General features: G+C 39.0%; 1 protein-coding gene across 6 annotated transcripts; it reads right to left on the minus strand.

Moving 5' to 3' along the window:
- Positions 1-16,335: 16,335 nt before the first annotated feature.
- Positions 16,336-228,912, minus strand: grik1 (glutamate ionotropic receptor kainate type subunit 1). 6 transcript variants are annotated; one of them, XM_003219044.3, is made up of 18 exons: positions 228,248-228,911; positions 127,478-127,645; positions 123,881-124,138; positions 117,094-117,275; positions 106,376-106,429; positions 100,277-100,450; positions 97,215-97,358; positions 72,459-72,566; positions 68,344-68,388; positions 60,055-60,168; positions 57,221-57,424; positions 55,925-56,148; positions 48,553-48,671; positions 42,291-42,508; positions 35,291-35,516; positions 29,269-29,519; positions 23,972-24,137; positions 16,686-16,823 (listed from the first exon to the last, which is right to left on the minus strand). In XM_003219044.3, the coding sequence occupies exons 1-17, from the start codon at positions 228,531-228,533 to the stop codon at positions 23,988-23,990; spliced, it is 2,925 nt and encodes a 974-aa protein (XP_003219092.3). In that variant the 5' UTR covers positions 228,534-228,911; the 3' UTR covers positions 16,686-16,823; positions 23,972-23,987. The 6 variants fall into 6 exon arrangements, with proteins under 6 accessions (XP_008105825.2, XP_008105826.2, XP_003219092.3 ...); XM_008107621.3 differs by lacking the exon at positions 23,972-24,137 and adding an exon at positions 22,354-22,510 and having other exon boundaries at positions 16,687-16,823; positions 228,248-228,912; XM_062975043.1 differs by lacking the exon at positions 16,686-16,823 and adding an exon at positions 22,418-22,510.
- Positions 228,913-243,793: the final 14,881 nt, after the last annotated feature.

The raw sequence follows: 243,793 nt of genomic DNA on the forward strand, positions 1-243,793 counted from the left end.
CTGTACAAGTCTTGCCTCTGAACAAATCTGGTCACGAAAACCATGTGGTAGATTTGCCTTAGGGATGTTGTAACTCACAAATGACTTGAGGACATGCAACAACAAGTGACATAATAGTATTTTTTGTGTACTCAAGTTGCTTATATGGGTCCCTGTCCACTATGCTATTCTCCGCCTTGTTCTACTGAAAGCCTTTACTAAATGATATGATTTCCCACTTTACTTCCAGAAGACCCCTATCTTCCATGATATTCTTGCAGCCCCATACCAAATGCTTTGAATTTGTTTTGAAGGTCTCCAGAGAGAAAGTAACATCAGTGGAAATTATACCCATTGACTGTTTCCTGAGGAGTGCTTGATGCAACAGACGTTTGTTAAATGAACCAAGCAACAAATCTCATTTCCCTCAGGCTTCTTTACAGAATGACCAGCATCAATAGTGTATGCATCTAAATGTAACTACAAACTGAAGTTTGGTGAGATACTGAAAATGGAAATCTCTAGTTCTCTCTTAGTCAAACAATTCCCTGAGTTCCTTCAGAGAACAAAAATAATACTACTAATTCTTGAGAAAACATATCTTTTGCCACTACTGTTTCTGGATCAGTAAGTTCCTTCTGTGAACAATGCAGACTTTTTAAAAAGTCTTTAAAATGTACTTATGCATAGCATAGTCCACTTCAATTTTAAATTATTCACTCTGGGGCTAAATCATTTATAAAGTTGCAGATAGATTTAATATAAGCAAAGGGGTATGAAGTAGAATCCCCTTGCTTTCCCCAATGTTTGCCAAGCTAAATTGAAAACTTCACTCTAGTCCATTGGTTCTCAACCTGTGGGTCCCCAGATGTTTTGGCCTTCAACTCCCAGAAATCCTAAAAGATGGTAAACTGGCTGGGATTTCTGGGAGTTGTAGGCCAAAATACAAGGGAACCCACAGGTTGAGAACCACTGCTCTAATGTCTTTGTCTTTGAAGGTACAAAGGAAGTTGAAATATGAAGTCATATTTCAAGGTATTGATGTACTTTTCCCTCAAGTGGGGTGGCTTTTCTTAATATAATAAAAATACACGTAAATTCTCATTCATGTAGATGGATTTAATTATTGGGCCAGGAAGGTAAAGGAAGGGATCTGATCACACATATTTGATGAAAGGGGATCTGACCATTTAACATGCACTGTCACTTTCCCATAATCCTTTCCTGCAGTTTATAAGCTTGCTCCCATTGAAAAAGAAGAAAGAAAGAGAAACCAAGCAGCTGTGTGTACAAGCGGCAGGTCAGAGGCCTCTAATCTTCTATTTTGTACATACAAGATTAAAGATCTGCTTTGAGTTTTGATTAAGAATTCAAAGTTAAGAGCTTAAATACCAGCAAGCCAAATTAAAGAGGTTAACCCCAATCTCGGAATTCATCAACATACCAAATTTTTAAGCTGTCATTACAACATAGGATTAGTGCAAAGCTTTTCTGAATCTTGATTTGATGTCCTTTAGTCCACAATGTTTCTGTCTGTTCATGTTGGGAGTGACTGCTCTGCATTAAAGTTCATCTCACCTAGAACCCAACATTGAATTATCTTGCATTTATTTTGCTGACCTGCCATCTAAACAACAGCAGTCTATCAGCATTATCATTCTGTCTCAGAAATATATTCAAAGCCGGGTGGGTTCTGTGGGGAGAGTTAGGAGAAAGTCTTCCCAATTGTTCACATTGTTACCCCTGTGGCATAAATTTTCTTGCCTAGATTATTCAAAATATCAATCAATAGGAATGTTACATTATATGAAAGGGTAAAATGTAATAAAAATTTATTTGGTGATTAAGGATTTTAACTGATATTAATACTATGCGACAACTTGGATATATGTCAGATAAACTTGTTAGAAATGGGTAAAACAACAACACTAAAAACACCTTAATATTAGATATTTGTTCTCCACATGCAGCTTTCCTCATCCAAGAATAAATTAGATCATAATATAAATCATATATTATTTTTGGGCAAATGCTATGGTATGCTACAAACATGTTGATCATCTGGCTGCTGCTATTCTCTTTTTTGTCATGTTCTTAATGTCTTCTGATATGGGTTTGCTCCATTTCTAGAATGCCTCATTAGTTTCAGCAATTAAAGTAGAAATGCTCTGCTGACCAGGACCATAACTGTATGTATGTATTACATTAGACAGCACCTCTGTTCAAAATGATTCCCTGAGTACTATTTTGTCCGTTAAATGACCCATAGTAAAACATTACATCTTTAGGTCTAGAATTGCAGGAAAATTATAATAACACTGATGTTGCTTGGCCACTGAGGCTCATTTTCATAACAACATATGTCTGCATACAATAAAATTCAAATTGTTTTCTTGTTTAATATGTCCATTTAATATTAAGGACATATCATGTGAAAACTCTACAATAGAACAAGTATGTTATTTGTCAGTGTTTCTTCCAGTTAATTTACACACTTTAAAGTAACAAGTCTTTAGTGGTATAATATTTATCTGTGCTTTGATAATCCTTGTTATCTTTTTATTTGTCTATAGTGGCTCTTGGTACCTTCTGGGGTTTCCTGGGTATACCAAAATCTATGGGTGCTTAATTCCATTCTTCCTTCCTATTATTGTTTTTCTATTCTCCCTTCTGGTCTGATAGTTATTATTTATAAATTCCCTACACAGATTCTAACAGATTAAATTAAGAAGCCTTTTATGAAAGCTTTTCCCTCTTTCTTTCTTTTTTTTTTAAATAAAGTTTAGAAAAGGCCCCCAGTCCTTCTTAAAGGTTTTTGTGTTTTTTCTTTGTTAATCATTGCTGATTTGTCCATAATGCAGTCTGTGCGCATTCAGAACAAGACCTACAATCCACTTTAAACACCTTTGCAGAAGCATACGAGAAGCTCAGCCTCTCATTGAATATCAAGAAAACCAAAGTGCTCTTCCAGCAGGCACCAGCCAATCTCTCTGCAATGCCAGAAATACAGCTTAATGGTGTAACATTAGAAAATGTTGACCACTTCCGCTACCTTGGCAGCCACCTCTCCACAAAAGTCAACATTGAAACTGAAATACAACAACACCTGAGCTCTGCGAGTGCAGCATTTTTCTGAAAGAAACAAAGAGTGTTTGAGGATCAGAACATCCATAGGGATACCAAGGTGCTTGTTTATAAAGCTTTTTTCCTCCCAATCCTGTTATATGCCTGCGAAACGTGGACTGTCTACAGACATCACTCTCAACTCCTGGAACGATGCCATCAGCGTTGCCTTGGAAAAATCCTGCAAATCTCTTGGGAAGACAGGTGGACAAATGTCAGTGTGCTGGAAGAAGCAAAGACCACTAGCATTGAAGCAATGCTCCTGCGCCATCAACTCCGCTGGACTGGCCACGTTGTCGGAATGCCTGATCACTGTCTCCCAAAGCAGTTGCTACACTCCCAACTCAAGAATGTAAAATGGAATGTTGGTGGACAGGAAAAGAGATTTAAAGATGAGCTTAAAGCTAACCTTCAAAACTCTGGCATAGACACCAAGAACTGGGAAGCCCTGGCCCTTGAGTGCTCTAGCTGGAGGTCAGTTGTGACCAGCAGTGCTGTGGAATTTGAAGAGACACGAATGGAGGGTGAAAGGGAGAAGTGTACCAAGAGGAAGGTGTGCCAAGCCAACCCTAACCGGGACCACCTTCCACCTGGAAACCAATGTCCTCTCTGTGGAAGAACATGCGGGTCAAGAACAGGGCTCTACAGTCACCTATGTATCTACCGCCAGGAAATGTTATTTGAATAGTACTTGGGGAAAGATACTTTAAGAAGAGTGCGCTTTTGAGAAAAAGATGTGAACAGTTCTATTATTTGAATTAGCTCAGAATAATCATCTTGCTACCACCACTTTTTACAATCAAATGTCTTCCTCTTTGTTCCCTCCAAGTTTTGTTAGTTGTGCCTTCATTTATTTGTGACGAATTTGCTCAAAGAAAAGAAATCAGCACAAGTACGCTGAGTCGCAGATGATATTTGATTCATCTGTTCATTGAATTGTTTTCTTTCTAAAATAATGAAAATTATATGCTGTAAAATTTACATTGACAATGAACAAGAGCGTAGCCAGCTACTTCTACTTATCTCAGTGAACAAATGTACAATGGCCAATTTCAGCTCAGGCAAGAAATTGGCTCAGTTGCCATGGTGTTCTGGCTCCTAACAATAAATGTGAATTTGGCCTGTTGGCATAGTTCTGCATAATTATATGTCCCAGATTCACATGTATATTTCAAGCATAGGCCAGGTCAACTATAATTCAAAAATTGTGATTATGAACGCTGTAGCTATTTCAATGGCAAGTCCAAAAAATGTCTTCTCCTTAAGCCTTTGCTTTTTGCTTTGAGCTAACTGAACAGCATCATGGGCTCTTTCTTTGTGAAGCCTCAGACACTTAAGTGGCTCTACAGAATATTTTTTAAAAATTATTTATGCAACTACTGCAAAATATTCAAATTAATTTCTGATGGATCCATTTTCATTCCAGTACCACCTAATTTCCTCTAATAGAAATCATGATCTTGCATTTAAAGCAGCAAGATATCTCAAACAATAACAGTACAACACCAGTACAACATCTGCATAGTTTATGTTATTTATTTTTGGTATGCTAACTTACTATTAGCCCGTTCTTATAAAAGTTGATTGGTATGACAGGTCCCTGTATCTTCCAGCCATAATGACCATACATTTGTCAGTAAACATAAGATGTATTTTCCTCCGCTCTTTCCCACAGACCAAACAGATCTCAGAATTTTAATAGCTTGTGGAAAACAAAATAATACCATATTCCACACCGTATTGACTGTCACTTTTCTGGCATTGATACTGAACAAGTAGAAATTTGGGGATGAATATATTTTTTCTGCAATGAAACACAGTATCAAATCAATATTCAACTAAAGCAAAAGGTGAGAATCATGTTGTTTTCCTCATCTCTCGGGATTCCTCATCATTGCCTGTCCTGTTGAGAGCTGCAGCTTGCCAAGAATGTGAGGACCCTGATCTAAGACAATGGAGATTGAACCCCTCCCCCCAGTCCATCATCTGACTTTCAATGATGTGTAGCATTCTGCAGATCTGCTGCTATACTGGCAGAGATGATTTCCAGCAGGAGTCGCTATAAAGTTATGCTAGAATAGAAGACACAAGGAGGTGTGTTGGGATTGTAGGCAGCCATAGATCATCCAGATCCAAAGCCTTCTCATTTCCTCTAAGGGTAAAAAAGAACACCAGTCCCTGATTTGGCATTTTTATTTTCTCTCCCATTGTTGTCATTTGGGGGGGGGGGGATCTTAAAGGTGAAATGCAAAGTGAAACATCTGCCACTCCAATGTTCTTGGGGGGGGGGGGATTTCAGAAACTGAAATTCCTCTATTTTGAACACTTCATAGACAACAGACATACTAGAAAGATCCTTTTAAGTTACTCTGTCCAAATCCTGTTTATGTAGCAATGCCCCTTTATCCTCAAGCCATTTTATTGGTGCTAATAACTTCTGATTTTATGGAGATTACATGTTGGGCTTCCAAGCATCATTCTAAAAATTTAAGAGTTACGCTTGGCATTGCCCAGATAGCAATGCTATTTTCAATTACAACTTGATCTGCTGGGTGATTTATTTTCTCCTAGTCTCAGCTGATGATCTGTGTTAAAAATTCAGCTGTGGGTTAAATTAGCAGACCAATGCACGAGGAACTAAACATATATGCCTGATTGCTAGGTGGGCATGTTTGAGCCAAAAATCACTGTCATGATGTTGAATTTAGGTTGCCCAGATGCTTTGTGGAATGTAATCATCACACATTAGTGTAGGATCTAGTCACAAAAAATAAAGATTAGAGGTAGATCTTTTCCCTGTTAAGACATAATGTCAATAAGCCGTTAGCTAACTTGGCAGGAGTTCATAAAAACAATTGAAAAAGTGGGAGTGGACTAAAAAATATATTGACTGAAAATCAAACTTGGATTTCATCTTTAAAGCATACACAAATCACTATTATAGAAATGTCAATGTTCTGCCCTTATATAAATGTTCCATTTCATTTTGTTTTCCAGAGGGTAACTGCAAGAGCAGAACAGGCAGGAGCAATGTGCTTATGAAGTCCTCAAAATTTCTTGAGAAAATATCTGCTTATTTTTAATATTACAATTTTTTAATTTATTTTTTTAATTAACATGAAAATAGGTCTGGGACTCCACTGGCTTGCTACCTTCCCATGGCAGCAGCAGTCAAACAACTTGGTGGGGTATTGTTTTGGATCAATAAAGGTAAATGTAAAGGTTTCTCCTGACGTTAAGTCCAATCATGTCTGACTCTGGGGGTTGGTGCTCATCTCCATTTCTAAGCCAAACTGCCGGCGTTGTCCATAGACACCTCCAAGGTCATGTGGCCGGCATGACTGCATAGAGCGCCGTTACCTTCCCGCTGGAGTGGTACCTATTGATCTACTCACATTGGCATGTTTTCGAACTGCTAGGTTGGCAGGAGCTGGAGCTCACAGCGGCCGCTCCTGCCGCTCCCGGGGATTGAACCTGGGACCTTTCGGTCTCCAGCTCAGTGCTTTAATGCATTTTGCCAACAGGGATCAATAGTGACTTCTAAATCTCTTGCACCTGATCTCATTGCAACCATCCCCTGAAACAGACTCTCCTGCAGAAACAATGTAAATGAGGAGAGAGGAGGTGATTCAAACCATGAAAATGCAATGTGTTGTTGAAGGCTTTCATGGCCGGGATCACAGGGTTGTTGTATGTTTTCCGGGCTGTATGGCCATGTTCTAGAAGTATTCTCTCCTGACGTTTCGCCCACATCTATGGCAGGCATCCTCAGTGGTTGTGAGGTATGGAGCAACTCAGCAAGGAAGGTTTATATATATATCTGTGGGAAGTCCAGGGTGAGGGAAGAACTCTTGTCAGTTGGAGGCCCGCGTGAATGTTGCAGTTAATCATCCTAATTTGCAATGAATGGCTTCATCTACTGGCTACTTTCTGCCTGGGGGCATCCTTTGTTAGCTGCCCCTAGTTCTCATGCCTCAGAGTGTTGCTTCTTAATTACTGTTCTGATTTTTGAGTTTTTTTTAAATACTGGTAGCCAGATTTTGTTCATTTTCATGGTTTCCTCCTTTCTGTTGAAGTTGTCCACATGCTTGTGAATTTCAATGGCTTCTCTGTGTAGTCTGACATGATAGTTGTTGGAGTGGTCAAGCATTTCTGTGTTCTCAAATAATATACTGTGTCCAGGTTGGTTCATCAGGTGCTCTGCTATGGCTGATTTCTCTGGTTGAGTTAGTCTGCAGTGCCTTTCATGTTCTTTGACTCATGTTTGGGCGCTGTGTTTGGTGGTCCCTATGTAGACTTGTCCACAGATGCATGGTATACGGTAGACTCCTGCAGAGGTGAGAGGCTCCCTCTTGTCCTTCACTGACCATAGCATTTGTTGGATTTTCTTTGTGGGTCTGTAGATAGTTTGTAGGTTGTGTTTCTTCATCAGTTTGCCTATGCAGTCAGTGGTTCCCTTGATGTATGGTAAGAACACCTTTCCTCTGGGTGGATCTTTGTCTGGACTCTCATGGCTTGTTCTTGGCCTTGCAGCTCTTCTGATGTCTGTGGTGGAGTATCCATTGGCCTGTAGAGCCCAGTTTAGGTGGTTTAGTTCACCTTGGAGGAGGTGAGGTGAGGTTCACAGATTCTTTGTGCACGGTCTGTCAGGGCTTTGATTGTGCTTCTTTTTTGACTTGGGTGATGGTTGGAGTTTTTATGAAGGTATCTATCTGTGTGTGTAGGTTTTGTGACAGACTGTGCACAAAGAATCTGCGAACCTCACCCCCTCCAAGGTGAACTAAACCACCAAACTGGGCTCTACAGGCCAATGGATATTCCACCATGGACATCAGAAAACATACAACAACCCCATGGAAATGCAGCTGGTCAAAACTTGATTGTAAGTACATACTCAAGATAACCAAGTTTGTGAATCATAATAAAAAAAACACACACAATTCAAAACAATTTTCAACTTGTAGTATTCATTTCCCTGCAACAAATTGTATGTAAGGACAACATTTAGTTATAACAATTTTTATTGGGGAACATCTTAGCAATATCAGAAACAGAAGAGCAGGTAAACCTTTGGTAGATTAAAAAAGGGAAAGAACAGGTGCCCCAGAAGTGCATATCCTTCAGGGATTGATCATGATCCAGAAAATGGATCATGATCAATCCTTGAAGGATATGCACTTTCAGATTTTGAACAGGAGGACCCTGCTTTTAAAAGTAATTTAAAATTGACTGGATATGGTACCTTGTCCCATTACATCCCTATTATATAAATGAGGATTTAAAATACACCCATCTCGGTTAAAAGTCTAATATTCACATATCACGTACCGTTCCAGTCTGCTACACAATCTTTACAATAAAGATGTTCTTGATGCCCATGGGGAGAAATGGAACAATAAAACACTCTGTCTCCTACTTCTACAGCTATCAGTTACTAAGCATAAGCTTTGGAAACTTTTTTTGTAATCCCTGCAGATGGTCTTAAAGTTACCTTGTAATCTTTTGTAATTGCATGAATTTATTTGTGTTGAAAGGCATTTTTAAATGGACACATTTTACATCCATCTTAATGCATGTTAAATGGACAGAAAATTGAAATTGCAACTTGCAGCTTGTATTCTGTTAGAATTTTTGTTGCTTATTTATTGATATTTTTCCTCTTTAAATCTTTTAACAACCCTTGAAGACAATTAAATATTGCTAAACAGAAATGTGTTGGGCTAATTGCAGGAATCAAATAATCTTTTTCAACCTCTTAAGACTTTGGTTTTTTCCCCTACATCCCTCTATTAGGTGTTTTCAGCCCTCTTTGCTTTTTAAAATTCATTATAAAGACCATATTAAAGTTTATTTCAACCAGCCTAAAATACTATTTATTGATTTAATGTATTCATCAGTAGATTTCCTGCCCAATAGGATCCCAAAAGTTCATGACAAGATATATACAATTGAAATTAAAAACCATTATGGGAACCCATGACTTGGCAAAACAATATCATATTAACTGCCTATGAGAAGCTCAGCTGAGATGGATCGAGCTTAATTTCCTTTGGGAGGAAGTTTCCCAGGTCAAGTGTTGCTACTTTGAAAGACCTGTCTAGTTTATTTATCAACTAGACAAGGGCAGGACACATAGCAGGGCCTCCACTGTGTAACAATATTATTTCATGACATTGCCTTCCAAATCCACCTTGAGGCTTCACAGGCAGTGGCAGCGGGTGGTTCTGATGTCAGTGGGTCAATAAATCTGCTTGAAATTTAAGTCTGAAGTGTAAAGTGCTAAACCAGGCAGGGGAAAACTTCAGTCATTCAGGTGTTTTGCCACCTGTTAGCAATTGTGGGTTGAAGTCCAAAACACCTGGAGTGATGACGTTTGCTCATGCCTATGCTAAACCATATCTCCTAAATTGGTTCAGTAACTTAGATAGCACCTTTAAAGTTCAGATAAAAGTCTTGAGAACAGATTCACAATTTGACTGACAGGGTGGTTCCACACAGCACTTTATGCCAGGAGCAATCGGGCTTGTTCAACACAATTGCGCCCAGTGTTAAAGTCAACACATGCCTCAGAACGTGCATGCTCCTCTGGGGTGGGGGCTGTCCACATGCCCTGTGGGATTTCCGGGGGGGGGAGTGATCCCCCCCCCTTTTCCTGGCATGTCATTTCTACATGCCAGGAGAGCTCCGGAGAAGGAATGGTGGCTGGGTAAGTTATTTTCTAAAAGGCTTTTCAAAGGGGTTTTGAGAGGGTGTGGGGGCTGTCTTGGGTTTCTATGGCTTCAGAAGCCCAACAAATCTGAGATAGCTGTGTAGATAGGCAAAAGAAGTTGCGCACCATGATCCCTGGTCCCCATCTACACAGCTCCCACACCTGGAAAGACACGGGTCTTCTGCTTTGTCCCAAATGAATTCATTTTTACATGGGGTGTCATTTGGATGCCCCACATAAAACCGCAGAAACTTGCACTTCTAAGGGGCTGTCTGGATGCGGCCAGAGAATCCACCATGTCACCACAGATCCCATGGTTACAGGGGTAAAGGGTAAGGTCATTCTCCTGGACCAGCACTTACTATCAGGAAGTTTTAACATTTACAATATAAAGGAGAGAGACAGTCTCTCAGAGTGTATAAAATAAGATTTTGTTTCTCATAAAACCAATGGCATCTGAGCCTGAAAATATGTGTGTATTGTATATTCTTCAGAGGAAACCATGTATGGGTTTGAAAAAAGTGCCTTCAAAGGAAGTACTTTTTTGACTCTTGGCATAGCAACCTTCTTTATACAACTTAAGATTCTATCTTTCTTTTGTACACTAGACATACGGACTGATTTTAGTTCCTTCTATTTTTGCTCTACTTTCTAATGTTTCATCAGAATCTTCTTTCTTACCATTTGAATCCCTTAGCTTGATCCAGGTAATAGATATCTTGGACAATTGGATTTGATGCAATGGATGTTGGTGGAACAGGCTTTATACAGCTAGCAAGGTTGTCTGTTTTTAATTCAACTGTGTGTTAAGGTGCATAATGCACTACTACAGAAGCACAGACAAATATTCAGCATTCTGTGAATAGGCTCAATCAGACCCATTTGCAATATTTAATTAATACTTGACAATCAGTTGCATTAAAGTCAGCAGCGTGGATGCATTTCTTTCTCCAAATGAAAGACCAATAAATGGAATGGTGCCATGAATTACATACAATACTCCTGTGCAATCACATTCAAGGAATGACAAAGTATCTGGTAATGCACAATTTTATATACTAGTTACTCTCTACTCACCATGCCTTTCCTAACATGTTCTTTCTTTCAAATTTTGAGATAGAGAGCTCTTGCTATAAGCAGCAGGAAACACAATTTTCTTGCTTTTATTTTATTGAATTGTCTGTAATAAGATTGCCCATAGGACTGAGTTTTCAAGAAATATGTATTATTTATTCCTTGATAGACATAATGTTCTATTCAGTAAACATGTAGGGGGTGGATGCTAAAAAATAAAATGCAAATCTTCTGTCCAGAATAATCACATTCTATAAATACAAATAATTCACATGCATTATTCCAAAGTGTATGATTTTACTTAAATTATCTTCTCAGGTTTCAAAAACCAATTTTCAGAAATGCATCAGTAGAAACCAAAACAACTGCCACTGCATGGATGCATATGAAGAATTATGGCTCCTCAAACATGATACGTTGACATTACAAAACTGTAGTAACTTTTGAACTATTCATTAGGCCAGTCCCCATACATACATCCTCCAAAGAGAGTTGAAAAATTCAGACAAATTAATACAGATGTTGAGATTTACCTAATAGTGTAGTTACTGTTTCACCTCCAGGCTCTTTTGATGGATTAATATCAAGAAACTGGTTCTAGCAGTTTTCATCCTCTGACAGAGAAGTAAGGCAGTGGGACTTAATATTATTGGATTATTTATTTATGTCCCATTTTTCTGTCAATATGAGAACCAAGTAGGCTCACAGTCCACTAAAAACCAAGTCACCCCGAAGTACTTTTCATCTCAACAGGGATAGCCTGTAATGATGCAATGCTCCCATCGAAAACCCATCTCTGCTGATGAACCCAGAGGAACTCACAGAAAAGCTTGAGGTAAGTGAAGAATGTTTTAATCGCCTGGTGATAAAAAAGAGCAGTGTATTCAATCCTGTAAACCATGGTTCCACTACAACGAGGTAAATGTCCTGTTTTGTCTTTCAAGAGCAGCCTTAAAACAATGTTGTAAGTAATTGAAAACTGCTTTACTTCAGCAAAACATAAAGAACAGCACACCCAGTGGTATAATGCAAAAGAAAGCAAAGAAGTCTTAGGGCAATCATTTCCCAAATCAAGTAGCAGTCTTACTTCACACAAAGAAACAGCAATAAATCCTTAGGAACAGTTTCCCACATGCAGACTTGAAGCAGGCACAAGGGGAGCGAAGGCTTAAGCTTTAGAGTCAGATTGTTACCAGCAAAAGCTGGCTACACCTGCTTCTGCTTTATAGCCCCGAGTTCCCTCACAGCTGCTAGGGTGATTCCCAATTATTCAGTTGCATTTCTGGCAGCTATTCTATCTGAATGCCATCTCTGCTCTGTTCCCTTTCACCTCTCCTGAAATGTGGGTACTTGCAAAATCTCCTCAGATTCTAACTCCCCCTCAGATTCATGAACACTTTCCTGCTCCCCTTCCTATTCTGTTAGGAATCCCTAACAGCAAGGCAGTATAGACAGTGGAGCTGGGAGACTGTAAAGCACAAATAAATGTATATTGAGTGAAAAATCCTAGTTCAGCTCATGCCTAGCTGGTGGTAATGATGGCAGTTGAACCACACCAAAAATGAAGAGTTTGAAACAGGTATGACCAAGAAATGTACACTTTCTTTCTTATTTATAGTCAGAACTATGAAGAAGAGAGGTCATATGTACATGTATGAGTGTATGTGTGTCTGTGCAAATACATATTGTATATTGCCTACGTCCAAAAGGGCATTAATCAAGTAAGTTCCTTGCAGTTATTGGAAGGACCTTCCTTGGTCAAGCCCCTTTTAAACCTAGGCAATGTGCATGCTTGCACAGATACACGTACACTTGTGCAACAACAACAAAAACTATCTTGGAGTATTGGTTTTTAGGCCTGTTCTTGGGGTTATTTGAAGCACTGATTCAGAAAATTGTATTAGACCATATCAGCTCTACTTTCTTAGATATTGTTATCATATTTTACATGAGTGAGCAGATAAAAACTGATATATGGCATATATTCTGTATCTCAAAACTAAAACAGATAGGGGAAAACTGGTACCAGTTTTAGATTCAGTAGATCAAATATACCAAGTAACATTTGAGGCACCAAAATGTGTGTTGGCCAGTGTAATAGCTATCACTCTCTATGGTGCTGTCTAAGAAACCTTTCCAAAGTTATTAGATAGCTAATGCTGATGGTTTGAAATGGATAAACCTCTCTGAGAAAGGTTGCCAGTCTCATTAAAACTTTTTGTTTCATTTAAAGATCTTGGATGGATGTTTTACTTGAACAGAAATATTTGCATTCGCTAAGCATATATGTGGATGTACAGAGTTCCTTGATACATATCACTATTTTTGAGGGGGGGATCAGATTTTGCTCCCCTATTGTGTATTGCCCCTGGCATTGTCAATGTTTGTTTTGGATCAAACACAGTGACAACTGCAGTGCATCAGTGTACATGAACGTTCCCCCTTGCTCGAGATAACTTTTCCTAAGATTTGTCAGGGGTGTTGCTAGGCTAAAACTCCCTGTCAGGATTTATAACTGTTGGCATCTGTTGACTGAAGCTTATCTGTCATAACAGAAACCTTGTGAGCTGTTTCACTAACCTTGTTTATGTTATCACCAGATTGCAGAGTGTCAGAAAAGTTTATTACTGTGGCAAGCATGTATATATAAAAGACCTATATGAGCAATATTCCACATTAGATTATCTCCAAATTTTGATTTTGCTGGCTGGCACCCCAAAGTACCTGCTCTTTCTTCCTGGCTATACAAAGACCTTCACATTTTGTAGCTAGCAAATTCATTTATGCTGATCATAGACTCTAAAGGGAGATATATCTGTTTATATTGATAAAAAAGAAGCAAGAGAGACTAAAAGTGTTTGGAAAAGTAACTTCAAGTCACTTTTTCAGTGAGGTATAAGCAAGAAAATGCAAATCAGACATAAGACTTTTTAGGACCTGAATCAAATAATAGGACACTCCAGTCTACTCTCAGCGACGTTGAAAGGAAAAAGTCCACTGGTTGGGTGGCATGGGGCAGAATACAAAGCCTTGTTTCCAATTTCTCAAGGCTCCAGACACTTTAATCATTAAACTTACATTTCCAAGATTCCCCAGGACTGGAACTACTTGTGCATTTCTTGTTAGAAATAAAAGCCAACCCTAGGCCTTTTAGAGAGACGATATAATGGAGTGGTTTGAATGATGCATGGGGGCTCTGAAAACCAGGGTTCGAATTCATGAATGTGTGTCAGTAGAGAGGGAGTTGAATGAATGTCTATATGTGTATGAGAGAGAGAGAGGGAGGGAGGGAAGGAGGGAGGGAGGGAGGGAGAGAGAGAGAGAGAGTCTGCATCACTCAATTATAGCAGTTTGATACAATTTTAACTGCTGTGTCTCCATCCTAGGGAATCTTGAAATTGATTATTTCATACTTAGAATGCTGTCCTAGAAGCTCTAATACTGTAGCTACGGAGAGGACAGTAGAACGCTCACCAAATTACAAATCCCAGCATTCCAAAAGATGTTATAAAACTCCTATAAGGAAGATACATCCAAAGTGTGGGCCAGTGATTCCCATGTCAGTGGGTTGCCGATTCTATTCTTGGTTTTGATACAAACTTCCAACTGGCTGTCCAGGGTGCTGAACTTGTTTTGGGAGTAGGGTTCAGCACATCAGAAAGGTACATTAAAGTCTGTAGCAAAATCCAAAGTGGATTCATGATCTACTAACACTGAAGCTACCAATTGCCTGTGGTCTGAGATGGCTCTAGCTCAACCCATGGCTTCCAAGGATCCTCTCACCACTGTCTTCTGAAGAGCAGAAACCTGTTGTAGCAGTTCTTTCCCAAGGGCTGCCATACTCTTACCTGAGAACAAGGCTTAACGAACTCAGTGGGGCTTATGTCTGGGTGACAGGTGTAAGAATGCTGTTAATGTGTTGTCGAAGGCTTTCATGGCCAGGATCACAGGGTTGTTGTATGTCTTCCGGGCTGTGTGGCCATGTTCCAGAAGTATTCTCTCCTGACGTTTCGCCCACATCTATGGCAGGCATCCTCAGAGGTTGTGAGGATGCCTGCCATAGATGTGGGCGAAACGTCAGGAGAGAATATTTCTGGAACATGGCCACACAGCCCGAAAGACATACAACAACCCAATGCTGTTAATGTTTGATATTTTTTTCAATGCATTTCATTTTTTTTCAGGGGCCCCTGGTGGTGGCGCAGTGTGTTAAAGTGCTGAACTGCTGAACTTGCAGACTGAAAGGTCCCAGGTTCAAATCCAGGGAGCGGAATGAGCGCCCGCTGTTAACCCCAGCTCCTGCCAACCTAGCAGTTCGAAAACATGCAAATGTGAGTAGATCAATAGGTACCGCTCCGGTGGGAAGGTAACAGCACTCCATGTAGTCATGCCAGCCACATGACCTTGGAGGTGTCTACGGACAACACAGGCTCTTCGGCTTAGAAATGGAGATAAGCCCCAACCCCCAGAGTCAGACATGACTGGACTTAACATCAGGGGAAAACCTTTACCTTTTACCTTTTTTGTTTTTAAAAAAAGTGATGAGAAAGGTCATTATTTGCGCAAAGGCAGAGGAAGGTATTAAAATTCAATGGACTCTTAAAAAGACTTTGACTGGAGGAGGTAGGTTGGAAAAGTAGGTCTGAATCCTGTTCTTAGCCCCAACTAGAGTAAAACCATTGAATTAGTAGAGGTCAATGAAATGGGCCTACTCTAGTTGAGACTAGCAAAAAGGATTCAGACCTCAGTGTTTAAGGTGCAGTGAATTAAGGATAGCCAGTGGCAACAAGACCTTTCATGTTAGGGGAGCTGTGAATCTAGTGTGCATTTTATTCTTACCTTCAAAGATGAGCATTCCATTTTGTTGTGCCTATTTTGAGTATCAGCTTAAGCACCTTGGATAGCTGAATTAAAGTCTAGAATAAACCCCAGAGTCGATTCATAGCAGCCCCCATCAAGGAAGCCACCAGCTGTCACTGAGAATGGCTACATTCAGAGCATAAGCAGGCTGTGAATTATTGAAATTGTGAAGGCTGACTTTGAGCAGTAATTTGTTTATTTTCATACTGCAGTGAAGTAACACACCATTAAAATGTGTCAATATCTCACTACACAATGCCTATATGTTTATTTTCCCTCTTTCTATGAAGTTGTAAAGCCTTTAAATTTGACCTGAAAAACCAAATGTTAGTCAGAGCAAACTGCACTGGGCTAGGTCAGGTGGGCCAACTGTATCCTTCAGATGATTTGTTATCCACCATTCCCATCAGTTTTTGTCAACATAGCAATGGAGGGGGCATCATCCAAAAACATTTCGATAGCCATGGTCATCCAACCAGAATTAGATATACTGCTTTCAGTATGAAGCACCTTTGTGGGTTCAATATTTTCATGGTGGAGAAGACAGAACCAGAAGATTTCTATTGAGGAAGTGAAATCATTACTCAGTATTGAAAAATCCCTGTTTTTATTCATTTAGAAAGCACATACAGCAATGAATGGGGAAGGATGAGAGAGATGTAAAACAGGTGACCAATCATTTCAAAAGTGAGAATGAGAAAGAGACTTCCCAAGTCATTAGTAGTCCATCAGTCTGACGTGAGTGCTGAATGTGTTGAACTTTCTCTAGATTAAAAAAGGGAAAGACATACTGTTCTGAGAAATAAAATAAATGTCTTTCTCCCCTCCAAGTCCTCCATTGACAGACATCAATTTTTTGAAAATCTGTTTTGCCTTTTGTCTTCTCCTCTTGGTTATCTCTCACGGAGAAAGCTGACCATCTTCAGGCCATAGTTTCTTTCCTTAGCGTCCTCCTCTGATGACAAGTAAGGATACTTGTGAATGACGACCTCCCTTTAGTTCTTGACCTTTTCTTTAATTTTTTCTGGTGTTTGAGTGAAATTCCAAGTTCCTCCATTATGGCATTGAAAGAAAGACACTGTTAAAAGACAGGAGTGGGGAAGGGTGGAATTTAAGGAACATTTAAAATCGTTGTTTTATGTAGTTTACATGCAGCTTCTAAATATTGGAAACATTAGCTGGTTACCATAATTGGGTTGGAATCTTCCCACTGTCTCTGTGATATTATACAGAACTGAATTAAGGATCTGACATAGTGGATTTTGATGGCACTATGATTTCTGATGAACAGGAATATTTTATTATTAGTGGGATTCTATCACTGAGCCACTGCTGTGAATTTGATGAAGGGCTGAGTTGGGCATTACACAGAAGTAATCTATACAAGAGTGTGAAATTCTGTTGGACAACAACAGCCAACCACCAATGACATCCTAGTGTCTTCAAGGAAAAGCATGAGAGATGGAAAACTACTATCAAAATATGATTCTCTTAAATTAGTAAGCAAACCATCAGGCTTTGTAGGTTCACAAGATTTTCAGGTAATAGGGTGCTTGTCCTTCTGCCTGTAGCTGGGACAGAAATAATATAGAATCACAGAGTTGGAAGAGACCTCAAGGGCCATTCGAATAATATAGGGACATGCTGTACAACCAACATAAAGTTGAACTTTTTTTTAGCTTCTCCACAAAAGGAGGGAAACGAAAGTACATTTTGAACTTCAGTTAAGAATTCGTTTTTAGAACAAGCTTATATCTCGATCCTAGATTGGGGCAAAGACTCATTTTTACTGAGCCTTCAATGTGAACAAATATAATTTGCACTTCACAAACCAATATGTAAAGTAAAATGGAGTTATCCATCACTGTTTGCACTTCTCTGAATTGCAACTCTCAGATTTTTCAAAAGAGATGTGAACATAAATTACTCAAAAGTGCAGCGCATGAAATGGTTTGTTTCTTAACACAAGAACTAAGAAATGATATGAGAAAAAGTTGTTCAGGTAAAACTGCATACATAATGCACATATCAGAACAAAGTATATCAGCTGAACTTTTACATAATTTTTTTAAAGCAATTGATTCAGACACAGATGAAGCAAAGAAAAAATCATAGAGACTAAAATTGACAAATCTGTCATTCCCTGCATCCAGATCTAAACCTCAGTGTTGGTTAGTTTATTTCTGTTGACATCAATAGAAAAAATACCTTGAATCTATGTACATACATGCTTGCTACTTGCTCACTGCTTGATTATCATCTTCCTTCTTCTTGCTCTTATATCAAGCAGTTCTTGGACCAGGGAATTCTGTCTTCAGCCTTAAACATCCCACATTAATACTACCCCTCCCTCCAGTATGACCAAAATAAAATGAAATAGGAAAAAGCTTTTACCAAGTAGTTTTTTCTCATTCAAGTCTGTGTCATGCAACTAGAGATTAGGAAGCAAGACAGATGTTCAACTGTGTTTTTAGAAAGACTGCAGAATTTGTCAGATCAGGAGATAACTTTTGAAGAAGATCATTTTAAAGAGCTACTTTAAAGTGATTTAGTGTCCAAGTTTCATAGTCCAACCTAACAATAATAAACTCCCATAGAAACCCAGACTATATAGTTAAGTGCCAATATACTCAAAACCATGTACACTTTCCCCACAAGTCAAAAATACTAATCTGTAATAATGAAGAGGGCATCTTGCAGAAAAGAACACAAATACACAATTTACTGAGACTAGTTTAAGTATGTGACAAGACTTGCACTCAGCAAACAAGAATTACATTCCCGCCCATTTCCATATGGTGCACTGCAAATGAATCTTGCAGTTCCCGTGTGTTTAAAAAAAACCTGAATTGCAATATGGTGTGTCTATGGAAATTGTTGAAGGAAGCTGCCCATTTCTTTGAATTACAGCCTATGACAGGCATTCAGTGGTACATCACACATTTTGCATGCAAACAGACTGAGGTTCAATTCCTGGCTTCTCCAGCTAGGCCTATCAAAGATTCTGTATGGAATGCTAGACTGGATTTCACTGAGTTCTAAACAGTCTGAAGGAAGGGGTGCCAAAAAGGGGGAGGGGTAAAATTGAACAAGTTCCTTATTGAGAATTACTGGTGGGAGGGGTCTGCTACTTGGGGAAAAACACTACAGGCAATCCCTGAGTTACAAACATCCAACTTACAAACAACTCATAGTTAAGAATTGGGGTGAGACAAGAAGTGAGAGAAATTTACTCCTAGGAAGGGAAATTCACACCTGAATGGGGAAAAGGAGTCTCCACTGAAGCTTTATCACTAATCCTTGTTCCTACTAGCCAATTTTTTCAAAATCAAATTATCACAGGAACAGATAGTGGAGTGAAATCTTGTGAACAGGGGCACAAACAGTAAAACACAGGGGTGTTAACCCTTCCCTAGGCTATTCAAAGCTCTCTCTCCCCCCTCCCTATATATGGCTGGAGTTGCATCTAAAAATATAACTATTCTAACTTACATACCAATTTTGCTCAAGATCAAATATACAGAACCTATCTTGTTTGTAACTTGGGGATTGCCTGTATTGTAAACTGCAATGGCTGTGCGAACATGGAGCAGTTCACAGCCATGTGGGCAATGTAGGAAGTAAAGCTGGATCAAATATCTGTGTTGCCGCAAGCAAAAACAGGGTGTTAAAAGTATAGCATACCACCCGGAACATCCCTAATCTCATCTGATTTCAGGAGCCAAGGTTTGGTTAGTAATTTACCACCGTAGGCCACATAATCCAACTCACACAACTCTGTTGAATTTCAGTTGGTTTTTTAAAATTACTGTGAATGTTTATTTAGATTTTATGTCACTATATAATTCTTGTCTCATTCTGTCTGACTATATTGGTTTAGGTTATTGATGTTATACTTAATTCACTGATATTAGTTTTAATTCAATGTTGGGTTTTTAATGCTGTATTCATATGTGGGATCTTGTTGGGATTTTATGCCAATATTTATCTGTTTTTTGAAGACATTGAATGTATGCCGTTGTTTGTTGGAATCCATCCTGAGTCCCTTCGGGGAGATAGGGCAGAATAGAAATAAAGTTTTATTATATTATTATTATAACACTAGGGCTACTCAAGTTAGAAGAAATTAAAAATATGGACAAACTTACATTCCTTTTGAAAGATACGAACGGGAAACCTACTAGAAGGACAAATTGGAGTAAACTGGAAGAATATATTTAGAAATCTGATTTGCAATAGTTTAAATAATGGTGTTAATTTGGAATAAGATAATCTGAATACAGTGTTATATATCAAGATAATTGAGGAATGGAAGTTTTACTTCCTTTCAGATTGTAGTTCCCTGTTATTATGTGTTTGTTATGTTTTTGTTCATGTAATGTGAGCCCCCTTCTCCCCAGTTCCCATCCTTCCACTTCCCGTGTTTTTTTTTGTTTTGTTTTTTTCTTCACTCTTCCCCTGTCCTTATGTTTCTTGCACTTATCCCCGTTTTTAATTGTGCACTGTATTTGAAAATCAAAATAAAAAGTAAAAAAAACAAATAAAAAAACAAAACAAAACACTAGGGCTCTCTGGGTAGGGCCAGAAAAGAAAGCTACCTGAATTCTTGTGGAGCTGCTACCAGTCAAAGTTGATAATACTGAGCTAGATCAGGGTTTTTAAAACCTGAGAAAGTTTTACATGACCCCATGTATATAGGCATATAAAATAGGTATAACAATCAAACATTTATTGAAAATAAACTAGCATTTGCAAGGCTTGTTAAACAGACTGATTTTCCTCTTTGTGTAGTACAGGTAAAGGAAGTTCTGCAGAGTCCACTGTAAAGCCTGCATGTTGTTGTCTACAGATTTGTGTAAATGGGTGGCGTTCAGAAAGCTTTTACTGTTGTCAAATTTGTCATGATGCCAACATTACAATAAGGGGACTCCATTTGAGGTTGGGATCTACAGTTTAAAAAGCGGTGATTGAGGTGGGCCCACAGTACAGTTTTCATTAGGTTTCTTCTTGAAGAAAGCAATGAACAATTTTAGCAATTTTCTTCTTGCTGTGAGACAGTCTTTGAAAACCACACAGTTTTTGAAGCCTATTCAGGATTAATTCTGCACAACATTCACAAAGGAAACAGAATTTTCTATTCAGGAGATGATATTTCAATGCAAAAAAGAGAGGTTTTTATGTGGAAAATATTGTTTACTTTGCAAACCACAGAAAAGCATTTTTTTTACAGAATAGCTCCCCAAGTATAATATTTTCAGTATTGAAACAAGTATTTTCTGTGAAGGAAATTATTTCCATATAAAAATATCATTTACTGATCAGAAAACCATACTTCTGTGTAAAAATATAATTTACTGCATGTGCAAATATTGGGCAGGATTAGATCTGAGCTGCAAAGATTCTCTCCAGTCCAGCATTCTTCTCATCAGGGTTTCTCAAACCTTGAAATAAAAGTGCTTCTGACAAATTTAAAAAAAAAATTGAATATCCATTACATCCATAAGCAATAGTGTGACTTCCTATGTACTCTGATCCTGTTAACATGGAGATCTTTCCATAAGCTTTCAGTGCAGCATTATTTCCTGCCTTATCTGCCCAATGTTCTCTGTAGTTCTCGCCTGAAGTAATGGATTGAAAACCTGTCTGTGAAAAGCCTCATGCTACTGACAGCACGAGATGGGCAACATTTGAATTTTAAAATTTTTTAAACCAAGGCTTAAGGCAAAAGAAATCTCTTTGCACCCACTTTGTACTCAGAAGTGTTGCTAAAAGTTGTTCCCCTCCTTGTCAAATGACTATATGTGCCAATGTTTAAGGTGACAAGAAAGTAGATGCCCTAAATTATTTTCTTGTTTTTGAGAAAACGTTGAATGACAGAATCTACTGTCTTGAAGAATAAAAATCAAAAAGGCTGTCCATTGCAGGAATTCTTGTTTTGTGAGAAATATGTGCAAATTGGGGTATACTTGAAATGCTTTGTGATCGAATTTTAAAGAAAATGGAGACGTCAAGATGACTAGAGATATTGAAAGGGAGGAAAATGAAAGAAACTATAGCCACCAAACAGTGTTAATGTTTATGTATAGAATAATATATTCTCAGCTGTGATCCAAAGTTCATGAGCTGCATATGGAAACAGACTACTGTGAATGTTTCAGTGTGTCAGATCTTGGGGAAAGTAGTATTTTTTTTGGTATTATCCCTTAAAAGAGTCCTGCTTGCGGGAATTTGGGGAGATACTCTCAGAAATGTAATCTTTCCAAGGTCTGGGTCTAGTACACAGGGAAAGAACAAATTGAGAAATGTACGTTAAATGTCCATGCAGAATATGTAAATATATAAAGAAGAGAAACTAATTGACTATCAGTTGGGGGAATGGGTGAACTTTGAAAGCTGGTGGGCTCAACTGGTCTCCCTAGGAAACATTAGAACATCTGCCACAGCCGCAATGTAAGAGGCCCTTTTAGAACAGGGTTTTTTTGTGCCCTGGGATGCATTTGACCTATTGGGCCACATCCCCCACTCCCACCCCACATGGTATGAATTATATCAATGACAAGGAAAGTAGACATATTGAAACTATAGGATTTACATATGTTTTGACTTACCATTCAGGCATTCATTGAATGAGTCTACTCTCATTGGAATTAACCAACTGGATCCATGCTATGAACTGTATGTAAAAGCTCATTTGGAAGTTGCACCCCATTAAAAAAAGGAGAACGTTTGCTACCATATTTGTCTTTTCTTTCCCATTAGTTCTGCCTGGATAGGGAATGGGAATGAAAGCAAATGGTTCTTACCTGAAAACACTGATTCATACAAAAACAATGGCAAATGTTAGTAACCTCATTCAAGTGAAGGCAGATACAGCGATGCATGTAACCTCTAGTGATCCAGATCTTGCCATGCAGATTAGAATAGGCATCCAGCCTCCAGAATTGTTTGCAGTGTGTTGCCATCCACATCATAAAACAATTTCACTGCTCCAGTATAGTGTATTCTCCTGTGCGAGGGGAGGGGGGTCCTATCCAGTCTCCATGAGGCATGCCAGTCTTGAAGTCTCTTTCACACGACGCAAATGAAGCTCTTCAATACCTCTGTAGCTGTCATGACTCCAATCGAAGACATTTGTAGTTTTGTCAAGCACTTTGAATTCTCCTCCAGAGAACTCTAGTGCTTTACTACATTATAAATCCCAAGATTAAGCAGGTTGCAGCCATGACAGATAAAGTGGTGTCAAAGTGGTCTAAAAGTGGTGGAAAGAGACATAGCAATGCTTCCAATATGCCTGTCTCCATTTGAATGACTCTGCCACTGTAAGAGAAACCCTAGTGTCTTGTATTCTAACTAGCCAACACATTGATTAAATTCAACATGTCATTATACTTTGTCTTGTCATTCATAAGGCACTGAATTGTATAAATTCTCAGGATAAACTGGGAGTATTATCCAGCTGCTTCAGTTTTTCCTGCCAATGTATTATATTTAAATAGCAACTGGGAGTGCTGATGGGCATGCCCACTGGGATTTTGGATCTTTCTCCCCTGGGTTGCTGTGAGTTTTCCAGGCTGTATGGCCATGTTCCATAAGCATTGTATCCTGACGTTTTGCCCACATCTATGGCAGGTATCCTCAGAGGTTGTGAGGCATATTGGAAACTAGGCAAAAGAGGTTTATATATCTGTGGGAGGTCCAGCGTGGGAGAAAGAACTCTTGTCTGTTGGAGGCAAGTGTGAATGCTGCAATTAATCACCTTGTTTAGCATTGATTAGCCTTTAAAGGTCTGGCTGTTTACTGCCTGGGGGAATCCTTTGTTGGGAGGTGTTAGCTGGCCCTGATGGATTCATGTCTGGAATATGAATCAATCTCTCACAACCTCTGAGGATGCCTGCCATAGATGTGGGAGAAATATCAGGAGAAAATGCTTATGGAACATGGCCATACAGCCTGGAAAACTTGCAGTAACCCAGTGATTCTGGCCATGAAAGCCTTTGACAATACATCTTTCTCCTGTTTTGCATTGGTTCTAATGCCATGCCCCAGACTGCTTTTCAAAGCCCTTTCAATTTCAAAAGTACATTGTCATTTGATGTATGGGACTCCAGCGGAATACACCAATCCAGATTTCACTTCGACACATGGAAGAAGCTAACTGGTTTGGGCTTCGGATCCTAATCAAAACTGTGTTGGAGTCAATGTATATGAGGTATTTACTGAACACACCTTTTCTCTACTGTAACTATACAGTATGAATTGAGGGTTGTGTTCGAATCCCTCGTTCTTCCCGAATTAATTTGCCACAGTCTAACTCCGTAGATAAGGTAGTTCCAGAAGTGGAGTTGGATGGATGAGTTTGCTTGCACTGCAGTCCATAAAAGAAACAAAAGGCCTTGTCGCATGCAAAAAAAGAAAAGATGGAAGAAGACAAAATAAAGATAAAAATGATTAACCAATGTAACCAAAAGGAAAGTTTAAGATGAAAATGATATTAAAACCATAGGACATATTCATGGAAAACATAAATGATCAAAAGTTATGCTATAATAAGAGGATGCATATTCATGCCTTATATTAGCATTAAAATTTTGATATTAAAAAACCTTTTAATTTATACAAAGATCCCAGCATTCATATTATCATAGTTCCTGTATTTAAATACTGATAGAAAATGAGAATTCATAAGAAAATAACAATATTTAGGCTTTCTGATAGTAACAGAAAGATTTTTTGAGGTTGCAGCATTTTGTCAATAAAGCTCAATTAAACAAGGTCCAATCCAATTACCGTGGATGTACACAACAGTCGTTTCAGTTGAATTGCTTCTGAACTTAGAGATTATGAATTAGTGATATTATTTTAAAGAGTAACCAGTCACATTTGATTGCTGATATGGCATTTTTGATTCTTGGATTTTGTTCAAACTGCTTTATTGAGTTTCTATGCCAAAATCTCCCCCTGGGCAACATTTCTGGTTATAACGTCATGGATTAAAGCATAACACAAAATGGACTCTTGAGAAGAAGCACCTGTGAACATTGATTCAATTAAGTTGCCTTGATTTAAAGTCTTTTAAAGGCATAGAAGATTCCTGATGCAATTGCTCTATTGCAAGAAAACTTCTCATTTTCACCCAGTGTTATCAGCAATGGGCATATAATGTTTTGTACATTGATAGCACAGTGTGGAATACAAAGAAGGAAGGGAATCTAAAATTTCTTATAGAAATGCTCCAAATTAAATAAGAAGGCAAACAAGATATCAGGCAAATACTACTAGCCCATATCATGATAATGGAGCAGAAAAGGATACACCTGCTTATCTTTACACTTCAGATTTTTCTCTCACAGAGGACTGGACATAAAATGAATCAATATCATATCAGATTTCTCCACTTTGATGCATAGGTGCAGACCTGTACATCTTTATCCCTTTGTCATTTCTCCTGAAATATATGTGCATAACTAGTAGCCACAGGACTGCAGCCAATGGGAATCAGTGAAGCTAGCTCCTCTGTAACCTCCATGCATTCCCATAGGCTTTATATAGAACTGAATTGAAACAAACAGGTTTTGCACAGAAAGACAATGACTTTGGGAGGCCAAGGTTCAAATCTGGGCTCCATTTATAGTATTCAATAGTTACTCAAATGATAGATAAATAGCAGTATCTTGCAATCTGTTGTTCGCTTGTTCTAAAATAAAGAGGCATGAAAGAAGGAGTGCACACTGAACAGCCAATTACTTTTATAACCATGACTCAGCAGGAGCACTATATATTTAGACAGGGTTATAAATGTGGAATTGAAGCCAGCAATTTGATCCTTTTCTCAGCTATAAGGCATGTGGGAATAGAGTGAGAATAGAGTGAGACCAAACTCCGAGGAGAACAAGCTTTTTACAATTGCAGGCAAGCCAGAGGTGCTGATGGAAGCTTCAGTTGGAAATCCATGCTCTCCTCATTTTAGAAAATGCATTGAGAACATTACTTTGCAGAAGTTCCAGTTTCCTCTGGGAAGTCAGCAGGACCAAGTACCAGAAAGGACTTCAAAATGGTAGTGGTTCCTTAGTTCCACATTTTCTACAGCATCTTTTCAGGAGTAAAATATTTGCTTTTGGAACTACAGCTTTCAGAATTTCTGAGCCAGCATGGTGAATAGAAGCGTTCTGGGAGATGCACTCCCAGAAGTAATTTGCTCAAGCCATGGCTTCAAAGTGGTGTTTGTTGTTGTTATGGATCCTTAAGTCAACCTTGACTTATTGCAGCCCTCTCCTATGGTCTTCTTGGCAAGAATAATTCAGAGAAGGTTCTCCATTGCATCTTCTAAAGCTGAGAGTAGGTGACCTACCCAAGGTCACCCAGTGGATTTCTGTCTTAACAGGTGTTTAACCCTGGTCTTCTGGAGTCCTAGCCCACTATTCAAATCATAACACCATTCTATTTCTCAATCCCAGGGCCACATTGTTGGGGACTTAAGGGCCGTGCCCATGCACACAAATTTCTAAAGATGCACATGTACATAAGCAAATACACACACCATATTACCCTGTGCTCATATACACATCTAAGTGCACATTTCACCATACAGGAATTAGAATGTTTAAACCTCATCTCCTGGCATGCTGAAATCCCTTTTTGTCTCCACTAGCAGCATCAGTCAGCTGGGTAGGAGGACGCATGTGATTTAAGTGGGGTAAATGCAAATATGGATGGTTCTTCCTGTCATCCTTCTCCCCTATTTAAATTTGATCCCAACAGATTTACAAACTATTTTTAGTAAGGTGTCAACATGAATGTGGTAAGGAAGATGGCATTAAGGGGTGTATTTACTACCAATTTGACCTTCTGTCAGTTTGCCAAATAGTTGTTTTGAGGATGCACCTGTATGGGAGGAGACAGCCAGGAAGGAGATTTATCCATATATGCCATGTTTTCCAGCAAAAACATTTGCTGAATGGTAAATTGAACAGAACCTTGTGTACTTCTCTCTCCTCATTAACAAGTGCACATAAGACAGTACTATAAAATATGGCAAAGCATATGTGCTTGCCATACCAACTGAAAAGAGAGGTTTGTCACAGCCATTTCTGAATCTGAAATTTCCATGCGAGTTTCACACTGATACTAGAATATCTTGTGGTTTCTTTATCAGCGAGTCTCTCAATCTGCTCTAGGCTATCAATTCAAGGTGATGAGCGCTTTAAGGGGAAATGGTTCAGTACCCTGGACAGCTTCTTTAAAACGTGAATTAAGATGTGTAGATGATTCACTGTACTCAGGGCCGGTTGAACGTAGAGGCCGCTGAAGCGGCCGCTTCGGGCGCACGCCGATAGGAGCGCTGTTGAGGCGTCGACAGCGCCCCCATAGCGTCGCCGATGCCATGCAGATCACCCATTTTGCCAGAGGCAGCTCAACGCATGAGCAGAAGGGTCCCATTGCCCAAAACGGCCAATGGGACCCTCCGCGCATGCACAGGGGGTTGCACGCTCGCACGATGACATAAGGCACGCAGCGTGCCTTACGTCACTGCGCGAGGGAGTGAGCGACCCCCCCTCTCGTGCTGAGCCCGACCTCCGGCCCGCGTTGGGCCCACCTTCCTGATGTTTCGCCCACATCTGTTGGAAAACTAGGGAAGTGTTTTTGTATATCTGTGGAATAAGGTCCAGGGTGGGAGGAAGTACTCTTGTGTGATGTCCCATGGCCCTCTGGGTCCTGACCCTGGCGCCATTATGGATCACAGCGATGAAGACATGGGATTTCTGCCGTTTCAGCAAGAGGCTGTTCCGTTCCAGATGCCTTTTGTTGACAATTTTAGGCCGGAGCTCATTAAAAAGGACCTTGAACAGGCGCCTATTCCCAGCACCTCTCCCCCTTCGCGAGAAGGGAGTTTTGGGAGGCTAGCTGCTCAGAAAAAGCGCAAACACGGAAAAGCGCCCGATTAGCAGCCAGACAGAGTGTTAATTAGCTCGTTTCCCCTGAGAATTTTCAGGGAGGATCGCATCTGGATGAAGATGTTGGTTCAGCTCTTTTCCCTTGGGAAAAGGAGCACTGGACACCTGCTTTGAAGGAAGATTTGAAGTTCTTTAAAAGTTCCCCGCACTGGCTTGTCCTCGCGGAGTCAACAAGTCAGTTGAAGGATTAACTTCGGTTCCAGCCAAGTGTGGACTGCGTTTTAAGTCTGCTAACTTCCAGTCTCATCGTGCCTTGCCTTGTCGTGATTCTTGTCCCGTCTTGCCGTGTTTCCAGCCTTGCATCTTTGTGTTAGGAATCCAGTCTTGTCTTCAATTCCTTGCCTTGGACTTACTTTGAACTCTAGAAAATCTTGGACGTTTTCCCCACTCAAACTGCTTGGAAGTTTGAGTGTGTTTCGGTTTGGATTATAACTTTGAACTCTAATATTATATACTGGACAATATTTTGCTGGACTATATTTGACCTTCCCTTAAAGGTCTAAAGCTGAACTATATAATCTGCTTATTTTTGTTCTAATTTATTAATTCCTTAATAAAGATATTAGACTGTTATTGGCCTCTGTGTATTGGTTTCCAGTGCTCCGCTGCCAGGGCGTGACATCTTGTCTGCTTGAGGCAAGTGTGGATTTTGCAATTGGCCACCTTGATTAGCTTTGAATGGCCTTGGATCTTCAAAGCCTGGTTGCTTCCTGCCTGGGGGATCCTTTGTTGGGAGGTGTTAGCTGGCCCTGACTGTTTCATGTCTGGAATTCCTCTGTTTTTGAGTGTTTTTTTTTACTGTCCTGATTTTATTTATTTATTTCCCATACTTGTGTCCCGCCCTTCTCACCCCGAAGGTTTGGGGGGGTGGGGAAAAGTTCTGTTTGCCTACACTTGAAAATTACATTGGGCCGGCTCTGACTGTACTACTAAAAAGGAAGCCCCATTTGGCCACTAACTTCACACCAGGTAATCTGGATTGTTGCCTGATATGCTCCCGAACAAGAGAAACGTTCTCCCATTGCTTTGCCCTAGCATTATGAAGAGCAAGAAAATCAAACAGTTGAATTTCATTGTCATGAAAGGAGAGCAAACTTAATTATGCGGTGTATTTCTGGATATTACTTCCCAGGAAAAAAATCTGCCTATAGCTTGATCCTCCTAAAGCACTGTTTGAGCCACTTCAACTCCCCCACCCAACTTGGGAATACTTTAGTTGTTGTCCAAGCTCTCCCAACAAAATATCTTGAGCTGCTTCCAGAACATGGCCATGTGACTTTCTGGAGGCCACACTCTCCCAATTGCTACATTTCCTCAAATACCAGAGTTTGGCAAACTTACTTTTGGTATTAAGCTTCCCAGAAACTCCCAGAAAGCATAGCCAGTGCCTGTGTTGTCTGAGCAATGCTGAGAACTGGAGTTTTAAACCTCCATATTCTGCTCTTCACAAGATTAATCTTCTAGCATCTTTCAAAATTTAATAAGTGACATAAGAAGTTTTTTGGATACATTTCCCAGACTCCATAACCTGTGCAAATTTGCCCCACATAGACCTATCCAAACTTGACTTACCTGTTCAATATCACTGTTTTTCCTTGATTTGTAAATAAATTCTCCGATTGCCACAAAGACAGAAAGAACAAGCCCTGCTGCAAGCACGATGAAGATGCCCCCAATGTTCTCCACGCCTAAGGCGCTGGCTTCTTTACTGTCCTCCTCAGGACACCCGTTGCCTCTCCACCACTTCTCCTTCATCATGTGCAGTTTGCCTTCCTCTTGTAACTGGAGGATGGCAATAGTAATTTTATCTCTGTAAGGAGAGCCTGAGAAATAAGAAAAAGAGTTGTTAGACCGGGATTGTTTTATAAAGACTGGAAATTTATTCTGACAGGCTTTGACAGGAATTGAATGAATTTTTAAGGAATATTTTTATCAGGTGTTGTAAGGATTCTAATTGTTTCATTCTTTAAATGCTTTAAAAGGTTTTAATGTTATTTAAATGTTATCCATAGTTTTATTACATTTTAACGTTGACTCTGTTGGCCAGAATTGGTCTGTAGATAGCATTAGCAGTGCATATACAGTGCAATGCAATGAATTCCGGTTTAACCTCCCTCAATCCACACTTACTGGAAAGCAGTCAGTGCATTCAATGGAAGTCTGTTCTCCCATCACTCTGAAAACAGCTGACTGCCATTTCCACCCCCTTGCATGAGTGTTCCCCATTGTAACTGGCAGAAATAATCACAATCCCTCCCTGTGACAGCTATTGCTTGAGTGAGGTAAGGTGGGAACAACAGCCGATTCTTTCTTGAACAATAGGGGAACCGAACCCTATTGCTTGCAGTGGCTGCTTCTTGATAGATGGACATCCAAGGACTTTCACATTCTCTATGCATTCACTCAGCTAAGAGCTTTGTTGGGACCATGAATAAACAGTCACAAATGTGTAACTCCAGGTTAAGCATTTGCAACTGTCATATAAGTTTCTGGCTACATGGCTATATTGTATTTGCTTCCAATACCTACCCCTTACATAACCAGGTGAAAATGTAAGATATAAACGATGATAATGTTGTTGTTTGATGATGATAATGCAGTTACAGTGCTATGGAGTGCTATATAGATAAGAGCCTGTCTCCCTTTCTTGACCTCATTGTACCTGATATTTGACTCTCTAATGCCAGAGTAAGCAATAGCTCATAAATGTGGATGGAATTCAGCTCTCAGCATTCCTCACCATTAGGTGTGTTGGCTAATGAGCTGCGGTTGAGCCAAAATCTTGAAGGCCTCAGGTTATGCATCTAGCACTTGCATACTTTGGGGCAGATACTCCCAGAAGAAATAGAGACTTCTCATTACAAATATATCCACAAACATTTTAACTCAATGAATATATCTTTACAATGTTCTTGTAATATTCTAGTCATGGAATCAGAATTTTTTAAAGTTTAAAGGAAAAAAGTCATAGTACGTGGTCCCACAGTTCATAGTTAGATAGATACAACATCTATGTTTTCAGATGTCACAGTTTCTAATAAATAAACAAACAAAGCCCAAGTACATTCTTGGTCTATAATAATATATTACTGTCATATCCTCTGAGACTGTCTTTCTGTGCCAAGACATAAAAAGATGAAATGTAATGTTCCATTCTTAGAAAGGTTTTTAGAAATGACAGTGACAGGTCTGCACAAAGGGAAAAATAAAGATTTTTATTATAAAGCATAATGGCATTACAAAATACCCCATTGAGCATCTGATTACTTCCCTGGATTTAGGCACTATACTTCTATTGAAATAGCCTGGAGTCATATTAGCTTTTTAAAGCTGTTAAATCATGTTCAATTAAGACTCCAAGATCCCTTTCACGTACACTGTTCTCAAATCATATGCATTTCATTTTTTCTGTCTTACATTTCTCCCTGTCAAACTCCATTTTCTAAGTTTTTGGCCTACTCTCCAATCTTTTCAAGTAATTTTAGATTCTAATCCTGTATTCTAGAATTTAGCTAACCCTCCTAATTTTGTATTATCCGCTATTTTTGTAAGTATATTCTCTATTCCATCATCCATGTCTCTGATAAAGACATTGAATCCTTGTCCCAGGACAAAACCTCTCTGCAGGTAGATGAGGAGTCATTAGTCAGCACTCTTTTGGTTTGGTTGGTTAACCAATTACAAACTGACCTAAAGTTAAAATTGTGTCTCTAGATGTTATTAGGTTGTTTGCAAAAATATCAAGATACCATATATACTCGAGTATAAGCTGACCTGAATGTAAGCTGAGACACCCAATTTTACCACAAAAAAACTGGGAAAACCTATTGACTTGAGTATAAGATGAGAGTGGGAAATGCAGCAGCTACTGGTAAATTTTAAAATACAGTAGAGTATCACTTATTCAACACTCGCTTATCCAACATTCTGGATTATCCAACACATTTTTGTAGTCAAGGTTTTCAATATATTGTGATATTTTGGTGCTAAATTCGTAAATACAGTAATTACGACATAACATTCCTGCATATTGAACTACTTTTTCTGTCAAATGTGTTGTATAACATGATGTTTTGGTGCTTAATTTGTAAAATCATAACCTAATTTGATGTTTAATAGGCTTTTCCGTAATCTCTCCTTATTATCCAACATATTCGCTTATCCAACGTTCTGCTGGCCCGTTTACGTTGGATAAGTGAGACTCTACTGTAACAATAAAAATAGATACCAATAAATTACATTAATTGAGGCATCAGTAGGTTAAATCAGTAGGTTTAACCTACTGATGCCTCAATTAATGTAATTTATTGAATTGAATATTTACATAAAATTGAATTGAATATTTACATAAAACTGTAATTTAAGATAATAATAAGACTTTAATAAGATAAGACTGTCTGATTGCCTATATACTTGAGTATAAGCCAACCCAAATAGAAGTCAGCCAAGACCCTCACTTGAATATAAGCCTAGGGGGCTTTTTCAGCCTTTAAAAGGGGGCTGAAAACTTGGCTTATACTCGAGTATATATGGTAAACCTTGTTGAAGGCCTACGGAAATGTAGATATGCTATATCTACAGCATTCCCTTCATCTATCAAGCCCTGTCAAAAATAGATAAATGATAGATAGATAGATAGATAGATAGATAGATAGATAGATAGATAGAAAGAAAGAATTAGTCTGGCATGGCTTGATTTTGAGAAACCCATGTTGACGTTTAATGATCAGTGCATTCATCTGGTTTAGAAACTTTCTTGGTACTGATGTCAGGCTGACGGGACAGTTGTTTGGGTCCTTGTTTTAGTTTTAAAAAATAGTTGCATTGGTGAGCATGGAATATTCTCTTTCAAACATTATTTTAAATTCCAGACTGGTAGTTCCCTTACAATAAATTTAAGAAATAAAGAGAGAAAATTATAGGACACCTTAAAGATTAAATATATGTGTTTATACATAATTATTCATGGGGTTTAAGAGGTACAAGGAATCTCTAACTCTGAAGATGTGGCAGAAGTTCTGTTTCTCTCAAGCCTGGCTAGCACAGTAGTCAGTGCTAATGGAAGGGCTACCATCTCCCCAAGACTGGACTATAGGCTACTTGATCATTAGATGCATAAATGTTGATGAAGTTAGCTCAAGTCCAAGAATATTTCTGCCAAATTAAAATATGCTAATATGCAAGATGCTGCAAACTCTTCTCTGTAAGTGCCAGGCAATGATGAAGAAAAGATTACAAGAGCAGCGTCTAAAATGGTAAACAAAAACATTCAACTTACTGTATGTATTCTAGCTTTTCTGTTTGCTTTAATTGTGACAGTGAGATTATTAATGTCATCATAAACACATATATTCTGTTCCAATTCTTTCCTTTAAAGTCTATTAATCATAAAAGAAACCTTGTACAACTTCACCCCCCAGCTGTATTTCTCATGCATACGTTCTCTCTCTCTCAAGGAACTACCATCTGTTATAGTTTATTCCTTCATTGTTTGAAGCATAGAATCTTTATCACTGTTGAAATCTTCAAAATGAAACACTCATTACTCCAAAACATTCTACATTTTAATATATTTTTCCTAAGGGGATGGAAGATGGTAAGGAATTCAATGCCCTAAAGAACACATTTGAGTTAGACAAAACTTTACACATGAAGAGTACACATGAGCTTTTGATACTAAAAATACTAATTTTAAAAGTATACAATATTCTTTCAGAACTTGGGAAAACAATCTGCTTAAACTCCAACTTCCAGAATTCACCAGATGTAGTCCCAACTTTTCCAAGCCTTGCCCTCTCTTTTTTCCTGACGGGTTGTATCTCTTAAGTATGTTAGGGCTAGAATCCAACAGTGCAACCTTTTTCAAACTGGGGGCCGCTTTGAATATTCTATAGAAACATGTAATCATCTCCCAGCCTCAGTGTATGATGGCGTATCTGCTTTTTCTAAGAATAATTTACATAAAAATCAATGCGGTGTAATTGTTAGATTGTGACTGGTATTGTGCTTCTTGAACCAGTGATTTCTCACTCCTTTAAAAATCCCTCTTTTTTTATGTGTAAACTGGAAAGAATGGTGATTGGTGGTGGCACTTTTTTGTATCATTGGCTGGTCAAAAAAGTAGGCTGTGCACAAAAAAGGTTCCAAGCAGAAGTCATTGGTGATCACCCAGAAACACAAGGCAACGAAGGATGCATTCTTAGGTCCCTTCCACACAGCCATATAATCCAGAATATCAAGGCAGATAATCCACAATATCTACTTTGAACTGGGTTATCTGAACTGGGTTTGAACCAGGCTGTGGCGCAGGCTGGTGAGCAGCCTGCTGCAATAAATCACTCTGACCATGAGGTCATGAGTTCGAGGCCAGCCCGTAGCGGGGTGAGCACCCGTCAATTAAAAAAATAAAAAATAGCCCCTGCTCGTTGCTGACCTAGCAACCCGAAAGATAGTTACATCTATCAAGTAGGAAATAAGGTACCACTTATAAAGTGGGGAGACAAATTTAACTAATTTACGACGTGGAATGAGGAAGTGCTGTCACAGTGGATGATGAAACAGCTGCTCCCCCCTGTGGCCAGAATCGAACATCCCCTCAGGAGAAGGTTAAATTGCCTTTGCATTTGTGTCTGTCTCGGTTCTATGTGTATATGGGCATTGAATGTTTGCCCTATATGTATATAATGTGATCCGTCCTGAGTCCTCTTCGAGGTGAGAAGGGTGGAATATAAATACTGTAATAATAATAATAATAATAATAATAATAATAATAATAATAATAATGTCATATAATCCAGTTCAATGTGGATTTTATACAATGTGGAAGGGATCAAAGACTTACTGTGATGCTTTAGGATAAACGGGAAGTGAAAGGATCCCATGTTGCATTTGGGATGTTGTGTTTGTTCTGGTTCACAACTCAGATGGGCAGTGACTCAGGAGAGCCTAGTACTGAAACTAGTGTCCATATGGGAGTGAAATAAGACAAATAGGACAAGACAGGCTTGCCCTTAATTAGCATGTGAAGAAAGAGTATGTAAGTGGTACTGTGTATTTTATATCCTTTCATTTTGATTCCATCCAGTGTTACTTGGTTCACGGTGTTGGTGGGGAACAAGTAACAATCTGGATATGTTTAGACACAGGCTGTTATTATGTTCTACAGTAAACTGTCCTTTTTACTGCAGCTTGAAAAACAACAATGCTGCAAGGATTGGAAAAGTGTGTTTTTAAAAAACCTAGCACATGAGAGTTAAAATGCACACAAGGGGGGGAGAGTATAGATATGACTAATTGGCCAATTTAATGCCTGACAATGTTCAAACTTAGATGTTACTGAACCAACAGAGAGAATTTTCAGCAAAAAGAAAAGACCCACTGTGCTCTCTAATTATTAAAATGGTTCATGAATGAAGAAGGGTAGCTAGTGACCCTTATTCAGATATATTTGTGTAGAGAGGAAGTCAAATTACCCCTCTTCAACAGGCAGGCTGTATTTAAACCTCTTCTCAAGAACTTAAAGCTTCAGATGAAAATGTTCTTTATGGAAGTCACTAAGATTACTGATCATAAAGTATGTGTATTCATTTCTTACCAATGGGAGTTCCTACACCATAACCTTTGGAATCAATGAGTCCTCCAATCTGAGTGAGATTGCAGTTTCTCTGAGTGACATATTCTATACTTGTGGACTCCATCAACAGAGCATAATCGGTGGTGAGCACTCGCTGGATGCCCTCATCATTGTTTTTCACCAGAGCTGTCTGTTGTCGGCTGCTCATAAATGCCCACATTTTCTCATATGTTGAGATTTTGGATTTCTACGAAAAGAAACCAGAGCCATTAGGAAGGAAGGATGTACATACACAACAAAAGCAAAACATTCCCAGAAAGCCTTAGCTTTTCTGCTATCTCCCACCTCCTTTTTGCTGCAAATCTTTATTAAAGATAATAACAATACAATATGATCCGTGCAACCAGTTTCAACAATGTCAACCTACCTATATCTGACAAATTTCCTCTAGGAATTCTGTGGGTCTTTCGATTTTATTGCATACTTTTGCCAGGAGTTACCACAGAATCACATCCGAAGACCTAGAAAATCCCTAGACTCTAGAAAATTTATAGGTTAGAATTTTCTCCTTGAGGACCAGTATGTAAAAGCTGGACAGTTCCTTGCAAATGCAATGAAGGGAGCAATAAACGATTTCTCTGCTGCCTCCATGTCTGCAGAGTAGGCTTTCAAATACACTCTAGCCCTTGCTCAGTCAGATTCACTTTGAGTTTTCCACCAAGGTCACTCTAGTCTCCATCTTGCTTGCTTCATCCCCCGCCAATTCCTTTGGAAACCAAGGGGCTAGTTAGGCTCTACTCCATGAGAGGGGATATTCAGGAGTGATTGTGTCCACCGTCCTGGTCATCTCCCTATTCCAGAGGTCTGCCAGAGTTTTGACAGAATCGCCTGCCAGGTGACAAGAAAATTCCCAAGAGTTGTCAGAAATCCATCTGGATTCATAAGCCTCCTGGGCCAGACCATCTTAATTGGTCCCCCACCTGTGGAGGTTTGAAGCCCCTATGAGTCTAAACCTGACCAGGTAGTGATCTGTCCATGACAATGGAACTGTAACAAGTTCCTCCACACCACAATCACCATCATCCCACCCTGCACAGAAAACAAGGTCCAAAATGTACCCAGCAGCGAGTAGGACCATAGAGGCCATGAAGTCCTGAGCCACTCCTGACAGGGCAGTTTCAGCATGGATGTTGAAGTCTCCCAACACTATTAGCCACTGAGACTCTAACTCCAGCCCCAAGACCACCCTGTCTAGCTCAGGAAGGGACACAGTTGAGCAGCAGATGGGCAATCTGGTCAGGGGAATGGAATCAGGATAGATCACTGCAATTCCACCTCCCTGCCCCCCAGGCCTCAACTGCTGCTGCACAAAGAATCCTGATGGGCTGATTTGAGAGAGATTAACCCCACCTCCCAGTCTCATCCAGCCAGGTCTCTGTTATACAAACCAGGTCAGCATGCTCATCCAGAATCAAGTCCTGGATGGCAGTTGTTTTTCCATTTACTGACCTGGCAATTTCAGGACTGTATCTACTGCAGATATGGAGGTTGAACTATGGGAGAAGTATACCAAGGACCTCATCACATGAAGGCCAAGAAGTCAGGGATAGTGGGAGAAACTGTGGGGCAGTCTACTGCTTTGTTCCCTTACTGTGGTTGGTTGTGAGATCCCTTCCCATGCTGTTTCCCTGCTATCCCTGACTACCTCTGCATCCTCCCCACTTCTTCTATGAAGAGTCGAGTGTACACCCAACTCCTCAGGGCTCAGTGTCTGCGCTGCCAGCACACTGCTGGCACGGAGCCCAATTGAGCCTCACCAGAAATAGCCCTCTGTCATCTGATGGGCTTTGGCGGACTAGGTGCCAGAAGAATGCCAGCAGCACCAAGAAGCAGGGAGAATACACTTCTCGGCATCCATGTGATGAGGTCGTAAGAATAATTTTTAAAAATAAAAGAAACATGAAGATACGGAAAAGGGCCAGCAATGGCCAAGCTTAAATCTTTTAATCTTTGTATGAATCTTTAAGATATTTAGAGAATTGATCATTCCAGAATCATCAACATGATAAATGAATTGTCTTCAGTCCTCCATGTCTGTTGAAAATCTATGAAACATGAGTAGCTCTTTTAATTCAGGAATGGGGAATCTGTGGCAATTCAGATCTTTATGAACCATTATTCCCACCATTCCTCATTAGTAATTAGGCTATATGGGAAATGATGAGAAATCAAGTTCAGTACCAACCAGAAAGCCACAGGGTTCTCTAATTCTCATTCAAGGATATTCATGGAGACTTATGGCATGTATACAATAGAAACGGATGCAAATATTCCTCTATAACCTTTGATGGGAAAAGATAACAGAGTGAGGGGGGAGTACATACTTCCCTGAGAAAACAAGAATTGGGTCCCATCACACTCTTACACTAACATATGGAGTGAAAGGATATCTCTATAAATAGATTCTCATGGAAGAATTCCAGAGCAGTGAGATGTTACCTTGACAGTTAACATATACATATATCTTTAAACTGACACTTAACCTTAAGCTTTCCACTGTATGAACTTTTATTATGTCACTTTCCTTATGCTCCCTTAAACAATACATTGTTTTTGACTGAAATGTCAGGGTAATTTTGTGCAGATAAAATACCATTAAAATACTTTCTTTTACTATGTAGCAGTTTAGATCTTTACAAGATTGTAATCAGAAAAACACACAAGCAAGAACATACAGAACTAACAAGTCTGGATTTAATCTGCTGAATCTCAATTCTTATTTTTGCACTAATCTAACTTTAGGACTAGGGCAGAAAGAGAATAATGTTACTATTGTCCAAATTGAAGAACAACTTCATATAGTGGTGCCTTTCAGGAGAAGAAATCAATTTGAAACCACTGCATGGAAAGGCATTCTTTTTTGGTGACCTAATTTTATGTCTGGCAAGCATATGATCAGACTGTTCCATGCATTATAAATTGGTGTAACTGCTACAATGTTCATTTCTATGTGGAATACATCTTGTGTGTGACTAACTCGGCCTATGTCAATGAATATCATTATATCATTATAGCTGGACCTATTATAATTGTGAGTCTCAGTCCTGAGCCTGAGTTGAACCTGAAGTGTCCAGAGATAACTCCAGCACAAGGCTAATCAATCACATTAATTCCATGTACAAAACATGAATGTATTAGGAAAAGCAGGATTCCACTGAAGAACTTTAGGGGAAAGATTGCAATAAGAACTTTAGGGGAAAGATTGATCAATAAGTGCACTATGGCCCTTGGCATCTGAGAGGATTAATGAATCCAGCACATACTTTCATTATTTTCAACCTGGTGATATCTATATGCAATTTGTATCTACAGCCTTCTAAAGAAAAAAAGAGTTAAATCATAAGAGCCAACATGAACTTGGAAAAGTTACTATAGCAGACTTTGGTTAAATCCAGTTACTGGTTCTCACCAGGGTTTATTCACTGAATCAACTAGATAAATCCCATTGATACCTTGAGTCTACTCATGGAAGGGACTATAATGACCAACTAGCCCAACACCCCACCACGAAGGACTACACAACTAAAAGACTATCTAGATGTTGTTCAAAGACCTCCCAGGGTGGGTCTGTCACTCCCCCCTTCAGGCAGTGTGTACCACTATTGAACTGCTGTTACCTCCAGGAAATTCTTCCTGATGTTAAGGAGCATTGGAAAATACTGAATAAAACATTCTGTCTTTTGCTATTAAACTAATGGAGTCATATAACTTCTCTGCATGTTTCTATCCTGTACATACCTTTTCCATTTGCTCAGTCACCAGTTGTAAAGAATAGTCATCATTGTGTCCATGTATCTAAGCAATCTCACCGTGTGTCAAGAGAAACTTCCAGGTGCCTCAGTAACCACATAAAGACCCCCCCCCCCCGCTCCCAATCTCTCCTCTCTCAAGATGCTGATTACCAGCTTTCCTGAACTGATCCTCTACTTGAAAATTTCCTTTAATTAGTCAGAGTTTAGGCAACCTATCTGTATGTTCTAAATGTGCATGACAATATAATTAGTAAAGGGTTTTTTGGTTAAATAGTCTATATACTATTTGCTCTATTTCACTAAAGTGAGTAATAGAACCTGGAATGTCAAGGCAGAAAATCCCACAATATCTGCTTTGAACTGAGTTATCTGAGTCCACACTGCTATATGTTCCAGTTCAAAGCAGATAATGTTCAGCTGTGTTGAAGGGACCTTAGAGTAGTGGTTCTCAACCTGGGGTCCCCAGATGTTTTTGCCTTCAACTCCCAGAAATCCTAAAAGCTGGTAAACTGGCTGGGATTTCTGGGAGTTGTAGGCCAAAAACATCTCGGGACCCCAGGTTGAGAACCACTGTCTTAAAGAAACATAAGCGGTTCAGGGTTTTGCCTTGAATCATCTGCTGAAGAAGTTTGGCAATTAATGGAAGCAGTCCACATCTTTCTCAAAAGGGGGCTGGTACCCTGAGAATCAACCTCCAATCCAATGAAGGGGATTTTTTTTCTCATATTGTGATTCCCCAAAGGCTTACAGAATCCACCTGTTAGCACTGCCAGGAGTCATGTTGTTGCAGATTCCAAGAGTTGTGAGATTTCCAAGCTCTTTCATGCAGCAGGTGGATTTTCACTCATAGAAGAGCTATTTAACTTTCCTTTTTCCAACCCCCTGCTCCACACATGCCTTGTAAACCCCCCTGGGATGGATTGCAGAAATGTGTGGAGACAGCTACAGTGGGAAGGGGAACTGGAGCCACAAATATCTTCTATTCTGCTCTATTCTGCTAAAGGACACAACTAGATATAACCTTTAATTATTTTGTGAGCAGACAATAAATATATTTCATGTGTTCACCACTTTCCAAATGAATAATATTCCGTCTAATATTTGTCTCATGTGGTGAAAATTTTGCTGCCATTATTTATTTCATTATATGGTGTGAGCATCTGAGGAATATTATTTTACAAGGGGCAATGCCTTTTCTTCTACAGAAAGGCATTTCAGCCCAGGTAGCGATGATGCTTGTTGCATTATTGATAAGTATGCCATTCAGTCAGCACAGCACTGCCTCTTGAACTGTAGCCTATCCAGCCATTTTAGCAAAAATGTATTATTTTATGACCTGTTTATATGAACAACAGCAGAAAATGATTTTATATTAAACAAGGAACTGGGGGCGGAGGAAGAAACAGTGCTTGTGCTAGAACTTCAGGTAGCTTTTGATTTGAAATTATTTCATTGTTCTTTTTGCTGAATTGAAGGAAGGAGGAAAGAAAGGAAAGGAAAGGCAGAAAGGACTAAAAATTCAAATTGCAAAATTCTGCAAAACTATCAAACATTTGACTAATGCATTTAATTTATTCATATAGCTTTCCAGAACCAAAGAAGGTGTTCTTAATAAACAGAGGCATCAAGGAGGCTTGTTATCACCGATACTCACACAGCAACAAGAAAACATAGACTTTTAGGTTTCAGAAAATTACTGGGAGGGGCAGGGAATAAAATGGAATGGCTAATTTTGCTAGAAACAAAACTCAGAAATATCAAAACTGCAGGGAATGTATTCCTTTTCTTTATCTGCAGCAGAAATTCAGCATGAACTTGCAAACATGTGGACACCACCTTGAAAGCAGCCCTCATGAAAGTCTAGCTGACAGACAAAATTAGTGATACTTGTTTTACATAAAACAATGGAGGTTAGGAGAAGCATATTTCTTTCTTAATCCCATAGCTTTCTCGATCTGTCACAGCTTCTTCTGGAGCGATAGTTTCCTAAAGGTTAACTTTGTTTCTGGGTATCCTGTGTAGAGACCACAGTAGGTCAGATGATAACTATAATGACCTGCATCTGTTCAGGCCTGCCCTCCCTGAGATTACCAACTGCAGTTTCCATATACCTGCCATATTCGCAGCCTCTTGGCAGATTAAACCTCAGAAGATCACACCAATAAACCAAGAACAGCTACTATGCATTAAATTAAGTTTAATGTGATTATTGCAGAGCAAGATGTGCTAGAACTGTAGGCACTTTATAGCTTATTTTGTGATTTAAATTGACCTTGTATGTAAAAGAGGCAAATACAGTACAATCCCTGTATACATGGGTGATACATCCTCAGACCTTGTATGGATATGTGAAACTGTGGATAAAAACAAATCATATTGGAATGAAGGACTTCTGGATCAAGAACACCATAGAGGACTTAGAAAAAACTTAGCAAGGACATATTTTGTCAAATGTGGATACATGTGTATGCCAGTTCCATCCATATGTAGGTTATACTATACATAAATGTTTGGTAAGATGGGCTGCACTTTGTTGCAGTGAAGTGAATCAGAAGGGAAGCAAAGGAAGAAGTTGAGGTTGGCAAGGCAAAGCAAAGCAAAGCAAAGCAAAATCTATAGTCAAGGGAACACTACAAGGTTGCTTAGACAAGCAAGTAATCTTGGCCCTGGAAAAGATCTTACTGTTTTTTGAAGTAAAACAATAATTGGCTTGCTTTGTTCTTTAATTGTACAGAGGCTTACCTACTGCTCAAAGTGGTCATCCTCCAGTTCAAACCTTTGCCCAAAGACACATGATGACATAAATGCACAATCACATATTATATTTTTGGCTTAGGACTCACTAAAGTAAAATAGCCATGTGAAAAAAGGGTAGGGATCATGTATTGCACAAAAGTGGGAATTTCAGTCTGCATGGACTAAGCATGTCTTTGGAATATTTCAGACTCATTAGCCAAATGTGTTTTTTGTTATGGTCGTCATCTTGACACATTTCCCACAAGTATCCTTTTCCTGATTTCTGGTTTCAGCTGTTTTCCAGTGCCTGACTTTTTTTAGTTCCTCTAGAACTTACGACAACAGCAAATATATCTCACAGTACTCGGACTCAATAGGGATAGTTTTGTTTTTGTTTTCATCCTGCTTTATTATTTAATGCAGTAAAATCCAAGTTTTACTAAACGGTGTGAAATATTTGAGTATGATCTTACCTTGAAGAAAGTCATTGTTGATCCATCTCTAACAGCCCCGTATTCTATTTTAGTTTGCTTTGCTAAATCATCAGCTGAATCAATTGGAGATTCCATTCTCTCAACAGTCAAAAAAGCAGCCAAATTCGCAGTGTAGGATGATATGATGATTAAGGTGAAAAACCACCATATGCCTCCAACTATTCTGGTAGAAAGAGCTTTGGGCATCAGCTCTGATCCTGTGTAATATCATCAAAACATTTATATTACAACCAGCTGAAAGAAATGTCAGGTCCTGCTATGGAATTTGATTTTTCACTTGTGTGAAGAACAGTGGAATATAAATGACTTGATGTAATAATCCCAAACATATAGAGCTAACTAAACACAGAGACATACTTTTAAAATGATGTATGCAGTGCTTGATGATAAACACATAGATGCCCTTGGGTCAGAACTCTAAAATGATTAATATATTTAATTGCTTTCCCCAGAAACATGAATGGGTTATATTTCATGTTGAAAGCAGAATTCATTGATTTTACTATAATACATGTTGCTAGTATCTGGGTTTCAGCATTTAAACCTTTAAACCTTATACCCCATAATATTTATGAGCATTACTTCCCCTCTGCTTCAGTCATTATATCTATGGGGGATAGGGAGAGAGATGGGAATTGTTCCTCAAATGAAAATTTGACTAGATGAAAAATTCCATCAGTCATCAAAATTCTAGCATTGCAGAGACTGGGGTAATGTCTATCTAAGTAAAAAAAAAACTCCACATGCTCACTCTGAAGCTGGCACAAACAGTCTTCACAGCACACAAAGACTTTCAGTAAGCAAATTTAAAGGATACTCCAGAGTGTGTCAGAAACTCTATAGTTGCCCTCAGGGTTTCTAGCCATGTGGACAGCTGGATCAAATTTCATTCAGCCTGATAAGTTTTCTACATCACCCTTCCATTGTGCTGATCAGAGCAGGGAAAGGGATGGGCCATTGTCATGTCACCACTGATGCTCCTTTTCAGCCACAGAGCTTTTGCCAGAGCCTAGCCATTAGTGTCATATCTGAGGCCAGGTGGTTGCTGTACCCCAACCTTGGTGATCACACGAGCACACCTTAATGTCTATAGCAGATGCAACTATGGTGTAAAGTTCTTTGTGGCTGGCAATGTCTGGTAGCAGTGACACAAAGTCAAGGGGGTGGGGCAGAGAGACTGATGTGGCCTTGGTCCCTCTAGACACCAACATTGTCACGGAGCATTTGGCCAAGTGTGTGTGGCTGCTATAATTGTTGCTCCAATGCCAGTCCAAAGCATAATGATCCAGATTGGCTTTAAATTAAGTGGCAAGTGTAGACATGGCCTGAGACATGGAAATTCACACACACCTATAACCCTTGTATTTATTCTGCTTGCATTCCCTTGCATGCACCTTTTCTTTGAGTGCCCTGAAATACATTCTCAAAGACTCAACAGACATTTTAAATTACTGCAATGCTAGAAATGTGGGGAGAAAAGGAAACTTTCATTAGTGTCCAGAATTTTTAATGGAGGGTAATGTCTTCATTTTGTTTGCTACCCCCAATAGCTACACCATGGGTGGGATTGCTGCCCAATTGCCCAAAATCCTATGGAGGGAGGACCTAAATGGGTAAGACAGGAGGGAAAGAGAAAACCTCAGTGTCTGTTAGGTATGTAATCGGGTTATCAGGACAGTTCAAGAAGGTATCCTTAGCCATAGTCTCCGTGTGATGATACAATACTAATGATTGTGTTGATGCCTGACGGTTGAGATGAATAGCCACAAAACATGTCAGCTAAACAGTGGTGCTCTGACATTTGAGACAACAGCAGAAGCAGCAGATAGTGAAGCAATGCAAGATGCAGTGAGCTTAGGATAACAAATTGATATTCCGCATGATATTTGTTAAAAGCAAAATTCTCCCACAATAAAGATTCAACATCACCTATATTTATTGCTGATAAATATATTCAACCATTTTTTCCAGTTGACATAGAACTGGTTTTAACCTAACATTAAAAGGTGACCCGAAGCACAATCTGCAGATTTACTGATAGGATGTATGTTCTTCATAAGTGAACGGATAGATAAATAAATCAGCAAATTGAATTTGGTTCAAGCTGTGTATGTTACTCTTCTAGGTTCATTCCTTCAATTTCTTTCTTCCTTGATGTATTCCACCTAAATTTTCTGCTCCATCTAGAGGAAATTAGTAAAATGCCATGCAACAAGTGGGCTTGAGAAATAAACTGGATATGAAGTTAATTCTCCCAGTAAAATTAACATCTGAACTCTTGCAAATAGCAGCTGTAAGGAAGTCTTTGTGGCCATGGGAAGTGGGAAAGAGTCCCTGACAAGTATTGCTTCTCCAATACTGCATTTCAAGGGAAGGTCCTTTTGGCACCAATGATTAAATTCTCTGCTCTTAGATCCAAAGTTGCATCTATAAAACAATTATTTTACTACTTTGATTTCTAGCTGTGAACACTAGCCTCTGTATATTCCAACTTAGTTTTTTTTCTGAGTTTGAAGAATCTGACTCAGTAATTAGTTCAATAGCAATAAAAGCTTCCTAAAGTGGATACTATATGCATACTGATCTTATTGATTCACTAAGCATCATTGGCATTGATGTGCTGTACTTTCTAAGCTAACTTTACGGTATGTATATGCATGTTTAATAAATGTATTTGTTAACTTTTATTTCAGCACATAATAGGTTGGAAAACATGCAGTAATGTTCCAAATGAGAGCTCACAGAGAAAACTTTATTCCAAATAAATAAGCATATCTCCAAAATGTATGTTGTGTCTGAATTAATACCCTAAGTATGTTGATGTATGCAGTGATCTGCAAGAATCAGTAGGGATTATCTCTGATGGCTTGGAGCTAAGTATATGTCTTATATATGGGATTAGGGTGTATGTTTTATGGGAAATGCTTGCCAATCATAAATTGCTTTTTGAAGCTGAAACCTATGACTTCCATCAAATGGCACAGAAATGAGCTCATCATCATTGCATACACATCCCAAATCTGCTCACTAGGCTTTTCACAATCTTCCACAGTAGGTGAGGGCTTTGGAAATGACTGAGGAAGAAAACCAATCATGACTCATCAGTGGAATGACCCTTTGTATCCTATTAGTTAGTTCTAGATTTAGTTGTGTAGCTGTTTCACTAAAATCCCATAGATTTCAATGGGTCTGCTCTAAGCATAGGTATGCATTAAATGTAATTCCTTATGTTTACTTGAGTTGCATAGCTATTTAAGTTAAGGTTTCCAGGTATGTGGTGTCGGTATAGTCAACCAGTCTTTCATATGCACAACTAGAGCTTATATGAAGCCAATGTGTGATTAAACATTAAACAGGCTGTATTCATCTTTTGAATTGAATGTGGGACATTAGCTATATGCAGCAAAAGCTGGATAGCAGAAGTACATAGCCACCTTAACCATATTTACTCAGAAGCACGCATCAATTGATTTCAGCAAGACTAAGTACCTAGTCGTGGATTCTGTTCATAGTCCTCTATTAATTTAAAAACTATTGTTTTGAAAACCTGTATATTTAAAACTCGTGTCTATCATTAAATATTTCTTAGAGGATCTTACTTAGCAATAAGTTTTATTTACAAGATGAATCATGCATTCTTTTCTTCCAAAGATGATACTTTTAGGTGTAACCTGCCAGCAAACTAGACAGTATCAGAGGCAAAGAATACTGATTCCCTTTTTCCTAAAAAAAGCTCAGGGATAGAATATAAATTAAGTTGACACTGATGCATAGCTTCATTTTACAGAATATGTATAGTAATAAGAATGGCATGCTAAAGTTCAGACTGCAATTGCCCCATAGCTGTGCCACAAAAAAAATTGATTGGTTGTGATAGTTTCCCATTCTTATCATTAACTCTCACTTTCCTTTCATTTTCTGTAACAAGTAAAATCAGTTGTTTGTATGAAATAGAAAGACTGTATTTTCCTCCAATTAGATTTGCTTGGAAAACTGTGTATTCTCTAAGGAGGTCAGCGGATGCACATCAACAACCATCTCATTCAAATAAAAAGGAGACTGTTGGCTCACAGGGTCATGTAGTTTCACAGGTTTTGATTGCCAACTCAGCAAAACTATTAAGTGTGTAACTGAATGAAATGCAGAGCTGGTTTTTTTTAATGGAATTTCAATGGAAACCTAGCCTACAGTTTGAATCAAAAGCCTTCTGCAGACCTACCTATGAAGGAGTGGAAAGTGCAGCTTTCCCCAATTACCTTACAGAGGGAGCTATAACCTCATCTGCACAGTTTTATTGTCACTTTATTCATTCCTGTGAAGTGTATGAATCAAGACCTACTGGTTGCTAAACTCTAGATATGCATTGCAGTGGTAGTATATGGGAAGAACTGAGAATGAAAATTCTCTCGAACCTAATATTAATAAAAATGAGATTACATGCATGTGTCTCTTTTCTTTGAATAAATTCCCTTGTGTTTAATGGAATGTATTGCCAAGAAATTCTGAATAAGTTAGCATCCCAATAGTTCAACATTAATTCACAGTAGCTTCCAGCTCACAGGTGATTTCATTGTCGATAAGGGCTTTTGAGTAGGGGAGCATGGCCTGTGTAGCTTTTTATGCATTTCCAGTTAATCTGCCTAGTATGTCGGGACCTTTTAAAGAAGAGATGCTATATCTGAGTTGATAACTTAGAGAAAAGGGATACAGAAATAATGCTATTATCAAGAACCAGAGTCAGAGACAATACTTGCTGAAGACTCTCTAGTGCCTTTTTATGGCAGACATGACAGCCAATCCTGATCCAGACTTTGCTCACGCTCTGTAGAAAAGAGAAAGTCTGATCATCACATTTTAAAATTTAATAAACCCATGACTTCCAATCAAGCACAACAAGCAGCTTCTGTTAACAAGAAAGAGCATAACAATAGATGCAGAGGTTAGCAACCATTCATCTCTTGTTCAAACTCTACATGTTAATGATGGTGCACTTACAGTCCACACGTACCACAAGTTTGTACATGGAAACATTCACTTCAGCTTACAAAACAAATTTTTGGTTTTGTTTTCATTTTAAAGCTTCTTCAAAGACAAGCAGAGTCTGGTTGGGGCTGACTGTCATGTACCCAAGGTAGTGGTAACAAGTAGGCACGGCATCCCACAGTTTGCTGTGGATGATGGTAAACTCCAAAAAAGGCAGGCCATTCAGAACACAAAGTATTTCGGTACTCACACACACAAAGCAGTCACAACTATAGACACACACCTGCCTGATACTGTAAAACCTTACTCTCTGCTTTACTGACAAACCAGGACAAAGGACTTACTCTGTCAGTTGATCTTGGATACAATCCATTCTATAGAAACGAATGCTGGGTGCATATAGCATACTGCTGTATGCCCAGCAAGAAATGCCTGATTTACCTCGGGGAACAGTCCAACCCCACTAAATCAATGGTCAAATTCCACTGTTGTTAGCAACATCAGGCATGTGAAGTTGTGTCGTTCAATTTTTACCAAATCAGCAAATTGTGAAAAAAATCAATAGTTCTGTGATGCAGAGATGTTTTCCACTCATATTTCTTTATTAAAATATTTTGCTATTCTTGAGACTTTCTCAGTGTATTGTCATTTTGAAGGGGTTCACAAGCATTAAACATATAATCTGAATGCGCACCTCATACAGAGGCAAAAGCTTAGTAACAGCAGCCTCGGATGAGTACACCATAATACACACATGCATGGCCAGTATATGTACTGGGCAGATTTTCCACATCAAGTGCATTTCTTTTTCTTTCACTGTCAAATGAGCATCTCTGTGTAGTTTCCAGAATCAACAGCAGTTAGGATGTTGTGGGTGTCAAAGGCTGGATGCATTGACAAGAGGCAAAAACTTTAAAGACCTGTGGAAAAGCCATTAATTAAGTTTGGGATTCTTTTTTTTTTTTAAAGAAAACAATATAAACTTGACAAATGTAAACTAAATAATGATTCTAACAAAATGATTTTGGGGTTTAAACCTTCTGTAGATTTATTTTGGATCACAAAATTTGCCAGTTTCATTTCTTGCCTAAAACCACTCTTTAATTGTCCCATTCATATATATGTATGCTGTTGCATGTCTCCTTTCTAGATCAGGTTTTACAGTATATGCTAGAACTACAAATGGTGGAGTTTACCAGCACGGAAGCCCTTGAGCAGACTGTGGGATGTGTGCGGAAATAAGGTGTAACCGGTGTACCTTGCTGCATGAGAGCTCCAACTCCAAACCAGAAACTATTAAGCAAAGTAAAATTGTTTTCCACCACATCTGAGTCTGGGTTGCACGGGTGGGGATTATACCACTCATAGGGTGTAAACCTGTGGTAGTTAACAGAAACAGTTTGTGAACATCAGATTAAAAAAAATACAGACGGCACCAGCAAACCTGCTGAACAATGCACAAAATGCAAAGATTAATGGGGAAAGTAAAAGAAAAACAAAATTAAGGCCATATTCATAAATGTACAGCCACAGCATGAAAGCTTCAAAGCAGCCTTGCAACACAGACAGAGCTCCATTTCCAGGCAGAGACCTCTTTTCATTCATTATCATTCTATTTTTATTATTAACCCAAATGCCTACTATGTTGTTCAAAAATAAGAACTGCTTTCACCCGATGCCATTTAACAGTCACATTATAATCTTTAAAGAAAGAAAGAAAGAAAGAAAGAAAGAAAAGAAAGAAATATTCTTGAATTATAATAATTCCAAAAGCTTATCAGTTCAATGCAGCCTGCCCCAATCCATTTGTAACTGCACAGTTCTCTGCATCAGTACTGTACTGGGATCAGCAACCCACCAGTTATTTACTGTTGATACATTGTGAAGGAGTGGTATCTATTTCCAAATGCGTAACGACATGGTGTTAGAAATGTGGAACATGACAACAAGTGAGAACAACCCATGATTTTCTGGTGAAGATCCTTTTCATGTTCAGAAGGTAGTTTTCCCTTTTCATATTGTATATACTGTATATACTCGAGTATAAGCTGAGGCCCCCTAATTTTACCACAAAAAGCTGGGAAAACTTATTGACACAAGTATAAGACGAGGGTAGGAAATGCAGCAGCTACTGGTAAATTTCAAAAATAAAAATAGATACCAATAAAATTGGGGCATCAGTGGGTTAAATGTTTTTGAATATTTACATAAAACTGTAATTTAGGATACTACTAAGACATTAATAAGATAACTCGAATAAGCCGACCCAAATATAAGCTGGCCAGGACCCTCACTCGAGTATAAGCCGAGGGGGGCTTTTTCAGCCCTAAAGAAGGGCTGAAAAACCTGGCTTATACTCGATTATATACGGTATGTATAATATATATATTGTATGAATGTATGAATTGTGTCTGTCTATCTATATTTTCTGTCTGCTTATCTGTCTGTCTATCCATTTACCTACCCACATAAACACAGAGCACAAAACCAGTATATGCTATGAATATATATATATTTCAGTGCATAGATTTAGTTAGAAGTTATAGAATGAGACCTGTTCTTCTAAACATTTGATTGTCCTATCTATCTGCTTATTCCAATGTAGAGTTGCCATGAATTTAAGGAAAATTTAAGAAAAATCTACATTATAAAGAACTTTATACCAGTATCTTGGAAGTATATGGTGGGTGGCAGAAGAGATGAAATGTGGTTTTCATCAACCACACTTTGGCACCTTATTTCTAGAGCTATGAAGATTTCATGATTGCTACAAATTTTAAGGACTAAGTAATATTTTTCAAGTGTGCTAATATGAGCTGTTTTGCAGCTAGATTTAGGTTCATTCTGCTAATCCTAGAGATCAAATCAGCATCACCAGTTCATATAAAAAAGCAATGTATTAGAAATGTCTCAATGTAGGAGGATTCCATCAAGCAATTCACTTGCTACCCACACCCCATTGCTTTTGGAATTTAGGTCTTTTCTTTGAAGGATGTAGTCTTCTTCCAGCTTCCCCACCTGATCTCCATTCCTGATCTGCTTTTGGAACTTAACCTGTCCATTCTTTAGATGCTACTATTTAACATGGAATGAGAACTAGCATCTCCATGTAGAAAGAAATCTGATTTCTTGGAACTCGAATGAACTCTGATAACACTGTTTGTGAAACAGTGTACATAGAGTGTACATATTTCATTCATTCATCCTAAAAACAATAGCTACAACCCCATCCTCCATTTCTGTTGTAGACATCTGTGAGAGCATGACCTTACACAGAAATGGATTGCTGCTTGTAGATCCCTTTTACTTTATTGGCAGATGAGCGTGGAAATAAGATTAATAACTATTTGCTGAGTTGATGAGAGCATACTGGGCTATCAATACTTTAAATGTTATAGACATCAAGGTAGGAATTAGAAATTGTCCTTGAGAAATTGAAAATGTGTGTTTGCAAAACCTCCACAAACATTATGTTATACTGTGTTCTATGAAATACTTTCCAAAATTACTTTAAGGCTCTTTTGTAGCTACGGAACCCTGCCTTCTGCTGATTCTCTCAACTGTAGGGCATACTTTTATTGTGATGTTTATGAATATGGCTTTAATTGACAACACCATGCCAGTACATTTTAATTGCCAGTTTAACAATATAATTAAGCTTTGAATTTATGCACTCTTGCAACTAGAGTGCTGTGCTAGGCTTGAAGCAACAAACACAGATAATAATGAAGGCACTAATTGAAACAGTTTGTCATTTAGGATGCTGTTAGTTAAGTAATATCATTTTTAGTACAGTAGGTAATTTTGAAAAAAATGACAAGATGCAGGATAAAGATTCAAGAAATAAAATAATGCTTGCATGGATTATAGAAAATACCATTTTAAAATATAAAGGTTTGAAGTGGAATGACAAGACTACATGATAGAATTAATGTAGTTTGATACCACTTTAACTGCCATGGCTCAATGTTGGGGGTTATAATTTGGTGAAGCACCAGAAGAGAAAGTTAAAGACCTTTTTAAATTTCAACGGTCATGATGCCATAGCATGACAGTTAAGGTGGTATCAAACTGCATTAATTCTACACTATACAGATGCACTCCTAGATGCAGCCACCCCACATCAACATATAGGTTGTTTGTTTGATTTTGTTAATGATTATAATGCATATATATTTACAAAATTGGGAAAACAAATCAAAATAAAATCCCTAGACAAAACAAAACAGTACTTGTGGTATGACTAGTACTCCTTGGTAACAACAATCCAAAGAAAAAAACACTTGTTCTCTTAGAACATGGATGGTGAACATGTGGCGCTCCAGATGTTATAGGACTGCAATTACTGTCACCACTTATCACTTTATCTAGGTTGGCTAGGACTGATGAGACTTGCATTCGTCATCCTTTATTTACACAACCATCAAAGGTACAGAAATTGTCTGCAGTTTGTAGTCTAGAAACCTTAGTGGAAAGGAGGAAGGGATGGGACAATTTGTTGCTCCATGGGGAAGGAATAAGTAGGTGTTACAACTGTAAGCAAGCCCCTGTTTCCTTCCTTCTCTAAGCATCCGTCTTGTCTCTCCTTATGGCTTGGCAGCTACAGGGGTGAAGCTTTGGATAGGGCCCTTGTGTCTCATCCAAAATAAGACATGTGTGGGTGAAATGTTACATGTCAATTGTTTGGGGCACAATTCAAAACTTTTGTATCTCCAACACAGCACAGAGAAAAGTACATATGCTCTCTCTTGTAGGAAAATTATTGTCAGACTCATTTTGGTTCAGAGGAACTCCAAAGTGAGGAAATAAAAAGGCATAGCAATCATTTCTGTGTTTGGATTGACACACAGTACTGATTTCTTTTCCTGGGTTGTGTTTTGTTTATTTTTAAAGAGAGGTTAGATAAGCAGGGCATATTGCTTGCTGAAGCAAGCAAAAAGAAACAAAGAAACTAATGGTAACTGCCAGGAAAATTGTTTCAGCTCAATAGATTTTTTTAGAAAATCAATATAGGCATTCAATTTTAAATTATATGTTCAAAGCATATAATTTTAACCTATGATGGCTTGACCTGGCCAATCTCAGACAGCACAGCTGTCCCTATAACTTTTGCCCATGGTGGTGTGTTAAATATAGCTATAATGCTGAGCTAGAAGAACTTATTCCAGCTATGTACAAGTGATTTCTACTTATATTAAATATGGCCTATCCTACTGCATTTCCTTTCTATCACAGAACTGATCTACAAGAAATAGAAAATTCACATTTGGTAAATCTCAATTGTTGGTCTTGGTTCCAGATCAAGCTCTATTGGATATTGAATCAAGTACATATACTGAATGCATCTGAATGCACAGTCCATGAAGAATTATACCACCGCAAACATGTAAGACTTTTAAGTTGCCATATCAATGTGTTCTTATATTAATATGAATGCATATTCCTGTTTAACTGAAGAGGAGTAAGTAAGGACTGAATAGTAACCATCTGATTATATTAGCCCACAGAAAACTATCTATCAGCCATAGAGATTTTGACCTCTACAATAAACATGGAACAAAATTGCTATGGACTAATGAATCTGGCAAAATAATTTATGTACTTTGTTTTGTTTCTCACTATCACAATGTTTAATTTTTCCTTTAAACTGACATCAGTTTCTGAGAGGACGTTTAACTGCACGAAATTCATTGTCTTGCGACAAACATAAAGAAATGCAAATATTAGTATGGAAATATCCTTTAAATATGGTACCTAATCCAATTCACCTTCCTCTGTTCACCTCAGTGTAAGCCTGAGGCTTTTTAACATACTGTGCTGCAGAAGAAATACATCAAACTGGATTAAATTCTAATTCTGCTGAGGTCTGGGGCTGCAGCCATGCACAGCACTGTGCATACATAATTTCCTTTGGAGAAAATGTCAACATGAACTGTGCACAGGCTGTAGACAATACAATGACACAATTGACATACCCTTTTGAGTTCCAACTACCATCACAAAAGATCTTGGAGAAGTTAGGTCTTGGACTACAACACCCACTATCTCCTAAGCAGTATGACCACCATATTGATTTATTTTGTATAGGCATCTAATTGTGCCAGTGTTGTAAGCCGCCCTGAGTCCCTTCAGGTGAGAAGGGTGGGATATAAATATTGGAAATAAATAAACAAACAAACAAATATTGATTTAGGGAGTTTTGGTCCAAAAATATCATTTCCAAACTCTGCTTAAAGTCCAATTCAGGTAACAGTCTGATGGTTAATATGTTCCAGCTTTTTCACATGTCTAAGAAGGCATTAATAAAGACCACTTAGAGTGCATCTACACTGTAGAATTAATGCAGTTTGACACTACTTTAAATGCCATGGTTCAATGCTATGGAACCATGGATTTTGTAATTTTGTGGGGCACAGACATTCTATGGCATTTAAGTCCTATTAATACTATATTTAATATTAAAACACAAAGCATTCACAATAGGGTTGCATTAGGGATAGAAACCAAATTTGAAAGTGAAAACAGGTTGTATTATTATGTATTATTTTATTAAAACCGACTAAAAATGGTTGGTATGACTAAGTGTATCAAAGTGTGCTTATTGTTTATTGGTATATGTGATTTTATTTGTTTATGATTTGCTTTTAATTGTTGAGTTTTATATTGCTTGTTGCCTGAGCTTGGCCCCATGTAAGCCGCCCTGAGTCCCCTCGGGGAGATGGGGCAGGGTATAAAAATAAAATAATTATTATTATTATTATTATTATTATTATTATTATTATTATTATTAACTAGCAACACCTGGAAACATTATATTTTTAAAAACACACAAAGATTCTAGAAATGCTACCACCCGAAGGTATACATTTGTTTGACTGTGAAAGCCCACACAAGTACCCCAAAATACTATACTTTAGGGACAACTGTAGAACCAAGGCATTCCTGGGAATTAGGAAATTTCTGATTACTGTTTTCCTTTCAAACAATTTTTCTCTTAGGGGCCTTCCACACATGACTAAATCCCTGGAGTTACTGTTATATTGTATCCCAGTTCCTCCCAGGGTTTAGTCCCAACCCTCAACCCAAACTCTGGGATTTCCCTGGAGGTGTGGCTACATGCCCTCCTGCAACCAGCCCCCTCAAGTATGTTTTGGGGAAAGTGGGGGGCTAGGAAAGAAGGGTGGGGTGCCATCACACTCCTTCAGGCTCCAGGAGCCCAAAGAGCTGGAATCACCGTGGGGATTAACCACCGGGATCATGAAAGTGGCCCTGTGAGTCAATTCCCACAGGGTCTACACTTGGAAAGATCCAAACCTTACATTAAGGCCCAGATCTTTCCAGGTATTTTAGTAATCCAGAGGAAACTGGGAAATCCCAGTTTTACTCTGGATTACTTCTGGTTTACCTGAGGCGTTTGGGAACTTCACGTAAGCCTGGGACAGGTCCTGTGTTTTGGTCCTGTCTGGATGGGCTTTTAGAGAGAAAAAATCTGCCTTGGTTTATTACATTAGGTATAAGGGAGGAATAATCTTATAATTATGGTCAAATTGTTAGTCATATATGCAAAATTAAAGCTATAATTCATGAAACACTGAACAGACTTTGTGGGAGTTTATGTCTAAAAATACTAATTCTGGCAGCCTTGTATGAGATTTGCATGGAAGTCAAGAGACATAATTTCACTGTCTACCTGTCTTTCACACAGACAATTAAGCAGAATAAGGTTTCAAATACATTGGCCAAAATTATCTAGAGTGTGTAGAACAATCATGTTAAGCATGCCGTAGCCTCACTAGGACTAAAGGTATTTTTAAAACAAATTGAGACTCATTTGCAGGCATGTACTGAAGAAAATGATGGTTAGTGATGAGAAAACTGTCTCTCAAGAATGCTTGCCCACCACAGAACTTGAGTTGTATCAGACGGCACATAACTGAGCATCTACTTATATATGAAAGTTTTCTCATCCTCATCTCCCTGCTAAGACTGGAAAAAATATTTGACAATATGTGGTCAAAATTATGTTTTTCAAATATTGATAAACCTGGATGAGAGGAATCCTGAATTGAGAAGAATCTTCACAATTTGGGAGTTACTCTACACAAAATTTTCAAATGGTTATTTTGCACAGAAAACAAATTTTCTGCACAAGAAATAATATTTCTATATAGCAACATGCTTTTCTGTATAAAAAATACTATTTTCTGTGAAATTTATCTATGTGTGGATATTGAATAAAATTAGCCCCCAATTATGAACAGCCTTCAAAAACAGCAAGGCTTTCAAACACTTTGTTACAGTAGGAAGAAAATTACTTTAATGCACCATTTCTTACTTCAAGGGAAAACTTGGTGAAGTAGGTTGGACTAGATAAATAAGCCTTTGACCCATTCCCATGAAGTACTGCTTAAATGTTGATTGTTGAAACCTCAATTATTTCACAAATCTTTTAAGACCAGCTTTTTACAGTAATAAAACTCTACAGACCACAATATTGCAGCATAGAACAGTCCACAGAACATGACTGAGTTATTATTTCTAAGATGAGAATCTCTTACAGGACCAGAAGACAGCATATAGCAAAGGTATTATTAACATGGTTTGATGTGAGTCTGAATCTTTGAACTTACCTTGCAATGACAAAAAGAACACAACTGACTCCAAGGCAGGCGAGGAGAACATACATCCAAATATCAGGAGAAAGAGGATTTAGAAAGGAGAATACACCTGGGTTTGTGCCATTGGGCTTTCGGTACAAAATACTGATCCCCAGTGTCATGAATGGCTTGGAAAAGTCAATAACTTTTTCTCTAACGTATGTAATAGTGAGAGGAGCAACTGCCAAGTCAGCTTTCTGCAACACAAAGTGGAAATAATTATTTTCATTAAAAACAAAAGAAACGAAAACACTCAAGCATATTTTTATTTCTTCACTGACCCTCAAGTATCTTCACAGAAATATGATCAAATTTTCTCACAGCTATAGTTATGGATAACATTTTAAAGGAAAAGGGCTTTTCTTATTCACCAGCATTAGCAAGGAAACCTAACTGTACACCAGTGATGCTAATTTCATTTTAATCACTCATATTGTGTGGTGTGTCATGCAGTGATGCCTTGAGGCAGTATTAAGTTGGAGTGGAGTAAGGGGCATTGCTATGCATGGTCTCCTACCAAGCATTGACATTTCTCTCCCAAAATCCTGTTTCATGAGCCTGGCATCACAATTTTTGAAATAAATTTAATTATTAAAATAATTGAAATTTCAAAATATCACCACCTTGTTTTTCCTGTAGTATCTGTTTCAGAGTAAATTTGGCTTTTGAAATTGCACTACAGCTAGCTTTTAAACTTTTGTTTCAGACTTCTATGATTGAAAGCAATGAAAGGAAAGGAGCCTATAAAAGTGTGTGTGTGTGTGTGTGTGGTGGTGGGGGGGGGTGTCCTGTCTCCTCAGAAGTAGCAGGATTGGAAGGGAAAATCTAAATCCCCAAAGTGGTGTCTATCTTATTAGAACAGTGCCCCGGGTGTACTCAGCAGTAACAGGATTGGGAGGGAATATATCCCCAAAGTGGTGTCTATCTTATAAGATATTACCTTGGGTTTACTTGGGAGTAGCAGAATTGGAAGTGAATGTCTACATCCCCAAAGGTTTTTTTTTTTTAATGAATGGGTGGGAACTACACTTGCTCATGTGATAAATCTGAAAGTGGATGATTTTGGGAGAAGAGAGAAGAAAGAAAAAGGTGTGATGGGATCTGAGACACAATCCAATTTGCTTTCTAATGCAATGAGACATAATGTGATACATGCCCCACCTCATGAGATGACATCCTTAGTCATTTAAATTGTCTGCTGCTTTAAATATGTGTAGTATGATAAATGACAGGGTGACTACAACAGTAAATACTAAAATTCAATCTTACATGATCTATGAGTTCTTTGACCATCCCATTCCATTCTCCTTTGTCATTCTGGGCTCCATATTTGCCATCAGACACTAGTTTCACTTCATAGATAAAGCCTAAAATATTTGACAATTCCTTTAACAAATCCAGGCAGTACCCTTCAAATCTGTCATTCCCATAAAGGGGTTTGTCAGATTTCTTGTACATTACATAGGGATCTTCCTGTATGAAAAGATACAAAAACCTTGGTGAGAAACCAAATACGTTTGAAATTAATTCAGTTTAATAAAATATGAGAAAATTGTACTTAGTTGCTAAAATTATACAGGTACTTAGTTTTAACACTTATGTTCTATTTCAATTGATTTTCTATATATATAGTCTAGAGAATGTAAGCTTTAAAGCTCCCATTAGCATTAAGAGGTGGTTAGCATATCAAGTATCATAGACAGCTTAAGAATAATGAATGCCAGTAAGAGACTCATGCAGGAACACCAAACTAGGGCTGACCTAGACTAACATCTCCAGTGAAAGCTTTCATAACAAATAAGGGTATAGGATGAGAGGCCAAATGGTTTTAACTCATTATTTATTTTTATTTATTTATTTTTTTAAAATCTGAACTGTTTTTCGAGCAGCTTTTAAAATTAAGGCAGAACAGTATAATAAACCCTATTTCAAATAGTACATGTAGCAAATAGATTTCAAAATCTACTTTTGAAGCCCCAATTTACTTTCATGCCATTGTTGTTATTGTTTTTGTTGAAATTTTGGATTTCAATATTGCACTGTTGCCCCCTCCCCTCTCCAAAGCTCTGTCATGTCACCACTGAGTGGGCAGCCTCTTGCAATGGTTAGGAGGTTTTCTAAGTATTGGGTGGGGGGCTAAACAGGGAGGGGGCAGAGAAGATAGGGAGGCACTGCCATCCCACCTCCCCAGGCTGGCTGAGCCTGGGGAGCATGGAATGTCTGTAGGGACACCACCTGAGATTGTGGATGGTGATCCCGGATGGCAGTCATTTGGACACCCCAGGCTAATGCGAGACCTACACTACATTTTTCTGGCAGTGTGTCCAGACAACACATGGCTGAATTCGCAGTGGAAGCACTGCAACCAGTAATTAATGCAGCTCAGGATGAAATTGGATTTCCTTGAAGCTTCCAGGAAGCTCCAAAGTGATCCTTGAGTTTCAGAGGTGTGGACATCTGGATCAGCCCGGATCTGCGTAGATCCCCTGTCTATACTTCTAGTGAACCCACTGTTGCATTGCCAGCCACAAGCAGCTCCCTGCCAAAGCCTTGCTGGAATTTACCCTGGATTATTCATGTAAGTGTAGGCATGGTCTACACATATTAGTAAGTAAGAAGTCTATTCTTGTACATTTTTACACATATTAAAGTCACATGAAAAACTAATAGGTCTCTTGGCAGGACTGGGGCCACCAGAGGTTGATGAACTACTAATCTCTGCAGTCGTTCACAGCTGACCAGTTTGGCTAGGGCTGAGGGAAACTGGAACAACATCTAGAAAGCCACCAGTTTCCCACCTCATCTTACAGAATCATAGAATCATAGAATCGAAGAGTTGGAAGAGACTTCATGGGCCATCCAGTCCAACCCCCTGCCAAGAAGCAGGAAATCCCATTCAAAGCACCCCCGACAGAAGCCCATCCAGCCTCTGCTTAAACATCTCCAAAGAAGGAGCCTCCACCACAGTCCGGGGAAGAGAGTTCCACTGCCGAACAGCCCTCACAGTGAGGAAGTTCTTCCTGATGTTCAGGTGGAATCTCCTTTCCTGTAGTTTGAAGCCATTTTTCCGTGTCCTAGTCTGCAGGGCAGCAGAAAACAGGCTTGCTCCCTCCTCCCTATGACTTCCCTTCACATATTTGTACATGGCTATCATGTCTCTTCTCAGCCTTCTCTTCTGCAGGCTAAACATGCCTAGTTCTTTAAGCCGCTCCTCATAGGGCTTGTTCTCCAGACCCTTGATCATTTTAGTTGCCCTCCTCTGGACACTTAATTGCATTAAATTTTAGTTGCATTAATTCATGTTAAATCTCTTCATAAGATACTGACTAAAGTAATCATGGTTAGTTACACTTAAATCAAATATTCAGTTAATAACTTTTTGCACTGATTTCATTGAGAGCCCATCTTGACTAAAATAATCTGGATCCAATCTGTGTTTTCCAGTCTCTGACTTTGTCTCTGTCTAATACTTGTTTAACACTCATTTCTTGGTTGGGTAGAGAATATACAGAGACATAGGAAGCTTAAGTAGAGTTTTTCATCATTTTAAAAATAGATTAGACTGCTGCTATAAAAGAAAAAGGATGATTAATGTATATTTCACTGACTATGTCTTCATTGCAAAAGGCAGAGAACTCACCTGGAGCAAGAAAAGAAGGTCAAGACAGACTTACACTGCTTTGGAGAAGGATATATATCTTACAACAGACTTTTGTTTATATATTGAGCTTTATTATTTGGTTCAAACAAAGTAATGTTAATGGGCTAAAAGGATATTAGGATTATGGGAGGAATTTCCTGAAAATGCAGTCCTGATTCACATGTACACTGAACATAGTCGAGGTGATTGCCTGGTGAATGCTGTTCAGGAGTTGGACTCTCTCAGACTGAACTTTCTTGGGCTGCTGCATCTACTGCATGAAATCCCCATGCAATGGAAAATTGCTTCTTTTTTAAAAGAAGAATGACTGGAGGTATTAATGTAATAGGTCCCCTTAAATAGATTCTCCATGATAAAGAACACATGATTAGGAAGACGCTCAGGGACCATGACTAAAACAATGATAACATGTGAGGAAAAACAATAACATTTCAAAACTTACCAAAATAGTGGTGACTATGAGTGTTCGGTTCGCCAGAGAATCAGTGATATTGGTAGATCTGTCTTTATTGCTGTCTGTCATATTAAGGCCACTGTTTGAATTCCAAACCCCGATCTATAGAGAACACATCAGATCAATGGCTTCAGACCTTCATTAATGGTATTAAGAAAATGACATTGCTTATCAATGAATGTGCATGGCTATTCTGTCCAGGAAATACATGTTAATTATGAATGCACATCACAGCAGCAAACTATAGCACCAGTCAAATGAGATATAGAAAGAATGAATAAATTGCATTTTTAAAGTAAGGAGTTTACAAGAAATTATGGATTATTAACACAGTTAGTCACAGGAAACACAGTGTTCAATCCAAAACAGGCTGAAATGGGTTAGTTGTATGGTAGCTGCATAAAAAATAATGTTACCTGTGTATTAGATGGCAGACCTAACTAATCTAACCTCGATCTTATGTTATGATATATATGGTTGTTTCAGGCTTTAATTTTTTACTGCTACCTAGAGACAGAAAAGGTTTTTTTGGATTGCATTTCCCAGTGGATTGTGAATCCACTTAAAACGTTTCCATCTGAACATCAAAGAATCTAACCAAGATGTTGAATTCTCCAAAGTAACACAAGAGACACCTCCTTTAAGATATAAAGTACAACTAGGTTTCATCATCCCACTGTTATGGGAGCCACTGGATGATACTGGTCCCAAAATATCCAAGACACCATGGCCATTGCTTCTGCTAACTAAGGGACTTTTTTTGAACTCTGGCTGAGAAGTAAGTCCCACAGAATCCCACTGAGCCAGAATGCACAGGGTTGCTTTGTTAATGTTTGTAAATGAATAAAGAAAACATGAGATAACCCTTTTTTCTAAAGAGCAAAATCAAAAATAAAGTGCAGATTACCAGATTAAAGATTATGCTGAAACAGACTGGCCTTTTTCTACTGTTCTTAACTTGCTGATGGCATAGATTTATTTTAATTATTTCATGTAGCAATAAAATGACCTATTAATAAGTGGAGTAGGTCAGAAAACTGAAGGGAAAAAAGGAAGAAGAATGTGCTCTTCTTTTATTTTCCCATTATGCTGCACCAGAATTTTCTCTATGTAAAAAGCAGATTTCTAGCATCAGTAGAATCTGAATCTGGTTCCATGGATGTAAATTGGAAAAAAGTGATGGAACGTTTATACTTGAAGATGACAATTTTATACCCCAATAGGATTTACTGTAATTGCAAGGAGACTCAGTTGACAACAATCAAACAGAAACCAATGAAGAATAGAAGTGTGCTTTTTGTAATGTAGACAGAAGCCATAGGGCAATAAACACTGATACTGAAAAGGAAGGGCAGGGAGAACTGAACCCTTCTGCTATGTTGTGGTTCTGATGAAAGCAACTGTTCTAAAGCCACTATTTGCATTTGCATTGGCACCACCTCTGAATGCAAATAGTAGCTGAGGGAGCGTGAAGGAAATAAGAGAGAATGCAAGAATTGAGCTCCCTCCCCCTCTTTCCAAGTTCCCTGATCTATTCCTTCCTTCATTAAAAATGTAACTAATAGACACAGGTGGGAGATAAATGTGGAATCGGAAATGTTAAGAAAATTAAGAGAACAACATTCTGTATGTATTTTGAAATGGTGACTGATTTTGATATTATTCTACCTGTGTTTACAATTATAAGGTAAAGGTAAAGGGTTTCCTCTGACATTTAGTCCAGTCGTGTCTGACTCTGGGGGTTGGTGCTCTAAGCAGAAGAGCCACCGTTGTCCGTAGACGTCTCCAAGGTCATGTGGTCAGCATGACTGCATGGAGCGCTGTTACCTTCCCACCAGAATTTTATCTATTGATCTACTCACATTTGCATGTTTTTGAATTGCTAGGTTGGCAGCAGCTGGAGCTAATAGCGGGAGTTCACCCTGCTCCTTGGATTTGAACATTCATCTTTAACCCACTGCGCCACCAGGGGCTCCTTACATCTATATATATAAAAATATAATTTGCATTTTTCCCACGGAGTAAACAACAAAACCACTGAACCAAATCACACCAAATTTGGCCACAAAAGACATAGCCACCCAATCTATGTCTTTCAGTAAAAAACCCTAGAAAAATAAAGTCGAAATTACAAAGGATGAGGAAGAGCCGTTCTCTCCCTGCCAGTCAGAAGGGTAGGCTCCGCCCTCTTTAGGTTTCGCTCACTTCGTGTCCTAGCAACTGCCTCAGCCACAATGGCTGAGGGTTCACTTAGGCCTTTTCCACACTGCCTATAAAATATAGGTTATCTGATTTGAACTGGATTTTATGGCAGTGTAGATTCAAGGCCCTTCCACACAGCTATATAATTCAGAATGCCAAGGCAGATAACCCATAGTATCTGCTTTAAACTAGACTATCTTAAGTCCACACTGCCATATAATCCAGTTCATACAGCTGGGGCCTCATATAATCCAGTTCAAAGCACAATATAATCAATATAATATATAAAAATTATTGTGGTATAATAAAACAAAACAATATCATCTCTAAAATCAAATAAAACAGGGGAATTCCAGACAGGAAACAACCAGCTAACACCTCCCAACAAAGGATTTCCCCAGGGAGGAAGTTGAGGAGGGAGAGAAATTGTGTGTATTATCAAAGTCATTATTATTATTATTATTATTATTATTATTATTATTATTATTATTATTATGGTGCTGTGAACCTTAAAAATGAACACAATCCAGTTCCAAGTATTAAAAAACTCTAAAATCAGGACATTAAATAAAGAACAACACTCTGAAAACAGGAGTATTCCAAGCAGGAAACAATCAGGGCCAGCTAACATCTCCTAACAAAAGATTCCCACAGAGAGGAAGCAGCCAGGCTTTGAAGCTGAAAGGCCATTATATACTAATCATTCTGGCTAATTGCAGCATTCATACTTGCCTCCAACAGACAAAAAAAGGAACAACCAGAAATATTGTATGATCACAAGCTTTAGGAAATAGCATATACTAACTACCACCAATTCCTCAATACTTTATTTCCCATACCACCAGACTTCACCACAGCAATGCGTGGCCGGGCACAGCTAGTGTGTATATATATATACACACACACAAAATCAAGGGGGAAAATCCATGACTGTTAAATGCAGTAATGCGATGTTTAATTGTGTGTGGAGTGCTAAAGACATAGCTTACAAAATACCAAGAAAAAAGGAGTTTGATGTGTTAATTTTCAGATTAATTGGAAAAGGCATAAAGAAAACTAATTAACAGTTGTCAACGTTATCTGGTTAATCTAGAAAATATATTGCAACTATTTCAGCATTAGTGGGAAAAATGCAGAAATAAAAAGATGTTTTAAATACAGTAGAGTCTCACTTATCCAACATAAACGGGCCGGAAGAATGTTGGATAAGTGAATATGTTGGATAATAAGGAGAGATTAAGGAGAATCCTATTAAACATCAAATTAGGTTATGATTTTACAAATTAAGCACCAAAACATCATGCTATACAACAAATTTGACAGAAAAAGTAGTTCAATATGCAGTAATGCTACGTAGTAATTACTGTATTTACGAATTTAGCACCAAAATATCACGATGTATTGAAAACGTTGACTACAAAAATGTGTTGGATAATCCAGAATGTTGGATAAGTGAATGTTGGATAAGTGAGACTCTACTGTAATTGCAAGGGAAAAAATAGACTTGAAAATCATTCAAGGCAATAACGTATTATCAGATTGATTCCCTGATCACCGTACTGTATCCCAAGCTGAAAGCCAAAGTTAATGGTCACCTGTTCACAGGCATTTTTACAAGTGTGTGGTGTAGCAATGTGGGGGTGCTGGTCAGAACATTTGACTGGGGCTTACAAGATCCTCGCTCATAACCCCACGGCGCCATGAAACTAAATGAGTGGCTTTCGGTTACTCATTTTAGGTCAGTTTTACCTACCACATTGGATTGTTGTCAGTAAAAGTAGAAGAGATTAAGATTTGCAAGGTGTGAATCTAACTAAGAAATACGATATATAATTAAAACAGTAAACAATTCCTCAGGGGGCATGATTGCTGTTGTTATTTTTGTTGTTGCTGTTGTGTCATTTCCAACATATGGCAACTGTCACAGGTTTTTTGGCAAAATTTGTTCAGAGGAGTTTTACCACTGCCTTCCTCTGAAGCTGAGATAAGGTGAATTTTCCAGTTTCCTTGGCTGAACAGAGTTTCAATCCTTGGTCTCCTGAAATCCTTGGTCTCCTGAAATCCACTCAAACCACTACAATATTAAATACCGTGTTTCCCCGAAAATAAGATAGTGTCTTATATTATTTTTTGCTCCCAAAGATGTGCTAGGTCTTATTTTCAGGCAATGTCTTATTTTTCCATGAAGAAGAATTCACATTTATTGTTGAACTCTACCGTAGTTATCACAAACCAGCATGACCAGACAAACTGTGAATCCTATCAAGAACTTCTTGTTACTACCATTATTTCCATGTACAACAATCTATGGTACGTACAGTTACCAATTCTGCATGCTCTGGTGTTCTGTTTGGCGGGCATGCTTCCAAACAAAAACTTTGCTAGGTCTTATTTTCGGGGAAGGTCTTATATTTAGCAATTCAGCAAAACCTCTACTGGGTCTTATTTTCAGGGGATGTCTTATTTTTGGGGGAACAGGGTAGTACACATGTCTATTCTTTAAACAAACTAAATATAAAATAATGAATAGAAACAGGACATTGCTTATATAACGAAGTACAGCCCTGTATCACTTTATATTCTAAACAGCTTGACTATCAGGGGACTGCTTTCCAATGCTCCAGGTTAATTTTGCCACATAAAAAGCCATCTGAACCTACATCTTGCCAATAACAACACAGCTAAAGGAGCATTGGGAATTGGGCAGGGCTCCACATATTTTTGAACAGCAACTACCAGCATTTTTCACCAGTGATTCTGCTGCCAGGGCCTGCTAGGACTTGAAAACCATCTGGAGGGTTACAAAATCCCTGCTTCACAATCCACATGAAACCTTACAAATCAATAAATATTTATTTCAAACTCTCATCATAATTTGGGGAAAACGTGATGCAGGTAAATTAATCAAAGGCATGCAATGAAATGTTTTAATCTGCCTCACTGAAAAGTATTGCACTGGAGGTAATATCAGGTAATATAGGACTTCATCAGATAGATGGGGGAAAAGCAGGGGAAAGTAGAGGGAACCATCTTACCCAATTCTCTACTGTCTTTCCCCATCTTCTGAGTTGGCCTGCCATCCCATGTTCTTTCTGTGCCTTTCCCCATCTTCTCCACACTTTCCCCTGGTTTCTCCAGTCTGGAGTCAGGTAACACCCAACTCCTGAAGATGGTCTTCGGGCTCCGTTTCCATGTGCTTAGGAAATGGAGTGCCATGAAGTCCTACTGAAAGTGCTCTTATGCCATCCGATGGCCTTAGTGGGACTCTCATGGCACTCCGTTTCCTAAGTGCATGGAAACGGAGCCCAAAGACCATCTGATAATGCCCACAGAGCAGTGCTGCTTACGATGTCTGATGTGGAGGACTGAGGGCCCCATGCGAACATGTGCCAGAGATCCGTACCATATTTGTGTTCATTAGCTACAATGATGTCCTTTCCTGGAAGTTATTCAGGGACTGGTAGTGGAGGGCTTGGAGAGTGATAGCTATCTGCAGGCCACCACGTTGAATAGCACTGATATAAGGTAAAGCATGTGTAACTTTAGGGAAATAAGTGTTAGTAGCAAAGCTTTCTCCTTTGTAGAGATAGCATAATAAATACAATCCCCCCATCCTCAGAAGACTTCTCGTATATAGATTTGCAGCCTTGTCATCTTATATGCTAAGACCAAAGATAGTAGGAACTGAGTCTTAGAATGCACACATATAAAGTTGTAGATTTCCTACATTTCAATCCTATATCTATACCAATTTGCTTGAGAGTAAGTCCCATTTGACTCAATGGAATTTAAGGCTGTGTAAATAAATACATACCAAATTGCACTACAAAGACATGTTGCCATTGACATTTTTGGCAATGAGATATTGGAAAACATTTATACAAAACAAGGTACAACACAAGCACAACATATACAGAATAAAATATCTACAATAACATCGGGAAATGGCAGTGTAGGTCAATTTGACAAGGATGAAAGAAGCCCAAAGGGCATTGAAGGAATGAGATCAAGGTATCACATCACCAGGGTAAACTGATGAGATTTATTGCAGTTTAGAGACAATTTCAAACAACAACAACTTGTTTTCCGTGGCATTTTTGAATTTCACTGAAATTTGGATTAAACCAATTTAACATAGTTTAAATGGTCTATAAAGAAAAATGTCTTCTAAATAGGTTATAATGTATCAAGCAACATCACTCTGTTCACCACAGTTGAGAAAAAAAATGAAATATTTTGGTACTACTTTGTTGGATCTCTCTCTCAAATTAATGTTAAAGATTTCATTGGGTTATAAGAAATGTGTTAGGAAGCTTTAAATTAATTGCAGTGTGCCAAGAGGAAAATACAAACCCAACATTGTTTCCTGATTTTAAACATTTCCCCCCAGAATTTATAAAGCCAGAATCCTGAACATACGGATATGGATAGTTATCAGTTGCTCTACAAGAGCAGGACATTTCTTTTGCGTGATTTAGAACTACGCTAGATTTCCATTCACCATTTCTATTTGACTGAATAATCACAAATCTTTAATGGACAGGACATACAATTGGCAAGGCTTGGAAAAAAATCTCATTTGTACTACCACAATACCACTTCTTTATGCTGGTTGAGAGATTGTAGGATTTCATAGAACCATTCAATATTAGAATCGAAAGGGGCTGCAAAGGCCATTGAGTACAATATCTTAACCATACAGAAAGAGAAATAAGTATTATAATGGAAATTTAATAAGAAAATTATGGTTTTTATAGGTGGGAATAGAAATGACAGCAGTGGGCTGTGAGAATAGTGGCCTAGTCCAAATTGTACCCAATCCTGTTGACAACACTGCATCAAAGCCATGTGGTTGCTCTGGAGTTTAATGCCTTTTTCATCCCCTGCCTTTTTCTTAAAGCTGGGATAAACCAAGTTTATATCATAATATTTACAGTGAAATCAGGAATGTTGTGGGAGTAGCCAGGATCCAACATATGCTGACTACAGGTTATTAGGCTCATATAGACGAGCCCTAAGATATGTAAAGGGCATTATTATTATTTTATAACTAGCTGTACCCAGCCTCGCATTGTTGTGTCCCAGTCTGGTTAGGTAAAACATCCAGGCGTCCCTTGGGCAACATCCTTGGAGGCATGAGCAAAGTGCTTTCTCTCTTACAGGCCTGATCCAACTTGGGCCCTCCTGCCAGGTGCCTTGGACTTCAACTCCCACAATTCTTAACAGATTCAGGCCCCTTCCTATTTCTTTTCCCTTTCTTTTTCCGCTTAAGCGGGTGAAGGCCTTCTCTTCATCGAGAGAGGCCTTCGTGAGGGAAAAAAGACTCGAGGAATCAGTTTCCTGCATGCTGTGTGGCCCCGCCCACACCGGTTGCTAAAGGGTGGAGACTGCTTGACCATTGCTTGTGCCATTGCTAAGGGGAGTGGCCATCTGCTATGACAGTTGCTAAGGGAGGAGGAGAGTGTTTGGCCATTGCTAAGGGGAGGAACCATCTGTTAGGACGGTAGCTAGGAGTGGAGTTGACTGATTGGCCTTGCTTTTGGGTTTGTTTTTACCTATCTCAGGTGGGTTAGGTTTGTGAGAGCAGACTTAAAACATTCACCAGGTTGAATGCTATGTTGTGTCCAAATTTCATAGCCATCGGTGGAATAGTTTGGGAGATATGATGTCCCTAACGGACGAACATTACATTTTATTTATATAGATTCTTGGTATATTTTGAAGATGAAGGGAAATTTTATCATGCAGAAAATTCCATACATGCCATCCTACATTGTAAGATATAATGCAGATCCTATAGGGATTTGAGAAGTTGATACTGTATTGCACTCTAAACTAGAATCTGTTTCATACAGTAGTAAAACTCCAGTATGAGTTCAGTAAGCTATAAATGCCCCCACAGGGATAGATAAAAACAATGCTTCATCAAAAATCTATTCTATATAGCAAAGCACATTTTAAGACAGAGTTGTATTGTCTCTAAACTGCAATTTGAGATCATTTATCAAAACCCCAAGGATAAGTTTTGGGAGACTCAACCCAGCAGTTTCTGACATCATCTATCTACATACAAACCTTCTTCCATACTTTATATAAATGATTAGTAACTTCACCAGCAGCCTTCATTTAGAAAAGAACAAAAGAAAAACACAAAAAAGTCTTCATTAAATATGAAAAGCAAATCCATGTTGCACTCTACAGTCTTAGTATTTCCATTTAATTCCTTGAAAAAATTATTGAACCAGTATTTGCAGGACTGTGTTTAGTGATTGGTAGCACAAGTACTAAATGTTAGTGTATTTAATTATTAACAATACTGCTTGTTTATTTATCTACAATTTCCTTAGATTAGTACAAAGTCATTATACATCCCATTTTTTCAGTATGTACAAGTCTATTTCAGAAGACTATATAATGCACATTTTTATTACCGATAACAATACATGTAGTTGCAACTTGTCTGAAATCCAAGAATAGTCCACAGTCCACAGTAAAATAAGAAAGCCATGAATCCTTTATCTGGCCCGCACTGTAACAGAATGTCTTGACTAGAATAATAGCAACATTTCATACCATTTTAGTAGCTTTGGGACCTCTACTGAAAAGATTAGATAAATTTCCATGATAATATTTTTCTATTGCTCTTTAGATAGGGTTGGGAGGATGGGACAAGGAACAACCCTAAACTAGCCACATTATGTATGCTTTAGTTTATGTAACAAAGGATCTGGATAGCATCTCTGTTGTTTATAGGATTCTCATACCTGTCTAGATAAAGTATGACTGTGCCTGACCTTTTCACTTGGGTGTGATGTCTAATTCAAGAACTTCCCAAAAGCAGCATGAACTGAATATAGATTCCATGAGTTTGCTTTGTTCAAAAGCAATAACTGTGCATGAAGAGATCTTAGGGATCTCTGTCCTGCATTTCTTAAAATTAACAACTGTATTCCTATGCCTAGGCCTGGAGATTTGCTGGGGAGGCCTTACCACACTCATGGGTGGTAAGATTTGGTGGGAACATGGTAGCTTAGTAGCTTCTCTCATATTCCGGAGCTGTATTTCCAACGAAGTTATACTAGCACCTCTTAACCTGGTTTTTTAATTGTTTAATATCTTTTTCACTTTTATAAACCATGATTTTAACTAAAGGGAAGGGAACATGGCAAGGGGGGGGATGAATTTTGAGTAAAAATAAAATAAAATCTAACAAATGTGTGTCTGAGAGATTCCCTAGAAACCACAAAAACACCAATGGAGCTACAGTTTTCTCAACCCTTGATTTATAGGGATTCCTCTGCCCTGATCCCTCACAAGGAATAATCATGTTATTGGGTATGATCTGAAGCCTAGAGTGCCACATACCATCATTGCAGGCACCATTTTGTCATTGTCAGATGCTGTTTACACTGGGGATAATAACACTTTTTCAAGGAGCATGCCATTCTGAAAGCTTAAATCATCTAACTCAAACCAAATAAATACATTTTAGTGGAAAATAATATGGGGAAAAGGGCAAGAGAGTGAGGTCAGGATCACCTTAGAGACCACAGAGCCACATAGAATCTACCAAAGATATGCATGCAACTCAGGACCCTTCTACACTTACCTAACCCCGGGAGGAAATCGGTTTCAGTCCCTACCCTCTCCCACAACTATGGGTTTTGCTTGGGGGTGTCTACCTCCTAGCCACCCATCCCACCCCCAAAAATACTTACAATGCAGGCCCCTCTGTAGAGTACTCCTGATGCTTGAAAATGATGCCTCAGGAGGTGGGGGGAAGGAGGTAAATCTTTCCTCCCTACTCCCACCTCCTGACGCATCGTTTTCAAGCATCAGGGGTACTCTATAAAGGGTTCTGTGTTGCTGCCAGGCCCCTCCAGTAAGTTTATTTGGGGGGAAATTGAGATATGGGAGGAGGGGTAGGTTCCCTTGCACTCCTTTGGGCTCCAGAAGCCTGAAGAACCAGGATGGCCTTGGGGATTTATCCCCAGGGACTTTGGAAGCAATCCCAGGAGTCAATCCACACATGGCCTGCATCTGGAAAGATCCAGACCTTAGCTTAAGGTCCAGATCTTTCCAGGTGTTTGATTAATGCGGAGTAAACTGGGAAAACCCAGTTTTCTCTGAATTAATTCACTTTTACCTGAGAAGTTGTCTGGACGTCTCGGGTGAAAGCAAGATAGATCCTGTGTTTTGGGCCTGTCTGGAAGGGTCCTCACAGACAATACAATTCCTACCCTTAGGTTACAAGTTGCCATAAAAATGGGAGATCTTCAACCAATTTGGCTGTTAAATTTCTGCACTTGCCTACATAATCAGTTGCAGAACTTGGAAGTAACAGATTGCATGTGCCATTGTTCCCTGAAATGGGTTAGCTCTTTGATTAGTGGGTACATAACAATGTCATTCTGATGAAATATTGTAATCACTCATCACACCAGAATCAATTTGTTTGCTTGCTTTTGCTATAACTGAGTAATATTTACCTGTACCTAAAGTGCTCTAGATGCAACACGTTTGTAATGCAGATATATAAGGTAGGACCATTTGCAAGGAATGAACAATACTGGTATCTTATTAAGTAGCATAAAGCAATCGTGCTGCAGACACCAAATGTAAGCGAGTCCTTCTACTTATGATGTCAGGCAGATCAGTTGTGCCTAGCATTTGTTTCTATGTTTATTTAAGAACAGATTTTCATCTGAGTGCATTTTGTCCTCTGCTACATTAAATTGTGACATCAGAAATGAATGGACTGTCTTTTACATAGAAAGATAGACCCATACATTTGCCCTCCCAACTCAAAAGAGTCCACAAATTCAGTCTAATCTTAGTCATCAACATATAGTTGACAGAACTCTCCTTTCATTCCCCAATACAGACCACATCTTCTATCTTTGAAAGTCAGCACAAGCTCCCTACTTCTTTTTGCATATTGTCCTATCTGTCTCTCAGTTTTTTGATACATAGTGAATGTAGCTGGAAGGGAAGAATTCCCATTTCTGCTGGATTCTGATGTATTCAGTGTTGGATCTTGTTGTGTCTTGTGTTTGTATAAAGATTTAAGTCTACATATATATTTTACTGTTTGGTCAATCTGACATTTTGAGTCATGGTGGGCCGATCACTAGAATTTCAGAATCAATTAATTTTTTAAAAGTCAGAATGAACTATAGTACAATTAATAATCCTCATCCAACCAAGTGTATGAGCATTAGTGAAGACATTTGACCTGAAAAATCAACTTAATTAATTATTTTTATTAGCTTTTTTGCAAGAAGGACAAAGCAGGAGGCAAAATGTTTGGAGCATTTTTGCAATTTTTTGGTAAAATTAAATAGGGGAATTGACATCTCAGCATTCATTTCAGCATGCCATTTTCCAGATTTTCTAATTAGAACGGACCTATTTTACCTAGAACAGATTTTGATCTAGATGAGGTTAAAAAAATTACAAACTTTTAAAATGTGTTCCAAGCTCCTGTGTTAGAGGAATTGTAGCTATGCTCCACCTTCTGACCCATGAAACTCTCCTTTAAAGACACACAGCTCTCCCAAATAATGGAATTCTGTGGTTGTGACCAATGGAGTATTGCATCATGTTGTGACCAGCCCCCTTCCACCAGCAGTGAACCGAAGTGTTGCAATGGAATCCAACAGTGATCATTCCTTTTGTTCTCGTATCATCACTCACTGACAAGATGGGGCTGGTAACATCACTTTGCAATGTTCCACTTGCCAAAACTGCAGAACCCCACAAATTCTGCCTGGATTTTAAGAAGATTGCAGGACCATTTATGGACATCATGATAGATCATCATGAATATGAAGAAAAGGAGTGATAAGGTAATAAGGCTAGGTTATGATATTAGAAATGCCTAACTGGATGGCAGCAAATTATAAGCAAAGTGGGGAAGCTGCAAGATAAAGCTGTTAATTAGTATAAACCACTAGGACTTTAACTTAACAAATCCCACTGAAATTAAAGGAAGATACATACAAACAGAGATGTGTTCTTCTATAGCACACAGTCATTTCCATGGGACTTTTAAAAAGGGTAAGTTATAGATGAACTAATACTCAGCATTAGTTCACTGCACCTTCTAAAGCCCTCCTTCAAAGATCTACAGTCTTGCTGACGGTACCGTCTGGCTCACAGCATGAGCACAGTGGTGCCAAACTGGTTACCTTTTCTGTTCCTTCCTCCTTGAGGCTAATGATGTCCAAATCAAAATCCTTTCTTAAGCCATCTGTTTTGTTAAACGTAATTCTCCCTGTCAAACCATCCCAACGAGCCTGGAGAGAGAGAGAGGGAGAGAGAAAGATAGAGGTGATTAACTTCAGTTTAACGCTTAGCCTCGGCTTTTGCAATCCCATCAAAAATAATTGCTTCATAATCTCCCTTTCTTGTTATAATCACTTTTGAAAACACTCTGAATAAAACACTCTTCTTTGGTTTTATATTTTTCTTTCTTGGCTGTTTTATCAGTGGTTATACAATAACATTATAGAAGAGTATATGGAGAGTATTCTTATGGTAGATTCTTCAGCAAACTTTAAACTCCAAACAATGCTTCATAAAGCCACAAAGTATTTGGAGCTGTCACTTATGCTAGTTTTACCACAATCCTTTGCACTGACTCTGAATCATTAAAATGAATAGTAATTATTATGCTTTTCCTTAATAATAATAATAATAATAATAATAATAATAATAATAATAATAATAATATTTGTACCTCACCACCATCTCTCCTAAGGGACTTGGGGCGGCTCACAGAAGCACTCTAAGTGCCGCATATAAGCAACAATACACAAGTATAAATACAAAGACATATGTAAAATCAACAGCACATATAAAATCCCACTAATAAAACTGTAAGTGTATAAATTATAAAAATTCTTAAAATGCAGTAGAATAGCAGGGGGGTTGGACTAGGTGGCCCATGTGGCCTCTTCGAACTCTATGATTCTATGAGTCTATATTAACACAATTTTTCTACAAGTCAACAAACAATCCATAACCTAGCATCATAAAAAACTTTCACTTTAATTTTACTTATGGTATAATTAATAAATAACCAATAATAGCATCTTGATTTCTACAAAAATATACTCTTGACTGAACATTAATGGGTGTTCAAATGCCTCTATCTTTACCACATGTAATATTTCTACAGATCTGTACACCCAGCATGAATTTGGAAATGTGCTTCTTGAGCAACACCTCCACCCACCCCCACATGATCATGCCAGATGGTCAGCTACTTTTGAAACTTGAGATGTGTTTAAAAAACAAAACAAAAATATGGAATGGAAATCTACTGTCCTCTGTTCTAATTTCATGCCAAATGTATATATAAAAAACTTACTGGGCTTGGATAACTTTTGGGTTGTACCTATGACACTTTCCTGAACTGTGGCCATAAAAGTATGAGCTGTGTCAGTAAACGTTTGTAATGACCAACATATATGAGATAAAGGAATAGAGCGTGTGTGGGAAAAGGTTAATCTGACACTTCATACAGTGGAGAGCTTTCTGGGGCCCTTCTACACTGCCATATCCTCCAGATAATCAAAGCAGATAATCCACATTACCTGCTTTGAACTAGATTATATGAGTCTATACTGTCATATAATCAAGTTCATAGCAGATAATCTGGATTTTATATGGCAGTGTAGGAGGGGCCTAGGTGGCTGCTCTTTGGCTCTAGAATTCCCGTCAAGGGAGGCTTTTACACATCAACACCAAAGTCCTGAAAGACATGTATCACTTTACACAGCTTTTTGCAAATTTAGGACATGGCGTGGGATGAGGTCACGAAGAGTCGGAAGTGACTGAACGAATAAGCAACAAAAGGACAAGGGGTATGCTTTGCATTGTACGGGTACTATTACATTTCATCCCACAATTGTGTAAATAGGATTTATATCCTGAAGCTTAGATGTCATTCTGTACTGTATCTAAAGAAGTGGTTTATAGCGACAAAAGCTTGTGATAAAATTAAAAACAGTTAATCTTAAAGGTGCTGCTATCTTCCTTTGTAAAGCTCCCCCTCCTTTCCAACTTATGGCTTTTGTTTGGCAATGTATCATGAGCTCTTTGTATGGCACCTTTTTCACCTATTTTTATTTAACTGCTCCTCTGTTAAAGGAGCAGCTGGATTTTACACCAAGGCTCATGATACGGAGCAATGCAGCATTTGCTTTACACTTGTAAAACCACAGGTTCTTTTTTTCAGCTGTTCTTTTAATTTTCTTCATTAAATTTATTGCAGAGATCAATTGTCTAACGGGTTTTGTATACAGAACTGTCAGGGGTATGATTAATCTCTCTTCTTGTTCAAGCTAGACTTTAGGACTCAGTCCACTAAAATGAATGTCATCATGTGCACCGCAATCATATTCACACTACACCTACAGATTTTCTGTTGCATTTGCAGTACATCTTTGGTGTTAAGTGAAGTAGGGAAAAATTTGTAAGAGGTCTGCAGTAATTTAAGAAACACAAAATAGGTTTTTCAAAAGCATAAATGGTAGTTATCTTACAGCTTCTCATCGAATAGCCATTCCCTGATAGCTCTATTAGAGAATCAATTTTCGGTTGACAGCCTGTTTATCATTTAGCCATGAGAAGGAACACACACAGCTCTTCTGGAATTATACTTGCATTGATACTTTACATCTAACCACATTCTCCATAAAAATAAGATGCTTGTACATCTTTACTTTGGTATATATAGGTGCAGTAATTCATTCTATCACTTTTACTGCTACAAAGAAAATTAGTAAATGGCTGTATCCTGACTTTCTGATGGACATCTCACACACACATGTAGTGCCTAGTCTTTACAATTTGCATCCAGAGCCCTACTCTAGCTTGCTGAATATCAGAAACAATGCTTTTGCTGTGGTTATCTGATACCTCAAGAGTGTATATCTATTCCTTTCTTTCTGTTGACTTTTAGATTTAAAAATGGCATTTTATTTTAATGTGCATTTCCCCTCCTGAAGCATGCTTTTTCATACAGGTACTCCTCTTTGTCATATGCAGCATGTGTCTCCTTTTTATGTCATCTCTGCCAAATTGTCATTTCTCCCACTCATGTTGCTGTTGTTTTCATATATGCTTCTCCCTCCTTCTCGTGTAAATCATTGATCAAAACACTATCATCAATCCCTTCTACCCTCTTCTATTCATGAATGCAAACCCAATTAAATGATCAATTGATGTTCCTATTCAAGAGAACATTTTAAACACTAAGATATATTGCAGAAATAGTACTTGATGAACATTTGTTTCTTGCAGGGTTTTGCTTTCATGTCCTTATTGCACAGCCTTGTAATATCCCATTTATGGATAATGTCCAGTTCTACACCAGAAACAGCCTTACACACAAGTGAAAGCAAATAAAAAGAGCTTTACTTCAGCCAAAATAAAGATAAGGCAATTTAGAAAACATAAAGTACTATCTCGATCATAATCTTCAAGCAAATGCAAAACAAAAATCTTCACAGCAGACATCAAATAAAGTCTTTGATAAACAGGCTTACGAGGTACCAACAACAGGAGGTTTCAGAGATTCCACACAATGCTAGGTTCAGGTTCTTTCTTGAAAGTAAGACGGCTCTGGAACTCGCTCCCCAGGGAGATTAGGCAAGCTCCCACTCTGGTAGCATTTAGGAAGAGCTTGAAAACCTGGTTCTTCACGCAGGCCTTTGAATAAGGATCGCCCATCTCCATGATAAATCTCGTATCTGTGACCTTTTCCTCATTGGTTGCACCTTTCTTGCTTTGTTAACTTGATATAGCCACAGGGTCCATCCCCATCCCAAGTTGCTCTCTCACAAATTTGCAACACTTTATCAACTACCTCGTGTGTACAAAATTTACTTGGCACACTTTGCCCAGTTTGTTTTTATGACTTTTATTTTTGTGTTTAAATCATGTTTTATTAAGCTTGCCATTTTATCTTTATATGTTAATGTTTAAAATTTTATAATTGTGTGTGTGTGTGTGTGTGTGTTTTGATGTGTTTTATTTTGTTATTGTATTTACCCGGGCGCGACCCCATGTGAACCGCCCTGAGTCCCTTCAGGGAGATGGAGGCAGGGTATAATAATAATAATAATAATAATAATAATAATAATAATAATAATAATTATTATTATTATTATTATTATTATTATTATTATTATTATTATTATCAACACAACAACGTTGTATGGCACAGCAAACAAGATAGATATGCTGGATTTCGTTTAGCAAAACCACAAGTCGAACACTTCCCAAGTGTCTAGGACTGTGTGATGTATTTTCTGATGATGTGTGCAGATCCCAGTAGGGTGGCCTTTTGCAGTTGGCAGATGGTGATTTTGTCAATGTCTATTGTTTCCAAATGCCGGCTGAGATCTTTTGGCACAGCACCCAGTGTGCCCATCACCACCGGGACCACCTGTACTGGTTTCTGCCAGAGTCTTTGAAGTTCAATCTTGAGGTCCTGATAGCGGCTGAGTTTTTCCTGTTGTTTTTCATCAATGCGACTGTCACCTGGGATGGCAACATCAATGATCCAAACCTTGTTCTTTTCCACAACTGTGATGTCTGGTGTGTTGTGTTCCAGAACTTTGTCAGTCTGGATTCGGAAGTCCCACAGTATCTTTGCGTGCTCATTTTCCAATACTTTTGCAGGTTTGTGATCCCACCAGTTCTTTGCTGCTGGCAGGTAGTACTTGAGGCATAAGTTCCAATGGATCATTTGGGCCACATAGTTGTGCCTCTGTTTGTAGTCTGTCTGTGCGATTTTCTTACAGCAGCTGAGGATATGATCAATGGTTTCGTCGGTTTCCTTGCACAGTCTGCATTTTGGGTCATCAGCTGATTTTTCAATCTTGGCCTTAATTGCATTTGTTCTGATGGCTTGCTCCTGGGCTGCAAGGATCAGGCCTTCTGTCTCCTTCTTCAGGGTCCCATTCGTGAGCCAGAGCCAGGTCTTCTCCTTATCAGCTTTTCCTTCAATTTTGTCAAGGAACTTTCCATGCAGTGTTTTGTTGTGCCAGCTGTCAGCTCTAGTTTGTAGTGCGGTTTTCTTGTACTGGTTTTTTGTCTGCTGTGTTTTGAGGAGTTTCTGATTTTTGACTTCAATCAAAGCAGGTTCTTCACTTTGCTTGACATATTCTGCCAGGGCATGTTCTTCTTCTTTGACTGCTTGCTTTACTTGTAAGAGTCCTCTGCCCCCTGATCTTCTAGGCAGATATAGCCGGTCAACATCACTGCGAGGGTGCAGTGAATGATGAATGGTCATGAGTTTTCTTGTTTTTCTGTCCAAATTGTCCAGTTCCACCTGTGTCCAATTTATAATGCCAGCAGTATATCTTATGACAGGTATGGCCCAGGTGTTTATGGCCTTGATGGTGTTGCCTCCATTGAGCTTGCTTTTGAGAATTTTTCTGACCCTTTGTGTGTATTCTTTGCTGACCACAGTTTTCACATGTTCATGCTTGATGTTGTCCAGCTGTAGTATGCCCAGATATTTATAGGCCTCTGGCTGGTGAGACTTTATTGTTTGGCCATTGGACATATTTATGCCCTCACTTTCAATGATTTTTCCCTTCTTCAATGCCACTGTCGAACATTTGTCCAAACCAAACTCCATGTTGATATCAGTGCTAAAAATTCGGACAGTGTTGGTCAGAGACTGGATTTCAGTTTCCGTTTTCCCATATAGCTTCAGGTCATCCATGTACATCAAATGTGAAATTTTGTGAGAATTCTTAGATATTTGATAGCCGAGATTTGTTTTTTGTAAGATTGTTGACAGAGGGATCATGGCAATAATGAAAAGCAGAGGGGATATAATAATAATAATAATAATAATAATAATAATAATAATAATAATAATAATTATTATTATTATTATTATTATTATTATTATTATTATTACAGCTAGCGCTGGGCTCTAGTCTTGCTGCTAATTTATAGTCCTGAGCTTTCCAGCACAGCTGACCCTACAGCAAGGTCTGACTGCTCAGTGTTTTCTCTGCTAGCCTAGCTGACCTTCTTCTGCCTTCTTTCTCTCTTCATCACTCCAAAAAGGTAGGGATCTCTGCCATATCTGTTAGCTCTCCTCCCTCATCTTCTTCCTCACCAGTTAACCCTAAATCCACAAGTGCTGCCTCTTCAACCACCTGCCCTCCTTCTCCCACAGAATTAGAAGAGCAATCCACAACAGATAGCCATAGTGATGTCATCAAGTGGCCACTTTAACAAGATTTCCCTCTTTGTGCCAGTGGCAATTGCTTTTCACATGCTATGACTATACAGTATCACATATAGCTATTCTGCACTCAATTTCAGTTGCAAATGGGTGGAATTCAACAGAGGCTGGATCTACACTGCCATATAATCTGGATTATCAAAGCACATCCAAATTAGCTCCTTTGAAATAGGTTATATGAGTCTATATTGCCATATAATCCAGTTTAAAGTAGACAATAGTCCTATTGATTTTAATGCATAGTTATATGTTTATTGTTTTAGATATATTATTTGTTTTTACATGTATGTATGGCATTGAATTTTGCCACTATTATGTTGTAAACTGCTTTGAGTCCCTCCAGGCGTGAGAAAAGTGGTATATAAATACAGCAAAATAAATAAATAAACAAACAAATAAATAAATAATATGTCAGTGTAGATGGGGCCAGAGCTGATTTGTAAAAGCAACAGGCACTATCAAGGGATGTTGTCATACGAACCTTTCGGGCCATACCATTTTGCCAGCTTTTGCCGGTGAAAGGGAAGGCAAGTGGAATGGCTCATGGTGCCATGTGTGGTCTCCCTCCTGCCCTCATCACATGGTGGGGATGGGAAATGCTACGTTGGCACCCTTCCCCCCCCCCCCCCTTCATCAGATGGCAGAAAGGGCGGCAATGCGCGTTGACCCACCACCCTTTCTACCATCACATGGGGATTTGGGAAAGAAAGTGTGGGTAGCTTCATCAGAGCTACCTGAATAACACTTTCCTTCCCATAGTGGAGGACAAGTGCCTTTCGATGCTTCACCTCCACTTTGGGAGGAAAGTGGGCAGGGCCTGTCATGGGTCGTCTGATGGTGCACGGCAGGCCTTATCCAAGCAGCAAAAAGGGGCATTTTACCCTGTGTGAAGAGGTCCAAAGATAGCTGCAGAGTCAGGTAGAGACTTGATTGAGTTAACTGTACAACATTTTTCCCAATATACAAACACACACACACACACACACCCATGCACTCATTCTGCTACATACAAAACTTTGCTCAGATTATTGGTAATAGGCCTAGGAATATGAAGAGGGAGAGGAAATAGAAAAGTGCAATTCTATGAAATCACCATAATTGCCCAAACATCTTGCTGAAATGATGCATCAAAAATCATTCCAAACCTGAGTCTGCACTTATAAAAGAAAAAGTGAGACCATCACCATCACCTACCACCATGCTTTTGTTTGTGGTGAGCATTTTAGAAATGTATGCAATCCACTTATTGGACAAAGTATGGCTGGCTCTACACTGTAAAATGAATACAGTTTTGACACAGGTCTAACTGTCATGGTTCAATACTATGGAATCCCGAGAGTTAGGATTTGGTGAGACACAAGCACTCTTTGGCAGAGCAGGCTAAGGATCTTACACAACTCCCATGATTCCATAACACTATATGCTTCTGGGCATTTCAAAATGTTTGTGTGTGTATGGGCTTTTAATAGAATAAATCATTTCTGTTGATTTTGATCTGCATAAACTGGGCAAAACTGCCTCAAAATTATTTATTCATTTATATAAGCCCATATCAAAATGATGAACAAAAAAAAATTCTCAACCATTCCTAACAAGAAGTGGGTTTTAGTTAATCTTAATCTGATGGTCAATAGCCATCTATGATTTGACTATAGCTCCACTAGTACCACAATTGTACAATCTGAGCATCGTATCAAAATATACATATAAATTGGTGCAAGATTTGACATCCAAATAATTACTGCCATAACAACTGCATTTTTAAATACAGCCATGAGCCTGAAGAAAAACAAATTGAATATGGGTGTATATTGATCTCGAAAGTAATCAAATGCAATTCTCACAAAAAACCAATCACTGTATCATTGACTAAGATCATTGTTTCACTTTATCTAATGTATTGTTCATATAATCTTGGGAATCAATATTACCCCTTAATTGCCAACCAAAGATAATGATCAGATCACCCATAAATATTTAGCTTCAAGTGAAATAAATGGAAATAGCTGGCAATTCTAATGAAACTTTCTCACAAGAAGGCATTCTGTATGCAAAACATTTTAACCCTATGAAATATTTGCAGGTGATATGGGAAGAACATCTTTTTGCAATATGGTAAAATAGAATCCAAGCTTGAAAGTAAGACAAAGACTACCCTTCTATTTAGGGCATCGAGCCATTATAGTGGGGTTTTTATGTATGTTCTTAATGCAATTTTGCCAGGTGCTTGTAGTGGGTTGAACATTGGACTACAACTACAATTCCCCATTCAGCCATGGAAACCCACTGGTTGACCTTGGGCAAATCACGCACTCTTAAGCACCCGAAACCCCCATGATAGAGGGTCATCATAGTAAAAAATGACTTTAAGTCATACAACTGCTCCTTAAAGTAAAATACTGCTTTCTGTGAGATCTTCAATATTGGGCTATAGATATGTCAAGTTGAGAGATAGCAACTGGTCCATAGTCTATGAGGAGAAGTGACCCTCCTAGGGACCTAAGTAATATATATAAAACTGTCTTTGAAAATAGAAATATTCCAGATTCTTCACTCAGTCCAAAATAGGGAAACAATATCATCTGGGTAATATAATCCTATTAATGTATGTTTTGCAATCGAAGAGGAGGAGGAGGAGGAGGAGGAGGAGGAGGAGGAGGAGGAGGAGGAGGAGGAAGAAGAAGAAGAAGAAGAAGAAGAAGAAGAAGAAGAAGAAGAAGAAGCAGCAGCAGCAGCAGCAGCAGCAGCAGCTTTATTTATATCCTGCCCTCTCTCTCGGAAGGGACTCGGGGCAGCTACACTTAACTCTGGCTGTTTCTGGGCTCAAATTCATCTGGAAACGTAAGCTGTAAGCCTTGGGTCCATATGCACAGATAGGCGGAACTACAGATAGAAGGAGGATGTGTGTGTGTACACATGCAGGGGGTGTTAGCATTGTAGTGTGGCCATAAAGCCTACTGTTTCTATCTTGAACTCCTAAACTCTAACTTCACCGGAGAGACTGGCTGGGGGTTTGGTGCCAGTTGAAGACTTTTTTTATTCTCTCTTAAAAGTCTTCTGATTTAATAAATGTAGCTTTCGTATTGTATTGTTGTCCCCAGCTGTTAGATGTTGTATTGTATTTTTGTATTTTGCTGTTAGATGTAAATATCTTGTTCTCTGGCTATCTTAATATGTTTTTTTTTCATATTATGTTCTCTTATATTTGTGCATTTTGTAATCTTAACCTGATTTTGAAAACTGGCAAAACAACTTCAGCTATTGAACAATACAGAAATTCAGTAAATAAAGAATTAGATAAATATTAACGCCCAGCTCACCATTGCCTCTACATATGCATTATGATTATATCTTTTTAAATATTTAACATTTTCGTGTGCAATTTAGAGGAAGCACACTGGAAGATAAGATTGCAAAAAAGGCCCACCAAACTATGGCATCATTCTTTGTTGCATTTGAATAAATAAAAGGTCCAAACCTCTCCTTTCTTTGTTTATTGAAAACAAGAAACTCAAAAGTAATGTTACGCATAATTCTAGCACTTTGATTCTACTTTAACAGCCATGGCTCATCCTATGGAATCCTGGGGTGTGTAATATGTCAAATTTTCTACTGCATTCCCTGGCACTCTAGCATTAGAGTTATCTGCCTGAAATGTCACAAAGCTACATATCCTAAGATTCTATAAGATGGAGCCTTGACAACTGGTATGAAACAGATATAATTGTCTAGTATGGATGCATCCCTATTATTTCAAAGACTCTGATATTTTAGTCGCGACATCTGATCTCCAGAAAGGGCCTTTTGTCTTTCTTGCTAGTTTTTGGTCTTATAATTTCTTATCCTGTCCCCATTCATCTATTTCTGTTCCTTCTTTCACTCCCAGAGCAAGCCAAGCTTCCTTTTTCATTTAAGTTAATTTATCATTTTAACTGGCAGTAATTAAACAGGAGTCTGTATTGTATCTCTGTACACTAGTATGCTGAGACACACACCACACACTGCACCGAAAGATCTCTGCCAGAGGGAAGAATGATTTGAGCAAGGAAAAGTGAGAACTGCAACTGAACTATAAAGAGAGAATTTGAGAGCAAATAAGATGACCATATTCTTAGTGGGAAGCAGACAGAGCTTGACCTCTCTTGTGATCCAAATTCGAACCCATTTACTTTTTCCAACTGAACTCAGAGAAACCCACTGAGAATCTGGCCAGTTGCAATTTTTCAGTTGTTCGTAGTTCAATTTCTTGGTTATGCTAAAGGTTGGCAGACTCCAGGAAATAAGCTATACCTCTTATATAGTGTGATAGTTACTATGATTTGTTTTCTTCCCAGTTAGCTAAGTGCTCTTGGGTTGTATTAAAAACTGGCATAGAAATGGTAAGGTTATTTTCAAATTTTTCTCTTAACTTTGCTCTCAATAACACTGCCATTGGTTTATTGACGCATTGCAAATGTATTCCCTCACTTCATCCTGCATCCAAATCCCCAGTGCACCACTCTCATGTAATGCTTTGGGGAGTAAATGTCAAGCCATGTCAAAATACAAGTTGCATTGATATTGTGCTGTGCAAGGAGTTTCATAAACAAGATCTGAATGCTTTGGCAGAGCTGTGTTACTGGATTTCTTTATTTAGCGTTCATCTACAAAGTCTTTGAACACTGGCTGGATTCCTGTTAGGGTCTGACATCTTCATAAGTGGTCTGACTTGTATTTCTAGAGGAATTAGAATTGGACAGTTCCACAACCTCCATATCCAGTAGAGGTCTGCTGCTACATTACTGTATAGCAGAGCCAAGAAAGTGAACAATGTCCAATGGGACCCATGTAAGACAGGAGCGACACACAGTAAGATGCACACTGTTTTGGTCCTAATGTGCAGTGCATCAGTCTCAACACACATTTATCACCCTTGCCCATGTCCAGTTATACATCTTTGCAATTCAGTTTCCTAGTGCCTCTGTTATGTAGCCAGATATACATAATGTCCCATTGGGGAGATAGGTTATAAATAAAGTAATAATAATAATAATAATAATAATAATAATAATAATAATAATAATAATAATGTCACAGGTCATATAAGATCTAAGTGATGGCATTTTCAAGTGTAGTAATCCATATTCAAGCATGCTTAGTGAGTGATGTATTAATGGTCTTCACCAATTATAACCAAATCTTTTAATGTTGCTTGTAATTCACATTGTTCAAACCTTACCATATCTTATCTCATATTTCTTTCCAATTGTAATTACAATTGAAGAAAGTAATCTAATTTCCAGGATTAAGTATACAGGCTAATATGCATGCATACATATCCATATACTTATTTTATTTATTTATTTACTACATTTATATCCCGCCCTTCTCACCCCAAGAGGGAGACTCAGAGCAACCTTACAAAAAGGCAGCAATTTGATGCCATGAACATACATACATACATACAATAAAAATAAACATATACATTAAAACAAAAAATCAGCAGCAATATTAAAAACAATTATTAAAATCACATCATGCAAAGTCAAATCCAAGGCCGTTCAATTAGACATTTCACAGTTCCATATACTCATATTGCACACTTGGTTCCATAACCAGGTTTTTACTTTCTTCCTGAAGGTCAGGAGGGAGGGGGCTGCTCTGATTTCGCTGAGGAGGGAGTTCCATAGCTGAGGGCCACTACTGAGAAGGCCCTGTTTCTCATCCTCACCAATCGTGCCTGTGAAGGAGGCGAGACTGAGAGCAAGGCCTCCCCAAGGTGGATCATAGACAGAAATACATTCGGACAAGTAAACTGGGCCAGAACTGTTTAGGCTAAAGCCAACACTTTGAATTGTACTCGGTAGCAGACTGGCAGCCAATGGAGCTGACATAACAGGGTGGTTTTGTGCTCCCTGTACGCTGCTCCAGTAAGGAATCTGGCAGCTGCCAGTTGGACTATTTGAAGCTTCTGAACAGTCTTCAAATGCAACTCCACATAGAGCAGGCTGCAGTAGTCTATTTGGGATGTAACAAGAGCGTGGACCATCATGGCCAAGTCTGGCTTCTCAAGGTATGGGCACAACTAATGCACAAGTTTTAATTGTGCAAAAGCTCCCCTGGCCACCACTGAAACTTGGGGTTCCAGGCTCAACTGTTGTGACTCAGCAGCAGCAGAGCCAGACTGAAGATGAGGAAGGGGATTCTGGGTTTCAGATGCAGGAGCCAGATGATGGGATGCAGGATGAATTTCAGGATGATGGCATAGGGTTGGGAATTATACATGCTGGTTCAGAAGAGCAAGAAACACAGCTTGTGGATGAACTCTTGAACGAGCCTGTCATAGATAACAGCAAGGTAGACATTCCCATGGGAACTAATGAGCTGGATTCATCTCAGGCTCCTGTTCAGGTGCAAGATAATGATTTAGTTGGCCTTGAGGAAGCACCATTGCTATCTAGAGCAGATTGTTTGCAATGGAGAGGAATGCCTCAGCCTCGCTGCAGCCTAAGATTAGCTGGAGAGCGGGAGGGCTCTGAAGGAAAGAGAAATGCATTTTTGGGTTGCTTTTAAAACTCTGTGTTGAGAGACATATCTTTGTCAAAGCAAATTCTCGCTTCATCAGAGTGGATGTCTAGGTCTTCCTGCCTTGGAAATTCTCCTGTTCCTGGATCTTTGTAACCTGTGGACCTTTGTTCCTTTGGGAAATTGACTCTTGTTTTTGCCTATAGACATTGGATTTACTGACTCTTTAACAACTACTTTGGGAACTTTATTTCTGCTTGCTTTGATATATATTTGCTTTCGCTCAATAAAATTACAAAAGACTATCTTCTGTGTGTGACTTGGTGTCAAAAGCAAGGTGAACTATTCTGAGGTGCGACATCAACAATGAATCCAAGATCACTCCCAAGCTGCAAACCTGTGACTTTAGGAGAAGTGTAATCCCATCCAACACAGGCTGTAACCCTATACCTTGTTTGGCTTCTGATTGACCAGGTGTATTTCTGTCTTTTTTAGATTCAATTTCACTTTGTCCGCCCTCATCTAGACCATCACAGCTGCCAAGCAATTGTTCAGGACCTGAATAGCCTCCTTAGTAACCAGTGGAGAGGAGTGATAGAGTTGAACATCATCTGCGTACAGATGGCATCCTACTCCAAAACCCCTGATGATTTCTCTCAACGGCTTCATGTAGATGTTAAACAACATGGGGGACAATACTGAACCCTGCAGGACCCCACAAAACAATGGCTGTGGGGCCAAGAAGGTGTCCCCCAACAACATATTCTGGGAGCGACCCTCCAGGAAGGACCGGAGCCACTGCAGAACAGTACCTCAAAGCCCAATTCCTGTGAGATGTCCCAAAAGGATACCGTGGTCTAGGGTACTGAAGGCTGCTAAGAGGTCCAAGAGAATCAACAGGGACACACACCCCCATCCATTCCCACCTTCTCTATAGCAGTGGTTCTCAACCTGTGGGTCCCCAGATATTTTGGCCTTCAACTCCCAGAAATACTAACAGCTGGTAAACTGGGTGGGATTTCTGAGAGTTGTATGCTAAAACACCTTGGGACTCACAGGTTGAGAACCACTGTCCTGTGGGCTGGCTGTTTTTAAAATAGTTTTTCTTGCTATGGAACAAGGATGGGCATCCAGATGTTGTTGAACTGCAACTCCCACAATTCCTCACCAGGGATTGTCCAGGGTAAGACTGCCGAGGATTACAGTTCAGCAACACAGGGAAAGCTGCATGGTCCCCATTATTGCTATAGAGTTATAAAATGGGACAAATGTCTGAAGACTGAATGTTATTAGTCATATTTTAGTTCTGCTTTCAGTTCTCCACCTCCACACCAACTCTGATAAAAAGATATAATTTATTCCCTTCCTCTCCCCGCCTGCCTCTTCTCTCTCACAAGATACATAGATCCATCAGCAAACCATTCTAGTGAGGACAGGAAGGATTAAACTATCATTTGGATATCAAGTGACATTTGTTTGTTCTTAGAAAACTTCCGGAAAGTATTTAGTCTCCATGACCAACTGCCATTGAATGCTGATCCTAGGCAATGTACTGTTTATAATATCCACCCCCATAAAAACAAAATAGCTTAAGAACTTCAGATGGGTTATATTAAATCAGTAGAAAAAGAAGGCTTATTTTTCTTCTGAAAATACTTGAATGCTTTCTAGTTTCAGAAATAATATCCAGGATTTCTGTAGTGTGAAACTGGGGTTTCTTGGATTAATATTTTTGTTGCAGTATTGGACCACTTTCTAAAATCTCACAACAGGAAGTGAGATAAATCCACACCTCGGAAGGAAAATTCACTCCTGGAAGAGTTATCATTTGGAAAAGATATTTCCATTGAAACTTTATCACCAATCCTTGTTTCCACAACAAGCCAAAATGTTCAAAATCCAGTTACTGCAGGGACAGAAAGTGAGGTGGAATCTTCTGAACGGGGGCACAGACAACAAAACAAACAACACAAGGGTGTTAACCCTTCCCTACGCTATCCAAAACTTATATCTCTCTGTGTGTATAGTTACACTTAAAAATATAGCTGTTCCAATTTACAAACAAATTCAACTTAAGAAAGTCTTCATCTAAAATACACCTATTTATGATTTTGGCAAGGGGATGGGAGAACAGGTAGCCTATTAAATAATCCAATTAAGTCTGCTTTAATACTTTTAGTATTGGCAAAGCACTGTAGTTTCTAAAGGTAGGGACAAATGTATGTAGGGCAAGCCAAAGAACTACAAAAACCTAAACAGTTTTGCAAAGCCAAACAAACTGAGAAAACTAAAATGCCTTTGATATGAGATTTACTTGACAGGAACCAAATTTGGATTCCTAGGTATGCCTCTTCCCCTGATACCTGCAGTTCATAATGGAATTCATTTGGAATGTAAGCCGAAAGTCTTACTGCTCAAAGGAAAATTGGAAACTGTATTTGAATCTTTTCCAATCAGTTTAGAAGCAACAGAAATGCTATGCTAGAAAAGGGATGATTCCTGTCAGCTTTCCTTCTGGGTGTATGGGAACAAAGGGTATTTCTTGATATCAGAAGAATTACTCCTTCAAAGAGAAATTCAATTTTAAACCAGTACATTCACCGAAGCTAAACTCTCTCTTTCTGTAAGCAGGTAACTTACAAATTCTTCCAGGCACACTCCTTTCCCCATATTCAACCTCCCCTTCATTAGCAGCAGCTAAAAGAAAGTGGCCACCTTCTTCACATAATATATTGTCTATGAATTTCAACATACATCTAATAAGCAGTTTTTAAAATATTCACTTTTTGTTCTTAAAATGAACTAACAATCCTATATCCTTTTAAATTTATACACTGCACATGAGTATGTTTCCTAAAGTGAATGAGTTAAGAACTTCTTTTAAAAAGCATTAGAAGAAGGAAGGAGGGGGCAGATCAGCCTTAAGTAGGCTCGATTCTGCTCCCTCTCATGTGATCGGGGACCATAGAAATTGACCCCCACATCTGTCTGATGAACTCCTTGGAAATAGTCCAGTTTTCAAAGACTATTAGTTATTCAGGACTTATTCTGCATATACTTCTCACTTTTTTGTGCAGAACATAGCATTTTCTGCTCAGGATTAATGGTTCAGGATTAAAATGTTTGCCTTTAAAAATATTCTAGGCCCTCCTGGCAATTCCATAGTATACTTCCATTAGATGTTACCATAGAGGACAAGTTTCTACAAATTTTGAGACAAAACCATTTGCATTATGGTTCTTTTAAATCAATATGACATTGGCCGAAATACCTCAAAGGAAAAGTCAATCTTTAATTTTCTCTAACTGGGCAAACAACAGCTAGATGTGTGTGCAAGCATTCATGGTCTCATAAAGCCCCTTATGATATTAATAAATAAGAATGAAAGGAGGAACTTTTGCCACCCCTTTACATATTTCTATTAGGGTTGTGCACAATTTCTTTTTTGTGTACCAGATTTAAATGATTTGGAGGCTTTGGTAGCCAAATGCATGGAAACAAGCTTGGCATGGGCCAGTTAAAGCCTTAGCTAAGACAGAACACAGCAGCTGGATCTTTTTGGTTAATGGGGGCTAACAATGGGGGCCAATGGGGCTGAGCTCTACCTGAGGTGGAGAGTGTGAGAAGGTCAGCCTCGCTAATCAGGAAAGATGTTGCTTTCTTTCCCAATAAGTTCCTCCATTCCTTCAGGAAGGTCCTCCCCCCCACACGCCCACTTGAGGCAAATGGGAAATCACTTTCCCAGCAGCACTTTGTGCAGTGCAAGCATTGAAGGAGCCTTGTGCTCCCTCCTGGGGCATGATGGGAGTTGAGCTTTTTCTCTCTTTGTGTTTCTCTTTTTTTCTCAGCCAATCAGAGGTCTGGTTGACTGTGTCCATCCATTCTCCCCACTTCTTGTGACGTGCACTTGGGGCTTCAATTCCTAGAACACCTCTTGTGGTTTTTAAAAAAAATAAAAAATGTTATGGTAATAATTCTGAAAATTTCCAAAAAAATTAGTGAATTGATGAAATGTTCTGAAACTTGGCAAGCTTGCAGTAGAAGATGTGGCCTATAAATGAGGTGAGTTTCATACTGATGGGCCTAAAATGAAATAGAAATGAGCCTCTAAAGTTTCCCCATTGGCGCCAATGGACCGAATCTTTCAAGTATGAAAACAGAAACCCCTTTCTAAATTCAGGAAGTTCCCTAAAACAGGGGGGACAGCAGAAAACTGGACACCAAACATGACACGGGTGTTTGTCAAATTGCACACCCTGAATATCTATTACTTTTCTAATGTTAATTCAACAAGTTTTGATGTTAATTTAATGAAGGCATAATGCTATTTCTCTTATGGAATAATGCAATGAGTGCTAATGCTATTCATTTACATGTTGATATTGATTTGGAAGTTGGGTATACTTGTGATTTTCAAGTGTTTTTAATGGGGGAGGAGGAGGAGGCGGAGGAGGAGGATTATTGAAATGTAGGTAATACGAACACATTAGCTATGTGCTAGTAACATGCAACATTTTTATAAAAAGTAATGATAAATGTCAGAATACGTTTTTGTAATTAGCACTGAACAATCAATAAATGAGCAATGAACAATAAATTAGAAAATAATGTTCAAAACTTGGATTTTCAAGTGTTCTGAATCATATGAAGAGACTCTCCACACAAGAAGTTTCTCTTCAGAAAGTCACTATTCACAGAAATGTGGGATGAGTTGGAGGAAGTTATTAGGTGTTTATTCATTAATGCCTGAGGAGTTTTGTGGAGGAAAGAACTATGAAGACAATGACTGAATACCTTTCCTCCTAATACTCATTATATATTGGCATTGCCCTACAGCTCCATTTCAGTTTGATTTTTAACCATTTCAAAACTAAACTAGAATTTTCCCACATAGAAATTTCATTGCCCTGAATGAATGATGAACATATCTCAAAAAGTTTCTTCCCAATATCAGCAATTTTCTTTCATTCATCATTTTCACAAGACTGCATTTTTTGCTGTTGCTTCCTATAGGAATTTATTTGGATTTTTATGGGGTTTTTGTTAGTCACTTAGGAAAGGAAGTTATACAAATCAGAGATCCTCCTGGTCAGTCACAAGGCCAATCGGGGTATAGGGTAACAACCTGTGCTGACCAGGTTACGCTCTCCCTGAGGACACAGGTCCACAGTCTGGGGGTCCTCCTGGACTCAGCGCTGACACTTGAAGCTCAGTTGTCAGTGGTGGCTGGGAGGGCCTTCACATAATTAAAGGCCAGATTGCTAATGGGAGCCAGCTATAGGGAGTACACTACACCTCTATTGAAGCAGCTCCATTGGCTGCCAACAAGTTTCCGGTCCCAATTCAAAGTGCAGGTTTTTACCTACAAAGCCCTACCTATCTTCATGGCCGCATCTCCCCCTATAAACCAGTGCAGGCTTTAAGATCTGCTGGGGAGGCCCTCCTTTTGGTCCTGTCTCCGTCTCAAGTGAGGCTGGTGGGGATGGGGGGGGGGGGGTTCTCGGTGGTGGCCACCCAGCTTTGGAATGCCCTCCCTAAGGATAATAGGTTTGCCCCCACATTACAGTGTTTTTCCAAGGAGCTGAAGACATGTCTCTTTAGGCAGGCCTTTGGAAATGATTAAGACATCTGCTAATCTAAGGACCAAACAATCTAATATTGTCTTTAGCACTTTAATGGTTGGATTGGGCCACAGCTGGGATGTTCTCTTATTCGTTTTATGACAATTTGTACTGTGTTTTATTGATTTTTAAATTGAACTTTTTATAATGTGTTGTTTTTATCTTAACTGTTGTTGTCATTGTTTAATATGTGATGTGATTTTTACCTCCATTTTTATGTGTTATGGTACTTATATGTGCTTCTGTAAGCTGCCCCTAGTCCTTCTGGGAGATGGTGGCAGAATATAAATAAAATTATTATTATTATTATTATTATTATTATTATTATTATTATTATTATTATTTCCTGAGAAGTATGAAAATATACAGCTGACCCCCTTCATTTCCAGATTTTACTTTTGCTGATTTGACTTTTCACGGATTTGATTCTAATGTTCTGTTTAACAATCTCCGGGTTCTCATTTATCAGAGGTCTGACTTTTACCTTCTGTTTCTTGATCAATAAATAGTTGTTTTATCTTATGTCATTGTCATTTTTAAATAAAAGATACCTATATAGCACAACTCCAATATTAACATGAGATACATTCCTGAACTTACTGTGGAAACAGGAAACTGTAGATAATAGCAGAAACTATTGAAATATACAACTTCTGCTGGAAGTTACCCCGGAGGACCTATAAAATCCCTAAAGAGTTATACTTCCTAGGAATTTGCTATGTTCTCCAGGTTGATTGAGTTCCTACATGTATACATCACTCTTCAATCTGGAAGAATGACTCAATTATGTGGCAATAACATATAGAGGTAGGCTGTACTTTAGCAATCCATTCTAGATAATTGTCTCTCCTCCCCATCTCATACAAAAAAAACCCCAGATGACAAGAAATTTTAGCCTTTAGACTTCACTGGTTTATAGATCATGAAAGAAATTAGTTGTGAAACTATCAATAATTAGGTCAGATCTCTCATGGCATGCAGAATCAAGCTGTACATGACAAATTTGTATTGCATGATAATTTTGAATATTAGATCTTGAACTGCATTTACGGAGATGCTGTGTTAAGGCATTCCGTCAAAATTGCTTAAAATGAAAGGCAATGACACCATCTAGATGGAAACTGTTCATGCATGTTTTGAAGAATTTTTCATAATGACTTTATTATTACTGCCAAGTTCTACAGGAAATTAATAAAGGAATAAGGCTTGGAATATAAATCTGGGGAAGATTATAGAATGATAGTTATCAATGGGGAGTTGGATAGGGATGACTGAATGTCTAAAACAGCAAATATGATGTACAGTTTATGATACTATCAGATTTGGCACTCAAATGCTATTTACTCAATGATACTATTATCTGTGAGTGCAACAACTAGCATGGTTCGTACTCCCAAGTCTTGTTAAAATTTGAAAATACCAGAGCCACTGCTGTATTGCCCAAGAGCTCAAACACAAGTAAAATTGATGAGTTCAGGAACCATTTCAGCTTCCTGAAAAATGGATGTGGTCTGCAGCAATTTTCAGGAGTTTTTCAGTCTGCATCCATCTGCCACTACCATACACTGCTATTATTCAGCAGCTCAGTAGTGGTTAAAATTAAAAACAAAGCAAGATTAAGCAAAACAAGATTGCAGATTAAAACAAAATGCACAAGGACCATGTGTCCCCAAGAATCTTCCTGGCAATTCCACATTTAAAACAAGATGCATGCTCCCCACTTGTGTGGTTTCAGATTAAAATTACACAAGTGGGCTTTTAAAAATTACTCCACTGCTACCTTGCTAACTTTGGCAATGCTGCTAAACTTAAAGCCTTTCTAAAGACATCTTTTTAAAAGTAAGTCCCTCTTTCAAGTATTATTTTAACTGGAAATGCATATATGTATTTTTATCAGTCCCACTACTGTGTTGCTAATTTTGGTGGTGGCTTTACTGTAAGAACCCTGTGTTAACCACCAGTGCATAAAGATAACAAGTAATTCTGTTATTATATATTTCACTACTTCATGTTTGAGAAAGAAAGAAAAAATACAACTGGTTTCTAAGAAAAAATGATTGCTTCATTGCATTTCAGCAAATTTGTTCTTTGATCCAGTATTCTAACAGAATAATGCACAAAGAACACATTTTATGAAACCCAACTAAAGAATGTGATTATGATTGTGATTTCTCAAGCACTTTACAGTCTCTGATGATACATATTTTATTTTTTAAAAAACAAAAACAAAATTCAAATGGAAGATTCTTATTTAAAGATTTTTTTTGTTTGCTTGCTTTTGCTCTGGTTGGTCAAAGAGAATTTGCTATCTGAGATGAAGAACAAGATGCCACCTCTTTTCCTTTCTATATAGAGCAAATTGGGCCAACAAATGAAATTTAATTCATTGTTGGTGATGAGACAGTGGCTTATTCCCAATATCGATAATAACATTGTCATTTAGGTACCTAGGGAATACATTATGTGATTTACACAATATTTTCTTCAAATAGCAGGAAGCAGCTAAAGAGTCCAGGAGAACTAACCAGCAAGACATTGCCCCACCTGCAGTCAAAGGGCAAACCCATGAGGTGGGAGGGGGCAGTTGATCCCCATGAGGGAGATCAGCTTTGGTTGGAGCTGGTTGGCTTCACCGGCCCCAATCATATGGTGAGGGGCAGGGCTGAGCCTATTTAAGGTCAATCCACACCTCCAGTACCTTCCTTTGCTTGGAGATTGTGATCCTTAAAAAGATGGATTTGGATTGGTGCAAAGTAAATAGAGAAATGAGACATGCCATGTTCTAGGCAAGGGTGGGGGTAATCCCCCACAAGGGCATTGTATTAAGATGGCCGGAGTTGTACAGGACTGATGGGGTGCACCTGTCAGTGGAAGGAAATGTGTTGTTCGTGGATAATTTCAAGGACGGAATCAAGGACATAGTGGCCAATCTGGTGGAGAAAGGGACTAGGCTGACACCTGTCCTTTTTGGTGGCATGTAAAAAACATGCAAAAGATTACATAGTCCTTTTAGGCATTGTGGCGCTCACCTTTATGACTTCTATAACAGTCTCTTTAGGTTTTATGGCTCGGGGAGGGGGGAGGGGAGGCTGTAAATGGGATTCCCTTTGGGGTTGGAATGAGGGCTTTTCATTCTTAAAAAAACTTTGAGGTTTGGGAAGGAGCAGACTCAAGATGGCCCTCCACTTAAGATTGGCCAAGGTGCACAGCTAAAGAATGTGAGGTAGCCCTATGGATCATGGTACTAGTACATGGTGCTAGTACTTGGAGGTGGTCAAATTAAGTGACACCTGGCTGAAGAATATTATCACCTAGATAGCTGACAACAAATGGTAATCCCTTACAAGTTGTTTTCGCTGACAGGTTAACTCAGTATACAGGTTCTCACAGAAAATCTAAATAAATAAATAGGTAAAGAAATGGCCCTTTGGTTCCATGTTTTGTGTCTGATCTCTTTATTTTATGGTGGGAATTCAAATTACTATCGCCCATGATTTCTCCATGATATTTGATGTGATGTTATGCTGCCTAAAAGTAGCAGCATCAGGCCTGGTTTTGCTGACCTTTGTAAGTTGAGAGGCTATTTCAGATTTGCTTTGCATCAAATTGCCAAAGCTTGGAACATTATTTTGAAAAGTTTGTGCATTCTGAGCTTGAAGCATTATTTTGAATAGTACTAATGTTACTTTTGAAAAAAACTGTCTACTTCTCATTACTCAACGAGTAACAAATTCATAACATATGACTAATGTTTGTGAAAATTATTCCCCAAATCCCACCCCCTGCCATTACCTCTTCAATGATACCAGTAACATGACCAATTGTTACATTATTTTGGAACAGGACCACTCTTGTGTTATGTTGCATACTTTCAAGTCATTTCTGACTTATGTTAACCTCAAATCAAATCTGCCTGTCTGTGGCAAAGAAAATGTGATTTGCCCAAGGTAACCCAGTTGGTCACAGGACAGCTTATATGCTCTTGTGATTCCTTTCTTACAGGTAGAATCGGTCAAAATCCATTTGTTACCTTCTCTTGAATAGACCTTTTGACCTTACAGAATATGTTTTTAGTCTATTTAAATTATGTTTATTGTTTTTAATTGTTTTAATCAATCAATATTGATTTCAATATTGATTGTATGACACCTTGAGATCTCATGATATAAGGTGATATGAATAAACTATAAATATAAAAGAATAAAAAAATTGGCCTAGGACAAAACAACAAAACTACATATCCCAGAAACACTAAACTTGGCAACACAACCCCTCATCCATGCCTCTACGTTCATACAACAAAAAGAAAAGAAAAATAAAGTCCTAATTAGAGGGAGAGGAATAATTGTTTTTATCCAATTACTGCCAGTTACAAGGCTAAACTCTGCCCACTTGGTCTCCTAGCAACCTACTCAGCCCAGGGGACAGGCACAGTTAGGCCTCAGGCCTCTTCTTATAGGCCTCAGGCCTATAAGATACAGATTATCTGATTTTAACTGGATTATATGGCAGTGTAGACTCAAGGCCCTTCCACACAGTTATATTACCCATTTATAATCTTATATTATCTGCTTTGAATTGGACTATCTTGAGTCCACACTGCCAGATAATTCACTTCAGTGTGCATTTTATACAGCTGTGTAGAAAGGGCCTCATATAATCCAGTTCTAAGCAGATAATATAAGATTATAAATATATAGTAGAGTCTCACTTATCCAACATAAACAGGCCGGCAGAATGTTGGATAAGTGAATATGTTGGATAATAAGAAGGGATTCAGGAAAAGCTGATTAAACATCAAATTAGGTAATGATTATACACATTAAGCACCAAATATCATGTTATACAACACATTTGACAGAAAAAGTAGTTCAATGCTCAGTAATGCTATGTTGTAATTACTGTATTTACAAATTTAGCACCAAAATATCACAATGAATTTAAAACATTGACTACAAAAACATTGACTACTAAAAGGCAGACTGCGTTGGATATTCCAGAACACTGGATAAGCGAATGTTGGATAAGTGAGATTCTACTGTAATATGAAATAATTACTGTGGTAATCCAGTCCAACCCAATTCTGCCATGGAGGACACAATCCAAGCACGCCCAACAGATGGCCACCCAGCCTCTCAATAATAATAATAATAATAATAATAATAAGAAGAAGAAGAAGAAGAAGAAGAAGAAGAAGAAGAATATCATACAATCATAAGGTTAGGAGACACCCCTAAGGATCATCCAGTTCACCTTCCTTCTACCATGCAGGATGTCACAAAACAAGCACTCCTGACAGATGGCCATCCAAGATCTGCACAGTAATAATAAAAATCGAATCATAGAATCAGACAGTTAGGAGAGACCCCTAAAGGCCATCCAATCCAACCCAACTCTGCCATTAGACGATACAATCCAAGCACTCCCAACAGATGGCCAGGCAGCCTCTCAATAATAATAATAAGAAGAATATCATACAATCCTAAGGTTAGCAGATACCCCTAAGGATCATCCAGTTCAACTTCCTTATATCATGCAGGAGGACACAATCCAACCACTCCTGACAGATGGCCATCCAATATCTGCACAATAATACACATCGAATCATAGCATCAGACAGTTAGGAGACACCCCTAAAGGCCATCCACTCCAACCCACATCTGCAATGCAGGACACAATCCAAGCACTCCCAACAGATGGCCACCCAGCCTCTCAATACTACTACTACTACTACTACTACTACTACTACTAATAATAATAACAACAAGAACAACAACATCATACAATCCTAAAGTTTGAAGTGACCCCTAAGGATCATCCAAACCAACTTCCTTCTACCATGCAGGAGGACACAATCCAAGCACTCCTGACAGATGGCCATCCAGCCTCTACATAATAATGATGATGAAGAAGAAGATGATGATGATGATGATGATGATGATGATGATGATGATGATGATAGAAGCATAGAATCCAAGAGTTTGGAGAGACCTCAAACGGCCATCCAGCCCAACCCTTTCTACTATGTAGCAGGACACAAACCAAGCATTCATAACACATGGACAACGTATAAATACTATACAATACTACACAGGGACATAGACCCCCTCTACCCTCACCACTTTCATAGTACACAAAAACCAAATGCATACTAAACATAAAGACAACCATACACCAGACATTCAATACCACCACTACCTCAACAATTTCTCACCAACACCACCAGACAACACCACAGCAACATGTGGCCGGGCACAGCTAGTAAGACTAATAATATATTAAGTACATTTGACAACTCTATTGGAAAGTTCATACAGTAAAGAGCTCTCATGGTTAAAGGTATGATGCAAATACGTTAATTGAGAATGATGATGATGGCACAATAAATAAATCTGACAACTATATCAGAAAGTTATTTCAGTAAAAAAAAAAAAGTGAAACAGGATATTCTGCTATTATTTACCAAGACACTAAATATGGCTTTGTTTGGAAGAAGACCCTGTGTACCGAACGACATTAAAAAGCAGATGTTCCATACTTACCTCTTTTATCAGGTTCATAAATCTTGGCCCAAACCGCCACGGCTTGTGTCTGTGACACTGCAGGGAACTGACAGTCATTTGGGAGGCACGCTGGGAAGCTACCGCTACCATGTAAACAGCATCATATATCAGAGCTGCTTCTGTCTGTTTTAGGGGAGAATAGAAAAGGCTTCTTAGACAACATCTTTAATACCACAGTGTTGTTTTCCACTGTCCACTATAAAATATTATCCTTGTGTTTGGTGTTTGTGACCCAGTAAATTATCTATGATGAAGTAATTGTGTATACAATCTTAGAGTTTTTTATGGGCCAGCAAAACTCTGGATCAGGAAATTTGGGTGCATTTAAATGAAGGAATCACTCTGAGACAAACCTAATATTGCAACAAAACTGTTAAAGCTAAATTCCTTTAATGCAAGATAGAAATACTTATTATAAAACATAGTAAACTTAACACCAGGATAAAAGGTGTAGAAATTTTGTTTACTTTACTGATGAGATAAGAATACTTTTTTCTAAACTAACCAGCCAACCCATTTTACAGGTATACCACTATGCTAACCCTGCAAAATCTGTTGGGAAATTGATAGATGAATTTTCTATTACATTAAGCTAAGTAAAATATGATTAAATATTGGGGAAAAATGTAATGTTGTGTTATCCAAATTTATCTGCTACTATTTCACACAGTGCAAATTTGGGATTACACTTGAAACACTAGTTCAAACTTAATTTGTTTATTTGGTTCATGTTGTTTCTGACTTATGGTAAATCTAAGGCATCACAAGGTTATTCAACAAGAAATTTTCAGAATAGGTTTGCCATTCTCTTTCTCTGAAGCTGAGACACTGTGATTTACTGAGTCTAGTTCAACACCCAAACCACCAAATCACACTGGTTTTTTTTTTATTAAACTGAATACAATCTAAAAAGTACATTAAAGCATATACTCATGAACAATGTTTATCTTTTCAAATGATTCAGATTCAGGGCTTTTAAAAACAAGCTGCAAAATACTTTGATTCTTTAACCATGTATGTCTTTTGTCTTCGACTTGACCATCCCATTTTAAAGTGATCAGATGGAAGAGGAAAGAGTCTTCCAATGTGGCTTCTTATGCAGAAATGGTATATGAGGACTGACTCTGCCATTGGAAATAATCATGCATCAGCCTCAGGTAGGCAACTTGGGGTCTTATGAAAGGGAAGCAATATTAACTACAGAATGTACACGTATCATTGTTTCTTTATTGCCAAGGAGAGACATGAGCCTGTATTTCTGTACATTGTTAATATAAATTGGTTTGCTTTGGAAACTGTCTACCTCAGTTTGTGCCATCGCCTGTCTCAGCCTTACACACTATATTTTCTCTGGCTGACCCTGATAGTTATCTGCTGAAATTCCCCTTCCTTCACCATTTTAAAAATCGAAGGTCACCTGTGTTGGGAATCACCCTGGACTACTCAAGTCTAAATGTAGTCAGATAGATGATAGAGTTAGATTGAGGGAATCCTTTCCCCGTTCCAAAGCATGCCTAGGTAGGCTTTAATATTGTTTCCTTCTTCCCGTCCTGTTTAGGTCACCCCCATCCTTTGATGCTTTAGAAATGTGATCTCTCCTAGGGTTGACGTAACTTCCCCAATTTGGTCTCTGGAATGTTTATGGCCCTAGAGAAGAAGAGACCCACGAGGTTGGTCGCCATTTGATCTTCCTGCTTTGTTCCAGAGAGAGGACGCACTTTGTCTGCTCTTCTAGTCAAGATGTAGCTATCTAGATCTTTGTTATTTTGATCCGTCTATGTGTTTATAGATCAGCTTATATTAGCTAGTTAGCTCCAAACCTTTTCTATCCATCAATGGATTTCTTTTTACCTCAATAAATGCTTTTAAACTTTAAAGCTAACTTTGCGTTCCTTTGCTGTCCTGAAGACTCAGAGGCTTTCCTAAACTCACACCACAGAAGTCTCACTGCTGCATTGGAAGAAATGCTTCCATTTACTCTGTTATTCAGGCCTGTAGCAAGGGGGGGGTTAGGGGTTCAACCCCCCCCTGAAAAATTTCAAGTTATAAAAAAAAACTTGATTTACTCATGAATTTTAACTGGTTAACCAAATCCCCATGCTAAATCTATGAGACGCAAAACATTAAGAGTCCCTCCAGGCACTATCTCAAGCAGATATTGACAGGTCTGTAGCAGGGGTGGGGGGTGCTAGGGGTTGAACCCCCCCCCCCAAATTTTCAACACCCCCCCCCCCCGATTTTTTTTCTGGCTATGGCCCTGCTGCTATTTTAATGGGAATTTACCTCATAAATGGGGTGATTTGAGCTTAACAGCTTATCAATTCCCAACAACCTGTCCCTCTGGTGAGACTATTTCCTAGTACTCTTGTACTTCTATTTCTTACCAAAACCAAGAGACTTTAAAACTGAAGAGGTCTCCAGTGAGCTTCTCATTTTCACTGATCCCCTGCTCATTCCTCACTTACAGCAGTGGGTTAACCAGCAACACATCATCATGTTCCTTACAATGTGTTTGAATGTTTTTTGGTGTGGGGACTTACTGCCACAAAGCAAATTTTAACTGCTAAATTACTGTAAACTAAATTGTAAAATCTATTTATGAAGCACATTATAGAAATATTGTCAACAGATATGCATTCACTAGGAATGTAAAGAACATGGGATGTTGGAATGTTCACATTGAAAATACACAATTGAGAATGCAATATTGTTGGCCACAGGTAGATTCTCAACAGCCTGCTAAGGCACTACTTGGGCTATGTCTGCTTGAAATAGGACTTCACAGATTCTGTTCTCATTAATGGTAGATTGGAACAAATCTGCCTTTTTCTGGGGATTTTACATCCTGATTTATCACTCCATTATGAGACGTGCATTTCAACTAACATTATAGAGGTCTATGATTGTGGCCAACATCCCTTTTCTGAGCCCAGGAAAGTTTTTCTTTCTGAATGTAACTAAAGTAGAAATTCCTTTCAGCATTTGGCTAATACTGATTAGCTTTATGTTATCAATATTGGAGATATACATTGTTCACTTACAGTCATCATGCCATCCAGGAGCCCAGTCTCTGGCTTGGGTGGTGCCTGTAGTCGTTCCATGGACCACTTCTCAATAACCGATGACACGTACACATTGTCAATGTTAAGCAGACGAAACCCTGTCATATTAACTCCACTGTATCTGTAGGGTTCCAAGTCTAGCGCAAACAAATCCTTTGTTGCCAAGATTTTTATATAAAAGAAAGAAAGATAATATTATGTCAATGATAAAAGTAGCTATCTTATACTGAATCAGCTCTACAGCCAGACAGTAGCTGATGGCTACCATTATGGCCAATGAATTTGCCCTAGGTTTTAGTCTGAACTTTAAAACATATATTGTACTCACTGAACTGTTTTGGGGATAGGACTTTGGAGATCTCCCTTAACATTAAAGCAAATAGTCAAGTAGGCCTCCTGCCCTACTCACATGGGAACTGGCAGGTGTCACTGTCATAATTGTAGTGTTAACCTGTATTAGTAATCAGTTTCAAAGTTGTTGTCTATGCCCCAAGAGTGATCTTCCTGTAGCTCTTTTACTAAAACTGGGTGTATCTAATGCAACCAGGCATAGTAACACAGTTTGATTTTCATCATCACTCACAGGGATTTGCATTTTTTATAGGTGACATAGTATATCTGAATATGAAATCCAATCTTTTTCACTGTCAATTTCTACCAAAATCCAGACATCTTGAAAATGTATTTTCAAAGCCTGCTAGAAACTACATTCATTATAAAATCTGTAGAACTGTGAGCCAAATAGGATTTATGATATACTTGATCTGCTGCAATGTAAGATATAAGATACTCAAAATTGCATTTTTTTTTTCAATAGAAGGCATTGGAATATTCAGAGTTGGTGGATATCATTCATGTAAACATGTTAAAGCTATCACCCCAAAAATACAAAAAAAAATGCATGAAGAATTGGCTGCTCATGGTAAAGAATATTTTCTGGCTTTGGGTTACAAAACTGCCAGCACTGAAATGAACAGTACTGTTTTACTACTTATGAACTTCATATTTCTCTTCCTCTGTCAGTTTTGGTATCTTTTTACCACAATGTCTGATATATATGTCAAATTGGTGAAGAAGTATTTCCACAAGTATTCAAAAAAAATTAAGCAGACATGCAATTGATACTTTAAGTGATGTTATTTTTGAGACACACTGTAGGTCACATATGGAAAGAAACAGAACGCACTTGTCAGGGTTTGAAAGATTTGAGCCAAGAAAATAAAATGTTGATATTAACAATTTTCTGAAAAAGCATGAACTTAGATCCAATGCTCTGACAGCAGAGTGTTTTCAACAAAATAAAACATCCTTCTCTCCTCCCTTTCCCACATCCTTAAAAAGTATGTAAGTTTAATACAGAATTAGGGAGGAGTTGTGTGTAATATCATGTTTTATTCTGTGATTACAGAAAAATCCTATAGTGAGCTACGTAAAATGTTCTTTCCAAATGGTGACAAAAAGTTTTGACATAGTTTATTAAACCACCCTGTTTATTAAACCGTCCTGAATCCCTTCGGGGAGAGAAGGTGGGTTATAAATAATGACACAGCAAACAAGATAGATATGCTGGATTTCATATCACAAAATCACAAGTCGAACACTTCCCAAGTATTTAGGACTGTGTGATGTATTTTCGGATGATGCGTGCAGATCCCAGTAGGGTGGCCTTTTGCAGTTGGCAGATCATAATTTTGTCAATGTCTATTGTTTCCTAATGCCGGCTGAGATCTTTTGGCAGGGCACTCAATGTGCCGATCACCACTGGGATCACCTGTACTGGTTTCTGCCAGAGTCTTTGAAGTTCAATCTTGAGGTCCTGATAGTGGCTGAATTTTTTCCTGTTGTTTTTCGTGAATGCAACTTTCACCTGGGATGGCAAAATCAATGATCCAAACCTTTTTCTTTTTCACAACTGTGAGGTCTGGTATGTTGTGTTCCAGAAGTTTGTCAGTCTGGATTTGGAAGTCCCACAGTATCTTTGCGTGTTCATTTTCCACAATCTTTGCAGGTTTGTGATCCCACCAGTTCTTTATGGCTGGGAGGTGGTACTTGAGGCATAAGTTCCAATGAATCCTTTGGGCCACATAGTTGTGCCTCTGTTTGTAGTCAGTCTGTGCGATTTTCTTACAACAGCTGAGGATATGATCAATGGTTTCGTCAGCTTCCTTGCACAGTCTGCATTTTGGGTCATCAGCTGATTTTTTGATCTTGGCCTTAATTGCATTTGTTCTGATGGCTTGCTCCTGGGCTGCAAGGATCAGGCCTTCTGTCTCCTTCTTCAGTGTCCCATTCGTGAGCCATAGTCAGGTCTTCTCCTTGTCGGCTTTTCCTTCAATTTTGTCAAGGAACTTTCCATGCAATGCTTTGTTGTGCCAGCTGTCAGCTCTAGTTTGTAGTGTGGTTTTCTTGTACTGTTTTTTTTGTCTGCTGTGCTTTGAGGAGTTTCTGATTTTTAACTTCAATCAAAGCAGGTTCTTCACTTTGCTTTACATATTCTGCCAAGGCATGTTCTTCTTCTTTGACTGCTTGTTTTACTTGTAAGAGTCCTCTGCCCCCTGATCTTCTAGGCAGATATAGCCGGTCAATATCACTGCGAGGGTGCAGTGAATGATGAATGGTTATGAGTTTTCTTGTTTTTCTGTCCAAATTGTCCAGTTCTGCCTGTATCCAATTTATAATGCCAGCAGTATATCTTATGACAGGTATGGCCCAGGTGTTTATGGCTTTGATGGTGTTGCCTCCATTGAGCTTGCTTTTGAGAATTTTTCTGACCCTTTGTGTGTATTCTTTGCTGACCACAGTTTTCACATGTTCATGCTTGATGTTGTCCAGCTGTAATATGCCCAGATATTTATAGGCCTCTGGGTGGTGACACTTTATCGTTTGGCCATTAGACATATTTATGCCCTCACACAAAAATATGATGACTTCCTTTAATCCTTTGTGGTTAGGGTTCTGTTATTTCTTTCCACTAGGCTATTCGTTGATCTTCTAACCCTAATTCTTCTCCAAATTTTAATGATCTATTAATTCTTCATTCTTCTGAAATAATTTTCTACTGGTTCCTAGTCCGTTTGTTTTATAGGATTTCCCGAATTCTTTTTGAGAAAAAAAGTTAATTGGTCCATATCTTTAACCTCCCTTACCTTGTTTCTCCAAGTGTCCTAATCTGGTGTTTCCTGTAATTTCCATGTTTTCACAAAGACAATGCCCGCTGCTGTCGATAAATATGTAAATGAAATGTCTTCATTTTTTGTTAAGGTCAAATCCTTATCTAATAAACCTAGAAGGTAGTATTCCGGTTTCTTTGGAAAAGTTCTTTTAAATAATTTTTGTACCTCCTCATGAATCTTTGTCCAGTATTTTACAAGTCCACCATAAGTGAAAAAAGCTTCCTTCATTGTCCAAACACTTCCAACATTTTGTATCGGCATTTTTATACATTTTTGACAATTTGATTGGTGTCATGCCCTCACTTTCAATGATTTTTCCCTTCTTCAATGCCACTGTTGAACATTTGTACAAACCAAACTCCATGCTGATATCAGTGCTAATTCCGACAGTGTTAGTCAGAGACTGGATTTCAGTTTCCATTTTCCCATACAGCTTCAGGTCATCCATGTACATCAAATGTGAAATTTTGTGAGATTTCTTAGATGTTTGATAGCCGAGATTTGTTTTTTGTAAGATTGTTGAAAGAGGGATCATGGCAATAATGAAAAGCAGAGGGGACAATGAGTTTCCCTGGAAAATTCCTCTTCTGATGTTGACAAGTCCATAGCTTTCATTTCCAACAAACAGTTCAGTTTTCCAGTGCTCCATCATGTTTTCAATAAAGGTGCCAACGTGTTTACTAATCCTGATGGGGTCCAGGCACTTGATGATCCAGCTGTGTGGGAGTGAGTCAAAGGCCTTTTTGTAGTCAATCCATGTCATGTGAAGATTAGCTTTTCAGCTTTTACAATTCTCCAGAATCATTTTGACAATTAATAACTAGTCTTTTGTGCACCTGCTTTTCTGTTTGTTGCCTTTCTGTTCATCTGGCAAGATGTTTTTTCTTCGAGATAGTCTTGAATTCTGTCAGCTATGATGCCAGTCAGTACTTCAAACATAGTGGGCAGACACGTTATTGGCCTGTAGTTTCCTGGTGCTGCTTCTTTTGCTGGATCCTTTTGTATCAGGTATGTTCTTCCACTTGTTAGCCATTCACTGATACTTCCTTTCTGCAGCATCTCATTGAATTGTTGGGCCATTTTTCCATGTAAACTAATCAGATATTTGAACCAAAATCTATGAAGTTGATCACTATCAGGCGATGTCCAGTTCTTGACATTTGCACTCGTTTGCTGATCATTTCAGTTGTTATTTCCATTTGTTCCATTTTGTTCTGTGAGAATTTTCCTTCAAACTCCTTTATCCACCCAGCGTTTTTGTTGTAGTTCTTATCATTTTCCCAAAGTTCTTTCTAGAACTTAGTTGTTGCAGTTTTCTCTGGCTTTATGGTTACTGTGTCTGTTGTTTGGTTCAGACTCTGGTAGAACCGTCTTTGGTCTGTTTGAAACAGTTGATTTTGTCTGTACTGAATGATTCTGGCTTCACATGTTTCAATTTTTCTAGCTGTTGATTTGATTTTTCACGATTTCCAAAGCTTCTTCAATTTTTCTGGTGTTCAGCCAGTACTTTCGGATCAGGTATTGCTTGATTTTGTCATTTTTCAATTTCTTCACTTTCATATTTTTCAGGTTACTTGCATCTGATCTAAGTTTCTTGATTTTCAACTCTAGCCTGACCTTCCACTTTGGTTTTCCAGTCGATTTCCTTTGGGGCTTCCTTGGTTGTAGGAGCCAAGCTCTTCTGTTATTATCACTGCTGCACTGTAGGCAAACTGGTTTGTTTGTTCAATTGATGTTATCTGGACAGTGGAAAGTACTGCATTCACAACTTTCATGAGAGATGTCTCTTGGGCACTGTTTTTAGAGTTGGGAGCCGCTTTCTTATTGCATTTGCTGTAGCATGAGCCATGATTTTATCCTTGAGCTCTTGTTGTCTTGCTGTCAAGGTTCCTGGTGGTTCAACAAGTGCTTCAAGTGCTGGTTCTTCAAATTCTTGCAGAAGCTCCATACTTTCTTCTGGTTCATTCTGTTCCACCATTCCAAGTGTTGCTGGAGTCTCTGTTGCTATCTGTACTGTGGTGTGATGGTAATTTGCTTTTCAGATTTTCTGAATTTCTTCGAGTTCAACTACACTGAACACTTTGTTTCTGATTATGAATCTTCGTTCATCAGCCAGTTGGGGTTCTGTTATCTGTGAGTCAGAGTACTCTTGTTTCCACAGTTGATGTATCCTTTTTTGGTAGCTGCACTTTTGAGGTTCAGATTTGTAATAGCATTTCATAACTGTGCGGGTTTCTGGCATTGTATATTTCTGCCGCTTCTGTGGCTGTTCATTTGTATTTTGATTCTGTAGCCCACTTGTCAATGGATGTCCAGAATCAGCAGCATCCACCGCGGTCCTTTTTATCCTGGGTGATGACCAAGCCAGTATAGACTTCGTTTGGGTTTGATTCTCCATAATGCTAATGGGTTAGGTGCTCTTAGTTCCACTCCTCAGCTGAGACCTCTCTGACTTGATTGGACCTGCCGGTAGTTACACAGCACCAGCACAGCTCTCAACATCATTGGAACAGTTAAGCACCCCCACCATGACAAGGTGGCACCTACAGGGGGAACTATTATTATTATTATTATTATTATTATTATTATTATTATTATTTATTATTATATTTGCTCTTTTCCATTTGTCCCCAATCATTTTCTTAGATAAGTTCTTGAAATATGAAGAAACAGACATGCAATTGCTGTTCTTCCTATGTCACAAAGATATTAAAATGTAGAGGAAATGGGACTGGTTAGTATGATAAATACAGTCTATTTGGTGACTTTCATTGCAAAATGGCTCTACAAGTAACAGCAATGCTTTGCAGCTAAGATGCTCATTTAATTCCTAATGGTGACACAAGAAGATGAAGGACTTTCACAGCATCCACTTTAATGGAAACAAGTTATCAAAATATCTTACCAAAGTTGTAAAAAAGTAGTGATAGTATTCAGTCATCATTCCCATGGAAAGGATCTATGGAGGAGGAAGAAATTAAGGATGAGTGAAAATCACAGCAAAAGTAATAAGCACAAGAGATTATAAACATATTCTCTAAATAAAGTGACTTCACAACTTAGATTGTCTTGTTTGATCTCCTACAGAATATAATTGGTCTACATGTTGCTAAAGGATGGCTCTCTTTGTACTTCTATTGTGGTTTAATTGTATCAGTACCTGTTTCACAAACATATATACACATAAATAGAAATAGGGAAGTGGGGCCTCTCTCATGCATTAAGTGACTGGAGAGTTTAAGAAAGGTTTTAACAAAATTCCAGGACTGGCTGGTGGCTTTTTTTTTTTATGTCAGCAGGCCATGAATTCCATCCATGTTTTCATATGTATAAAAGCACTGTCCAGGATGCTGAAGCTATTTTAGGAATGGGATTTAGTTCCTTGGATAGATCTTTTAAAGCTCAGACTAAAATTCAGAGTGGTTTCACTGCCCGATTAACATGAAAGCCACTAACTGTCTCTGCTGAATTGTTTGGTTTAGAGTTTTAAAATGTCAAATAACTTTTCATGTCACAAAAAGAAAGTTATTTTAATTAATTAATTATTAATAATTTATTATTTATGACATGGCTAATTTTTCGAAGAAAGAATAGTAAGTGTAAGTGATTAGTAATTTAACTGTGGTCTCAGTCTGGCACAGTAGAGAAAAAGACTAAGTTAGTAGGGTTCCTCTATTTTATTTTGTTTTCCATTTCTATAAGAAGGAACATATTTGTTCTTGTGACCTCTGTACATGCAACACTTGTGCAACCAATTATGCTAGGGCTTATGTAACCAGTTGCAAAAACAATTGCATTGTTTGATTGGCCACTGCGCTGAACTGCCCCCTTGCACACAGAGCAGAATTAAGAACAACGTCATTTTTGTTGACAGAATGGATGTTGGCCATTGTACTTCTACCATCTTAGAGGATGGGAACCTGACCAGTTTTGAAGACTATGTATTGTGAAATGGGGTTGGGAGTATTGATTCTTATAGGAAACAAAATACATTTGCGTAAAGAGAAAAGGTATTAAAAATAGTTGCAATATGATATATATATTCATCATTTTCTTTCACTTCAGTATGAACTCGGCATAGCCCACAATTCAATCTAAAATTTGTGTATTTGCCATAAGAGGAGGCCAGGAACCAGCCTCTGGAGAAAAATACATCAAGGCCTACATAGCATAAACATGTTCCTTCCCCAGGCATATCCAAAGTGAAAGCCATTTTCACAATACAGCCTGGGATGACGTAAAGTAGGGGTGCAATTATTTACTATTTTACCTCTTTTTTGTGTCAGGAATGACTTGAGAAATGGTAAGTCGCTACTGGTATGAGAGAATTGACCGTCTGCAAGGATGCTGCTCAGGGGACGCCCAGATGTTTAATGTTTTATCATCCTGTGGGAGGCATCTCTCATGTCCCTGCACGGAAAGCTGAAGCTGATAGATGGGAGCTCACCCTGCTCCCTGGATTCGAACGCTGACTTGTCGGTCAGCAGTCCTGCCAACACAAAGGTCTAACCCATTGCACCACCAGAGGCCCCTATTTTGCCATTAAAGAATGCAAAGAGTATTCTGAGCAATCTTCTTTCTGAGTTTTCAAAAACTACTGCTAGGTCAGCAGTTTTAATGCATATTTTTCTGTGCAGAAAATAGTATTATTTCTTGTGCAGAAAATGCTGTTTTCAATAGGGGGGGGGACACACAAACAAAGCCACATATGAATTTTTCACAAAATCAGTCTCAAACTTTGAAGTTTCTTATCAATCCAAGATTCTTCTCATAAAGGTTTCTCAAAATATGAGAAATATTTTAAATATTTTAACATATTCTATTACTATTATAAAACAGGACCCCATTACTATCACATCTACTCCTTTTGGACAAATGAGTAAAATCAGCCCAGCCATATTATCTGCTGCAACTCATTTATCTCTGGATCCTTGTAAAAGGCAACCAGAGATCTCTGCTCCAGATCATGATCGCAGCTTTATATGAAAAAAACACCTTAATTTTTATGTATTCCCCTGAGCACACATAAATAAAATAAAAAATGAGTGAGAGAAATTTCCATATAGACATATTCTGATGAATACCCAGAATCCATTTCATTGTATTCTGTATTATAATGAGAAAATTGAGATCCCAACTACATGATAGTAACTCTCCATTAGGCTTGATCAAGCCAAGACTTGGAACCAGCTGACAACATTCTTGTCTCTACAGGAAAACCATTAAAGTAATAATGTTCCATTTGTGGTAAAGAGTCAATTCCAAGCCCCAGAATAGCAGCTAGCAGCTGCTGTCATTTTAAAGTGCTGTCTGTGTATACTTGGAGCTCATACTGCTATCCTGGGGTGGTCTCCCTCTGTGCACAAGCTTTTAGTGCAAATGTATGGTAATAAATATGACAGAGTAAGCCAAGGAAATGTTACTTTAGACAGTGAATGTCCATGGGGAATTTAATGCTCCAAGGAGCTACAAAAAGACTATCAGAATGAACAAGCATAGCTTTGAAACTCTTAATATCGTGCAAAGTGATGTAAGTTAAAGCAAGGTCTCTATGGGAGTCATTGACTAGTCATTTGAGAGTGTGCTACTAAGAAACCAGCAACCTGCTGGTGACTAACTCTGACACCCAGTGTAAGGCACTGTTTCAAGGGGTATGTAGTAAAAGGAGGAATATGTCAGAAAAAGCCATCACTCTCAGGAGAGAAAATCACCCTTGCAGCTCCCAAGCTACTCTGGAATAGGGTTGTTGTATGTCTTTCGGGCTGTGGGGCCATGTTCCAGAAGTATTCTCTCCTGATGTTTCGCCCACATCTATGGCAGGCATCCTCAGAGGTTGTGAGGTATGGATAAACTAAGTAAGGAAAGGGAAGAATATATATCTGTGTAAAGTCCAAGGTGTGGCAAGAGTCCTTTGTCACTGGGAGCCAGCATTAATGTTTCAGTTAATCACCCTAATTAGCATTGGAGATGTTTTGTCCCTTGCCTGGGGGCATCCTTTGTTCAATCAAGCCTTCATTGTGTTGGTTCCCATCTACTGTTTTGATTTTGGAGTTTTGTAATACTGGTAGCCAGATTTTGTTCATTTGGAATAGACAGGGCAGACTTCTTTCTTGACAGAGAGGTTTGCCACCTCTTGTAGCTGCTATGCCCATGGCCACATCCTGTGCCACTTCCTCTTCCTAAACCAACATTATTGCAGCAGCCAATTGAGATCATAGCCATAATTTACTATAATTCTGGTGACATACTTAATGGCAGATAAAATAGGAAGGCCATCCAGTATTCTGTACCTGGCAAGCGATACAAAACTTTCCCGTTGTCCTGTCAATTTAACACTCCTTCCATCTCTTCCCTGATTATGAGGATGAACTATAAGTGTGCTGTATTCACTAATGCCTATATGCAAGAACCAGAAGAAGGCACATCTCTGCCATCTCTGCACAGACATTCATCTGCACTTTTCTCTTCTTCCCAGTTTAATACAGGTGAGTTTTTATGGCACTTTTATCCTAACATTTAAAGTAAGTGCTGATCTGTGTTTGTGATTGGTTGCTAACATGCTGATGTACTTTTTCTCACTATTTCACTGGTCTGGGGTAAAATAATACAACTGAAAAGTTCCAACAGTCCTAGTCCAATCCTTTACCAATGTGGGCATCTACAGCTACAACATCACTAAGATATGGACATCTACGTTCTATTTACAAATCTCAAATTAGGAGAATCTGCCATTTGCCAAGGTAGCCCGATCCATTGACAAACAAGATTGATCTTGTTTCAAGATTGATCTCACCTACAGTAGTCCCATTGAACTCAGTGGTATGCAAATTGTTGATAACAAGTCCAATTCATTTCAATGTGTCTACTGCCTAGGTGTGACTATCATTGGATTTGTGTCCATTTTGTTTTAGTTGCATTTCTGTTTTTATTTGTTATCTACCTTTACAGGCATTTTTGGTAGAAAGGGATTTTAAATAAATAAATAGTACATAAATATTCATTTCTATCCCATCCTTGGTTACTGAAATCCAAACAAACAACAGTTCTGCTTGTTTTGCTTGTAGGTATGCACCACTCTTCTTGCTGCCATTCTCTATGATTGGGAGTCATTATAACCACTTTCTTCTACCCAAGGTCTTTCCTGTTTCATCTTCCTTGACTTCACAAAAGTGCCTCAAATTGGGCAAGTGAGTGGCATGCTACTGCTGAGGTCAGAAGTACAATAAAAGCCAGGTTTGTGTCCTATGATTTTTCACCCTTTCTCAAATGTCTCTTTCCCAATGCAAAAATAGCCTTTGCTTTTTAGTTTCTTTAAGTTAGCTGCACCTGACTATTTGTTAGGAATTGCAAGGGGTAACTCCAGTTATCTGTCACCATAGTGGTAATGTAGTTGTATGTGGGAATTGTAGCTGGGAATTTGGAAGGTACAACTCCACAAATTCCTAACCAGTAAAGTTTCCAAGCTCCGATTCTGACTCATATGCAATCCATAGGATCATTGAACTAGTCAGGTTTGCATTACCCACAAATATTTTATCTTGCAGCTCAAATCAGACCACTAATTCCCTTTCACCCACCCCCTTTAGCAAGCTTTTCTTCCTCTCCGTTTTATTACTTTTCTCCAACCACTTAGCACTTGTTGGCAGAATATGGAATAACAGACTGACCATGAGAAATTTTTAAAAATGTAGGTGTCCAATTCCCACTCGGTCCAAATACACAAGATTAGAATGCAGAGGAGATCGTTTTCATTATTAGTATTTTTTTCCTACACAACTATTTGGTTCAAAGAATTTAAGAATAGCACAGAAGGATCGAAATGTGTAAGATCTGTTGACTGAACAGCTTGGCAGTATCTGTTGGTATAGATACCACCAGCCAATTTTCTCCAGATCATAGAGGTTACAAACTCCATCAAAGAAGTATGAAAGATGGATTCTACTTGTCCAGGGCTTTACTTAATAACATGTAATCATATCTCCTTTACAGATAGTATTCAAGCAAAGTATAATCTCTCCCTCTGGGATAGAAAAAGTCCATAATATTCTGTCAAGATGTATAGAGGCTTCAGATTTCCAGGCTATAATATTGAAAATGTATCTCTCTCTTTCACTCATACTCATTTCCCCCAAGAGGAAACTGCAAATAGGTGTGATTAGAATTACTTCTGATTTTTTTCTATTGTTTGGTTGTGACCAAATCGATGTTCTGTAGACACAATATATCACAAGAGATGTCTCCTATCCATGTTGATAGTAGCACTTTAATCTTTTAATACAATGAATCTTCACCAGATGAAAAGGAAAGGATAATCTGGTGCCAGGAGATTTGAACTTTATCAGTTAATTTCTTTTGTTGTGTTCTTGCTACAAAACACATGATCTTATTACTCATGAGATAAACTTAATTTCTTGGCTTTGTACAATATAATATTTATATTTATTATTTTATTATTATACTTATTTATAATATAACACTTTTCTCTTAAAGAGACTCAAAGCAGTGAACAGTGATATGAATAATATAATACATGAAATTTAACTAATATATACAGTAAGCATATCAAACATATGATATGGAAAATGGCAGTACAAGATCTCAGAAGGTGGTATTCTAGAGCAGTGGTTCTCAACCTGGGGTCCCCAGATGTTTTTGGCCTACAACTCCCAGAAATCCCAGCCAATTTAACAGCTGTTAGGATTTCTGGGAGTTAAAGGCCAAAAACATCCGGGGGGGCCAGGTTGAAAACCACTGTTTTAGAGCAGAACCACAAACTGATGCAAAGAATTGAGAGAATATTTCCAAAACATTTGAAAAAAATGGTTTGGAAATGGCCAACTGTTGAAAAATGCTGCAGTAAGGAGGATCCTGGACTGGTAAGAATCTTCACAATTTGAGATTTATTCTAGATAAAAAGCATGTGTGTTTATTTTGCATAGAAAACAGCATTTTTCTGAGGAGGAAATAATATTTTTGCATTTCAATACAATTTTTCGTACAGAAAACTGTTCTTCTATTTATTGCATTCTGCATTTGACGTACAGCCTATTTCAGCACAAAATAACTATGTGTGAAGTTTTTGCAAAGAGTAAGTCTTGAGTTGTGAAGAAAGAAATGAACCTACTTTATAGGCAACATTTAGCATTTGCAGTGGAAGCTACCGGGAACCTAATCTCCTGAGAAAGAAATAATGGGTGCAAAAATCTTATTAAAAAGGAAATCCAAAATCCCAAGAGTCAATGCTAAAGATGGACCAATCTGTCTGTGTCTTGTTTGGGTACAAGTTAATGAACATGACCTTTCCACCATCACGTCTGCAATTTCAAAAGAAAATCTGATCTTTTCCTTTTTGAAATAAAAGCACACATTTTCACATTCAACATATATTTAAACCAAATATAACCAGTTTTGTATGCACTTGGTGCATTTTTAAGCCAAGAACTGTATTGGAAAATTCTGACAATATTTGAAAGCAAGAGGACAATCATATTCAGATTGGCATATTAGTCTGGGAAATGCAAATCAAGTTAAGTTCATTTAAAAATGAGGATTTAATCAAATCTTTTGACATTTTTGCTAAGCTTCACTTGGACATTCATTTCCTTGCAGATAAGCTGCAAACAGGTTTCTCTCATATTTTAACTAATTGAGGCTCCGCTCCCTGGAAAAGAATGGTGCCTGCCATGAACTCTGAACCATAAATTATCTGCAAGTGCTGCAATCAACCTGAGTGGTAGAATTTTTTTTCATAATACACTTGATGTTGTAATTCTTATCTCAAGTGACTGGTCTTGAGTAGATACTAAATCTTCTTTTCATCCTAAATCCTTACCTTCCACCATCTCCAGGAGAGAGAAAAAACAGTTCTAGAGCTTATATCTGGGAAAGTTCACATAACTGTTATTTCATAATTGATTTTGTGAGAGAGTGGAATCAATTTGGGCATTCAATCATGCCGAGTGACACCTTGACCCCACTTGTGTTCGCTGGCCTCAGCCTGCACTGGAATAGGTGAACAGGAAATCCTGTTCTATCCATATAGGCTCATCCTCTGACTCAGCACCTAATTATACAGGCTGCTAAATCTTAATAGAAGGTCACAGAAGGCATCCATCTTCAGACCTTCCTCTTCATTGTGAGACAGCAGCAAGGACAAGACCATGAGTTGTAAGGCCAGTGGACATGGCCTCATTCCAGGCAATGTTAACTATGTCATTATGAACAACAGCAAAAATTTTACTCTTCCTCTTCCCTAAGTATCTTCCTAATAAGGAATTAGGTTTGCTATCTCTCTACTAAGTAGCAAAAATGCATGGTCAATAGGGAGGGAAAGGATATTCTAAAACATTAGGGAAATGCACAAAAAAGATCCTTCAATGCTAGGAAAACCTGACAAGGAGAACCCTAGAGCAACCTTATATCTTCAAGTCTGAGATTTACTCTGCTTGAGAAATGCACAAATATGTTTTGCCTTGGAGGAAAGAAATGAGGAACATTCTCTAAATAAATCTTGACAAGAAAGCCTTATGATAGGTTGCCATAAATCAGAGTCGACTTGGAGGTATATAGTAACAACTATGACTGTTTAGAACAGAAAGAAGCCAGCCCTTCCTTATTCCTTGAATTAATAATGTCTTCTCATAGTACCCATAATCATCATGCCTTGGCGGATCCATTGTGACTTTTTGAATCTGGGCATGTGAAGTCCCACTAGGACATTCAAAAAGATTGTTAGGAAACTATAGCTCCATATGATTACACAGAACTTCAAAACCAATTTTGAGTTTTTAACATCATCCCTATTTTATTAGATCACTGAGGGCTTTTATCAGTGGATACACACATTGCTGTCAGAGTTAGTAATTTGCCTGGTAGCTCTAAAATAAGATGGTCAGAAGTCAAACCAACATTTATTGTGGAGAAGATATTACCTGATTGTGATTAGTTTCCCTTATATTTCTTGTTCTTCTAAATCTCAGGGGTTTTTAGATAAGCAGGAGATTATAGAATTCGGTAACTTCCTGAAAAAAATCTATTCTGAAATAGAATCTTATTGTAGGTCAGACATTTTGTCTACTATTTGACAGTTTTTGGACTGCCACCAGCTCTCAAGAATCTTAAATAAAGGTGTCTTCAGAACTTGCAAAAAAAAATGGACTACTGCTTCTCTTTCACAACACTTTCTTGTATCAGTAAAACTTGTACACTTAGGTGATGTTCTTTTTACTTCTGTGCTAGTTTGGTTTATTTCTTAACTTAGTTTAGCAGTATGCATGTGCACCCTTTCCCAAAATAAGCAGGGAAAAACAATCTAGAAGGGCAAATAATACATATATAAATCACTAGTACCTTATTAAAAATGCAAGGAGTTGAATCAGCAAGTGTGCATGAAAAGCATATTTTTGCTACTCATTTGTGCCCCCTGCCCTACTTCTAAGTGCTTTAGTCCACATCAAAGTTGGTTATACACAAGGACAAGCAGTTTTCATATTGGATACAGGGCTGGGTGAGATGGAGAACTCAGGCCAACAGCAGTTACACTAAGAATCACTCTACTGCTGTATCTCCTTCCTTCATTCATGTTTCAGTTAACATTTTCCTTAAACCTAATAATATAGACATGTGAAAGGAAACAATCAAGTCTGGTTAAACTAAAAATATTTTGATGTGTTGTCAAAAGCTTTCATGGCCAGAATCACTGGGTTGTTGTGTGTTTTCCAGGCTGTATGGCCATGTTCCAGAAGCATTCTCTCTTGATGTTTCATCCACATCTATGGCAAGCATCCTCACAGGTTTTGAGATATATTGGAAAAACTAAGCAAGGAAGGTTTATGTATCTGTGGAAGGACCAGGGTGGGAGAAGGAACTCTTGTCTGTTGGAGACCAGTGTGAATGTTGTCATTAATCACCTTGATTAGCATTAATGGCCTTGCCATCTTCATGTCCTGACTTTTTTTTTTTTTTTGGCCTGGGGGAATCCTTTGTTCGGAGGAGTTAGCTGCCCCTGATTAATTCATGTCTGGAATTCCTCTGTTTTCAGAGTGTTGTTCCTTAGTTGCTGTTCTGATTTTAGAGTTTTTTAAATACTGGTAGTCAGATTTTTTTTCAATTTCATGGTTTCCTCCTTTCTGTTGAAATTGTCCACATGCTTGTGGATTTCTATGGCTTCTCTATGTAGTCTGACATGATAGTTGTTAGAGTGGTCCAGCATTTCTGTGTTCCCTATTTTGAAAGTTCAAACTATTTTGAACTGTCTATAGCTCACTTGAAGGGTTCTTATTTCTTTCATCAACCTCCACTTTTCTTATGATTTCCCCCTTTAGTGGCAGAAGATCTATGTTTTTATAACATGCTGAGGGAATCTGATAATGCAGTCTTATTTACTTCGGTTTTGCTGTAAATGCACACCTAGTAAGGGAGTTGCAGTATTTTTTGCCAGCACACACAGCAACAATAGGATCAGTCAGTTAGCACAATCCCAATCTTTCTGAGCTTAAATTTTAGAGCAGCTGCTGTAGCCTGAGGGCCCTTCCACACAGCCATATAACCCAGAATATCAAGGCAGAAAAATCCCACAATATCTGCTTTGAACTGGGATAGCTGAGTACACACTGCCATATGTGGAATCAGTTTAAAGCAGATAATGTGGGATTTTATTCAGCTGTGTGGAAGGGGCCTGAGACTAAAAATCTGTGCTTCTTCCCTATCTTCCCCATACCGATGCTGCCAAGAATATCTAGCTACACCAGTGGTTCTCAACCTGTGGGTCCCCAGGTGTTTTGGCCTACATTTCTCAGAAATCCCAGCCAGTTTACCATCTGTTAGGATTTCTGGAAGTTGAAGGCCAAAACATCTGGGGACCCACAGGTTGAGAACCCTGAGCTAAACAGAAGATTGAGGAGAAAAGGACTAGGTAGACATAAAAATGCTCTGTAAAAGGAGGCACTGCTTCTTACACTGTAGATCCAGACCTAAAATGTAGTCCCCTTAGCTCAATGGTGGGGTCATGAAAAAAATGGCAACAGTAAAAGGTGCACTGTTTACAGTGGACTCTTCACAAAATGCTTCAACTGTACTTCATAAAAAAGGAAAATCAGCCTGTTTAGGACATCTTGCAAATGCTGATTTATTATCAGTAAATCATTGGTTTTAATACGTTTTTTATATTCTCAGGGTCACATTAAAAAAAATCTCAAAAAGAGGTTGCTAAAAAAAACCCCTGAAACACAAAGGGCCAAAATGGAAAAGTTTAAGAAGTTCCAAACTAAGGTGTGTCTTTATTGGTATTGAGATACTGTGCAAATGTGGGGCAGTGCTGTTACTGAGCCAGCTTTCACGGTTATTCTCATTTGCAGAGAGTTCTCACGAGGAAACACTTTTTCAGGAGGTTATACATGTCAGACATATCTTTTTTACACAGTATCTTTAGAGATGCCCAGATGAGTTTTTCTTGTCCAAGAGAGGCTCAGAGAGGTTTCCAATTTTAAGAATATCTATACTCAATGCTGTGATCATAAGTCAAAATCCAATTCACCTAAATGTAGTTTTAGTGCTTCTCAACAACTGAAAAACAGATGGCCTGAAAGCCTGATAGAAACAGATGGCCATTTGCCTCTTCCTTACCTGTTTAAGAATTTCTGCTGCTGTATCATGTGAGCAATCAAATATCACATAGAACTCTTTGCCCTTCTTCATCTCCTTGAGTAAAGGCCGGGCATCTTTATTCCCAGAGGGTAACTGGCGGATTTTTATTTTAATGTTGTATCTTGAAGGAGCTTTGATGAGTTCTTGGAGACGAATTAGACCTAGAAAATAACAACCAATCATTTAAATGACTGTTCTATGCAATGAATCTTTACTGTCATTTGGATTCCCCATTTAATTTAACATTCTACAATATATTTTAAATTTACTCCTTATAAAAACTTAATGTGCTAGTATATCATTTATCAGATCCTTCAGTGGTGATGTTTATGGAATGATTTTCCCTTTATGACCACATCTACCTAGAAAACATACAGCCTTCACATATGTTTCAGAATTTGTACTATAGAATTATTTCCCCCAGCATCTGATTGCTATTTAAAAGATCACATTGGAACAATTTTCCTTTAAGAGATAGTTTAAGATCAGCAATGAACCTACAAAGGAGGTTTTTACAAAATTTCTGTAAAGGAAGTTTTTATTTTTTGCAATGTTTCTGGGAAAATTCAATGACAGATGATTGTTGTGATGCAGGCACTTGGTATCCTAGCTAGAGAAATCCCTTTCCACCAAATCTTGAATGGTGGTCAATTCATAGGTAAAACTCATTGGCTCAATGGGTCTACTTTAATCAGGACAAACAATAGGTTTTAAGTTCTCATTTACATTGGCAGCAAAGTGAGAGAGCCAGGCATACAGGGGACCTGAAAGAAATCCAAGTCTCAAGAGAAAGATTGGCAATGTGAAGGGCACAGCATGATGATGGGCACAGTGCACAGCAAACTGAACAGATACGGAAGGGTTAAAGATGGAAGAAGGGAATGTGATCAGTGAGCATAGTAGGGAAGAGAAAGGGTGGACCAGGAGGAAGAAGAAGGGTTATAATGGGGTAATGTGAAGAGAGCAGAAGGAGACTAGGAAAGACAGCAGACAGTAAAGGACATACTTGTACTGTATCAGTCAGATGTGTCTTTCATTCTCACAGCTGTATCCTATGGATTCCTGGGATTTGTAGTTTGGTGAGGGATTCAGCACTCTCTGCTTGGCCGTTCAAGCAGTACAGTTCTTGGAGTTGAGTAGAGTTCTCTAGCAGACAATACCAAGGAGCTCTACAAACTACAAACCCTTCCTTCCAAAGGATGAACCCATACTGGATGGTTGTAAATGTAATCAAGTCAACTGTCAATTTATGGTGACCCACTCATTTCATAGGGTTTTCTTAGGCATGAATACTCAGGGGTGCTTTTGCCATGGCCTTCCTCTAAAATAGTTTCCCAAATGGTTTGAGCCCAGCCTACTTAGCAGACCACATTTCCTCATATGAGCCCTGAGGCCATCAGGAAAAGCCCTACTTTCTGTCCCACCATTGTCACAAGCGTGTTTGGTAGGAATAAGAGAGAAGGCCTTCTTGGTGGTGGCCCTGCAGCTCTGGGAACTTCCTCCCTAAAGAGGTTAACACAACCCCCTTGCTGCTTACTTTTCAGAAGCAAGTAAAATCCTACTTTTGGAAGCAGGCCTTTCCTGAACAAGAACAATTAGGTAGATAGTTACCTGTGATGTGCAATGTGTGAACCATATAGTAGACCTTTGACAATGGCATTGTTTACGGCCTAAAGGAGTGGATATTACTGAGGCTTTTAACCTGAATGTCTAATTTCTGTTCTGTGTTAGTCGTTTTATGGGTTTTATGGGTATCGGGGTTCTAAGTTATTAATTTTATGAATATTGTGATTTGTAATTGTGTTTTTCTGTTATGTAAGTACTTTCTCATTTTTTATGTTGTACGCCGCTTTGAGTCCCATTCTGGGAGAAAGGTGGGATAGAAATAAATAAATAAATAATATTTAATGTTTGTGCTCCTCCAATTTTGGACTTCAGCTCCCAGAAATCCCAGCTAGCTTACCAGCTGTTAGGAATCATGGGAACTGATGTCCAAAACATCTGGAGGAGCACGATTTGAGAAACTCTGCTTTAAAATGGACCCTATAGTACCTGGTATTCTCTGGCAGTCTCCCATTCAAGTACTTAGTAGTTAAAGCAGGCATGGGCAAACTTCTGCCCTCAGGTGTTTTGGACTTCAATTCCCACAATTCCTAACAACCGGTAGGCTGTTAGGAATTGTGAGAGTTGAAGTCTAAAACACCTGGAGGGGCAAAGTTTGCCCATGCCTGAGTTATAGTGATCTCAAACTGCCATGTATGTGTAGACCAGGGGTCCCCAAACTAAGGCCCGGGGACCAGATGCGGCCCTCCAAGGTCATTTACCTGGCCCCTGCCCTCATTTATAATATAATATTTTTATATCAGTTTTAATAATATAATATATTGTATATACATGTGATATTGGTAATAATATTATCATTTTATACAATATAATATTAATAATAATACCATGTAATAATATTAATTATATGTTAAATATTACATATAATATTACAGTATAGTGGTATAGTTAGTTCAATATAGTAATATATAATGCTAATATTGTGCTATGCTAATAATATAATATATTGTATGTACATACAGCTGCTCTGAGTTCCCTTCAGGGTGAGAAGGGTGGGATATAAATGTAGTAAATAAATGTAGTAAATGAATAAATAAACAATTTTGGACTTAGGCTCGCCCAAAGTCTGAAATGACTTGAAGGCACACAACAACAACAATCCTAATCAACCTGACTATCTCATTGGCCAGAAGCAGGCCCACATTTCCTATTGAAATCCTGATAGGTTTATGTTGGTTAAAATTATTTTCATTTTTAAATATTGTATTGGTCTTTCATTGTTATTGTTGTTGTTTAGCACTACAAATAAGATATGTGCAGTGTGCATAGGAATTTTTTTGTTTTTTTGTTTTGTTTTGTTTTTTCAAATGATAATTTGGCTCCTCAACAGTCTGAAGGATGGTGGGTCAGCCCTCTGCTTTAAAAGTTTGAGGACCCCTGGTGTAGAGTATATGAATACATGTTTGCCACAATGAGACGCAACCAGGGGAGGAGTTCAGAGGCTATTTCTAACTAGTTCAAGACGGGAACCAGAGGCAGTTTCAACAACATTCGGACTAGAAAACCCAAATAAGCCTCCCATTATCATATGCTGCCTTTACAATAACAATTTTGCCACCACCACCACAATTCCTGTAATTAATCAAATAGAAATTTTCCTCCATCTCACTCACTTATACATAAATACAAACCCATATATACCAATCTGTTTTCAAAACCAAAAGAAAATATGCTTTTAAATTAATTTTTTTTCAATTAAAGTGAGAACTGCATCCCTCTAACAAATTATAATTATGGAAACAACTCCTTAGCAACGCAGTCTGAGAGGGCACATTTGATATTATTTCCTATGTTAACCTACTTAGCATCTCTCTGCATATAAACTGCATTCATAGAATGCAAAGTAAAGTATAAAACAACATAAAGTACTATCAGCTCTAAAGAAGCTATCAGCATTTGCTCAAGGCCTCACATTGCAATGGGAAAATTGACTTTTTGCATTGGTAGATTGACTCTCTCCTTTCAGTTTTTAAGCATCCACACACCAATGCAAAATATGAACCATTATGAGTATTCAAGCAGAAACTGTAGTAGGCACTACACAAAGCGTCATCTGCAGAAGCTTCAAACTACCACATTCAAGTTCACAGACTTCCTGAAAGGACTTTTTACATAGCTGATGAGCAAGCAGAGGGAATATATGCAAATCTACAGTCTGGCGGTATTAAATTGCAAGGAAACCCCATTGCTTCTTCAGCCACTGTGACACAAGTTATATTAACAGAGAAAAATGGTGCTTCAGGCACAATAATTTCAGGTGTAATTTCCGTTTACTGATAAGAACTCCTTGGCTCAAAATGACTGCATTGTCATGCAGGGTCCTAGAGCAACAAAGGTTCATGCCACAGCCATTAGTGAATTTTAGGTGGGGAAAATGGAATTGATTAAGGAAAATGTCTGATCTATCAGTGGATGGTCGGACAACATGGTACCTTTTCTATTATCTAAAAATATTACATTAATGGAATAAGACAAGAAAATATCCCTTGAAGAAAAGTAGTATAATACATTTTTTCACAGTCTAGCTTTTTTCACCCCACTCTCTAATTCTCAGCCTTGATGTAACATCCAGGGGTGGTTCCATACAGCAGAAAAATCCATGCCAACCTGGGTTTTAAAAACCCCAGGTTGAGGCGGACTGTAGTCACACACCAGCCCCAAAAACCTGCACTTTCTGAAGGGGGTGTCTAGATGTCCTCCTGGTACCTTGTGGGAGAACACTGAGACACCCAAATCACCCTCCAGAAAGGGCTTTAAAAAATAAAATAACTTACCTAGCCAGCATTTCCCTCCTACCGGAGTTCTCCTGGCGCATAGAAATGATGCCCCACATAAAAATCCAGGAGCTTGAACATTTTGCGAGCTGCCTGGATGCGCCCCAGGAGCCAGACTACACTTTACTTCTCTGTGTGTGTTTGTGTACAATGAATGTCTTTAGGTGCTCTGTCTACTTATGGTAACCCATGAATTTCATAGGGTTTTCTTAGACAAGGAATAGTCAGAGATGGTTTTTCCATTTTCTTCCAATAAAATATAGTTTACAGCACCTGTTATTCATTGGGTGTTTCCCATCCAGCTACTAACCAGGGCTGGCTCTGCTTAGCTTCTAAGATCAGAAAGGATTTGGTGGAATTTTTTCATTCCTCAACAACTTTTAACTTGAGCAGGAAGTATGGCTACAACATACATCATGTTTTGGTTGCACTCAAAATTTCTATGCACATTAGAATATACCACACTAGAATACCATTTATACTACTAGACTATGAAAGAGAAGAAATTATTTATATGTACAAGAGATACACAGGATTAAGGATGTAGACAACCCATTTTCCAACTTGTTTACTATGTAGGAATCCCTGAAACAATTTTCAGGTCTGAAGAAACTCCTGCAAAAAAACTAAGCATATCTACAAGTCTAAAAAAGTGTATTTCCCCCCTAATCACAATATCTCCCAGAACCCATGGCAACTTTTGATGGAACTGTGAGATTCTGGGGAACCTCAGTTAAGAAATGCTGCCATAGATGCTGGATAAATAGATCAGATATTTGAAGATAATCTATGCAGGCAGGTTGGCAAAGAGAAGGAAGGGCGATTTTAATTGGGACAGAGGAGAATTTAAACTTTCTAATTTGTTATACAAGATCAGCTCTGCAAGGAAATTGTTTTAGCTTAAGGTTATTTCATAGGAGATTAATATTTTGTAACACTACTTATGAAATAATTCTCAAACAGCATTCTTTTGGAAACATATAACAGGCATAATTGTTTTAAACAAAGTGACATGGTTAAACTTAGAAATGGTTTCTAATTGCCTCTAAATGTTATAATTTAATTTTATTATTCTACTTTAAATGTCCATTTTAATTTTGTATTTTTTAAGATATCAAATAGCTGCATATTTGTAAAGCCGGCCTGAGTCCCCTTCGGGGTAGAAAAAGACAGGATAGAAATATCGCAAATACATAAATAAATAAATATAAATGGAACCATGGGTCTATAGTTAAATTTTTGAATCTGAGGTTGTTACAAACATTCTGCCCAGCACTAATAAAGTTTCTTAATTAATTGTATTTATTTAATTAATTACTATGTTCAAGGTAATAATTTCAAAATACAAAACTTCATCAAGGTGGATTACTAGCAATAATAAATTAAAACGTCAACAACAAAACTCGGCACACACAAACATATATCCCAACTCTTCTCCTCAAAATTTTCCACTGCTTTAAATGTTATTTTTCCTATTTTTTCAATTCTCTTCTATATAAAAACTGGCATATCTCTCTCTCTCTCTCTCTCTCTCTCTCTCTCTTTTGGTATAATATCAAGAAGCATATTTAACAGTGTAGAAATTTAAATCTAAAATTCCAGAATTCCACACTAACTCCAAAACTCCTTTGAATTAGCTATGTTACTAAAATTCATATACATATTTTGACATTTGCCATAATTAATGCCATAGAATCCATATAATAGCTCTTAACAGAGTTGTCATTTTAGAGTTGCTAAAAAAGAGAGTCTATTTTATGAGCAGGGAAGTCTTCACTCAGAAAACATCCATGTCTTCTCTACAGAGGTGATGTTGGAACTAATGCTTTTATGTCAAGCTGCTTTGAGTCCATTTTGGGGACAACGCAGGGTTTAAATAAATCAAAAAAATATTTTGACTGCCATTCTGAATTTTCATGAATCCTAAGGAAGCAATCACTACAATTTCAAGAGACCAGTTGAGCAAATTAAAGAGCCAAGTGCTGTTCCTTCTGTTTCCAAAATAATATCTATACATTATAGGCACTCCATGACAACTCATGGAACCACCAAAGTAGTTTTAAGGCACACACATATGACAGTAGCCTTGATACAACAATACAAAATATATTTAAATGACAGTAGGAAGAAACATATGGGAAAGGAGACCACAAAAATATCATGATAGAAACTATGCATTCTTTGTGGGCTGATGTTTGCAGGGAGAACATGAGGTAGGAGGAGAAAGAATGGAATAGACTATCCTTGAAAACAGAACAGCTAGTTGATTGGAGCACTCAAGAGGAACACCCCACACTGCAAATTTCTGTGTGACACCCTCCTTGTTAATAAACCAAGCACTGTCTTATCAAATGTTCCATGAGGTCTACCTGTACTGTCTTCATATACTACAGTTACTATCTTCCAGTTGTAATGTAGCACCAAATCCAAAACTGCCCGGCTGATGGCTGCATAGTCTGGGTAGAGGTTGATGTAAAAGGAGTCTTTGTTATCCACTGTGGGATGTTTCCATCGGGTCTGTATGTGTGGAACTTCAAGTGCATTGCAAATAGATTGCACTGCGCTGACTGATGAACTATGGGATGGTCCAAACAGTGCAGCTACCCCAAGAGCAAGTTGATCACATGCTGTATGAAAAAAAATGGGGGGGGGGGGAGAAGAAAGAGAAATAATGTCAAATTAGTATTATTTTCCTTGTCTGCTCTAGAGCTTGGAAAACTTTGTTTTTGCACTACACCTCCCAGCATCCCCCTGTCAATAGGGTCAGTGGATGGGACATTCTAAAAGAAGAAGTGTAAATCGAAAGATGTTGTTGTTTATTCGTTAAGTAGCTTCCGATTCTTTGTGACTCATAGACCAGCCCATGCCAGAGCTCCCTGTTGGCCGTGGCCACCCCCAGCTCCTTCAAGGTCAAGCCAATCACTTCAAAGATACCATCCATTCATCTTGTCCTTGGTGGCCCCTCTTCCATTTTCCTTCCATTTTCCCCAGCATTATCTTCTCCAAGATTTCCTGTCTTCTCGATATGTGGCCAAAGTACTTCATCTTTGCCTCTAATATCCTTCCCTCCAGTGAGATCATAGCAATCCTTTTTTTTAGCCCCACTATTGGTTGAATTTTCCAAAAATTCATGAAACACAAAAATAAAGCAATAATATTAAATACCTTTAACAGGACTAACTTCAAATCCCCTGTTCCTAATAGGGACACATTTCACAACTCCAACGCTACTCTATCAATCTCTTCATCAAATGAAAGCTTTATGAATGATGGTTCATGTCAGAGTGAACATAAATATATATAACATTTCCTCTCAGTAGGAACCATAAGAATTTTCAAGCTACCTGACAAATTACAGTCTTTGAATATTGCAGTTTGTTAACGTTAAGCCAAATGTTCATAAAGGATACTATTATTCATGATGACATTTTCCATGTTGCAAGTTGCATTCATGTCACCCAGTTGAAGGCTAAGGCAGAGGTATAGATTTGTAGCTTAATTATGCATAATTATGCATAAGAATATTTTTATTAAACATAGAAATCTAATGATATGAATGAAAAAAAACATTATGAGTGATGAAACTGAGACAACTAAGTTAATAATTTTAAAAGAAAGACTTCAGTCATTTCAAATGATACATTGGATTCAAGTTTATAACTGTTGTTGTTTTCAAACTCAAGCTCTGTCTTAAAGGAGAGGTTAGAGAATTTTTTCCTACAGTTTTTAAAATATCTATGTGCTAATCCCAATAGCTTCACCTGTGTGTAGACGGATTAGATTTCAAGTATCTTTAATGAATTAATATGGAATCACATTTAATAGGAATGAACAGGTTTCAACAAAAATGGGGAGGGAGAGTTTAATGCAGAAATGCAAAATGTTCCACTCGTAAACCTTGGAGTGCTTTACGAAGAGTTTAGCATGCAGTAAGGAAGCCAAGCGCTTATGCAACCACACACTTGATGGCAACTCCAAGCACATTTATCATAATTTTCTGAAGCTTCCTTATGTAAAGTGCATAACAGAAAGCTGGCAAATGGGAACAGAGTTGCAACCTGAATATGGGCTTCATAATGTGCCAGCTGTGACTCGCACCAACTCAAGCCACCATCTCAGCAAGCCAGTTTAGTTAACACAAATTGATTCTCAGTTATTATGGATTGTTTCATTTTATCACTTCAGGGAACTCGCCAAGAAGGAAGGCTCTGCTTAAAGCAAACAAGGCTGGTCTAGCTCGGAAAGGTTATCACAGAAATGACTTCTTTGACTTCATGTTGCATGTTTCAATGTTTCAAAGATGTGTTTATTATTGAGTTATTGCCATTAGCTTACACAATATTTTACACAATAACAGAAGCAAAAAGTGAAACTTCTGGAAGAAATTGACACTCCAAATTTGGAGTGGAAACAATGAAAAGAGGAAAGTGAGTGAGAAATTAGCAGAGCTGAGAAATCCACTGTATCATCATGAGGTACTTATACCTCATGCACAAAGGGCTAAGACAGAGCGGCAGTTTTTAAGCTATTTATTACATTGCTCCACATGATGTTAGACAAGCAGGGGTCTAACAATTTATCTTTCTTTTTCTTTTTTTTTGCTTGTCTCTGAAGTACCGATGCTTAACTGACACATCATCCAATTTACCTGCACACCAGAAGACTTGACTCGTGAAAAAATGACTAGGGAGTGTCGATTTTCTTAAACACAGGTACACCTTGTACAGTTCTTATTGGCATGTAACATATAAATGGCAATTTACCTTGAATAAACTATTCCTTATTTCTGTGGAATAAGTATCTGCATTTTTCCCAGGGTCTATATGTGGCATTACTACCAAAATATTAAGATAAAATTCAGGGTATGTTATTCAAATGTATTCACAGAGCAAGATCTTTCCGTTTCTTCTACATTTCTAACTATCACATAGTTTTAGGAGAAATGAAATTAATTTTGCAATACTGTCAATTTTGACTATATTTCACATAAATATATTTGGAACTTGTAATATAATGCAGTAATGGGTATTTATGCTAGGTTCCACAGTTTCTACTATGGGCAAAAAGGCTTGATTTAAAATATTTTACAAGCACTCATGCTCGCTCATATGGGGGAGCAATATTAATAGAAAATCTAATCTCTCAAAGTATTGAGAGTATTGTCATAGTGAAGAGTAGACCCTCCACTTTCAGGGAGGTTTGGGTGCAGGACCCCTGTGAAAGTAAAACAAACTGTTAATTAAAAACCCTAATTGAACATAGATTCAAGGCTGGAGCACCTACAAATGCCTAGAGAAATGTTTTCTTTTGAAATTTCTAGGTCCTCCAGTGCAACTCTGTGGACAATGTCTGCTGGAGACCTATGGATAACATATTAATCAAATCTGCAAATAATCAACTCTGCAAAAATTAAACCCACAAATCTGGAGAGTTGACTGTACATCAATACACAAATCCATTTAATGATGCTTGCAGATTAAACTTTGAAATATCAAATATCCCACACTGTAGAAAGACTGCTCACTATAAAGCAGGGAAGAGATTATATATTTGATTTTCTGTCAAACTCTATTAGTATCAGGAGCTAAATATTAGCAAAGAATTTTGTCTCAGTGTTGCTCTCTAGATATTTCAATATTGCTAGCAATTACAGCCATTTTAAATCTTGTGCAAAGCAAATAATTTGATTGTATCAATTATGCAGCAAAAATCTACTATGTTTGAAGATATATGATCTGGTCACAGCTTACCCTGGGGGGGAAGTCCACAGATAAATTTAGCCATAGTATTCCCCACATACCATTGAAAGAACAGAGAGAACCTTCATAAACAGGTGCAATTGGGCTTGGTCCCCATGTGAACCGCTCACAGTTCCCTTGGGGAATGGGTTATAAATGTATTATTATTATTATTATTATTATTATTATTATTATTGCAAAGAGTAATTACAATTCTGAACTACTCACCTCGTCTTGACGCTTCAAAACTATCAAAGAGATTAATTCTCTGGATGTCATAGGTTAATGTGGTATTAGGCATCAGTGTTCTGTTCCGGTTAATATTGGTAACTGCAAATTTGAAAGCTAACTCTTCAACATTAAGAGGTTCATTTTCCATAGTTTCGAATATCCCTCCTGAAAAAGTGAAGAGATAAAAGAAAATTATCAATCCCCCTTTTAGACTGCCATTATATACAACATATTACCAATTATAAGTAATGCCAACCTCACAATACGGAATTGGAGAAAAACAGGGGAACAGCTTTATTTACTTTATTATATCCCTGGTATTCATATGATGACTTTAGTGCACTGTATCTCATGACAGAGAATGCTGAGAGTAACACAGTTCCAGACCAAGAGGTAAATTTATTTCCAAATCAAACCTGACAAAATAACATTACAAGTTAGGCATCCCTAACTTTGAAATCCAAAATCTGAAATTTTCAAAAATCTGAAACTTTTTTCTGGAAGCTACCATTTCTTTCTTTGAGACAGAGGCTACAGTGCTCTATCTCATTCATTCACAAGGCAGAATCAGGCTTCTCTGAGATCTCCTGTACTACATTTTCCCCATATCAGGTTTCTTATAACCTCAGTCTCTCTCCAGCCTTGCATTTCATGCATAATACAAGGAGTGAATGAAAGAGACAGGAGGCTGGAAGGAGATGTTCATCTGCAAAATGGTGGCAGGAATGGATGCTCACAGAGCACTACACTTGGATCCCTGCCATTTCACAGATCTTCAGTCTCTCTTCAGCGTCATGTTGAGAACACAAGCCGAGAACAAATGAAACCCAAGACTCAAGGGAGATGTGAGGTGGAGAGAGATCCAAGGATCTGTGACCTCGATGGAGGCATGGTTATCCAAGAACTCATTATGCACATGCAAATATTCCAAAATCTGAACCGCTTCTGGTCCTAAGCATTTCTATAGGTTCCCATGGATACAGGAGTTGTATAAAAAGAAAGAAGCAAATATTTGAAGACTGACTTCCATAAACAGCATTGAAATGCAAGTGGACTGGTGCAGAGAGATTGTTATTCCATCAGTCTGGTAGAAAGCTGATTTTGGCATTAGTCTAGTAGTCTAGAGACTAGTAGTCTGTTGCCTTCCTGTTCTGCCCATTAGCTTCCAAAAACAACATCAAAATATAGCCTATTAACTGTTGTGGGCATATTCCTAAGACAGCCAGGTTATTACAGTCGTAATGTGACCAGATGCACAAAACTGGTAATATTTTTCAGATCAGAGGTCAGAAACCTTTGCTCCTTGTAGTATTATAGACTATTTGTTCTACAATCCTTTGCCAAACTAGCTGGGGCTTCTGGAAGTCAAAAATCACTAGAATCATAGAATCATAGAATAGTAGAGTTGGAAGAGACCACATGGGCCATCTAGTCCAACCCCCTGCTAAGAAGCAGGAAATCGCATTCAAAGCACCCCCGACAGATGGCCATCCAGCCTCTGCTTAAAAGCCTCCAAGGAAGGAGCCTCCACCACGGCCCCGGGGAGAGAGTTCCACTGTCGAACTGCTCTCACAGTGAGGAAGTTCTTCCTGATGTTCAGGTGGAATCTCCTTTCCTGTAGTTTGAAGCCATTGTTCCGTGTCCTAGTCTGCAGGGCAGCAGAAAACAAGCTCCCTCCCTCCTCCCTATGACTTCCCCTCACGTATTTGTACATGGCTATCATGTCTCCTCTCAGCCTTCTCTTCTGCAGGCTAAACATGCCCAGCTCTTTAAGCCGCTCCTCATAGGGCTTGTTCTCCAGACCCTTAATCATTTTAGTCACCCTCCTCTGGACGCTTTCCAGCTTGTCAACATCTCCCTTCAACTGTGGTGCCCAAAATTGGACACAGTATTCCAGGTGTGGTCTGACCAAGGCAGAATAGAGGGGGAGCATAACTTCCCTGGATCTAGACGCTATTCCCCTATTGATGCAGGCCAGAATCCCATTGGCTTTTTTAGCAGCCGCATCACATTGTTGGCTCATGTTTAACTTGTTGTCCACGAGGACTCCAAGGTCTTTTTCGCACACACTGCTGTCAAGCCAGGCGTCCCCCATTCTGTATCTTTGATTTCCATTTTTTCTGCCGAAGTGAAGTATCTTGCATTTGTCCCTGTTGAACTTCATTTTGTTAGTTTTGGCCCATCTCTCTAGTCTGTCAAGATCGTTTTGAATTCTGCTCCTGTCTTCTGGAGTGTTAGCTATCCCTCCCAGTTTTGTGTCGTCTGCAAACTTGATGATCGTGCCTTCTAACCCTTCGTCTAAGTCGTTAATAAAGATGTTGAACAGAACCGGGCCCAGGACGGAGCCCTGCGGCACTCCACTTGTCACTTCTTTCCATGATGAAGACGACGCATTGGTGAGCACCCTTTGGGTTCGTTCGCTTAGCCAATTACAGATCCACCTAACCGTAGTTTTGTCTAGCCCACATTTTACTAGTTTGTTTGCCAGAAGGTCGTGGGGGACTTTGTCGAAGGCCTTACTGAAATCCAGGTACGCTACATCCACAGCATTCCCTGTATCGACCCAACTCGTAACTCTATCGAAAAAAGAGATCAGATTAGTCTGGCATGACTTGTTTTTGGTAAATCCGTGTTGACTATTAGCAATGACCGCATTTGTTTCTAAGTGTTCACAGACCACTTCCTTAATGATCTTTTCCAGAATTTTGCCTGGTATTGATGTGAGGCTGACCGGACGGTAATTGTTTGGGTCGTTCTTTTTCCCCTTCTTGAAGATAGGGACCACATTCGCCCTCCTCCAATCTGCTGGGACTTCTCCCGTTCTCCAAGAACTCTCGAAGATAATTGCCAGTGGTTCTGAAATACCTTCCGCTAGTTCCTTCAGTACTCTTGGGTGTAGCTGATCTGGCCCTGGGGACTTGAATTCGTTTAGAGAGGCCAAGTGTTCCTGGACAACTTGTTTCCCTATTTGGGGTTGGATTTCCCCCAATCCTTCGTCCATTCCGTGTTGCTGAGGTTGAAGATGGCTTTCTTTTTCTGAGAAGACCGAGGCAAAGAAGGCATTAAGTAGTTCTGCCTTTTCCCTGTCGCCATCATCCCATCTTCTCCTTGCAGTGGCCCTATCGCCTCCTTTTTCTTCCTTTTTCTACCAACGTAAGCAAAAAAGCCTTTTTTGTTGTTTTTTATGTCCCTGGCAAGCCTGAGCTCATTTTGCGCTTTAGCCTTGCGAACCTTTTCCCTACAGGTGTTGGCTATACGTTTGAATTCTTCTTTGGTGATTTCTCCCCTTTTCCACTTCTTGTGCATGTCACTTTTGAGCTTTAGCTCAGTTAGAAGTTCTTTGGACATCCATTCTGGCTTCTTTGCACTTGTCTTATTTTTCTTCTTTGTTGGCACTGTTTGCATTTGCGCCTTGAGTATTTCACTTTTGAAAAACTCCCATCCATCCTTAACTCCCTTGTTTTTTAATATCGGCGTCCATGGAATGCCGCTCAGTAATTCCTTCATTTTTTGGAAGTCAGCTCTCTTAAAGTCCAGAATGCGTGTTTGACTTGTCTTAGTTTCAGCATTCCTTTGTATTGCAAACTGCAGGAGCACATGGTCACTTGCCCCTAAGGATCCAACCACTTCAACTGTATTGATCAGGTCTTCCACATTTGTTAAGATTAGATCAAGAGTTGCTGATCCCCTTGTTGCCTCTTCTACCTTCTGGACCATAAAATTATCTGCAAGGCAAGTGAGGAATTTGTTGGACTTTGTACTCTTGGCTGAGTTTGTTTTCCAGCAGATATCGGGATAATTGAAATCGCCCATGACTACTATATCTCTTCTTTGTGCCTGTTTGGTCAGCTGTTGACAGAAGGCTTCATCAAGTCCTTCATCCTGACTCGGAGGTCTGTAGTAGACACCCACGACAAGATCTTTTTGAGTCCCGGTTCCCTTGATTCTTATCCAGATGCTTTCAAGCTGGTTTCCCGGATTACAGTCTTGCATTTCTTCTGCAACGTAACTGTTTTTGACATATAAAGCTACTCCCCCTCCTCTCCCCTTTGTTCTATTTCTGTGAAAGAGGTTATAGCCCTCAATGGTTAAATTCCAGTGATGGGAGTCATCCCACCAGGTTTCACTAGGAACCCAAACATTGCCCTCACCTGCTTTAGCTAATGTCAATGTCATTCCAAGGATTCCTGATAATGTAGGTCTGGACAAATGCATAATAAATGGCATATCTGGTTCCTTAAACGGGAGCTTCTAACTGCAGTTCTTGATTTGCATGTATAATTTACTCATTTAGTGCTAGCCTCCAGAGAATACTTCAAATGTTCCATTCACTTATTCTCCCGTATGAAATTTACAACTCACGTAATGCTTTATATTTCCCCGTCAACAAAATATAATCTCCTAATGTACTGCAAGGGCTCACTTGATTTTGTCACTGGTATAGAGTAGCATAGCCATTATCTGACAATCAGGAAATGGAAATACACAGGAGAGTTACAACCTGCTTTACATTTCAACTCAGCAGTCGCAATGTTAATAAATCTTAGAAGAAAGCAGGACTGAGATGTCATACACATCTAGCTGTTTTTTTAAAGTAATCAATAGCAGGTTTAAGTGTTTAAAGAGTATGTAATCACATTTTAAATAATTTTGCTATTATTTACTCCTGATATACTACAGCTACTTCATAATTCTTTAACCAATAATTCTTTCAGATAATGAATATTGGTATTAATTTAGCAACCAAAATATTGGTCCTTTGGTTGACTTGAATTTAACTTTTTCCAACAGTACTTAATTTGGATTATAGTACTAACTACTGGATAATGTCAGTTGGATCTGCTTTTTAGTGTTCATCATATTTTTCTCTATCACAAGTTTGATAATTTCTGGAAGATTTATATCTACATGTTCCCTCAAGCCATCAAAAAATATTTGACAGCTCCACTGTTAGGCAGATCACAAACCAATTTCTGTTTCTACTATTCTGCCAGCATTTTGACTCAAATGATTTGACAGACACTTTTTCTGGACAACAGAAACACATTTCCCTGAGATTCTGCATTGGGGAGTATAGCTATGGGCACATCATTATCTTTTGGCAGTTAACTTGTTGCTGCAACACTCCCCAAACATACCATAAAGTCATGTAGTCCTCACTCATCCAAAACAACAATTTCTACACTGTTGGAGAGCATGGGGTTTGTGGTGACACATCCAACCCTCTTTCTGTATCTAGGCATTCTGCAAAAATTAATTTCCAGGACCTTATAGGGAAAGGGCTGGACACATCACCACACATATATTTTGGCAGCTTGAAAATGGCCATTCTGGCAGAAGCTGTGCCACTTAAAAAGCAGGTTTGGAGGAGTCATCTGGCTGGTGTGGTATATCATAACAGACAGTTGCATTATCATATATCAGACTTAAGAACATCACAGGTGCTGAACAGGATGGGTTCTGTTTTGTACAATTGGTAACTTGGAGCCTTTCTACACAGCCCTAAAATTCAGGCTAAAAAACGGATTAATTGGAGGTGTCCAAATGATGTTTCAGGCTAATCTGTTTCAAACTGGAGTAAATCAAATTAGGTTGAGTTCTGCATCTTTACAGGTGAGGGCCCTGCGTGGACTAACCCCAGGATTGCTTTTGCAGTCCTGGGGGTCAGTCCCTATAGTCATCCTGCTTCTTCAGACTCCCAAAAGCCTAGAGGAGTGGAATGCACCCCCCAAATCCCCCATTACCTCCCCCAAATCTTACCTAAGGGGCCTGCCAGCTGCCTCCCCCTCACCTCTTGAAGCGTCATTCTGATGCAACTACAAATTCCTCCGTAAGGGCCTTTGTGGCTGGCAGGCCCCTTGGGTAAGTTTTGGAGCAGGGAATTGGGGGCTGGAGGGCATCTAGCCACCCCCCCCCCCCGAGGGAAAGCCCAGGTGTGTAGGAGGGGATGGGGATTGAAACCCAGGCCCCTTCTACACTGCCATATAAAATCCAGATTATCTGCTTTGAACTGGATTATATGGCAATGTAGAAGGGGCCGCAGGAAGAAGCAGGTTATTTTAATCTGCTTCCTCCAGGGTTTTAGGAGGGCCCTCAGTGCCTACAAAGCTATAGAAAAGATTCCAGACAAAACACATAGAAGCATTTTAAACAACTAGTAGATAATATTGCCTGAAATAATGTGTGTCCTAATGTGGTGAAAAACAACCCTAGCTGTCTTTTTCTCCTCCAGTGGTACTGCAAGAAAGTCAGAGGTGTCCATGTCTGGTTTTGATTTGTCAAAGCATCATATCTTTGATTTCTAGCCTGTCATGGACAGCTTGGATAGCAAAGACAAAAGATGCTTGATGAGCCAGCAGAGGAGATAGAGGCCAGCAGCTTCCAGCAGTCTGTCATGCCTACCCCAGCCACTGCTGAAGATGAGCCCTCAGGTGAAGCAAGTACTTCACAGCAGTCTGTGCAAACTCCAGTGGGCGAAGCTAAGCAAGCAAGTCTTGGCAAGCTTCAGAAGGTTTAAATATACTCACACCCTTAGAGTGTCAATTACAGCAGGTGGGGCTTTGCAGGCCTCTTGGGTTATCATTACTCATATAGCAGCTGAGATCCTGACCCAGAAGATCAACGCAAGCATTCTGATGCTGTGAACAATAATGAGCATTCATTATTTGACACTAGTCCAACACCCATTTGTTCCTGACCTCAGACCTATCTCTGTTGCTTTTTTGGCTTGACTTCAAAGGAATTCAGCTTTAGCTTCTTGGGCTTTGGATATTGGCATTGGCTCATACCTGTTATTGCTTGGATCTTGTGCTTCTAATTTTAGACTTAAATTGTGGACATCCCAACTTGACCTTCAAGGACTCCTGTATCTGGCTTCTTGACTTTCAACTGGTTTACTCATTTCTACTCTTTGTTTTTGGACTGAGTTTTTGATAAAATGGATGTGTTTACAACACAACCAGTGGTTCATTTTAATTTTGGTTCACTGGAGTAATTCATCTTCATAAACCATAATTTGAAGCTGGCTTCTTATAAACTATAGGTAGGGCAAATCACAGCTTTTAATGGTGTATCAAGATGTTTTTCATAGAAATGATAAAATTAAACTTTGTTAACTTCTTACGGTTATGCTGGAGAGGAACGGGAGGCCACTATCGGTTTTGCTAGGATAAACCATGATACATGATTGCAGACATTATTGTCTGACAACTTGTACTGCATCTGTTCATTCTAACATGTAAATTAAAGAAATAGTTAAATTACTGATCTTATTCTAGTTCGTTAGCTTTGCTCTTGACTCCAACCTATTACCTAAATGTGCAAGCTAGTTATGAGATTATTCATTTTCAATTGTTTCATCATTTTGTCTTTGAAAGTAAAATATTTAATTCATTCTATGAGCTTTCTTGTAGAACAAAACATATTTCTAGTATATTTATTGTATTTCTGTATGCATAAGTCATAACTCGTTTATTCCAATATTTGCTCAATATCTCACAAGCTGTGGATCCTAGCATTCAGCTTGACTGTGAAATGGAGAATTAATGCAGTAACCTTGATAGAGAACCCATAAAAAAGTCACATGCTGTATATCAGATGCTACATTTAGGTAAACATAATTAGTGTACATAATACTCGCTAAGAGCTACAAGAAATAAACTTAATATGCATTTAAAGTAAAACTCAAAGGCCTGGCTAAAAATGGTCCAATTGTTTTTTATTGGAAGCATGTGATATTTAATCATTCCACGGCATAGATGGGAATCATGTGGCCTTCCAGTTAAGGTTGGACTGCAACTCCCAAAAGCTCTAGTGAGAAATACTGGAAGCTGAAGTTCAATAACATTTGAAGGACCATACGAATTTCACCCCAAGGATGAGCAAAGTGTTTCCCCAGCTGGTGTTGAACTACAATTCTCATTATCCCTCATTATTGCCAATTCCAGCAGGAGTTATAGGAGTTGGATTTCAGCCACATATGGAAGACCATAGATTCTAACTCTTACTCAAACACCAAAATGTTGTTGATAATAATAATAATAATAATAATAATAATAATAATAATAATAATTTTATTTCTTACCCGCCTCTCCTTGTGGCTCAAGGCAGGTTACAGAATATTTCTCTTACTAATAGAAATGAAGAGCAGCAGTCTTGGTTATATACAATTTGTGTTCCTTCGTAGTTCAACTAGTGAATCACACACACAAGCTCTTCCTTGATGGCCAGTGAATATGGATCGTCATCCAAATTCCACAGCTCAGTAATACAGCCATTACATACCAGTAATTCAGTAACCAGTGTTTCCATTTAAAAGATTACTGAGTAGCAGTTTTGGAAAATATATCTGTTTGATTCAAAAGAGCTGCTGCTAATCAAAGTACAAAAGTACAGTCTAGAACTCCAAACTCGACAATGTCTTTTGAACTACAGCTTGCAGAGTTTCCCCCAAAGTGTGGTCAGCGATGATGGTGGCTACTGGCTATGTGATTTTGGGAGTAACGGCCCAAAAAGTAAAATTTCAATTCTCTGTTAGAAACGAATGCACACACATATATAACTTGCCTTCAAGCCAACACCAGATATGGCCATTAACACCAAAAAAAAGTGCATCCTGAGGCAGGCCTGAATAAATGCTATATGGTTTCATGAATTCATTTTCATTTTAAAGGCCTAGATCCAATTGCTAGTGCCAATGAGACTGGATCAATTAAATCAATGGAATTTATATGAGTACAGATTTTCCAAGTTCTCATTGATTTAATATAAATCTATTCTAGCAGGAAGCAGCAAACTGCTATGTAAAGCAGTCTTTTTCCTCTGCGAGAGAACACTCAAAACGCCATTGCTTTTAGCATCATCACAGATTCATGTCAGTCTGACAGGGTTATTTCCCTCTGTTTATAAATATTCTATGAATAATCTTGAAATACCCACTTATCTTACAAAATATGTTGAAATACAATACACGAAGAAATGTGAAGCAAGCAATTAGCTGGTCTGAATAAAAAAAAATAGCAGATCTGGCAGCATGAGGAAAGGGGAGAATATTTTACTGTATATTAAACAGCTTGGTGGTTAAAGGTAAGTGTTTCTTGGGTCACACCTGTAACCTCTCCTTTGCATTTATTTGGCTGTCTTTTGTTTTGTTTTGAACAAGTGAAGTTACTGAAAATATTCTACATTTATGCACAGATTTGATTTTTGCAGTTGTGAATCATTTACAAGAATCTGAAAACCTCTTCCAAAGATATTAAAATGACTATATTCTCAACCTCTACAGGAGATATCTGACAAACATTATGCATTTTAGTCAGATTAACTGCTCAGATACAGATATATCTTTGGACATCATTGGCAGAGACATTGTCACAGGATATTAATGTTGACCCTGTGAGCAAATTAATATTTCAAATGTATGTGTTCTAGCATGACTCCTGAGGAAACAGAATCATGGAGCTGGGAAAGCCTTGAAGGTGACCTCTTCTAAAGCTTGCTCTGAGGAAGGATGTTCTATACGTAATTTTTTCTAACCAATTAGACCATATCAAATAAAAACACAGATTCAAGGTAGTTTCTGGGATTCAAACAAATAGTGATGGAGGAGACATCAGGAACTAATGTTTCCTTGCAGTTGATATGCAGTGGGTGAAACACAGAGGAGCTCCATATGATAGATTAAATGAAGATCCTCAAACGTGTGTGTGAAGCTCTTTATTCCAGTTGTTACACATGGAACATAAATAGTGGAAATAAAAGTTTTTACTTGATTGAATTCCCCGAACCAATCTACTGTTCATATTACAATACTGAAAGGACAAAACATTTCAGACAACTGTTTCATAAATTACATTTGAGCACTGCGCCACAAACTAACTGTAGCTGCAACTGCAGGTGCAAAGGTGTACATGGGCCATTTATGTAGCACCAAAAAAAGGAAACACCATGCCAAAACAATTGGAAAACATTATATAGATTATACATGTAGATCCAAATTCAGCAATAACTATAATTTCTGTAACAATGTACTGCCCCTTACCACAGTAGAGAAAATACATGCTCAGTGCATGCTCATTCAGACATCAGTTACTATTGATGGGCAATGGGAGATGTCAAAAACTGGGCTTAGATTATATACCATTTCAAAAAGAGGACACTTAGATGACAGTATTTTGACAAACCTTCAAACAGAAGTGTGTTCTTTGAAAAGTTAGACATATCACCATACCAGGACAGGGATGTTTTGGGAGCTCTTTTTCAGAAAGTGTTTAAGAGGTGACAACAGAAACTGGTATAGTCTGAGGGCACTTCCACGCTGCCCCTTTATCCCAGGATCTGATCCCTGATTATCTGTTTATCCCAGGTTATCTGGCAGTGTGGGCTCATATATACCAGTTTAAAGCAGATAATCTGGGATCAGATCCTGGGATAAAGGGCAGTGTGGAAGAGCCCTAAGATCCTCAGCCCCTTAATGACTTCCCGGACTATTTCTACAAACTAGAAGAACTTATATTGCACACCAGCGGATCTGCTTCTACCTTTCCTCTTCTTCCATTTGTGGATGCTTTTACAAGATCTAATGTTCTTCTACAAATGGAAAGTCTCTATTTTGTTAAAGAGAAGCTTTGGATACAATCCACTGTTACCTCCTTCAAAAGCACCTTGTTTTGGGAAGGCAGCATATAAATACAGGGTGTAAAAATGTATACACTTTTTAACACCTAGATGTAGCTATGGTGACTATTTGAAGGCTATGTGAATGCATTTACAGTATATTGAATAATAAATGTTATAATAACCAGAATTACAAACTCCATCTTGAATCGCAGTTTTATGTAAGGTGTTCAAATTGTCATCCCTGTGCAGCAATGCACTACCTTGTCAAAGCACAGAGTTGCAAACTTCACTTAAAGGTTTTCTTGTAATTTTGCAAGATTTTTCTGCGACTGTAATATTTAATATTTAATGCAAAAAATCCATAATTATAAACTGTTAAGGGTGTACATATTTTGGGGATACCATGTATTAAATCAAATCCTTAACTGTGCATGTGCATAGAGAGGGTCAATAAAAAAATCTTGTCCTCATTATGATATGGAATGGCTCCCAGTGCAGTCTTTTTCAATTAAGCGTTCAGGCCTGAAAATATTTCCCAGTGGCTCTATTGACATAATTTATGTTCCTATGTTTCTCCATAATGAGAGTCTCTTTGAAGGATAATTGACTTCCTTTACTTAGTTTTGCACAGAAACAGCCTGGCTGGAACATTATAAGATTACTTTGGGAGGCAAAGTTTCATATCTATACTGTTTTGTCAGTGAAACATGGAAACAAAAAATATGTGATATTAACCACATTAAATATATTATGAAAAAATTCCTGCAGAATAGGAAGTATTAGCTTGGAGACCGACAATAACTTATACATTATTGTCATTGTTACAGTTGTGGTGGTGATGGTTTTTATTTTGCCTTATTGAACTGTAGTGGGTTGTAATGTTATATAAACTGTGGTCAAGGAATTCATGAGTTAAAATGTTTGCTGGCATTTTGTTAGTGATGTACACTTGTGTAAGTCACACTATGTATGCAAAGTGAATGTTCTGCCACAACACAATAATGTATTCCGATAGCAGGAATAAGTGGGGTTGCACATTACCGAATATTGTGCATTGGGGTTATGCACAGTGCATTGTGATTTTGCAGGATGATTGTGCATTTCACATTTCCTGTGGGCATTTCAGACTGGTATGCATTACACAATGTTGTGATTCTATATCTCTACAATGAAACTACCTTGGGTTCTAATAAAATGACAGCACATCACAGCAGTAGTGGGAAAGTGTGGCTTGTGAGTACATGAGGCTCTCATTCCCACATTTTGTTACCTCCACAGCCCCTGGCAGTCTCCCAAAAAAACCGCAAATTGGTTAACTTTTTCATGCTGAGTACTAGGCAAAAACAAAATTAGGAGCAGATTGTGGCACAGACCATAAACTACTAATATAAAAAATTAGAGTAAAGCTAAAGAAAAACACAAAACCAACAATTTTACTAAAATGCAATTGAGAGAATATTCATGTAGAATTTAAAGATAATTTTAAAATAGATTTAAAAATAAAAAATAAGCCTAATTGACCACAGATGAATTCTGGACTGAAGCCTGGGAAATAGTCAGGGAGGGATGAAAAATGACACTATCTGCAGCCAAAAAGAAAGAGAAGCCTCAATAGATGACAGATGAAAAATTTCAAACTTAAAGACAAATGACAAGCATATGGAAAGGGTGACAGAAATAGTCAGAACCCTAAATTCAGCTTTTTGTGTTTGGGAGCAAGAAGAACCACTATAATAGCCAATGCACCAAAATGTCAAGAAAAAAGAAAGAACAAGAGACCTCCATAAGGCCTGAGAAATAAAGGCAAATTTAAACCAAGATTAGGAATGATATACAGCCAGAAGAGGAAAAAATTACTTGATGAAGAAATAAAAAGTCAATGAAAACAATAAGCTGAAGAACCATATAAAAGAGGTTGACAGATTCATTCAAGGAAGAATCATTTGAAGATGAACCTACAGTTTAAAAAGTAAACTGGAAGCTGCTTAGGAGATATAAATCATGAGGAACAGATGGCACATCAGTAGAGCTGCTTCATGTCTCAGTGATAGAATTTCCTCTAGTTCTAATTAAAATCTGTCAACAAATATGGGAAACAAAGCAGTGGTCCCCAGATTGGAAACACTTATATGCATTCCAATCCCAATGAAAAAGATTACAGTAACCACAGGACCATTGCCTTAATTTCTCACGCAAGCAATGTGAAACGTAAAATTCTAAAACAAAGGCTTTTAGCTTATACTAGCTGTGCCCGGCCACGCATTGCTGTGGCGAAGTATTGTGGTATGGGAAATAAAGTATTGAGGAATTGGTGGTAGTTAAGGTCAAGGGTAAAGGTTTTCCCCAGACATAAAGTCCAGTCGTGTCTTACTCTGGAGGTTGGTGCTCATCTCCATTTGTAAGCTGAAGAGCCGGCGTTGTCCGTAGACTCCTCCAAGGTCATGTGGGATGACTACATGGAGCAGCGTTACCTTCCCGCCGGAGCAGTACCTATTGATGCACTCACATTTGCATGTTTTTGAAATTCTGGGTTGGCAGAAGCTGGGGCTAACAGTGGGGGCTCTCTCCGCTCCCCCAATTCAAACCTGTGGCCTTTCGGTCCAGAAGTTCAGCAGCTCAGCGCTTTAACACGCTGCGCCATCAGGGGATATTATTTCCTAAAGGTTGTGAATATACAATATTTCTGATTGGTTTTTTTTGTTTGTTGGAGGCAAGTATGAATGCTGCAATTAGGAAAAATGATTAGGATGTAATGGCCTTGCAGCTTTAAAGCCTGGCTGTTTCCTCCCTGAGTGAATTTTTTGTTGGGAGGTGTTAGCTGTTTTTGTAGTCAGTGTTTTAAATTCATTGTGATATTTTAGTGGTAAATTTGTAAATACAGTACAGTAGAGTCTCACTTATCCAACATAAACGGGCCGGCAGAACATTGGATAAACGAATATGTTGGATAATGAGGAATTAAGGATAACCCTATTAAACATCAAATTAAGTTATGATTTTACAAATTAAGCACCAAAACATCATGTTAGACAACAAATTTGTCAGAAAAAGTAGTTCAATACGCAGTAATGCTATATAGTAATTACTGTATTTATGAATTTAGCACCAAAATATCACGATATATTGAAAGCATTGACTACAAAAATGCGTTGGATAATCCAGAACATTGGATAAGCGAGTGTTTGATAAGTGAGACTCTACTGTAAATACTACATAGCATTACTGCGCATGGAACTACTTTTTCTGTCAAATTTATTGTATAATATGATGTTTTGGTGCTTAATTTGTATAACGATTACCTAATTTGATGTTTAATTGGCTTTTCCTGAATCCCTTCTTATTATCCAACATATTCACTTATCCTGCCGGCCTGTTTACGTTGGATAAGTGAGACTCTACTGCACGGGTCCCCAAACTAAGGCCCGGGGGCCGGATGCGGCCCTCCGAGGTCATTTACCTGGCCCCCGCCCTCAGTTTTATAATATAATATATTGTATATACATATAATATTGATAATAATATTATAATGTAATACAATATAACACTAATAATAATACCATATAATAATATTAATTATATATTCTAATTTACATATAATATTACTAATAATATTACAGTATAGTGGTATAGTTCAATATAGTAATATATAATGCTAATATTCTGCTATGCTAATAATATAATATATTGTATGTACATATAATTTGTAAGCCACTCTGAGTCCCCTTTGGGGTGAGAAGGGTGTGATACAAATGTAGTAAATAAATGCAGTAAATAAATAATAAATACATTTTAGACTTAGGCTCACCCAAAGTCTGAAATGACTTGAAGGCACACAACAACAACAACAACAACAACAACCCTAATTAACTTGACTATCTCATTGGTCAGAAGCAGGACCACACTTCCCATTGAAATCCTGATAAATGTATGTTGGTTAAAATTGTTTTTATTTTTAAATATTGTATTGTTCTTTCATTGTTCTTGTTGTTGTTTTTGCACTACAAATAAGACATATGCAGTGTGCATCGGAATTTGTTTGTATTTTCTTTCAAATGGTAATCCGGCCCCTCAACAGTCTGAAGGATTGTGGACCGGCCCTCGGCTTAAAAAGTTTGAGGACCCCTGCTCTACTGTATATTTCTAATCTTATATTATCTGCTCAGAACTGGATTATATGAGGCTCCTTCTTCACAGCTGTATAAAATGCACACTGAAGTGGATTATATGGTAGTGTGGAGTCAAGATAATCCAGTGCAAAGCAGATAATATAAGATTATAAATGGGTAATATAGCTGTGTGGAAGGGCCTTGAGTCTACACTGCCATATAATCCAGTGCAAATTAGATAATCTGTGGAAGAAGTCTAAGTGAGGCCTAAATTGGCCTGTCCCCTAACTGAAACCTGGCTGTCCCTTGGTTGCTAGGCAACCAAGTGGGCAGAGATTAGCCCTCTAAACTGGCAGCAATTGGATAAAAACAATTATTGCTCTCCCTCTAATTAGGACTTTATTTTTCTTTTCTTTTTGTTGTATCAACCTTGAGGCATGGATGATGGGTTGTGTTGTCAAATTTTGAGGTTGGGGGGCCTGTACTTTTGTTGTTTTGTGAATCGCCGTGATGCCATCACTCTTTTATATATATAGATTGGGTGAGAATTGTCAGCTGCCCAAGCCAGGTTCAGGAAAGGAAGAGGTATTAAGGATTGTATTGCAAACAGATGCGGGAAAAGGAGACCAAAATTAATTCGGCCTAGGGAGAGATTTCTTGTAGATTTAAAACGGTCTCCTGATATGGTAAATTTGGATATCCGGGCTGGCGGTCCCTCCGGACTAAAGATGGTGCTGTTGAACGCCAGGTCTGCAAATGGAAAAACCGCAATTATCCAGGATCTTATCCTGGATGAACGGGCAGACCTGTCGTGCATAACGGAGACCTGGCTGGATGAGGCGGGTGGGGTCAATCTCACCCAACTCTGTCCTCCTGGGTACTCCGTGCAGCACCAACCAAGACAAGGTGCTTGGAGAGGCGAGGGCTACCACATGCATCCTAGACCCCTGCCCATCCTGGCTGGTGAGAGAAGCCAGAGGGGGATTGGCCGAGTGGGTGAAGGTGGTGGTGAATGCCTCCCTTCGGGAAGGCATTGTTCCAGCGAGCCTTAAATTGGCTGTGATCAAACCGCTGTTGAAGAAGCTATCACTAGATCCCACTCAATTGGACAGCTATCGGCCTATTTCCAATCTCCCCTTTTTGGGCAAGGTCCTGGAACGTGTGGTGGCTGTGCAACTCCAGGCATTCTTGGTTGACACTGATTTTCTGGATCCGACGCAGTCTGGCTTCAGGCCGGGGCATGGTACCGAGACAGCCTTGGTCGCCTTAGTCGATGATCTATGCCGGGAACTGGACAGGGGGAGTGCGTCCCTGCTGGTTCTGCTGGACCTCTCAGCGGCCTTCGATACCGTCGATCACGGTATTCTTCTGGGACGCCTCGCGGGAATGGGACTTGGAGGTACTGTTCTGCAGTGGCTCCACTCATTCCTGGAGGGTCGGTCCCAGATGGTGTCATTGGGGGACGCCTGCTCGGCCCCACAACCGTTGACTTGTGGGGTCCCGCAGGGGTCAGTACTGTCCCCCATGTTGTTTAACATCTACATGAAGCCGTTGGGAGAGATCATCCGGAGTTTCGGGGTGCGGTGTCATCTGTACGCAGATGATGTCCAGCTCTGTCACTCCTTCCCACCTGTCACTAAGGAGGCTGTTCAGGTCCTGAACCGGTGTCTGGCCGCTGTGCCGGGCTGGATGAGGGCTAACAAATTGAAACTGAATCCAGACAAGACAGAGGTCCTCCTGGTCAGTCGAAGGGCCGAACAGGGAATAGGGTTACAGCCTGTGTTGGATGGGGTCGCACTCCCCCTGAAGACACAGGTTCGCAGTCTGGGGGTTCTCTTGGACACATCGCTGAGCCTGGAGCCTCAGGTTTCAGCAGTGGCCAGGAGAGCCTTCGCACAACTCCGCCTTGTGCGCCAGCTGCGCCCGTTCCTTGGGAGGTCTGACTTGGCCACTGTGGTCCACGCTCTGGTTACAGCTCGTTTGGATTACTGCAATGCGCTCTACGTGGGGCTGCCTTTGAAGACGGCCCGGAAGCTCCAGCTAGTACAATGGGCGGCAGCCAGATTAATAACTGGGGCGGCTTACAGGGAGCGTACTACCCCCCTGCTAAGCCAGCTCCACTGGCTGCCAATATGCTACCGAGCCCAATTCAAAGTGCTGGTTTTGACCTACAAAGCCCTAAACGGTTCTGGTCCAATTTACCTGTCCGAACGCATCTCCTCCTACGAGCCCACGAGAGCCTTAAGATCATCCGGGGAGGCCCTGCTCTCGATCCCACCGGCCTCACAAGCACAGCTGGTGGGGACGAGAGACAGGGCCTTCTCGGTGGTGGCTCCTCGGCTGTGGAACTCCCTCCCCAGTGACATCCGGCAGGCTCCATCCCTTTTGGGGTTCAGGAAGAAGCTGAAGACCTGGCTATGCGTGCAAGCGTTTAATGAATGAACTCAGCATTGACATGGATCGGATAAAGGTTTTGCACAAGGTCTGATGGATGATTGGTATATATATTTGGTGTTGCATTGTTTAAAATTTTTATATATTGTATTTTACTATGTTATTTAATTATTTTAACTGTTTTATTCTTATTTTATTGTATTATGATGTACTGGTAGTGATCCTACCAGTTGTGTAAGCCGCCCTGAGTCCCCTCGGGGAGAAGGGCGGGGTAGAAATATTGGAAATAAATAAATAAATAAAATAAATATATTAGATAATGGAACACACTATATAATTATCAAAGAAAATCAGTCTGAGCTTTATAGATTATAGCAAAGTCTTAGACTGTATAGATAATGAAAACTATGGATCAGTCTGAAAGAAATGGGTGCATTACAACATTTAGTTGTCCTGACGCACATGCTGTACTCAAGACATGGAGCTATCATTAGGACAACCTAAGGAGCAACAGAATGATTTCCAAATTGCAAACGGGTCAGGTAAAGGTGCATTTTACAATTCTTAATTAGTATGCTGAACATATCATACATGAAGTAGGATCAAACTCAGAGGAAGGATGTGTGAAAATTCGAATGTAAAATAGTTCTCTTAAATATGAATTGACCAAGTAATATATCAGGATTTGTTTATTTTGTCTCTACATCTTTGCGAAGTACACATGGCATGCCAAACTTCAGAATGGGTTTCAGTTGGCTTGTCAGTTTAAGATGGATATAAAAGGAGCCTTCAAGAAAAGCCTTTTAACTTTTATGAATTCAAATACACATTTTGAAGCCAAGGTGTGCAAAAGTTTGCTTTCGCTCCCTATCTTGTCCTTTCTCTCTCTTTTTACTTACACTGTTTTTGTAAAGAACACACATTACTGCCTTCCTTTATCAAAAGTTGTGTTTGGAGGGAGAAAAGTTGAGTGCCCATTAGTTATCAGTAAAGCGCTTACAAACATAAGGTTTTTACTCTAGCTGCAGAAATCTGAGCTTATCCTGGAAAAGCAAGGATTAGTTCAGATCACAGCCTTTTCGCATATCACAGGTTTATAAGAACCATTTGATTTTTTTGTAAAATAAAAATAGAGAGAGAGAAAATATGAGGAAGATAATGCCTTTGAGTTACACATAATTTTTGCCTTCCTGCTAACTTCCTTCTGAAGTAATTCTGTTAATTGCAATGACATTTTATTGATCAAGATATAATAATCTCCTCTTCCACTAAACTCCAGGGAATGATCCACCTAGGGCTTTTTGAACAGCTTTGAGATTAGCTAGGAAATGTTTGTACTCTTTTTCAAATTTCATGCAGAGATGTATTTTTTTTAAAAAAAATAGCACAGTCAGATCCAGTTTTGAACTTTAAAAGCAAAAACAGTTGTCTGTCTAATATGTTACTGTATTTATTTATGTAATATATTTTTCTCTTGCCTTCTAGGACAAGATCTCACAAATAGTTCATAATAAAACTGTTAGAAACAAAGCAACTGAAAGTGCATAATGAAAAGCATCAGTAGGTTGTTGTGAGTTTTCTGGTATCTCGCAACCTCTGAGGATGTCTGCCATAGATGTGGGCAAAACGTCAGGAGATAATGCTTCTGGGACATGGCCATACAGCCCGGAAAACTCACAACAACCCAGTGAGTTGTTGTGAGTTGGTCCATGAAAGGAGGGTAGAGAGTAAAAGAAAAGAGAAAAGAGAAAAAAGTTCCATTAGAGAGGTCTTGGTTGGCTAAAAAGCTAAAAGGGGAGAGAGGGGACAAGATTTAATCAGCTCAATTTAGGGGGTTTTCAAAATAGTTTTCATATACTTGGCAGGCCACAACAACAACAACAACAACAACAACAACAAAACTATTTTAAGGGTCCAGGAGTAAAGGAAAAGTAAAAACCACTGATCTACGTGGACTACTTATCTAATTCTTTATACCCTATTTTTCTGCCACAAAAAAATGGCTCAAGGCAGGCCACAAGAAATGGATCCCACAAATGGGGAGCTACAATTGCCCCATATTACACCATTTTTTCATAATGTTGTTTTGCATTTGGGGAAGGAAAGGAATTTTCCATAGGCAAAGAAAATGAATTGTTCTAATGAAGTGACCTCATTCCAGACTAATAATATAGTTTGTAAACAGTATTCATAAAGTAAATTATGCCTCAACGGAGAGGGTGGAAGGAAGCCTCCTAGGGGATACTGGTTCTTTTTACATTTTTGATACAGTTGCTAAGAATACCTTGTACCATCATGCTTTTTTAAATATCCTTCTCTTTTCACTGACCAAGATTTGGGGAGAGTTGGTGATAAGGAGTTGGAAGAGATATCAAGTAATAATGTTCATATCTTTACTTTTCTAAATGATAAAAATCATACTTGCAGTTTGAAAATGCTTGCAGTGCAACTTTATGCTCTCTGTAGAGGAAAAGAACATATCTCACTCTAAGGCATAGGCAAACTTAGGCACGGGGGTCAGATGTGGCCCCCTGGTGCTTACCTCAGGCCCTCCTCATTTCCCCTGTCCTTTCGGCATAAGGACATGGTGGCCCGCCGCATCCTGATGTAGAAAGGATTGGAGGAAAACACACAGCAGCTGAGAATCCTCTGGAGCAGTCTCAGGCACTGCATGTCTTGCAGTGAGCAACCCCATCCTTATGATGAGAGGATGGCCCGGGGAAGGCATGTAGTGCCTGAGAGCCCTCCAGAGCACTCTCGGCCATCACCTATCTCGCCCTCCTACTGGCATAATGACAAGAGGAGCCCCCAAAGATTGGGGGAGGAAGATTGGAGAGAAGCATCGGGGCAGTCACCACATGTCTTATTTTCCTCCCGACATAAGGATGGGGCAAGCAGCTCTGTCCTTATGCCAGAAAGACACCCTGAGGATGACCTGGACCTTGCCACACCCCTCCTGGACCTGGTTCTCCCCCTCCTAGGCCCATCCCACCCAGCATGTGCCAGTCGCCCTCTCTCCCAGCCTGGCCCTCTTGTCTGGGCCCACAATGCGGTCACAAGGCAAAAAAGTTTGCCCATGTCTGCGCTAAGCCTACCATGAACAAATGTATATCTTTGACTGTGTTGGGTCAATACAGAAGTGTTGCCCTTGAGATTTCACTGCATCACACAGATAAGTGTTCAAAATGTAGAAGATAGTGTATAGACCAAATAACACCTTAGTAGGAACAAGCAAAGAGACTGGCTGAAAGACAACAAGAACCCCGAGACCATGCGATAAAAGGACATTATGACAAATTGACTGGGACAGTAGCCAGAAGGTGAAGAAAGCTGATAGGGAAAAAATCAACTCATTTGATTGCTGGAGAAGAATTCTGCAAGGACCATGGATGGCTAAAATGACAAATTAATTTATAGAATAGCCTTTTAAATATGTGTTTCAATACAAATTGTCAACATTTATATTTAATTTTTTTTTTAAAAAAATCAAAAAAATGTAGACTAATGTGGAAATGGAATTATGAAATGCTATGTACCAGAAATAGTGATTTCTACCTCTAAAAGTAGTCTACCTCATAAAAACTGAGAACCAAGCTAGTATGGGTGATTCATTTGGTTTCAATATACTTCCTATTGCTCATTGATTTTGTCTCTCTTCTAACAGCTTTGTACTTTTCATGCGGACATGGTGCAGATCTTTAAATAGCTGTGGCTGGCAACTAGTGTTTTGTGTATGTCTATTCAACAGCTGATATAGCACCAGCACACAAAGAACGAAGATGCAAAGAGAACAAATAAACAGCGGTCAGCAAATCTGAGGGGAAAAAGGCACACCAAAAATACTCAAGGAACAAGAGCACCAGGATAAGACTATTGAGACCTTGAGGCCCCTTCCACACTGCCCCTATATCCCAGGATCTGATCCCAGATTATCTGTTTATCCCAGGTTATCTGGCAGTGGAGACTCATATAATCTAGTTTAAAGCAGATAATCTGGGATTAGATCCAAGGATAGGGGACAGTGTGGAAGGGGCCTGAGGCAGTGAAGTCTATTATTTCCAAAAAAACAAATGTATGCATAAGAGGTAAATTTCTAAGGATACATCTACACTAAGGATGCATCTACTTTAACTGCCATGGGATCCTGGGATCTGGAGTTTGGTGAGGCACCAGCACTCTTCAGCAGAGAAAATGAAAGACCTTGCAAAACTACAACTCCCATGATTCCATAATATTGAGCCATGGTAGTTAAAGTGGTATCAAACTTCATTCATTCAGTGTAAATGCACCCCAACTGCAGTTTGTTATATGACTGTTCTCGGCTGCATCACCTATTTTACAAGTAACTTCACGACGTTCGTAGCTTTCAAGTCTAATGCTCCCAGTAACCTTCTTTCCATCTGAAAGATAAATAATCAAAACTCCCTCAAAGCTAATATCCAACATTAAGCCCACACAAGTAGAGAAGGAAGAATCTTCACTTTCCAGAAACTAATTAACAAGTGAAGTCAAGCAAGCAAGCAAGCCATAACATTAGCTTAGCTCACTTTTATGCTTTTTCATAAAGGACATGACCCCTACTGGGATCTACCTACTGTTAGCTGGTGAGGAAATAGATTTTTCCCCCTTCGTGCTAATTAACAGAAAACCTGGAGATGGCTGCTGGTTCCATCAAAGATGTTTAGCAAAACTAATATGGATGACTTGAACAGCTTGAGATGCCATAGCTAAAAGGGACAGCAGTCGGTCTCCAAATGATTGCACGTTTCAACTTACATGGACGATAACATCCTGGCCTTTTACAACTGATATGTAGGAGGCATGGGCCATCCATAATGAGAAAGACACACATATGGGAAAATGCAGAAATATTAACAGAACCCATATAAAACCATAAGAGAATTTCACAGGCATAGGGTGGAATGAAATACACCCGTTATCACCTTTATTACATGAATACTGGAAATACACATTGGAGGAAAGGCATTTGTAACTCTTGATTTCCTTCACCCACTCAACAAAACAAAACAAAAGGCAACACAACACAAAATTGTAAATATCAGGCAATTACTCCAAAAAAAGTGTCATCTGTTCTCATCTCTTCTAATTTCATTCACTGTTAAAATTGCTATTGTAAAAATGCAATTGTTAGTGTCTTCTTGCATTTGTGACCACCACAGCTCACCAACCAATTCCTACTTTACCTCTCACTGTGCATTTAAGTCAATGTATCACAAGAGTACTTTGGTTTGAACTGGTTTAGCTCTAACTGGTCCCCAATGTGCTTAGATAATACCACATCAAACTGTAGTTTGGGAAGTTTGTGGACCAGGCAATGTATAATGTAATGAACTTGGATTCAACATGCACCGATGTATTTTTCCATAAAATGTGTAATATCTGTTCTGAAAAAGAGTGGGGACTTCAATATTGGGGGGGGGGGGTTGTTTGTTGAACAAAACTGATTTCGTTCCCATACTTCAGCAACACATTCTATAGTTGCTTTTACATGGCTGAAGCAAAGTAAGCTTTCAAAAATAAATGAAAATTATTAATAGTAACTATATTGTGATGCTGCAGTGGATGCTGCCAAAACTGACAGAAACATACTTTTAAATATCTCTAAAACTATTCTACCACAAAGAAATAAATGCAATAGCTTCTAATGATTGCAGGACATGAAGTATGGCTCATAACCCATTTCAATCCTATAACTTCAGTATAAATCAATTCACCAGAAGTGGATATCTTGAGAAATTTAAAAGAAATCTTTAACCTATTCAGGGGTATGTATGGCCTGTTTTGGTCATACAGCAACTAAAATGCACAACACACTTCATTCAAGCTTTTGAAGAAGCTCTGCTGGCTTCTTCGCCAGGCAAAAGATGTTAAAACAAACATGCAGGAAGAGAAAAGAAAAGTCATGATGTTGGACTCATTTTTCCATGCCAAAACAAATAATATCAGTGTTTGTTTCCTATTGTTATAGAATATGAGGTTTCTGTGCAGTTTTCATCAGCTATATGCACTTCATTGCTTTTTTCAAGACATTGTTTTTTCAAGAAATTAATTGTATTGCACAGTTACTAATTTGGAACCTACAGTTACACATTTAAAATTGCTTCATATCCCTGATCCCTATGCAAAGTCTCCTAAACTCCTTTACTAATAAGCAGCTGCCTGGATCGGTGGAGTCCTATTTCCACATTTATCAGGAAGCAGTTGCCTGATGTTCCCATTCCCTCCTCATGCCAATGATAACTGAACAAAGACATTTTCAAGTGGGGTCTTCTCTCTGCTAGAGGTTACTCCCAGCTACTTCCCAAAAAAACAGACCCTATCAGTCTCACCAGATGTTTACCAATGAATGGAATTCAAACTGGAATTCACTACGTAATATTATGGTACTATGGTGTATGCAGTGGTCATGTAGGGGGAATTTTTTTGGCTCAGATGAGTGGATATAGTTACAATATCATAAGCATATGCATGCTTACAGTGATGACAGGGTCATGCCATGGTAGGCTGAAATAAATAACCCAATGCAGTATTGTAATAGCATTATCATAAAGCTAATTTAATGTGCCTATATACTCTCCATTTTGACTTTCCTTGATCTGGTAACCTCCAAGTGTGTCTGTGGAAGGTCCAGGGTGGGAGAAAGAATGTGAATGGCCTGCAAGTTCTTTCTCCTGCCCTGGACCTTCCACAGATATATAAACCTCCCTTGCTTAGTTTCCAGAATACCTCACAAGCTCTGAGGATGCCTGCCATAGATGTGAGTGAAATGTCAGGAGAGAATGCTTCTGGAACATGGCCATGAAAGCCTTCGACAACATATGTAAGCACTGTTTGTGATACTCTCAATCCCTAAGTAAGTGAAAGTGATGAACACTTGTCAGTTCTTACCATATCTCCAGGTTAGTGTGTATAGCCTCAGAGAAGTGCAAAAGCTACAGTACTTGTGGTCTCTTTCACAGCTAAAGCCCAATCACTCCATATGCTTTCACTTTTCTCTCTTCATACTCAAGTTTTACTTACCTTGTCCCAAACCTTTCCAGTTACTTATAAAGCAGTTTCCAGAGTTTTGTTGTTCTGGTGCCCCATTTATGCTGCTTGAGCTTGGCACATGAACATAATGATAAAAAATATCAGGAAAAATTGTGTTGTGACAGATAAGGTACTCTGTTGGGCATGTAGAGCAAAAAGCACTACATTGCCCAAAGCCAACAACTTTAATTGTGCATGCATGGCAGGGAATACAATTCTAGTTCCGACACTGCAGTACTGATGTCATGCCTTCCCTTCCAGAACAGATAATAAGCTTAACAGCTGTTGCAACAATACTAATTTACATTCCCGACAAGCAAGTCAAACTGGCAAAATTTCAGTATAACCCAAATAAAAAAGCTCCCATTCCCCAAAATATTTTTGACATATAAATATGCATTCTAATCATTGGGTGAGAAGGCACTGGGCTAAGGAAGAGCTGAAGTAGTCATGTTGGGATGAATCAGTCCATTATGGTGGACAAGGTTAAGATCAATTCAGGGGGTGCTGTGGTTTTAACTTTAAATATGCATTGAATATGTTCAAATGGTTTTTAACTGTGAATTTGTAATACTGTTTAGGTATATTTAATTCTGTTTTAAAGTTTGTATATTTGTATATTTTAAATTGTATACTCCCTTTGGGAGAGATAAAGCGGGCTATACTGTACAACTACATATAATAATAATAATAATAATAATAATAATAATAATAATAATAATAATAATAATAATAAGGGACTATTGGTAATGTCATTAACACCATTTTCCCCACATACATAATTATGGGCCCAATAACATGGGCAATTAAGAGCTGTACTTATCGTCCATAAATCAAACACACCGTAGAAGATATTTACAGTGATTATCGAGCTGTACGTGACATGCCTGTAACGATTTAGATTGGATCCTGCTGAGAAGGATTTAATTTAAGGCACTTAAGGCCCAGGGATCAAATTATTTGCAACCGTTGATAGAAGCTTATGTTTTCCCCTACAGCTTAACATTTAGCCAGAGATTATCCTTATAGTGCATTCCATTTGACTCTTGCCAAGCCGCAGCTATTATTTTCTCTACTAAAGTTCAATTTTTAGCAGTATTATCTTCATCTTATCAGTATTATTATAAGTTACCTATTGCTTTTTAAATCACCTGTTAAGAGTAAATAAAATGTAGTGGGTAATACTTGGCACACAGCCCACCCACTCTCAATCATTTTGCACAAAATTGTTGGTGATCTATATAATTAATTTATCTTATAAATTCACAGTAATCAGTGTCTAGAATTGCAATACTGTTCAGTTATGTTTACCTAGCGCAAAGGTAAACCTAATTGATAGTGGGCAGCTTCTGAGTAAACACTTTTAGCTCTTAACATTTTTCTTTTCTTTTTTTGCTTATTTTAGAAGCTCTCAACATTTTGATGAAAGTAGTTAAGCAACTGGCCAACACTTTGAAGCAGTTCTATGACTGTGCAAAAATGATGCGGAGCCTTCTTTTTGGTATAACCAAACAGAATGGGTGATGTGTTCTATCAATTCATCTTTCAGTTAATCTTCCTGGCCTTATCTTGATCTTTCTTAATTTATTGTGGCCAGATGCAAATGCAGACAGGGATCCTATGTTTTTGAAAAGCCGTGAGGGGAGGAAATTTCTGTAGGTTGCCCTTATATGACAAGTTTCTCAATATGTCGGCACATTTTGCTAATGATGACATCTTATGATTTTCCTCAACTATGTATTAGCATTTAGTATGCGTTAATTTATAATTGGTCATTGAAAAGTGAATGTAGGCTTAATTTATATCCACATTTATTAAAGCACGTATTAGAGAAAATTAAATTTTGGTTGGGAAAATGGCTTGATTGTAGGGAATGAACATTGTCCTTATCTAGGTTGATTCTGAGCAAAACCAAACAGATTGCCTAAATAAAACATCTTGATTTTTTTTGTTTACACAACCCTTGGGTAAAAGAAAATAATGACCCCACTAGGAGATACAGCTTCTTGGCAGAAATAAATCTACCAGCTAGAAGAGTGCTTGGAAGGTTAAAAGATGCTTGTTTCTTCAAACAAATGGGGGTGACTCTATCTGAGCTAGTAAGAAAATTTGTAACATATAGGAACACACAAAGTGTATAGGAATGGCCCCACCCATATAGAATTGAGAAGTCCAATACTTTTGAGTCTGCCTGCAGTACAAACTCTGGGGAGATGGGAATTCATGATGCACAACTTCCACACCTACAGTTTCCCACTGCACCAGGAGATGGATATATGAGGGATGACTCTATCAGAGGAAACAGTAGGTTCAGATAAAAAATAATTATAGGAAGCATAGCACTGTATCCATACAATTTAACTCTGTGTTTTTTTTGTTGATGTTGACTATTAATGAAAATGGGTTAAATGAGTTATGCTTACTAATGAACTGGTTCAATGTAACACACACACACACACACATACACACACACACACAAAGATCAAATGTCTTCCTCTCAGTTACAGTCCAGTGTGCTGAATCCAGAATGTAAATCCGATTAAGAAAATTCAAAGTAGGTGCTTTGACTTCACACAATTCACAGCCATTGAACTTTGAAAATCTGGTACAGTGGCAGCTATGAATGCTAGCTATAATGGTGACTGTCTCCATAGCACAGATAATATTCCTGATAAATGCTAAGAGCTTTTTCCTTTTGCTGAGAGTGAACAAAATGCATGGCTTTCTGTACTCTGTAGACATTACAATTCATTGTGCAAAACCTGTACAGAGACTAATCTGTTTAATCAAGTGTTTCTCTCTGTATGATTCCTGTCAAGAAAAGAGGCATATTTTGCATAGTAGCCTAGAATCATGTATAGTTGCCAGCAGATAATATTTTTCTCTACTCCCAAAGATGCGAGACAGCATTCCTATGACTGAGCTTCTTCCAAAATGAAGACCCTGCAGTGGAACATGATCATTACGGATTACAATAGCTGGCTTTTGTGATTCATAAGTGTGTCAAAAATAGGGACAGGGAATAAAAGTATAGATGTTGCTTCTAAAAGCAATAAAAATGTGCTTTTAGAAGCTCAAACCCAAACTCACAATGCTCCCATGTGCATCCAGCAATGTGCAAGAAGTATCATCAGAAACTGCTGACATCTGTGGGAGGACCTGTGTGCTTCTGGTTTTATTCTGAACTTTAAAGGAGATATCCAGAATGCTGAACCCTATCCTCAACCTAGATTTGCTACTTTTGATGGTTCCTTCAGAACTCAGGTTCACAGCCCCCAGGCAGGAAGCCACCAGGCTAATGAAGAAATCTGAGAAACTGAAAATCTGAACACTGGGTAATCCTAAGAAAGATATTATTGGTAATTTCATGGACCAACCTGGCCTTTGTCTTTTATGGGCAAAAAGGATTCACAAATACCTTACGAAAGCTTTCTTCCTGCTCAGCCTGCCCTTGGGTGTATACAAAATGCAGTACCTTGGGCATTATTTTCCACCAACAGACCTATGTTCATTTCTCAGATGTTGCTTTGTCTCTCGGCATGGTCCACCCAGGTGTAAACATGAACCAAGGCCATGAGAAGATAAGTCATGGTTATAAACACAAATACACACAGATAACCATTAAAGAAAATTAAAGGATGTGTGGGATCCAATGTCAGTTTATGAAGGAAGAACAAAAGATAGTTCAGAATTAATAAAGTTCAGTATAGTTTTTGGTCTGGAATTTGTGAGTTGAATGCTGGTCTGGATTTTGTGAGATCTGAGTGAAGCTCTACACTGAATTATGAAATTGGGTAATTCTGAGACTTTCTCTCTTGTTCAGCCTGACTTATTTCACAGGTTATAAACTGTGTCAGATAAGAGGCAAATATGATACCTTGAGGTAGCCTGGGATAGAAATTTAACTCATAGTATGCCATGCTCAAGGAATACTCACCACTAGTCAAAAATAACTTGAAGGCACACTGCACTTACAACAAAATGACCAACTGTTACGACTTCTTGACAAGATTTGTGTAACCATCTTTATGCACAAACTGTAGATGTCATTATAATGTAAATCATGCAGATTTTAAAAAACAGGAAATAAAATTGCAATTCCTTCCATGCAAATAAAATCCCAATTCCTTCATAGAACCCATGGTGCAATGCAGATTCTTGTATTCTTTTTCCACTTGGGAATTATATTTAAACTTATATAAGATGGCAATTAAACTGTTTACTTAAAATTGATTAGAAAGCAGGCTGCCATTCACTATATCTTCCATATTTGCTTTGAACATGTTGCATTTGGAAAATGACCTCCGCACTTATCTGAAACGTCTGCCAGAATTAAGTTCCTTGCAACCTCCAATTTTGTGCTTTCAAATAATCAGTGATGCAATTTATGAGAAAGGGATTTGAACATATTTTACACCACATAACCACTCACTATCTAATTACACATCACAAGACATGCTGCCAGCTCGAAGTACATTAGGAGCAATTGTGCCTGAGATGTTTTGCCTACAGAAAACTGGAGATGGATTTAAAGCTCTCACAACACCTAAGAACTCAGAAATGTAACGGGGAATTATAGGATTACTCTATACAGCAAGAAACTAGCTCTCTTGAGGAAAATGCCAATGTCTCGTTTTTTTAAGTGCTTGACTTTATTTCATGATGAGATTAGTGCTGATTGTTTAATCCTAGACAACAAGACCTAGAGCATAATTTTGTGATACGATCCTATATTTATAGTAAACATTTTCTCCCTCTCCACTCCTTTTAGCAACATAAAATTAATGTGCAAAAGAGACATTTAATAGATGCACTATAACTGTATGGCTCTTAAAAAAGCAAAATAGAGAAAAGAAGGGAACATATTATTCTGATATATTTCTAAAAATATATAACTCAGCTGTAGGATTAAACATGTTGCAGCTGGTGCTAACAATTGCCAGAAAATAGTCTGAGACAACAGAAATATCATTTGGATATTTTAAACTCCTCTGAAAACTACAACAAGCAAATACTGCTGCCTTCCATCACATTTCCCTCATCTGATTAAGCCCTTACTTGGGAAAGTCAGTGACAGCTACATCTAATTTTGCTCTAATATCTTCTGCCCTCAAAATGTTATGATTTGGCCTGGACAGTGCCAATAATTCCACCACCATCCCATTTTCTTCAGAGGATTTTAAAATGTCTGAATTTCTCTCTTTCCACCTCCTATCTATCCCCTTTGTTGTCAGCTTACTTCCATTACTATCAATTGAGTTCTAAGGAGAGAAGAGAGGAGGGAATGCCAAAGGAAAGTGCTCCAGTTTTTCAAAGTTTGTCAGTTCATCTCATTAATATTTGCTGTGAAAACTTGGCCACACATATCCTGTTTTCTTCTATGAAATAGTGCATGGAATGATCTGTTGATGATAGCATGACTGGAAGTCTCATTCATGGGGTCATCATATGTTGACATCAACTTGACAACAGGTATCAACAACAAAAACGATGTCCCAAGAGTGCTAATCAAATGCTATAATTCCACTTCTCATCTATTGAATCATTAAATACCACCCTGCAGACAAATAAATCAAATCCCAAATCCACTTCATATATAAATCAGTGACATAGTCAAACATGGAACTAATTTATTGCTTCTAATTGCTCCTTTTTGTCTGATTTGCTTAGCAGTGATATTTTCCTTTCTTACTCTGCAAAAATTGCTTGGCTGTCTCCCTTCCCCGTGTGTCTTCCATTTTTGCGACTCAGTACTTTTCACCATTGACTAAGTTTGCTAAAGATATACTTAACTCAGCTATCAATTACTTAATTAATTTATTACACATTACTGGAAAAATACATGATAAACACATATTTCTGAGAATGCTGAGCTACACTAAGTGAGAAAACATCAAAGAGATTTATACCTTTAAAAGTCATGCATTGCTTTTCCAAGAAAAATCTAGCAGAAAGTGACTGAGTATGGTGTGTAACTGGCTGAACTATTATATTACTTGAATGTTTAATTCTTTTTTTGCTTTCTCATTTTTGGCACTTTTGTATTTTAATGTATGCCCACTTGCTTTGTGGTTGTTGTTTTTTTATTTAAACAAAGACGATTTATCTGAAAGAGATTTAGTTTTAGTTTTAGTTGAAGTATTATTTTTCATATCTACATGCCATTTACAATGCATACCTTTGCTTGGATTCTCAAGGAAGGAAAATAGCATGTTTCCAGATGCACCTGGAGATCAGCCTTAAGCACCTCTTCATACAATGTGAATTGTAAGATTTCTTAGATCCTGAAATGGGAAAATTCATTTCTTCTGGGGCAGGCATGTAGCCGGGGGGGGGGGGGGGGGAGGGGGGCTTGAGTGGCTTCAGCCCCCGCCCCCCAAATTCTCAAGGTGGTCTGCGAAAAAGCCTTACATTTAATATTTAAACTGTTATGTTTACTCATATCATGATCTGATCACCATTCTCAATATATCCCAAATGCATGGGGGTATTGGGATAACGATACAAAAGGTTTGCTAGGGTAGGTCACCCCTCACCCAGACTCAGCCCCCTGCCCAAATTCAGTCCTGGAAGCAAATTTCCTTCCTCCTGAGATTCAGAACTAGTTTTCTGGGGTTCCGCATAACAAATATTTTGTTAGATTGTCCAGCTTTACTACAGATTTCTTTCATTTTTTCTTCTTTTTAGGGGTTGGGAGGTTTTGATCATTGGGGACATTTTGAAAGTTGTCATCCAGAAAAGGAATCAAAGGTGTGCACATTAAAACATTCTTAATGAACCACTGGGTTCATTTTCATTTTAAGAAAATGAAAGGGGATTCGTGCAATAACTAGTTGAAAATTCCAATTTATTCAACTCACTTTAGTGAAACAAAAAACAGATAGCCGTGGTTACTGCAATGATTAAACTATGGCTGTTTAGAGCAATGACTCTCAAAGTCATTAAGGAAAAGTGCATTCAGCAGAAACAAGACTATACTTTTTCACTTTAATATCTATGGATATCCTGTGATTATTTGTTGCCGACAAGAAATGTTCAGGAAAAAAGTGGCCAGATAGAGAACCAGAGTTGAAGGTTTTTCTCTCTAGTCTCTGCAAAAGCCCAAATGAGGTCTTCTTCTAAATTAGAAGCTCCTTCTTTTAAATGTCACACAGAAATAAAGGGCTGAAAATATCATAATTCTGTGTATTCTATTGTTTCTATAATTTTAAAATACAACATTGCTCCAAATGCATTTCCCATAACAGCTTGTGCTTAACTGATTTTGACACTGATGAGGTTCACACACTGCATAAATGCATTTTGGAACGGATTCTTGTACCATGCAACTTTTATGACAAATTATTGAAGGATTATATATAAAGTGATGTAAACTAGTGATATTTCCTTCTCTTTATTCGATACCATTTGGTGTATTATTTTTAAACTTATTCTCACCTATTACTAAAATGCTGCCAGGACCCATACAGCAATTACAGCTAAATCCTGCAATTTCGGTACCAGCATGCTTCTCAGAGAGAACAGAAAATGACAGCAGGCTGCCAGAGTCAATAAATTTCTAAAAATCAATTACATTTTTATAAGTTAGATTTCCAAATTCATGTATCCTTTATTATTAGGTGGCCAAACAATTTATGCAAGTCCAATTGAGGTAAGCATTTTGGAAGTAAAGCCACTAGACAGATTTTCAAATAGACTTTGAAAGTCATAGTCAAGGAGATGATTTTGAAGACTTTAAATTATGTCAAGGCTGACATTGTGTCATTATGAACACATTAATGGAAGAAAAGAGTATGCTTTTTTTAAAAAGAAAAGAGAGCCATATGTAAATATGTCTTTTAAGAATGTCTTATCTGCTGAATAATAAAAAAGTAGATAAGCTGGCTATTCCTAACATCCTAAAAGCCCCAGATTCAGTACTTGAATCTTGGAAGCTGAACTGTGCTGTCGCACGCTGGGCCTGTAAGAATGACTGTTTACAGGATGTGCCTTCTGTGTGCCCAACGGGACGCCAGGGTGCCTCAGCTGAAGGGTCCCATGGATTTCTCAACACAAAGTTCTAAATTCAACAAAGCTCTTTATTTGGGCTTAAATCTTCAAACAAATGCTTCAAAACTTTGGAAAACCGGTAGCTTTCTCAATCTGCTATCAGGGGCAGGCAACTGTTGGTAAACTGTTCCTTTTTTCCTTTGGGAAATCTTCTGACCCCTCCCTGGGCAATCTTTCTCTACCCTGCTGGCGTGAGGCCCCTACTCCCGGCGCCAAGCTGCATTATGGATAGCCCGAGTGGTCCCTTACCAGGCAAGGTTGCTGTGGATTCTGTCAAACTGGAAGGTATCCCTTTGGTTTGCTCCACGAAGGATGTAGGAACTGTGCTGTGGAACTATTCTTTTATTCCCCCAGCAAAGCTGTGAGAAGTGAAGCTTTTGTGCAGGTGGGAAAGAGAATCCCACACGTCCTGCTATTAGGCTTCCAACAGTGAGACTGGGCAAAATCCCCTCTTTCCCTCCAAAACCCTGGGAAAAGGGGCGGGTCTAAAGATTCCTGACAATAATTGCCAAGTTGTTAGCCCTAAGATTGCAATCTGAGAGAAGCTACCTTACAAACTAGTAATGCAAGAAAAGGCTTAAATCTCCTGGCACTACTGTGCCAGCACATGAACGATGTCTGCTCTAGTTAGTACTTGGAGGGGAAACCCTCAAGTGCTATAGACTATATTTCAGAGGAAGGAACTTGCAAAGCTACCTCTGAATATTCTTTGCTTAAGAAAACCCTATACAATTCATAAGTCATTTGGTAACCTGAAAGCATATACAGATACACAGAAATGCTGGCACATTAGGAAAAAAAAATCTGAAGTGATGGTATGGTACAACATATCTGCTACAAAATAACAGCATGTAGAGTTGCCAGTTCAGGATCATCTCAGTCCCTGAGGTTTCTGACCCAAAAGATGAGACTTAGACACAGCCCCATTAAGTACCAACCACAGTTGCTCACAGCTTGTCCTTCAAACACACATGTAGAGACACTGGGGACTTGCACACAGCTCTTTCTTTTTAATAGAAATGCCCCCTCCCAAAAAAGGAAAAAGGACTGCAGAATTTGCACCTCCATCTCCTACCTGGAGATGACCCATGAACCCGGGAGACTCAGGGCCAATCCCTGGGAACTGGCAACCCTTGTAGTCAGGGCTGTAGCCAGAAAAAAATTTCAGGAGGGGTTTTGAAAATTTCGGGGGGGGGGGTTTGAACCCCTAGCACATACCCCTCCTCGCTACAAACCTGTCAATATCTGCTTGAGATAGTGCCTGGAGGGACTCTTAATGTTTTGCATCTCATAGACTTAGCATGGGGATTTGGTTAACCAGTTAAAATTCATGAGTAAACGAGATTTTTTTTATAACTTGAAAAATTTCGGGGGGGGGGGGTTTGAACCCCTAAACCCCCCCCCCCCTCGCTACAGGCCTGCTGTAGTATGATATGACAATCTATTTTTGCTACCTGTTTATGGCTTATTGGAAATGAAAGAAGTTCTCTTTATCCTAGTGCAAAATTCAAGCTTACAACATGAATTCAGCTTGCAACATAAATTAGAAAAGATTAAAACATAGCTGAGACACTTTGGTCTATTATAGAAAATAAGACTCATATGCAGGTAAGAATCCAAGCAATTGCAAGCAGTCACCACCTCAAAATGTTTATTTCACTTGCTTCCACTCAGCTTATTACAGATTCAGTACTATAATAAACTTGTTTGAAAGCAAGAAGTGAACCTAATGCTTACTTCTGAAAAAACATCTAAACTCCCATCATTATTTATTTATTTATTTATTTACAGCATTTATATTCCGCCCTTCTCACCCTGAAGGGGACTCAGGGCGGATCACATTACACATATTAGGCAAACATTCAATGCCTTTTAACATAGGACAAAGACAAATAACATAGCTCCAAGCGGGCCTCGAACTTATGACCTCCTGGTCAGTGATTCATTGCAGTTAATTGCACTGGCTTGCTCTCCCGTCTGCGCCACAGCCCTGGGATCTTATAACACGCATTTTCTTAGACTTTCCTAAACTCAGCACATAAATTCCAGGTTTTCTCTGCTTAAACCAGTAGCTTTGCGCATTCTGCCCCATTTATAAACTTTGTCTTCTTGTTGCTTGGCCACATCCTTTTGACCATACTCTGATGGGTGCTCAGCCACATGTGTCCTGGTTTATATCAGCGAATGGTATGAAAAGCACTTTTGCTTAATAATGGCTTTTGCAGCTGCTGCTTCCTTCTTTCTTTCCCTTCCTTTCAACAGCCCTAGGCCATCTTGAAATTAAATGGTGCATCCAGGCAGGTAATGCTCTCGTAAATGACAATGAATTCCTTAAAAACAATTAATCAGCCATATTTTTCTTAAGCCATGGAACTGTGGCTCTGAGCTCTCTAGTGTACACCCATGAGAAATGTTCACATTATGCATGCACACAAATCAGAGACCCTTTGCAAATGTCATGTTTTCAATAAATTGCTCCGGTTCCTGACAGATTGTTCCCTGAACACTGAGTCACTTCTCATCCTCTCTTTCAAAAAGTTAGTCATCCATCAAATAATTAATAATGGGTCCCAATCTGACAAATAAGGGTAATCAAAGTGCAAGCTGTCAGGGACTCAGATTTTACCAAAGGTGATATTTCCTGTTTGGATAGATGTACGTGTTTTCCTCTATAAACCTCCTTTTCGGAGATGTAAAATAAAAAGTCTCCAGTAACTGACCAATTTCCTTATCAAATGTCTTTGGTATCATTTCAAATTTATAACTAAAAATTCTTTGTTTTGCAAATACTTTTATTGCTTAATTAGGAACAAACAACTAGATCATCTCTTATTTTTAAAATTAAATTCTGATGCTAAAAGTGGATGACCTGCTACCAATGTGTATAAATTGTAAATAGACTTTAACATTTTTTAAAAATAGGTTTTTTAAATAATAACTATTATTTTTCTGTTATGTTAAGCAACAGACTCGTTAGCATTATTGGTTAGCCTCCTTGTCCACAGACAGGTTTTGTTTTTTGTTTTTTGTTTTTTTTAAAAAAAACATACATAAAGCTAGGCTTTCCTGTAGGCTCTGCAGTATGACTCTATGGGCAACGTCCAGCAGAAGTTGACTGTAGAGTTGTGCTGGAGTACCTAGAGAGTCCTAGAGAGAAAATATTAATCAAATGCATGAATAATCAAATTCTCCAAAATGAAACTCACCGATGTGGAAGGCTGAGTGTATAGCTTCCCAAGTCACCTAAACACCTTGACGAAAGGTTCATTCTTGAGAATCCCCTAGGCAGTGGCTATATTGTGAGTTCTCCCCCAGTGGAAAAGCCAAGGATGCTACTTAACATCTACATGAAACCACTGGCAGAGATCATTCAGAGTTTTGGAATTCAGTGCAACCTCTACGCAGATGACACCCAACTCTATCACTCTTTTCCACCGAACGCCAAGGATGCAGTCCTGACCCTGAACCAATGTCTGTCAGCTGTGATGGCCTGGATGAGGATGAACAAATTGAAATTGAATCCTGACAGGACAGAGGTATTCCTGGTCAGTTGCAGGGTTGATAAGGGTATAGGATTGCAACCTGTGCTGAATGGGGTCACAGTCCCCCTGAAGGCACAAGTCCTCGGTTTGGGAGTCCTCCTGGACTCAGCACTGGCTTTGGAAGCCCAAGTGTTGGTGGTGGCCAGGAGGGCCTTCACACAGCTAAGGCTCATGAGGCAACTGCACCCATACCTTGAAAGACTGATCTAGCAATGGTGGTACACGCCTTAGTCACATTCAGATTAGACTACTGCAATGTGCTCTAAATGGGGCTGCCCCAGAAGAGCGTTCAGAAACTCCAAGCAATATAATGGTCAGGTGCCAGACTGCTCTTGTTTCCGGCTGCAATTCAAGATGCTGGTCTTAGTCAATAAAGCTCTAAATGGTTTGGGCTCAGCCTACTTAGCAGACCGCATCTCCTCCTACGAGCCTTGAGGTTGTCGGGAGAGGCCCTGCTCTCGGTCCCACCATTGTCACAAGTGCAATTGGTGGGAATGAGAGAGAGGGCCTTTTTGATGGTGGCCCCATGGCTCTGGAACTCCATCCCTAAAGAGATTACAGTGGCCCCTCACTGCTTTCTTTTCGGAAGCAAGTAAAATGCTACCTCTGGAAGCAGGCCTTTCCCGAAGAAGATTAGTAGGCAAATATCTACCTTTGATGTGCAATGTGCAATTCATATACAGTGAACTTTCGGTAATGGTGTGCTTATGGCTCATAGGAATTGAATTTTTATACAGATTTTTAACTAGAATGATAAACTATGCTTTGTATGTTATTTGTCTTATGAAGGCCAGGGATGTAGACTTTTTAATGTGACAAATAGCTAATTTCATATATGTCAGGGTTTATGACTATATTTTATGTTATGTAATCTTTTGTTATGGTGTACGCTGCTTTAAGTCCTGCTCTGGGAGAAAAGCGGAATAGAAATAAATAAATAATACAAGAATATTATGTTTAAAATCAGCAAATGGTTTCCAATTTATAGCCAGCCAGTGCTACTTCAACAGCCTTCCTACATACACTACTTGACTTATGGAAGACCTAAACAAGCTACAGTTTGAGGACTGACATTATGAAGGGCCTCTAAATGTTTAAAATACAACCCCCACCTCTCACACCATCTTGGTTACTAGAATAACATATCTTCCAACTGTTTTGATTTGACAGGGGTAGTTTTAATTAATCCTCTGTTTTCACTCTTTTCAGCTGCCCCAGTTTCTCACTCTTCTTCCCACTGTTCCCTTTGTCCTCAGCTTACTTCAGTTACTGCAAACTTCAAAGTTTCAAATTTCAAAGTGCAAAAGTGCTTTGCATTCAATTAACTTAATGGAGAAAGAGGAAAGGCGCAATCGTATTATTCTCAGCAGGCTCAAGCAAAAGCAAACTGCTGCATCCTCTCCTACCTTTGTGTGTTCTTTCTCATAATAACTTCTTGACCACACTCTGATGTTGCTTAGTCACATCTGTTTCCCTCAATATAATGTTGGAAAGTATGGAATACACTTTTAAAAAAAAAAAAATTTCTGTAGTAACCCATCAATATAGCTTAAGGCCTCGATATTTCATATTTCTTAACACCTGTTTTCTATTGTGGCATTATGGAAGTCCCCATGCAGCAGCTATTGCTTATACTCTCAGTCAAAGCAAGTGTAAACACCTAAAGTATAGATGAGAACTCTAATCACCCTGGCTGCATGCTGAGAGCCAGCGTGCTGTGTGCTTTGGAATGAGAAGTCAACCCCATCGGAAATGGATGCATTCTTCTGCCACACCGTGCACCCAAATGACATAATTGGTTTGTGTTCTATTTAGGAACAAAAATAAATCCCATTTATTTAGAGATGCTTATGCTGAATGGGAAAGAGCTATTCATTTATTAAGGCTTTGAAATTATGAATCAATGATTTCACACATACACACACACACACACACACACACACAAACGCTTCAAGTACAACTCCCTGAAGACAATGTGGAAACAGGAAACCATGCATGATAGTGAACCCTATTGAGATGAATGACTTCCAGTGGAAGTTACTATAGAGTCTCACTGGTTGACCTAGAACATTTCGAAAGTGGGATCATCTCTAGGAATTTTGTTCCTCCTCCAATGAGACTCTATTGTAACTTCCAGCAGAATAAATAATATAACTTGTATATTAATATACAAAACATGGCAATTTTCTTGTTTATTATGTAAAACAAGATGTTATGATAATATATGATTAAAGGTAAAGGTTTTTTCCCTGACATTAAGTTTAATTGTGTCCAACTCTGGGGGTTGGTGCTCATCTCCATTTCTAAGCCGAAGAGCCAGCATTGTCCGTAGACACCTCCAAGATAATGCAGCCGGCATGACTGCATGGAGCACTGTTACCTTCCTGCCGGAGTGGTATCTATTGATCTACTCACGTTTGCATGTTTTTGAACTGCTAGGTTGGCAAAAGCTGGGCCTAACAGCGGGAGCTCACCCCGCTCCCTGGATTTGAACTGCTGACCTTTTGGTCAGCAAGTTCAGCAGCTCAGCGGTTTAACCCACATATGATTAAAAATCAATTTTAAGTTTTTTAATTTTAAAAAATAAAAGAAATACGATTCTATGTGTCTATAACTAAAAAGAAACAGGAGCATTTGTCTTCCACTTCATCGTCTATTCATTATGTGCAAATGTATGCCAAATGAGTATCATTGGTCTCCATGGTTGATGTGAAATAATAATATTACAATACAATAATGAATTTTGGTTGCTCTACTGAAAATCTGAGCAGCTGTTCAAAGGAACCAAATTTACCTTTGCATCATTTCTCCCTGCTTTTAATGAGAGATTTTTTTTTCTTTTTGAGCTGGAAAGGAAATGTATATATTTTCCAGTTTCCTAAGAAATAAGTTCCTTCTTCAGTAATATGATTAAAAGCCAAACTAGATGTGGCATTAACTGTGTCATTACTTATGTGCACCTGGAAGAGTAAATCACTGTATGTCACAGCAAATTGAAGAAAATAAACTTTCATTTTCTTCTGCTTTTCAGATATTTGACTGGTGAGCACAGCTGGTGGTCCTCTAAGGAAGAGAAAATTTCCCAGACTACCTGATGTCTTCATCTGCATTTTGAGGAAGCTCTTTGGGGTTTTTTAATCAAGTCTTTGGAGGGAAGAAACAAAAAATAATCAGGTGTTACCAAGCAAAGAAGGCCAGAAGTCAGTGGCAGACATTTGAAAAGTTACTTTTCTGGTTTACAATTTACAGACTTTCTGAGCCAATATTGCCATTTTGGGCATGATAGTCCAAAATGTAATTTTTCCAAGCTGTGGCCATTAAAAGGTAAAGGTAAAGGTAATGGTTTCCCCCCGACATTAAGTCTAGTCGTGTCTGACTCTGGGGGTTGGTGTTCATCTCCATTTCTAAGACAAAGAGCCAGTGTTGTCTGTAGACACCTCCAAGGTCATGTGGTTGGAATGACTGCATGGAGCACCGCTACCTTCCTGCTGGAGTGGTACCTATTGATCTACCCACAATTGCATGTTTTTGAACTGCTAGATTGGCAGAAGCTGGGGCTAACAGCAGGCGCTCACCCCACTCCCCGGATTTGAACTGCTGACCTTTCAGTCAGCAAGTTCAGCAGCTCAGTGGTTTAACCCACTGCACCACCGCGGGCTCCTTAGTAAGTAATGTGTAGTAATGTGGTCATTAGTAAGTGTAAAATAGTTCACCCATCCCTATTGTGAAATGCAAAACTGCAGATCATCATAAATGAGGCAGGAAGGAACATGGAACTATAGTTCAATTTGAATTCACTTCCTTTGTTATACAAGGAGCCCTTTCTCCTTTAAATACCAGTCCCCATTTTACAGGTGAAAAACAAATATGGCCTTACTTAAACAACTACATTCTTCCTCACACAATAATGCAAGGAGGGAAGTTGGAGGAAGCTGCTCTCAGCTGTGTTCATCTCAAATCCATTTCCATCCTTTCACCATCTGTTTAAAGAAACCATGTTAAGACATATTTGGGCAGCTTCGCTTTTTAAATTAATGCTGCCAAGATCTTACTCATTAATTCCCTCCAACTGTGCAGGTGCATTCCTCAAGACACCGAACATCACATTTCAATCCTGTGGTATTTTCCAGCATATTAAGTCATTTTAATTTGGCCTCATCATTTTGAACCTCCTGAGACAATACAGAATAATTCTGGAGTTATAAACAAGCTCAAATGATTTAGGTGGGAAACAGGAGAGTTATAAATTTTGGGAAACACTTATTTAATCGCTAAAGTGTTTGTCATCATCGCAAGTATGAAAAGCTGCTTCTCTAGAAAAAGAGAAAAGATAATTTCCTGTTGGTTTCACTCATTCCCTCCGACTTTCATCTTGGCAGATAAGTTGAGGAAACAATAAAAGTCATCCTGACATGAGTGTCAGCATGACATTTGATTCAGATATGATAACAACAAGTACCGCCAATAAAGCATATGAAGTCTTCTTCTAGGCGCCATACAAAAATATAAAATATCATAGTATTTGCTCACACACTGACAGTTTAACAGTTACAATGAAAAAAGAGAAAGGATTGAAGAGATAACAGGAAAACAAACACATTCAGAATTGTTTATTAAGGTTATTGTACATTATGTAACTTTTTGGAGCATTAATTATACACCAAGATTTTTCCCTTTCTTCACTCTTCCAAAATTATTTACCGTACATAGTTTCTCTTCCCTCTTTGCTTCCATGCCCTCCTTATCTCAAATGCCAAATCATCTTATGGAGGTGAGATTGGGGCATACTGCTGAGAAAAGTTTTCATCATGTCTGCTTTGTGGAAAATGATGGACAGCAGTGGATCTCTAGCAGCATAACCAAACTGGCAGGGGAGAAGCTGAACAACAACCAATCCCATACTAAGCTCTCCAGATAGGGACTAGCAAAGGGAGGGAGCAAGTTGAGCATTCCTTGTAAAACAGATTGATTCGCTTAAGTTAGATTATGCTGTGCATAGCCAAACACATCATCTTATGGAAGAAAGAAACTAAGAGAGGAGAAAAATGGCTGCAAATTAAAAGGATCCAGAAGAGGGACAGTATGGGGAGCAGGACTATACAAAAGGAGGTTGCTGTAAATATATTCTCTTCACAATTGCCTAAACTGCTAGGGACTAGGGCCGCATCTACACTGCCATATAATGCAGTTTGAAACTGCATTATATGGTCAGTGTAAACTCAATGTAAACTGCAATGAACTGCATTATATGAGTCTACACTGACCATATAAACTTGCAATTCAGCAGTAATGTCATAAAAAGATTGCTAACTCTAACCACTTAGTATCCTAGTTTGTCTGTCTCCTTTCCACTCTCCCTTGTCTCCAATTTACGAGGGCTATCCAGAAAGTAGATTACGTTTTGGAATTAAAAAAGAACAAAGAATAAGATAAACCACTTACCATATGCAGTTGAAAGCCACACTGAAATAGTACATTTCAACATAGTCCCCATTCAGATTTAGGCACCAGCCGATCCTGGCTGCTAAGCAAGCTCCGGAAAGCGGCCTGGAGGAGAGCAGCTCCCGAGGAGAAGCAGGCAGGATTGACCAGGTTTGCAATCGGCCAGGGTTTGCAAGCAACCAGGATCGGCTGGCAGGAAGGGAAGGGAAGCCTCAACGTTTTGATTTTCTCTTCAGATCCCTTTGTTAAAGAAGCGAGAGCTGAGTTTTTCCTTGCTTCCTTTTGCATTCATTGTTCAGCCTGGCTGAGTTTCAGCGTTGCAATAACGCGGGTCGCAGAGGCGGGAAAGTGTTGAGGGTATGAACTTTCCAAAGTCATTCCTCGCTGTGATAAGTGCCTAAATCTGAATGAGGACTATGTTGAAATGTACTATTTCAGTGTGGCTTTCAACTGCATATGGTAAGTGGTTTATCCTATACTTTGTTCTTTTTTAATTCCAAAATATAATGTACTTTCTGGATAGCCCTTGTATTTCAGTTGCTGCAAACAGAGTTCAAAACATAAAAGTAGTTTACATTCAATTAACTCAGGAGAAGGGAGATGGCAGGGGAGGTCTAAGTCTTGCCTTTCCTAGGACCTCATCACATTTGGAAATTTCCCCCATCGTAGAACACTCCGCTGATGCAGCCAGCATGGAGCCTGCCAGATCTCATCACATGACACTCAGCTACTTCTGGCAGGGCTCCATGTGGCTACGTTGGCAAAGTGTTCTACAGTGGGGAAATCTGAATAAGGGAGACTACCCATGTTCAGATTAGAAATCATGGGGACAGTACAGGATCACACTGGAAAGGTGCGCTTTCTGATGTGTGATGGACAACCAGGTAATGTAGGCAATTCAGGTGCTGGGCAACAAATTTGCCCCTTTGCCCCACAATTTGCCCCACTTCCCTCCAGATTGCCTGCATCAAGGACTCCAGTGTGATGAGATTCATACATCCAGTATTAAAGCATTTTTCTCTTCTAATAATGATTTTGTGTGCTCTTACAAATTAATAATATTTGCCTTTTTCATGTCTAGATGCACACTTTTGACCATGCCATCTCAGCCACTTATGTTCTGGTTTTCATCCATGGAAGGTTGGAGGGTATGTAATGCTCCAGTGTATTTGACCAAGCTACAAACCCCCAGATTCCGTAGAACGGAGCTATGGCAGTTAAAATGGAATAATAGTGCTCTTACTGTGTGGTATAAATGGGGCCCAGAAGAGAATATAAAGAACTATTTGTTATAAAACATTAGAAGCCAAACTGATTAAAGCCAGTGCTTGTAAAACTCTGTTTGGAGTTACATAAAGCTATCATGTGGGGTTTTCCAATGCAACATTGAACAGAAATTTATTCTTCTTTTGACAATATTAGCTAGGGGGAGATTAGAATAAGCAATATCAATGAAAAAAATGTGTTCTGAGACATTACGGGGAGTGTTTTATAAGGTTTGTTTTGCTTTATGGGAAACTAATGGTGTAAGGAGAAGTCCCATCCACTGACGGGGCTTTCTGGAATTGAATCATGTTAGGACTTGGCACCAGTACAGTCATTTCATTTCATTTATTTTCCACTGCAGTGATCAAAATAGTCTTCCTACCTGCTACACAACATATCTTCATAAACATACTTGATGTTAAAAGGACTAATTTGGAGATTAAACGTTTGCTTTCAGAGAGCACTGAATTTCCAAGAGCTCTTCATCCTAGCAGATTTCCATGCTCCATTTCAATTCCATTGTGATTCAAGGCATGATTCTAGAGATAATGCTCTGGACCTCAGGCAGACACTTAAATAGAAGTTCCTGCCCTTACTACCAAACATGCATCTATGAGCTTTTCCTATACAATCTAACACATAAGCCAATGACAAGGGCGCTTTAGGGGTTTTTTTATAAGAACAATTTTCAAGATAGAAAATCCATGCTTCACTGCTAAAGCTGACCCGATACTTTGCTAGTTCGCTTTTAATGAAATGGACAACATGGATCTTTGAAGATGCAATTTGAGTGACAAAGCTTTGAAAAGGTCTCTTTGTCTCATTCCACTTGCTACGAATGATGGAAAAGTCTTGACAAGTCTAATGTCAAGACCTTCTGAAACCATACAAAAGCAGAGTCAGCAGAGTGTGTGGCAAGAGCCTTTTCTGAACAGAAAAAGGGTCAACAGAACAGGGTTTCTAAAAGAAAGAATTAATGCCAGAGACAGAATGTGCTTTGAAAAAACTCAGTCTTTTTATTTGACTTGGTTTTGTTTCACTACCGGTACGTAGAAAGCTACATGTGAGAAGTGCACAAATCTGCTCAAGGGTATATGTATCTGTGGTAAATCAACATAGTATAGTGGTCTGAGTATGTGATTCAAGAACTGGGTTTGAATCCCTGCTCAATCATGGGAACCTGAACAGAAGGCAAAGCAAACCTCTTCTGAATAAATCCTTCTAACAAAACCCATAATAGTGTTGCCATAAACTGAAGTTCACTTGAAGGCAAATAAGAACAACAGTTACTTTGATACCTGCCTTCTGAGTCAAACTTATTAACTAGACTTGCTGCCTTGAGACTGGGAATTCGGTGAAAGCAATGTTGTAAACAGGTAGCAGATTCTTGCACAGCAAGTGAATTATTTGAGAGAAAATGAAAAGAGGGCAAAAGAAACACATTTTTCAAACACACATTCTTGAAGAACATCATATATTGAATCTAAAATAGAGCTTTCCTTGTAAGTAATATTATGAGCCATAGATTTGGCAAATTTCTCCAAGGTAGAATAGACTACACAAATTCCTGTTTTTTACACAGTAGCATATATACGTATAACAAATTTCTACTTTATTTATAAAAGAGATATCATTTGGTTCTTCTCTTCTTTTAATATTCTTAATTACAGGAGAGCCACCGTGGTGTTTTGTGTGTTGGACTATGAGTCTGAAGACTCCACTCCACTCCAACATGAAAACCCACTGGGTGACCTTGGGCAAGTCACATTCTCTCAGCCCCAGAAAACCTTGTGACAGTCGGCGTAAAAGAGAAATGACTTGAAGGTACAAAACAACAAATTCTTATTACATGCTATTTTAATGTTAATTTTCAAATTATTCAATAGAGAAATTGTCTTTCTCTCTTCAATGATGCACCTTATAAGAGAGATGATCTCATTGCTTCAGCATGCGTGATTGCTCATTAAAATTAAGCTGAACAGTAAACAAATGCAGTGCAGACACACAGTTGAAATGTCTTCAACTGCTCAGGGTACACCCAGGAGAGCAAAGGCAATTTAAAAACCAAATCATGTGCTGTTCAAGAATTTGTGTTTCTTGTTTAGAGATACTGCCTCATTATAGCAATTTGTCAAATTTATCTCTTACCATTATAAGAACATTTCCATCTATGCATTTGTTAACCAAAAAAGGATTTCAAATGGAATGGGGCAAAATGATGAGAACTTTAATTACCTATAGTAAGAAAAGTGTCTTCAACCCCAGGTAAACCACATGAATTAAACATGACAAACTGACCTATCTTTTTTTCTCACTAAGGACCAATTGATGTTTCACATAGCAGAGAACTACTATGCATTCCCAGGTAAACATCACATTATAAGAAGATTTTTTGATATATAGAATATATAGTGGGGAAAACACCAGAGTGCCATGGCTCATCAAGTAGCACCTATTCTAGCACATTTCAGGTGGGGGCTCCCAAGTATATATACTCACACAAGCAAAAAAACCCTCTTTTTATAGATGTCTAAAAAGGACCATAATGAGTAAGCTTTGGTACACTTTGGGATCTGGTTTATGATCTGGCTCTGCATTTCAGACATAATTTTTTCTACTATGAGAAACATGCCAGACACGGGAAAAGGTATAAACTCACCATCATTTTTTTAAGATCTCAATTTGAAATCTACCTACGACAAACTAGGAATTTCAGATCATTCACAGTGGACCAATTTTGTCAATTATTCTTACATGTCTTGTGGGTGGCTCATAATAATAATCAAATTTGTTTTTAAATGGTGTTCCAAAGAACTGCACAAGTAAAGCACTAAGAAAAAATGCATTACAGTGGGGTTCAGAAGAGGCAAGATGTCAAATATGTGAAATGGCATTTGATTATGAGACTATTCTTGTTATTCTAAAGTAACATGGTATAAGCAAAAGTAAACACATGATAAAAGAGACTTAATTCTTCACATGGCAAGTTTTAAAATTAACTCACACATTTCTTCAGGAACAGAATGGAAAGGAAATGAAAATAAAGGAAAGGAAAGGAAAGGAAAGGAAAGGAAAGGAAAGGAAAGGAAAGGAAAGGAAAGGAAAGGAAAGGAAGAAAGACTTAACCAATGTCAATGCTATCTTTACTGGTGCAAATAGATGTAATTGAAAGCTGGCCGAGGAAAAGAATTAACCATCCTCCAACTGTTCATGATGAACACAATCCAAGTCAACACTTAGAAGTAAAGAAGAGACTCATAATCAGCTGCTGTATATGGCATCTTGTGGTGTAACCTTTGGATCCTAAAATACTTTCACTAGCATCCCATTCCACATTATTGGAGTGGGATCCGAAATGTTCAGATTAATTTTTAAAGGACGTCATTTTCTGTAGAGCAGTGGTTCCCAACCTGTGGTCTGTGAACCACCAGTGGTCTCCAAGAACTAAAATATGATCCATGGCCTCACCGTTACTGCACCATTGCAACGAGAGTGACTGGTCTCGTGAAACCCTTTTATAGTGTCGAGGCAATGGGGGAGGAGAGCAGCTGACTACCCACAAAAGGCGTGACAACAAGCCTCCTGACTGCTGCTTCTCTTCCTCTTTCATCCCCCTGAGCGGAGCCATTCCATGTGGTGCCTGGAGGAAGGGGTGCTTTAGTGTCTTCATTTTAGGCCTGTTCCTGTGGTTATTTGGGGTGTTGATTTCAAAAATTGTATTGGATAGAGTACATCAGCTCTATCCAATTAAATATGGTTTTCTGTGGGTGAGCAGATGGCAACTACTGGGTGGCATATGTTCTGTATCAGAAACTAGAGCTGATGTGGTCTAGCCAATGCAATTTTTTAAATCAGAACCTCAGATAACCAGACCGAATTTAAAGTTGACCAAAAACTGATTCGTAACCCTTTTGGTACTAATGTTGGAGAGTGGTCCCTGGTCAAAAGTGGTCCCTGGTCAAAAAAAGGTTGGGAACTACTGCTGTAGAGCATTGCCAAATTATCTCCATAAATTTTTGTTACATTAACTTATTTTTTAAAGCAAGCCATTGTCTGCTCTGGAAATTATCACTATTAAAACAAAAAGGCATAGGCATTTCATATTAATGAGAAACCTGACTGTAACATAGCCCTCATTTTCTGACATTTGTGGTAAGTAATTTGAAATGTTTTGTTTTACTTAGCACCTTTGAAATGCAGATTAATTCAGCTTCTGTGTAATTTGGCATGGATACACTACAAACTGCATCCTGCTTCTCCCAAGTGAAAGCATAAAGCAATCACATTGCTAAAAGAAATCATAAAGAATGAATATGACTGGGCAAGCAATAAAGACACACATTTATCTGGCAGTTCATAAAAAGTGCCAAGGTTGCATGTTGTAGATTTTGGACAAAAGAATGAATTCTATGTGCACCATTCAATCTAAACTAGGTTCCACACCGCCTTGTTTAAAATTTTATTCCTTAATAAAAGCAATTGTGCACCATGGTCATAAGAATTACCACTGGTATCACCTTGATTTCTTTCATTATGTCAGTCATGAAGACACCTATAGTTCAGCCTACATGTGTTTCTGATGATAAGTCTTATTTCAAAAGCAAAAGATAAGAACAATATTACAATGACATCATGAAAGTGGTGTTAGACATTACACAATAACACGCACCAACACATTATTGGTGTCTTGGCTTTTTAAGTTTGTTCCTGGGGTTATTTGGGATGCTGATTCAAAAAAAATTATTTGGATAGCCAACATCAGCTCTAGTTTCTTAGATATAGTTATTGTGGTTTTCTATGGGTGAGCAAATGGTGTCTGGTAGATGCCATATGCTCTGTATCTCAAAAGCTAGAGCTGATAGGGGAAACCTAGTGCCATTTTTGGAATCAGCAAGTCAAATATACCCAGAAACAGGTTGAACATTTGAGGAACCAACATGTGTGTTGACCAGTGTAATTGTTGATTATCCTTCTTCCAATTTTTACACCTCATTCTTCCAAGTCTAATATTGTTTTATGTATATATTCAACATATAAGTTAAAGAGATAGAGTGATAAAATGGCCTTACTTGACTCCCCCCTTCCAACTGGAAACCATTCATTTTAAAGCATTTTGACCTGATGGTAGCCCTTTGTCCTGAGTATATCAGGAGTTTCTAATGTTGCGTCATAGCTAATAGTAATCCATAGTTTTTCATGACCTATCTGCCTCAAACAAAGGTTTTGCTACAATTTATAAAAGCACAGTTTTATTTTAATTTGGATTTCAACTAAAGAGCTAATATGTTTCTGCACCACCATGCTTTGTCTAGTTGTATGTGTCAGCTTTATTTTATTTATCCCTTTTTCTTTTAGAGCAAGATTCTCTGATACAAGATACTGGGATGGTCATTTATTGGTTTGCTTGAGAGTCACTATCCAAGATGTGCTTGGCTAAAGGCACCTTCGCAAAAGCAGGAGATCCGAATCTTTCTCTCATTCTCTGCTTTATGGTTGTTACGGAATGGCACTTTGCTCATTCTAAATGATCGATTCTGCCACCCAAGCAGAAACACAATGAGCTGAGGCTGGATGAATTTAAGATGCTTTTGAGGACCTATGAAGTGTTATCTGAAGAAACTCAGCGTACTGCACTGTCAGATATGAATTATGCATTAACATTTCACTCCCACATCATTATACCTTTCATTCTGCAGCATCTGCACGGATAAGATTGATTCACGCACCAAACACTGTAACATTTATTATGAGGAAAAGCTAGAAACATTTTCTTAGTCTGCAAAGAGCAAAAGGGAGGCTAAAGAGATATGAAAAAAAGACGTGATACAACCACATTAGTGGTCATACCATGGATTCTAATTTGACATCATCAAAAAAGACTTTCCTATTTTTAGCCAAATATTCCCTCTTTTTCAAGGAATTCTAAAATAGATTTTTGAAGCCTAATGTTCAACTTCCCCTTTCACAACAAAAGAAAAGCAAATTTTGAATAAATGGCTTTCTTGAATAGCATTTTTGAACAGCCATGTCAACATTCAAAGCTAGGCATCTTACAGCTATGGCAAGGCCAAATAGTGGATTAATTGTAACAGAAATGTTGCAGATAGGAATACTATTAAATCATTATTAGTAATACAGTACCAGTTTTTCAGAAAATAACAGCTTTTTATAGTATGCTATTTTCTGCCTTAATAGAACCATTTGATCTCGCACATCTTTTCATTCTGTCACCATTCCTTTTGCCTTTCTGATCTTACCAGTGGAATCAGTTTAAGTACGTATTGAAAATGATCTCCTTTTATCCTTCCAGTTCATATCCAGAATATTCAGTTTTAGTGAGAAGGAAAAAGTTCAGTTTTGTAAATAAGGAGTTGAACAAGGATGCAACAGGTATGTGTAAACATTTGTCTATAAAACTATCCACAGATACATAACAAATATTTTAAAAATCAACAAAAACTACAAATCTTCACAGTAGAAACACTGGTCTCAAAAATGTGGATATTCCAGAATACACCAAACATCTAGAAACTGTTGCATGCTAAGATGTAACAAGATTGCATTCTTTGGGGATCATTGTTGCTGATGATGAAGTGTGTGACTGTACAGAATTTGAGAGGACACACACACACACACAAAGCTAAATACTGTAATTCAAAAGAACATGAATATTAAGAAACTTTCCAAAACCGAATGTATTGCTGTAATTATTTCCTCCCAAAATGTCACAATCCCAAAACATATGCATTAAGGACGTTTTAGCAGTATTATATTGCTGATTTAGAAACCCTTTTCTTGAATAGATGTTGTGGCAACTAATTTTTCGAAAAGAGCAATTTCTGCTCACAATTCATAACCTAAAATAGTGTCTCATTGGCCATTGGTTGGTCAGCATTTGATATTCCAGTTGTCTATTTCATTCTTGTTGTAAACTGCACGTCTCATTTATTTTCAAATAACTGTCTCAGTGTTTTGGATACTTGATTGGCCTCAATTAATGCTTCTAATATTACAGGAACCATATCGAATCATAGAATCATAGAGGTGGAAGAGACCAACTTTAATATTTTAAGTTTTGTAAGCTGGGTCCCAGGTTGGGAAGAAAGTGAGGTATGAAGACATAAGTCAAAGCAACTAAAACTAATAGATTTTTAAGCGTAAACCTCTATATTTTTATCCGTCACTGAACATACTGATGCATTTTGGTGCCTTTCCAATTTTATTCAAAACAATTGAAGTCTGTGTTTGTTTTTAACAGATGCATTCTCTAACTTTAAGATGCTCTACTCTCACCTTACTAAGCTAAACACAAACACCGTCTCTCTTACATGCACAAGACTGTCCTTGAGTAATTAATTACTGATTACTACTTATAGCAATCCTTAATCTGAAACAGGGCTTTGGATGCTTTCCCCACCCCTAAGGACAGGACAAATTAATGACTGCAAATCCCCATGGACGGGATTTTCTAAGAAGGTAACTAACTACTTTTTCGAAAAGGTTACACTCCGTTGATCATGATGAATGAAACCTTTCCAAATTTGGTTTCCCATAGACTTTTTTGTAATTAGTTCAGTTTCTAAAGTTAATTCAGACTCTACTTAAAGGGGGAAATGATAGAATCTGGACACTCTTTTCACCTGCAAGTAACAAATGAATGATATGAGGAAATCTCCCAGAAGTGATAACTAGAGTAAAATACAGCCTAATTTTGTTATATAGTCTGTAGAAATATGATACAAAGCAATAAATGCTTGAGAATATCACGGGATTTATGTTTAGAAATAAAAGGGTAAAATATTCATAGAGCAGATGGATTTTTATAATATCAGAGAAGCTGGCTTTTGCTGACAAATCAATATGGGACTAATGTTGACAGTTTGTTTTATATTAATAACAGGAAAAAGAGGCAATAACACAACTCATAACCTAAAAACAGTGTATCATTGGGACAAAACATATGAGATTGGTCAATCCCCAAAGGTTAACCAAAGTGGAGATTTCAGCTGAAATCCTACAGTTCCTTAGTGGCCATGTTAATATCCAGGAATGTTATCGCCATTCAAAGAGGAGGATCAGATATTCAAAGCTTTCTGCAAGAGGTCCAGATCCCATGTTCCTATACAAAATACCAGAGGTTAAAGGTCCACTGGACTGTTCTGGGAGCTGGGCCAAAACTAACAAAATGAATTTCAACAGACAGAAATATACAGTACTTCATTTTGGTAATAAAAATGAAATACATAGCTATAGGATGGGTGACAACAGGACAACAGTCCATGTAAAAGGGATCTAGGAGTCTTAGTAGACCACAAGCTGAATATGAGTCAACTGTGTGATGTGGCAGCTAAAAAAGCCAATGCAATTTCTAGGTTACATCAGTAGAAGTATAGTTCAAGTTCACTTTATTTTATGGTCAATGACCAGATTGAGAAAGTCCCGAACATAGTCCCGAACAAGCATATCAGAGTTATGTGTTAAGAGATGTAAAACTTTAAAATAAGCGTAGGAGTACCGTGTCTACATCAAGGGAAGTCATACTCCCATTCTATTCTGCTTTGGACAGACCTCATTTGGAGTTCTGTGTTCAGTTCTGGGCAGGATATTGTAAACTAGAGTTACACATCCTTAGATACTCTGTGTTGTTCACTAACATGATATAGTGTTGCTGTAAACTTTGTAGTGCTTCCACAAGATATTGACAAGCTAGAAGGGCCAACAAAAAGATCAAAGGTTTGGAAAACAAACCTTATGTGGAATGGATATATTTAGCTTGGAGAAAAGAAATATTTTAAAGGATGTTGCATTGAGGAGGGAGCACAACCGCCCAGCAACTTGTGTAGTTTATTTTCCACTCACTGGAATAAATGGAAATGAGGGTGTTTTTTTTATATCCCCATGTCCCTTCCCAAGAGAGATTCCAGGAAAGGCATTTTCTTTGTTCTTTGGTGTTGAATTCTCTGTCTCTTGGGATGTAATTTCTTTTGTATGTGAGTGTTACTAATTTGAAATATTTTCTCCCTACTGGACAACAGTGGAAGTTTTTGCATATTAAAAAAAAGAAACTTCCACACTTTAAGAATGTGTGTATTCATACATATGGAAAAACAACTACTGATATTCTACATCAGTTGCTTAGTTACATCTGCATAATTAAGTAAGATTCCCTTGCCCAATCCCCACCAGCTGGTTCAGGGGAAGAAGGTACATTCAGCTTCTGAATAGGGCACAGACAGGATGAAATATCTCAATCAATGCTACCCACCCTCCCTGCTAGCAAGGACCTGAAACAGGGATCCTGCTTTGGATTGTCATAGACTTGCTTTCTGGTAGGAACAGGGTAGAAATGTCCTCCTTCTTGCACCCAAACCAGAAGCTAAATAGACTTGCTTGGCCCAATCTGGCTGCTGTCTCTTAAGATGAGCTGTGAAAGTACTACAATGTTTACAACAAGACTAGATAATGTTAGTGAACACAGAGTATAATAATAATGTAATAATAAAACTTTATTTATATACCGCCCTATTTCCCAGAAGGGACTCAGGGCGGTTTACAGCAAAGATACAGACATACAATACATAACAATATAAAAACGCATTATTACACAAAAATAAAATTTACATTAAAATAACAGTAAAATCGGCTAAGGATCTGTAACTCTAGTTTACAAATTCGTAACAGAAGTACTGAATGCCAGCCTATGTTTTTTGCAAAAACATTTTGGGTACATCTACACTGTAGAATTAATGCAGCTTGCCATCACTTTTAGTGGAGCCTCTGGTGGTGCAATGGGTTAAATCCTTGTGCCTGCAGGACTGCTGACTTAAAGGTCAGTGGTTCAAATCTGGGGAGAGCAGGTGAGCTCCCTCTGTCAGCTCCAGCTCCCATGGGGGGGCATGAGAGAAACCTCCCACAAGAATGGTAAAACATCAATCATCCGGGTGTCACCTAGACAACGTCCTTGCAGATGGCCAATTCTCTCACACCAGAAGCAACTTGCAGTTTCTCAAGCTGCTCCTGACACGAAGAAAAAAATAACACTTCCAGTGCTATAGCTCAATGCTATGGAATCTTGGGAACTGCAGTTTGGTTAGGCATCAGCACTCTTTGGCAGGGAAGGCTCAAGACTAGCTACAACATTCATGACACCTTAAGTCTTTTATATGCTTCCAGACAAGAGCTTCACTTATAGATGTTTTGAAAGGTGATGGAGAATGTCTCTGTACAACACCATAGTAATAATGAAGGATTTTTTTAAAGCTGTGACATGCAAAGAGTGCTGCAGTCCTAGTCAATACTCTGCTCTGAACACAAAGACCACTCGGAGCATAGCACTGATGCAGTACTGCACCATTCAGACTCTCTAAAGTGAAGGTTTTAAGAAGATTTTCTTCTCTTCTTTACAAAAAAGATGCTGAATAGGGCATCTCTTCTTTTGTCTACGCAGAATTCTTCTTTAGCCATTGGCAGCTATACTTTCACTGCAGCAGATAAACACAAAAAATGCATGTCTTCAAGATCTAGTCCCTAAAATTTCATATATTCAAGTACCAGCTCAAGTGTAGCACATTCAGTTAAACAATGTAGTTCAGAGGCTACTTCTAACAGCTTCATGAACACACAATGGTGTGCTCATTATAATTATTAGGCATCAAAATAGGATGAAAATAAAAGTGAGAAGAGGATGTAGGCTAGTTCTGTTCTCTTGTCTCTGCTCTCTTCATGTGTAGAGCAATAATTTGAAAAGGAAAACTAATGGCATGTGTGTAGAAATCCAGGTACAGCAGGATTGGGAATCATACATCCCTCCAGATATTGTTGTACTACAACTACCAGGAGACCTTGGCTAGATCTACACTGCCATATAAAATCCAGATTATCTGCTTTGAACTGGGCTATATGGCAATGTAGATTCATATGATCCAGTTCAAAGCAGATAGCGTGGATTAACTGTTTTAATAATCTGGATTATATGGCAGTGTAGTTCCAGCCCTACTTAATAGTGAAAAATGATGGGGTCTGCAGTTCTGCAATATTTGCATGATTCCCATTCCTGGGATTAAGTTTGTGTTTAATTTTCTGTCTGCCTCTTCTTCAAGGCTACTGACCTTTCAAAGTGTTCTGTCTTTGTCAAAGACTGTAAGAGTTTTGTTTCTTCAACAGACCAAATGTTCTGCTTTTAAAGCTGTCAGGCCCCTTCTATACTGCCATAAACCCAGATTATCAAAGCAGGTAATCCACATTATCTGTTTTGAACTGAATTATCTGAGTCTACACTGTCATATAATCCAGTTCAAAGCAGATAATCTGGCTTTTATACAGCTGTGTAGAAGGGGCCTCAGAGAAGTGGCTTGGGATACATAGGGATATGTTAAAAATAATTTAATTTGGAGGAGATTTAATGTATGTGTACATACATGCACAAAATGTGTGTAGTCACACATGCATATTCCAGCACACCTAGTTTAGGCAGAATTTTGGGAGGAATACAATGTGAATAAGATCCTCAAAAGCCTTTAGCAGTAGATATGTAGTCTGTGACATACAAAGATCCTAGATACAACTTCAAGCAAATGTATATATTAATATGCTGACGAAGGCTTTCATGGCTGGAATCACGGGTTGCTGTGAAATTTTTGGGCTGTATGGCCATGTTCCAGTAGCATTCCTTCCTGCTGTTTCACCTGCATCTGTGGTAAGCATCCTCAGAGGTTTGTTCAGAGGTCTGTTGGAATATTAATAGTTCCCAGTGCATTCTCTTTGCTGTAAAGAGATTGGATTGAAATGTCTAATAGCGTCATCACACGAGCCGCCAGAATCGCCACACATCGTGGCGAATCTGTCGACCGCCATTGGGGGTGTGGGGAATCCTTTGTCCCATGTCCCACATCGCCAGCTTGGCGTCGACCGTGTGGCTTCCCCCATTGTTTCCTGTGCAAAACAGGGAGCCTCCCGTGTTGCAGCTGTGGCAGCATATGCTGGCTCCGCTCTAGATGACCCATGGAACGCCGCCAGTACACGTGTCATGAGATGGGAGCTGGCAAGCTCTGTGGGTCAACTAGGGCTGGATCGGTGTATGCTACCAAAAACAGCCCTGTCTGATGAGGTTGTATAAATGCAGACTTGAATAAAATAATTTCAGACTCATTCTCCTTGTGACACTGTGCTTAGAAAGTGTTTTGTCAGTAATTGTAGACTGGTAATAAAGAGAAGGCTTGGCTTACTCCTCCTGTTATTCAGTGAGTGGGAAGAACTGCAGTTAGTGAGTATCAACACATATAAAAACAATACCCGTTTCATTCCCCTTCTTATTCAAAATCCTTTCTTACTTATTAAACCAATCTTCCATTTATTAAAACCACTGCCCAAAAATGTGTTTCTTATTCATCCTCCTTGGTACCTATTGTGCAGGAGTAATATAGAACCTTCTTCCAAGCATTGCTCATTAAATCAGTTACTGTACTATTTACACACTGCTCCCTCACTCCTTTAGATTTGATATAACTTGGTACATAAAACTGTATAAATTTGAACTATCCTTGTCTTTGGCAATACTTTGGAATATTTTTCCCAAATGTGGTCTGTGAAATGATCCTCTCCTACTCCTATATTGTTTTTGGACTGGGAAACAAAGTAGAAGAAGCAAACTGTGCTAATAACTGGTCCATGCTTGGAAACAGGAAGGGAATAAAAAATATTAAAATATACCTGTGATCAATAAAAGCAAATGAACAAACTCAATATTATGCTCATCTTCCAATGCATTCTGTGTTTCATGGGATATCAACATCCTCCTGCATTTTGCACAGAACAATACAATCAGTGTCTTCTATCTACACAAAACAATAAATGAAATTACATATCTGACATCAGCAAGGGGCTCCCACACAAACAAAACCACAGGAGGTATAGTTTTCCAGGACACATTATTACTTGGCCTTAAAAAAACAAGTTTCCAAGGAAGATGTATACTGCTAAATCACAATTTACAATTTACCAAAAAAATTCAGATATATCATTCTGAACCTGAACAAAGATTGTGGGGCTTTTTTTTTTAAAAAAAAATCACTATAGAGCTGAATTACCATCACAATATTGGGCAATATCAGCCCCTCCCTCAGCTATTTGGTGAATGATCTGTGTAATTATGCTACATACACTTGAGTTTTAATGTGATATTCGCAGCCTACAATTATTGCATACCATTTTCTTCTGACCATACTGCCTGCCTCTAAAACTACTAGTGTCTGTAAATATTATACTATAATAAATGGTAGGCTTTTAAAGGTACCGTAAAATTATTCCTTGTCTTTCCCTAGTATGATTGCATCCTTCATCACCGGGAAGTATACTCATTAATGCAGCCTGACAAATTAAGTTTGATGCTATATTTATTTCTTATAACATCTTGATTTTATTAAGTTAGCAGCATGTCCCCCTGAGTTTTGCCTTCAGGTCATTAGGTGTGAAAGATGAGTGAATTTGTTTTTATTAATATATATTCATATACTCATATATAAGTCTAGACATTTTATACAAAATTTTAACCCCCCCAAAATATCCTGGGTCAACTTATCCATGAGTCATTGTGAGTATATCTTAACTCTTACCAAAAAAAGGAACCATCCCCTTCTCTGAGCAAAGTGGCAAAAAGGAAGAGTCCATCCCTGGAAAACCTAAAAGAAGCACCAACAGCTACTACTTTCTCCACTATGGTACTGCTTATGGCCTTTTTGAAAGCCTGGGCAGAGAAATGGCAATTGTGCTTTCATCTCTCCACAGAATGAACCTTGACTTATCCATGGATCATATAAAATCCATATTTTTGGTCCTAAAACCTGCTCTTGATTTCTACATAAGGTTAACTTGCACAAGAGTATATATGGTACTTGTATCTAAAAATATCATACCATCATAAAATTGTTGGCTTTCAAAGGTACCATAAGACTCTTCCTTGTCTTTCCCTAGTGAATATGACTGCTTTCTTCATCTCCAGAAAGTATGCTCATTAATGCAGCCTTACAAATGAAGTTTGATACTAGATTTATCGTCTTTAACATCCTGATTTTATACACATTTAAGTTAGAGGCAAGTCCCTCTGAGTTCTGCTTTCAAGCCGTTGCGTATTAATCTCACTCTCCTGAGTTGCATTCTAATTGACAACTGATTCTTTCTTTTGCTCAACGTTTGCTTCTCATGAGACAAAAACCATTGAGAAATTGTGGTCTTTTGTTGCAGGTTCTTTTTATAGCACACAGAGCTGAACAAAGTCTAAATCTTATCAACTAAATCAGCCATAGGTCTCCTGGGATTCTTCTTCTTGGGCCTTGAGCCCCTCTGTGTTTTGCACTTTGTGTTCTTGTTCCTTTGTGATTCTTCACTGCCTTGACTCCACCACCTGCATGTTTTTCTCCATTTGCCCTTATCGGACATTATCATTGGCACTATATGCAATTGTTCTTTCTCTATTCCCATTCTAGCATCTTGCCATCTAAGTCCCAGTGAGACCAAACACTGTATTAATTTTTCCAATGTCTGTGCTCCTTCATCATTTTGTTTATACATCCACTCACAATTATTCATTTACAGCATGCAAAAGGAGGAAAATCAATAACATTTCTCCATTATTCAATTTCTACATTGGGTAACCCTTAATGCACATTTGACTGATAAAATAAATTATGGTATATCTTTATGGGAGCGTAGGGTTTTTCTCCCCAGATTTCAGAACAACAAAATATAAACCATGCATCAGAGGAGAGAGGAAATTAAGCTGAACTTCACTTCCCTGAAAATGTGAGTACATGGCTTTCTCTGTAACATTTCTGTTTACATTCATATGCCTTAATAAAAGGATAGGCGGTGAAGAGTTTTTTGGGTTTTTTTAAGGATAGTGGGCTTGTTTTGGGGGACACTTCTACCATCTCTGGACTGATAATTTCTCTTGCCGAAAGAGTATTAACAGCTTTTTTTTAGTGTCAAGAGTGACTTGAGAAACTGCAAGTCACTTCTGGTGTGAGAGGATTGGCCATCTGCAAGGACGTTGCCCAGGGGATGCCCGGATGTTTGGTGTTTGACCATCCTTGTGGGAGACTTCTCTCATGCCCCCACGTGGACTGACAAAAGGAGCTAATCTGCACTTTCCCCAGATTTGAACTGGCAACCTTCAGGTCAGCAACCCAACCTTCAAGTCAGCAGTCCGGCCAGCACAAGGGTTTAGCTCACTGCGCCACGGGGGGCAATTGACAGCTGAGTACCCTTCTTCCTGTGCACCTTTGTCAGTATGAAGATATCACATTTCAGACTGAGATATAGTCAAAAGGAATTACTATGTGTGGTTAAAAACATTTAAGCATATTTGTAGAGCTGCTGTACTTGCAGACCGAAAGGTCCCAGGTTCAAACCCCGGGAGCGGAATGAGAGTCCGCTGTTAGCCCCAGCTCCTCCTAACCTAGCAGTTCGAAAACATGCAAATGTGAGTAGATCAATAGGTACCGCTCTGGTGGGATGGTAACGGTGTTCCATGCAGTCATGCCGGCCACATGACCTTGGAGGCGTCTACGGAGAACGCCGGCTCTTCGGCTTAGAAATGGAGATGAGCACCAACCCCCAGAGTCGGTCACGACTGGACTTAACGTCAGGGGAAAACCTTTACCTAACCTATGTAGCAATCAATGAGCAATTTCTCTACTTTGCCAGTAAAACCTTTATCGGCATACATGTGCATTTATTTTGCACATGCCTGCCCATGCAGTAACATTATCTTGAGACTGTACTATTAGACCTAATTAAAAATGAACTGATCTTGAGACACCAGATTGCGTACCATTTTGTCTTGGCATAACAAAATGCATGCAAAAGCTAGCAAAAACTGCAAAATCTCCAGAGGACAACATCCAGAGGGTGAAGAAGGCCATATAAATGTATTTAGGGAGCATGACAAAATTGGTTGTGAAGGCCAAAGGGATGACCCCTTTTTGGAACGATGACAGGGCTATTCATTGTACATAGATGAAAATTGCTGGATGTCATAAACCAGTCTTGATTTCTACTGCTAACCTCTAAACTCTGATGTTTCAAAATGCAGTTAGGTAATGCACTGCTTATCCACTTGAAAGAGATAATGGCATACATATAACCTAGACTTCATGATTTGATACAGATGGACACACTCATTCATATATATCTACTTATAGGCTGCAATGCACACACATAGGGGTACATGGTTACATTTGGATGGGCTCATAGAACATATTGTATATCTTAAATAATAAATAATACAACTGGCCTTTTCAAATATCCATAGTTTTTTTTAAAAAAAAACCTGCACACACCATTGATGGCAAGAACATTATTATATGTTGTAATATTCATGTAGATGTTTTCTTTGTGTCTTAATATACCAGAGATTTGTTGGCCTTTCTCAGCAGAGTAAATGCCAAAACAGAACATTTGGCACAGATAAGAAAAAGGAGCCACAAATGCAGTGAAAGGCATTCAGGCCCAAATGATTGAGCATATCACCCTGTAGCATGCCCTTGAGACCTCCACTAGAATCTCAAGAAGTCTAAGTTATTCTGGATAGAAGCTCTTTGAGAATAAGGTCACAACAGTGTCAGGGACATAAGAGATGAAAGCCTGTCAGGGTCATTCCAGGTGATTATGGAAGAAGATGTTGAATTCAGGCAGAATTGGCAGTTTGCTTGAAATGCCAGATGTCACCTGTGATTTTTTTGCATCTGGCGTGTAAAAACATAGCCAAAAAAAAGAAGACATTTGCAATAGAGTCTGCACATAGTTACCAAAATGTTCTGTTAACACTTTAAAAGAAATAATGAGAACTCAAAAAAGATTTTTTTTTTTTAAATTAAATATCTATGAACTTTATCATCTGAGGGTTGGGGTGCACATTTATGGATACTCAAAGGCACATGTTCATGCTGCTTATCACACGATGTCATTGCAAAGCAGTAATAACACATGTTTAAAGGGACAATGTTTGTGAACTTGCAGAAGGATTTAATTGCAAAACTCCAGTCTCTCAACATCTTTAATTTACAGAGTTGTGTAATTCTTCCAGGAAAAAAAAGGTGGACATGGATGAACAGAAGCAATGTAGGGATTTGTATGAGGCAAGTTCCAACAGTTGCAACAAGATCTAAGCTCTTACAATTTTTTTCAAACAGTTAGGGAATGGATTGGTGCAATAGGAAGGGCCATCCTGGTGTAGTTCAGCTCAATCCCTAGATGGGTTTGCAATGTCAGACTGGTTTTTAGAACCTTGGGTGAAAATGCTCAAAGTAAAACTGACAGATCTGCTGATCCCTACAGCTTAGAGTAGCCACTATAGTTGGCTATAGTTGGAAACAACCCCTTATGTAGTATGAGCTGTTTCTTAGTTTGCTCTGCAAGATCTGTGAGACACAGCTAGAGATAGTTATGATATGGTTTCAGAGCAACTCGAAGCTACATCAGTATGGGGATGCTGTAAACCACATTATTCCTAGTTGTATACATTTCATTGTAAAATACAAGCTGACCTTTCCAGTGGTGTGCGAGGCAATTTTAAAGTTAAACAAACATGGGTTTGATTTAGCAGCCACCTATACTGGCACAATCCTATTAATTTCAAGATGAACACTCCACTTGTAAATGGCTACTGCACTACCTTTTAATGTAGCATTTTCTTCTGTAGATCATCACAACTCATCATTATTTTAAAAAGCCTTACCCAAGCCTTTCATTTTATCTCTGGCTGCTCTTAAATCTTCTATGGTAATCTTCTCAGATCATTAATCAAGCTCCAGTTTAAATTGTTCAACATATTTTTGTAGATTAGGACTTTTACAGCTGATTGCCACAAACCTGTCTACTGGGTGAAAATGAGAGTGTTCAGATTTGCTCAAACCAAAATAGGAGTTCATTAAAAGGTAAAGCTCTCAGGTTTGAATCTATCATATCATACTTTCTCATTGCACTTCTGCTTTGTTTTTGGGGGGTTCTTCTGCTCAAAAGAAAAATGTTTTTAAAAGGACAGTCCAGCCAAGTGTAAGATGATTAAAAAGTAGAAATAAAGTATGTATGTTTAAGTTTCCTGTCAATTTATGGAAGTCTCATATATTAGGCAAGAAATTACTCAGAAGTGGTTTATCATTTTCTTCTTCTGAAAATTACCCTACAACATCTATAGCATTCCCATCCTATGCTAACCAGGCCTGACTCAACTTAGTTTCCAAGATCAGGCAGACTCAGATGTCTTCAGGGCATTCAGAAACAAGGGCAGTTTGCTTTTGCCTATATCGAAACAGTTACATTAAGTGCTTTGTTGGATTACATGGTAAATCAAAAGACAGCAACACAGGCTATGGTCCTTAGAATCCATTACTTTGCAGATTCCACCCAATATTTTTTCATAAACATGAATAATTAGTCACTACATAATTAATGAGAAGCCAATATGCTGTGCTTGCTTGGTACAGCAACTGCATGATGCAAAACATGCTTCAGACTACTGTTCAAGATATTCATGGATTCATTAATGGATTTTTCAGCCTTCTACTTCAGCTTATTTATTTATCATGTCAGAAGCGAATTAAGAATACAGTTATAATGTATTAAAAAATCACAAATAAAGTTAAAAACTTGGCATTATACTAAATGTCCTTTGACCAGAACCTAGCCACTTCAAACGCCTCTGGTGTCCCTGTAAGAAAGTTCCCCATTGTGCATGTGGCAGGGCTCAGACTGCATTGTACTAAGTCAGTGGTTCTCAACCTGTGAGTCTCCAGATGTTTTGGCCTTCAACTCCCAGGAATCCTAACTGCTGGTAAACTGGCTGGGATTTCTGGGAGTTGTAGACCAAAACATCTGGAGACCCACAGGTTGAGAAGCCTGTGGTTTGTTCTTTTCCACACTTACAAGTCATGAACTCCACTTTGTAGCCCCATTTCTTAAGACTAGCTCTGCATCTCATGGTGCCAGAGCACAGTCTGTTCAGTGCCTTCCAAGTTGCCCAGTCTTCTGTGTGCCCAGGAGGGAGTTTCTCACCCGGTATCAGACACTGATTGAGGTTTTGGGTTTTAACCTGCCACTTTTGGACTCTCATTTGCTGGGGTGTTCCTGAGGGTATCTCTGTAGATCTTAGAAAGCTATTTTTTATTTAAGACATTGGCATTGTTGGCTGATATCCGAACAGAGGATGGGCTGGAGATTTCAATGCCTTGGTCCTTTCATTACTGGCTGCTACTTCCCAGCAGATGTCAGGTCATGTGATACCAGCTAAACAGTATAATTTATCCAGCAGTTTAGAGCATACACATCCTGTGATAATATGGCATGTCTCATTAAGAGCCACATCTACTGTTTTTACGTGGTGAGATGTATTACACACTGGGCATGTGTATTCAGCAGCAGAGTAGCAAAGTGCAAGGGCAAATGTCTTCACTGTATCTGGTTGTGATCCCCAGGTTGCACCAGTCAGCTTTCATATGATATTACTTAGCACCCACTTTATGCTTGATAATCAAACAGTTCTTCTTGTAAGTCAGAGCAAGGTCCAGAGTAACTCACAGGTATTTTGGTGTGCTGCAATAATCCAGTGAGATTCCTTCCCAGGAAATCCTCAGAGCTCGAGATGCTAGTCTGTTTTTAAAATGAAAAGCAAATTTCTGCATTTTATATGGGTTAGGAATCAGCTGGTTTTCCTTGTACTAGGCGGTAAGAGCACCTAAAGCTTTGGGAAGTTTCTGTTCAACTGTTTCAAAGCTCCCTGCTTGAGCGGTGATGGCACAATCATCAGCATAGATGAAACTCTTTATCCCTTCTGGCAGTGCCTGATTATTTGTGTAAATGTACTTCAGTTAAGGTTTACAGATCCAAACCTATAACCTTTATTCAACCCTGTTAAATTGTTTTTTGTAAAGTTGTGTTCAGTTTCATTGAAAATTATCTTTGTGGTTGTTAAACCGATTCAGTGATAAAATGCAGCCTTGCGCGAACCCCTCCCCCTCACCAATTGAAAACCATTCTGTTTCTCCATATTCTGTCCTGACAACAGCCCTTCTCCTGAGTACTAGTTATATCTCAGGACAATCAGATGTGGTCGAACCCAGGCGGCCATCTGCATTCAACAAAATCTGACCTGCAGCAGGGAGTTCCGCAGATCAGAAAGAGCCATGCTGAGATCAATTCGGCCATACAAGCATGCTCCAGCAGCAACTTAAAATGTATCTCTTGCTCTTTTTCTGTGCCTTCCAAACTTTTAACTATGCAACAGATCCTCTAATAAAGAATCTCCTTACTTTAACCTCTCCTCTTATGGTTATTATGTATCCTTCCTTGCACTGGAGCATGAATTTCCTCCCGATATCAGCCGCTTTGCTTTCCCCTCCCTTCCTCTCACTCTGAACGCACTGCGGAGCTGCGATTTCACCCCCCAGTCCCTATTTCCGGTGATATCTCCCTCATTTTGACCCCAAGCATGACCATCTTTTATATCACTAACTCAAAAGGCTTCCCCGTCAGAAGGAAACCATCCATTCCCAAATTAATAAATTTTTCGGAAGCAAATCAGCTGATTGTCAAAATCTGTCAACTGTCAAAAACGTAGTTCCCTCGCGCTGTGGAGCAATTCTCTCTGCAAGGACAGACTCGCAAAGGTTCGGACTGCGTGCTAGGTACGGAGAGGGCCACCCAGGGCTCCCTGCCTTCCATCCATGAACTGCCCTCATCTCCAGAGTGCCCCCTCCTGCTGACCTTTGACCCAGTGGGGCTGCTTCACCCAGATTGCCACAGATTCAACTCCTTTTTATTTATTTATTTATTACAACATTTATATCCCGCCCTTCTCACCCGAGAGGGGACTCAGGGCAGCTTACAATAAACACACATATAAAATTATACAGTACACTATAAATCAGATTTAAATTATTAACTTACATTAACATTCATAAAAACATTCTGAAATACAAATGGGTGTGTTCAAGTTTAAAAGACTGGGTCTGTCAATTGAGTTCTGGCATACATACTATTAATTAGCGCTGCTAATTCTTATTCGAAAGCCTGGCCCCCAACCAAGTTTGAACCTTCCTACGGAAGGATAGGAGGGAGGGAGCCTGCCTGACTTCACTGGGGAGGGCATTCCATAGGTTCAGAAAAAGTTTTTCTGAACTTTTATTTCTTTATGAATTCCATACTTTATGAATTCCATACATTTGGGATTGGGAAACTAAGATGAAATATGTTCCTACATGTGACCTATGTACCCTGCATGCCCCCTTTTCCCTTTATCACTATGAAATATATTTTATATTAAAGAATGACTGAAATCTGACCTAGGAACCAAATGGACAGATAAGTTGCAACACTCTCCAGAGGGGGATAATCCCTCGCACCAGGAGACTATCAGACGCATCTTGCATGGACAATAGATCTAGTCTTCCTCCCATCAGACATCGGAGCAGGACCATTTGATGGGAAGGTGGCCATCTGGTCCTCGGACCATTTAACAATAGGGACAATCAAAGCCCATGATTATCCCGGCTGTCAACATGGACTGGACTCTTTTAAAAAACAAATACAGCTCATCCGATCCGTCCTGACTCACCGGAATCTGGCAGAGCCTGCCAGACAAATATGTATATTTGCATCCCAAGAAGCAGTTTGAAAGCTACCTTGAGGGTTTGGAAAGACTCTCGGTACCTCCTCCTGGACATTTACTCAATGACTCAATCATAACCCCCTACCAGCAAATCCACTGTTTTCAGTATAGCCCACCTCCTCATCCCTGATTGGTAGGAAACACCGAGGCGCCGGGAGCTCCCTGATTGGACAAGGGTTCTCATCGCCGTCTCAAGGACCAATCAGCACGCAGGAAGGTGGAGAAATGAATAGCGTGAAATTCAAATCGCGCCTCACATTTTCTGTATTATAAAAGTTGCTGATCTGTAATGCATGATATGGCTCCTTGACGAATGATCGCAGGCTGTCATCCTTTTCAGCTGAACTGAATAAACAACTCGGTCTTCTTTCTTCACGTCTGAGAGTGAGATTTTTGCAGCAAAACCCTGATTTATAGCGCGCCCCCCCCCCCCCGGCCAGGATTTTCGAACCTACAGCCGGGGGAAGGAGCGGGGATTCCCTTCAGAAGGGGATTCCCTACCAAATCGTAGCTCGATATCACAGATATTTGGCACACACATTTCTTTTAGAAGAGTCCATAGTTTTTTCATGATCTACACAAATCAAAACTTTTATCAGAATCTATAAAGCACAGGCTATTTTTCTCCTGAAATACTGTGATGTACTTTATTATCCTCGGAGTTTAAAATCGTCTGGGAAGGCCCTGCTCTCAATCCCACCTCCTTCACAAGCATGACTGGTGGTGACAAGAGACAGGACCTTCCCAGTGGTGGCCCCTGGCTGTGGAACTCCCTCCCTAGTGAAATTAGATCAGCCCCCTCCCTCCAAACCTTTAGGAAGAGAGTAAAAACTTGGCTTTGGGAGCAGACCTTTGATAAATAGCGCAGTTAAAAAAATTACCTGGAAATTGTGCAATGGATTTTGGAACGGCTTTAGACCTTGCCTTTGGATAACATGTCTCATATTGGAATGTATTTTAATTATGTTTTATGTTTGTTTTAACTTTTATAATTCTATTTCATGTCTGTGTTTTATGTCCAAGGCACTGTATAAGTGCCGTTTGTAAGCCACCTTGAATCCCTCTCGGGTTAGAGAAAGGCAGGATATAAATTTGGTAAATAAACACACATTTGTTATATGACCCCACACGTCTCTTCCTCTTCTGAATCTAGCTTTTGGAATTCCTCGCTCCATATATGCTAACAGTCTTTCACAGCTTTTTTCCACTTCACTTTCTAAGGTTTACTTTCAGAGTCTCTTCCTTGAGGCATACTACTGTCATGTCATGTTTTTTATGCAGATCTTCAGTCGAGTATTTATTGATATAAAATATTTCTGTGTTGGTAATCCAGTATACAGATTCTTGGTTTGAGTGTCCACTTAATTCCTTGAAAGAGCTCTCTTGTTCTACCCATTATTGTTTTTTTGTCTTCTCTGTTTCTTTGCATTGATTGTTATAATAGTTGGTTTTGTCCATATAAATACATATGCATCCAGGATGTAGAAATTTTCAGAAATAATTTGGAATATTAACTTACTCCAGATTTAAGCAATGCAAACAAAGGGAAGGATTTATACAATTCCTTGCACAATTAAAGTGGCAATAAGAGTGACAAGAAGACAAGAGCTGTCTGAGATTGGGGTGCTCCATTTTGAAAAGGAAAAAAAGTGAACTAGGTGTTTGGCTGGGAGTGCAAGAACACCTGTGACTGCTAGTTGTGAACATTTCACTCCATGTTCTCCACACAGAAGCTTCACCATGCTGACCTTTTTATAGCATAAACATTTTGTGGACTATAGCCCTCTTGAGCAGAAGTGTGAACTTTACCAAATACAAACATGAAAGCGGGATAGGAAACACTGCAGTGAAATGTCAATAAAAGGGGAAAAGAGGGACAGTCTATTTAATTTAACTATAAAGATTAAGATAACTAAAGTGACAGTTCAAAATTGTTAATAGCAGTTATTGGGCACAAGTCAGCCTGGCATTGCTAAGGAAAATATCACTTCTATGGAGTAAATGCGGAAACCCCAATTTTTGTTTAGCCGTCAGTGGAAGAAAACTTTGTTATTGGTTCTATATTAACTTTGTTTATCAGCTGGGGTCTTGTTTTAAATCATCCATTGGAGAATACCTGTGACACTATGAGATATGCTAGAAATTTCGAGTGTTCCAGTGGTGTTGCTAGGGAGAGATGTGGTAGCAACATCTATGGGCTATAAGCATAAACTATAGCTGACACATTGATGATTTGGTGGATAAACACTTGCTCCCGGGAAGGAATAAAACAACAGATCCTGACTCCAAGGGAAAGCCTGTTTGCTAGTGATTTATACAAAAGCTGCAGAGGATAAACGCTAATACCACCATGATTGTCTGTTGTAAAGATCCCATCATCTGTTCTAGCAACCTGGTTTGCTTGCAGCAACATCTTTTGTTTTCCCTATTTGCAATACAAAGAGCTTTTAAAAGTAAGAAGCTAAAAGCAGCATCATTTTGTTACTGTGGCTGTTGTGCCCATTTATCATTTTCTTCTTACATGGCTAATCCAGGACCACTGATATTTTCTCTTGCTTTCCACCTTCCCCTCAGAAGGAAATTCTCTTTTGTTGTCTTTTCAAAATGATAGGTGGTGTGGCCTCTCTGTATTGGCCTCTCCTGTAAGACCACTGTGAACAACACCTAAGGAAACCTCTCAAGCAACATAATAAGACCTCATCACATTAATTACTGAATTCACCATGGATTGTGGCAAATTTGGCAGGGCCTGGCGGAGGGCATCGCCACTTACCCCATCCCACAGAGAGAAGTGTCCACTGCCTGGCTCCCCCCTCCTTGTTGTTCCTAATACAACATGGAAAGTCTCCTGTGTTGCCGCTGCTGTAGCCAATGTCAGTTTCACCCCTCTTCGGGCACAAAGACCTGCTGGAAGTAGATCAACATTGTGTGTTGGGAACCGGTGAGCTTTGTCCCTGAAAAAGGGTGAAAGCCGCGTACGACGGGCAATATTGCCCAACTGATGAGACCCATATTGACACCGAACATCAATCTGTTGTATCACAACAATTGAGTTAGTGTAGATAATGGATGCATGCCAAGTTGAGAACTTTCAGTATCACACCTCTCTTCACTGGCACAACTGCACTGATTGACTAACCTATGGCCCCATGATCAATCTTCTATACACCCTCCATAATCTTGCCTTCTTGGCCTATTCCAAACAAAAGTGGAAGAGACTTATCTGACTAAAGTAGTAATGGGAGTTTAGAAGGATGGACAAGTTTTACTGGGAGACAGGAGAATCACGAGGGGGAGGAAAACTGGTAGCAGGATGCACATCATGTGATAGCTACCATCACTGACGGTCCAGCTGCAATGCCGGTTTGCCTGCCTTTTGTGATAAATTCCATATCACCTACTTTCCCCAAAATTATTTTACCACCCAAGTCTGATGAAGCAGCCTGTGCCTTTGAAAATTGGTGCAATGAATTCTGGTTGGCCTAAGGAATGTATCACAGAATATTTTACTGTGTATTTTCTTGCACTGTCAAAATAGCTACCCACAAAAAAGACAATATCCAGGAAGAATTATTAATGATGCAAATGACATCACAATAGATTGATGAGTCAATGTACTATTATTTGCACTTAGTATTTTCACTCATATAAAATACGACCACTGAAAACTGGAGGAAAGGTTCTGTCACCTGATCCAAAATGTTGCATTGTACACAACAATGAGCTACTAAAACTTTGTATGGCACCGGAGGATATTTTGGTATTGTGTGTCTTTATGCGAGCAATGCTTTTGTGTTTCATAGCACGCTGTCTATACAGTGAAAGGGATGAAGGAAGGAAAGCAGGAATGGAGCACAGATATGTTTTGTATATGTCAGATTAATGCTAACCTTCCACTGTTATCTGGCAAGCATGGGGTGGGCAAAATGAAGAGCTGGATTTTTAGTCTTTTATCCAATTTTGCCTCTTAATCCTCTTTATGTGCCTGTGCTTTGGGACAAAACATCAGGGACACCAAAATTAAGCTTATCTAGCAGGACCCACAGCCATTACATCATCCCACAAAGATTAGTTTTTACAATGCATGAAGGTTTGCTTCAGGGAGATTATCCAACCACTGAAGCCAAATTCACTGTGACAAGGGGCCCGTTAACTGTGGGAGGCAGCAAGTGAAATGAAAATGGACATGGGAAGTAATTATGAAACATTCTCCATAAAGCAAATTTAATGTGATTTATTGGTCACATATCACTAAAGACAGTGTCAAGGAGGGATCATTTTTAGAAATTACTAAAATTAACACACCAAGGCGGAAACAAAGATAGTTTCTCAATCGAAGTTTTGTCATTGAATTCAGTTAGATGGTCATTGCAGTAAGGAGGTCTCTGAGAAAATAAGAGAGTTAACACTAAGCAACAAAGGGTCAAGGCATAGGGCCATTCCACACAGCCATATAACCCAGAATATCAAGGCAGATCATCCACAATAGGAGCCCCCAGTGGCGCAGTGGATTAAACCACTGAGCTGCTGAACTTGCTGACCGAAAGGTTGGTGGTTAGAATCCAGGGAGCAGAGTGAGCCCCAGCTTCTGCCAACCTAGCAGTTAAAAAACATGGAAATGTGAGTAGGTAAATAGGTACCGCTTCTGCGGGAAGGTAATGTCACTCCATGCAGTCATGCTGGCCACATGACCTAGGAGGTGTCTACGGACAACGCCAGCTCTTCAGCTGAGAAATAGAGATGAATACTCTCAGAGTCAGACATGACTAGACTTAATATCAGGGGAAACCTTTGCCTTTGCCTTTAATCCACCATATCTGATTTGAACTGGATTATCTGAGTCCACACTGCCATATAATCCAGTTCAATGTGGATTTTATATTGCTGTGTGGAAGGGGCCATTGTGTTAGTAGTCAATGGCAAAGGAGGTCACAAGCTACCGTGTTTTCCCGAAAATAAGACAGTGTCTTATATTAATTTTTGCTCCCAAAGATGCTCTAGGTCTTATTTTCAGGGGATGTCTTATTTTTCCATGAAGAAGAATTCACATTTATTGTTGAACAAAAAAAATGAACATTTATTATATACTGTACAGTAGTTGTCATCACAAACTAGCATAACCAGACAAACTGTGAATCCTATCAAGAATTTCTTGTTACTACCATTATTTCCATGTACAACACTCTGATACTTACATTTACCGATCCTGCATGCTCTGGTGTGCTGTTCGGCGGGCATGCTTCCAAATAAAAACTTTGCTAGGTCTTACTTTCGGGGGAGGCCTTATATTTAGCAATTCAGCAAAACCTCTACTAGGTCTTATTTTCTGGGGATGTCTTATTTTAGGGGGAACAGGGTAGAATGGTTCCCTTTAAGGAAGATTTTCATATCAAGATCAAAGAGTGCACCTACACTGTAGGATTAATGCATTTTGACAACACTTTAACTGCTATGGAGCAATACTATGGACTTCTGAAATTTGAGACATTAGAATTATTTGGCAGAGAAGGCAAAACACCTTGTAAAACTCCAATGATTCCATTCTCTGTCTGAAACACTGAAGTCAAAAACTCTGAAGATGCTGTAGATCAAGTACGTAAATTCTGATGAACACCTCCACCCTTATTGGCCCTGATCGAGCACCAGTAACTTCATAACTGTTGCTGGAAATACAAGAGCAGAGATCTTCCTGGCAAGTCAGGGAAATGCAGCTCCTTCTCAAAATTCATATCCTGACCAAAGACTATACCAATTTGTGAAGAGCTTCTATTCTAGCTAATGTAACTTCCAAGGAAAAAATAAAGTGAGGACATTCTTAAAAGGCAAGACATTTGCTAAGAGGAGGGGAAAGTAATCTGAAATTATTTTTCCTAATGGTTATAAGAATATATGTTCAATCTTTTTCATATTTGTTAATGTAAAAATTACAGGCATTTCCCAAAGTGAAGAACTGTATGCACATCAAAGCAGATAGGGAGCTCTGTACCAGGATCAGCAATATATAAATCAAGGGAAGGTCAACAGATGTTGTTCAGTTATCTCCCATTTCAAATTACAAATTACATTTTACTGTGCAAATTGTTAATTACTTCAGTATTAAACTATGATAAAATATTGTTAAAAATGAGTATAGAAATCTGTAGTAAAAGGTGATAAGTTATATTTTGGGTTAACTGATAGGTTTAGAGCAAGGATTTTTGTCATTTTCTAAATTGCTATCCATTGTTAATACTGCAATTTACTTACAGGTGCACTGTGGCAATTTTAGCATCTGCAAGAATTTATAATGTTTATATATGAACCATCCGCTTTTGGTACCATAAACACATCTGCAGTGTTAGAAGCATTATAATTATATTTTCATAGAAACGGAAACCAGCATGTGTAGTTTATAAATATGTGTTGGAAAGTTCTATATATATCTTTTTAAAAATGTCTACTGTAAGCTACCTCAGGTCTTATGCTGGGAGAAAGCTAGGATGAAATTTATTAAATTAATAAAAAAAAAGTTTATGAAGATAGTGTTGAATGAAATGAGTAGTTAGATGGTCCTATGCAAATCAGCCAATGGAAATATCTTCAATATCTAAAATCTCTTGAGTCCTAAAAGTACAATCAACTCAGGAAAAACATGTTTTGGGTATATCATATATCATTATATCTTTTAAGAAGACAATGTAATACAGATATTCTTTGAACAATGTGGCTATGTTCAGTGGTAAGTCCCTGAGGTACTAAATAAATTATGTTAAAATAAATTTAGGTTGATTCGAAATGCTTCGGGCCTTATACATATAACCCGAAGATAATAGTATACAATATTTTAAATAATTTTGTGCATGAAACAAAATTTATGTGCACTGAACCAGCAAAAAGCAAATGGATGAGTTGGACCATGTGGACAATGTTGGATTTTGTAGTATTTTGGATGTTGGAATTCTGGATAAGGGATGTTCATCCTGTACTATTTCATGGACTACAAGTGGCAATCCCAGTCCATGAAAGCATATGCAAATAAACCATGTTAGTCTTTGAGAATGTCATTTTGGCTACAGCCGATAACATTATTATTCATCTAGAAATGTTAATAGAGGGGAAAGGGTTTAAATCAGTTGAAATGTCTTATAACTACTTTGGATATTAATTTAGAATGACATTAAAGTGCATTATATTTCACCTTTTAATGCATTCATTTTTGTGGATTAAAGGTCATCTAAATGCTCAAGAAATGGAAGAAGAAAAACTGAGGGCCTCGTGTAATCTTCTATCGTATATGCATGTGCATGTTCGGCAAGTACATTGAAATTGGGATAATTTCCATATGTCAACATCTCTTCTTACAAGCCAGGAAATATTTGGAAAATATTAAACTTGCAGAAAATTGGGCAGCTTTACAAAATTACCAGTGGAGAGAAATGGAAATGAAGACAGAGCCTCATCCTTTAGTTCTTCAACTTCTGAAATCCAGAATTTTAATAGCCTTTGATTAGGAAGGAAAAGAGGCAGACAAAGTAATCAAATACAATGAATTAAATATTACCTTCAAATCAGAATCACATTTTTTGCCAAATATAATTTAGCCATATTTGAATGAATAGTATCTTTGTCGTTTCCAAATAAATCATTTCAAAAACCTCAATGAACTCAACAATGATGCTATTGCACCAAAATGCACACTGCTGCATTTTAATCTGCTAATATTAATCTGGGCTGGGCTTTAGCACAGCTGGTAAAACACCAGTAGTAATACGATCTGCCAACCAAAAGGTGGCCAGTTCAAAGCCCGGTCGGGGTGAGCATTCGATTGTCAAACCCTGCTCACTGTTTACCTAAGCAGTTTGAAAACAGCTGAGCTGTAAGTAGAGAAATTAGGTACTGCTAATTTAGTGGGGGAGGTATTTTACGACACCATAAAATGTTGGTGATCGGTGACCAAAAGGAAGGAGGAAGTCTTGATGGCTCTTCATCATAGAGAATGGAGCAATAGCACCACCCTGTGGCTGAATCTGAGCACAACCCCCAAGGCACCCAAGCTGGACTTTAAAATATAACATACCTCCTTTCTGTCTGTTCTGTCTGTCCAAAATGGCACTGAATGTTTGCCGTGTATGTGTACTGTGATCCACCCTGAGTCCCCTTGGTAGATAGGGCGGAATATAAATAAAGTGTTATTATTCAAGTGTTATTAATATGAAGATTTGCCACAGTTCTGCAGGCTTTCAGTAATAGACCAGACAGGATGGTCTACTTCAAAATCATTGTGATCTTCAATTTTTTAATTGTAGTTCAGCTTCTGTAATACTCATTGAATTGAAAGTGGGAGGAGCACTTATTATGGATGAGATAGAAGTGTTTTGCTTAGTTGTTCTTGCTGAAGTAGACTTGGTTCAGTACCTTATATATTATCGTTGTTACTTATTTATGCTTTTTTTCTTGTGACGATGGAGTTACTACTAACGAAATATTTAAATAATGTTGGGGAGTGGTCTGTTCAAGTCTCATATGATGCCAGTGTAAAACTAACAAAAGCTGTCCCTCCACATTTGGAATTTTACAGCTTTGATTTTAAATGTTCTCTCTAATAACCTCAAGGTCCTCTAGTTCAGTAGTTCTCAACCTCTGGGTCCCCAGATGTTTTGGCCTTCAACTCCCAGAAATCCTAACAGCTGGTAAACTGGCTGGGATTTTTGGGAGTTAAAAGCCCAAAACATCTGGGGACCCGAGGTTGAGAACCACTGTTCTAGTGTCACTCTGTTCAACTTCTTCCAGTCATATTGGAAGACCTAGAGATTTCTAGAGACAGCACCTCTCTGGACATTCCTGGGTCCTCCAATGCGATTCTGTGGTCAGCTTCCAGCAGAAGTTAACCATACAATCATGCTGGAAGTACAGAAATTGCTAGAGAGGTGTTTTCTCTGATAAAAAAGTCAAAATATTTGCAATTTTTTGCTTTCACAGGGGAGTTCTGTGCCCCAGCAAGTGTGGAGGGCTGACTGTATTTATCTTTTGAGATTAATCCCATTCTATTCCATTGTGAATCTCATCTTAATAGGATCAACACTTCCTTTATTTTTATATAATCTGGCCTTCTGTTTTTCTTTTGTCAAATGTGATCCGTGATTGTGCTCCTATTCCTCTTCCACAAGGTGAAACAGACAGCAGGTGTATCATCAAACAGCAACACAATCAGCACTCCTTAACATTATAAACCTCACCTTGCCCAGATGTTCTCTTGCATGCAATTACAAATTGGTCTTCTGCCATCAAGTGATAAGTGATGAAGATGGTTGTCAGAGAGCATAACGTCCCTTTGTTGTTTTTTCCTCTTAACTGGAAAGATTATTTCTGAACATGGCCCTATGTAACTAGATATATATTTAACCACATCCTGAAATGTTGTAAACAACCCTGAGCTTTTCAAACTGCTGTAAAATACAGATGAAGTGGGAATGCCTGAAAGCTTAAACATGATGTGAGAAGGTAGCTTTTCTTTCCCTTCATGAATAAGAGCAATCACTATTAAGTCACTTGTGAAAAAGCTTTAATTTGAGAAATTCTGATACATTATTGTTTTGCATATTTACTTTAACATGGCTGGATTTTTTTTTCTGGCATAGCAATAGGATGTGTCTGAAAATTTGGCCAGAAAAGTGTGTTCCTTGTTTCTATTGCTCCCTTCTCAGGAATAAGTTTTTATAAACCTAAACCAGGCAGCTAAACCAGGCAATTCCAACTGGATGACCCCCATGAGGGTCTCCCTCCAGGGCAAACCAAGAATGGACAACTTGGAAGTCCCTGAACAGACTCAGAAGTGGAGTGGGCAGATCAAAAGACAACCTGGCAAGATGGCACTACCTGGAGGAATCCTCCACCTTGTGTGACTGTGGAGCTGAACAAACAACTCCGCATATGTATGCTTGCCCACAATGCTCTGCCTCATGTACGGAGGAGGAGTTGTTTAAAGCTACAGACAACGCGGTCGCTGTTGCCCGCTTTTGGCCTAAAACTATTTAGTTGTTTGTGATTCCTTTATTTTATCATTTTTGGACTTGTTTGTTATGCAATGTTTTTGACACGAAATAAATAAATAAATTAACTTCTTCTGCTAAATGAGGCATATCAAAGCGGTTGCTGTCATCTTCAATATTTTAAAAGGCAACATCTTTTTTCTCTGTGCTTTCTTCAAAGACAGTTTCTGTGAAATAAGTGCTTGCCTGCAACTCTGGCTCTGTAAAATACATCATGCAAACAATAATCCACTTCCAATTCAAGATCCACTGACACAGCAGTGTTCAACAAATTCATAGGGTTGCTGTGGGTTTTCCGGGCTGTATGGCCATGTTCCAGAAGCATTCTTTCTTGACGTTTCACCTGCTTCTGTGGCAGGCATCCTATTTTGGAAGCTAGGCAAGTGGTGTTTATATATCTGTGGAATATTCAGGGTGAGAGAAAGAATTCTTGTCTGTTTGAGGCAGGTGGGAATATTTCAATTGGCCGTCTTGATTAGGATTGAATAGCCTTTCAGCTTCAAGCTCTGGCTGCTTACTGCCTGGGGAATCCTTTGTTGGGAGGTGTTAGCTGGCCCTGATTGATTCATGTCTGGAATTCCTCTGTTTTCTGAATGGCGTTATTTATTTACTCCCTTGATTTTAGAATTTTAAAATACTGGTAGACAGATTTTGTTCATTTTCATGGTTTCCTCCTTTCTGTTGACATTGTCCACATACTTGCGGATTTCAGAAAACACTCAGCAAACAGAGGAATTACTCTGTTTACTCTGTAAATTACTCTAGGGAAAATTCTGGGCTGTGGTGAAGCAGAGAAGCAGGCATCATTTTAGATGGCATGGCTGCTGGGTTTCTCTTCCACAGAATCCTGTGCAGTTTGTGCAGGCTTTGGAAATAAGCAGAAATACCAGCCAAGGGTAAATAGGACTACTGTCTGGTGGGCAGAATCAGAAATGCTTGGTTGCAGATTTCACGTCAATTGGATGCTGGGTTATCTAAACCAGTTCTCTAGCATTCCAATGTCATTTTAATCCATGAAATCTACATCCAGGCAAAAGGATATGGGGATTACAAACCTGTTGGTTTCAGTAGATTTCTTATGGGACCTTGGGAGTGTTGGCAGAAAAGTTCTTGTTCAGCTTGCGAGAATCTGATCTTGTCCCAGTCACATAGGGCAGAAGCACCACAAAGTGGCATCAGTACAAGTTGGAGCCAATATTTGTCACCCCAGATGGATGCCTGGCAATTGATCAGGGTTATGGGGTTTACTATCTAGCAGATGAGTTGGCCAATTCTAGGATCTCGAACCAATAAGGTGCCAAGACTATTTGAAATTCTGATCAATAAAATTGTGGGCGGCTTTACTTCTATTAGATTATCTATGTATGGTCTCCGATAAGTACGGCAGCAATTGTTTCAGAACCTGCAATCATATTTAATTAACCAGAATGTAAATAAAACTTCATGTCTAGAAGTGAGCAAAAAAGTTGGAAAGTGAGAGTTTCATGTGTCTAAATAAGACATCATAATTTAGCTTTGAATCAATTTGAATCAATATAGCTTATTGTTGGCTTATGGATCTGTTACCATTTCAACTCGTAAGAAACCAGCATGCCAGGTTTGGATTCCCTATAAAGCTTTTTCTTTCCCAATTTGTATATACACTTGTGCAAAGGGGTTTTCGAGGCCTTCAACTGGAATAAGCAGGAAATGGTAGGATGCTCCAAATTTAGCCACTTAATGCACTTCAATGCACATAGGTGTAAATGACATTGCATGACAAAAATAAATAAGGAATATTGGGGAGCCGTGAAACCACAGATACTGTGGGTGCTGGAACCAGGCCAGAGCCAGCCTCTCTGGTGAATATAAAAACCTTGAGCAGGTTCCTGTGCTATATGTGTGATCAGGTGCATGTTTGCTTTACTTCTACCCCTTCTACCTGTAGCCTCTATCAGTGATTGTGGAACTGCTGTAGAATAGCAGACTCATGCAATAATGTCCCTAATTTATCAATCAAAGGTCACTGGCTTAAAGTTATGCATGGATGCAAACTATGGCTGGATCTATATTGCCATATGATGCAGTTTTGAACTGCATTAATTCAGTGTAAAACCATATAATGCCGTTCAATGTAGTTCCAAACTATGGTCAGTGTAGAACCAGCCTTTGGGTCTTTTCACAGTGAGAACTTTTGTTCTCAAATGTTTTGTCCTCTAAATGTTTAGGCCCAGTGATCCTTTCTTGCCTGCGCTGTAGAATACTACTTTCCTGTACACTGTTGTAAACTATTTTAAACTGTAGGAAGTTGTTTGCCTGCTGAGATCTTTGGATACCGGGCAGGACATAAATATTTGAATAAAATACATACATAAACACACTAACATACCCTTCACACATAGAGCTTCTCCCAGTGATATAGATGTCTAAATCCTTTAAAGAACAATGACAATTTGGTTGCCTTTGTCACTTTTGTGTTCGAAAGGATGTAATCAGCTACTGAAGGGTAGGACAGACTCTTTCAAAGTGAAAAATCTGCATCCTTTAATAAGCATAGTTCCAATTTATCTTTCTTCTGCTCGGCGGAGCAGGCCTATAATTTACAATGGCAGATAAGGCTAGAAGAGGAAGCATGAAATACTCATAAAGCAGCTCTTCCTTCTATTTTGAAATGCACCTTGGGCAAGGTAGCTGTAACTTCTTTTCACACATTTTTCTAGCTGATAAGTAAACAATTTAGATGTGAAATGAAAAATTTCCAAAGATAGCAGCCACTGGAAAAGCATTCATTCACCACTGGCTACACAATGGTTCTGTTTTGGGTGTTTGGGGCTATAGAAAAGCAAGCAGCCATGAATTGATGGGCGGGGGAACTTAAATATCCTAAAGGCACCAGATCCCACTTGATCCTAGATTCTAAGCAAAGTCAGTTCTGATTAATGCTTGAATGGGAGACCACCAATGAACAGATGCTGTCAGCTATATTTAGGAGCAAGGAATGGCAAAACCACCTCTGCTCTGAGTATTCCTAACCCAAGAAAATCTTTCAAAATTCTTGCAGTCATCATAAGTCAACAGATGACTTGAAGATGCACATACACACTCATATTTTGTATAAGTTGCCTGTTCAGAGTAGGAGAGGGAGAAAATGAAAAGTATGGTTTCTAGTAAAAATTTCAATGTTATCTGTTAGTGCTAAGCAGAGCAAAGGGAAGTTGTAGCTGAAGTAAGCAAGATGAAAGTAAGACAAAAGGGTTTAAAAGGAATAGTGTATGCTACCAACATGTAGGAAGTTAATGCATCATCAACAACATCAGGAGAGAATGCATCTGGAACATGACCATACAGCCCAGAAAACTCACAGCAACCAAGTGCTGCATTATACATTCTAATAGAATTTGGGCTATTGTTACATTTTTGTTCAATAATCTAGTTCAGTCCTCTAGAAACTCAACCAGGAACACCCTTGGTCTTCCCATCAACCACTTTATTCTACAGCCAGTGGTCAAGTGTTTTGCTACACATTCAGCTTTAGTCAGGACTTACAGTAACGTCTGTTTCACCTAATGATTTCTGTTACTGAGATATGCATATAAGACAGTAATAGGAAGAAGCTGTCTTCTATACTTCTTTTGAAACCAGATATTACTCTCTTACAAATGAAGCTTGGGGAGAATATTCACTGACTAAAGCTATAAATATTTTCAGATGCTACTATTATTTTCTTGCTATTTTAACTATTTGTGTTGTCTAGAGGTGTTTCACCGCACCAACCAGAGAATGTGATTTTTAATTGTTTTTGTGCACAAGTAGCTTGGAATAGTCAGTCTATGATTTCTTTTAAGTTTCTGTGACCACACACAAGAAACCCCTTTACATTGAACCAGGATTTTTGTTCTTTATAAAGCTGTATTGTTCACTCTTACAAGTTCAACCACCCACTATCCTTTGAAACAAAAGCAGCAGCAGAAACAAATGACACAATACCATGAATTCAATCTGGAACCTTCAACTTGAGTGCTGTCATTGAGCTGCATGCATATATCTGTGGGAATATTTGGCAGAGTTCAGCATAATTAGTGTAATATGAGATTGCGATAGAAAACAATAGAGAAATACTCAGCATGTTTCTCTAAGATTAAAAAAATAAAAGTTTCATTTATGAAATCCATCTTGGATAGAAAAGAATACAGATACAATTAGAGGGTTGTTGTTGTGTGTCTTCAGGTTGCTTCTGATTTATGGTGACAACACTATCTCTGAGTTTCTTGGCAAGAGAATTATTTGGAGGACATATGCCATTGCCTTCCTTTGAGGCTGAGTGTGACTTACCTAAGCTCACCAAGTAGGTTTACATGGATGAGTGGGATCTTTGAAGCCTGGTCTCCAAAAATTGTATTCCAGTACTCAAACCATTATACCATGCTGGCTCTCTAAATGAAAATTGCCCCAGAATCCCCATGTCAGAAGGAGATACATTCCCAGACTTTGTGTGGATACATGAAACTCCTGATAATAGTGAATCCTATTGAAATGAAGGATGTCTGGTTACAGAGATGCACAGAAGGACTTAGAAAATATCTTGAGATGACATATTTTGTTTGAAGCAGATAAATGAAACTGCAGGTACCAATTTGGACCATGCCTATATTTTAGCTCTTATGTGTGGTTGCAGGCCATTCTGAGCCAGAAACCTCATGGATCCTTCCTTCCTAGACAAAGGAACATAAAAGACTCATTAACTTTTGGAAAAAGAGGGAAGTGACCTCTGCAGGCAGGGAGAAAGCAAAAAAAACAAAACCCTTCAGTACTTAAATCAAAGGGGGAAACAGAGAGATGACATAAAAGGACAGGCATGCTCTCTAGACCTGCCTCTGTCACTAATCACTCCATATACAAGCATTGATGCCTCTTTACCTCCAACAACTTCCTCATGCAGGATTAAGTAGATTGCTGATAATATAGATGTTGGCTATTCGACCGTTCAGCCCTAATTAATTTTAGTTCACATCCAATGAGTTGCTGGCTCAGCAGCACTGCCTCTCTAGAAGAATTAATTAATGTGTTATTTATACAGTAAGTGTACCCACATGTATAGATGGTGCAGCACATGCACGCAAATGGGAACAATGTATTTACAAAGCAGGTCCTCTGTAACTGTGCTGAGACCTAGAAATACATTTTCTAAAGTCCTGTAGTTTATTCTTGAATAGTATAGTTCATGCTCAGAAGTATTTTTTTATTTGTCATTGAAGATGTTGCATAATAACAGGATATGCTTGACTTAGCAGACTCTGTGAAATAAGGGAATGTAATGATCTTTTTTCTTTTTTTCATAACTGAATAAAATATTGCTATAGAAAATGCTGAACATCCATCAGTGATAAATAAAGTTCGTGTCTCACCGACTATACAAGTTCTGAGTGCAGGGTGTAGTGACATTTGTAAGAATAAATGGCTCCTTTTGAATTGCAGAGGTCTTTTATATTTTTCAATAGTACATGAAACTGAGTCAAATTTGGGTGAGGGTGATCTGGCCGTGACATCTGTCATCCCATTGAACACCAGGGTTGATTTGGCTGATCTGGCTGGCTAGACAGGTGTCTCCTTCCTCCCTCACTGCTCCATGTCCCTCCCGAAGCTGCGCACTCGGTGGAAGAGGATGACGTCCCAGGTATAGAAGGAGTGTACCAAGATTTCCAGTCTTTGGTCCCGGGTATAAGATAGCTGCGCTCCCCTTCTAGAACCTCCAAACAAGCTCTAACATCAAATTCGGGGTTAGGGCAAAATACATTCCAATAAGACCCCATACTCTGAGAGGCTATGTCCCTGTGATTTAAGTCACATAGAAACAATGGAGCATGTGCTTCTGCGTCTCATCACACCATGGACAACTAAATACCCAGTACGTTCAGGACAATTTTACGTACCCTTACTGCTCTCAGATACCATCCTGGCTGTGATGTACAACATTGCCAAGTTCTGCACGGCTGTGGTTAAAATCCGGCAGAATCTCTCCGGATGATCCCATGGGCTGAGTTGAGTCTTAATAGTACTTATGTGATCTTTAGCCTAGATTTTAAATTTTGTCAATGATTCGATTTTATATTTTATTATTATTATTATTGAAATTTGAAGTATATAACCCCTGGGTTTCAAATGGATGTATAGGACTGATATACAATGACAGCACATGTTCATTGACCGTAATAAAAGTTTACTTACTTACTATGAAAGAACCAATTAGGAAATTACATTTATAACCCAGGAACAACAATAATAATTTATTGGAACTCTGACTGGCTACGGAGGGGCAAATCTCTCTGATGCTGAGCAGTGCATTGCATTCTGGGAACTGTAGTTAATGTCAGTGCCTTTTGACTTCTCTGGCATAGGGCTCTTGCTTCCCAAACTATATTTCCCAGAGTTCTGTGTTCCCCAAAAACACTGCTCCTCTTTTCCCTGCTCCTAATGCCAAGACTCCATTAATTTACAGAGGCACTAAGGCAATCTTTGGCTTTGCTTTCAGCTTTGCTTCCTTGCACAGAATTTGAAACTGACCTTGGGAGCCTTCCGAAATTTACAAAATTAAAACAAAAAAGTATGGGGGTAAGTTTAGATTTTTAAATTTTTGGCGCGGGTCACACCCATGTATCAGATATTGCCTCATAAGTATGAATTAACCAATTCGATCTGAATTACGAAGACTAACAAAAATGCACACTTTTTAGTAGCTATACTGACATTTCTGTAACATTTTGTTAAAACAATAATATAGTCTTACTTTCATGTGAGAGTCAGCATGGTGGAGTGAACACTGGCCTAAGACTCCAGAGACTAAGGACTTCATCACATGCAATAAAATCAGCATTTCTACACATTTAAGAAATGGCTACTTATGGAGCTCATCACATGACACAAGCTCATACTGTGGGTTCCTGGTATTTCACAATTTCTAAAGCGTGTCTTTTTCTTATGCTTCCTAAGTCAATTGGTAATTTACTTCTTTTTAATTCCCTGTGTAGAGACAAATAAAGTCGTGAAAAACATGACATTTAATGTGTGATGGGAATTCCCCATTACCCACTTGTAAAAATAATAATAATGTCATTCTGGAGGGAGGAGCAAAGGTGGACAGTATAGAATCCTTTCTTCCACCATAAACTTTAGAACCAAGAAAGAAAAAAAAACAGTAATTTATATCTTTTTTTAACAATGTAAATTCAATAGAGTTACCTTTTGAATTGATAAGTGTCTATACTTATAAATTATAATATAGAATAAAATACAATAGATGAAATCCCATTTAATGGTCTTGTGTTAAAGTACTTCTGTGAGAACAAACACAGAGGATTTCTTCAAGTGAAAGAAAATTGGGGAGGAGACAGTGGGAGGAGAATGCCTCCCCATGTGATGGAAAGGCAAACAGATAATTTGAAAAGTAAACTGAACAAAGGAAAACGTGATGGGGTAGAAAAATCATTCATTTAATTTCCAAACGGTATGTTGTGAAGCTTAAGGGAAAAACAACAATCCCCAATGCTTTACTTATTGCATGGGATGAAGTCCTAGGAATTGAATCCCAACTCAGTCATGTAAATCCACACTTTCGGTCTCAGGGAAAAGCAAAGGCCAACCCGTTCTGAACAAATCTTTCCAAGAAAACCCTGTGATAGGCTTGCCTTAGGGTCACCATGAATCAGAAACAGCTTGAAGGCATAACATAACAGCAGCAGCAACAAAAACAGCAACAGCATACTTTCACTGTGTGAGAAAGAACCCCTCTCAGCATTAATCTGTTATATGTATTATCCTGCCCATATACTACCTTTCTTAAGACACTAAATGAAATGCAAATTTGGCCATCCCAAAAAATTACCACTGTGTCTTAGGTCGCTTCCAGACAGTGCCAAATCCAGATTTTAAATGGGGGGGGGGGAGAACCTGACTTCAGGTCCCCACACAGACCTGTTAGTCCTGGTATTGGGACCCCCGCTGTCCTCACAGGCTTCATCTGTATTGGAACAAGATAGAGGGCAGACAGGGGACATCTGGTGTAAGTTTTTTTCTTTTAAAAATCCCTCAGTTATGTGCTGGATTCTATATGCGAACATGCGAATATCTTAATATAAATATGAGCAGATTTGTATGTGCACATATGAGGTCCAGCACATAATGGATCTCTCTCTTCCTCCAATTGTTAATTCAAGCTCTGTTTAATATTATAAAGTTTAAATTAAAGAGTTTCAGAGAGTTCTAATTGCTCTCAGTTTGTGCTTCTTTTAAACCAGCTGTGTGTCCATTTCACAGCCCAATCAGCTGACCAGCTGTTTCAGGCTTTTTAAAAGTGCAAGTGCACTGGAGCATATCCCACAGGGGGGGAGAAAAGGAAATATTTTTCACAAGTGCAGAGATATACAAATATGTGCATTTTGGAATATGGATATAAGCAGACCTTTTTAACACTTTTTTTGTCTGTTGCAGTGAATCAGTGTGGATTTACTGCTAGCATCATCTAGCCGCCACCCCCACCCCCTTTTACCTATTAACTTCTGCATTTTAGGTGCTGTGTAGAAGAGCCCTTAGAAGGAACCATCTAACATTTTGCGTTTATTGATTTTCAACCAGTAAGGTGCCAGAACCAAAAACCAGATGTGACCACAAAACCAGACAAGCATGCCAAGCACTCAGCCCTCATTTAACACTATCCATTAATATTGTGCAGTTACTTTAAACTGGGTTCCCTATATCTTTCAACTCACTCCCTCACATATTATTTGCTTGTTTGTTATTCCTAATGAATTCTCCAGTGAATTTTGTTGCTTGTGCTATTAAAATACTTATTTTTGGAAGTCAGCTAGCTTGCCACGCATCAAAGGGAGCCAAAAAGAATAATTAAAGTCCCACTTCAGTTCCAATTAAGAGTAAAATTGGGAGACTCTTCTCTTATCAGCGTTAGTGGGCGTTAACTCGGGCCTCAGATATTTATTCAATTACTAAAGATTTCTAAAGAACTACTTGAAGGCTAATGGAGACACAGAGATAGACCCTGCAAGTTGTGTCCATAAATCAAAAAAATAGTAATATAACTAGATTTAGGTGTTGCATGTTGTCAATAGGAAACAGTAGAAAACTGCCCTTTCACAGTACACAGTTATAGTGATATGATTTCACTATAACTGAAGTCACAGCATTCTATGGAATTCTGGAGTTTGTAGTTTGGTGGGGCACTAGAGCTCTCTGACTGAAAGTTTTTAATGTACTCATAACTGCAGAATCTAGGATTCAATGGGATGTTGGCTATGGCAGTTAAAATGGTATTACAACTAAAATGAGGGAAAGTCCCAGATCAACATTCCATGGAATAACTAAGCCATGACGCAATGACAGCTGAGATAATAAAGAAATGAGAAGCTAGACCAGAGCTACAGTTGCCAGGGCTTATTTGTCTTAAATAGGATAGTGTTAGGGCCAGCATGATGGAGTAATTTGACTGTTGGATAACAAGGTTCAAATCCCTGCTTGCGCATGCAACCCACCTGGTTGACCTTGAGGAAGGCAAACACCCTCTAAACCAGTGGTTCTCAACCTGTGGGTCCCCAGGTGTTTTGGCCTACAACTCCCATAAATTCCAGCCAGTTTACCAGCTGTTAGGATTTCTGGTTAAAAGATCTGAGGACACACAGGTTGAGAACCATTTCTCTAAACAAATCTTACTAAGAAAATCCCATGATGAGTTCATTTTACTATTGTCATATGTTGTAAATGTTTTGAGGACATTCAACAATAATTTTCAGTTATCTGTTTAGTGGAAAAACTATGGTAAATTCTTCAGAGTGCAATTTCTATGCTGCAATTTGCATCTGTTTTGGATTTTTATTTATTTAGGATGTTAAGATCTGCATATATCTTTCAGTTGTGCTCATCTTTTGATTGTTTATGACCTAACAAAGTGTAGTGGTGAGATTATCATGTTATGGCTGGGGAGACTACGTCCACACTGAGCCACAAAGTTTCTCCATTCTCCATTCTCCAACAAAGTTGTTACGAGAATAAAATGGGGATGGGGATGGGGAGAACTCATCTGGCTTGAATAATCTAAATATTAAAAACCATGTCCCCAACCCAAATAATTTGCTAGCAATGAAATACAGATGGTTTGAGATTTCCTTTAATCATATATACACATATAGGTGAATGTAAAGGTTTCCTCCTGACATTAAGTCTAGTCATGTCTAGCTCTGGGGGTTGGTGCTCATCTCCATTTCTATGCCAAAGAGCCAGTGTTGTCTGGAGACACCTGCAAGGTCATTTGGCCGGCATGACTGCATGGAATGCCGTTACCTTCCTACCGGAGCTGTACTTCTTGATCTACTCACATTTGCATGTTTTCGCACTGCTAGGTTAGCAGAAGATATATACATATACGTAATCACAATCTGGGTTTTCTTAATAAGAAAAATACCTAGCAACTGCAGTAACTGCAGTCCACTGGGAACTGTTTTACTGACATCGAACAAGACTTTTACAAGAGTACTACAGCAACTATTTGCTACATTGTTCACTTGTACGCATTGGTGCAGTTTACATCAATTTCAATGACACAATCTCTGGCAATTTGAGTAGTTTATACTTTTTAAAAACAGGGTTTTTTTTGTTATTTTTGTGTTTGTGTTTGAGAGTTTTTTTTAAAAAAACTTTTGATTTCAAAGAACGTCTTAGAAAGAACCACTGTAAAATTGTATTAGCATCAGCACAGAATGGGGAGAGCGAAATAATAAGAACCTTTCCTCCTTAAATCTTTCTCATTATCACAACCGCACCATAAACTAGGACAAACTGGGCTTCGAGGTCACAGATCCAAAGCTGTGCAGTAAAACTAATCAGTTCTTTCGAAAGGATTTTTAAATTATTTTTTAAACTGCTGAACAATCTCTGGGCCAGTCAAATCAAGCCTTTCTGAGAAAAGAAGATTAAAGGCAGTTGCTTAAAATACTTTAGAGGGGAGGAAAGATTTAAGCTTTATTACTGAACAGTATGTACAAAATAGTCCATAATGAAAAGGGCGGAGGAGCATTGAAGTGGTTGTCCTCCAGAAGAACAAACTTGCCAGCAAAAGGTGGACCATATGGAATGATTTAAGAGTTTAGTGCAGGATGAATGGAAAAAAACAACTGCCCTGCAGAATACGTAAAATGAGGATATGTCATTTCATTGGTGGTGGTGCGCTAGTGATAACTAATTGCATGACAGAAGTGAGCTCCTAGGCATAACAGGGAAATCCTGTAATACTGAAGCATATATTTATTACTCATTTATGGCTGAATATATGAGATAATAATCTTATCATGATGCAGCTCTTTCCAAGCTCTTCTCTCAGATTGAAGAATCGCTTCCAAATTTACAATCACAGGTAAAAATTAATATAGTAACATCTCTTTGCGTCTTTAAGGTAATGATCTTCACCTCAATGTTTACATTTAATTATGTACCGCAAAGGTCCAAACTACAGCCCACAGGCAGGATGCAGCCCTCCAAGATCATTTACCTGGCCCCCATCCTAAACTTTAGATTTAGGATCCCCCTAAGACTGAAAGGACTTGATGGCACACAATAACAACAATCCTAATTAACTTGACTATCTCGTCAGCTAAAAGCAAGCCCATACTTCCCAATGAAAGACCAGTAATTTTATGTTGGTTAAAGTTGTTCTTCATTTTAAACATTGTATTGTTTTTTTTCCATTATTTTACACTTCAAATAAGCTATGGAATGTGTTCATGTTTTTTTCAAACTATAGTCTGGGCCCCAAACAGTCTAAGGGACCATGAATTGGCCCTCTGTTTAAAAAATTTGAGGGCCCCTGATCTACAGAGTAGACATGTGATTATGCTGAAGTACGTTTTTATGTGCCATGGATTCTTTTCTCAGATAACAGAATGGAAAAACATATTGCCCCAAATTCTGGTTTTCCAGATGTTTTGGTCTTCATCTCCATGAATCCCTCATTATTGGCACAGGGTGTTGGAAGGGTTCACGCTATTCCTCAGCCAGTCACCTTCTTGTTTAATCCTGGTTCTCTCTAGGCCCCCAGATAGCTAAATTGGCAAAGGCCTTTTGGTCCAATGTTATGTTGGCTCTTGGTCATACAGATTACTGGACAAGTTGCCAATGATGGGTAAGAATTGTTTAAGTATGCATTTAGCTTTTGTTTAGTCTCTGAATGATATATTATGCATTTGAAAGTACAACCTTGTTCCTTTCCAAAAATATTTTTTACATGGCTCCAACCTTAATACTGCAGAGAGTAGTATATTTACTAACATTATTTTCTAATTGTAGTACCTTTGGTTTCTTTTTAAAAAAATGAAAAAAACTTGAAAATTATTGTTATTATTATTATTATTTAATTAACTTCTTTAGCAATACTGAGAAAGCAATGGTGGTAGGAGAACGTGTTTTGCATCACAGGCCAACAGCTTATAGCTTTCAGGTATATGTGGCCGGTAATGTGAGAACCGATCCCAAAGGCAAGTAAGGTGAAAACAGCACTACGCATGTTTTGTATCTATTTAAGAACAGCAGCATAAAGAGAGTTCTTCCAAAATCTCGGTTATTTATTATTAAACGTCACTGACAGACCCAGAACAAAAAGCGAAGGTTGGATTAGATAAGAAGAGGTGCAGTTTAATTGAAAATTGTCCTGGGTTAATAGTTTATATAAGGTCAGGACTGTTCTGGCCTCCAATTGCAGACACAACTGCTTGTTCTGGCTTTGTGTTCTGTTTTGTTTGTTTTTCCCAATTGATTGCCAATGTGAGCATAGGCCTTTTAGATAGGAAGTATCAAGCACCCTGTTTAAGATTACAGAATAGCAAAGGTTACATACAAAAAGCTTTCTAGTTTAAAATAGTGTGTGTGTGTGTGTGTGTGTGTGTGTGTGTGTGTGTGTGTGTGTATATATATATATATATATATATATATATATATATATATATATATATATATATATATAAAACACAGCAGAATATTACTCTAGTCCTCTGAGGAAATGAGTAATTTAGTGAAGTGAATGTTGAATTGTAACACCCACGTTTTTTAAAGATGCTGCAGACATCTGATCTGAACATTAATTTGTGTGTTTTTGTCACACATACATGAACCTAATCCCATGCATATCAAGAGCAATATGTAGGATTCTGCTGTGAACTTGCATTCAAACACACGGAATTCATCTCTTTTCCAAGCCCAGTTACTGAAGTAGTAACAACCACCATTGGCACTGAGATTATATACTACCCTTATGTAATTCACTATCAGTGCCAAGGTTGGATCATGTGCAGCAGCAGGAGCTAAAGAGGGAGCGGAAGGGCAGTAGAGGGAGGTAAAATAATAACTAGCCATTGCTTCTTATTCCATCATATATGTATATGTGTATGTAGGTAGGTAGGTAGGTAGATAGATAGATAGATAGATAGATAGATAGATAGATAGATAGATATAATGATGGAATAAGACACAATGGCTAGTTATTATTTTAGCTCCCTCTGCTGCCCTTCTGCTCCCTCTTTATTTCTTTAGTTGTTTGAGCATTATGAAAAATGTTCCTAAGATTTTTTTAACGTGAACACAAACTAAATTTACACCTATAATTTTTTTAAAAGCAGCAGAACTATAAAGTCGAGCAATGCAATTCATGTAAAAGGACAGGCTTCCACATTTCTGGGGTTAGGGGCAAATGTGAAAAATAGCAAATCAAAAGTGTGGGTTTTTTACCTAAAGGAACGCCTCTCTAAGAATTTTGAGATCCTCTAGCACGAGTCTAGGATCAACTTCCTGGACTTAACCACAGAGTCGCACTGAAGAACCTAAAGATTCCTAGGAAGAATATTTTAATCAAATTTGCAAATAATAAAATCTGCAAAAGTCAAATTCATAAACGTGGAAGGCTGACTGTACTGATTTTACCCACCTTGGAATGCCCATAGCAACACAGCCCACCACAGAACTTAAAAATATTCTATATGAGAAATATTTCCAAATAACATTTAGCCAGAGTGTCCAACTTAGCATTGTCATCTTGTAAGATATCTGTTATAAATGTCTCCTACCCAGAAAATGGGAAACCAACAGAAAAATGGGGAAAGGCCAGAAATCAATTGTACCATTGTATTACATTTTACAATGAACCAAACTTGTAATGTCTGTAAGACAATTGTGGAAGAAAATGCATTTTAAAAATGGAAGAACTTTAAAACTGCATTAAGGAAAGTAACATTTTTTTCAGAAGACAATTTCCTGTGTTACTTGGTGTACCTAAGCATACAAGGCAATCTAAAGCACAGCTTTCAGCTGCTAGTATAAAAGGCATGCAGCAAATGCTTTCTATTTGACATGTTCTCTTACTACCTAGGCCAGCAACTGGTTTACCGTGACTTATTCAAAGACTGCAAAATCATCTTGTTCCAGCTTGGATTGGACTGACCAACAAAGTTGACAGAGACCCTCCATGCAAGCTGCTTTTCATCCTCATTTCTTTTGTGACAAATTCCCAGGGAAATTATGCCATGGACAAATGTCCCTCCTATTGATTTATTTGTTTCATTTATATACCACTTCTTTCCCTTAGTGGGATCCAAGATGGCTCACATAAAGTATCAACAATCAACATTAAAACAACCTGGCCTCCTGCAAAGAGAGTAAGTTGAGGCTACATGGGAAAAGTTTGAGGAGGAATGAGAAACTGGGGCATTTTAAAACAGCTGGGAAAATGGGACAACAGAGGATTAATCAGGAAATCCCTGCCAATTGAAGACTATGTGCCTGCATAGGATCAGGGGATGATTTCTGCTACAATTTTGCAAAAACTAGCCAAAACTGCACAGAAAAATGAGATGCCACTGTACAAAAACTAATTCTAGTGTAAAATTAGAAATGCAAAACAGTGCAATAGTGAGTTCTGGTAGTTGTTCTAGCACGGGAGCGACCAAAGTACAGCTCATAGGCAGTGTGTTACTTTTATGCCCTCCCAGAATTGAACACATAACAGGAAGTACTTTAGGGCCATTTCATGTTGTATAAATGTCTTAGGCCTCAAATGGCCTAGGAGAAGAAGTTGAAAATGCCCCAGCCCCACCCCCCTGAAGGATTTGGTGGAAAAAATGAAAATTGATGGGGACTTTTTGTTTTGTTTTTACTGAGGGTATAGCAGGGGCCAACATTTCCTGTAGGACTTATATGGCTCCTTCACACAGAGTTGCTGTTTGCTCAACTCTGTTCTATTTGCACAGGCAGCAATTCATTTCTTTGTGGGCTCCTCTTCTTTTTTTTCTTTTTTTTCTTTTTTTGCTTTTGCTTCTTTCAACCTCATCAGATGGGTCAAAATTCAGCAACAACACCGGTTCCTCTTCAGTTTTTCCACGAAGCCCACCAGCTCCCATCCCATGATGTACAGCTACTTCCAGCAGTGCTCCATAGAAAAACTGAAAAGAAACCACTGTATGCCACCATTGCAGCAACAGAGGAGGCTTCCCGTATTGCACCAGCAACAATGGAGGGAAGCTGAGTGGCAGCCTCCCAAATCGATGGAATGGGATTAGAGATAAGTTGGGCGAAGCAATGCATGGGTTTCCCCCGCCCCTGATGGGCACTACTGGATTCACCACGATCCATAGCAATTCCAGTAGCAAATGTGGAATGTACTTCCTTTAAGTAGAAGTACAATGGAAAACTGTGATGGATTCCTCCTCACCTTAGTGTATAGTCTGGGACTATGCATCCATCTGTATAACCCTGTCTGCCTTTTCCTGCTTGCTTACAATGGCATGCCTCCACAAAGTCCTATTCTGCTTTGATAGTGTGGTGAGAAGGTGACCCTGCAGCACACAATCAGGAAGAAGAACAAAAGATCTAGCAGACTATGAAAAACTGAGAAGGCTTCATGTATGAACTAAATTTCTGGCATCTGAGGATCACCCTGGGTCCATAGAGAATAGGCTCATCATGAATATATTGGACATATGGGGCTCTTTCACATTAATAGCACTTTGGTTCTATTTTAAGCACCATGATGCCATCCCATGAAACTAGGATTCCACCAGTTGGAACCATTGCAGTTAATGTGGAACCAATGTACTATAATTTTGTAATAGGAAATGGCCTCAGATAATCAACTGGCCATAGCAATTGTAAGCTTATCAACAGACAGGAACAGTTGTGGCCTGCATCGCTGGATGGGCTACTTGCACCAATGAATTCATTGATTTTCAAGGTATGTCAGATGACAATAGCATGAAAGCTACATTCAGTTCCAACAGAACCCAGATATTTGACTCTTAAATGCAATCACATTTTAAACTAAACTGTAGTTAAATGGTTTGTTATTAAGTGGAAGTGCTGTAAATCCATTTAAAACAAATTAAAATTGAATTACAATCTAATTAAATGTAATTGCAGGTGATGAGCATCTGGAATGTGAAATTCAAGATGGCTCATTCTGCTTGCATAAGAGAAATCGAATTCTTTGACCAACACTGATTTCAAAAGACTAAGAGTATTTTTATCAGTATATTTCGTTCAAAAGAATATATTTAGAATAATCAGATATGATGCAGCAGGCATTTTCTCATCACAGCAGAAGTCACAGCATTAGCATATCTCATTGGGTGAACTGACATTTGCACTGTGGTACAAGCAAAATATACTGATCTACAGCAATTGACAGTACTAATAAACATTTCTGACTACAAAATTTTGGGGGTAATGTTATCCTTCACTTAAGTAGTGCAGTATATTATTGTAACCATGCTTTTTGAGACTGCGGTTGTAGAGGAGCCTGATTCTTTCACACTGATATAAAGCTTATACCATAATGCAATATTCACTGCATGTCCAAAATATGACAGCTTTGACTCAGTTATCATGGTTTCTAATGAGAGTTCTCATTTACTTTGCTCCCAGACAGATTTATTTCTTTTTGGCAGTCCATGATATTCATATAAGTCTTCTCCAGCCTTGAAGTGTGAGTTGATTTTCCTCTTGTCAGCTTTCTTCATTGTCTACCTTTCACAACCATTTTGTGTTGTTGTGTGCCTTCAATACATTTCCGAATTATGGCAACCTTAAAGAGTTTTCTCAGGCTAAGAACATGTGACTTGCTCAAGGCCACCCATCAGGTTTCCATGGCCAAGCAGGAAATCAAACCCTGACTTCCAGAGTCATCATCCAAAATTCAAACCACTACACCATGCTGGCTCAGAACCATACATGGAGGTAATTATTAAATTCCTTCCCAAAGGAGTTCCATGTGGACCGATGTGTTGTTCCATAGCAGCTCACCTGTTCTAGCAATTTCCATCTCAGAGTGAGGCAGGTCTTTTGAAAGGCTGCTAGTTCTAATTGCCCATTCAAGTGGATTTGGATCACAACAGGGGGAAGCTCCAGAAGTTGCTTCACTACCTAGAAAGTTCCACATCCACTCATGATTTTGCAACCACTTCAGCTTCAGATGTTTAGGTCCAACAGTGCTCCCAACTGCAAAAGTAGAAGTGTTAAAACCAAGAGCAGATTCTCCAGATGCCCCTGCCCATTAGCACATAATACATGATATACTGTATAGTGTGGTGGTTTTGAGCATTGAACTAAAATTCTGGAGACCAGGGTTCAATTCCCCACTGGCCATGGAAATCCATTGGGTGATTTTGGGTAGGCCATACACTCTCAGCTCCAAAAAACCCCATGAAAAAAGTCACCTTAGGGTTGGCATACATTGGAAACTATTTGAATACCTACAGCAACAACTGAAATCATCAATTCCTTTCCTAGCTCCTATCAGGATTGTGGCTATACACTTAAAGAGAATAGGGAAACCTGAGAAAGGCAGTCCACGACATCTCCTTCTTGCTGTCTTTCCTTGAGGGTTAAAACATTTTTATTCAGATAGGCTCTTAAAACAGATCGGTTTTAAGAAAAGGCTAGGGAGTGCTGTATGGTTTTAACAGAACCGTTTTAAATCCTTTTTATCTTTTGCATTATGTTCTTTTTAACTTGTGTTGTGAATTGTTTTAATAATAACAATAATAATAATAATACTTTATCACTCTATCTCCCCGAAGGGACTATTTAATAGTATAAATAATTTAATACTATTTTAGTGTTTACATTTTGTAAATTTTAAGGATATTGTGAGCTGTTGAGTTCCAGATTTGGGGGGAAAGGGTGATATAAATATGTATAATAACAAAAACAAAATCAACAATCCTGCTAATTAACAAGAGCATCAGTTTCCTGAAGTACATTCTGCCTTTCAGTTATGTGAGCCCTGACTCTACTGCCCCATCATCCTCTTTCCCAAACCTGGAGTTCACACTGGGCTTCAGTTTTTCAATGGGCAACAAATGAGGCAATCTAATCATCTGACCCATCCTTGTTCTATTTCCCTCCTTTCAACTTCCATCCTATATGTATTCAAAATGCTACACTACTTAGCTGATCCCTATCTTTCAGCCTAAGATTTGCATTCTAGGAATTCTAGGTTCTTACCCAACCAAGGTTTCTACTTCCTTGGATCGGCTTTGTCATTTTTACTTGCTGCTCCATATTCTGAGAATTGTTACCCTGAGCGTTTATGAATTGCTCCTTTCCTAATTATTTTTTAATCTCAATGTAAATGTGCTTCTATTCCAATACTTTTTGAATATGTTGTTGTTTAATATGTTGTTGAAGGCTTTCATGGCCAGAATCACTGGGTTGTTGTGAGCTTTCCAGGCTGTATTAATAGTTTTATAATCATTTACATTTTGATAGATTGTCACCTTATCGTGGTGAGGGGGCTAGTGTGTTTCAATGAACCTGCATGCGTAACCACTGGAGTCTATTCCCAGGAGGGGCTGCAGGGGAGAATCCCGACCAAGTACAATCGGAAGTCCTGAAGACCTCAACAGCGGAGCAGGCAGAAGATACATGTTGTACATGTTACAACAGCTGTTGATGTTACAACCATCATTGTGTTAATCACGCCACTGGTTGGGACCCTCCCTCTGAAGACTGTGTGATCGGCTGTGCACCAACATTAAAAAAACACACAGGCGTCTTCCAAGAACTTGGAAGGCTATCATACTATAAGTAAGTAAGATTATATGTATTTGTCAGTTGAGCCAGTGTGGTATAGTCATCTGAGAATTAGACTACAGCTCTGTGGAAACCATGGTTGAAATCCCCACTCAAACATGAAAATGCACTGGATTATTTAGAGCAAGTCATATTCTCTCAGCCTCTGAGGAAGGCAAAGATAAACCCTTTCTGAGCAAATCTTGCCACGAAAACCCTGTGATAAGTTTGCTTTAGGGTAGCGGCTTGAATGCACATATTTGTCAATGTGCTTTATATAATATTGTATTTCTTGCATTTTGTATTTGAGAATATGTTTTACATGTATACTTTTATATTTTTATTATTCCTCCCTTCCCTGTTTGTGTGCATGTGTACATATATTTTAGATTGTATTCCTTTGGCAGAACCCACTGTTTTTTGTTGTTGTTGTTTTACTTGTAAAGCAACATGCTACATAAATAAATGACGACAATGATGATGATGACAGCTGTGCAAAGACTCATATATTCTGCATGCATATTTCCTCATTCAAGGGACAGACTGGATTGCCTCCTAGCTAATCTCACTGAATATCATAGAATATAAGATGATAAAGTCTGCATGTTATTGCTATGAGCAGAAATGATATTTCTCCAGTATTAAATCAAGCGTATTGGGTTCATGAACTCTGGATCATTTTTAGTGATATAAAAAATCTCCGCGTGTACATGCGCACATAGAGAGATAATATTTCTGTTATTATGGGTGATTGCATTGTATGCCCATACATCAAAGGAAAGACTTTGTAATAGGTACCTGGAAATAATAAAATCAATAATCTGCTGCAGTCAAAATGCTACACAGTGAAAAAGCTAGTTTATTGTTTGTATACAGGGTAAATAAGCTTCTGAACCTCTTTCCCAGTAGAAATTTGAGCAAGGCTTTCAGAAATATAAAGAATCAGTTCCTAGGGAAGTTCTCATCCATTTAAAAAACTTGAAATGAATTGTACTTTCATTTCAGTGGCACTTGTACCAGACAATTTCCCAGTAAAATTGTGGTTTTAAACTCGAGACTGCATCTCCCCCTATGAACCAGCACGAGCTCTAAGATCTGCCAGGGAGGCTCTCCTCTCGCTCCCACCTCCATCACAAGTGCGGTTGGTGGGGACGAGAGAGAGAGAGGGGGGGGGCCTTTTCGGTGGTGGCCCCCCGGCTTTGGAACTCCCTCCCACAGGAAATTAGAGAAGCCCCAACGTTGGCCACCTTTCGTAGGGGCCTGAAAACCTGGTTGTTTCTGCTTGCTTTTGACAATGCCTAGTCCCTAGTCACAAATGCCCAGTCCCTAGGTTCCACAAGATTATGCTGCAATATCATGTTATTATATACCTGGCCCTGTCTATGGTTCTTGCACTACCCCATGCCCTTGCCCGGCCCTTGTATATCCTGATCACACCCATTGTACTATGGCAACTGATTTCATTGAGTATTGTGTACACAGCTGATTGATATTATGATGTTTTATTGAAACTGTGTTTTCAACTGTTTTGTTATTTTGTACTGTTTTTACTTTGATTTATGTTTTTACCTTGATGGGTCATTTGTATTGTGTCCCATATGTAAGCCGCCCTGAGTCCCACTTGATGGTGGCGTATAAGAATGAAGTTGTCGTCGTCATCGTTGTTGTAGTTATTATTACTATAAGTATGACACAGCAAACAAGATAGATTTGCTGGATTTCGTTTCACAAAATCACAAGTCGAACACTTCCCAAGAATAAAGTTGTTGTTGTTGTTGTAAGGTAAAGGTTTCCCCGACGTTAAATCCAGTCATGTCTGACTCTGGGGGTTGGTGTTCATCTCCATTTCTAAGCCGAAGAGCCGGTGTTGTCCATAGACACCTCCAAGGTCATGTGGCCGGCATGACTGCATGGAGCGCCGTTACCTTCCCGCCGGAGCGGTACCTATTGATCTACTCACACTGGCATGTTTTCGACCTGCTAGGTTGACAGGAGCTGGAGCTAACAGCAGCCGCTCATGCCGCTCCCGGGGTTTGAACCTGGGATCTTTCAGTCACCACCAGGGCTCCTTCATTGTTGTTGTAGTTATTATTATTATCGTTATTATTATTATTATGTGTAAGCTTTCATTCCAGTTAAGGTTTTGATAAGGTTGATGCATGTTGTACTGATTGAAAACCAGACATTTCATTCCTTTATGTGCGCAGGAGCACATGCACACACCCAACATAAGACAATTAACAATCATCCATATCGTCATCAGATAACACCACTTCTGTAATAATATTCCTACTTTTGCCAACTTCTCAAGTTAATCAAACGTACTAGTAATTAGGCATCATTAGTCGTTTTATAAATCAGTAGAGCTATAATCTTACTTGCATTGAAGTTCAAAGCAGTTTCCCCACTAATGGATCCCTCTTGTTGAACAGGAGGAAAATGTCAAAGGATTTGAGAAGAAATCTCTGCATAGCTGTGGGTTACATTATTGATACTGCCATTTCAATGAAAAACAGTGGCCTTTGTATTCAACTTAAAAGACCCTACATATGTACAGCCATATGGGCTAGGCCCTTAAAGATATTTAAATAAATGTGTACGTTGAGGCTTAAGTTTACCTGTATTAAAATTTACATTCAGATAACAAAATACCTAAAAAGGGATGAAGAACTAGAATGACTACCAATTTTGGCAGATTTGATGGGAGATTTGAATAAGGCTATCAATGGCTATTACTCATGGTGGCTACATATATATGAGAAACAAGTCTCAAAAGACTGGTTGCTAGGGAACATAAAAAAGAAGAGTACTATTGCACTGATGTCTGGTTTGTGGTCTTCCTATAGGCAAGTTGTTGGCAGATGTGAGAACTTAAATGCTGGCAAAAGGGAACACGAGTCATTCTCTATGATGTCAGGAATGCTAGTCAGCTTGGATCTATAATATCTGTATAGAGACAAGTCCTCAATATGGTCAGAATTGTTACAGATGTTCTAGTGGTGGAGATAAGGTATGTAGATATGTTGCAAATGTGAAACTGGGTCTCCTTTCATTGGAGGTGACCCATTATAATAATACAAGGAGGGCATGATCTAACCAAAGTCCTATGTAGTCCAAAACACAGTAGATTTTGAACAAGTCACAAGCATGAGATGAGGGCAGCAACATCCTTCTACTTGGCTTCCTGTCAAATGAAATATAGTGGTGACCCACCTTTGATACTCATTCACTATACCCCTGCAGGCTTCAGTAGAATTGTTTTATTTATTTTTTTCATGTCAGGAACAACTTGGGAAACTGCAAGTCACTTCTGGTATGGGAGAATTGGCCATCTGCAAGAACTTTGGGGATGCTCGAATGTTTTATGTTATACCATCCTTGTGGGAGGCTTCTCTCATGTTCCCACATGGGGAGCTGGAGCTGACAGAGGAAGCTCATCCGCAATCTCCAGATTCGAACTGCCGACCTGTCGGTCAGCAGTCCTGCTGGCACAAAGCATTAACCCATTGCGCCACCCTGGGCACCGGCAGCATTGCTAACCTGAGTGGAACAAGAATTAGATTAGCCCACTTTTGCTGATGACAGCCAACTCATACTATAAGGCACTATAAGAGCAAATAAACACTCCACCACCTCATACCAGCGTGATTCAAATATCACCAACTGGTTGTAGCTAATTCAGATTACTGGTTTGCACTTTCATTGCAGAATGACTGCTCTGCCTGTGATCCTATCCAGGGAGTCAGCCCCACTGAACACTGAACACAAACTTCTGAGCTAACCCATACAAGACTCTGCTGCATGCAATTCAGTTTCTAACCACACAGTCCTGAAATGAAAATAGACACCTTTGCAGTACTTAACCAAGCAGCAGGTGTAATTGCAATCTTCAATAAATCCTGTTAAATGGATTCTGGAGGAACATATTCTCAAATAAGGAATAACTTTTGGTAAATACAGACAGGAAAATACATATTTTTTTGAGTCTAACAAGTTTAAAAAGAAAGTATTAGTGCTAGCTAGGGCGGAATTAAAACAGAATTACATCTGACCTGATCCTTAACCAAATCAGATCCTGAAGTGAGAAATCAAATTTTAAGATGAACTAGATAGTTGGTTGACTGAGCTGCCATTTTCATCTCACATAATCTGAAGATGTCTCCCTCACAATTGTAGTCCAATAATTAAATATAACGAGTTCAGAGATTACTTTCTAAACCCTTCTTGATACTCATTTTAAAGCAGCTTATACACCGTTGAACATATTACCGTTACGAATCAAGCCTCAGTTTAATCATATAGGGATTCTTATTGGATTTACTAGGAGGTAAGTCTTCAAGTGTTCCCAAGATCAGGTTCGCTATGATAAAGGGGATGGTTTTGCAGGGGAAAGGCCAGGATAATTTCCCCATTCATATCTGATGGGCTGCCTCCATGGTTTTATTACATGCAATGCTATCCACTGTGGATAGACTTCCATGTGTATTTCAGAACGATAGCACAGGATAGATAACATATTTCCATTCTCTCTCTACCCTGCCTCTTTCTTCAATATATAATGTCATGTGAACCATCAGCAAAATCCCGAAACAAGTCTAATTGTCTTTTATTGGACAACTAAAACATCAGATAGGAAGCTAACCTTTTAAGGAATTGCTCAGCTCTGTTTTTTCATAATATTAGTTAAAATACTATAAAACACTATCAAGAGAAAATACATCTAATTCATTTCCATTATCTGTTTTTAAAAACCCGCAAACAATATCTAGAGAGGGAGCACTTAGCATTCTCAGGTTCAGTTGACATAAAGAAACAAGACTCAATATTTCGTTTCTCGGTTTATTTTATTTTCAATTTGTTTTCCTCAGTGTTCATTTAATGCTTTGGTCTCTAAATGTTTTTGTTACTTGGTATTCACTGTCTCACTTGACTGTTACAAGGAGCCCACTGTAGGAAAACATGCTTCCTGTGAACTTTGTCTGGTTTCCATGGAGCAAAGTTTTCCCTTTAATTCTCTTTCTCAGAGCCCTCACACATATGCACTTGTCTGTGTTGTATTTCTGCCAAGGAAGGTTTATAACAGGGTCAATGGGAGGTAAGGCATCGGCGACACACCATCTTCCCCAGGCAGCGTTGAGAACAACAGTGCTATACAATTTACAATCTGTGTGCACAAGCTCTTTAAAATCTGAATGAAAAGATGCCATTGCTTTCTATCTGGCACTTTTAGATGATGGAACAACCTATATTGTATCATGATGTTACAAAAAAATGCCACAGTACTACGGAATTCTCCATACGTAAGTACCTTATATTTTTAATATCAGACCATTTAGTCACCTTTGTTAGTTTTTGATTGTTTTCCCCATTCCAACAAACTGGGCAGATGATTCAAAATAATTGGTTTTGGGTGAGAACTTCCAAGGAATTCAACATGATGACTTTCTAAATGGACGGGAACACTAGCACACAAGTCAGCAGATGACAGTTGTATGTCAGTTTCCTTGCACGCACAAAATACAGAAAAACTTTTTGCTAAGCAGACCCACACAGACAAGTCCAGCAAAATCAAAAGCCACAACTAAAAGAAGAGTGATGTCAGCATTAAACAAACAGGCTTTGACATGAAAGAGTCAGAGAGAGAGAGAAAGAGAGAGAACCCTTTCATGCGTTGTGTTCATACAGTTGACAAATCCTGCGGCAAACACAAAGGAGATGCGAGATTTCCACGAGGGATGGGTTTTCTCCACACCCAAGAGATGAAGTGCAGGAAGCGTGGACTCACCTTAGAAAACCCCATCCCAAGCCACACGCACCGAGAAAGACAGGTTTCCGTGGCTCAGTGGGCTTACCAAGGCTTTCTCAGAAATTGGGAGTCTGAAGGCACATTTACACTTGCAAGTTTGACAACATTTGAACTGCCTTGGCTCAAGGCTATGGGATCCTCTAATAATGTGTAGCTTGATGAGGCACTAGCACCTTTGGACAGAGGTGAGGAAAGACTAGAAGTCAAACTACAACTGGCAGGATTCCACAGCATTGACCCATGGCAGTTCAAGAGGTGTCAAACTGCAATCATTCCACAGTACAGATCAGGCATGGACAAACTTCAGACCTCCAGGTGTTTCACCTCCCACAATAGGAGCCTCTGATGGCCTAGGGGATAAAAGCCTCATGACTTGAAGGTTGGGTTGCTGACCTGAAAGCTGCCAGGTTCGAATCCCACCTGGGGAGAGCGTGGATGAGCTCCCTCTTTCAGCTCCAGCTCCATGTGGGGACATGAGAGAAGCCTCCCACAAAGATGGTAAAACATCAAAACATCTGGGCGTCCCCTGGGCAACGTCCTTGCAGACGGCCAATTCTCTCACTCCAGAAGCAACTCCGGTTGCTCCTGACACAGAAAAAAAAAAAAACCTCCCACAATCCCACCTACTGGCTATAAATCATAGAATCATAAAACTGGAAGAGACCTAATGGGTCATCCAGTCCAACCCCTGCCAAGAAGCAGGAAAATTGCATTCAAAGCACCCCCGACAGATGGCCATTCAGCCTCTGTTTAAAAGCCTCCAAAGAAGGAGCCTCCACCACAGTCCGGGGCAGAGAGTTCCACTGCTGTACAGCTCTCACAGTGAGGAAGTTCATCCTAATGTTCAGGTGGAATCTCCTTTCCTGTAATTTGAAGCCATTGTTCTGTGTCCTAGTCTCCAGGGCAGCAGAGAACACCCTTGCTCCCTCTTCCCTGTGACTTCCCCTCACATATTTATACATGACAATCATGTCTCCTCTCCTTCTCTTTTTCAGGCTGAACATGCCCAGCTCTTTAAGTTGCTCCTCATAGGGCTTGTTCTCCAGACCTTTGATCATTTTAGTTGCCCTCCTCTGGTCTTATCAACATCTCCCTTCAGTAGTGGTGCCCAGAATTGGACACAGTATGATTCCTGGTGTGGTCTGACCAAGGTGGAATAGAGGAGTAGCAGGACTTCCCTGGATCTAGACACTACTATACTTCTATTTGTGCAGGCCAAAATCTCATTTTTAGCCGCCGCATGACATTGTTGGCTTGTGTTTAACTTGTTGTCCAAGTTAAACGTGAAGTTTGTCCATGCCTGGTGTAGATGCACCCTGAGTAATGGGGGAGGGAAGGAGGGGGTGATGCTGGTCCAAGAAGCGGGAGAAGAGGGGGCGGAAAGGGGGCAGGTCCCGAGAACTGCCCTCGTCTCGTTTAAATGGCACCCGGGGGGGGGCAAAGATGGGCTCCATTGGGCCCCTGAGACCCCCTCAACCTGTGTCTCTTCCCAGCATGAGCCTTCCTCCCACCATCTCCTTCCAATCCCAGAATCGTAGAGTTGGAAGAGAGCGCAAAGGCCATCCAGTCCAACCCATGCAGGGGGAGAAGAAAAGGTTCCCCTCCCCTCGCACCGCATCCCATAGGGACCCAGTGGGCTTTCCTTTCCCTTCTGACCCACCCACCCCGTACTCCCTTCCTCCACACACGCGCACACGCGCGCGCGCGGGCAGCCCGCACTCACCGATCCGGAGCACTTGCGGGGCGCTCTGGGGGACGATGGCGAGGCCGAGGAAGAGCAGGAGGAAGAAGAGCAGTCCTCCGCTCCGGCCGGGCCAGCCTCCCGCGCCCACCCCCATCGCGGGCTGCCTGGGGCTCGGGCGGCGGCAGCGCTGGCAGCAGCCCGGGGCTCTCAGTAGTCCTTGCGGGGCTCCATGCTGGCGCCTCCCGCCGCTGGCCTCCTCTTCCTCCTCCTCCTCTTCTTCTTCTTCCTCCTCCTCCTCCTCTTCCAGCTCCTCGCACTCATGCATCGGCTGCTCCGGCTCGGGCTGGACCTCGCCTCCTCCGGCCGCCCCTCATCCTGCCTTCATGGCAAGGAAGCCGAGGGGAAGACGCAGAAAAGGGAGGATGGGTGGATGGGTCGCTTCGGTGACTCACGCCCAACAACTGCTCCTTTCAGGACCAGCCTCCGCTGCCTTCGGCTTCTTCCCCCTTCTCTTTCTCTTCTTCCCCCTCCCTCTAGCCCATCACTCCCGCGGGTCTCCTCGAAGGGAAGTTGGCCCTTGGGATTCCCTCCCGGTCGCCAGAGACCCCTCTCCGGCGTCGCCCACCAACTCCGCGCCACTCGCCACCAGGACCGGCGGATGAGCCCTGCGCTCGCCTCCCGAGCAGCCCGGCCAATAAAGCCGGCTCCTGATTGGCTGCTCTCTCTCTCTCTATCGAGGGAGGGTTCCGAAGAGGGGGGGGGGGAGGCACTTGCCAGCCCCGAGCGGGTCAATGGCACCAAAGTGGACGAGAAACCATCCGCTGACGTCAGGCGCCTTCACAACCCGCACCCGGAGCCCCCCACTTGCTGCTTTCCCGCCCGTCCCTCCCCCGAGCCCTCCTTCCTTTGGTGGCCAAGGGAGATTGATCGCCGGACTTCTCGGCAGCTAAGGCTCAAGATGGCAAAGGTTTCTACCCTTTTCCGGGATGGAGGCTTCCATTTGTCTCGGGCTGAATCTACACTATAGAATGAATGGGTTCCTGTGAGTTTTCTGGCCTGTTTAATCATGTTCCAGAAGCATTCTCTCCTAACGTTTCGCCCACATCTATGGTATGCATCCTCAGAGGTCGTGAGGACTGTCGAAAACTAGGCAAGAGGGGTTTATATATCTGTGGAAAGTCCAGGGTGGGAGAAAGAACTCTTGTCTGTTTGAGGCAAGTGTGAATGTAGCAATTGGCCACCAAATGCAGCAGCATTGCCCAGACAGGAATCAAGGAACATGAAAGGCACTGCAGACGAATCCAACCAGAGGAGTCAGCTATAGCAGAGCACTTGATGAACCAACTTGGGCACAGACCACTCTCACAATTACCATGTCAGACTACACAGAGAAGCCATTGAAATCCACAAGCATGTGGACAATTTCAATAGAAAGGAGGAAACAATGAAAATGAACAAAATCTGGCTACCAGAATTAAAATCTCTAAAATCAGGACAGTAAATAAAGAACAACACTCAGAATACTGGGGAATTCCAGACATGAAACAATCAGACCCAGTTGACACCTCCTAACAAAGGTTTCACACAGGCAGGAAGCAGCCAGGCTTTGAAGCTGCGAGGCCATTCAGTGCTAATCAAGGTGATTAATTTCAACATTCACACTTGCCTCCAACATACAAGAGTTCTTTTTCTCTACCTGAACTTTCCACAGGCAAACCCCTCTTGCCTAGTTTCCAACAGACCTCACACCTCTGAGGATGCCTGCCATAGATGTGGGTGAAACGTCAGGAGAGAATGCTTCTAGAACATGGCCATACAGCCCAGAAAATTCACAGCAACCCAAAACTAAAGACCCTCTCTAAAAATTACATCTTGCATGATTTATTTATTTATTTATTTATTTGCGACATTTATATACCGCCCTTCTCACCCCGAAGGGGACTCAGGGCGGTTTACAAGTATATATACATACAATATATTATATTATACAACTAAATCGCAATATTATTAGTAATATTGCATGTAATATAAATATACAATTATAATAGTGAATTATAATAATTATTACATTGTATTACATCATAATATTATTATTAATATTACATGTATATACAATGTATTATAATATTAGTAATATTAGTATAGTATAATATTATTATATATCATTATATCATTAAATTGATACAGGAGACATGGTGGAAAGATGTCTTCCCGGCCCCGCCTTCTTCATTCTGCTCCAGATATAAAACTAGCATAGCATGATTCCATAGCACTGAGCCTGGCTGTTAATTCTGTGTCAAACTGTGTTCATTCTACATTTTAGACACAGCCTGAGCTGTTGGGGGTCTTTAGAAGCGGGGGGGGGGGACTCTTGATCTCACCTAGAATGCCTTTCTCCCACCATGAAACAAGGCTGGGCTTGTCCCATTTTACAAGCCAAGCCCTGACCTAGGACATTGTCAAAGTAGGGTCAGAAAATGGGTTCTAGAGCTGTAGACTCCTTTTCAGTGAGTTCAACGAACAGGCAAATTCCCATGCAGATAAAAGCATCCCTATAAAGCATCCCTTTTGTCAGACTGCATTTACCAGGATTCCCCATCAATATGGCCATCAAGAATGAAAATGGCTATTGACAGACATATCAGATCACCACCAGAATTTAGGGATGCAATGAAACATGCTTCTTCAGTGGAGTCATCATTGTGATCCAACCCTTCTTTTGAGCTGTGAAACACTGTGGTTTGGACCAGGGAGTGAATCTCTAGTGCTGTTGGATTGTATATCCCATCAACCCTAGCCAGTTTATGAGACGACTTGGGAAATACATTCTACCAACAGCTGAAGCATCACACTGTCCCTATCCCTAGTCTGGAAAATTACACAAGTAAAACTGCACTTACTCAGAAGGAGTTTTTAATAGAGTGCTGTCCATGGTGCTGATTTGTCAAAACAGTCACCACCTTCCTCATTTTGGCCTTCAGTTTGAACAGAGTGGTGAAGAATTGTTTTTGGAACTGAAACTCCCCTTGCCTCTGCTGTGCTCTCATTGTACTGCCACACTTTTTCAAGCTCTGTGTCTGAGACAGAAGTACCCTGGGTAGGGAGAAGAAATTCTTTCAGTTTGTCCCAAGTGGTGTTGTAGTGGTTTGGGCACTGGACTGCAATGTTGGAGACCAAGGTTGTATTCCTCAGCCAAGGAGACCCACTGGGTGATCTTGGGAATGTCACACTCTCTTAGCCCCAGAGGAAGGCAAAAGCAAAACCCTCTCTGAACAAAACTCACCGAGAAAGCTTCATGTTGGGCTCATTGTATAAACATAAAGAGTCTCCTTACCTCAGTTCATCCAGTCCTATTAAATTTCACACCAGAGTCCTGCCACTCCAAGTTTCAAAAGGAGGCACAGATGTAGAGCTTTACCCCAGGAGTGTTGCTACAGGAGTGGAGGGATGAAGACTTTGCCCATCCAAATAATAGACCTTTGCTCCCACAATGACATTTTCCTTCTAGCATTGCAGAGCGTGAGATGTGGAAAATTATTTCAACTACATTTCTTACATTTGCTATATTCATATTCCCTTGGATTTTTTTCCCATCCTTCCCTTTTCTTGGGTGCCTGAATTGTATCTCTAAATGTTCATTTCAAGATTAAGGTTTCTGTACTTCTAGAAATTTGGGGAGGAAAACCTCATTTGGGGACACAATTCCATGGTGCAAATGTCCTATTTTGCCTCCTCCCTCTAGGCAGCCAGCCTTAAGAAAGCTATTACAGCTTGCCAGTCGGTCTCTGTAAGGAAGGCATGAGCACACAAAACAAGGAAGCAAACTGGAGTGAGCCAAGAAATCTATGCCATCTGATCTAGGAAACTATGCAAGGTCAACCCTGTTTAATTCTTGGATGGAAGACCACCAATAAATACCAAGTACAGTAGGCTATATTTCAAAGGAAAGAACTGGCACCAGCACTTTTGAGTATTCCTTGCATAAGAAAACTCAATGGAATTGATAAGTTGCCATAAATCAACAGACAAAACCACATACATACTCCTGCTTTTGAACATGAATGAAAGTCAAAATAGATATACATATAATTTTACTGGGTTCAAACAAGTTTAAAGCCTTGTTGACTTGTTTCCCCTTTTCTGCAGTCAATGCTGAGCCTGCCATCAAGTAAAGTGGAACAAGCATCTAAGGCTGTTAATTCTGGGGTCAAGAAATGCAAGAAAATCTCTAGTTATTTGATGTATTGCCCTAGTATTTTTTTTACTCTTAAAGTGAAATACTACTGGGATTTTCTGCTTCCGATGCCAAAATAATTTGGCTGGCATGGAGCATTATGTGCCTTGGCTTGGAACAGCATGGGGGAAGCACCATTTGCTGTTCTTCCTCAGGCAGCGAAATGCCTGGAGCACTGCCAGCAGTGCCCCATTGAAAACATAATGGACAGGGGCTTCAGAAGAAATGTCCTTGTGAATTCCATGAAATTATGAATCAATGGAAGAAGCATTCATGTGGGGCAGCCAAATTCTTGTATTCTCCTGTGACAAAATATGGCTGAAAGATGATTAACAGTTTTTATTTCCACTGCCTTCCTGACTTGATTCGTAATGTGGATGCATGGACAAGTATCAATTTAGAAGGCAGTCACCATACTATTCACTTCATTGACACAAGGCAACATTTCTCAAGCAGAAAATTACAAAATTGAAATGGAAAATGCATTTGCTGTACTGGTAACTTATTTTGCTCCTAAAATCATGTAAATGCTTGCATGTGGCAAGCAAAGTACAAGGAAATGAATAAGTATAACAATGCTCTGGAAAATTATTACTGAGTGTGTGCAACCGCAGGCATGCATGGTATAATGTTATAATGTTTATTAATAAATACATATATTATATTAAACTCCTACCAAAAGGTTTACATTGGGGAATACATTCATTATTGTGATAAGTTAACTATGCATTTAAATATGGTGTAAAATGTTTCAAAACTTAAGCCAACTTTAGGCATGGTAAGTCTTGCTTGGTTTTAAGTGCTGCCTTGGTTTATGCTGAATTGTGCGTTAAAGTGAAAGAAGAGTATGTTAAGTGCTTTATCAGAGCCTGCAAAGGCATTGATCGAAAGCTCTGTGCAGACATTTGTTCTGTAGAGCCAGTGAGTTTGAATTTGAAAGGGGGATTCATCAAGAGTGTGACAAGATGTTATCGATAAGTCCCAATGTTTCCTTTCCAATTGACTTGCTTTTCTTTCCCCTCTGGACAGAGCTTGGAAACATTACTTCCTTGTCCCAAAGTTCCCAGATTCCATCAGCCATTATGTGTTTCATTTTTCTTGACTAAATGTAGTATCTTATATTTATCTCTATTGAAAAAGAAAGCTTAAAAAAAATAAGGTGTCACTGTGTTCTTAAACTTTTATTTTGTCCATTTTATGCAAGTTTTAAATTATTTGTATTGTTATTAGAAGTGTAATTATATTTTAATAATAGCCCTTTGTGTATTTTCATCTATACTGTGTTTATTTCATTGTGAATTGCCAGTTCTGATAGCAAAAGGCAAGATATAAACAAGGTCAATGGGTGAATGACTGCTGTGCTTGCTCCTACTCCGCACTCCAGTTTTTTCCCAATCTCTTACACTCCAGATGGACCGGACTACTACAATTGCAATCTCCAACCATCATGGCCATGTTGTAGTCCAACATATCTAAAGAGTATCAGATTAAGAAACACTAGTTTGCAACAAGGATGCAAGTATTTTGTTATTATACGTGAGGATGACCAATTTCCATGGTTTTCGACCTGATGCAAAGAAAGTTCTATGTAGTTTTATCACCCAGCGTTCATGTCTCACAAATTGTCCTGGAAAATTGTTCTGTGATTAAATACATGTGGAGTTTTACACTCACCCTCCCAAAATGACTGGCACCCTGTTTTGTATTTATAATGTTACTTTTGAATCCATGTTTACTGTCATTGCACCACTGCAGCAAGTTTGCTGTTTTCTATGCAAAATCCCACCAATGTTGCACAACAATTTTGTTCAGAAAACAGAAATCTGTCACAGTACAGAAAGCTTGTACAATAAAACCCATGGCTATTTTTGTGCAAGGCTGCTGGTTTTCCTTTTTTTTACACAAGATGTCTTTACATAAGATTTGTGTGTGTAGAAAATAGCAACCTTTCACAGAAATATGTATAGCTGGATAGAAGGAGTTTTTGAACTAAACCCCCATGTATCTCATGGATTTTTGTGCAGAATAATTCATAGAATCACAAGTTGGAAAGAGCCTCACAGGCCATCACATTCTTTAGTTAGAACCTACCCAGCAGATAACTGTTCAGACTCTGTATGAAGACATCCAGAGAATGAAACCCCACAATTTCTCTAGGTAATTCATTTCATCTCTGTACTGCTCTTACTGTCAAGAAGATCCTTTTAATGTTCACTCAAATCTACTCTCCTGTAACTTAAAACCATTAGCTCTGTCCCTCCTCTTCTTTGGGAGCACAGAAGAAACCTACATTCTCCCTTTTTGCAACATTCCTTTAGACATTTAAAGAGTCTAATCTCTCAGTCAAATTTCATTTTCTTAATTTAAACCATTTTTTTTAGTTTATTGAGTTCTTTTGGATCCTGTCCTTACCCTCCCAGGTTTTGCCTCTCTGAAAATTTGGGAAGCGCTCTCTCAGCCCATCATCTAAGTTGATAAAATTATTGAAGTGTGTCAGTCCCAGGAATGGACCCTTTGGCACTCCAGTTAAAATTCCGCTCCAATCTGAAGCACAGACACGGATGAGAACTCTTTGAACATGATTTTCCAGTCAATTATGGATCTGTCTGATAGTGTCTCCATATCTTCTATATTTAATCAGTTTGCTTATCAAAATACCATGGGGGTCTTTATCAAAAGCTTTGCTAAAATCCAGATAAATAGTATATACATTACTCCCACCATCTATTAAACTTGTGACCTAATTTTATAAATAAGATTCAATTAGCAATATTAGATATTGTCAACATGATTATGTGGATAATTTGTTCAGAGAGGTGAGGTCAACCACATGTTCAACCTTGCTCATTCAAGATGCCAGAAGAGATCTGACCAATAGGGTGGTGGATGTAAATGCTTCTTTGAAGGAGGTCTATGTGCCAATCACTCAAAAGCAATTGTAAGACCTTTTCTGAAGTAAACCTAATTTCACCCCAACTCCCTGGCTACCTATCACTGCTGTTGTGTGCCTTCAAGTCATTTCCCGCTTATCTGGGCCTTCAGGCAAAGGTAACATGGAGTTTTCATAGCAAGATTTGTTCTGAGGAGGGTTGCCTTTGCCATCCTCTGATGGCGTGTGAAATGTCAAGTAGGTTTCCATGGCCGGGTAGGGATTTGAATCCTGTTCTCCATAGTCATAACTCATCACTCAAACTACTATACCACACCTGCTGTCAGGTATTCCATTTCCATTTTTTAAATAAGATCTTAAAGCAAGTAAAGGTAACACTCAACAGTTTGACTTTTTACACAATTTCATAAGGAAATATCCAATACTAGGGTGGTTCTTCATTCATGATGGAACAACAGTAGGCTTAAAAGCTGGTGTGACATGTAGATGCAGCTCTGCCCTCCTTAATCCAGAACATCAACTGAGACAGCCCATAAAGGAACAGCACTGAAATGGCTATCATTGTATAAGAATCTCAGGCAATATGTTCAATGAGGAGGACATTCAATGGGGTTGATTTCCAAAGAAATGTATTTATGATTGTGCTACACTTTGTTCAGGGCACTACTAGTGCTGAGTTGATTTTGTCTACCATTTGTGTTACTCTTCAGATCCGAGGACACAGCCAAGACTGCACACATTGTTTGGCAGATCATGTTTTGCTGCGTAGGCATAAGAGTCATTACATTTCAGCAAACGTTAATCATGACTGAAGGCTGGCCACTACATTGTATTCAATTTATTTTTTATTGCAATTCACTATATAAATAGTGGTAATCATGTAAATTCTTTTTGCCCCATTTGGAGCAGATGTAATTTTGGAATGGGAGCAGATAGAGAAATGCTGGTTTTGAGTTACAGTACATATCAACCCAGACAGGTTTGGAAAACTTATGGGCCCAGTGACAGTGGGGAAGTAGAATTTGTATACAAAAGTGTCTACTACCAATTTTGTTCTCTCAGTTAGTCTCTAAGGCTCTACCAGATTCCTTTGCATATTAGTAATACGTTTTTCCTAATCAAATGTTTCAATAAAGCTTGTGCATTTTAGTTCCCCTCCTCTGGACATATTCCAGCTTGTCAACATCTCCCTTCAATTGCACTGCCCAGAATTGGACACAGTCTTCCAGGTGTGGTCTGACCAAGGCAGAATAGAGGGCTAGCATGACTTCCCTGGATCTAGACATTATACTCCTATTTATGCAGGCCAAAATCCCATTGGCTTTTTTCGCTGCCGCATCACATTGTAGGCTCATGTTTAACTTGTTGTCCACGAGGACTCCAAGATCATTTTCACACGTTCTGTTGTCGAGCCAGGTGTCCCCATTCTGTATCTTTGCATTTCATTTTTTCTGCCTAAGTGAAGTATCTTGCATTTGTCCCTGTTGAACTTCATTTTTTTAGGGTTGTTGTATGTTTTCCAGGCTGTATGGTCATGTTCCAGAAGTATTCTCTCCTGATGTTTCGCCCACATCTATGGCAGGCATCCTCAGAGGTTGGGAGGTATTATACATGGACTTCATTGGCTTCACATGCCCTAGGCTTGTCCGATCGATGGAAAAAATGTTTCAATTCTCGTTTCTAAAGTAGGGGGTGCCAGCTCTTCGATATAGAAATTATTTCTTAATGTTTCACCCAAAATTTTCGGATATTTCCGAAAATTCGTAATGTTTCTAAAATGTTTCTAAAATGGCGGACACGCATGTGCAATCGCCAAAAAAAAGGAAACCGGGGGGGACTTTTCTGGGGGTCTCCCGCCCTCATTTCTTGAGCTATTCTCATCAAATTTGGTACAGTGGGAGAACACATTCCACACTCTTTGCTCAACAAATTGCAGCATGTTTCCTGTCTCCTATGATTTTTGGCGAATTTTCATAACTTTTTATAATACACTATTTTTCAATATTTGAAGAAATCTGTTCCTGGTTTGAAAGTCTTATTTCCTGTTCAATTGGGTTCTTATCACTGTAAAAGTCCCTCTTCTACTTGTGTAGACTTTGGATTAGAAATGCAGCACACGTCAAGCAATGCCTTGGCAGGAGTGCCACTGTGGTGATTGCTAATTTCCAAAAAGAAAAACAGAAAGGCAAAAGGTCTCCCTCAGGAGTAGATGGAAAGCACCCCAAGCTCAGCACTAGCAGGGACGCAGACGTCCTTTGGGAAAAAAAGTTCCCTAAAGCCAGCCACAGCAAGGACTCTGCCCCAAGCCCCCAGGCAATTTCCCCCCCAAAAAACACAATATCGAACCAGCAACAACAGAAACACTCTATCCCCAGTCACTTAGCCCTCTCTCCCCCAAGCAAGCAAGCAGCTTCCCAGCGCGCGCGAAACACCCTCTTTCCTCGGTATCCCAACCCAGAATGGCTTGGCTCAGTTGGGGAGGGGATTTTTATAGAGATCCTCCACGTGGACGCAGAGGACGCTAGCCCCCACCTTTTTCAGCCATCGTGGAAATCTCTGATTGGCCAGGGAGCGGTAACCATGTTAGGCTGCGCTAGGCTCCCATTCATGTTAGGTTGCAGAAACAAAAAAAATAAAAAAAAAATAAAAAAATATTTTTAAAAAAATTTTGTAAGGAAAAAATTTAACGAAAATTTTAAGAAACAATTAGAGAATGGGCCAATGATGGTTCACATTACATTTCCAGTTGCGCCCAGGGAAAACGTTTCAATACTCGTTTCAAAAAACGAGAACAATCCGAAATAATTATGAAACGAGAACATAACGAATATTTGGACAACCCTAACATGCCCCAGTATGTTCCTTAAAAATTCAATTGGATTCAATATGGCTTACTCCCTGGGACCGGGATCGCCTTCCACCTGGAAACCAATGTTCCCACTGTGGGAGAACATGTGGGTCAAGAATAGGTCTCTTCAGCCACCTACGGACCCACCCCCAAGACCCCACAACTGGAAGACCATTGTCCTTGGCCTATGAGGGGGTCGCCTAAGTAAGTACTCCCTGGGAAGTGAATATAGGATTGGGAATTTAAATCTTATGAAAAAACACATAGAATTATAGAGTTGGAAGAGATCAAATTGTCATCCAGTCCAACCCCCTGCCATACAGGAAAAGCACAAAGCACCCTCGACAGATGGCCATCCAGTCATTGTGAGTCATCAAATGATTAAAATAGTGGACTGTGTTGGAAACAAAGAAGATCTGCAAATTTGCTTAACTTTGTCTTCAGAATTCATCAGCATGGCTCTCCTGGAGATTTTTAACAGCCAAACCTCTGAGTCAATTGTTCAAAGTTCATGGAACTTAAATGAGTATTCAGTAACAGCTGTAAATTGTAGAACCCTTGGAGGACTGCATTTATTTGAACTACCACCTAAATTTCAGTTCACACTCTCCAAATCATATTCCCTCTTGCCTTTCTTTGGCCAGTATCCTATGGTACATTAAACAAAATGAGCAGAGTCAAAGGAAATCCCATCCATATTCTGGCAAATGTTCCCTTTCTGTGTCAAACAGATTTCAGTGCCCAGAGCCTTTTGCATCTGAGAAGTTGTTCAAAGCAGGCTGTCAGCCACATTTGCTTATCCATTCATTGCACTGCCAATATTTAATTTCAGTGCATTAGGAAAATGCTCTGGAATACCTTGAGAAATGATTTAAGAGCCAAAGATACCCCGAGCTGAAACCACAATGTCTGCATGCTGCTTCCAACATCGATTGGACCAATCATGTCGAGGCAGGAGTGGTTTCCAAATACGCACAGCATTGGCCTGGAGACGCTTTATGTGATTAGTCTAGACAAAGCCATTGCTGGACTAATGGCTACAAACATGACGGCTCCTTGGTGAGCAACCCCTAGCAAAAGCTTTTTCACGGGGCTACAGCTTTTAATCAGTATTTTCATCAGCTAAACTGAACCATTAATTCCTGTTTTAATCGGCAAGGACAAGTTTTAATCAAGGGGAGTTAAGGGCATATTTTCTAAAGCTGCTTTGATTCTGGTATGTTAACATAACGGTAAATTAAGGAAAGAAATAATTGAAGATACTCTCTCCATCAAAAACAACACATGGAAGTTAGGCACTTGGAAACTGCAGCATCTGGGGCCCCTTTCACACTATGCAGTTACAACACTATACAGATGTCAGACCTGTGGGATCCTGGTATTTTTAATTGTTAGAATTCTAATGCCTCACCTGTACCAGGCCAGAAATCTGAGGACTCCATCAGGTGCTGCTATGGTAGATAAAGCAAAATCATACTGCTATATTTTGCAGTGTGGAAAGGCCCTAAAACACAAAGAATTTATTATTTAGTTATTTATTACAATATTTATATTCTGCCCTTCTCACCGCGGACTCAGGGCAGATCATAATGCACATATACATAGCAAACATTCAATGCCATTAGACGTACAACATATAGACAGACACAGAGGCATTTTAAGATTTTCCAGCTTCCGGCTTCATGAGGGTATGTTCGATTCAGCCACAGGGGGAGCTGCCACTTCATCGTCCACTTGTGACACCAAGTCCTTGATGGAGTACTTCCTCATTCCTTTCCACGCTGCTGGGAGTTTTTATAGTGTTGGAAATTAGTTAAATTAGCCTCCCCGCATAAAGCAGCACCTAAATTTTCTACTCAACAGATGCAACTGTCTTTTGAGCTGAATAGGTCAACAGCAAGCTAGGCTATTAATGATCGGGAGCTTAATCTGACCTGGGCTTCGATCTCGTGATCTCTTGGTCAGTAGTGATTTATTGCAGCTGGCTAATTCTCTTCTTCCTTTGAGTTTATGTTTCTCAATAGCACACCATGCAGCATGACACATCATTGAGGATCTATATAGGATTTCATTAGTACTTTATGATTCATTAGGGGGTGAGGGATTCAAATAGGAGATGTCTCAAAAATCATTTACCATGCATTAGTCTACCTAAGAAAGATCTCTGAATTCTGGACATTTGGCTTTGTTAAAATATACAAACATTGAAATGGAACAAATTTCTGTATAATGTCATTTTTGTGTCCAGAATTGTACCTATTATTTCAGGCTCTTTCCCCACAGCCTTGGTGTGGAACTAATGCTGAAAATGAAATCACACACACACACATGGGTGTACGTCCAGCATTCAAACTGTGAAACATGAGAATAGTTGTTCCCAAGAGATTTCTTTCTACTCAGGTAAAAATGTCATGAACGTGAGTGGTGCCATAATGTGGTTTCTTCTAATTTTTTGGTATAAAAATCCAGGGATTACACAGCTGCAATATGAATGTGGTGTTTGCTGGATTGTAAGCACTTCAGTTGCTGTTTAAAGTCAGGATGGGTATCTATTGTGAATCACTGGCTAGAATTTCAACCTTTTTTCGTTAGTCTTTAATTTTTCTTTTTGTGCATTTTTATGTATTCACACTCTGTGATGTTTTCTGTTAATAAAATGTTGCTGGTTTTCACAGGTTTGCATTCTGTACAAAAATCAACAATTCACGTAATGATTACTGGATTTTTGTTAAGAAAACACACACACACATACACACACATATTGCTCAAAATAATTTTCTTGAAAAATGCCTTGAAGTACAGTGACTTTTTTGTGATTTTCCATTTTCATCACCAAGACCACGCCCCACATAGTTGTTGTTTGCCTTCAAATCATTTCTGACCATTGGCAAACCTCTCACAACAATTTCTTGGTAAGATTTGTTCAGAAGAGGTTTGCTACTGTCTTCCTTTGAGGCTAAGAGAATGTGCCTTGCCTAAGGTCACTCACTGGATTTCATGGCCAAGAGGGGATTCAAACCATGATCTCTAGAGTCATAGTCCAGTACTCAAACCACTGCACCATCCTGGATCCTTTTTCAGCAGTAAACAAAAAAAGCCATTAAACTAGCATTTTCATTATAAAACTAAGTGCATAGCAAGTATGTCCTTGGCCCTGATGCAAAAGCGTGCTTCCCTGTTTTGATAGTTGAGTGACAAATGGAGAGAAACAAGAGACTACAACAATGACTAGGAGCCATTTGGACCACTATATTGCCATATAGTCCATACCCACATCTCAATAAATGATTCTGACAGATGAATTTTACTGCTGGCCTTCCCACTATATTCTTAATCTAACTGTCATGCTAACAATTTGTAGAAGATGGGAATTTGCAGTTTAGGGAGAGGTATTTACAATTCTCAGTCCGAAAGTTCCTCAGTCCTGCACCAAACTTTATCCATAGCATGCATCCATGGTAGTTCAAGTGGAATAATAGGACTCCAAATGTGTGGTGTGAAAGGGCTCTGAATTGAATGGAACTTCATTTATCATTGGCAGAGTTCTTATTTAGTTTGGAGCAGCAACAGTATAATTCAAATTGGATTTGCCACTTATGCAGCAGCAAATCCTTCATCTGCCACAAATCTTGGTGTTCAGTCACTAGAGACAAAATGTTAAAAATGCACACCATACTTATTTTTATCAAAAACAACATCAACTCTTTTCTAAGAAAAGAAATAAAAATAAAGACCCTGTTCTAAGTCTATCTATAACAGCCTATCAATTTTAATGCTCAAAATGTGGCATAGGACAGAAAAGGTTACACCACCACTACATCACCAAACACAAACTTACTTTCCTCTGTGGAGCTATTCAATTGATTTTGCAAACTAATGGTGATAAAAAATATTTAGGTTGGAGCCATAACACCTCATTTAAATTGATGTAGAACTCTCTGCATTGTGTTCAGCTCACAATGAACCTCATCAGACGGAGGTCCATAATCCGGGGGATAGCAGGGGAATCTGTGGGGCAGTGGGAGAAACTATCAAGCAGTGCCCCGCATACCCCAGATTTATCCCATGCTGTCCCCAACTTAGTCAATGAGAACACGAGTAGCTACTCATGTTCTCAGGGCAGCCTCTCAACGTGATGCCACAGTGTAGCCAGGACGGAGCTGGGACAGAGCCCCACCAGAAGTAGACTCCAGCAGGCTCTGTCCTGGCTGCATCTCGACCGTGTCCTAGGACAGGGGAAAAGCAGCATTTGATGAGGTCCAAAGTCACCAAATTTTTATTTCCACCTCACATTTAGCAACTTCTTGCTCCTCTCAGATTTCCTCAATGGCCAACTAGTTGCATTAATCTGTTGTTGCAATAACAATGAAAGCATCAGACACTTCTGATGAAGTTGATTCTAGTCCATGAAAGCATAGACCATAATGATGTGTCACATTTTTATGTGCCAGAGGGCACTTGTTGGTTTTACCAATTTCTTTGTTAAACCTTCATTTGTGCTTTCTAATGATTTCTCTCCTCACATCTCCTCTCATCCCAGTGCTTTTAGCATTTTGCACATTCACTCCTGTTCCATTTTGTTGATAATCAGCGGTAAGTCTTTCCACATTACTTTGATGTCTTCTAGACTCCCTCCATGTTCAATCATTTATACAAATCTTTGCTCCCAGCTTCAGGTTATTGTCAACTCAGAATGAAAATGTTTTTAATTACTAGGGACACAAAAACATATCACATTAAAAATGAATTCATTGATCTGGAGGGCCTGATCTATTATGGGACTACCCCATTTCATACCCTCTAACTGGATATGAAATGTCAGAGATAGTCCGAATTATGATTGACCTTTTGACATCCCATTGTTTCAGCTGTTTTTCAAATGTCCCAGTTATTCCTCTCCTCTGGCCACTTTCCTCTTTCCCCTCAGTTTATTTCAGTTGCTGCAAACTGATTTCAATGTGCAAAAGGAGTTTGCACTCAGCAGATAGCCTGGAATTGGCCAAATGTTGTCCTTCCCAGTAGACTCAGGCAAAAGCAGGCTCTCCTAAGTTATGTGCTCTTTATCATTAAAAAGTTTTACCATCTTGACCACAATATGATGTTGCTTTAAGGCATTTGTCTCAGGGTTACTGTACACCCTGAGTTCACTCCTGCCTGTCCTCAGGACATTTCTCCACTTCCAGTAAATATCACAGGTTAAATCTGGTAAATCTCCTCATTATGAAAAGTCAGGGTGAGAGATGAAAAAGGAAGCAGAAGAAAAAAATATATTGAAAGAATGTTTCTTTGGACAAAATTGTAACACAGATTCAAGTGCAGATGGTTCTTGGGTCTATACTGCAAGAGCTTAGTTCCTTCTCTTAGTGTCCAATGGGCCTTTCCCATTTGGCATTCCCCTTTACCAAAACTAGAATAAAAGAAATCCCTCCCAAGTGTGAGTTGTATACGGTGCCAGGATTTCTGAGAGGTACAAGATGCTACCCATAGACTTAGGGATATAGTTCCTTCCTCCTCCCCAAGACTAAGAAAGAGGGGAAGATTTAAATTCCCAGAGACAGTTTTTTTATTGGCACAAGGACTAGTTCTGTCACTCTGGCTGGATCTCTATCTTTG

Source organism: Anolis carolinensis, chromosome 3 (genome assembly GCF_035594765.1).
Source record: "Anolis carolinensis isolate JA03-04 chromosome 3, rAnoCar3.1.pri, whole genome shotgun sequence".
Classification (NCBI taxonomy): Eukaryota; Metazoa; Chordata; class Lepidosauria; order Squamata; family Dactyloidae; genus Anolis; species Anolis carolinensis.

Coding starts and splice junctions, on each gene's coding strand:
- grik1 (XM_008107618.2), bottom strand. CDS start 228,533: ATGCATGAGTGCGAGGAGCTGGAAGAGGAGGAGGAGGAGGAAGAAGAA. Junction 72,567..97,214: donor TTATGAACCTGATAAAAGAG/GTAAGTATGGAA, acceptor CTCTCTCTCCAG/GCTCGTTGGGATGGTTTGAC. Junction 48,672..55,924: donor GTTCTTTTTGTCATTGCAAG/GTAAGTTCAAAG, acceptor TAACTACCACAG/GTTTACACCCTATGAGTGGT.